Genomic DNA, 250,686 nt, shown 5'->3' with positions numbered 1-250,686 from the left:
ACACCTGTATTTGGGGAGTTTATCCCATTCTTCTCTGCAGATCCTCTCAAGCCTATTCTGGTTGGATGGGGAGCGTCGCTGCACAGCTATTTTCAGGTCTCTCCAAGATGTTCGATCGGGTTCAAGTTCGGGCTCTGGCTGGGCCACTCAAGGACATTGAGACAAGCCACTCCTGCATTGTCTTGGCTGTGTGCTTAGGGTCATTGTCCTGTTGGAAGGTGAAACTTCGCCCTAGTCTGAGGTCCTGAGCGCTCTGGAGCAGGATTTCATCAAGGATCTCTCTGTACTTTGCTCCGTTCATCTTTCCCTCGATCCTGACTAGTCTCCTAGTCCCTGCCGCTGAAATACATCCCCACAGCATGATGCTGCCACCACCAACCCATAGGGATGGTGCCAGGTTTCCTCCAGACGTGACACTTGGCATTCAGGCCAAATAGTTCCATCTTGGTTTCATCAGACCAAAGAATCTTGTTTCTCATGGTCTGAGAGTCCTTTAGGTTCCTTTTGACAAACTCCAAGCGGGATGTCATGTGCCTTTTACTGAGGAGTGGCTTCCGTCTGGCCACTCTACCATAAAGGCCTGATTGGTGGAGTGCTACTGAGATGGTTGTCCTTCTGGAAGGTTCTCTCATCTCCACAGAGGAACTCTGGAGCTTTGTCAGAGTGACCATCGGGTTCTTGGTCACCTCCCCTTCTCCCCCGATTGCTCAGTTTGTCCGGGCAGCCAGCTCTAGGAAGAGTCTTGGTGGTTCCAAACCTCTTCCATTTAAGAAGGATGGAGGCCACTGTGTTCTTGGGGACCTTCAATGCTGCAGAATGTTTTTGACACCCTTCCCCAGATCTTTGCCTCGACACAATCCTGTCTCGGAGCTCTACGGACAATTCCTTCGACCTCATGGCTTGGCTTTTGCTCTGACATGCACTGTCAACTGTGAGACCTTATATAGACAGGTGTGTGCCTTTCCAAATCATGTCCAATCAATTAAATTTACCACAGGTGGACTCCAATCAAGTCGTAGAAACATCTCAAGGATGATCAATGGAAACAGGATGCACCTGAGCTCAATTTCGAGTCTCATAACAAAGGGTCTGAATACTTGCGTAAATAAGGTATCTTTTTTTATATATATATAATTGTGCTAAAATTTCTAAAAACCTGTTTTCGCTTTGTCATTATGGGGTATTGTGTGTAGATTGATGAGGAACATTTGTAATTTCATCCATTTTAGAATAAGACTGTAACGTAACAAAGTGTGGAAAAAGTCTAGGGGTCTGAATACTTTCCGAATGCACTGTAAGAGGCAGTAGGGATGACCAGGGATGTTCTCTTGATTAGTGTGTGAATTGTACCATTTTCCTGTCCTGCTAAGTATTCAAAATGTAAGGAGTACTTTTGCGTGTCAGGGAAAATGTATGAAGTAAAACATAATTTTCTTTAGGAATGTAGTGAAGTAAAAGTAAAAGTTGTCAAAAATATAAATAGTAAAGTAAAGTACAGATACCCCAAAAAACAACTTAAGTAGTACTTTAAAGTATTTTTACTTAAGTACTTTACACCACTGCACTTCCTTTATATACTGTAGGATCTTCTGACATCCTACTCAGTGGAGAATAATGGATACACCTAAACAATAAAGATAAAGAACAGGTCCAAGACAGGCTTACTCTTTGAATTTGTACAGCCCCCATTCAGATAAACCTCAAAATAGCACAAATACAATGTCGTGAAAAGGTATTTGCCCCCTTCCTCAGATTTTCTCTATTTTTGCATATTTTTTTATACTGAATGTTATCAGATCTTCAACCAAAACCTAATATTAGATAAAGGGAACCAGAGTTTACAAATAACAAACTAAATTAAATCCAAATTCCCCTGTACACTCAATAACTGGTTGTGCCACATTTAGCTGCAATGACTGAAACCAAATGCTTCCTGTAGTTGTTGATCAGTCTCTCACATCGCTGTGGAGGAATTTTGGCCGACTCTTGCATGAAGAACTGCTTTAACTCAGCTACATTTATGGGTTTTCAAGTCCTACAACATCTCAATTGGGATTAGGTCTGGACTTTGACTAGGCCATTCCAAAACTAGACATTTGTTGCTTTTTAGCAATTTTCATGTAGACTTTATTGCATGTTTTGGATCATTGTCTTGCTGCATGACCCAGCTTCGCTTCAGTTTCAGCTCACAGACGGATGGCCTGACATTCTCCTGTAGAATTCTCTGATACAGAGCAGAATTTATGGTTCCTTCTATTAAGGCAAGTCGTCCAGGTCCTGAGGCATCCCCACACTACCACCACCATGCTTGACGGTTGGTATGAGGTTCTTACTGTGGAATGCAGTGTTTGGTTTTCGGCAGGCATAACAGGACCTATGTTCTTCTTCCCAAAGTTAAAAGAAAAACTTAAGTCAGTCTCAGATACACTACATGGCCAAATGTATGTGGACAACTGCTCGTCGAACAAAAATCAAAAATCATGGGCAATAATATGGAGTTGGTCCCCTCTCTGCTGCTATAACAGCCTCCAGTCTTCTGTGAAGGCTTTCCACTAGATGTTGGAACTTGCGGGGACTTGCTTCCATTCAGCCACAAGAGCATTAGTGCGGTCGGGCACTGATGTTGGGTGATTAGGCCTGGCTCGATGTCGGCGTTCCAATTCATCCCAAAGGTGTTCGATGGGGGTTGAGGTCAGGCCAGTCAAGTTCTTCCACACCAATCTCGACAAATCATCTCTGTATGGACCTCACTTTGTACACTGCATTGTCATGCAGAAACAGGAAAGGGCCTTCCCAAACTGTTGCTACAAAGTTGGAAGCACAGAATCGTCTAGAATGTCATTGTATGCTGTAGCCTTAAGATTTCCCTTCAATGGAACTAAGGGGCCTAGCCCGAACCATGAAAAACAGCCCCAGACCATTATTCCTCCTCCACCAAACTTTACAGTTGGCACTTTGCATTCGGGCAGGTAGCGTTCTCCTGGCATCCGCCAAACACAGATTCGTCCGTCGGACTGCCAGATGGTGAAGCGTGATTCATCACGCCAGAGAACGCTATTCTACTGCTCCAGAGTCCAATGGTGGCAAGCTTTACACCACTCCAGCCGACGCTTGGCATTGAGCATGGTGATCTTAGGCTTGCGTGCGGCTGCTCGGCCATGGAAACCTATTTCATGAAGCTCCCGATTAACAGTTCTTGTGCTGATGTTGCTTCCAGAGGCAGTTTGGAACTCGATAGTGAGTGTTGCAACCGAGGACAGATGATTTTTATGAGCTACGCGCTTCAGCACTCGGCGGTCCCGTTCTGTGAGCTTGTCTGGCCTACCACTTCGCAGCTGAGCCTTTTGTTGCTCCTAGACGGATGTGGCTGAAATAGCCGAATCCACTAATTTGAAGGGGTGTCCACATACTTTTGTATATATATTGTAGCTCTGTTTTGATTAGTCCCTGAAGCTACGTGCTACGCTGGATATTGATTCAGAGCTTCTCCTGCACCCTCCAACTGAGATTCAAGATCTTCCCATATTCTGGAAGATGCAGATACAGTACCTTTCCCAGTGTGTGTGTGTGCGTGTGTGTGTGTGTGTCCAAGAGAGACAGAGAGAGATACTTTGCAGTTTTTTGTGAAACACTCACTCCGGACTGTATCAGTCAGAATCTATGAATAGCTCATTCAATATCTACTGTAACAACTGGCATTAGACAGGTTGGTTGTTTAGCAACAAAACCGAGGTGTGCATAACTATTGGGCAAAACAGACGGGGTTGGCTTAGATTGTTGACAACACGTATACTATATTTCGTCTCCAACGTTTATTGAAAACATAAATACATTTGCACAAATTTGCAACAACATCAAAACTAGATAATAACTCATGGTCAAAACATATTGATACAACAGCATTACCGCAAAAATGGAAGAGGAAAGTGGAAGGGGGAAAAAGTAAGGAACTTGTCTGTCGGCCCTGCATTGAAGATCATAATTGGTTAAAGAAAACTGTGATGAATAAAAAAGTATACCAGTTTCATTTAAGGACCAAAGGATTGACAGCCGTCCCATATAGATTGCAAAATAGTTGGGAAGAGATTTAAGACGTACCAATTCCATGGCATAGTGTTTATGAACTGATACGCAAAACGACGCCGGATTCAAAACTTAGAAGTTTTCCATTTAAATTATTATACAAATTCTTGCTACCAATAGAATGTTATTGATATGGGGGATACAATCTTCCCAGCGCTGCAGATTTTGCTGCGAAGAGACAGAATCATTAGATCATTTGTTTTGATACTGTCCATTGATAGCTTGTTTTTGGTCACAGGTCCAGGAATGGCTGAAGGATTACAATATTTAACTGGAGCTAACCCTGCAGATAGCACTACTGGGTGATCTGAAAAGTCATAGTCAATCGATCAATAATATGATAATACTTTTAGCAAAAAAAATTTATTTTCAATTTACAATCTGTAGAAACAATGAGAATAGAAGGGTTCAGAACTTTTCTGAAACATCACAGTACAGTTGAAAAATATATGGCAAATAGAAATCCAATATGGATGGTGTTAAGAGATAGATGGTGTTGCATGGTGTTGAAGGATGGGACTAATAACAACTAACAACAACTAATAACAACAAGATAACTAGTGTGACAGGAAAGCAGCCTAGTCTGTGTCGGACAGCCGAGATGCTCTGGAGCTGATAGTAGAAGGTAATGTCTGGCACAGGGGGCCAGACAAAAAGATTCCTCACTCCATGCTGCTGCATACAGGTGATCTGTACTTCCTCCCCAATCATCTTCAGCACCTGGCCTACAATGACAAAACTGCCTAGACTTTCAGCAAGTGTTGACTTGGCAACAACTGCAGCTTCATCTTGCTGTTCCTCAGTGATGGTGTTCTCCTGATGGTGTTCTTCATTGAAGTTCACTTCCACAGCACTGAAACAGGTGTTGCAGATACTTGGTCTGCTGCAGAAGCAAGACACCTCACTGTGTTTTATTTTCCCTGACCACTGTGGAGGTGACCTGGTGCAATTTCATGGTTCCTTTGACTCCAGCGAGGTTGTTTGGCACAGCTTCATCGTACTTAGTGACATCTGTAATCCAAAACAACTTGATGCTTGATCCACTCTTCTCAAGTAGTTCGAAGAGCTCCTTGGGAGTCTGCACATCCTCCCCCCTTTGAATGTATTTGTCTGCACGTTTCACAGCCCCACCCACGCCATCTGTGCCCCCGTCCCGTGGACCTTTTCAGAAAAGTTCCAAGTGATTTGTTTGAATCCATAGATATATGGCAGAGTGCTGAGTAGGTACATGTTCTCTTGTTTCTGTATTGGGTGACGGGACCATCGCTCATCATGTGGAGTGTCATGATTTGTGGTTTCTACATAAGCATTCAGACCACCTGTGGTAAATTGAATTGATTGGGCATGATTTGGAAAGGCACACAACTGTCTATATAAGGTCCCACAGTTGACAGTGCATGTCAGAGCAAAAACCAAGCCATGAGGTCGAAGGAATTGTCTGTAAAGCTCAGAGACAGGATTGTGTCGAGGCACAGATCTGGGGAAGGGTACCAAAACATATCTGCAGCATTGAAGGTCCCCAAGAACACAGTGGCCTCCATCATTCTTAAATGGAAGAAGTTTGGAACCACCAAGACTCTTGCTAGAGCTGGCCGCCCGGATAAACTGAGCAATCGGGGGAGAAGGGCCGTGTTCAGGGAGGTGACCAAGAACCCGATGGTCACTCTGACAGAGCTCTACAGTTCCTCTGTGGAGACGGGAGAACATTCCAGAAGGACAATCATCTCTGCAGCACTCCACCAATCAGGCCTTTATGGTAGAATTGCCAGACGGGAGCCACTCCTCAGTAAAAGGCACATGACAGCCCGCTTGGAGTTTGCCAAAAGGCATCTAAAGGACCTTTAGACCATGAGTAACAAGATGATCTGGTCTGATGAAACCAAGATTGAACTCTTTGGCCTGAATGCCAAGCGTCACGTCTGGAGGAAACCTGGCACCATCCCTACAGTGAAGCATGGTGGTGGCAACATCATGCTGTGGGGATGTTTTTCAGCGGCAGGGACTGGGAGACTAGTCAGGATCAAGGAAAAGATGAACAGAGCAAAGTACAAAGAGATCCTTGATGAAAACCTGCTCCAGAGCGCTCAGGACCTCAGACTGAGGCAAAGGTTCATCTTCCAACAGGACAACAACCCTAAGCACACAGCCAAGGCAACGCAGGAGTGGCTTCGGGACATGTCTCTGAATGTCCTTGAGTGGCCCAGCCAGAGCCCGAACTTGAACCCGATCGAACATCTCTGGAGAGACCTGAAAATAGCTGTGCAGCGACGCTCCCCATCCAACCTGACAGAGCTTGAGAGGATCTTTAGACAAGAATGGGAGAAACTCCCCAAATACAGGTGTGCCAACATTGTAGCATCATACCCAAGAAGACTCGAGGCTGTAATCGCTGCCAAAGGTGCTTCAACAAAGCACTGAGTAAAGGGTCTGAATACTTATGTATGTTTTATGCATTTGCAATAAATTCAAAAAATCTGTTCATGCTTTGTCATTATGGGGTATTGTGTGTAGATTGATGAGGGGGAAAAAACTATTTAATCCATTTTAAAATAAGGCTGTAATGTAACAAAATGTGGAAAAGGTCAAGGGGTCTGAATACTTTCCGAATGCACTGTATGTGTACAGGGATGGTCACTGGGATGACAACCGAACTTGGGATGAGGGGAGGTTTTAGCGGGTGGAATATTGGAGGACAATTAGAGGTTTACTTAGTCGTAGCTACAGTATGCTTAACAGTGCAAATATCATGGTATAGCTATATGGTCACTAAATGATCATAGTACTTCTTAATGGTAAGTTTACAAACATACATTATGGTAAGTATAATTAAAACATGTATCTCATTATGGTAACTGGTGAAATAAGTATAGCTAGCTATAATTGTAATGGCTTAGCAGATAATAAGAAAAGACAATTAGTCTTTACCTGGCTAAAAGATAAGGAATATAATATATATTGTTTACAGGAAACTCATTCTACACCTTTAGACAAAGTTGTATGGAAAAAGGACTGGGGGGGGCGAAATATATTTCCCCCATGGGCAAAGATACTGAAAAGGTACTGTTCAAATAGATCCGCAAGGAAGGTGGATCCTTTTAAATATGCTATTGGACCATAAACAGATTTGGCTCATTAATCTACACTACCGTTCAAAAGTTTGGGGTCACTTAGAAATGTCCTTGTTTTCGAAAGAAAAGTCATTTTTTTGTCCATTAAAATAACATCAAATTGTTCAGAAATACAGTGTAGACATTGTTAATGTTGTAAATGGCTGTTGTAGCTGGAAACGGCTGATCTTTAATGGAATATCTACATAGGCGTACAGAGGCCCATTATCAGCAACCATCAGTCCTGTGTTCCAATGGCACGTTGTGTTTGCTAATCCAAGTTTATCATTTTAAAAGGCTAATTGATCATTAGAAAACCCTTTTGCAATTATGTTAGCACCGCTGAAAACTGTTGTGCTAATTAAAGAAGCAATAAAACTGGCCTTCTTGAGACTAGTTGAGTATCTGGAGCATTAGCAATTGTGGGTTCGATTACAAGCTCAAAATGTTCTGAGAAATGAAGGCTATTCCATGCGAGAAATTGCCAAGAAACTGAAGATCTCGTACAACGCTGTGTACTACTCCTTTCACAGCACAGGGCAAACTGGCTCTAACCAAAAAACAAGAGGAGTGGGAGACCCCGGTGCACAACTGAGCAAGAGGACAAATACATTAGAGTGTCTAGTTCGAGAAACAGATGCCTCACAGGTCCTCAACTGGCAGCTTCATTAAATAGTACCCGCTAAACATCAGTCTCAACATCAACAGTCAAGAGGCGACTCTGGGATGCTGACCTTCTAGGCAGATTTGCAAAGAAAAAGCCATATCTCAGACTGGCTAATAAAAAGAAAAGATTAAGATGGGCAAAAGAACACAGACACTGGACAGAGGAAGATTGGAAAAAAAGTGTTATGGACAGACGAATCGAAGTTTGAGGTGTTCGGATCACAAAGAAGAACATTTGTGAGACGCAGACCAAATGAAAAGATGCTGGAGGAGTGCTTGATGCCATCTGTCAAGCATGGTGGAGGCAATGTGATGATCTGGGGGTGATTTGGTGGTGGTAAAGTGGGAGATTTGTACAGGGTAAAAGGGATCTTGAAGAAGGAAGGCTATCACTCCTGTGGACGGCGCTTGATTGGAGCCAATTTCCTCCTGCAACAGGACAATGACCCAAAGCAGAGCTCCAAACTATGCAAGAACTATTTAGGGAAGAAGTAGTCAGTTGGTATTCTGTCTATAATGGAGTGGGCAGCACAGTCACCGGATCTCAACCCTATTGAGCTGTTGTGGGAGCAGCTTGACCGTATGGTACGTAAGAAATGCCCATCAAGCCAATCCAACTTGTGGGAGGTGCTTCAGGAAGCATGGGGTGAAATCTCTTCAGATTACCTCAACAAATTGACAACTAGAATGCCAAAGGTCTGCAAGGCTGTAATTGCTGCAAATGGAGGATTCTTTGACGAAAGCAAAGTTTGAAGGACACAATTATTATTTCAATTAAAAATAATGATTTCTAACCTTGTCAATGACTACATTTCCTATGCATTTTGCTATATTTCCTATTCAAACTCATTTCATGTATGTTTTCATGGAAAACAAGGACATTTCTAAGTGACCCAAAACTTTTGAACGGTAGTGTATATGGTCCAAATAATGATGATCCACGCGTCTTTGAAAATATATACACTACCAAAAGTTTTAGAACACCTACTCATTCAAGGGTTTTTCTTTATTTTTACTATTTACTACATTGTAGAATAACAGTGAATACATCAAAACTATGAAATAACACATATGGAATCATGTAGTAACCAAAAAAGTGTTAAACAAATCAAAATGTATTTTATATTTGAGATTCTTCAAATGTGTCTATTTGATTTTGATTTGTTTAACACTTTTTTGGTTACTACTTGATTCCATATGTGTTATTCCATAGTTTTGCCTTGATGACAGCTTTGCACACTCTTGGCATTCTCTCAACCAGCTTCATGAGGTAGTCACCTGGAATGCATTTCAATTAACAGTTGTGCCTTGTTAACTCGTTTGAGCCAATCAGTTGTGTTGTGACAAGGTAGGGGGGGTATACAGAAGATAGCCCTATTTGGTAAAAGACCAAGTCCATATTATGTCAAGAACAGCTCAAATAAGCAAAGAGAAATGACAGTCCATCATTACTTTAAGGTCAGTCAATACGGAACATTTCAAGAACTTTGAAAGTTTCTTCAAGTGCAATCACAAAAAACATCAAGCGCTATGATGATATTGGCTCTCATGAGGACCGCCACAGGAATGGAAGACCCACAGTTACCTCTGCTGCAGAGTATAAGTTATCAGCCTAAGAAAGCATTCAAGTAACAGACACATCTCAACATCAACTGTTCAGAGGAGACTGTGTGAATCAGGCCTTCATGGTCTAATTGCTGCAAAGAAACCACTACTACAATAAGAAGAAAAGACTTGCTTGGGCCAAGAAACATGAGCAATGGACATTAGACCGGTGGAAATGTGTCCTTTGGTCTGGAGTCCAAATTAGAGATTTTGGTTCCAACCGCCGTGTCTTTGTGAGACGCGGTGTGGGTGAACGGATGATCTCCGCATGTGTATTTCCCACTGTAAAGCATGGAGGAGGAGGGGTTATGGTGTGGGGGTGCTTTGCTGGTGACAATGTATGTGATTTATTTAGAATTCAAGGCACACTTAACTGGCATGTCTACCACAACATTCTGCAGCGATACGACATCCCATCTGGTTTGGGCTTAGTGGGACTATAATTTGTTTTTCAACAGGACAATGACCCAACACACCTCCAGGCTGTGTAAGGGCGATTTTACCAAGAAGGAGAGTGATGGAGTGCTGCATCAGATGACCTGGCCTCCACAATCCCCCGACCTGAACCAAATTGAGATGGTTTGGGATGAGTCAGACCGCAGAGTGAAGGAAAAGTAGCCAACAAATGCTCAGCATATGTGGGAACTCCTTCAAGACTGTTGGAAAAGCATTCCACGTGAAGCTGGTTGAGAGAATGCCAAGAGTGTGCAAAGCTGTCAAGGCAAAGGGTAGCTATTTGAAGAATCTCAAATATGAAACATATTTTGATTTGTTTAACACATTTTTGGTTATTACATGATTCCATATGTGTTATTTCATAGTTTTGATGTCTTCACTATTATTCTACAATGTAGAAAATAGTAAAAATAAAGAAAAACCCTTGAATGAGTAGGTGTACTAAAACTTTTGACCGGTAGTGTATAATAATTTATCAAGCTTACAGGCAATACATGACTCAATTCTTATGGTGGGAGATTACAATACGGTTTTAAGTACCTCAATGGACCGTAAAGGAAATCACACTACAAACTATCACCCTCATGCACTAAAGGAAATCACAAATGTCATGGATATATTGGAAATAGTGGATATATGAAGGCTTAAATATCCTGACCTAATGAGATATACATGGCGGAGGCTCAATCCAGCAAGTCGTCTTGACTACTTTCTTATGTCGTTTTCACTGGTACCAAAAGTTAAAAGAGTGTTGATAGAGGTCAGAATGCGGTCGGACCATCAAATAATTGGTATACACATTACTCTTACAGAATTTCCACGAGGATATTGGAAATTTAATTAAAGCCTACTGGATGACAACTTGTTTTTAAGAATTTATAACTGACTTTTTCCTACATATCATAGGTACAGCAGATCACTTTATTGTATGGGACACTTTTAAAATGTGCCTTTAGAGGCCATGCAATTCAATACTCATCTTTAAAACAAAAACAATTTAGGTCAAAAGAGTTAGAGGATGTCACAAGTGTAGAGAGGAGTAGGCAGGAGGCAGTCGCAGGTTTAGAACTACTGAATTTATTAAAGCGTCATAGCTTAAAGCGGGAAGAAACCCACAGTGCAAAATAAGTACTCAAGAAATAGTAGGGGTGATTCCTCTCAGGAAAACAAGCAACATATACAATGACCGAAAAAAGACAAATGACAGAGGGAGTATATATACAGTGATAGAGTGGGGATTGTAACCAGTAGTGTGTAATGATGACGAGACAAGTCCTGGGTTGATGAGTGAAGGGCGTTTGCCAGCAGCAGGTTCGGCAGCAGCTAGAAGGCAGGCGACGCCGAATGCCTGAGCTGGACAGGAGGGGGAGCCAAAGCGAAGGCTGGTGTGACAGAGGAACTAACAATAAAAACTGTTACATAGAGGCACATAAGTTAGAGGAAAAACTAAAATAAATGGAGATACTTATTCAAGAAAGATCAAGTGTAATATATTATAACAAATAAAGTGAACTGGATGGAGTATGGGGGAAAATGCACCAAATTATTTTTTGAATCATGATTCACCAAATGATATTTTGAAAGAAGAAGCAAAGTACATTACCCATATGTTTTCATTTCAGTCTCCTCCATTTTCACTAACAGCAGTTAATTGTAAGGATTTTATTTATATTAATAGTGTACAATTAACAGCTATACAGAAAGACTCATGTTACAGAGGAGGAACTTCTAGATGCAATTGAAGCCTTCAAGTCCATGAAAACTCCAGGGATGGATGGCATACCAGTTGAGGTATATCCCTTTTTTTTAGATGTACTCAAAGGTCCGTTATTAACATGTTTTAACCACTCCTATAAAAATGGTAGATGATCAGATACACAGCAAGAAGGTCTGATTTCACTCTTACTGAAACAGGACCCAGGTGGTAAATATAAAGATCCAGTCCACCTAAAAAACTAGAAACCCCTTACACTTCAGTGTTGTGATGAGAAAATCCTAGCAAAATGCATAGCGCATAGAATAAAAAAGGTATTGTTGGATATTATTCATCCTAATCAAACAGGTTTTTTTTACATGGACGATACATTGGAGATAATATAAGACAAGTACTGGAAACAATAGAACACTATGACAAATCTGGGAAACCAGGCCTGGTATTCATAGCTGACTTTGAAAAGTCCTTTGATAAAGTATGACTGGAATTGATATACAAATGCCTGGACTATTTTAACTTTGGAGAATCTCTTATACAATGGGATAAAGTTATGTATAGTAATGTCACGTCTCCTCACGTTGCTCCCCTCCGGCGCTCTGATTCGGCGGTCTACTGAGCCACCGGTCTGAGCGCACCACCTCAGCAACACCGGAATGGAAACCCAACGCACCCTAATCACCTCCAGCGCACCTGCACCTCATCATCTCATCACCACCCCTATTTAGCCCTGGACTGTTCAGTACTGTGTTGTGTGTGATTGTTTAGCGTTGTGTTGTTTATTCTCTCTTTGTTATTCTCTTTCTCATTATTAAGTAAACCTTGACCTTGTTAATTCCTGTGTCTGCGTCCTGCCTCTTCGTATACTCAGTACTCGTTACAGAATCACACACCACAAAAATTGATGCAGCAGGAGTTTCCCAGTGCCTCGACCAGCACCAGCAGCAGCTTGCCCAGTTGAACGCCGCCATGCAGGTGCTCCAAACTCTGCATAATCTGCCCAGCGCTCCGGTTCCACCTCAGGGAGCGGCGAGTGCATCCAATCCACCTGTTCCCATGTTATCACCCACTTCTGCGGGAACCCTCGCCCTATCGGAACACTATGATGGTAAAACTATTAAATGTAGCGGTTTCCTGCTACAGGTTTCACTTTACCTGGCGCGTCAGCCTGGGGCATATCCATCTGACTAAGCCAGGATAGCGCTGGTGATTTCGCTTCTTAAAGGAAAGGCGCTGGATTGGGCCACGGCAGTCTGGCAAGGAGAGGAGGCAGTAGCGCCTCCCTACCCCACTTTCCTCGCTCGGTTCAGGGCGGTGTTTATCATCCCACGGAGGGAAAGGACGGGGGTTAGCGTCTCCTCCATCTACAACAGAGAGAGGGGCCCGCATCTGAGTATGCTCTGAGCTTTCGCACGGTGGCGGCATCTTCCGGCAGGAATGAGCGTGCTCTATGCACGGCCTTCAGGAGAGGCTTACGGGAGGACATTAAGACGGAACTCGCATGTCGGGACGACGAGATGGACCTTGATACCCTCATCACCACGTCCATCCGTCTTGACGACATGTTGAGAGAGAGATGGCGTTCCCAACACCTCCCGGAGCCTCGACGCTCACCCCATCTGAGCTATGGAAGCCACCCTGCTTCCGAGTCCTCAGCCATGGAGGTGGGCAGCACCCCCTACACCACCATGGACCACACATCTCCTGGCGGCTCCCTATCTAGGTGGTATGACTCCCGTCGCCGCTCCATGACTGTGACGTCATCTCCTATCACAAAACCATTGTTTTTAGTTCCCATAACGGCGACTGGTTATTTCTTCTCTTCCATTTCTACTGCAATGATAGATTCAGGATCAGTGGGGAACGTTATAGATAGGGAGCTGGTCTCTGAATGGGGGTTGCCCACCATGCCACTGCCATCTCCGCTACATGTCACCTCACTGGATAATAAACCCCTTGGATCAGGCACCATTACGCATGTCACTCTCCACATCACCATCACCATTCCCACACTACCGAAGCACCACGAGGAGCTGTCATTCCACATCGTCACGTCACCCCTTCACCGGATCGTCTTGAGATTGCCCTGGCTCAGACTACACAACCCCACCATCAAGAGGATCACAGCCTGGTCCACCTCATGCCGGAAGACCTGCCTGCCGGTGGTTTGTTGTTCCATGTCAGTGGAGAGTCCGGAGTCCGCCCTCCAGCCCAACATTCCACGTGAGTACACAGATCACTCCGATATCTTCTCATCATCAAAGGCTACGTGTCTCCCTCCTCACAGGCCCTAGGACTGCGCCATTGACCTGCTGGAGGGACAAAACCCCCCGCAGAGTCGCATTTACCCCCTTTCCATGGCGGAGACTGAGGCCATGGAGAAGTATGTGGAAGAGACCCTGAAACACGGGTTCATCAGACGCTCTACCTCTCCTGCCTCCGCCAGCTTCTTCTTCGTGGCCAAAAAAAGACAGAGGACTGAGACCATGCATTGATTACAGGGGGCTGAACGCAGTCACCACCAAGTACCGGTACCCCCTCCCTCTGGTTCCGTCGGCCATCGAGCAGCTACAAGGGGCCCGGTACTTTACCAAGTTGGACCTGAGGAGTGCCTACAACCTGATCCGAATCCGGGAAGGAGACGAGTGGAAGATGTCATTCAGCACTACCTCAGGCCACTATGAATACTGCGTCATGCCCTACGGCCTCGCCAACGCACTTTCTGTGTTCCAGTTCTTCGTCAATGATGTGTTCCGGGACATGCTGAGTAGACAGGTGGTGGTGTACATCGACGATATCCTGATCTACTCGGCTACGTTCGAGGAGCACGTCAGGGATGTCCAAGCTGTCCTACTCTGCCTCTGGGAACACAGCCTGTTGGTGAAGGGGGAGAAATGTGAATTCCACCAACAGGCCATCTCCTTCCTGGGATACAGGATCAGTCCTCAGGGGGTGTTCATGGAAGGAGTGAAGATGGACGCCGTCAGGTCATGGCCAGTACCCACCACCATCAAGGGCCTACAGAGCTTCCTGGGCGTCGCCAATTTCTACCGCCGTTTCATCAGGTCCTTCAGCTTTAAAAGGCTTACTCCCGCAGAGAGGAACTATGGAGTTGGAGACAGGGAGCTGTTGGCGGTGGTCCTCGCTCTGGAGGAATGGAGACACTGGCTGGAGGGCGCAGTCCATCCATTCCGGATTCTTACTGACCACCGGAATTTGGAGCACATACAGGCAGCGAAACGGATGAACTCTCGTCAAGCCAGGTGGGCCCAATATCTTACTCGCTTTCAATTCATTCTGTCCTACTGCCCAGGATCCCAGAATGTGAAAGCCGACGCACTCTCCAGGATGCACCATACTGGAGAAAGGAAGGATCTGGGGGGTCTTATCCTGCCCTCGTCTCTCATCGTTGCACCTGTCATTTGGGATGTGGACGAAGACATCCGCATGGCGGCTCAGGAGGACCCAGCGCCTGCCAACACCCCTCCGGGGCAAGTGTATGTACCCACCAGTGTCTGTGACCGCCTGCTGATCTGGGCGCACACCACCCTTACGGCAGGGCACTCTGGTATTACGCGCACCATGCATTCTCTAGCCCAGAAATACTGGTGGCCCACCTTGGCTTCTGATGTCTCCCGCTATGTCAACTCCTGTTCCATATGTGCCCAAACGAAGACACCTCGGAACACCCCGGCAGGCAAACTAGTTCCTCTCCCAGTGCCTCAGCGACCTTGGTCACACCTGTCCATAGACTTTGTTACCGACCTTCCACGTTCTGACGTCTTCACCACAGTCATGGTGGTCGTAGATCGGTTCTCCAAATCATGCAGTTTTTTGCCACTAATTGGTCTTCCTTCTGCTCTCCAGGTCGCTGAGGTCCTGTTCCAACAGGTCTTCCGCCATTATGGACATCCGGAGGACATCGTCTCGGACCGTGGCCCCCAATTCACCTCCCGAGTGTGGAAGGCTTTCCTGGAGAAGATCGGGGCCACGGCCAGCCTCACTTCCGGGTATAGGCCTCAGTCGAATGGGCAGGTGGAGCGCATGAACCAGGAGCTGGGGAAGTTTCTTCGTTGCCACTTCTCAGGACCGGCAGGGTGAGTGGGCGAGGTTTCTTCCCTGGGCAGAATATGCCCAGAACTCCCTCGTTCACTCCTCCACGGGGCTCACTCCCTTCCAGTGTGTCCTGGGGTACCAGCCGGCCCTGGCCCCTTGGACACCCAGCCAGACCGATGCACCCGCTGTCGACGACTACTGAGCCACCGGTCAGAGCGCACCACCTCGGCAACACCGGAATGGAATCCCAACGCACCCTAATCACCTCCAGCGCACCTGCACCTCATCTCATCACCACCCATATTTAGCCCTGGACTGTTCAGTACTCAAATCAAATCAAATCAAATTGTATTGGTCACATGCGCCGAATACAACAGGTGCAGACATTACAGTGAAATGCTTACTTACAGCCCTTAACCAACAGTGCATTTATTTTAAACAAAAAAAGTAAGAATAAAACAACAACAAAAAAAGTGTTGAGAAAAAAAGAGCAGAAGTAAAATAAAGTGACAGTAGGGAGGCTATATATACAGGGGGGTACCGTTGCAGAGTCAATGTGCGGGGGCACCGGCTAGTTGAGGTAGTTGAGGTAATATGTACATGTGGGTAGAGTTAAAGTGACTATGCATAAATACTTAACAGAGTAGCAGCAGCGTAAAAAGGATGGGGTGGGGGGGGCAGTGCAAATAGTCCGGGTAGCCATGATTAGCTGTTCAGGAGTCTTATGGCTTGGGGGTAGAAGCTGTTGAGAAGTCTTTTGGACCTAGACTTGGCACTCCGGTACCGCTTGCCGTGCGGTAGCAGAGAGAACAGTCTATGACTAGGGTGGCTGGAGTCTTTGACAATTTTGAGGGCCTTCCTCTGACACCGCCTGGTATAGAGGTCCTGGATGGCAGGAAGCTTTGCCCCAGTGATGTACTGGGCCGTACGCACTACCCTCTGTAGTGCCTTGCGGTCGGAGGCCAAGCAGTTGCCATACCAGGCGGTGATGCAACCAGTCAGGATGCTCTCGATGGTGCAGCTGTAGAATTTTTTGAGGATCTGAGGACCCATGCCAAATCTTTTTAGTCTCCTGAGGGGGAATAGGCTTTGTCGTGCCCTCTTCACGACTGTCTTGGTGTGTTTGGACCATGATAGTTCGTTGGTGATGTGGACACCAAGGAACTTGAAGCTCTCAACCTGTTCCACTACAGCCCCGTCGATGAGAATGGGGGGCGTGCTCAGTCCTCTTTTTTTTCCTGTAGTCCACAATCATCTCCTTTGTCTTGGTCACGTTGAGGGAGAGGTTGTTGTCCTGGCACCACACGGCCAGATCTCTGACCTCCTCCCTATAGGCTGTCTCATCGTTGTCGGTGATCAGGCCTACCACTGTTGTGTCGTCGGCAAACTTAATGATGGTGTTGGAGTCGTGACTGGCCATGCAGTCATGGGTGAACAGAGAGTACAGGAGGGGGACTGAGCACGCACCCCTGAGGGGCCCCCGTGTTGAGGATCAGTGTGGCAGATGTGTTGTTACCTACCCTTACCACCTGGGGGCGGCCCGTCAGGAAGTCCAGGATCCAGTTGCAGAGGGAGGTGTTTAGTCCCAGGATCCTTAGCTTAGTGATGAGCTTAGAGGGCACTATGGTGTTGAATGCTGAGCTGTAGTCAATGAATAGCATTCTCACGTAGGTGTTCCTCTTGTCCAGGTGGGAAAGGGCAGTGTGGAGTGCGATAGAGATTGCATCATCTGTGGATCTGTTGGGGCGGTATGCAAATTGGAGTGGGTCTAGGGTTTCTGGGATTATGCTGTTGATGTGAGCCATGACCAGTCTTTCAAAGCACTTCATGGCTACAGACGTCAGTGCTACGGGTCGGTAGTCATTTAGGCAGGTTATCTTAGAGTTCTTGGGCACGGGGACTATGGTGGTCTGCTTGAAACATGTTGGTATTACAGACTCAGTCAGGGACATGTTGAAAATGTCAGTGAAGACACTTGCCAGTTGGTCAGCACATGCTCGGAGTACACGTCCTGGTAATCCGTCTGGCCCTGCGGCCTTGTGAATGTTGACCTGCTTAAAAGTCTTACTCACATCGGCTACGGAGAGCGTGATCACATAGTCATCCGGAACAGCTGGTGCTCTCATGCATGCTTCAGTGTTGCTTGCCTCGAAGCGAGCATAGAAGTGGTTTAGCTCGTCGTGTAGGCTTGTGTCACTGGGCAGCTCGCGGCTGTGCTTCCCTTTGTAGTCTGTAATCGTTTTCAAGCCCTGCCACATCCGACGAGCGTCAGAGCCAGTGTAGTATGATTCAATCTTAGACCTGTATTGACTCTTTGCCTGTTTGATGGTTCGTCGGAGGTCATAGCGGGATTTCTTATAAGCGTCCGGGTTAGAGTCCCGTTCCTTGAAAGCGGCAGCTCTACCCTTTAGCTCAGTGCGGATGTTTCCTGTAATCCATGGCTTCTGGTTGGGGTATGTACGTACGGTCACTGTGGGGACGACATCATCGATGCACTTATTGATGAAGCCAGTGACTGATGTGGTGTACTCCTCAATGCTGTCTGAAGAATCCCGGAACATGTTCCAGTCTGTGCTAGCAAAACAGTCCTGTAGCTTAGCATCTGCGTCATCTGACCACTTTTTTATTAACCGAATCACTGGTGCTTCCTGCTTCAGTTTTTGCTTATAAGCAGGAATCAGGAGGATATTGTTATGGTCAGATTTGCCAAATGGAGGGCGAGGGAGAGCTTTGTATGCGTCTCTGTGTGTGGAGTAAAGGTGGTCTAGAGTTTTTTCCCCTCTGGTTGCACATTTAACATGCTGGTAGAAATTAGGTAGAACGGATGTAAGTTTCCCTGCATTAAAGTCCCCGGCCACTAGGAGCGCTGCATCTGGATGAGCGTTTTCCTGTTGATTAATGGCCTTGTACAACTCATTCAGTGCAATCTTAATGCCAGCATTGGTTTGTGGTGGTAAATAGACAGCTATGAAAAATATAGATGAAAACTCTCTTGGTAAATAGTGTGGTCTACAGCTTATCATAAGATACTCTACCTCAGGCGAGCAAAACCTCGAGACTTCCTTAGTATTTGATTTTGTGCACCAGCTGTTGTTTACAAATATACACAGACCGCCACCCCTTGTCTTACCAGAGTCAGCCGTTCTGTCCTGCCGATGTAGCATATAGCCTGCTAGCTGAATGTTATCATTGTTGTCGTTCAGCCACGACTCCGTGAAACATAAGATATTACAGTTTTTAATGTCCCGTTGGTAGGATAACCGTAATCTTAAATCGTCCATTTTATTCTCAAAAGATTGAACGTTGGCTAATAGGATTGATGGAAGAGGCAGTTTACTCGGCCGCCGTCGGATCCTTACAAGGCATCCGGATCTGCGCCCGCGATATCTCCGTCTCTTCCTCACGCGAATGACGGGATTTGGGCCTTGTCGGGTGTCTGTATGATATCCTTCGCAGCCGCCTCGTTGAAGAAAAAATCTTCGTCCAATGCGAGGTGAGTAATCGCTGTCCTGATATCCAGAAGCTCTTTTTGGTTATAAGAGACGATGGCAGAAACATTATGTACAAAATAAATTACAAATAACGCGGAAAAACACACATAATAGTACAATTGGTTAGAGCGCTGTAAAACGGCAGCCATCTTCTCCGGCGCTGTTCTCCTTGTAGACTGTGTGTGTGTGTGTGATTGTTTAGCGTCGTGTCGTTTACTCTCTCTTTGTTGTTCTCTTTCTCATTATTAAGTAAACTTTGACCTTGTTAATTCCTGCGTCTGCGTCCTGCCTCTTCGTATATCAGTACTCGTCACAAGTAACCTCAGATGTAAAATAGTAAATAATGGCTACTTCTCAGAAAGTATTAAATTGTCAAGAGGAGTAAAACAAGGTTGTCCACTATCGGCATATCTATACTGAACAAAATATAAACACAACATGTAAAGTGTTGGTCCCATGTTTCATGAGCTGAAATAAAAGATCCCAGAAATGTTCCATACGCACAAAAAGCGTATTTATCTCAAATTTTGTGCACAAATTTGTTTACATCCTTGTTAGTGCGCATTTCTCCTTTGCCAAGATAATCCATCCAACTGACAGGTGTGGCATATCAAGAAGCTGATCAAACAGCACGCTCATTACACAGGTGCACCTTGTGCTGGGGAAAATAAAAGGCCACTCTAAAATGAGCAGTTTTGTCACACAACAAAATGCCACAGTTTTGAGGGGAGTGGATTTGGCATGCTGACTGTGGGAATGTCCACCAGAGCTGTTGCCAGAGAACGTAATGTTAATTTCTCTACCATAAGCCACCTCCAACGTCGTTTTAGAGAATTTGGCAGTATGTCCAACCGGACTCACAATCGCAGACCATGTGTAACCACGCCAGCCCAGGACCTCCAGATCTGGCTTCTACACCTGTGGGATCATCTGAGACCAGCCACCCGGACAGCTGATGAAACGGATGAGTATTTCTGTCTGTAATAAAGCCCTTTTGTGGGGAAAAACTCATTCTGAATGGCTGGGCCTGGCTCCCAAGTGGGTGGGCCTATGCCCTCCCAGGCCCACCCATGGCTGAGCCCCTGCTCAGTCATGTGTGATCCATAGATTAGGGCCTAATGAATGTATTTCAATTGACTGATTTCCTTATATGAACTGTAACTCAGTAAAATCGTTGAAATTGTTGCATGTTGCGTTCATGTTTTTGTTCAGTATATTTATTATGGCCATCGAAATGTTAGCTATTAAAAATCAGATCCAAAAATAATATCAAGGGGCTAGAAATCCAGGGCTTAAAAACAAAGGTGTCATTGTACGTTGACGATTCATGTTTTCTTTTAAATCCGCAATTTGTATCCCTGCACAGAAGATGTAGATAATTTTTCTAACCTCTCTGGATTAAAACTGAATTATGATAAATCCAAATTTACTGTTGTCCATTCAGAACATTCGTCTTCACCAAATTTGCTCGACGCACTGCTTGAATTGAACTCTGCATCCACTTCCGCCATCTTCCCACCAAGACCCAGCTGCCGGTCTTCAGTCCTCTACTCCACCTTCATGCCAACGACAGGCTTTGGTCTATCTTGGTTATAGTTATAAAAATCTTTGAGATGATACTGCTTAGTGTAAAAGAGACAAGACTCCCCTACGTATTTATTTGGAGAGTGACACTAAAACTTTTAATTTGGCTCTATACTCCAGCATTTTGGATTTGAGATCAAATGTTTTATATTAGGCGACAATACAACATGTCACCTTTAATTTAAGGGTATTTTATATATATATCTATCTGTTTTACTGTTTAGAAATGAAAGCACTTTATGTATCTAGCTAGTCCCCCCATTTGAATGTGTCATAAGTATTTGGACAAATTCACTAATAGTGTATTACATTTAGTCAAAAGTTTAGTATTTGGTCCCATATTCTTAGCACGCTATGACTACATCAAGCTTGTGACTCTACAAACTTGTTGGATGCATTTTCTGTTTGTTTGGTTGTGTTTTGGATTATTGTGCCCAATAGAAATAAATTGTAAATAATGTATTGTGTAATTTTGGAGTCACTTTTATTGTAAATAAGAATAGGTTTGTGAACACTTGTACATTAATGTGGATGCTACCATGATTACGGATAATCATGAATGAATTGTGAATAATGATGAGTGAGAAAGTTACAGATGCACAGAGATCATGCCCCCAAAACATGCTAACCTCTCACCATTGCCAATAACAGGGGAGGTCAGCAGTTTTGGGGGGTATGACACTATGCCTCTGCAATTTTCTCACTCATCATTATTCACGATTCATTCATGATTATCCGTAATTATGGTAGCATCCACATTAATGTACAAGTGCTCAAAAACAATAAAAGTTACTCCAAAATGATAAAATGACTGCCTAAAGATAGAAGATCTTGTGATCCTAAGTTCTACAGCTGCACCATCGAGAGCATCCTGACTGGTTGCATCACTGCCTGGTATGGCAACTGCTCTGCCTCCGACTGCAAGGCACTACAGAGGGTAGTGCATACGGCCCGGTACATCACTGGGGCCAAGCTTCCTGCCATCCAGGACCTCTATACCAGGCGGTGTCAGAGGAAGGCCCTAAAAATGGTCAAAGACTCCAGCCACCCTAGTCATAGACTGTTCTCTCTGCTACCGCACGGCAAGCGATACCGGAGCGCCAAGTCTAGGTCCAAAATGCTTCTTAACAGCTTCTACCCCCAAGCCATAAGACTCCTGAACAGCTAATCATGGCTACCCGGACTATTTGCATTGCCCCCCCCACCCCCTCTTTTGCGCTGCTGCTACTCTGTTTATTACTATTTATTACTATAATAATAATAATAATATGCCATTTAGCAGACGCTTTTATCCAAAGCGACTTAGTCATGTGTGCATACATTTAGTCAATGCAGTGTCCTATGCATTACCTATGCATAGTCACTTTTACTCTACCCACATGTACATATTACCTCAACTACATCGACTAACCGGTGCCCCCACACATTGACTCTGTACCGGTACCCCCTGTATATAGCCTCCCTACTGTTAATGTATTTTACTGCTGCTCTGTTAAGGGCTTGTAAGTAAACATTTCACTGTAAGGTCTACCCTGTTGTATTCGGCGCATGTGGCAAATAAAATTTGATTTGATTTTGATTCAGTTTGGGTTGGGTGAAAGACAAGAAGACAAAATGAAACTATTGAGGACGCACTTAGCCTTCGGCATATAGTTGCTCAGTTAGGCATCAGCTGATAAACCGATTTTTCTTTACAGGCAAACCACAAATTAGGGAACAATCAACAAAAAAGGGACATTTTCAATACGTTTCTATTCCTGCCTTCTTGACATCAATCTTGGCCAAAATGAAAAGGTGTATGTTGTTGTCAACTCAAAAACACTGTCTCTTTAAATCCTCAAGGCAGCCTCGTTTCCGATGTATAAAACCTGTGACGTATTGTATTTCATTTTTTGCACGAGAAGAACGTCGTCCATTCTACAAACCGCTTTCAGCCACAACCAACTCTCTTTTAGTGGTACAATACGGATAACGTGTAGCTAGCTACCGGAGATTATTACATTTGATAACATAGTTGAGAACATCAAGCTGGTGAACTTTATAAAGTGGGTTGTTTTGGGACACTGCCGACCGACTGTAAACCAAGTAAACGAAAACGGTACAGAACGTTAGCCACATGAGTTCCGACGCTAAGCCCGAGCCTAAAAAAGCCAAAATGGAGAATGAAAGCAAATATCTCCCCGAGCTTCTGGCAGAAAAAGACAGTCTGGATTCTTCATTCACTCATGCAATGAAACTTCTATCTGCAGGTAATATTTTACTTAAATATTTTAATTGAAATGCATATTTGCAGTGACTCCTTGAACTAGTTTGCTAGCTGATGTAGCTGTAAAAAAAAAAAAGACGATAGCTAGGCTAACGTAGCTAACTAGCAGGTTACCTAACCGTTCTGGTTGTAACGTTAACACTTCTGTGATTCCTACAACAAACTATTTGTGTTGACCTAAACGTTAGATTATTATTGATCATAGATTCAATACAATGGGTTTTGCAAAACCCACAACATATAGCCTAGTTAGTATTACTAACTATGTATAAGTGTTGGCCTTGTGTTGGACAACAATGGTTGCCGCGGGAAGAACGGCCTGCTAGCACGAGGCTCGAATGGAGAAGAGGCATGGCACGGAGTAGGATGGGTGTAGGGAATATGTAGGTAACTAGTTAGGTAACGTGGCTGTTATGGCCTCGAACTTTTCCGACGTGCAAATTAATGCTTATGGAAGGCTGCTGCCCATTTGTGAGTTTTCTTATTAGGCATTACAGTCAGTAACTAGGTTTCCATCCAATTGCCCACAGATTTTCATACGAAGATTCTAAAATCCGTTTAAAAACTATTTGAATTTCCCCACCAGCGATGTTTCCATCAAATGTATCCAACAGCTCGCAGGTATAGCCTGATGAGATTATGGACAAAATAGCGAGATTATTTTTATTTGTCAAAAGGCAGTCAATCAAGCATCAATCATCGTGTCGCCGGAATAAGACCCTAGATATTTTTTGGAAAGTTACATCAAGCTCATCACCGTGCACTTTCACCACCCTGTGAAATTCATAATTACTTTTTACATCTGTAGCATAATAAACTGCATGCTTTCCTAAATCGTAGTGGGAGGACCGCACAACATATCATCGCGTGACTCCAAGTAAACATTATGGTTATTATATCAATATTTACGCATAAAGTATTTTCCACCGCAATTTCTCTCAACAGTAGCTAGTTATATGAAATAGGGCTGCTTATTTGTTAGTGCTGTAAAAATGTGTAGTTGGCTGATTCCTCACGAAATCCTGATAAATACCATGATTTTTTGTTGATTTTCACAATGTATTCCATAGAATGTACCTTCTGGCAGAAGGATTGTTGACATATTTTACATTTGTATCTAAGCATAATTGTGAAATAATTGCTGAGTTGGCATATGTATGGCATTTTGGCCTTACACTTGTCTATGTTTCAAATGTAGGTGCGACAAAGCAAAAATTGGTGTCATATGAAGCTTTACCGCTTGCTCTGGTATGAGTAATATTGTTTTCAATAACAATTAATTTATGAATATTGACAAATATAAACATAAATATTGAGGAAATGCCATTTTTGATGTGGCAATTTATAATGTATATTGTTGAACATAATATACTTTATGGGCATATCAAAGTTCTAGAGCGAGATCTCTGCAAGTTTTAAAGTTATCGCCCATTTTAAACAGAAATTGGCATAGTAGGTAACCAACCACAGCCCTCATTTACTTGCATCCTGCAAATCACCTGCACAGGGCGACCATTTTGAATCCAATTTTACATTCATTCTGTTGCCGGTAATGCTTACAAATTGGATCATAACTCTAAAAGTAGCGGAGATCCCACTCTGGAACTTTGATATGTATGTAGCGTGAGTATTATGTTAAACAATATATTAAAAAACAAGCTAAATCAAAATGGCATATTTTCACTTCTAAAATGTAAGATTCATTATTGAGATAAAAAGACTACTTGTATTACAGAGCAAGCGGTAAAGCTTCATAGGACACATTTTTGCTTTGTAGCACATACAGATGAAACATTGTTTTTTTAAGGAGGCCTGGGTATGGCCAAAATGTAAAATATTCCAACTACAATTAAATATTTCTCAACTTTTAAGATCCAAACGTCAAATATATTTCAACAATAGATCCTCCAAAGGACCATTCTATGGATTGCATTCTGTGGAAGTCCCCCAAAATCATTGCATTTTGTCCTGTTTCGTGATTAATCAGCCACTTTATTTTCTATCCATCATAACTACATTTGAATCTAAGTTAATGTTTACACTCATGCAAGTCACTTAGATTTCTACTAATAAACATTTCCCACTCTTACAGCTGGATTCCTGAATTTATCTTGCGAATACCTGCAGATGATATTGCAGATTTGAAATTGGTAGTAGACAGCAGCTAGCTTTCACATCTGTGGGTTAAAAAAAAGAAGTGATGTCTGCTACAAAGTTACTGTGCAATGCTGTAGGCAGGACATTGTCACAATATGTTGGAACCTCTGCCAGAAACCTCAAGGCTGCTGTAATGGCAGCCAGAAGCTGAGCATTGTCCAGGATGTCTGGTTGGCCTGTCTTTAAAGTATAGGAAGATGGTTTCTGTAGTTAAGTGTCAGACCAGGTTATAACTGGTTCCGTCCTGCTGCAGGGCCAGTTAACAGCTTGCTTGCAGCCTGCCTCTCCCCCAGAACCAATTTTCCCCCAGACAGTTCACCACTGCCAGTCTGTCTCAAACTAAACATGAACATGCATTAAGAAGAGTTTCGAATCTATGTTTTGGGACCAACTTTGTATTCTACTGTCTGATCAGCTACTTTTTGTCAATGATGTGAACTGTGTGGTGTAACTTGAGACCCACCCACTAACTTCTTTGTGAGGAAATGAGGGAGCTAGCGTGTCTTTGGGTCTCTTGTATTTTATCTTATGACTCCAGGATAGGATGTTGTCTAGTAGGCCTATTATTCTACACTTTGATTTGACCAAGCGCTGCTAATTGCTTGGAAATTATGAGCATTTCATGAAGCTCTTGCACTATGCATTTATGATCAGTCTTTGTGAATGATAGTGATGTTAGTCAAACTAAAAAGCCATGTTCTGTTTCTCTGTAGAGATAGAACGGATTCAGAAAGGAGAGACAAAGAAAGAGACAGAAAGAGAAACTTACCTGGACCTGTTTACCACAAAGAACATCAAGGTCAAGGAACGTGTGCTCATTCCTGTCAAGCAGTACCCAAGGGTGAGTACATATTTTTTTGTTGTATTTGTTCAATAGAAACCTTCAGTTTGGGCCATTGCTTTTCACCTGTGATTACTTTAGGGTGGGAAACATATACTATGCTCAAAGCATACATTATCCTTTACTGTCAATGGACTCTTGTGTCACTGACATAGAATGAACACAACTTGCACCCCTCAGGGTTATCAGTGACCTGAACTTTAATGGATATGACTGCATGTAGTGGAATTATTATTTTAATAGGAGAATTTCATGGGATTGAATTCAGAATGGCATGTCACAGTGCTCATTCTGCCATGCAGTTAGTCCCCCAGTGGTGTCTACAAAATGGCTCACTTAAACAGGCATAAATAATAGAAAGAGGACAGCTGGTTCATTCCTCTTCAATGCTGTGTGCTGAAACTGCTTTCTCATATCTACTGCTATTAAACATGGATCAACTTCCTGCTGTCTCTTGGGCAGGCTCTCGCACTGTCTCTTACGGTGTCTGGTCTGTTCGATATCCCCTCTCAGCCTTTTCCTGCATGAATAAGTGTGGTTGGGGAGAAACCAAATGGCCCTAGCTGTCACGCTAGAGTGCCTGAGTGATTAATTAATCTGTAAATATGACCTACTCTTGCTGGGTTTTCCCCCTGCTGCAGCAGCCTGGCTCTGACATGCTTGTCTGTAATGTAGTGTATCCCCGCTCTCCCTTAGACTGGAAAGGAAAGACCTGCAGCATGCTATAGTTTAGCGTCAGTGATGCAGTATCTTCCGCAGCCTATTACCATGATCTATGTTTCAATAACCATGAATACAACAATTTCTGCACCAAGAACATCGAGGCTATTAGTGAACCCTTTTTTTATTTCCACAGTTCAACTTCGTTGGTAAGATTTTGGGACCCCAGGGGAACACGATCAAGCGACTCCAGGAGGAGACTGGAGCAAAGATCTCAGTGTTGGGCAAAGGTTCCATGAGGGACAAGGTGAAGGTAAGAATGGAGGGAGGGTGGAGTTGACAGGGTACATGTGGAGAAGAGTCCCTTTGTAACAAACATTGCGGTAATCGGCTGTGTAATGTGCAGAATTCATTGTCATTTTTACATTGTTAAATTTCAGGAGGAAGAGCTGAGAAAGGGTGGCGAGCCCAAATATGCTCATCTGGGCATGGAACTGCATGTCTTCATAGAGGTGTTTGCTCCCATACCTGAGGCATACCTGCGCATGGCTCACGCCATGGACGAGGTCAAGAAGTTCCTCATCCCTGTAAGTATCCCAGGCAGCATCCTGCTTCAACCAAAGACATTTTAAAGTTGTTATGTATGGGTCTAGCTATTTGATCTATGGTAGCTTAGCAATGGTCCAAGATTTTTCATCCTGCTTCCATGTGATAATGTCAGACCTGTCATGTTAATGTAGCTACTCTCTTTACTCTTTATAAGCAGGACACCATGGATGGTATATGCCAGGATCAGTTCATGGAGATTGGCTACCTGAATGGCGGTCAGGATTCACAATCCAGGGGACGAGGGGGCCCTCCAGGCAGGGGCAGGGGAGCACCCCCACCCAACTCAGCAGGAGCCAGGTAGGACTCTCTGCCTGACAACCCCTTACCTTTCAAGACCAATAGCCTTCAGAATCCTAAAAAGGTAAATTTACGCCTATTTTTTTTCTTCAGGGGGCGAGGAATGCCACCTCGTGGAGGAGCCCCCCGTGGAGGCACCCAACGTGGTGGAGCTTCCCGAGGAGGACCTCCCAGGGGTGGTTCTGCCAGGGGGGCTCCAGCTGGTCGGGGTGGACCCCCCTCTACACCCGCTAGAGGAGGCACAGCACCCCGTTCCAGACCCCCCACCCCAGGGACACCAAGGATGCTCCCGTCTCCAGCCCACTCCCACCAGCAGCACCAACATCAGCATCAACACGCACCACCACCCAAGGCTGAGGCCTACAATGAATATGTAAGTCAAACCACTCAATCGTTAAGTCATTGGGTTGTATACCTACTTTCAGAACTGAAGAGCTGTCAGTTTAAAGATTGATTTATTGTAGGTCTATTCATCATGGGTGACATGTCACCTCATTTGTGTTTAAGCCCCATGGGACTTTTCTAGTCCACTTGAGTTTTTTATTGTGACATGCTAGTAGAATTCTATGTTTTACATGTACCTTGTCATTTTGTGGTAATAATGGCTTATGTTGTCTTTATTTCCCCAGCCTGCCTATGAAGAAAGCTACGCTGAGCCTGCATATGAAGGTTATGACAACTATTACAGTCAACAACCTCCACAAGCGTAAGTATCTTTCTCATAATATAATTGCAGAGTGAGTTAAAACAATGAAGTGGACAATCCTCAGAAGATTGGAATATCAGACTCTTTTGTTTTATTTATTTTTTCTCGTTTGAATTGTCAGAGGAAAAATTAAGGTGGTTAGGCTGGATTCCAGCAGGCAACCAACCCCTCTGATTCAGAGGCGTTGGGTTAATTGCGGAAGAAGCGTTTCGGTTGAATGCATTCAGTTGTGCAACTGACTAGGTATCCCCTTTCCCTAGTGATTTGAATTTCCGGGAACCTTTGTAATTACACTGATATTGTGCCATGTTTTCAAATGAATGCTGTGAGGTCCCAAACATTTAACCCTCTCTGTATTCAATGTAGTCTTAAAGTCTGTCTTAAAAGGCTCTTTGACATACTCTTCTCTTCTCAGGGACACTGAGTACTATGACTATGGACATGGAGAGGCTCAGGAGGCTTATGAACCCTATGGTAAGATGGCAGTAAATGAATGGTGGTGAATGTTACTGCAACCAACAAATTTTTTCATACATTTTGAAGTAATGAAACTGACGTAATTGGTCCAAACTGGTCCTTTGTCCATTTGTTGTACTCGATGTTGTGAAGGAATTGACCACCACTCTTTGTCACACTGCATGTATCCAAACATTGACCTATGCTTTTTTTTTTTTCTGTAGCCCAGGACGATTGGGAGGGTTCCTGGTCCTCCACTGGAGGCAAAGCCCCTCCAGCGAGGCAGGATAAGCGGGGGGCCTACAGAGAGCATCCATACGGAAGATACTGAACAGACTCCGGTAGAGGGTTGCCCTGGCAACTGTCTCCCATTGTAACTCACTTTTAACTCCAAAGTAATTTTCCAAAATGTTTTTCTTTAATTTTCTGTAGTTTTTTGTTGATTTTTAATGATTTGAGAGCAGGACAACCGGATGTATCGTATTGAGTGGGCGTAGCAAGGATTTGGGGAATACGTTTTCATTCAATGTTTGTTCCCACTGCATCGTTGACAGTTTTTTAAGATCTAATTTAATGGTTACTTAGAGAAACGTGATACATTGTATAGTGTTAAATGTTCTTTTTGAAGGTTTGTTTCAGTTTGTCTGTCTTGAGATGAGTTGTGACAGTTGCAGACTCATTTAGGCTGCATTTCTAAAGTATTTTCTAGCTAAAACTTGATTAATGGCGTCAATGTAACATCGGTAACTAGACTAAGAATGAATGGGGAAGAACCCAACTCATTTTCTAGACAAATCATTTTTGTAGAAACTAACATTCCCTATAGATGCATAGATTTCAATGTTATTTGTTTTGTTTTTTCAAACTTTCGTAGGGTTTTGAAATCTAGGCGTATTAAACACAGACGGACTGTCATAAAATATCTCCTTTAAGTAATTTCAATTCGTCTTGGTAGTAAGTACATTCTACTTTCGGTACCTTTTGCGATTGGCTTACTTTGGTCTACATCTTATTGGGCTGATTTTGATGGAAATGCTGAAAAATTACTCACTATTTGTTTGAGTGGTCCTACAAGGATTTGGACATGGTCTTCATGTAAGGGAAAACTGCAGCAAACTCAATATTATGTGCATACACTTAGGACAATTTTGTATATTGCTTTCTAAAGTTGTGCCGTCTCCAAAATGCATAGTGCTACGTACGTTTGTACTCTTTGCCTAAATAGGATACTAAATATATCCCAAAATGTATTTCTGCAGTGCGTTGTATCAATAAAGCCTAATTTGTTTTTGTTTTTTTTATCAAACTAAGCCTGGTATTTTGCTTTTCTTGTATAGTAATGCCTTCCACTACTAATAAAACTTGATTCTCGTTTTAAGGGTCTTCACAAAACTCCAAAACAATCACCAGATTATTGTATGTACATAGGAGACAAAAGCAACCAAAAAGAACATTGCTTTACTTTGATAAAGAGCACGTCCTCTTCATCTCTCTGTATTAAAAATGATCTAGAAGAGACCCGTTATGTCACCTAAAATTAAGATGGTACCTTAATCAAGGTAATGTATTTCCAAATACTTCGCTTGAAGGATATAGTGCTTGGACTTGTATTATTTGAAATCAATCGTTACAACGGCACATTTCCTCAAGCTTCCCAATGAGCCATGTATTTTTAGTCATTTGAAATAACTGATTTTCAACAGTATTTACAATCAAGCTTGCAGGGATCTTACTTGACTTTGATGCAAAGTCATGCTGGCTGGTTTTATTAAAGAAAAATATCGCAGAGGAGAGGATGCTAAAAGCCTAAAGATCACGTCAAGAAGGTAAAATTAACCCCGACTGTCATTTGTTCGATATTTTTGTCTTATTCACAAAATGCTAGAACCTGCTAGTCATCCAAAACCAGTTGTCCAAAACTGCATAACTGAAAAATATGCAATGATAACCTGTCTCAAATAAAATAGCTGTGCAAAATTATTGTAATGCAACTCTTGCGAAAATTGAGAACAGTTTATGGTCCAATCATTTAAAATGCCTTCTGGCTTTTTTATTTTGTATTGTTTTAATGTTAAAATGTTCAGCATTTGTAGCAATCTTTTAAGTCATGGTTACAAAAAAAATACATTGGCAGCCTTAGCTTGAGTTGCATGACTTTTGCAGTGAAATGTTAGTCTTGCATGAATGATTGTCCATCTTTTACTACATGTAGTTGTCAACAGCACTTGCACATGGGTCTCATTTGTATTTCTGTCCCCAGGTATTCCACGTTAGTCCCTCTGGGTTTGAGAAAGGCATTGGATTTGAGCTGAATGTCCTCATGGTAAGTAGTATCTTCAGCAATATCATGTAATTTAACAATGCTAAAGCTGCTACAGTATTTTTGTATTTACTATTAGTAAAATAAAGAACTGATGAAACCAAGTCTGCCAACTGAGTATTCCTCAGATTCTACGTTTGCTTGTTGAATTTGTCCAGAAAGCTCTTAGTCCCCTTCACAACCAACTGCAAGGTTTTTGAATGGACCCTCAGACTGACTTTTGTCAGGGTCTTGACCGGCTCTAGTAGAAAATCAAACCAGGTTTGTTACGTAGTACCTACTGATAGACTGAAGGGGGAAATGTTGGTGTTTTCCAATGAGATTTGATCAAGGTTTCCCTCCATCCTCAAACTGTCACTTTGAGAAGTGCTCTGTTTTTGTGGCTCATGACAGGGTGACTGAATTTAAAATCTTTTCAACAGGTATAATCCAGTGAAAGGCCTTGGCTGCGCAGATTTAAGGCTCCTGGCAGTCTGATGTTTTGTCGGGGATTTAATTGTCAGGACTGCCACAAGGCTTCTTTCGCTCAAGATTAATCCGTTTTGTTAGAAATGAGGATAAAAGAATGAGCTCATTCCGTCACTTCGGGATAATGGCACTCCCTGGAATACAGTTGATTGTCTCCTGAGACATCAATATACGGCCTACAGTGCATTCAACTTGAGTTTAGATGAATTCACTGTCTGGTTCCCTATAAAGCAGCTTGGAGAATGCTCCAAGAGTACAGTACGAGGAACCAAGTTGGCGTATTATCTTCCTTTGGTTCCTGATTTCCTTGACTTGATTATGTTCATTTTTTACCTCACGTTTTACATTTTTAAATATGTTGACATGTGTGATTGTAAAATTGTAGTTGCCACAGGAAGTTCTTGGATGTTTTCTGTGCAGACTTAATTTAAAATTTCTTAAATAAATCTCAATATCCTGACTGCTGTTCTTTCTTAATTGTATTGTCATGGGTGTTTTGAGGCTTATAAAAGGTAAATCCTTCAGCTACCTTTTTTATATTTAAATATAGCCTTGGTTACTGTATACATGGAAACTGCATCTCTTATCATAGGCCTCCCCCCCCAAATCTCTTCCCTTACTAAATAAATAAACACAATCTCTGGGTACTAGGTGTCTGTAATGGCAGCTTTGAGAGAGTGGCTGCTCTGCTCGGGTTTCTCGCTCTCACTACATTTCCCGTCTGGTGAAGCTGGGTAGGGATGTCTGGCCCCATTCTGTAAGGATGGTGATGGACAGAATATTGATGAAGGGGATAAAAGGAAAGCGACTAAGACATACGCTGTAGTGTACTGGAGCTACGACCCTTTAGTTGGAACTAACAGGTAGCAACAAGTGAATGCTCAATGGAGCATCTAGTGAAGTTGGACTCGATGACACAATTTAGTAGAGTAGTGGTGGGAAAAGTACCCAATTTGTCATTGAGTAAAAATAATTCTATACAAAATGGCTCCTGTGAAAGTGAGTCACCCAGTATACACTACTTGAGAAAGTATTTGTGTTTTAAATATACTTAAGGATCAAAAGTAAATGTAATTGCTCAAATATACTTAAGTATCAAAAGTACTAATAATTTCAAATTCCTTATATTAAGCAAACCAGATGGCGCCATTGTCTTTTTAAACATTTATTTTATTTACGGAAAGCCAGGGGCACACTCGACACTCAAATGTTGGTGTGTGTTTAGTGAGTCAACCAGATCAGAGGCAGTAGGGATGACATGCGATGTTCTCTTGATATGCGCATGAATTGGACCCTTTTCCTGTCCTGCTAAGCATTCAAAATGTAAAGAATACTTTTGCGTGTCAGGGAATATATATGGAGTAAAAGGTACATTATTTTCTTTAGGAATGTAGTGAAGTTAAAAGTTGTCAAATATAAATAGTAAAGTACAGACCCTAAAAAACAACTTGGGTACTTTTAAAGTATTTTTACTTAAGTATTTTACACCACTGCAGTCGAGACTGGTTGCTGAGACTGAGACAATGTTCTTAGCAGCTGGAAAATATGGAGAGGAAGTCGCTAGAGCAGGGATCACGGCCTGTGGGTGATTTTATTGGGGGGGGAGACATGACTAAAAACACCAGCAAATCAGCTCCTTGTGATTACAATTTTGGAAGTCATTGCCAAAGTATTCCCACACATAAAAGAGATGTGATCGTATACAATATAGGCAAGATTTGAAATAGTTTTAGTCATGTTATCTGTTTGGGCTTCTTGCAGTCAATTTGCAATCTACAAATTATTTGTAATTATGTTCCGGTCCCCTGACCGTCCGCTCAAGGAAAAAATAGGCCCCTGGCTGAATCTAGTTGATGATCCCTGCGCTAGAACCTATAAGACTGCCAGGTGCTGTGGTCTGTTTTGCATATCAGACGATGTGAGAGGGATCTGATTTAAAATCTGTCAACATCAGAATATATATACTTTAACAGCGGATATGTTTTGTCTGTAGTTGGCAGGCAGAATGATGCTATTATCTGACACAATATGAGAAAAACACCTGTTGTCATGGGGCTGAGCAGTCCCTCAGACACCTGAACCGGAGGCCACTTCAGCAGGATGGAAATAAACACAGTGGGGAATTGTCTGAGACCTTTGAAAGGAATTAAAATATGTACATATAATTTATTCTGAGGCCAACCTCCCTCCAAATGCATATACTGTTCTATCTCCAAAGTTCTCATCAATTCTGAAAATGTATCTTTCCCCCTGTGACATCGGAAACTGCAAGCATGCACAATATGTTATCAGATTGGATCAAGGCATTATCAGTTATTTGATTTCCTGAGGCTCATTGTCAGAAACGAAATGTTGCTGTTTCCACAGTGATGGCATGCACTTTTTTCTCTCATCAATATGCCCCATGAGAACTGCAGGCAGTTAACTCATTACCATACTTATTAACAAGAGTATTGCAAGTGCATGGTGAAATGCCGATTTATTTGGGTTCATCAAGTTGACAACCTGAAAATAGAGGTAGAAATGGCTCTAAGGGACATGCTGTTGAGTAGATCTTTTAAACTTGATTTATTATCTGTGGGTGATTTCATGAGATTCACAAGATACATCATTCACATAAAAAAAATTGAGCTTTTACGTAAACCTTTTCCGTTACCATAGAGATACCAGTTTTCCTAATTTGTATGTCTCCAATCCCCAGACCAACTAAATGCTGACTGTTTTTTTAAGGGGGTAGATCAGCTTTAAAATTGCAGATAGATTGTAACTTCCATCAATGTAGTTGCATCACTTCCAATCCCCCATATTTTTTTCTCGCATATTTTAAAATATATTTTCAGTTACTTTCCAACCCCACCACCCCTCCCCTAATTGGAGTAAACTAGTGAACAACAACGCTTATGCCTCTACTTCCAGCGTATACATACTATATACATTGGAAACAGTCAATTTTACAATAGTTCTATTTTGCTTGTTTTTACTTCTGACCTTCTTCAACCTCTCCGATCGTACTGTTGACGTACCGATTCCATGGCAAAGTGTTTATTAACTGATATGCAAAACGATGCCGGATTCAAAACTTTGAATTTTTCAATTTAAATAATTATGTAATATTCTTGCTACCAATAGAATGTTATTTAAATGGGCAATCTAACCAGCTCTGCAGATTTTGCTGCGAAGAGACCGAATCATTAGATCATTTGTTTTGGTACTGTCCGTTTGTAGCTTGTTTTTGGTCACCGGTCCAGGAATGGCTGAAGGATTGCAATATTTACCTGGAGCTAACCCTGCAGATAGCACTACTGGGTGATCTGAAAAGTCATAGTCAATCGATCAATAATATAATACTTTTAGCAAAAATGTTTATTTTCAATTAAAAATCTGTAGAAACAATGAGAACAGAAGGGTTCAGAATGTTTGAAACAGTACAGTTGAAAAATATATGGCAAATAACACCATCCATATTGGATTTCTAAGAGATAGATGGGAGGGGTTGAATGGAGCTGAAGGTTGGGACTAATAACTAATAAGATAACTAATGTAAAACATACTGTGTCCATTATAGGTTAGGAACTTTTGGGAAAGAGCACAGTTTGAAAGATATGGCATATAGACGCAAACAGGATGGACATCATTAAAATGCTAACACTTAGTTGTGGGAAAATAATGACAATAACATAGCTATTCAAATAGTGGTTTATTTTCCAATCTATTTCTTCATCTTTATAGATGTCAAAGAACTGGACAGGTGAAAATAAATTCCCAGGAGCCATCCACCAAAATTGCATACACCTGTCCTGTCCTACCAGCGATGAATGAAAGGGGATGCAGGAACGCTTGAAGCATCTATAGGTTGATGAGAGTGAGATGCAGGTCTATGCAAAAGTACAGTCAATGAATTCATGCATTGAACAATATATACTAGGCCTACTTATAATGTTGATCTGATCATAACAGCAAAGCAGTGCACATACTGCACTGTAAAGTTTATGGACTGAATGAATATCCTGTGGTACAAATGACAAAAACACAACCAGTTCTATAGTTACATAAAATGTTTAAATTAAAAGATAAAAGCTTTTACATCATATTATTCTGGTAAAATTGTTAACTCCTGCATCTCCAGATGTAAATGATCAGGATCTATTATGTAAATACAGTATTACCACAGATAGAACAATGAGACAGATATGTCACTGGATGTATAAATATGAAGCATCCACTTGGCGTTTCCACTCACTACCAAATGTAGTGAGAGGAAGCCCAGCTGCCGGCAGTGGGAGAAGATGGAGGGAGATAGATTTTAGCCTACATTCTGCACATTTCCTAATCGATGAAACATTTGATCTCAATACAGTTTTCTGTTCCCAAAGATAGAATCTGTTATGAACAGAGTGGACTACGTTTTGTAGACTTTACCCTTTGCCAAAGTTTAAAAAAAAATCGCGTTTACAAGGAGTGCAAAGGCGAATTGAGTTATTGCACAAGTGCAATTCACAGAGTAGCCGTTCCCTAACGGAAATATGCAGATATATGCTAGAACGAGCTAATAGCTCTGCCCACCTCCTTACTTATTCTACCCACTATGGCTGTGGTCTATCTTGGTTTAGTTATACAAATCTTCGGTATTGTATGATGTCTCTTTAAAGAAACACTCCCTCCCGCATGTCATTATGTCCTCAATGACGTCACGTCCGCGCCCCCATCTGTAGTACCTCATCAACACAATGATCAACTTCGTTTATTATAATGGAAGACGTGCATTTTTCTCAACAAAGGCTCAGAAAATATGTGTTGTGTAACTTGCTACTTCATATACTGCAACCGCATCTGAGATAAAATCCCTGTCCAATCCCCGGTAAGCTTAAATGTTGTATGATTTGGGTAGCTAGCTAACAGCTAGCCATTAGGCTGCCTGTTTATATGGTAGGCCGCAGTCTTTTGTATTTTGTTGAGCATGCATTTTTGCCGTCTTGGCGGAAAGATTGGTTTAGCGAAAATACACGTTTTTTTTTTATCTCGTGCACGTTACGATAAGATGTATAATACTTGTGTAATATATGTATGGCCTATCAGTTCATTGATGCAACTATCGGTTTTGTATGTCAGCTTCCGGAAAAGTTGTTGATCTGCCACATGAGTAAATGAGGTTTCTCCTTTGCCAATATAATCCATTCACCTGACAGGTGTGGCATATCAAGAAGCTGATTAGCAGCATGATCAGTACACAGGTGCACCTTGTACTGGGGACAATAAAAGGCCACTTTAAAATGTGCAGTTGTGGGGGAGTGCTGAGGAGTTTTTCTGCCTGTAATACAACCCTTTTGTGTGGAAAAACTAATTCTAGTTGGTTGAGCCTGGCTCCCCAGTGGGTGGGCCTGGCTACCAGGAGGGTAGGCCGATGCACCCCTGCCCAGTCATGTGAAATCCATAGATTAGGGCCTAATTTATTTATTTCAGTTGACTGATTTCCTTATATGAACTGTAACTCAGTAAAATGTTTGAAATTGCATTTTTGTTCAGTATAGTTAGCTAGCTGCATTGGGGAGGAGTACATGGAATCAACTATTACCATCGCAATAGCTACTAACTACACACATTTGTTTAGTTAGTTGTAGTTTAGTTTGTCTTATGGGAGAGGCATGGGTTAGCAGATATTTCTAGACTTAGTATTTTTCAGTCACATTGTACTCGGGCCACGTTATTATCAAGTCAGGTGGATAAATGGCAAATCACAATTCCAAATTGAGAAGCATATTGTTTATGTCACTGTGACATTCTTTCATGATCTGTCCATGTTTAGCTTAATATGCCTTATAAACATGATCTTTGATTTGGGTATTGTAAATGCAAAATAACCTTTATGGTTGAAATGTAAAGTACCCACTCTTAATTGACTACTGTCTATGACATCACCAGACTGCAGAATATCATAGCATTGCTAGATGACCACATTATTTTTGAGCAGTGATGCCTATAGAAATAGGAAAATTAACCAACTTTTCGAATCATCAGGGTGATTTCCTACGGTGTGATCAGCTTAAAGAAAGTAGCGCTCAGACACACAAACACACAAGACGAAGAGAAACGTGGGAGTCTCTGTGATGGCAGGCGGGCGAAGAGGGGTGAACCGCACTGCTTACTGCAGGCCTCCAATGAACAGTGAGCCAGGCTCTGTCAACAACGGCAACCACTCTACCAGCTCCCCAGTCACAGGGGTGCGCTCTCGGACAAGGTGAGAGGACATTGGGATAGTATGGGTTGACTGTGTACTACATAGAACACTGTGACATGTTGTTGTGACATGTTATTCCTTGATTATAGACAGCTGTTTTGTTGCATAGTGTAGGCCCATACCACAGTCCTGCTGTTATGGAGGGTGAGAATAGTAATAAGCTAATAGTCTTTAGATATCAACCTGTAGTAACACAAAGTCATCTTTTGATTTGAAATGCTGTTAGGAATAGCTCGGGTACGGGCATATCCAGTCCCCCATTGGCAGCCCAGACCGTGGTTCCTCTGAAGCACTGTAAGATCCCAGAGTTATCCATGGACAGGAACGTTCTGTTCGAGCTGCACCTGTTCTTCTGCCACCTCATCGCCCTCTCTGTCCACTATGTCAACATCTACAAGACTGTGTGGTGGTACCCCTCCTCACACCCTCCCTCACACACCTCACTGGTGAGTCCACCCACACACTCCACTCTCACTGACTGATGATATATGACTTTGGTGCTGTTTGTTGTCTGTCTAATTTGGCTAGTAGGGTTTGTTTATGGCTGACTTTGGAGGTGATTGGTTTGTGTTTATTTGGTTGTGTGTGTGGTGACTTCATTACCATTGTAGGGTCAGCGATAGCTTAGCTTGAGGCTGTATGGTAGATGCACATCACTCACTCTAGTTAATGACCACAGACTCCCGACGTAAAGAGTAAAAAACTAAAATATACTTTATTCCACAGATTTCCAGTATGTACAGCAGTGGTCACTTTCGCAGTCAAAAAGCAAGCCGAGATCTACCGCTCAGACCTTTTTAAAAATATGACTTTAAAAATGTAACATTAACCTAATAAAAACTGTTCTGTAAAAATGAGGTTTGTGCAGTATGCCTAATACATTCTCACAGCATATTGGCTATATGTCTGGCCTGCTCTTCTCAGACCATATTATATTTCAAAACTCTAGCTTTGATAACAAAATAGATCAGTTAGTGTAGTACTTGCAAGGCACAGCTCAGCATAATTAGCTTTTTTATTTTACTGGACTGATGGTACTTGCATCTGATGGTCATGGTGCTTTCAAGGTCAAATCAAATCATGACGTCAGTGATCTTCAGGTTGGGAAGTCGCAGCTCTAGAAAGATGCCAGAGTTTCCGACTTGGATGACCGTTCAAAGCGATTTATCCCAGTTGGATCTAGTTTTGTTGTGTTCCCAGTTGTTTTGAACACTGGCATTAGTCTCAGCGGAGGGAGGGAGAGCGCAGCAGAGGGTCTGCTTCTCACGGTCCCTGCGCTCTCCTTCCTTTCCTCCGGTGAGACTTACCAGAGAGAGGGGACACCGTCTTTCACCTGATTGGCAAAACTCGAGTCGCACCGCATCTGCCTCATGCACAAATCCATGTTGTCCCTATGATCAGAGAAAGTGAAATATTTCTCAATATTAAAAGACACGACGAGCTGCTAATAATAATACAAACGCAGGGATATTGATACACTTGGCTACTCATTCATTGCAGCTGCAGCACGAGTGGAAGTAGGGAGATGCATGTTTTATGTTTTGTAATAGTGTTGAATAAAAACTTAGATGAACTCACTCATAAAAACAACGCTCTTTGCTGTATTCTTTGACAGTCTCTCTCTGGTCATGGTTTTAAAAGTTATGAAATGTCATGTAGGCTAGTATCAAATTTGCTGTGGCTGAGGTCGTGGAAGCTGTAGGCACGGGGATTTGAGCTATCCGATTGGCCAGAGCAGTAGGCGCACCCTATTTAGCCACAGATCTCCCGGTTTGTCTTTTCAGACAAATTAAATGGTTCAAAATGGGAACACTTTGCCTACCCGGTGCGTAGGGCTTCTGAATCAAGTGTACCTACGGCCAACAGCGCAAAATGAAGAAAAGAGTGCAAGCTATTATGCCTTTATCAGACCAGAGAATCTTGTTTCTCATGGTCTGAGAGTCCTTTAGGAGCCTTTTGGCAAACTCCAAGCGGGCTGTCATATGCCTTTTTACTGAGGAGTGGCTTCCGTCTGGCCACTCTACCATAAAGACCTGATTGGTGGAGTGCTGTAGAGATGGTTGTCCTTCTGGAAGGTTCTCCCATCTCCACAGAGGAACTTTGGAGCTCTGTCAGAGTGACCATTGGGTTCTTGGTCACCTCCTGACCAAGGCCCTTCTTTCACGATTGCTCAGTTTGGCCGGGAGGCCAGCTCTAGGAAGAGTCTTGGTGGTTCCAAACTTCTTCCATTTAAGAATGACGGAGGCCACTGTGTTCTTTGGGACCTTCAATGCTGCATACATTTTGTGGTACCCTTCCCCAGATCTGTGCCACGACACAATCCTGCCTCGGAGCTTTACGGACAATTCCTTTGACCTCATGGCTTGATTTTTGCTCTGACATGCACTGTCAACTGTGGGACCTTTTTATATAGACAGGTGTGTGCCTTTCCAAGTCATGTCCAATCAATTGAATTTACCACAGGTGGACTCCAATCAATGTTGTAGAAACATCTCAAGGATGATCAATGGAAACAGGATGCACCTGAGCTCAATTTCGAGTCTCATAGCAAAGGGTCTGAATGCTTATGTAAATAAAGTATTTCTGTTTTTTGTTTGTAATAAATTTGCAAACGTTTCTAAACTTATTTTCACTTTGTCATTATGTGGTATTGTGTGTAGATTGATGAGAAAAAATAATATTTAATGTAACAATGTGGAAAAAGTAAAGGGCTCTGAATACTTTCCGAATACACTGTATATAATTCAAATTAGTGGATTCGGCTATTTCAGCCACACCCGTTGCTGACAGGTGTATCAAATCGAGCACACAGCCATGCAATCGCCATAGACAAACATTGGCAGTAGAATGGCCTTACTGAAGAGGTCAGTGACTTTCAACATGGCACTGTCATAGGATGCCACCTTTCCAACAAGACAGTTCGTCAAATTTCTGGCCTGCTAGAGCTGCCCCAGTCAACTGTAAGTGCTGTTATTGTGAAGTGAAAACGTCTAAGAGCAACAACGGCTCAGCCGCGAAGTGGTAGGCCACACAAGCTCACAGAAAGGGACCGCCGAGTGCTGAAACACGTAGCGTGTAAAAATCGTCTGTCCTCGTTTGCAACACTCACTACAGAGTTCCAAACTGCCTCTGGAAGCTACGTCAGCACAATAACTGTTCGTCGGGAGCTTCAAGAAACGGGTTTCCATGGCCGAGCAGCTGCACACAAGCCTAAGATCACCATGTGCAATGCCAAGCATCGGCTGGAGTGGTGTAAAGCTCGCCGCAATTAGACTCTGGAGTAGTGGAAACTTGTTCTCTGGAGTGATGTATCACTGTTCACCATCTGGCAGTCCGATGGACGAATCTGGGTTTGGCGGATGCCAGGAAAACGCTACCCACCCGACTTCATAGTGCCAACTGTAAAGTTTGGTGGAGGAGGAATAATGATTTGTGGCAGTTTTTCATGGTTCGGGCTAGGCCCCTTAGTTCCAGTGAAGGGAAATCTTAACGCTACAGCATACAATGACATTCTATACGATTCTGTGCTTCCAACTTTTTGGCAACAGTTTGGGGAAGGCCCATTCCTGTTTCAGCATGGCTATGCCCCCGTGCACAAAGCAAGGTCCATACAGAAATAGTTTTTTCGAGATCAGTGTGGAAGAACTTAACTGGCCTGCACAGAGCCCTGACCTCAACCCCATCGAACACCTTTGGTATGAATTGCTACGCCGACTGCGAGCCAGGCATAATCACCCAACGTCAGTGCCCGACCTCACTAATGCTCTTGTGGCTGAATGGATGCAAGTCCCCGCAGTAATTTTCCGACATCTAGTGGAATGCCTTCCCAGAAGAGTGGAGGCTATTATGGTAACAAAGGTGGGACCAACTACATATTAATGCCTATGATTTTGGAATGAGATGTCCACAAACTTAAATTATTTTCAGTTTAGTAACTAAAGGTAAGTATCTTCTAGTGATGGGGGGGGTGGAACGATAGTTACATATCACAATATTATTTGGGCAGATATTATATCGCTACTTTGGCTCTAAGTATCGATTTTAGTAAAAAAAAAAAAACTCTGGTATTTTCCATCATATAGTTTGTTCTCCATCTTCTATAAAATCTTATGTTTAATTAGTGAGCCAACATGTCAAAACTCATTTTCTTACACTCTCCCTTGTCTCTGCGGCAGACATAAAGTCAGCAATATGTTTGGGACATCAAATCGCAATATTGAATCGCAATACATAAGTATCTCAGGATCTACAATTATTTCCACGGGGATAACAAAAATGAGGACACGGTCAGATAACTGTACGGCTCCACAGATAAACTACAACTAGCCTTCTAGAATGTTAACAAAGCCGAAATAGTGGACATGAGCTGCTGCGTGATCTCTTAAAGAGACAGTATCCCATAACAAAAAAGCAAGAGAACTGAAACAATGTGTTGTAACAAACAATGCAACATAACTTAAACCAATAAATTTCGCTTATATTACAAACGTAGGCAAAATCCTAAATATGCTCCTACAACCATTGTGTGAGGGTTTGTTTGTATTTGACCACATTAGGTGGAGATAGTATCAGGTTTGATAATGGTACTACAGATTTGATAAATGATTGACAATGTCCGGTTTTGGAGGAGGACTGGATGTGCAGTGTCCATTCTTTGTACTTTGACATCTGACAAATTGATGAACTACATCTGAAAAGTGATTCCTTTCTAAATGTTATCACTATACTGTTATAAATTATATAACTTCTTATGGCATGCTAACTTAGTTTTCAGTAAGTAATAAAATGTTTTGTGTCTGATGCAGAACTTCCACCTCATCGACTATAACATGCTGCTGTTCACAGTCATCATACTGGCTCGCAGGCTGATTGCAGCGATTGTTAAAGAGGTAGGAATTCCCACCGCTTTGCAAGTTTTGATATTATAGATTTGTTATAAACAATTCACCAATGTGCATCTCTTTTACTCATGCAAGTGTTATTCTGTGATATTTGTCAATGTATGTTTTTTCGGCACCATTCTATCTGTTTTAGTTTTTCTCAAACCCACTTGGGTCTATATTTCTGTCCCTCAGAAGAATAATACCATATTGTCATATAACAAACATCATGCCTGTCTGCCCCCCTTTTCTCTCTTCTCTCTCTATCTGCCTCTCCAGGCGTCCCAGAGTGGGAAGCTCTCGTTCCCGCACTCTATCTTCCTGGTGATGGCACGGTTCGCTGTACTCACACTGACGGGCTGGAGTCTATGTCGCTCCCTCATATACCTCTTCAGGACCTACTCTGTCCTCAGCCTGCTCTTTCTCTGTTACCCGTAAGTATGGACCAGCTGTCAGGCTTCCACAACACAACCATTCAAGCCTACTTCACAATGACACAGAGACAGTCAGTCACCCCTGAAATTATTGTCACCCTTGATAAAGATAAGCAAAAGAGACCGTATAAAATAAATAATAAAATTACCTAGCTATGCTCAAAATATGGGACAATTTATTTTACAGTAATATAATTGATCAGAGAGATGGATTTTCTTGAACAAGTAATAAACAAAATTATCAAAAAGATGGGTGTGAAAATGATTGGCACCCCATTTTTCAATAATTTGTGCACCCTCCCCTTGCGAGAATAACAGCACTGAGCCTTTTTCTATAATGTTTTATGAGATTGGAGAAGACATTGGGATGGATCTTAGACCATTCCTCCATACGGAATCTTTCCAGATCCTTGATATCCTTCGGTCTGCACTTATGGACTGCCCTCTTCAATTCAAACCACAGGTTTTCAATGGGGTTCAGGTCCGGAGACTGACATGGCCAATGCAAAATGTTGAATTTGTGGTCAATTAACCATTCCTTTGTGGATATCTATGTGTGCTTGGGGTCATTGTCTTGCTGGAAGATCTACTTGCGGACAAGTTACAGCCTCCTGGCAGAGGCAACCAAGTGTTTGGCTAAAATGTCCTGGTACTTGGTAGAGTTCATAATGCTGTTGACCGAAACAAAGGCCACAGGACCAGTGGAAGCAAAACAGCCCCATAACATCAAAAAGCCACCACCATATTTTACAGTAGGTATGAGGTTATTTTCTGCATATGCATCCTTCTTTCGACAGCAAACCCACCACTGGTTTGCATGGCCAAAAACCTCTATTCAGTTCCAATCCAAGTGCCAATGCCGTTTAGCAAACTCCAGGCGTTTACATCTGTTGATTGCTCTCAATAAAGGCTCTTTCCTGGCAACCCTTCCAAATAGCCTATTGGCATGGAGGTGGCATCTAATTGTAGATTTAGAGACTTGGTGACCCAACTTCTTTAATTCAGGGGTTCTCAAAGTGGGGTCCGCGGAGGTACTGCAGGGGGTCTGCGGCCAGATCTAAAAGTATTTGGATACATTTTTTTAAAATGAATATTTCTAACAGATTCAATGAAATGTAGGCCAAGCAATCTGTGGAATAAGTGTAGAGGGTGCAATACAATGTAATATTATTAATATACAATTTATGTTCTTAACCCTGGGCAACATGGGCCTGGGAGGCACACAGGGATATTGGTATCCATGGTGCTCCACCAATTATACATTTTTCACCAAACTTATGATATTTACATTTTTTACATAAATGCACTGTAATTTAAAGCTAGAATCCTTAGTTGCTACATCAATTTTTGGTATGGAATACCATGATATACCCATTGATTCTTGAAGAATATAACTTATAAATGTGTGTAGAATTATAGGAAATTAGCTTGAAAACTGCAACATTTTCTCTCCGATGCCAAGAGGTGGGCCTTTACAATGTTCCTTCCCAGGGCCGGAGCACTGCCGAAGTCATAGTAAAACTCCTTGTTTGCTATTTTAAATCTCACTCGAGTTATAAGCGGGTCCCTAATGAATATGCTATCGCAAAAGAGGTCCCCGGACCCAAAAAGTTTGAGAACCCCTGCTGTAATTCTGTAAACTGTGGCGCTTGGATTTTTCTTGGCCTGCTGAACCATCTTCCTCACTGTTCGTGGGGACAAGATACACTTGGGTCCTCTACCATGCAAGTTTACCACTGTTCCAGTGGTTTTAAACTTCTTAATTATTGGCCTAATAGTGGTAAGTGGTATATAATACAAAACAAAAAGAATGAAGGTCAACGACCTTTTCTCTTTTCATTTGAGTTCTTTGCATTTACCCATAGTGATGTACAGAGGTGTGGACTCAAGTCACATGACTTGGACTCGAGTCTGAGTCGAGTCACAAATTTGATGACTTGAGACTCGACTTGATAGAAAATAAAATGACTTGACTTGGAGCCTCAAGACTCGGGACTCGACTTTGACTTGAGACTGATGACTTGAAATTATCTGGCCAGGTTTTGTAATGTTTCTTTACTCATTTTGTGGCACAGAGTCTCTGTGGATTACTCTCCACGCAGTCAGAGCCAGTATCGCACTTGTAAAAAACAGATTGGCTAGTGAAACGCACGTTCAGATCTCTGATTGAACCAGCAAACTGTCAATCAACACAGGTCGGGTGAGTTAGTGCAGTTAGAAGGTTTTGGGGGGTTGCGAGTGTGAAATGTTTTATTTTGAAAAAATGTATAGGCTACTGTTAGGTTCTAAACGAGTTTATTCACCCACTGGGTCCCACAGCTGCATAAGACAAAGACATGTTTCCACCAGCACAATGTGTGTGTGTGTGTGTATATACCCCAATTTGGGTGAAGTATCCTCCCTTCCCTCTAAACATTATATGTTTATTGCTAGGCAGGAAGTTAAGTGATGCAGGCAATAAACTGTTCCTTCTTCCTTAATGTGACCTGACCTCACTCCTCACTGATCCACAGCTATCATATAAAACACAGTTTAGCAATCTGCTACGGACGCATATTTGACAGAACGATAGGCTACCTGGTGATTTTAATTGATAATTTTCAATCTTCAGAAAGTATTAAAACCCCTTTACTTTTTCCACATTTTGATGTGTTACAGCCTTCATTTAAAGCTAATTAAATTGAGACATATACCTACACACAATACCCCATAATGTTGAAGTGGAATTATGTTTTTAGAAATGTTGTCTTGAGTCAATAAGTATTCAACCCCTTTATGGCAAGCCTAAATAAGTTCAGGAGGAAAACTTTGCTTATCAAGTCACTTAATAAGTTGCATGTACTCACTCTGTGTGCTTTAAACATGATTTTTGAATGACTACCTCATTTCTGTACCCCGCACATACAATTATCTGTAAGGTCCCTCAGTCGAGCAGTGCATTTCAAACACAGATTCAACCACAAAAACCAGGGTGGTTTTTCAATGCCTCTCAAAGAAGGGTACCTATTGGTAGATGGGTAAAGAAAAATATGCAGACATTAAATATCCCTTTGAGTATGGTGAAGTTATTAATTACACTTTGGATGGTGTATCAATACACCCAGTCACTAAAGATACAGATGTCCTTCCTTACTCAGTTGCCGGAGAGAAAGGAAACCGCTCAGGGATTTCATGAGGCAAACAGTTACTTAATGGCAGTGATAGGAGAAAACTGAGGATGGATCAACAACATTGTAGTTACTCCACAATACTAATCTAAATGACAGGGTGAAAAGGAAGCCTGTATGCAATAAGGCACTAAAGAACTGCAAAAAATTCTGCTAAGAAATTAACTTTTTGTCCTGAATACAAAGTGTTATGTTTGGGGCAAATCCAACACGACACATCACTGAGTGCCACTTCATATTTTCAAGCATGGTGGTGGCTGCATCATGTTATGGGTATGTTTGTCATCGGCATGGACGAGGGAGTTTTCTTAGGGTAAAAAGAAATGGAATAGAGCTAAGCATAGGCAAAATCCTAGAGGAAAACCTGGTTAAGACTGCTTTCCAACAGACACTGGGAGACATGCACCTTTCAGCAGGACAATAATCTAAAACACAAGGCCGAATATACAGTGCATTCGGAAAGTATACAGACTCCTTGACTTTTTCCACATTTTGTTACGTTACAGCCTTATTCTAAAATGGATGTTAAAAAATATATATATACCCCATAATGACAAAGCAAAAACAGGTTTTTAGAAATGTTGGCAAATGTATGAAACAAATTACTGAAATATCACATTTTACGTAAGTATTCAGAACCTTTACTCAGTACCTTTGGCAGCGATTACAGCCTCGAGTCTTCTTGGGTATGACACTACAAGCTTGGCACACCTGTATTTGGGGAGTTTCTCCCATTCTTCTCTGCAGATCCCCTCAAGCTCTGTCAGGTTGGATGGAGAGCGTCGCTGCACAGCTATTTACAGGTCTCTCCAGAGATGTTAGATCGGGTTCAAGTCCGGGCTCTGGCTGGGCCACTCAAGTACATTGAGACTTGTCCCGAAGCCACTCCTGCGTTGTCTTGGCTGTTTGCTTAGGGTCGTTGTCCTGTTGGAAGGTGGACCTTCACCCCAGTCTGAGGTCTTAAGTGCTCTGGAGCAGGTTTTCATCAAGGATCTCTCTGTACTTTGCTCTGTTCATCTTTGCCTCGATCCTGACTAGTCTCCCAGTCCCTGCCGCTGAAAAACATCCCCACAGCATGATGCTGCCACCACCATGCTTCACCGTAGGTATGGTGCCAGGTTTCCTCCAGACATGATGCTTGGCATTCAGGCCAAAGAGTTCAATCTTGTTTCATCAGACCAGATAATCTTGTTTCTCATGGTCTGAGAGTCCTTTAGGTGCCTTTTGGCAAACTCCAAGCGGCCTGTCATGTGCCTTTTACTGAGGAGTGGCTTCCATCTGGCCACTCTACCATAAAAACCTGATTGGTGGAGTGCTGCAGAGATGGTTGTCCTTCTGGAAGGTTCTCCCATCTCTACAGAGGAACTGTAGAGCTCTGTCAGAATGACCATCGGGTTCTTGGTCACCTCCTAGACCAAGGCCCTTCTCCCCCGATTGCTCAGTTTGGCCGGGCGGCCAGCTCTAGGAAGAGTCTTGGTGGTTCCACACTTCTTCCATTTAAGAATGATGGAGGCCACTATGTTCTTGGGGACCTTCAATGCTGCAGAAATGTTTTGGTACCCATCTCCAGATCTGTGTCTCGACACAATCCTGTTTCGGAGCTCTACGGACAATTCCTTTGACCTCATGGCTTGGTTTTTGCTCTGACATGCACTGTCAACTGTGGGACCTTTAATTAGACAGGTGTGTGCTTTTCCAAATCATGTCAAGGGGTATGAATACTTTTTGAAGGCACTCCACCTCAGTGGTGGTACTGGCTACATGTCTAAAGTAGGGGTATTAATCTCTTACCTTACGTGGTCCGGAGACGGCTGATTTTCTGTTCTACCTGCTAATTAATTGAACACAATCAGTGGAACTGGCTTCGAGGTCCAGAGTTGAGTTTGAGGGGTCTGAAGATAGCTGTAAAAAAATGTATTACGATATTTGTGAGGAAGAAAATGGCTACAGACACCATGTTTTCCATCCGATCCTGCAACCTCCGCTGCATACAGGTAGGCCTTATGATCCTGCTTGCTCTAGACTCCAGAGAAGTGACAATGTGACATGATATCCCTAATTGATATTGATTGCTAACATGAATGACTTTCAGCTCAAAATGCAGGTGTAAAATGCTATTTATGCGTTTTGAAAATGCAGCACCGTTTATGGCTTTAATGACAGGCTACATTTGCGCAGCGATTGTGAGCACCTGTCCGCCCTGTGCGTGCCCGGGGGCTTTGAACCACTGATTTGGCAAACAGTTTGTTGGTTTGCTGTACGCCTACAGCTAGGATCAGGTGCAGTGCAAACGTTAAATTGTATGAAGAGAGTTTTGCCATAAATAAATATGCATCTCCCAAAACAATTGGTGATCAAGAATATTAACTGTTTACTTTACAAGCTCACCAGCAGTGGGGCATCAAGCAACAATTACTAGCATAGGCCTACTGGTCTTTTGGTATGTCAAAATTGCTTGCATTTGGAATTTTGTTAAATTAATTATCACATAATCTAAATGTGTTATAGACAAAATAATGAGAAGGGCTGTCTGGTTCCTCAATAAACAGATGTGTAGTTGAACAAGTATAGATGTTTTTTTACTTGACTTGAAGTTCCTCTGTGTCCACATCACTAAGGACATATCATGGTCCAAACACACCAACACAGTCATGAAGAGGGCAAGACAGCGCCTCTTCCCCCTCAGGAGGCTGAAAATATTTGGCATGGGCTCTCAAAGTTATACAGCTGCACAATTGAGAGCATCTCGCTGCACAATTGAGAGCATCTCGCTGCATCACCGCTTGCTATGGCAACTGATTGGCATCCGACCGCAAGGCGCTACAGAGGGTAGTGCGTACGTCCCAGTACATCACAGGGGCCGAGCTCCCTGCCATCCAGTACCTTTATACCAGGCGGTGTCAGAGGTAGGCCCTAAAAATTGTCAAACACTCCAGCCACCTAAGTCATAGACTGTTCTCTCTGCTACTGCACAGCAAGCGGTACTGGAGCGCCAAGTCTGGGACCAAAAGGTTCCTGAACAGCTTCTACCCCCAAGCCATTAGACTGCTGGACAGTTAATCAAATGGATACCTGGACTATTAACAATCATGACGCATGTGACAAATATATTTTGATTTGAGACTTGACTTGAAAAAATTTGACCCGTTCTATTTGGGACTCGACTTGAGACTCGGACCTTGAAACTTGCTTGCGACTCGAATAATAGTGACTTGGTCCAGCCTCTGGTGATGTATGACAAATGGATTTTACATGCTTGCTACCTAATTTTAAACCCCAGTGAAACCGGAAGCCATGGAAGGCCACAATACAATTCCTTAAGCTAAGATTAACTTGTATTTTTATGAATCTTTAGGGGTGTCAATTTTGTATTACTTGTTAAACAAAATGTATTTCTCTGAGCAATTCTATTAATATAAAATTCTGCATACAATGTAACTCAATATTTGTTTTATTTTATACAGTCAATTTTGCTCATCTTTATTGAGGGTGCCAATAATTTGAGGTGACTGTACATTTACTTTTTCACTGCCCAACAACACTGTCACTAGTATCAACCTTCACTAGGGATCAGAACCCTTGTCAAGCTCAACGACTCAATGACTCCAGTGTCTCTGCTGTCCATACAGCTCAAGTTGGTCATCAGTGTCAATTCAAGATTAGATTTGAATAGACTAAAATATACCCATGTCAGATTGGAATACATTGTGACCTGAAAGCTCTGCAATCCCCTGTTTCCAAAGGTTCGGTATGTACATTCCCTTTTTCCGGTTAAACTGCGACCTCCGCCGGGACGTGCCGCTCTCACCCATCGCTAGCATCGGGTCGAAGGAGGGGGGCAGCATGGGGCGTGGGCGGGACTACATGACGGCTCTGAAGGAGACATGGAAGCAGCACACCAGCCAGCTGTACGGGGTCCAGGCCATGCCCACACATGCCTGCTGCCTCTCCCCAGACCTCATCCGCAAAGAGGTGGAGTACCTGAAGATGGACTTCAACTGGAGGATGAAGGAGGTGCTGGTCAGCTCCATGCTCAGTGCTTACTACGTGGCCTTCGTACCTGTATGGTTTGTTAAGGTGAGTAAATATAACTGACTTCCCAGCCTTATCTTATATGTGTTGAGTGATCTGCTAATCCAGTTCTCTATGAAGTAGGGTGCTGTGACAGATTTGTTAAAGGAGGGTCTACCGTCAGAGCTCTCTTTGTTTTTGCACCATAGTGCAGCACTGTTATATATCGCCAATTAGATTTGTCAACATAATCTAGAATAGATACGGTGAGGGGAAAAAAGTATTTGATCCCCTGCTGATTTTGTACGTTTGCCCACTGACAAAGAAATGATCAGTCTATAATTTTAATGGTAGGTTTATTTGAACAGTGAGAGACAGAATAACAACAAAAAAATCCAGAAAAACGCATGTCAAAAATGTTATAAATTGATTTGCATTTTAATGAGGGAAATAAGTATTTGACCCCCTCTCAATCAGAAAGATTTCTGGCTCCCAGGTGTCTTTTATACAGCTGAGATTAGGAGCACACTCTTAAAGGGAGTGCTCCTAATCTCAGTTTGTTACCTGTATAAAAGACACCTGTCCACAGAAGCAATCAATCAATCAGAATCCAAACTCTCCACCATGGCCAAGACCAAAGAGCTCTCCAAGGATGTCAGGGACAAGATTGTAGACCTACACAAGGCTGGAATGGGCTACAAGACCATCGCCAAGCAGCTTGGTGAGAAGGTGACAACAGTTGGTGCGATTATTCGCAAATGGAAGAAACACAAAATAACTGTCAATCTCCCTCAGCCTGGGGCTCCATGCAAGATCTCACCTCGTGGAGTTGCAATGATCATGAGAACGGTGACAAATCAGCCCAGAACTACACGGGAGGATCTTGTCAATGATCTCAAGGCAGCTGGGACCATAGTCACCAAGAAAACAATTGGTAACACACTACGCCGTGAAGGACTGAAATCCTGCAGTGCCCGCAAGGTCCCCCTGCTCAAGAAAGCACATACATGCCCGTCTGAAGTTTGCCAATGAACATCTGAATGATTCAGAGGAGAACTGGGTGAAAGTGTTGTGGTCAGATTAGACCAAAATTGAGCTCTTTGGCATCAACTCAACTTGCCGTGTTTGGAGGAGGAGGAATGCTGCCTATGACCCCAAGAACACCATCCCCACTGTCAAACATGGAGGTGGAAACATTATGCTTTGGGGGTGTTTTTCTGCTAAGGGGACAGGACAACTTCACTGCATCAAAAGGACGATGGATGGGGCCATGTACCGTCAAATCTTGGGTGAGAACCTCCTTCCCTCAGCCAGGGCATTGAAAATGGGTCGTGGATGGGTATTCCAGCATGACAATGACCCAAAACACACAGCCAAGGCAACAAAGGAGTGGCTCAAGAAGAAGCACATTAAGGTCCTGGAGTGGCCTAGCCAGTCTCCAGACCTTAATCCCATAGAAAATATGTGGAGGGAGCTGAAGGTTCGAGTTGCCAAACGTCAGCCTCGAAACCTTTAATGACTTGGAGAAGATCTGCAAAGAGGAGTGGGACAAAATCCCTCCTGAGATGTGTGCAAACCTGGTGGCCAACTACAAGAAACGTCTGACCTCTGTGATTGCCAACAAGGGTTTTACCACCAAGTACTAAGTCATGTTTTGCAGAGGGGTCAAATACTTATTTCCCTCATTAAAATGGATGTTTTTGTTGTTATTCTGTCTCTCACTGTTCAAATAAACCTACCATTAAAATTATAGACTGATAATTTCTTTGTCAGTGGGCAAACGTACAAAATCAGCAGGGGATCAAATACTTTTTTCCCTCACTCATTGCTTGATGCCTGCAGTTATAAAGAGTCTCTGAGGTGCTGTGCTTTTCTGGCTGCTGACTCTGGTTGTGTGCTGGTCCTCTCCAGAGCACACAATACGTGGACAAGCGCTGGTCCTGTGAGCTCTTCATCCTGGTGTCTGTCAGTACCTCAGTTATCCTCATGAGGCACCTGCTGCCCCCACGCTACTGTGACCTGCTCCATAAGGCTGCAGCACACCTGGGCTGCTGGCACAAAGTGGACCCTTCTCTCTGCTCCAATGTCCTGCAGCACATGTAAGTACTACTAGTGAGGAGGCATCACAGCCTAGGGAGCGCTGATGATATCACTGAGGGTTTGGGAGGGACTATAACTCTGTAATTACGCTATTAATAACATGTATTAATATTGTTGTTACTCAGTGCCGTTTCTAGGCATAAGCGACATAAGCGTCCGCTTAGGGCCCCGCTTATGTCGCTTAGTAACAAAACAAATTAAGAAGTAAGTCGGGGTTTAAACTTACTGTTAGTTAGGATAGCAGAATAAACAACTTGTAATTTCAAAATTTGGTAGTGCATCAGCAGTTTTCCTCTTGTTAGGTCAGTCACTCAACATTCCATGAGACTTTTGAGAAAAACATGCAGGGCTTGACAGTAACCTGTTTATCCACTTGTCCTTCAGACATGGAGGTGACTGAAAACGTTATTGTGTTTGATGCAAGAAACCATTATTATTCCCATACCATTATTACAGAGAATAAGACAAATAATGCTACCCTCTGCCTATTGGCTACTTAGCTTATTCAAGCCTGTGTCAAAATTTTACACTGCCCCTTTAAGACATAAAAACATCTCTTTAGCTGACTTGCTTTACAAAGATGTCTAGAAATGTACACGTTTTGTGCTCTTGTAGGAAGCAATCACTCTCCTATTGCTGACTACAAATGATCTATAACTGGGCTAATAACTCATTAACTAGCAAAGGATATGAACAGAATGTGCACAGGTGGCTACATGAAGCTCTTGCTTTGATCTCAAAACAAGGGCATCTACTCACGACCCCAGCTGTAAACACAGTCCAGTTCAAAGTAAATGTCACAGATCCACATTATGGCAATGGGCTATTTGCATATAGGCCTACTGCAGCTCTGATTGGTTATGCCACACCGGTCTGTGTAGAGTACGGGCTGAGTCGTGCACAATAGAATCCTACTCTGATGCATTCTGCCTACAACAAACTCTCTTGTTGCATAGTTTGTTTTGTTTTGGTATGTTGAATTGAAAGTGGCTAATATTGCGTTGATTTGATCACAACTGCCACAGTAAATGGAAACGTTGATAGTGTTAAGTAACAGGAAAAACCCTATCTAGTGCTTCTCACCGTGGGCTGATTCTGCACGGCAGTCCCGGGGAGCTGCACTGCAGTCTCGGGCTACGGGAACATTGCTTGGTAGCTAGTTATGAGGTTGGGAGATTGGGAACCTAGCTAACTAAAGCCAACTTCATAAAATATCTAGGTGGCAAGTATTACAGAGAAACAACAAAACATTTTAGTTTTTTTTTAATTCATCAAGGAATCAATACATAGCTTGATCATTCATCAAATAATCAATATATAGCTTGATCAAATTAATTTACAAACATACCTCCTGTGAATCCTGCCCATCACCGGCAGCTACAATCAAATAGAATGCTGTGTCACTCTACTCGCTCTTTGCCCCGTCATATCTTCGCTTAAAAATGTTCAGTCATTAATGTAACATCTGAAATAAATCAAGAACAGGACTAATCTGAGGGGGCACATGCCCTTGTGCCCCCTATGGGCATGACACCTCTGTGTATATTACTAGGGTTATTACAGTGTTATGCCATCCGTATAACAACTGAATATAAATAATTCATCTGGTATTTGAACCCCCTTTTTGTTGTTGATAATAATGATGAAGACAAACCGAAAAAAGGCAGAAAGTGGGTAACACATCATAAACATAAGAAAATCAAATGTACATTTTACATTTACATTTTAGTCATTTAGCAGACGCTCTTATCCAGAGCGACTTACAGTTAGTGAGTGCATACATTTTTCATACTGGCCCCCCGTGGGAAACGAACTCACAACCCTGGCGTTGCAAGCGCCATGCTCTACCAACTGAGCTACAGGGGACTAATAGCAACAGATACAATTTCATGGTACAATTAGTACAGATATGTCTTCAAAGCCATTCTCAGCAGGTAGCAGCATATATGATATCATGGTACAGTTAGTACAGATATATATTTTAAGAGCTATTAGCGGCAGATCGAGTTTCATATAGCAATCTCAAAAACTGCCAGTACAGCAAAATGCTGAGCATACAAATATTGATATTTTCATTGACAACGTGTGTGTACATGAAACACAGGCACTCGCTGGAACTTAGAAGGTTTAACTGCCTTCTAAGAGCCTCTCTCAATAAAGGACAAAGGGGGGGACCATACCTTTACAAATGTGGATCCACGGTTCTACAAATCCATTTAGTTAATTTCTCTAATGGCAAAAAGTCTGCAACCAGTTTTAACCATAGTTGAAAAGTAGGTGGATTGTAATTTTTCCAACACACGAATACATTTCATTGCAAAGTAGGAAATGGTTATTAGAAACCTGGGTCATGCAGAAAGACAATGATCCCAAACACACAAGCACGTCAACATCAGAATTGCTGAAAAGCAACAAATGTAATGTTTTGGAATGTCAAAGTCCAGACCTAAACCCCATTTGAAATATTATTGCAGGACCTGAAACGAGCAGTTCATTCTCAAAAAGCCACAAATGTTGCTGAGGTTAAAGCTGTTCTGCATGGAAGAGTGGGCCAACATTCCTCCACAGCGATGTGAAAGACTGATCAACAACTACAGGAAGCATTTGGTTGCATTCAATGCAGCTGAAGGTGGCACAACCAGTTACTGAGGGGCAATTACTTTTTCACATGGGCATTGTGTGTTGCATAACTTTGTTAATAAAATAAATGAAATAATTAGCAAAATGTTATGTTATTCAGGTTCCCTTTATCTAATATTAGATTTTGGTTGAAGATCTAAAAACATTCAGTGTCAAAAATATGAAAAAATAGATGAAATCAAATGGAGAAAATCAGGAAGGGGGCAAATACTTTTTCATGGCACTGTATGGAGGCCCACCTCTAAGAGCACATTGGGCAAGTCAGAGTTACAGGAAATAGGAGCAGGTAAAGAAAGCGTATTTGAAATACCCAAGTATTTTCTACAGTCTGCCCAAGCCATTAGTGTGTTGTACATAGTGAAGGTCTTTATTATCACAAATATGATCAAACTGATTTACAAACACAAGACTCTTCAGAGGTAAAGAAAGGCTTGATTTGAGATTCAATTTCAACCATAGGGAGTCCTGTCTGCCCATAATCCAGGACATCAAATTACGAGTTTGGGCTGACCAATAATATAGTTGGAAATTGGGCAGACCCAGACCCCCCCATAGACTCAGGTTTGACCAGAGTAGAGTACTTAATTCTGGGGGTTTGTTAACACCATATAAACCTTAATACACATTTTATTCAGAGAATCAAAAAAATAATATGGTGAATAACAGGAAATCATTTGAATGAGATGATTAAATCTGGATAGAACGTTCGTTCATCCTCACTATGTTAATCCGTCCAATTGTAGTCACAGGGAGAGTGGACCAGCGAATCAGGTCTTTAATTTTGCCAATGAGGGGAGTGTAGTTTTCTTTAAACAGATTCTTAACGGCTGGGGTAAAATATTTTCCCAGATATATGCATCCATTTGGCTTCCAAGAGAAAGGACAGACTAAACTCTGCTTATCTGATAGCTGGCTATTTAACAGACAAGCGTTAGATTTACTAAGATTTGCTTTGTATCTATTTGAACCCTCTTCTCTCTCTTCCTCCTACAGATGGACGGAAGAGTACATGTGGCCCCAGGGTGTCCTGGTCAAACACAATAAGAATGTATACAAGGCCATAGGGCACTACAATGTGGCTGTCCCCTCAGATGTCTCCCACTATCGCTTTTACGTGAGTAACACCAACTGCAAGACTGTTCAAATCAAATCAAATTGAATTGTATTTGTCACGTGCCGAATACAACAGGTGTAGACCTTACAGTGAAATGCTTACTTACAAGCCCTTAATCAACAATGCAGTTTTAAGAAAGAATACCAAAAAACACAAAAAAATACAATATAAAATAATACGAAATAAAAGTAACAAATAATTAAAGAGCAGCAGTAAATATAACAATAGCAAGGCTATATACAGGGGGTACCGGTACCGTGTCAATGTGCGGGGGCACCGGTTAGTCGAGGTAATTGAGGTAATATGTACAGTTGAAGTCGAAAGTTTACATACACCTTAGCCAAATACAATTAAACTCTTTTCACAATTCCTGACATTTTAATCCTAGTAAAAATTCCTTGTCTTAGGTCAGTTAGGATCACCACTTTATTTTAAGAATGTGAAATGTCAGAATAATAGTAGAGAGAATGATTTATTTCAGCTTTTATTTATTTCATCACATTCCCAGTGGGTCAGAAGTTTACATACACTCAATTAGTATTTTGTAGCATTGCCTTTAAATTGTTTAACTTGGGTCAAACATTTCGGGTAGCCTTCCACAAGCTTCCCACAATAAGTTGGGTGAATTTTGGCCCATTCCTCCTGAGAGACGATTTTTCAGTTCTGCCCACACATTTTCTATAGGATTGAGGTCAGTGCTTTGTGATGGCCACTCCAATACCTTGACTTTGTCCTTAAGCCATTTTGCCACAACTTTGGAAGTATGCTTGGGGTCATTGTCCATTTGGAAGACCCATTTGCGACCAAGCTTTAACTTCCTGACTGATGTCTTGAGATGTTGCTTCAATATGTGGTCCTCTGTAGCTCAGCTGGTAGAGCACGGCACTTGTAACGCCAAGGTAGTGGGTTCGATCCCCGGGACCACCCATACACACAAAAAAAAAATAATTATGCACGCATGACTGTAAGTCGCTTTGGATAAAAGCGTCTGCTAAATGGCATTATTATTATTATTATTAATATATCCACATAATTTTCCTTCCTCATGATGCCATCTATTTTGTGAAGTGCACCAGTCCCTCCTGCAGCAAAGCACCCCCACAGCATGATGCTGCCACCCCCATGCTTCACGGTTGGGATGGTGTTCTTCAGCTTGCAAGTACCCCCTTTTTCCTCCAAACATAACAATGGTCATTATGGCCAAACATTTCTATTTTTGTTCAATCAGACCAGAGGACATTTCTCCAAAAAGTACAATCTTTGTCCCCATGTGCAGTTGAAACCGTAGTCTGGCTTTTTTATGGCGGTTTTGGAGCATTGGCTTCTTCCTTGCTGAGCGGCCTTTCAGGTTATGTCGATATAGGACTCGTTTTACTGTGGATATAGATACTTTTGTACCTGTTTCCTCCAGCATCTTCACAAGGTCCTTTGCTGTTGTTCTGGGATTTATTTGCACTTTTCGCACCAAAGTACGTTCATCTCTAGGAGACAGAACGCGTCTCCTTCCTGAGCGGTATGACGGCTGCGTGGTCCCATGGTGTTTATAGTTGCGTACTATTGTTTGTACAGATGAACGTGGTACCTTCAGGCGTTTGGAAATTGCTCCCAAGGATGAACCAGACTTGTGGAGGTCTACAATATTTTTTCTGAGGTCTTTGTTGATTTCTTTTTATTTTCCCATGATGTCAAGCAAAGAGGCACTGAGTTTGGGGGGGGCAATGCAAATAGTCTAGGTAGCCATTTTATTATATTTGATTATATGTTCAGGAGTCTTATGGCTTGGGGGTAGAAGCTGTTTAGAAGCCTCATGGACCTAGACTTGGCACTCCGGTACCGCTTGCCGTGCGGTAGCAGAGAGAACAGTCTATGACTAGGGTGGCTGGAGTCTTTGACAATTTTTAGGACCTTCCTCTGACACCGCCTGGTATAGAGGTCCTGGATGTCAGGAAGCTTGGCCCCAGTGATGTACTGGGCCGTACGTTCTTGTTTGCACCTCAGGCAGCCAATGCTGAAGGACTGTACTTCCAGACATTTGTTTGTTCAATAACAACATGCCTCCTCTTTTGTCTTTTTATCCTTTAGTTTTTCTTCAACAAGCCCTTACGAATATTGAACATCCTCATCATCTTGGAAGGTGCGATGATATTCTACCAGCTCTACTCGTTGATATGCTCAGAAAAGTGGCATCAGACGATATCCTTGGCTTTAATTCTCTTCAGCAACTACTACGCCTTCTTCAAGCTTCTCAGAGACAGAATAGTCTTAGGCAAGGCCTACTCATACTCCAATTGCTCATCCGACCAGAAGATAAGTTAGACATAAGTTATTGTTGGTTATTTGTCATGGAACAAGAAAACACGCATGAGAGCTTTGTATTTTTTCTACAACTGCATTTTGTGTCACTGATTTTGTTCTGAGCTGCCATAATAAAAATAAACATATTTTTGTATTCCTTTAAAGGTTCTGCCTGTGATTCTTTGTGGTTGAACTCTTGAGTTGGCCATGCTGTCTGGTGTCTTTTCTTTCCCACTAGAGGGCTCCATACCACTCCTACAACTCTGTTTACTTATTTTCACCAACAGATGTCAATATAATTCATTTTTCAATATAGATATTAGATAGAGTATTTCAATATAATCCAATTATTATTATTAACATTAACAATGTGTCATATCACAGCTAGATTGTTTCTCATTATTTTATAAAAATGTGCCAATTCGCAGAAGACATGGCTCCCTAAAACTGCTAATAACTTGTGAAAAATAAAAAATAAATGTTACATTTCACCAGGGGCCTCGAGGCTCTCCACGCTGGTGGAATTGTTCTGAAGAATTGGTGTTTTTCCAAGGCTATCTTTCGAAAGAATCTTCTATTCAACCTGTTTTCTTGGCAAGCAGGTCCACCTGACAGAGCCGCATTGAATGCACTGCAGCATCTTTCAACAACCTGCCCATGGGACCTAAATTATCTGGCTTGCACTCTCCATCCATGCGCATCACCACTCAGACTTGTTGTGATGGGATAATTATAGTGAATGTTCCCGCTCATTGGATCCTATCCCAGTGGAAGAAATGTCTTGTCTGGCCCTTTAAGTGCAGGATAAAGACAGACTGGTCAGTGCGCTCCATTGCCGCGCTTGGGATTTTATTTAGCGTTTTCTATGGGGCTGTTGTCCGCAATACTCATGTATTATATGTTCTATTAATCAACCGTTATGAGGAAAATACGTGTTTGAGATGAGAAACATTCTGCAGGGGAAAGTGACGCGGTGTTCGTTTGACTGATTTTTCGTGCGTAATACACTCCGTAAGTGATCTATTGTCTTCTGATAGATGCATTTGTTCCTATAATTTACATGGTTTACTGCAAAATGCGCAATTTATAGTTTTTATTTATATATTGTACTCCTTTTTTCTTGTAGTTTAGATTATTGCGAGTGAATCTATTTATTTTACAGCTTAGTGGTGGATCAAGTTGACAGTGTGTGGTTAGTGGCCATCTTTGGACCACAGTAGTCCATTGATTTAAGTTCAGTTCAGTTGAGGATGGCTATAGCCTATTCTGTATCCCTTTAAAAAATAATAATTATTATTCATTGTATGAAAGAATAATAAATTAACCATTATAATACAACAACCGAATATAAGATGTTATACTATTTGGGCTAGGCTATAAAACGAAGAACCGTGCGCATCAACGTCCTAGAATAAACATTGGACATCCATATTTTGGTCTCAGGTCCAATCCACTGTCATTATCTCTTGCCCACGTAGCCGTCGGTTAAAAACATGTTATTAAATAAATATATTTTAATACATTTAAAGCAATATGTTTGCGGGATGCACACATCTATATCCATCTGATTTCTTGAAATTAAAAATAATATTGGTAAGAGTGAAATTTAGGCCTACAAGATATCACTAATCACTTCCAAGTAACATGAAGTTGTGAACATAACTTAGTTATTTTTGCCAATATTTTTTATTTATAAAATTACACTTGCATGATTGTCCACGTGTTTTCAGCTATATCAGTTGAAAGACTTGTTTGCAATATGTTGTCAGACCAATTACAAAGAAATGATGCATTCTAAAAATACCTCAGTGGACCTGTTTCACACAGGCCTATTATACAGGGACAGACATTCTAAAATGAATCCTCATCATTGGATGTTTTTCCCATAAGCCTATAGTATTACCTGGATGTGTGACCTTGTTCACCTTGAACATTTACCAAGCTAGTCAAAATAATGAATATTTAAGAATATTGCAAAAGCCCAGGTGGGGGTATTAGGTTGGGTACATTCACCCTGGCAGCCATCCAGCCATGAATCCTTCTGCAGTGAACCCCTTTGTTGTTTGCCAGAGGATCTTGTCAGTGATAAGAGGCTACTTCAATTGAGCAGCCTGGTAGTATTCAAGATACAGCAAGTGCTACCATTTGAAATGAGAGAATTACATCAATTTGACATTTAGCAGGTCTACCAAGTAAAATGTCTGTTGTAGGGTGGTGGTTCACTCCAGTCCTGTCAGGGAGGGGAAGCACTAGCGCCTGACTTCCTACCGTTATTGTTGTTACAGGATGTCCTGAAGCTCAGGCAGGGTCCACTCATTTTACCCAGAGGACTTCACACCAACAAGCCATGGAGGACAAGCGTAAGAAGCGGAGCCCCAAAGTGTCTCTCCCCCAGCCCCCTCCTCCCCCGGTCAACCCCCGTAAGCTCTCAGTCCTCCCCTCCAGCAAGAGTGCCACCTTCTCCCTTGGCCTCCCCCAACCCCCCTCCCCAAAAAACAGAGGCAAGTTCAAGAGGTCCATTGGGGCAGCAGGACAGTCCAAAGATGTGCTCAGTGTGGTCGTAGCAGCTCCACCAAAGACCACAAGGTTTGTAACAGTCACAATGTCTACTTTTATCGGTCAAATTAGTTGGATTGACAAAATGTATATAAGAGGTTGAATTAATGTTACATTAGGGTACAGGTTGTGTTTACTGTTTCCTGTTGTCTGGTCTGTGTTCACCAGGCCTCATAAGGAGAAGGCCAGGGCTCCCCAGCCCGCAGGGCCCAGTAAGGTGGCCCAATCCTCCCCACTGCAGCACTCCTTCCTCACGGACGTCTCTGATGTGAGAGAGATGGAGGGAGGCCTCCTCAACCTGCTCAATGACTTCCACTCCGGAAAACTGCAGGCCTTTGGTAAGATGACCATGGAACACACTGTGAATACTGAGACACAGTTACACAGTGGAAATGCGGCCATTTGTTTGACATTGTGCCATAGTACCATGGTTACATAGGAAGTTATGTCTCTTTGACAGATATGTAAAAAAATGACCCTTGCTGTGTCCTCTCAGGGAAGGTGTGCTCCTTTGAGCAGCTGGAGCATGTGCGTGAGATGCAGGAGAAGCTTGCACGGCTACACTTCAGTCTGGACAGCCATGTGGAGGAGCTGTCAGAGGACAAGAGGAAGTGTGCCTCCGACCACAACCTGGAGCACCTCCTCTGCAATGTAAGCACCTGACCTAACACTCTACAATACTCAATGAATGATTTACTCACACTGTAGTACACAGCTCACCACATTTTATGTCCTTACCTAGAACATACCCATTGGGCAAAAACTGGTTGAATCAACATTGTTTACATATCATTTCAACAAAAAAATGAAATGTGATGATGTTGAATCAACGTGGAAAACTGATTGGATTTGGAAAAAAAGTAATCAACGTAAGGGAATATAGTCTAATTTTCACCTAACTTTTAACTTAAATCCAATGGCGTGACATGTTTTGTTGATTTCACATTAGTTGAAAACTCAACCAAATGCACGTTGAACTGACGTCTGTGCCCAGTGTCATGTTGAACCACACTAGTCAAGTGAAATGGTTATTTACATGCTGTTTGTAAATAAGCAGAATATGGTTATTCCCACACATGAATGTTTACATCCTAAGCAGATGCTCTTGAGTCATATATTTCCTCCAGCACACTGCTGTCTTTTGGACAACATCCAGTCCAAAAATGTGATAATTAATAATGCATGCTTTTCACATACTGTCCAGGCACACAGTAGTTGGCTGTGGAGAGGCAGCAAACAGTGAGATCGACAGACCAGAGACAATTTGACCTTAGGCTCAAAATGTCTAATGTGTCTATTGTTAGTTCGATTTCTAGGATCCACTGCTGTGGTGTGGTATTTGTGCTGGGGGGGAATTGCTGTGGTATGTGTGAGGGTGGTGTGAAAGCCCTTCAGCTCATTAGAGATATGGGTGCCAAGAATACTCTGTAGCCATAGCAGCAGAGAATAATGTAGCAGCAAAACAGATGGGCTGTGAAATTACATTTTCACTGTTTAAATTAATGGCGCCGGAGGGGATGGCTGCCGTTTTATGGACTCTTAACCAACCTGCTATTTTGTGTGTTTTTCGCATTGTTTGTAACTTATTTTGTACATAATGTTGCTGCTACTGTCTCTTATGACCGAAAAGAGCTTCTGGACATCAGAACTGCAATTACTCACCTTGAACTGGATGAATAATTTTTCTTTAATGAGTCGGACGAGAGGGATTTGCTCCAGACACCCGACAGGGCCCTCATCCCTGTCATTCGCAGTAGAAAGAAAAGGAGATATTGCGGAATGAGATCGGGGGTGCTTGGTAAGGAGCCGGCGACGAGTGGCTAATCTGCCTTTGCCATCAGCACTCTTGGCCAACTTACAATCGCTTGATAATAAAGTGGACGAACTACAGGCACGAATATCCTACCAACGTGACATTAAAAACTGTAATATCTTACGCTTCACCGAGTCATGGCTGAACGAAGACATGAATAACATACAGCTGGCGGGTTATACACTGTATCGGCAGGATAGAACAGCAGCCTCTGGTAAGACAAGGGGTGGTGGTCTATGTATATTTGTAAACAACAGCTGGTGCACGATATCTAAGGAAGTCTCAAGGTTTTGCTCGCCTGAGGTAGAGTATCTCATGATAAGCTATAGACCACACTATCTACCAAGATAGTTTTCATCTATATTCTTCGTAGCTGTCTATTTACCACCACAACCCGATGCTGGCACTAAGACCGCACTCAATGAACTGTATACGGCCATAAGCAAACAGGAAAACGCTCATCCAGAGGTGGCGCTCCTAGTGGCCGGGTACTTTAATGCAGGGAAACTTAAATCCGTTTTACCTCATTTCTACCAGCATGTTAAATGTGCAACCAGAGGGAAAAAAACTCTAGACCACCTTTACTCCACACACAGAGACGCGTACAAAGCTCTCCCTCGCCCTCCATTTGGCAAATCTGACCATAATTCTATCCTCCTGATTCCTGCTTACAAGCAAAAACTAAAGCAGGAAGCACCAGTGACTCGGTCAATAATAAAGTGGTCAGATGAAGCAGATGCTAAGCTACAGGACTGTTTTGCTAGCACAGACTGCAATATGTTCCGGGATTCTTCCGATGGCATTGAGGAGTACGCCACCTCAGTCACTGGCTTCATCAATAAGTGCATCGATAACGTCGTACCCACAGTGACTGTACGTACATACCCCAACCAGAAGCCATGGGTTACAGGCAACATCCACACTGAGCTAAAGGGTAGAGCTGCCGCTTTCAAGGAGCGGGACTCTAACCCGGAAGCTCATAAGAAATCCCGCTATGCCCTCCGACGAACCATTAAACAGGCAAAGCGTCAATACAGGACTAAGATCTAATCGTACTACACCGGCTCCGACGCTCGTCGGATGTGGCAGGGCTTGCAAACTATTACAGACTACAAAGGGAAGCACAGCCGCGAGCTGCCCAGTGACATGAGCCTACCAGACGAGCTAAATTACTACTATGCTCGCTTCGAGGCAAGTAACACTGAAACATGCATGAGAGCATTGACTGTGTGATCACGCTCTCCGTAGCCGATGTGAGTAAGACCTTTAAACAGGTCAACATTCACAAGGCCGCAGGGCCAGACGGATTACCAGGACGTATACTCCGAGCATGCACTGACCAACTGGGAAGTGTCTTCAATGACATTTTCAACCTCTCCCTGTCTGAGTCTGTAATACCAACATGTTTCAAGCAGACCACCATAGTCCCTGTGCCCAAGAACACTAAGGTAACCTGCCTAAATGACTACCGACCCGTAGCACTCACATCTGTAGCCATGAAGTGCTTTGAAAGGCTGGTCATGGCTCACATCAACACCATTATCCCAGAAACCCTACACTCACTCCAATTTGCATACCGCCCCAACAGATCCACAGATGATGCAATCTCTATTGCGCTCCACACTGCCCTTTCACACCTGGACAAAAGTAACACCTATGTGAGAATGCTATTCATTGATTACAGCTCAGTGTTCAACACCATAGTGCCCTCAAAGCTCATCACTAAGCTAAGGACCCTGGAACTAAACACCTCCCTCTGCAACTGGATCCTGGACTTCCTGACAGGCCGCCCCCAGGTCGTAAGGGTAGGTAACAACACATCTGCCACGCTGATCCTCAACACGGGGGCCCGTGCGTGCTCAGTCCCCTCCTGTACTCCCTGTTCACTCATGACTGCATGGCCAGGCACGACTCCAACACCATCATTAAGTTTGACGATGACACAACAGTGGTAGGCCTGATCACCGACAACGATGAGACAGCCTATAGGGAGGAGGTCAGAGACCTGGCCGTGTGGTGCCAGGACAACAACCTCTCCCTGATCAAGACAAAGGAGATGATTGTGGACTACAGGTAAAAGAAGAGGACCGAGCATGCCCCCATTCTCATCGACGGGGCTGTAGTGGAGCAGGTTGAGAGCTTCAAGTTCCTTGTTGTCCACATCACCAACAAACTAACATGGTCCAAGTACACCAAGACAGTCGTGAAGAGGGCACGACAAATCCTATTCCCCCTAAGGAGACTGAAAAGATTTGGCATGGGTCCTCAGATCCTCAAAAGGTTCTACAGCTGCACCATCGAGAGCATCCTGACTGGTTGCATCACTGCCTGGTATGGCAACTGCTCAGGCTCCGACCGCAAGGCACTACATAGGGTAGTGCGTACGGCCCAGTACATCACTGGGGCCAAGCTTCCTGCCACCCAGGACCTCTATACCAGGCGGTGTCAGAGGAAGGCCCTAAAAATTGTCAAATACTCCAGCCACCCTAGTCATAGACTGTTCTCTCTGCTACTGCACGACAAGCGGTACTGGAGCGCCAAGTCTAGGTCCAAGAGGCTTCTACCCCCAAGCCATAAGACTCCTGAACATCTAATCAAATGGCTACCCAGACTATTTGCATTGCATCTTTTACGCTGCTGCTACTCTCTGTTTATTATCTATGCGTAGTCACTTTAATAACTCTACCTACATGTACATATTACCTCAATTACCTTGACTAACCGGTACCCCCTGTATATAGCCTCGCTATTGTTATATTTACTGCTGCTCTTTAATTATTTGTTATTTTTATTTCGTATTATTTTATATTGTATTTTTGTATGATTTAAAAAATATATTATTTCTTAAAACTGCATTGTTGGTTAAGGGCTTGTAAGTACGCATTTCACTGTAAGGTCTACACCTGTTGTATTCGGCGCATGTGACAAATGTGATTTTATTTAAATTAGCTAGAAGAATTTAACTTAATCATTTGGGCTTATTTAGGATTTACGAACAGTAATACAATGATAGATGTGGTGAAATGATGTTGAGTATTGATCTAACATTCTGTAGGCTATTGTTGTGTAAAGCCTATGCTTCCATCTAATGAATTTTAGATTACCTCAACATTGGACTATATAATCTGATCATGTTCTTCATTTCCCCTTCAGCTGGAGGAACTCAGCAGCTCAATGTATCCTTTTCTAAAAGTTGTCTCGTAATCTCTGAGATTCACCTGGCTCACCAGGGAAAACACTGGCTTTGAATCATCTATATTTAGCTTGAATCCTTAACGTGTCTGTGTTGGATCCTTAATGTACCTTTGTCCAGACAAAAACTACACCTGGCTGAAAACCAGGACCTGTCCAAGACTTCTGGACCTTGACGAGGGAGATTAGGATGACAGATTGCTCATCATCCCATGACGACGAGGAAAGGTTGCCATTATATTGATCCAACTGCCTTAGCACCAAAACTGGGCCACATAGAGCCCCTGGTTAGATAAAGATTTATATATGATTGATTCAATCAGGTGTCAACTGTCAAGCACATCAACTGTGATCTAGCGATAAATACTCCACATTCATAGCACAAGTTCTGCTTATTTTAGTTATAGCACTGTACTGTAGTCTACATCTTTTGTCAAGGAATATTCCGAAAGTAAAAAAATAGCCTTTGAACTTATACTTGTATAGAGTGCAGCGGCAGGATATGCTACTGAATCCTGTTATTTGTGTGTGTGCACATCTGTAAAGGGGACAAGATATCCACCATCTTTATCCAACTCTCTATTTCAGAGGCACACATACTTTATAATCTAAGGGAGAAAGGTTGCTGTAATGCTAGGCATTGATATTGTGCATTTTCTCATTAATCGTCATATGATCATTTCTTTACTGAAATTAAGGACATCATTATATATCTTTGATTGCTGAATATACAGTGGGGAAAAAAAGTATTTAGTCAGCCACCAATTGTGCAAGTTCTCCCACTTAAAAAGATGAGAGAGGCCTGTAATTTTCATCATAGGTACACGTCAACTATGACAGACAAAATGAGAATTTTTTTCTCCAGAAAATCACATTGTAGGATTTTTTAATGAATTTATTTGCAAATTATGGTGGAAAATAAGTATTTGGTCAATAACAAAAGTTTCTCAATACTTTGTTATATGGGGTTGAGATCTGGAGACTGGCTAGGCCACTCCAGGACCTTGAAATGCTTCTTACGAAGCCACTCCTTCGTTGCCCGGGCGGTGTGTTTGGGATCATTGTCATGCTGAAAGACCCAGCCACGTTTCATCTTCAATGCCCTTGCTGATGGAAGGAGGTTTTCACTCAAAATCTCACGATACATGGCCCCATTCATTCTTTCCTTTACACGGATCAGTCGTCCTGGTCCCTTTGCAGAAAAACAGCCCCAATGCATGATGTTTCCACCCCCATGCTTCACAGTAGGTATGGTGTTCTTTGGATGCAACTCAGCATTCTTTGTCCTCCAAACACGACGAGTTGAGTTTTTACCAAAAAGTTATATTTTGGTTTCATCTGACCATATGACATTCTCCCAATCCTCTTCTGGATCATCCAAATGCACTCTAGCAAACTTCAGACGGGCCTGGACATGTACTGGCTTAAGCAGGGGGACACGTCTGGCACTGCAGGATTTGAGTCCCTGGCGGCGTAGTTGACATTTGAGTCATTTAGCAGACGCTCTTATCCAGAGCAACTTACAGTTAGTGAATACATATTTTTTTATACTGGCCCCCCGTGGGAATCGAACCCACAACCCTGGCGTTGCAAACGCCATGCTCTATCAACTGAGCTACATCCCTGCCGGCCATTCCCTCCCCTACCCTGGACCAATTGTGCGCCGCCCATGAGTCTCCCGGTCGCGGCCGGCTGCAACAGAGCCTGGATTCGAACCAGGATCTCTAGTGGCACAGTTAGCACTGTGATGCAGTGCCTTAGACCACTGCGCCACTCAGGAGTACTGTTACTGTGTTACTGATGGTAGGCTTTGTTATTTTTGGTCCCAGCTCTCTGCAGGTCATTCACTAGGTCCCCCCGTGTGGTTCTGGGATTTTTGCTCACCGTTCTTGTGATCATTTTGACCCCACGGGGTGAGATCTTGCGTGGAGCCCCAGATCGAGGGAGATTATCAGTGGTCTTGTATGTCTTCCATTTCCTAATAATTGCTCCCACAGTTGATTTCTTCAAACCAAGCTGCTTACCTATTGCATATTCAGTCTTCCCAGCCTGGTGCAGGTCTACAATTTTGTTTCTGGTGTCCTTTGACAGCTCTTTGGTCTTGGCCATAGTGGAGTTTGGAGTGTGACTGTTTGAGGTTGTGGACAGGTGTCTTTTATACTGATAACAAGTTCAAAAAGGTGCCATTAATACAGGTAACGAGTGGAGGACAGAGGAGCCTCTTAAAGAAGAAGTTACAGGTCTGTGAGAGCCAGAAATCTTGCTTGTTTGTTATTGACCAAATACTTATTTTCCACCATAATTTGCAAATAAATTCATAAAAAATCCTACAATGTGATTTTCTGGATTTTTTTTCTCAATTTGTCTGTCATAGTTGACGTGTACCTATGATGAAAATTACAGGCCTCTCTCATCTTTTTAAGTGGGAGAACTTGCACAATTGGTGGCTGACTAAATACTTTTTTCCCCCACTGTATGTACACAGCCATATAATCAACTGTAGCAAAAATAACATGTTAGCCCATGTTGTCAAAGCCACTGTGGGTCAGCTCAGCACCTTGGGATGTTCGTCCTGATTTTAATACCTTCTAGCAAAACATTTATTATGATTAGGAGGGACACACTGGATGTGGTGGTTAGAAACACAATGTTTATAAATCTTTTATGGTTTATAAAGCTAAAGAGAGTACTTGAACAGTGTGAGATATAAATTGTATATGTTGGTGAAATTTAACTATGTGAGGGAATGTCTAAAATTGATGACTACAGTCTGAAAATGTCATTGTAGCTTCTTAAACTGGACATTTTCTCACAGCTATGTCAAGAAATTGTTAAACCAAGGTATAATGACATTTGCTGGCTCTGCATTGGCAATGAGCTGCCTTAGTTTAGAATATTCTGGCATTTGAGGCTCAGCAGTAGCAGTAGCAACCGTCCAAAGCACAAGCCAGCCCAACCAGCCACTGCAATGCTGTAACATGGATAGACAGACATTTGGGCCATGGCTATTTACCCTTATCCACTAATGGTAGATGTCAAATGTAATTGTGGGTGCAAACATCTGATGTGTGTGTATGAAGAGAACATGTTGTAGAAACATGCATAAACACATACACTGCAAGATACTACTACATTCAAATAACATAATGCAGGACTTAATTTTTGCAAAGTAGTTTAGTCTTTGTGATAGAAACCTATAACCATCATTTTCACAAGGCAGCTGCTCTCCATTTGCTGTGATTTTCATACAAGTTGCTCAACTCTAAACCAAACTAGTATGCCTAGATCATATACTCATTTCTAAGACGATTAATGTGTAATTCGTTTGAAAAGTTCTGCATGTTGTGTGTATGGGACCAGAGAGTCACTTTCTTTGGTTCATTAGAAGTGTAAGATAAGAAAGCTTTGTTTTACTTCACCTTGCCAAGCCTACCTCTTTTTCCAATATGGCCTGGACCTGAGTCCTATAAGAACTGTAGCTTCTGACTACTAGGACCCTGTTACATATCTGTCGATGAGAACTACCTTCAAGGAACTTGACATTTTATACAATCTTGTCTTTTGCTTTGCTATTAAGTCCCTGTGTTTTGCACAGTCATGTCACATGACCAGGGGTGTATTCATTACAGAAACAGTTGACTGTTTAAGAACCAAACGGAATGAAACTGGGAGGGACCTACCTGTCCAATAGAAACTCGTTTGCGTTTTCTGTTTGGAGTAAACGGTTTGTTGCAAAACGTTTTGCAACAGAAAACGTAATTACTACACCCCTGGATTTTAAAAATATATTTCAACAAAAGGTCCCCTTTTCTTTTTATGTCAGATGGTCCAGCACCATCCTTAGACAATTGCTTACATTTTTGGTGTGATTCTCATTTCTGGAAAAGGCTTAAAATAAAGGTCATGTGATATGAAAGCCCAAAACACAGGGCCCTAACTTTGTAATTTAACCCCTGCAAAACTAATTGTATTTATTTACTTGTAAATAAAAGTAAATCGGTGACAGTCTTGTTTTAACTGACTCAGATGCTCAATCTTGCATGTAGTGATTGAAATAGATCCTTACCTTACAGCGCCATCTTCCTCAAGAGTGACCAGGCACACATATCCTCTTTTTCCCTTTGGGGGACACGAGGCAACAAGGTCAACCACACTGACGCATTACAATGATAGTATAAGCAGGCAAGTGGGTTTCCTCGCAATGAAGAACTTCTCACTCATTTTTAGGCATAAGAATTAAACCAACTGGAGCACTTAGTTTACAGAAATAAACACTTTATTTATATATCAATATCTGTCTTTCCTCTTGTTAATACACAAGTTCAATATAATTTAAACAGAATAGTGAAAGGCTACTTCAAGACTGGCACTATACTGAAACAGAATCACAGGCCTGGGCTTCACTGTCTCTGTATCAATCGTTGGTTTAAAGCTAAATGGTTTCAATGTTATACCCACAGTTGATTTAGGCATCGGTGTACATATCTTTTAGAAAGAAATAACAATTTTTTTGATTCCCTGTCAGTACATTTTGGTCATAAAACAACAAAAAATAAGATATGTCACAACACCACTTCAACAAATTGTTACAATAGGACTTTCAAACCATTTACAATTGATAAATTATAAACTGCAACATTGTACAGCATACAAATTAGGCTAATACTATGCAATCACACATTTGAGCTAAACAAAAGTAATTTGATATCATTAATCTTCACTGACAAATCTTTAAAAACAACCGTATAAGACATCTTAGAAATATCACATATTACATTTAATGAAACAGCAAAAATATACATATTTCGGTCCCGTTTCCTTTTTGTGCATTTAAAATGGTACATTCTTCGCAATGTCTCTGATTTGAGTACAATAAGATTCATAAACAAATACAGCGACAATCATATTACGATACATCCAATGCAATATACATGACGACAACTATAATGACAGTGAACTACTTCTTCAAAGTGCAAAGAGAGCAGGTTGTTGAGAGTAAGACCTGATGCCAACAGCTGAAGCCTGCCTGTCTGCCTGTGCTCCTTTATTGAAGGATACCATAACTTGCTGAGAAGAGAGTTGATTTAAGGGCTCTCATCTTAAAGGACTTTCTATACTCTGTAATGTTAAAAAAGTGCAGGCACTATTAGAAATGCAGAACATCTCTGTCTTCAAGTAAGGTCAGTGTTTCTGTTCTTCTGTCTGTGGGGGTTTGGTTGTGTTTTGAAGGTTGTGTTTTCTGAGGGGCCCTCGGGGGGAAGGGAGGGTCCTCAGGAGCTCGTTGAGGCCCTTGTGGACGTTGGCATGCTGGGAGGCGGCGCACTCTGCCAGCCCAGGCCCCATGTGGGTGTAAAGGGCTTGGCACAGGTTGGCAGTGGCCCCCCGCACGCTGCCGCCCCGGCCGTGGACGGTGCCGCTGTGGCTGGAGGTGCCCAGGAGGTGCCACAGCAGGGGTAACACCTTCTGTTCCACCACCTGGGGCTTACGAGGATACAGCTCTGTCACCAGATCTGAAAGACAGGCCAGAAGATGAGGGAAGGGAAGTAGGGGGAGGTGGGAAGAGGCAAGGGAGTCAAACACGTAACAAGGAGCTTATGAAATGCTGAGAGCATATGACACTGACACATCTGTTTCTCCCTCCTTTTAAGGCTAAAGACTCCTTGGAGGGCAGGCAGAAAGACAGTTCCCATAGCACTGTTGTTTAGCAGCTGTTGTAAACTCAGATCATAATCCAAATGTTAAAAATCTAATGAAGTTTACAAAGTATCATCTACATAACCTAGGTTGCTAAGGGGATTTATCTCAAGCAAACTGTTTCAGTGAACATACCTGCAACCTTCTCTATGAGATCCACCTTAGCCTTGCCACTCAGGAACTGGGCCTTGGTGCAGAAGGGCTGTAGGAGGAGGGTTGTATCTGTGAACAAAGTAAAGCACAAAGTCTAGTTAGAGATGGTCATCCTCTCAGCTACGTTCGAGCCTTGCATGGAACCTCAAACCAGATGATGTGATCTCAAAAATCAGACACCTACCAAGGTTTTGGATGAGTGCGTGGATGGCTCCAATGGCAGCGGTATAGATAGCATTGTTCTTGGAGTTGAGGTGATTGTCCACGATGGCCGGGACCAGGATGTAGACTACCTGGGCCAGGTTATCCTTCATCACAGTGACGATCTTCTGCAGAGACTCCAGAGCGTACAAGTTGACCTTACTGTTGGACTCCTGCAGTCTGGCCTTAAAGGCATCAAACACCTGGGAGAGAAGCATTACTATAGATTCAACTATGACCTACTTACACAGGTCCTCTTATCTAGGGCCATTTACATGGTTTATATTTTGTCAATAAAAGTTAGTTTTCTTTGTGATAGTCAGAGGACTTCGGCAATTTGCAGCTTAGGATATATAATAGTGAGCGCGGGTTGACTCATAACCCGCAGTCTCTGCAGTTATATCCGTGAGGCAGGCAGGTTTAGGGTCATGGAATATTGTGTGGATGAAGGGAGGGTGGGTGGCGGACGGGTTGAATAAAGAGAAAACAATACCTTAAACAGGGCTCGAAATTAACGCTTGTCCTCTTGTCCAGGAACAAGTAAAACAAATAATTGGACAAGAAGAGTATAGATTTCAATTTCAATTGTCTGAATGGACAAGATATTTGATGCATCTTTAGACCCCCCCGCTTCCTTAATTTCTAACAGATATTTTCATCTCGGTCACATGAAACTGCTAGCTCGTGCGGCACGCTTTTGAAAATGATGTTTTCCCGCTAATTGCATTTTGGAACATTTGCGCGCAGCCTACAGCCATGTGCACATTGTTGAGCTTATAATATGAAGAAATAAAACGATCAACATTTTAAGCTAAAAGGTCTGATCTGTTGCATCAGCCTCATTGCTTTTTAAAAATTTTTAATATGCAGTGGTCGTATGAATTTTGAATCAGTTGTCCCAGAACTGTCCCAGAGTCTGTTTTGAACCATATACATATTTTTTTTATCATCCCAGGGACGACAGGACGCCCTTAAGGAGGGAGTTATTTTATAAAGACATAAAAAGTATTTGGTTGTAATTGTAACCATCCTCCAGGAGAGCCTTAAAGGGGCAGTGTTGTATTTTGAATATGCAAAGAAGCCAATAGCCAGAGTATAACCTACATTTTTGTCTGGTTCTCTATGGTAAAAAATTAAATAGTAATTCATTTTATTTTGTAAAGTGGAATGCTTGCATCATACAATGATGTACAAATGGTGTTTCTATTTCCTTACAACCGGTCAAACTGATGTCCCTTGGAAATGTTGCACAGAAAATCTTTCCTGTATTTTTTAAAATGTTCTCCCCGGTCCCTAAACGTCTTTGCTCCGCGAAAGAAGCAGAGATCACAGAGAAAAACTTGTCAACTACATTGAAGCTACATTGAAGCATTCATTCTATCGATTTATGACATTATTCTGGTGAGCAAGGCTTTATTTAGTCTTCTGGGGCAACATATAATGACAGAAGAGAAGCTGCATGTATCTAATTACAGACATGTTGACTAACAAATAGCCTACCAAAATGTTGGAAATTAGGCTATATGCAGAAACATATCTAAATCAGGCAACAACAAAAAAAACTGCACCCCTTGTCAAAAAATCGTTTAGCCATCTCTGACTGTAGCCTACAGCGCATTTTCTATATTAGCGGGTTAGGGTTGGGTGCGGGCCTCAGATTTTCCCATTATCACATTGTGATGTCACGAGAGGCTACACAGCTTTCAGCGGGATTGCTCAAGTAGTGCAAGGAGACCAGGTTCAACCAAAACAAGGATTTTATTAAAGGTCTTGGGAAACTAACGAAAGTATAACACAATACTGTTCTCTGGTGGCTCTTAAGGGTTAACAGTTCAGGGATGTCTCTTCCACATCCAAAATCATAACTCTCCCTCGCTCAAATAACTTTTCCCCAGTCTTACTGTCTTCCACGTTGCAGCTAGTGGCCAACCCAGCAAAACGTCCTTCCAAATGTCCCACACGTATTTCCACAGGTGCATATATCCAAAGGTGAGTATTTCCCAAAGGTAAGTATCTCCAAATCCTTATATTCCTCATGGAAGTGGACGTGCAGCACTCTTGTCCTCCAGAGAGCCCCGCTTGGAGACCGTGTCTCTTCCCTTCAACAAACCTTCAGCTCATCAGCTCCTGATTGGTTTCAGCTGCGTGGGAAGATTGGCCATAGAGGGTTGGAGTTCCCGACCATACCAGCAGATGGAGCCATAGCTGTCTGGGTTTGCAGCCACCTCAGGGGATGTAACGTCCCTCCAGGACACAGCCTCTCGTGACATCACACATCCCCCTCCTCGGGACCGACGTCCTCGTCGGGTAAAGGCAGCGAAGAAGGCATCACGCCGGGAGAGGGCGTCCGCATTGCCGTGGTGCTTGCCAGACTGCTCTCTCTTCAACTCCTCCAACTCTAGGACCAGGGACTCAGCCTCCTGTTGTCTCTCCTTGAGTTTCTTACTGAACGCATCAGCCTTGGTTTTAGCAGAGTTTAGCTTCTGTTGAGCAGCTTTCAGTTCCTTCTCTCTCTCTGCCTCCGCATTCTTCATCTTGTTCTCCAACACCTTGTACTTCTCCTCTGCCTTCTTCTGGACCTCCTTACTACTGCGCAGGGTCTCCTCACACTCCTCGATGGTCCTGCGCAGCCTCTCCAGCTCCTCCTGTTGCTTAGGGAAGGAGCTCTGTTGGAGTTTAGCCTGGAGGATATCTAACTCTTCTGTCTTCATGTCTAACTGTTGCTTTAACAAACGATACCTCTCAGCGGTCCCCTTCAGACCAGACAGTTCTTTGTCCAGATTCTGTAGCTCCGTCTCTGTGTCGGTCTGGGCACCTGCCATCCCTATCAGAGCCCGGGCGGGAGTGAGTAACTCGGAGGATTGCACCGGAGCCTTCCCAGGATGAGTCTTGCCTCTCCGTTTCGAGGTACTGGGTTATCCTCTCCTGAGACTCTCTCCAGAGTGGGTAAAAGGCTGGGCAGTCTCGTCCAATTAGGACAGGGACGGGGAGGGAATCAACCACCCCCGCCGTCGTGTGTATGGTTCCCCGTGTGCTGGTCATTGTAAGTTCAGTAATGGGGTATTCTCTGGTGTCCCCATGGACACAGGAAACTGGGAGGACTTTTCCCGGGGGTCAGACACGTTGGGCCCACCAAATCCTTACGCACTAGGGTGGCCCGGCTACCAGAATCCAGTAAGGCCTCCACATCATGGTGATTCACAGTTACCGGGCAGGTGGGGGGGTCGATCTGGGCCGCCATCTACGACTCCCAAGAGCGAGGCAACACGGTGTGTGGGTGCTGAGCTGGAGGACTCCGCAGTGGGCATAGGTTCATCGGCTGGTTTCCCACACTGCCAGGAGATATGTCCCATCTCCCCACACCGGTAACACTGTCGAGTTTCCCCCTCCTGGTGTACTCTTCTTGGACCTGCCTGGTTTCTGGCTCCCCCTGGAGCCGGGATAAGTCCTGACGTGGCTGGGTTCGAGACCTTGGGGTCCTTTGGACGGGTTCTTCCCATTTGTGGTGGGGCCGCCCTCCTGGGGTCTTTTCGGGAAGCATTCAGCATCTCCGCTGCGGCCTGGTACTTTTCCACAGCTTCCACGGTCAGATCAGCCGTGGTCAAGGCCTGTTGACTGATGAACCGTTTTGCCTCATAAGGCAGGGCGCGTAGGTAACGATCCACCACAACGGCCTCCACCACCGCCGCTGCTGTATTCCTCTGCGGATCCAGCCATTTCCTTGCGATTCGGACAAGTTCATGCATCTGCGCCCGAGGAGGTTGGTCTGGTTGGAAGGTCCAGCTGTGAAAGCGCTGGGCCATACCAAACTTTGTGAGTCCATATCTGCTGAGGATCTCAGACTTCAGGGCATCATAGTCAGTAACCTGGTCAGGGCCCAGGTCCTGGACAGCATTCAGCGATTCCCCGGTTAGAAAGGGGGCTAACAGACCAACCCACTGTTGCTTGGGCCAGGCTTCCCTAGTGGCCGTGGCCTCAAATGCATGCAGGTATGCCTCAATGTCATCGGTAGCTCCCATCTTAGATATAAAGTCACTTGCCTTTATTGGGCGGGTATTTTGGACCACCCTCTGTCTCTGCAACTGCAATTCCTCTGCCTTCAGAAGGTTGGCTTTCTTTTGCTCCTCCAAGAGAGCCACGTTTGCTTGCATCTGGGCTTGCTGGCCAGCAACAAGGGCTTTCAATATGTCCTCCATTTCAGTCGGCCGGGAGCCTACGGCCAACTTGGAAAACTGGGTGATCAAACCTTCGGTATCCTCCTCTGACATGCACTATTAACGCTTGGCGTGCCCGTATTCTCCACCATCTGTGATGTCACGAGAGGCTACACAGCTTTCAGCGGGATTGCTCAAGTAGTGCAAGGAGACCAGGTTCAACCAAAACAAGGATTTTATTAAAGGTCTTGGGAAACTAACGAAAGTATAACACAATACTGTTCTCTGGTGGCTCTTAAGGGTTAACAGTTCAGGGATGTCTCTTCCACATCCAAAATCATAACTCTCCCTCGCTCAAATAACTTTTCCCCAGTCTTACTGTCTTCCACGTTGCAGCTAGTGGCCAACCCAGCAAAACGTCCTTCCAAATGTCCCACACGTATTTCCACAGGTGCATATATCCAAAGGTGAGTATTTCCCAAAGGTAAGTATCTCCAAATCCTTATATTCCTCATGGAAGTGGACGTGCAGCACTCTTGTCCTCCAGAGAGCCCCGCTTGGAGACCGTGTCTCTTCCCTTCAACAAACCTTCAGCTCATCAGCTCCTGATTGGTTTCAGCTGCGTGGGAAGATTGGCCATAGAGGGTTGGAGTTCCCGACCATACCAGCAGATGGAGCCATAGCTGTCTGGGTTTGCAGCCACCTCAGGGGGATGTAACGTCCCTCCAGGACACAGCCTCTCGTGACATCACAACATATAGTCGGGCGGTTGTGGATGGGTTATTAGCAATTGCGGGCGGGTGCGGGTGAACAAACATCTGACCCACGCAACACTAGTATATAAGGCTAAAGAATATCTGGTATTGTTTAGATGACGTCAGTTACCGGAAAGATGCTGCCGATGACTATGTTGGGGTTGTGCTCGCAGTCCACCACTAGCTGGTCAATGCCCTTGATGCGCTCTCTGAAATCCTTTGAACCCAGCTGGGCTGTGAGCTGCTTGATGTACTCGGTCTTGTCTGCAATGCTGTGAGCTTGAGGTCTGCTGCTGTACTGCCCAGACTCCCTGCAGATACACAAACAGTAGGTAAGACATGGAGAGGGGAGTTCATACTGACACATGAACAAACTGTACATACAATGACACAAACTGTGCTAATGCATGGACAAACAGCACAGCTAGCCATGGCTTTATTCATAACAGTTCAGTATGCTAGGGATGTAAACTTGATGAGACTGACGTGCTACACATTTCAGTTGGTGTTGTCGTGTTTGCCCACCTGTTGACCACTTTGAGGGGTTCCCTGCTGAGAGATGAGGCCCTCACTGTGCCACTGCCAGGGAGGGAACGCCGGCCCCTGGCTGACGGGGTGTCCTGGGGCATCTCTCCAAGGCCCTTCAGACCACATTAACACACATGTAACCACTGCTTCCTTAAAGGCCCAGTGCAGTCAAAAACGTGATTTTCCTGTGTTTTATATACAGTATATTTCCACACTATGAGGTTGGAATAATACTGTGAAATTGTGAAAATTATGATAACGCCCTTTTAGTGCAAGAGCTGTTTGAAAAAACTGCCTGAAATTTCACCCTGTTTTGGTGGGATGGAACTTTGGCCTGCCTGGTAGTAAATTAGTGAAATGACCAATAAGAAAAAGAGTTCCAAACCTCTCTACCAATAACAGCAAGTTTTCCGTTTCCCACTCAGACCACTCCCAGACAGTCCTAGCAGAATTCTTGCTTGAGAAATTGCTATTTGCTAAGAAGCTATTTTTGTTTATTTTTGACCATTTTAAATCACAGTAAGGTACTTAATTGTTGCCCAGAAACGATTTCATATTGAGATAAAAACAGCTGCATTGGACCTTTAAATTAAAAGTGTCTTGTCTCAAAACGCAAGCCCCCAGCAGGGGGAGACAAAAATAGACAGGAATGACTCATAACAGTCACACACACCTTCTCAGTTAGACAGTGTTCTGTACCTTAGTCTTCAGTGTGAAGACAGTGTCTCTGATGGGAGCCAGGTCTTTGGCAGGGATATATTTCTCCAACATCTTATCAAAATCAGGGTGCGATGACAGAAACAGCAGCATCCGGCGTCCCTGGTACCTGAGGAGAAGAACAGCCTCAAACAATGCCACATTCTATTGATAACAGACACACTTACTAGTATTAAAACAGACATACGTTGGTTTTTAACAAAATTCCCTCCCTACCTAGCTTCCTGGGAGGAGTCTTGTGACAGCTTGGTGACGGCAGGTAGGATTCGGTCGGTGAGGTCTTTCCCTCCAGATAGCAGGCGGGCAGTGCCAATGTTCTCCATCAGGTTGACCATGTGATGACCTGCGCACTTCCTCACCACTGAGTTCAGGTGACTGTTCACAAGAGACAATATCAGGGATGTGGTCAGCACCACATAGAAAATAAAGCCTAATGGCCCACTTTAATGATAAGATACAAGCATGGTAAGATTTAATATCTTCAAGCAAAGCATGTAATTCAAGTACTGGTGCTGAACTGCTGATAGTGCTAGTTGGTGACCGTGAGTGTGTGTCTGACCTGAGGCCGCTGGTGAGCAGGGCGCTGAGGCTGCGGGTGGGGGTACAGTGTTGCACCATGCTGTCCAGCGCTGCGTCCACGTCCTGCCTGATGAAGGCATTGGACTCCCCAGCCTTCTGCAGCAGAGCCTTGGCAGTGCCCTCCAGCTCCTGGTCCATCCCCTTCTGCAGTGCGGTGTACAGCTCACCCATCGCCCCCACAGCAACACGGGACACACCCGACCGAAGGTTCCTCACCTGGGGAGCAATACACTCAGATGACGATGATGATGATGATATTGAATCAGCTAGATCATTTTTTCTTCAGCCATCTCACCAAGGGCTTGAATGGTTACATTGCCTCATCAGGATGTAGGAAAATAAGTCATTAAACAGCTAGTGTCTACAAGGACCACCCTGTCTTGAATTGATTGAGGCTGAGATTATGATTAGAAGGAAGAAAATAGATTGGATGAGGGTCCCCAGGACAATGGACTGCACATTAACATTTATATAAGACTAAAAGAATGAGGAGTCGTGGTCATACCTCTTGGATGAGTGCGAGACAGACGTCATGCAGCCTGTTCAGCAGTATGTCTGAATGGTACAGCGTCAGACCACGGAGAAAGGTGAGGCCTTCGATCTTCTTCTCCCTTCATTAATAAATAGAGAAATAGAAATTGAGTAATTCCAATCCATTGCTTATATGCATCCAAAAATTATAAAATTGACATTTGAAGTAGGGTCTGACTAGACAATGTTTAAGTATAGCATGGGGTTAAATGCTAGCGGTGGGGTTCAGTTGGACCCCAGGAGGTTTAGTGGTTGCTAAAACGTCAGCTAATAGGGATCCAAATCAAGAATAAAGCTCACCAGTCGTCTGAGTTGAGGAGTTTGAAGCTCTGTGTCAGTGCTAACTCAGGTTTGGAGAACGGCCGTAGTTCAGGTTGCTCTGTCAGGTCACTCTTCTGGCTGGGAGTGCCTGGGGACAACTCATCTGGAGGAAACAACCACATAATTAAATACAACACAATTATGATGGAAATTTCCCACATTTTGTTACGTTACAGCCTTAAGTGATGGCCACTTCTATAATTCAAGTTTTTTGTACCCTTCCCCAAATCAGTGCCTCGACACAATCCTGTCTTGGAGCTCTACGGACAATTCCTTCGACCTCATGGCTTGGTTTTTGCTCTGACATGCACTGTCAACTGTGGGACCTTATATAGACAGGTGTGTGCCTTTCCAAATCATGTCCAATCAATTGAATTTACCACAGGTGGACTCCCAAGTTGTAGAAACATCTCAAGGATGATCAATGGAAACAGGATGAACCTGAGCTCAATTTCGAGTTCCATAGCAAAGGGTCTGAATACTTATGTAAATAAGGTATTTCTGTTTTTTTATTTTCTGTAAAAAGTGAAGGGGTCTGAATACTTTGCCTTCAGAAAGTATTCACACCCCTTGACTTAATCCACATTTTGTTGTGTTATATTGAATTCATTTTGAATTCAGGCTGTATTTTTTCTCTCTCACCCATCTACACACAATACCACATAATGGCAAAGTGAAAACAGTTTTTTTTTAGAAATGTTTGCACATTTATTGAAAATGAAATACATAAATATCTCATTTGCATAAGTATTCACACCCAGAGTCAATACTTTGTAGAAGCACCTTTGGCAGCGATTACAGCTTTGAGTTTTTCTGGGTAAGTCTCTAAGAGCTTTTCACACCTGGATTGTACAATATTTGCACATTATTCTTTTTAAAATTCTTCAATCTTTGTCAAATTGGTTGTTGATCATTGCTAGACAGCCATTTTCAAGTCTTGCCATAGATTTTCAAGCCGATTTAAGTAAAAAAAACGAACTATGCCACTCAGGAACATTCAATGTCGTCTTGGTAAGCAACTACAGTGTATATTTAGCCTTGTGTTTTAGGTTATTGTCCTGCTGAAAGGTGAATTTGTCTCCCAGTGTCTGGTGGAAAGCAGACTGAACCCGGTTTTCCTCTAGGATTTTGCCTGTGCTTAGCTCTATTCCGTTTATTTTTATCCTAAAAAAACGTCCTTGCCGATGACAAGCATACCCATAACATGATGCAGCCACCACCATGCTTGAAAATGTGAAGAGTGGTACTCACTGATGTGTTGTGTTGGATTTGCCCCAAACATAACGCTTCAGGACATACAGTAAAGTTAATTTCTTTGCCACCACAGTTTTTGCTGTTTTATTTAGGGCCTTATTGCAAACAGGAACAACTTATTTAGGCTTGCCATAAAGGGTTTGAATACTTACTGACCCAAGACATTTCAGCTTTTCATTAATTTCTAAAAACATAATTCCACTTTGACATTATGGGGTATTGTGTGTAGGCCAGTGACACAAAATAAAAATGTAATACATTTTAAATTCAGGATGTAACACAACAAAATGTGGAAAAAGTCAAGGGGTGTGAATACTTTCTGAAGGCACTGTATGGCCACAACAACACACAGCAGAGTGTTACATTACAGCTCTATTGTTACATTACAGTTCTATCAGTCACTGGCTAAATGAAGCAGCGTGCGTGGCAGGAGATGTATTAATAGAAGCTGTGAAAACAAAGCTTTGCACTCCATTATCTAAGAGAACATCTCATTTACTGTTCCCAAGCTCAGCTACTGTTGGAGCTGCGATGGGCTAATTAGTAGTGCACTAAACCTCTTTAGAATGAGATATGATGTGTTGACTGATTCATCTATCCACCATGTTAAAAAGTATAATTAAGTTGCTAAAATGAATGAGAGACACCACAGAACATACAGTCATGTATTTAATGCTATGATGAAAAACAGTGTGGCGCTACCCTATAACTGCAAAGAGACAGATTATATGATGACTGCCAGACTGTTCCACTGACCTGAGCTGTGTGAGAGGGACGGCCGTGCACTGCTGAGACTGGGAGCCCTCCTGAGGCGGGCCAGGGTGCTCCTGGGGTTGGGAGGGACCGTGGGGGGGCTAGGCTGGTGAGGGGGACTGAAACATTTAATGGGGTTCTGGGATCCCTGGGGGCTGGCAGGGCTGGTGGGAGACTCGTCTGGTAGAGAGTGAGCCTTGGTGGACGTCACTATGCTACCATTCAGATGCAAGTCTGTTAGGCGAAGAACAAACACTATAGAGATTAACCACAAGCACAAGCAGGAAGACGCATGCTACTGTCAGAACAAAAATGACAAAACATTTCGCAACATTACAAAAGCCAGTGTATCAAGGGAAATCCTGTCCTGGGGTTATGGATAGCATTGGAGGGATAAGGAAGAAACATTGCACCTTTGGAAATGGCTGCTGTATCCTCTGTAGCCATGTCATTTTGCACCTGTCTGAGGCGCAGGCGCATCCTGTCAGCTCTCTGACGATCCCCCAGGGCGGGCTGGCCCTCCTGCTGCGCCAATCGGTGCTGCCTCATCTTGTTCCGAGCAAACCTAGACGTTCTCAGCCTTTCCTGCACACAAACACACAACACTCCAGCCAAATACATGCCACAGGTGTAACTGACTGATAGCAGTGGTAGAGGGACATTTTCTTTCAATCTGTAATGCCTAATGGGAAATGTAGTCTCAGAGGTTGTTGGTGGTGTATGTACAGTATGGTGGACCTGCTCACCCTGGCCTCCTCTGAGTCTGGGCTGTCGTCGGGGTCCAGGTGGTTGCCGGGGACAGCATGGCTGTAGATGCCAGTTGGAGGGTCACTGTGCAGCCTGGTCATACAGTCGCCCTGCTCCATCGACATGGCAATGCCTGGACAGCTGGACAGAACCCCCAAGCCAAACACTCCTGCAGAGGGGAGAAGTGAGGAAGATTCAAGAGCGCTCAAGCTAATGTTTTCATTGAAACCATTATTCAGCAAAGTTCCATATGACTACATAGAACTCTATTCCACATCAAGTAACTCACGCAAGCAGTAAAATCTGATTTAAAAAACAAAAATACACCTTATGGAACAGTGGGGACTGTGAAGACACACCCACACAGGCACAGACACACACATATGATAACATACGCACTATACACACACACGTACACATGGATTTTGTGTTGTAGTAGAGTAGTGGACTGAGGGCACACAATGTGTTGTGAAATCTGTTAAGAAATGTAATGTCATTAATTGTATATACAGTTGAAGTCGGAAGTTTACATACACTTTAGCCAAATACATTTAAACTCAGTTTTTCACAATTCCTGACATTTAATCCTAGTAAAAATTCCCTGTCTTAGGTCAGTTAGGATCACCACTTTATTTTAAGAATGTGAAATGTCAGAATGATAGTAGAGAGAATTATTTCTTTCAGCTTTTATTTATTTCATCACATTCCCAGTGGGTCAGAAGTTTACATACACTCAATTAGTATTTGGTAGTGTTGCTTTTAAATTGTTTAACGTTTTGGGTAGCCTTCCACAAGCCACCCACAATAAATTGGGTGAATTTTGGCCCATTCCTCCTGACAGAGCTGGTGTAACTGAGTCAGGTTTGTAGGCCTCCTTGCTCGCACACGCTTTTTCAGTTCTGCCCACAAATGTTCGATAGGATTGAGGTCAGGACTTTGTGATGGCCACTCCAATACCTTGACTTTGTTGTCCTTAAGCCATTTTGCCACAACTTTGGAAGTATGCTTGGGGTCATTGTCCATTTGGAAAACCCATTTGCGACCAAGCTTTCACTTCCTGACTGATGTCTTGAGATGTTGCTTCAATATATCCACATAATTTTCCTTCCTCATGATGCCATCTATTTTGTGAAGTGCACCAGTCCCTCCTGCAGCAAAGCACCCCCACAGCATGATGCTGCCACCCCCGTGCTTCATGGTTGGGATGGTGTTCTTCGGCTTGCAAGCCTTCCCCTTTTTCCTCCAAACATAACGATGGTCATTATGGCCAAACAGTTCTATTTTTGTTTCATCAGACCAGAGGGCATTTCTCCAAAAAGTACGATCTTTGTCCCCATGTGCAGTTGCAAACCGTAGTCTGGCTTTTTTATAGCGGTTTTGGAGCAGTGACTTCTTCCTTGCTGAGAGGCCTTTCAGGTTATGTCGATATAGGACTCGTTTTACTGTGGATATAGATACTTTTGTACCCATTTCCTCCAGCATCGTCACAAGGTCCTTTGCTGTTGTTCTGGGATTGATTTGCACTTTTCGAACCAAAGTACGTTCATCTCTAGGAGACAGAACGCATCTCCCTCCTGAGCGGTATGACGGCTGCGTAGTCCCATGGTGTTTATACAGTGGGGAGAACAAGTATTTGATACACTGCCGATTTTGCAGGTTTTCCTATTTACAAAGCATGTAGAGTTCTGTAATTTTTATCATAGGTACACTTCAACTATGAGAGACGGAATCTAAATCAAAAATCCAGAAAATCACATTGTATGATTTTTAAGTAATTCATTTGCATTTTATTGCATGACATAAGTATTTGATCACCTACCAACCAGTAAGAATTCCGGCTCTCACAGACCTGTTAGTTTTTCTTTAAGAAGCCCTCCTGTTCTCCACTCATTACCTGTATTAACTGCACCTGTCCACACACTCAATCAAACAGACTCCAACCTCTCCACAATGGCCAAGACCAGAGAGCTGTGTAAGGACATCAGGGATACAATTGTAGACCTGCACAAGTCTGGGATGGGCTACAGGACAATAGGCAAGCAGCTTGGTGAGAAGGCAACAACTGTTGGCGCAATTATTAGAAAATGGAAGAAGTTCAAGATGACGGTCAATCACCCTAGATCTGGGGCTCCATGCAAGATCTCACCTCGTGGGGCATCAATGATCATGAGGAAGGTGAGGGATCAGCCCAGAACTACACGGCAGGACCTGGTCAATGACCTGAAGAGAGCTGGGACCACAGTCTCAAAGAAAACCATTAGAAAACACACTACGCCGTCATGGATTAAAATCCTGCAGCGCACGCAAGGTCCCCCTGCTCAAGCCAGCGCATGTCCCGTCTGAAGTTTGCCAATGACCATCTGGATGATCCAGAGGAGGAATGGGAGAAGGTCATGTGGTCTGATACCTGGTCAAGACCTACAGGAAACGTATGATCTCTGTAATTGCAAACAAAAGGTTTCTGTACCAAATATTAAGTTCTGCTTTTCTGATGTATCAAATACTTATGTCATGCAATAAAATGCAAATGAATTACTTAAAAATCATACAATGTGATTTTCTGGATTTTTTTACAGACCTCTACATGCTTTGTAAGTAGGAAAACCTGCAAAATCGGCAGTGTATCAAATACTTGTTCTCCCCACTGTACTTGCATACTATTGTTTGTACAGATGAAAGTGGTACCTTCAGGCGTTTGGAAATTGCTCCCAAGGATCAACCAAACTTGTGGAGGTCTACAATTCTTTTTCTGAGGTCTTTGATTGTCATCATGGGAAAATCAAAAGAAATCAGCTAAGAGGCATTGAGTTTGAAGGTAGGCCTTGAAATACATCCACAGGTACACCTCCAATTGACTCAAATTATGTCAATTAGCCTATCAGAAGCTTCTAAAGCCATGACATCATTTTCTGGAATATTCCAAGCTGTTTAAAAGGCACAGTCAACTTAATGTATGTACACTTCTGACCCACTGGAATTGTGATACAGTGAATTATAAGTGAAATAATCTGTCTGTAAACAATTGTTGGAAAAATTACTTCTGTCATGCACAAAGTAGATGTCCTAACCGACTTGCCAAAACGATAGTTTGTTAACAAGACATTTGTGGAGTGGTTGAAAAACAAGTTTTAATGACTCCAACCTAAGTGTATGTAAACTTCTGACTTCAACTGTAAGTGCCTTAATGTGTCTGGACCCCATGAAGAGTAGAAGCTGCCTTGGCATCAGCTAATGGGGATCCATAATAAATACAAATACAAAGCTGAAACCTTGAGCAGTACAGTGTATTTACATAGCTACAGAATACTGTAAGCAGTGATGACTTCCAAAATATGATGCCCTCTCTCCTCTGCAAGTTTTTGCATATGTTACTGTGACAAAGCTAAGTGTATTGCCAACTACAAGTTAACCCAAACAATGATTTGACTTGGCCCGGATACTGTGTGGCCCCAGGCAGGGCCTTGAGTACTGTGAGATTTGGCTCTGTGGTTATAGGAAACTTCCACCCAAAAACTATATTTTGGTATTTGTTTCATTAGTCCATTGTTGATATAGTCCCAACATGTTTTGCAAGTTTACAAGATATATAACTTTCAAAATACAGAAATATAGGCAGTATGATCCATTTTGCATCATATTCTACATTTTAGTCATTTTATATTATGCAAAACGCAGCATTATATGATGCAAAATGCATCATACCGGCTGTATTTCTGTATTTTGAAAGTTATATAACTTGAAAACTTGATTGCTGACATGGAAAACATTTTGGGACTATATCAACAATGCACTAATGAAACAAATACCAAAATATCATTTTTGGGTGGAGTTCTCCTTTAATAAACACAGCCCTGAGCCAGAACACCATGACCTCAGAACACAGTATTGGACATCATGGACATCTGAACAATGGCACAGAGACGTAAATAAGAGGAGACAGTTAAGGACTGACCTCTGCCAACCACACCAGGCATGTCAGTGACTGGTGAGTTCCTGTTGCTGTAGATCTGGGACCCTGAGGAACAGAGAATGGAGAAACATATACACATTTATTTTAAACAAGTCACTGAAACATATGGAAAACATATAGAAAAATACCCATAATTTAAGGACAGTGATATGCCTCAATGGAGCAGACCTCCTTGCAGTGACTGACCTTTGGCAGGCCTCAGGGCTTTAACTGTCTCCCGGAAGGCTGGTCTAGTTGGGGGTGGAGAGTATTCTCTAGTCCGGTCCTCTTCCTCAGGTTCCATTGGTCCGTTAGAGTACGGGACTCTTTGACCAATAACACTTACTTCAGGTATAATTTTATCTCTGAGTGGAAAGCCTGGTGAAGAAAACACACAAACACACTATTAGAGATTAATCAGCAACAGAAACAACACTAATCAGAGAGATCCTTTTACACGTCAAATCCTCACTGTACCTTGAAGGGCACTGAAGTCCATGGAGACAGAAGACCTCAGCTTAGCAGAAGGCACTCTAGCGATGTGAGGCTTTGCTGAAGAGGAGGCAGAATTCCCAGGGCTGCTGACAGAGGTCAGAGGTTATTCACCAGAAGGGATATCATATCTATCAGACCTTGGTGTGTGTCTATTTGAAGGTGTGAATATCATAGCTTGACCCCTTTGCCTGCCCCCCCCCCCTCCTCCCATTATTCTTGAAACAGGATCTCATTTGGTTCAACTTAGAATCTAGTGGAATGTACCTGGTTTTGGTGCCATTGAGGGTAGAGTTTGGGGGTGAGTAGATGCTGGAGAGCCCGCTCTCGCTAGCTGGGCTGGTGACTGTGGGCGAGGTTTGAGAGGGGGAGTCCAGAGCCAGCTCCAGTTTCATGGCTGAGTCTGGGCTATCTGGGTCAGGGTCTGAGCCACTCAGACTCACCTTGGCCTTCTTCTTAGCTGCACTGCAGCGCAGGGAGCGCAGAGAGTTCAGCATCTGTAAACAACAACAACACATTAGCTCATCAGTAACCTAAGAGCAAGGCAAGAGTGTGCTGTGAATACAGATACTATTTTATGCATGGTGTATATCCATGACAACTTAGATATCAAGTCTCTTTACCCAGCACTAACATTACAACACACATACTTAGTCCCAAATATTACCCATTTCACCACCACTGCACTAATGAAGGGAAAACATGATCCACATGCCATGTTCCTGCACTGAGGTATCCAGAGTTATGGGTACAGCTATGGATAAATCCCTGATGGCAAGACTGCAGCTTTCAGACAGTGTCCTAGCTACATTCAGCTGGAGACTTCACTAAGCAGAGCCATGTGTGTAAAACAGTGATCCTAACCTCCTGCCGGTCCAGGTTGTCCTCTTCCTGCTCCTGGTCTTGGTCCTGCAGGCTGAGGTGATCCAGGTCCAGGTGGAGGTTCCTCTCAGACAGGTGGTCCTGCAGGCTAGATGGAGATGGAGCTGGAGGATTGAACCGCTGGCCATTCTGAGACTGGCCCCGCTCTGGCAGGGGAAGGCCTGGAGACCGGGAAACAGGCAACACGGTCCTCGTCTCACTCAGAGCCTGCCGGAAAGACAAGGCAGACGAGGAGCTCACCAGAGAGGCACGGAGAGGCCGTGGAGAACACCTGCTGGATGAGAAGTCACCTGTGGGGACAAAGAGAGCACTCAAAAACATGCCTCAACTAAATAACATGACTACCAGGATCTACCCAATAATATGCAGTAGATACCAGACCCATACTTGATATGTCTTTCCAGGAGCTGGGGTCTAGTCTGTGGGGGCTGCTCTCTCTCTTGTTGGGCCAGGTGTTAGACATAGACAGTGAGGAGTCAGCGTGGCGGCGGGACAGTGTTGGGGTCAGCAGGCCCCCGGGGAGTGTAGCCAGAGGGTAGGAGGGCAGTAGGAAAGTGCCCTGGGCCGAGGGGTTGGAGGGGAGGGAGAAAGTGCGCTCAACGCCGGGGGTCCCAGGGAGGAGACGGGCCTTGTATACCACTGCAACACAAAGATCCTTCAGTTACCTTTCAATTAAACTCGGTTCTGTAGAAGGCACATAGGCTGTGCAGAGTAAAGACTTCCTCACCTCCCTCTGTGTCAGAGAAGTTGGTCGATTTGAAGATGTCAGGGTCCAAGTCAAGGCTCCCACTCCTTCTCAATCGTCCCAGGGATTCCCTCCTTATAGAGGACAGGGGTTTATGGGGCTCTGCAGAACCTGGAGGACAACAAATCAGCTTTTACTGTACATCATAACCATTATATATTCTCTATCAATACAATATGATGACTTATTGTTGGTGGATGAGCAAGTCATTTTTATTTTCAAAGTGATACGGTCAATTGAGTCCTCTTCATTGAGGGTAAGCTAACACTGAGGTCAGGCTAACCTGTGAGCCCAGTGACTAGCAGGGGAATGTAAACGGATCCTAGTTTGTTTCATTTGATAAATGATTCAGTCTAGGTTTAATACCTTTAGCTAAGTCAGAGCTTAGTTAAAACATGCATTGACAAACAGCTTTTATGGAGAGAGCAGCGGAGGTGTGGGGGAGATTCTTTACAGAAACTATTTGTTCATACTGGGTGGTAAAAGTTTCTGGCGTGTTGTGCGGCCTGCAGTCAAGTCCAGTCTTGCCTGTGAGCACAGGCTGCTCTTTTAAAAACAGTGGCTACGTAGCGGTTCACACACACTCCCCAACCCAAAACACTCACAACTCACTCACACACAATTCAGCATAGCATCTAGCAGTTTTTGTATTCCACTGCATGCTGTAAAAGCAAAAGACATAGCAAAACTTTTTTAAATTCATTATTATTTTACATTTTTGTAGGCTACTTTAACAAAGTCTTGTACAATATTTTGGTATATGGACTCATTCCAAATTCCCAATGCACCTGATACAATTGTAGTCTTCACTTAGAGGATTACATTCAGCATTGTGTCAAGATTACATATGTATACTGGTAGTCAAGGCAGTGGAGGTGGGCCTAAGATATATCAGAGCAGTACTTATTATGTCCAAATCAACCAATCATACAAGCTACTTTAGGGGTATGGAATGCATCTTATTCTCCTGTCACAGGTTGCCTCACTGTAAGGTATCTTGATAAAAGGTCAAGTTGCACACCAAGACCCTGGCAATTGAATACCTAAGTACTATCGCTAGCATCCCCGCTTGAGAAGATACCATGTTCATGACACAGCATCTGCTGTATTATCTCAACTGGCTTACCCACCTAGTCTGGTCCTTTCCTTCCTTTGAGAGCTTTTCTCCTGACCACTCTTTCAGAGTGAGCCAAGTCAACAGTGGGCTAATTGACTGCAATAGGAAGGAAGCCTCTGACAGGTTGGTGGACGTGACCACAAACCAACTGTGACTGCAAAGTGGAGGAACTTTAATAAATCATTGTAGCCAACTCTATTGCTTTCATCCACTTTACTGGCCTTCCTCCCTCACAATTAATACCTCATATTCTCTTTTGTCTACAGAAAACAGAAAATGTATGTATTTGATCACATTGGGTCCATACTTGCGAACATTAGAAAGCGTTTATATTTAACCTGGACCTGTCTCAAAATGCGCATCAGCCTATTACAATAGTCGACGTAGTTGCATGTGATAGAACGCTACATTGTAGCCGATCCCATCATATAGCATAGGGCTAACATGTGCCAGGTTAACCTCACCAGCTGACAGTGATTACTCCCTGTAACAAATTCCGCATCAGCCCATCAAAGATTTTAGACTTCATATCCACCAACCAATGGCATTTCTTAAAAAGGTCCAATATACTGAACCAAAAATATTAATAAAATATGCAACAATTTCAAAAGATTTTACTGAGTTACAGTTCATATAAAAAAAGTAATTGAAATAAATTAATTAGGCCCTAATCAATGGATTTCACATGACTGGTAATAAAGATATGCATCTGTTGGTCAAAGATACCTTAAAAGAAAAAAGTAGGGCGTGGATCAGAAAACCAGTCAGTATCTGGTGTGACCACCATTTGCCTCATGCAGTGCGACATCTCTTTCGCATAGAGTTGATCAGGATGTTGATTGTGGCCTGTGGAATGTTGTCCCACTCCTCTTCAATGGCTGTGCGAAGGTGCTGGATAATGGTGGGACCTGGAACACACATCGATCCAGAGCATCCCAAACATGCTCAATGGGTGACATGTCTGGTGAATATGCAGGCAATGGAAGAACTGGGACATTTTCAGCTTCCAGGAATTGAGTACAGATCCTTGCGACATGGGGCTGTGCATTATCATGCTGAGTGGCGCAGTGGTCTAAGGCACTGCATCACAGTGCTAGCTGTGCCACTAGAGATCCTGGTTCGAATCCAGGCTCTGTCGTAGCCGGCTGCGACCGGGAGACCCACGGGGCGGCGCACAATTGGCCCAGCGTCGTCCAGGGTAGGGGAGGGAATGGCCGGCAGGGATGTAGAGCATGGCGTTTGCAACGCCAGGGTTGTGGGTTCGTTTCCCACAGGGGGTATGAAAAAAATACAAAAAACATGTATGCACTCACTAACTGTAAGTCGCTCTGGATAAGAGCGTCTGCTAAATGACTAAAAATAAATAAAAAATAAAATACATGAGGTGATGGCGGCGGATGAATTGCACAACAATGGGCCTCAGGATCTCGTCACGGTATCTCTGTGCATTAAAATTGCCATCGATAAAAAGCAATTGTGTTCGTTGTCCGTAGCTTATGCCTGCCCATATCATAACCCCACCATCGGGCACTCTGTTCACAACATTGACATCAGCAAACCACTTGCCCACACAACGCCATCTGCCCGGTACAGTTGAAACTAGTATTCATCCAAGAAGTGCACACTTCTCCAGCGTGCCAGTGGCCATCGAAGGTGAGCATTTTCCCAAACTGCAGTCAGGTCAAGACCCTGGTGAGGACAAAGAGCACGCAAATGAGCTTCCCTGAGACGGTTTCTGACAGTTTGTACAGAAATTCTTTGGTTGTCCGGGTGGTTGGTCTCAAACGATCCCGCAGGTGAAGAAGCCTGATGTGGAGTTCCTGGGCTGGCGTGGTTACACGTGGTCTGCGGTTGTGGGGCCGGTTGGAATCTAAAAACGACATTGCAGGCGGCTTACGGTAGAGAAATTAACATTTAATTCTCTGGCAACAGTTCTGGTGGACATTCCTGCAGTCAGCATGCTAATTGCATGCTCTCTCAAAACTTGAGGCATCTGTGGCATTGTGTTGTGTGCCAAAACTGCACATTTTAGAGTGGCCTTTTATTGTCCCCAGCACAAGGTGCACCTGTGTAATGATCATGCCGTTTAATCAGCTTCTTGATATGCCACACCTGTCAGGTGGATGGATTATCTTGGCAAAGGAGAAATGCTCACTAACAGGGATGTAAACAAATTTGTGCACAAAATAAGAGAAGAAATATGCTTTTTGTGAGTATGGAACATTTCTGGGATCTTTTATTCGTTGATCTACAGTCTATATCGTTCTTATTTACAATTGTTGTTTGGAGCCTACCCTTTGAAGTCCAGCTTTACATCTAGGCTATATTAATATGCAACAATTTATTATTTAAATATTGAAAGTGTGTGGGCTACGGAGAGAAACAAAATGGTGCAGTTTCAGGCTGTGGCAGAAAGTGATGAGGGCCCTGGAGATGGGGGTGTGTGCTAGTGGGTCTGGGCAGGTGTCATGTAGTTGATGTTTGCATGGTGTTGTCGTTTGTATGTGTATGTTTTGAATAGTTTATAAAATATCAAATAAAAAAATAATAATATGCAAAGATTTACAAACAATATAGCTCTCCGCCCATCTTCCCTACCTTGGATCACTTGCCTCACCTGCCGGCCTACAGTATATCCGCTAATCTGTCCCCATGGGTCCGAGTTTCCCTGTTTTCTCCTGACTGATCACTGGTGACTCTCGTGGATTCTTTGCTGCTTCTCCGCTTAGCCCTCGCCTATCCAGCCCTACAGTGTCCTGGTGTCTCCTCCGCTGTTCCTTCGCCGACGACAAACTCCATTGATCTCCGGTGATTTTTCTCTTGCTGAGTCTCCGCCGTCCACAGATCCCCGGTGTCTCCTAGAGCTTTCTCCGCTGACTCGCCGCGGCCCAGCTGTACTGTTCTTCTGTGTTTCTCCGACTCCTCGTTGATACACCGGAGCGCTACGGGCCTTTCGCAACCCTGAGTCCCAGGCTTGAATACCTTCGCAGCGGGGCTACATCTCATTCCCTCCGTCTACAGCTGATCACTACGAGTGCTCGTAGTGCGCATTTGGCGCACGTATTTGGAGCGGTGGCATTTTACACACATTGTTTAAAGTTACTCTCTCTGCAATGTGTCGGGATTTTGGGCTTTTCCTCTTTTTATTTTTTTGTAATGTCTGTTAATGCCACATTGCATCCCGTCCCGCTACTCGGGCCAGTCCCTCTCCCTCCCCTAGGTGAAACATTGATGCGTTTCCCCTTCTCATCTAGAGATGTTATTTCATTCATGGTTACTCTGTTTGGGATATTCTCTGTTACCCCGATGTTTGCTTGCTAATGAAACAGTTTTGCCAAACGCTTTCTATTAAGCCCATCATGAACATCCTCCATGAACATCCTCTCATGCGCACGGCAGCCTGAGAGTGCCGATTATAGTCATGGCATTATCATATTACTGCTGATGGTTTCTGGTAATGTACATTCAAACCCTGACCCTGGCCCTGGCGTTTGAGTTAACAATTCTGTCATACCTGATGCTAATAGTGTGACTTTTGATGACTTCTGTAACCGCAAAAGCCTCGGATTTATGCATATGAACATTCGGAGTCTCCTCCCCAAACTTGATGAGCTGAAAACATTAGCGCACACGACCACCCCTAAAGTTCTGGCCATCTCCGAATCATGGCTCTGGAAATCTGTTAAACTGTTTTCATTCCTGGTTATAATATTTTCTGCCAGGACAGGTCCTCCAAGGGAGGAGGAGTTGCCATCTATTGTAAGGAGAGTCTGCAGTGCTCTGTCATTCTATGTAAGTCTGTGCCCAAACAGTTTGAGTTGCTGCTGTTAAACATCAAACTCTCAAAGTACTTCTCTCTCACTGTTGCCGTCTGTTCAAATCAAATGGTATTGGTCACATACACATATTTAGCAGATCTTATTGCGGGTGTAGTGAAATGCTTGTGTTCCTAGCTCCAACAGTGCAGTAGTATCTAACAATTCACAACAATACACACATCTAAAAATACAAGAAGGGAATTAAGAAATATATAAATATTAGGACGAGCAATCCCTTCTGTTGAGGACGCTTTGTCCCATTTTAAAACCTCTTTCCTCACAGTCCTTAATAAACATGCTCCGCTTAAGAAGGTTAGAACCAAAAACTGCTAGAGCCTCTGGTTTAGCACTGAACTGTCTGAGCTGATCCAGCGAAAACACCTGCTCTGGTGTAAAGCAAAGGCCTCCACGGACCCTTCTGATTGGCAACTCTTTAGGGAAGCAAGGAACAAGTGCACTCAATCAATCAGGGAAGCAAAAGCAGGATATTACAAAAGACAATTAGCTGCCTATGGTTCTGACCCTAAGTAGTTCTGGAACACTGAAAACAATGGAAAATGAAAATTGAACCTCTCAGCTGCCTTCTGCACTCAACTTTGAGAACACCATCACCTCCGATAAAGTCAGAATGGTTGAGAGTTTCAACAAGCACTTTGTCAGGGTTGGCCACACATTTGAATCTGCCATGCCCGCTGCGAGCCATGCTGCCCCCAGTAGAGTTCTCCCTCAGAGCACCCCCTATTTCCCCTTCCAACCTGTACAGAAGAACGAGGTCCTAAGGGAGTTGTGTAATCTGGACCCTAATAAAATCAGCTGGGCTCAATGATCTGGACCCCCGCTTTCTGAAGCTGTCTGCCTACATCATCTCAGCCCCCTTCACTTGCCTCTTCAACCTCACCTTGCAAACATCTGAAGTCCCACAGGATTGGAAAGCTGCTGCCGTCATACCACTCTTCAAAAGGGGGCAACAAGCTAGACCCCAACTGTTACAGACAAATCTCCATCTTGCCTTTCCAAAGTTTTTGAAAGTCTGGTCAACAAACAGTTAACCCGCCACCTTGAGACCCACAGTGTTCTTTCTTCAATGCAGTCTAGCTTCAGAACTGGCCATGGGTGTACCTCCGCATTACTGAAAGTTCTAAACAACATATCTACTTTTGACAACGAGCAGTATTGTGCGGTTGTTTTTATTGATCTGGCTAAAGCCTTTGATTTTGTTAACCACTGTATCCTGAAAACTATTTCTCTGACCGTGTACAATGTGTGAAATCCGAAGGCCTACAGTCTAAACCACTGGCTGTATTTATGGGAGTTCGACAAGGATCGATCTTGGGCTGACATTCTCTGAGTAGATTAACAATGTTGCGCATGCTGCTGGTGACTCCCTCATCCACCTTTATGCAGATGACACTATCCTGTAAAAAATTGGCCCCTCCTTGAACACCGTGCTGACCACCCTACAACATAGCTTTAACAACATCCAGCATGCCTTCTCTGACCTTCACCTACTCCTCAATACCAAAAAAAAACTAAATGTATACTCTTCAACCGGAACCTACCTTAACCTGCCTGCCCTCCTAACAATCTCAACCTGAATGGGTCAGAGATAGAGTATGTCGACACCTATAAATATCTTGGTATATGGCTGGACTGCTCACTCTCATTCCATCCCCACATCACCCACCTTCAGTCTAAAGTTAAATCCAGAATTGGTTTCCTGTACCGTAACAAAACCTCCTTCACCCACTCTGCCAAGAACACCCTTGTAAAAATGACCATCCTGTCAATCCTGGACTTTGGCGACGTAGTTTACAGGCTTGCCTCCAAAACCTCCCTCAAACTAGATACCACACTGCCATCTGCTTTGTTACCAGTGCCCCCATTCAACACTCATCACCGTGATCTTTACACCCTGGTCAACTGGCCCTCATTACATACACAATGGTACCAATCTATTTACAAATCCCTCATAGGCAAGTCCCCCCTTAGCTCGTCAGGGAATAAGGCTACTAGCCTACCTAGACGACCTACTGGTTCTCGCCCCGTCAGCAGAGCTGGCGTTCACTCACACGACACAGACAGTGATTCATCTCACGCGTCTGGGGGTCGCTGTGAATTGGAAAAAGAGCACACCCTGGCCCAGTCATCAGATTGTCTATCTGGGGATACAGATAGACAGTGTAACGATGAGGGCTCGCTTTCGGTCATGTCACTCTTGGGTCTCATGTCGTCGGCCCATTTCGTGGTTCCGCTGGGACTCCTGCGCATGCGCAGGATACAGCGATGGTTCGCCCAACTACGACTAGATCCAATGCGTCATCGTCGTCGGTTGGTGGTGGTTCCCCTCTCGCTCAGTGCAGAGCTGAACTATTGGAGAGACCCGTGTGTTCTCACGCACGGAGTCCCAATAGGCAAAGTGTCCTCCTTCATTCCAGTGTTTACAGGTGCTCTCTGACTAGATGGGGAGGGACATGTCAGACCCAAGCGATAGGAGGTGTGTGGCCTCTTTCAAGTCGTCACATCAACCTCTTCGAGTTGGAAACGGTTCTACTGGTTCTGACCCACTTCGCGTCTACCCTTCGGGGTAACGATGTGCTAGTCTGGTCAGACAACCAAACCACAGTAGCCCACATCAATCGCCAGGGAGGAGTCAGGTCTCCTGCACTCCACCGGGCGGCGGAGGAATTGTGGCTGTGGGCTCACGAGCACCTTTGCTCATTGAGAGCAGCACACATTCCAGGCTACTTGAACATAGGGGCAGACATCATGTCTCGAGGGGGTCCTCGAGACGATGAGTGGCGTCTGCACCCGAACATCGTTCTCCAGATTTGGGAACGGTTCGGGAGAGCCGAGATGGATCTATTCGCGTCACGCGTGAACGCGCATTGCCCTCTTTGGTTCTCTCTTCGAGCTCAAGGACGAACCGCCACTGGGGAGGGACGCATTTCTCCTGTATGCTTTCCCACCGCTGTCCTGCATTCTCCCACTGTTAGCCAGGGTGCGATCAGGCCGGCTGTCAATCATATTGGTGGCTCCCGATCACCCAGGGGCTCCATGGTTCGTGGAGATGATTCAGATGTTGATTGCGCCACCTTGGCCAATTCCACATCAACGGGACGCGTTGTCTCAGGCGGGAGGTGTGATAGGGCAATTGCCCATAATCGGCCAACCACTGAAGGCTTGGCTCCTGAGAGGGACAGGCTAGAGCGCCGTCGGTTATCTGATTCTGTAATCAGGACCATACAGGGTTCACGTGCCAGTTCCACTTCCAGGGTGTATGCCAGCAAATGGAACGTGTTTTCACAGTGGTGTGCCACAGAAAATATGGACCCCGTGTGCTGTCAGGTTGAGAGTGTTCTCTCGTTCCTACAATTTATTTGATAAGCAACGTTCACCCGCCACCATTAAGGTGTTTGCAGCGACGATTTCGGCTTGTCATGAGGGGTTTGGCACTGTCTTCAGCCACCCTCTGGTGAAAAGTTTCCTTTTAGGAACACGGAGGCTTAGGCCAATGCCTAGGGCCACGGTTCCTCAGTGGGATTTGGCTCTGGTACTCGAAGCGCTCTGTGAGTCGCCGTTCGAACCATTGAATCAAATTCCCCTCAAGATGCTGTCTTTAAAGACAGCACTGTTGCTCGCTTTGACTACTGCTAAGCGTGTCAGTGATTTGTGTGCTCTTTCGATGAGACCCGACTGCCTTGCGATTAATGGCGATTTGAGCAGAGCGGTGTTACGTCCTAACCCGGCATTTATGCCGAATGTTATTAAGAGCTCATATAGATCACAGACCGTGGAGCTATGGGCTTTCCCCCCCACCCCTCCCCATGGGGAGAGGAGAGAGGAAAGGCTCCATCGCCTGTGCCCAGTACGCGCTTTGGCGTGTTACGTTGAGCGCACAGCAGCGATTAGGTCATCGCCTCAGCTGTTTGTGTGTCACGGTGCGCGTTACGTGTGACGTGTTTTCTTTCTCCCCATTTTCCTTTGTAGTGTGTTTGTGTGTTCTGGGCATTAAAGGTGTGCTGAGTTGCGGTTGACGACGGTGGGCGTGGCTTCGGTCCCATGGAGACTGCCCATGGGTGTACATTCACACGTAGATAACCCATTGTTTTACACACTAGGTTAGCCGGGCGGGTGTCACCCCTGTATTTTTGGTAACAGGTAGGAAAGTGGGTTAGGGCTTAGAGTGTGTTAGGAAGGATTAGGTGTGTAGAAGAGGTACCTTTTTGTTTATTTTCATTACTTGGACCCCGTTCCCAAACATTCCCTTCTCTTACATTCCTTGGTTTGTTTGATTGGTTTTTGTTTTATTACTGTTTCTTAAATGGGTGTTGTATATTTATTTTTGCTTAATTACCTTACTAAACGTCCCCCGAGGGCTACCATTGAGTTCTGGTTGTTGTCTGGTTATTTCAGTTCATTACACCCCACATTTCTTTCCCATCCATCTAGTTTACCTTGTGTGCGCAGGCACGGGCATTTACGTCTCCTCCTCTGACGAACTACACCCGAGGGGAGAACGTAACAGTGCGGCTGCACTAGGTAGACCACTTTCGAAACAGCGTCTGTCTCATTGGCTTTGCGAAGGCATTGAGAGCAGCTTATGAGGCAGCGCAGCGACAATTGCCTCAGGGTATAAGGGCCCACTCCACTCGTGGAGTATCGGCTTCTACTGCCCTCTTCAGAGGAACAGGTGTAGAGGATATTTGTGCAGCGGCGTCATGGTCGTCACAGTCTCCATTTATCAGTTTATATCTCTTGGACATGTCTTCTAACTCGTTGGCTCGGTCTGTACTCAGCGTAGCTGATGGGAGGCCTTGAGCTAGGAGAAAGGAATGCAGGACTAAAGAGGTAGGTCTCTTTCAGGTCCGCTCCTTTTAGAGGAAGACATATGACATGACTCCTGACTGACATGTTCAGTACAGTAGAGGGAATGTTATTGATCTGCCCACCAGTATTACTGGGTTGGGGCGGAATATATATAATATGCCATTTGTTACATTACTATTGGACCGGTCATTAAATATTGACGGAATTGTGACGTCATCTATCTGCTGGTTCATATTAGTATGACTCATTCTGGTTATCTGCCCACTAGACATTGGCAATGCCATTGGACTAGGTGGGGTGGATTTGTACCGAGGACACAGTATATTGTGACAGTGTGTTACAGTACTGTGGGACTTGGTCGCAGCCATTGCTAGGCCCAACCTTTTCATTTAGGTGGGAAGTGTTGGGCTCGGCAGGGAGTACATTTTGGACCGTTGCACTCCGCCTTAAACCAATAGGAGCAGAGCTCCCCTATGGGGCGAAGCTCCACGATATAGAACGATAGTTACCAGAGTAGTAACTCCAGTTCTATGAGTGGAGCAGAGCCCCATAGGACTTAAGGCCCTGCCGACCCTCCAGTCTCGCTGAAGATAATTTCTCGGGAGGCTGATTGAGGGGAAGCGTCCCCTCTTATAGGGACGCCTGTACTCCTATTGGCTGCAGGTGTGTGCATAATTTTGTCTCAGGCAGTTCGCTGCCTAGGCAGCGGGGTAAACCAATAGGAGCAGGGCGCCGCTCCACTCATAGAACTGGAGTTACAACTCCGGTAACTATCGTTTTAAATGCTTTGAATGGGCACTTCCGATTTTTTATGTATTTCCCGGGACGCTGGGATAAATATGAATTATTCCTGGTATTGAAACTTGGTTGATTTTTTGGAAAATATTCATCCCTAGCCTGCACATACAGTGAGGGAAAAAAGTATTTGATCCCCTGCTGATTTTGAACGTTTGCCCACTGACAAAGACATGATCAGTCTATAATTTTAAATGGTAGGTTTATTTGAACAGTGAGAGACAGAATAACAACAAGAAAATCCAGAGAAACGCATGTCAAAAATGTTATAAATTGATTTGCATTTTAATGAGGGAAATAAGTATTTGACCCCTCTGCAAAACATGACTTAGTACTTGGTGGCAAAACCCTTGTTGGCAATCACAGAGGTCAGACGTTTCTTGTAGTTGGCCACCAGGTTTGCACACATCTCAGGAGGGATTTTGTCCCACTCCTCTTTGCAGATCTTCTCCAAGTCATTAAGGTTTCGAGGCTGACGTTTGAAAACTCGAACCTTCAGCTCCCTTCACAGATTTTCTATGGGATTAAGGTCTGGAGACTGGCTAGGCCACTCCAGGACCTTAATGTGCTTCTTCTTGAGCCACTCCTTTGTTGCCTTGGCCGTGTGTTTTGGGTCATTGTCATGCTGGAATACCCATCCACGACCCATTTTCAATGCCCTGGCTGAAATTAGCCCACCCAACTACCTCATCCCTATATTGTTATTTATTTTGCTCTTTGGCACCCCAGTAACTCTATATGCACATCTAGCATTCCAGTGTTAATACTAATTGTAATTATTTTGCACTATAGCCTATTTATTGCCTTACCTCCATAACTTGCTACATTTGCACACACTGTATATATATTTTCTGTTGTATTTTTTGACTTTATGTTTTTTACCCCATATGTAACTCTGTGTTGTTTTTATTGCACTGCTTTGCTTTATCTTGGCCAGGTCGCAGTTGTAAATGAGAACTTGTTCTCAACTGGCTTACCTGGTTAAATAAAGGTTAAATAAAATTTAATTTAAAAAAAAAAGGAGGTTCTCACCCAAGATTTGACGGTACATGGCCCCGTCCATCGTCCCTTTGATGCGGTGAAGTTGTCCTGTCCCCTTAGCAGAAAAACACCCCCAAACCATAAGGTTTCCACCTCCATGTTTGATGGTGGGGATGGTGTTCTTGGGGTCATAGGCAGCATTCCTCCTCCTCCAAACACGGCGAGTTGATGCCATAGAGCTCGATTTTGGTCTCATCTGACCACAACACTTTCACCCAGTTCTCCTCTGAATCATTCAGATGTTCATTGACAAACTTCAGACGGCCCTGTATATGTGCTTTCTTGAGCAGGGGGACCTTGCGTGCGCTGCAGGATTTCAGTCCTTCACGGCGTAGTGTGTTACCAATTGTTTTCTTGGTGACTATGGTCCCAGCTGCCTTGAGATCATTGACAAGATCCTCCCGTGTAGTTCTGGGCTGATTCCTCACAGTTCTCATGATCATTGCAACTCCGAGGTGAGATCTTGCATGGAGCCCCAGGCCGAGGGAGATTGACAGCTATTGTGTTTCTTCCATTTGTGAATAATCGTACCAACTGTTGTCACCTTCTCACCAAGCTGCTTGGCGATGGTCTTGTAGCCCATTCCAGCCTTGTGTAGGTCTACAATCTTGTCCCTGACATCCTTGGAGAGCTCTTTGGTCTTGGCCATGGTGGAGAGTATGGAATCTGATTGATTGATTGCTTCTGTGGACAGGTCTTTTATACAGGTAACAAGCTGAGATTAGGAGCACTCCCTTTAAGAGTATAAAAGACACATGGGAGCCAGAAATCTTTCTGAGAGGGGGTCAAATACTTATTTCCCTCATTAAAATGCAAATCAATTTATAACATTTTTGACATGCGTTTTCTGGATTTTGTTGTTGTTATTCTGTCTCTCACTGTTCAAATAAACCTACCATTAAAATTATAGACTGATCATTTCTTTGTCAGTGGGAAAACGTACAAAATCAGCAGGGGATCAAATACTTTTTTCCCTCACTGTATATGAAATATAGCCTATAGTAGCGACAGCTTAGCACAGGGCTAAATCTGACAGGTTATCTGATAGGAACACCCATTTCCCCCCTACATTTCCTACTAGCACTGACTTTGCTGATAGCTACTTTAAGGAAAAATTTACTTACTATGACTGAAATATGTGGTTGTCCCTCCTAGCTATCTTAAGATGAATTCACTAACTGTAAGTCGCTCTGAATAAGAGCGTCTGCTAAATTACTTAAATGTAAATGTGGGAACAGCTAACACATAGCGTTTGATCACGTGCAACTATGTCAGCGATTTTAATTGGCACATTTTTTGTCCAGGTTAAACTTAAACTTTTTATAATGTTTGCAAGTATGGCCCCATTGCTTTACTGGTGAGAACCAGATCAAGGTTTAGTAATAACCAAATGCATTCTCAACAGCTCATTCTCAATGCCAGCCTCATATTAAGTGTCTATTTATGGAATGCCTATGAATGGCATTGATGCTAAACAGCAGGAACATGAAGAGGAGTGACAAACTCCCACACCAACCATGTTTAGAGAAATCACCACCCCCTCACGTCAAGGACGCCTCCAGATATTACACAACTCTCTACCTATGCATTCTTGGAGAGAAATACCTTTTCACACCGGTTTGAGATGGAGAGGACAGTCGTTAGGATTTGAATGGTAAATTATTTTGAAGCATGCTAATGTCCATATTAGGCTTTCTTGGTACTTTTCTTGCATTCCAACAACAGCAAAATATAAGCAAATAACCCATGGTATTCTTCAATCATTAATGATTCTTGTTGCGTGTATGGCACTCTTCTGCCAGGGGGCCTAGCAACTCAGTCATGTCAGTGCTCTGAGTGAATCAATAGCGTGGCTCCTTGACTCGGCGTGATAATCCAATTCAAAGCTGCTTTAATCTAGAGCCAGGCTAACTTCGGCACTGACAGCAACTCAACTCAACTCAACTGCAACTCGTCAGCTTGTGTGGTAGCTCTTGATGCATGCAAGAGACAGAAATGGGCACTTACCGAAACTGGGGACATATGTCTCCGGGCTCAGCTTCCGGGAGAGGGACAAGCAGTCTTCACTGATGACCTGAGGAGATGGAATAAGAGGATAACTATGGTGACAATTATAATGTCACTGAAAGCCACAATACTGGGTCAAGTTTACATGTCAAACATAAACAACTACTTGAAAACATAGAGCCTACCATGGATCAACTGTAATTACATCCATTGGTATCAACAAAGGGATGTTGCAGCGATTTAGCTCAGACAACAAACTTTGTGCTCTGTGATTCTGTCAGTGTATAACCACAAACTTCAATGGCGTCTGTTCTACTTCAATGACGTGTACTACTCTCATTAAAATTTTACTATAAAAGGTGTAACCATGGCACATTTGCAAGCGTCACAGTAAAATTGATCTCTGAGGTTAAGAGAATGATGGGCGGTTTTCACCTCACTGCTCACCAAAGCTTCACTCAGACAGGGTGTTAAGATACAGTGGGGAGAACAAGTATTTGATACACTGCCGATTTTGCAGGTTTTCCTACTTACAAAGCATGTAGAGGTCTGTAATTTTTATCATAGGTACACTTCAACTGTGAGAGACGGAATCTAAAACAAAAATCCAGAAAATCACATTGTATGATTTTTAAATAAATAATTTGCATTGTATTGCATGACATAAGTATTTGATACATCAGAAAAGCAGAACTTAATATTTGGTACAGAAACCTTTGTTTGCAATTACAGAGATCATACGATTAATGTAGGTCTTGACCAGGTTTGCACACACTGCAGCAGGGATTTTGGCCCACTCCTCCATACAGACCTTCTCCAGATCCTTCAGGTTTCGGGGCTGTCGCTGGGCAATACGGACTTTCAGCTCCCTCCAAAGACCCACTCCAGGACCTTGAGATGCTTCTTACGGAGCCACTCCTTAGTTGCCCTGGCTGTGTGTGTCGGGTCGTTGTCATGCTGGAAGACCCAGCCACGACCCATCTTCAATGCTCTTACTGAGGGAAGGAGGTTGTTGGCCAAGATCTCGCGATACATGGCCCCATCCATCCATCCTCCCCTCAATACGGTGCAGTCGTCCTGTCCCCTTTGCAGAAAAGCATCCCCAAAGAATGATGTTTCCACCTCCATGCTTCACGGTTGGGATGGTGTTCTTGGTGTTGTACTCATCCTTCTTCTTCCTCCAAACACGGCGAGTGGAGTTTAGACCAAAAAGCTCTATTTTTGTCTCATCAGACCACATGACCTTCTCCCATTCCTCCTCTGGATCATCCAGATGGTCGTTGGCAAACTTCAGACGGGCCTGGACATGCGCTGGCTTGAGCAGGGGGACCTTGCGTGCGCTGCAGGATTTTAATCCATGACGGCGTAGTGTGTTTTCTAATGGTTTTCTTTGAGACTGTGGTCCCAGCTCTCTTCAGGTCATTGACCAGGTCCTGCTGTGTAGTTCTGATGCCCCACGAGGTGAGATCTTGCATGGAGCCCCAGACCGAGGGTGATTGACCGTCATCTTGAACTTCTTCCATTTTCTAATAATTGCGCCAACAGTTGTTGCCTTCTCACCAAGCTGCTTGCCTATTGTCCTGTAGCCCATCCCAGCCTTGTGCAGGTCTACAATTTTATCCCTGATGTCCTTACACAGCTCTCTGGTCTTGGCCATTGTGGAGAGGTTGGAGTCTTTTTTATTGAGTGTGTGGACAGGTGTCTTTTATACAGGTAACGAGTTCAAACAGGTGCAGTTAATACAGGTAATGAGTGGAGAACAGGAGGGCTTCTTAAATAAAAACTAACAGGTCTGTGAGCCGGAATTCTTACTGGTTGGTAGGTGATCAAATACTTATGTCATGCAATAAAATGCAAATTAATTACTTAAAAATCATACAATGTGATTTTCTGGATTTTTGTTTTAGATTCCGTCTCTCACAGTTGAAGTGTACATATGATAAAAATTACAGACCTCTACATGCTTTGTAAGTAGGAAAACCTGCAAAATCGGCAGTGTATCAAATACTTGTTCTCCCCACTGTATATCTCACATTAAAGGCTACTCACATTGCTGTCAGATTTAACGACTGGGACCTTAATCAACACTAGGGCAGTAAGCCTGCGTTTAGACAGGCAGCCCAATTCTGATATGTTTTTCACTAATTGGTCTTTTGACTAATAAAACAATCTGATAAAAAAAAAAAGATCAGGGCCCGGAATCCCAAAAGCATCTTAAGGCTAAGTTAATCGTTAGACCCTTTGCAGGAGCATTGTTAAATCTCCGAGCTGTTTCCCAAAACCATTGTTAATAAAGTTGCACTTGAAAACGCTTGTTATTTATAGAACAGCTAAGTGCATCATTAGATGCTTTTTTTTGCCTACTTTACACACAGAAGATCTCCGCCTAACATAGAATCAAGGTGTTTATTTGTCTGTCTGTGACTGCCGATAACTTCAGAACAAAGTTGACTACAAATACAAAGTTGCCAATGTCTTTGCAATTGTTACAAACTAGCGAAAGATAAAAAATATGCTTCAAATGAAAACCAAGATGACTGCATTAAAAGAAATAGGATTATAGGCTCCCAGACACCCTGGACCCACTCAAATTCGCATACCGCCCCAACAGATCACGCAATCTCTATTGCACCCCACACTGCTCTCTCCCACCTGGATAGGAGGAATACCTATGTGAGAATGTTGTTAATTGACTACAGCTCAGCGTTTAACACCAAGCTAGGGACCCTAGAACTGAACACCTCCATCTGCAACTTGATCCTGGATTTCCTGACAGGCCGTCCCCAGGTGATGATGGCAGGCAACAACACGTCCGCCACGCTAACCCTCAACACGGGGGCCCCCTCAGGGGTGCGTGCTTAGTCCCCTCCCGTACTCCGTTCACCCACGACTGTTTAGCCGCGCACGACTCCTATACCATCATTACGTTTGCTGACGAAACGACAGTTGTAGGCCTGATCACCAACGACGATGAGACAGCCTATAGGGAGGAGGTCAGTGACCTAGCAGTGTGGTGCCAGGACAACAACCTTTCCCCCAATGTCAGCAAGACAAAGGAGCTGATAGTGGACTACAGGAAACAGAGGGCCGAACACGCCCCCATCCACATCGACGGGGCTGTAGTGGAGCAGGTCAAGCGTTTAAAGTTCCTCTGTGTCCACATCAATAAGGAATTAATATGGTCCACACACACCAACACAGTCTGGATGAAGGCATGACAACGCCTCTTGCCCTCAGGAGGCTGAAAAGATTTGGCATGGGCACTCATATCCTCAAAAAGTTATACAACTGCACCATTGAGAGCATCTTGAATGGTTGCATCATTACTTGGTATAGCAACTGCTTGGCATCCGACCGCAATGCACTACAGAGGGGGTGCGTACGGCCCAGTAGATCACTGAGCTCTATGCCATACAGGACCTCTATACCAGGCGGTGTCAGAGGAAGACCCAAAAAATTGTCAAACACTCCAGCCACCCAAGTCATAGACTTCTCTCTGCTACCGCACGGCAAGCAGTACCGATGCACCACATCTGGAACCAACAGTTCCCTGAACAGCTTTTACCCCCAAGCCATGAGACTGCTAAATAGCTAGTTAAATAGTTAACCAATAACTACCCGGACTATCTGCATTGACCCTTTTTGCACTAACTCTTTTGACTCATCACATACGCTACTGTTACTGTTTATTATCTATCCTGCTGCCTAGTCACTTTATCCCTACCTATATGTAGATATCTACCTCAATTACCTCGTACCCCTGCACATCGACTGGTACTGGTACTCCGTGTATATAGCGAAGTTATCGTTACTCATTCTGTATTTACTCCTTGTGTTATAATTTTTCGATTATTTCAATTTCTCTCTGCGTTGTTGGGAAGAGCCCGTAAGTAAGTATTTCACTGTTAGTCTACACCAGTTAACATTTTATTTTTATTTGATGATGTGCCAAATCTGTGATTTAGTGCAGTATTATTGGGTAAGAATAGGCTAAGCCGCCTCAATATTTGCAGCCATAGGTTATAATATAGCTCTATGAGCTGATCTGTCATCAGTACTGTGAAATAATTCTGATGTTAAGATAATATTTGAATGGATAAAGATGATCCGAAAGCAGCGCTGCCTTTCTTTCGGTATTGATACATGCTACAATGACGCGGACGTTCTCTCGATGTGGTGCTTTGGGAAACGCATGTGACACAGTCGGCCGTTATAGGAACGATGTATCGTTAAAACACTCCAAAGCTTAAGATCCATCACTGTCGGGAAACCGGGCCCTGATGTGATTGATCAAAAGACCAATTAGTGGGAAAAATATCAGAATTGGGCTGCATGTGTGAACGCAGCCTAAGTGGTTGATGTTCCACAGTCGCATCGGGTCCTACGATATCTTCACATGCATTGCCAATTAAGTTTCAAGCCCCCTCTGAATACAAGTGTGTTGTGTGGCAAAGATGTTGCTGAGAGACGGGGACTACTATAAACATAAGGTTTCACTGGAAGGCTCTGAAATGACTTTGGTGCACAGAGCAAACCTCAAAAGGCCTCTGAACAAGTAGTTTAACTATTGTGATCAAATCATCAAATAAAATACAATTTTATTGGTCTCATAGCAGATGTTATTGCGGGTGTAGTGAAATGCTTGTAAAAATGAAATGGTCATTCTTGCAAATTTCAACGATTGAATAGTACCTGAATGCTCACCTTTTGCACTACGTGAAGCCAATAAGACGATTGAGATCTTGAGTCTGTTATCCCCAACCGTCTCTGTGACAGGGTGCCACTGCTGGGATCTCTCCCCTCTCTAAGCGCGCGCATAGCCTATACTTTTGTTGCGTCTTTGCGGCTACAGTTCAGTAGCCCATGTAGGCTACTTTATTATACAAAAAAAAGGGGAGATGGCCAGTGTTTCCCCACTACAAACAAACTTATGCCACTGTCTGACATTGACAGCTGGGTGTTTCAGTATCTGAGGGAATGAAACGAGGAGATTAGCAGATTGACTTCCCTGATGAGGTGATCTGGGAGTAAGCCCATTGTAGACAGCGGTTTCCCCGAGCAACAGAGAACGAGAAAGCTCTTTGGATTATCACTGTCATCAAGCAGCAGGTTCCCTGTAATATGAGGTGATTGTCTCCTCCAAGCACTCAAATCTGTAGTCTAGCCTACATGGTCTCATAGCAACCAAGGTGGATAAACTCACCTTTTCTGTCTAATGTGGATCATGCAATAGATATTCATCAAAACCCTCTATCAACGTACAGTAGGCCTACATTTTCCATAACTGACCTCAACTTGAAATTCCTGAGAATACAGCTCTGAGATGACAAACGCACAAATTGCAATGTCACACAGTAGTGATGGGGGGAAAAATACAATAGTTACATATCGCAAATATTATTTTTGGATGATATTATATCGATATTTGACTCAAGTATCGATTTGTAGAATAACAATAATAAATTAAAACTGTCTGTACCTGCGCCAAATGGCTGTATTTTTCATTCTATAGCTTGTTCTCCATCTTCTTTTCAAATAGTAAGCCAATATGTTTTCAGCATCTTTTTTTTTTTTATGTAGGTGAAAGACAAAACAGTACAGTTAAAGAAAATGGTGAACAGGTGAGGGTTTAGGTAGGCTGTCTGGCAGGTATTTGTAGATGAAGGTGCATAATTCGACTATATTAATGTTGTAGATAGACAATATAGTGAGTTTCTTAAACAGATGGCCAGATGGAGCCAAGCCGTTAGAGGTGGCTAGTCTTGCAAATGTATTCTGTGCGATGAGTAATTTGTGTAGGTAGAATGCATATGTACAGGCCCAGACAATATTGCAGTAAATTAGATATGGGTAAATTAAGGTGTAGTATAGTGTTAGGAAGCAAGCCATCTTTCTGATGATACCAACGGATTTCACCACTTTGCTGAAGACAAAGTGCTTATAATCTTTACAGGACAACTTTTCAACTAGAACACCTAGGAATCTAGAGGACGAAACCTGGTCCATTTCATTCCCACCAATTGAAATTCTGGCTCTTTTTTTTTTTAAACAATATTTCTTATTCTTACCAGTGAATACAATGATGTTAGATTATTATTATTTTTACATTTAAAGATAAACTTATTATCTGGAACCATTCATAAAATATGCCATGCCGAAGTTGGCTTCAATGATTAGTGAATTGATTCTTGCGTGATAAAATCAAGTTGGTATCATCAGCAAAAATAATTTGAAGTACGGTAGCAGACAAAGCAGCAAGGTCATGGAAATAGATTAGGAATAACAAAGGTCCAAGGATCGAACCCTGTGGAACGCCACAGGATATGTTGGCCCTGGTAGATGGACAAGCAATTGCATATACAAATTGTTCTCTATCATAAACATAATTAAATAGCCATTTATATGTATAATCATGAAAACTGTAATAATGCAATTTAGCAAGTCATATTTCATAATCAACCGTGTTGAACGCTTTGGATAAATCTAGAAAGATGCCAAGAGCGTATTCATTGTTGTTCAGGGCTGTAAAGATTTTGACCACAAGTTGTAAAAGAGCCATGTGTCCCTTAACCCAATGAGTCCCACTGTAACGCTGGCAAGTTTTGACCTTCTAATTGGAGTCGTCTATGTATTCTGCATTCGTAGATACCAACTATTAGTATGTATGATTAACGGGGGCTGAGCTAAAGCGGTGTTTGTGAGACAAGGGCGGATTCCGAAGGGGCCCACGGTCGGGTCTTTTTACAAAAACGTCTGTAGAGTCCAAATGGTTTGAGCTACAAACTATTAAAAGCTATCTATAAAAATCTGAGACTCGCGAACACGCACATGTAACATGTTTTGCTCTATGACGCTCACAAGCTACACAATAAATCCCAGAACATAATGTCTATAATACTGTAATAAGCTCACATAGTTGCTGTCACAAACTCCAAACAGTTGTCACTGACCAGTTGGATATTAATTTCCCAGTGAGCAAACTATTTCTGTACTTACAGCATTTATTTAAAATCATTTTGATAATAAAACTCATGAATGCAACTGTTTATGTCAAATCGTTTTTTGTTCTACTTGTAGCCCTGGTAGTCCTGAAACGAAAATGGTAAAACACTTAATTGTGAGGCTAAATATAAGGGCTGGATTTTTGCTGGGGTCTCGGGACTGATAGGGTTTTAATGTAATCCAAGGGATTTCCATACATTTTCTGATTTTCTTTGACAGAGAGGAACCCACTTTGAAAAAAAAAATTATATTCACGAGATAACATCAGGATCACTATAGGTCTTATTTCCAACATTAAATTGAGATGGGATAGCTGTAGAAGCCTTTTTCTTATTCAACAGTTGATAGATGACTTTCCAAGTTGACTTATTTCCCTGACTGATCAAAACTTTTTTATCATGCTCTCTCGTCTCTCTGCAGCAGACATATAGTGAGCAATATGTTTGGAAGATCGAATCGCAATAAATATAGTATTGTGAGAATTGTACCTAAGTATCGTGATATCGTGAGGTCCTTGGCAATTCCCAGCCCTACACATGGGCATTGCCATCTAAAAGGACCCGCGAGCACAAATGTGAAGTTCATAGGAGCATGTCAAATTGGGTGTCAAATGAAAGATAAGAATATATATCTTTGAGAAATTAAGGCATATATAAATGTTTCAAACCATTTTCCATCCTAAAAATTAGGAATAAGCAAATGCCTTGATATCTACCAGAAAAAGTTTTAAAAGGTATTAGAAATACATAAAAACACAATCATGTTGAAGTAAAGACCCCTGCCAACTAATATCAACACTTCTTTGTTTGAGAAATTATTTTCCTTTTTTAAGTAAAAATAAATATTGCCTTGTAACTCCGTTACCAAAAACCCCACATATCTTTAAGATATTTTCAAATTTCTCTCCCTCATGAGGGAGGATAATGAAAGTTCACAGAAGTAAGAAGAAGTAAACCTACCAATTAGTTGTAGTGTTTTTACTGATATCAAGTTTGTTTTTGAATTATTAAGTGATTAAAACTCATAAATCTGTTACCAAATCGGTAACTGAATTACTGAAAAATCAGTATCGGAATTACTGCAATTGAATTGGCTACAATTGGAAATCATAGTAGTCACAAACCACAGTTGGGTCACCTGCTACTGTCCTCCCTTCCAGTGGCATACTTATGTTCAGCTAATATGTTCTTTTTTTCTATTTCTGTGAAAACAGTCTGGACAACGCCGCACTCTCACTCTCTGCCACTCTCTCTGTTCTCTCGCTCTCCAGTTAATGTCACCTCTCCCGGCTCTTACTGACACCTACCACCTACCTTATGTCCATTTACTGTAACAAGCATCCTCACCCATTGAGCACCAACTGACACCGTACATCCATGGACGTTGAAAAGTATTTGAAATTTGGTCAGTCCGCCCTGGCCAGACCAAATCTGAACCAGTCATAGACATCTATATTGCACACGTTTGGACAGCACAGTACAGTAAAGTAGAGTACAGTACTGTACAGTAGGGTTGGGCGGTATACCGTATATACCGTATCCTTGGGTATTTCAAAATACCATCAGTATGATTTTCCAATACAGTATTTTAAAATTTTTATAAATTTGAATATTAGTACTTTTTAAATAAATACCTGCAGTCAACTTGTGCACTAGGTAATAGATAAAGCAGATCGTCTTCATCATTCCGCCTGTTAGATTATTTATCATTATGAAGCGTACCGGTACTAGATTCCCAAAACAGTTGTTTGAGCCAGTCACCTGTGTTAGTTTACAAAGAAGCACAACGTGCAAAATGGGTGCTTCTTGAGTCACTCCTTCAGCGCAAATTAAGTGAGGTGATCAAGTTACACTTGTGTGAAATTCACTACTAATGTTTTCCAGCTATATATCTTATAACTATTAAGTTACCCATCTAAGATGTGCCAAATGAATTATTTCTAGCTGGGTTTTGCTTGCTAATGTTAGCTAAGTGGCTAACGTTAGCTTGCAAGATCAAGCTTCTTGGTAACAGCAGCGGAGACAATCCCCTCCCGGATTTAGATCCCCGCTGTCTAATATTTGTTTTGTGTGTGCTGCAAACTGCGTTTTGAGATACTTGCATAACTTTATGAGCAGGATTGTCTGTCTTTGTAGTAAATGTTCGCATGCGCTCGTTAGCATTTACCAAGCATCCGCTATGAGGATTCCTTAGTACTTCTTAGTATTATTTTTACATTCGGGTAAGTGGCGTTTTTTGGGGCATTTTTTACGTTTGGAAAATAAATTGTGCCTTTTGTGTGCACTACCGGTAATACCGTATATACCGGGATAGCACGGTATGACAGTATGGAAATCTGGATACCGCCCTACAGTACAGTAGAGCACTAGAGTAGAGTACAATATGATGTACTATATTATACCATACATATCTACTTTACTGTACTCGACTGTGGTGTGCTGTACTGTGATGTCCAAACCTGTGAAACATTGACGTCTATGATTGTTTCAGATTTGGTCTGGTCCGGACCAACAAAATGTGGTCTTGTTTGGGGGCGGAGCTCATTACAATAATTGCCAGTGTGTAGTAAAATACCCAAATATGCAAAAGAAGGACATTGCATATTTTCTACCATTGTGTACCTATTCAAGTTCCTCAGGTGTCCAAATCACTAAGGACTTCAAATGGTCCACGCACACAGTCATGAAGAGGGCGCGACAGCGCCTCTTTCCCCTCAGGATGTTAAAAATGTTTGACATGGGCCCTCAAATCATCAAAAGGTTCTACAGCTGTACCATTGAGAGCATCTAGACTGGCTGCATCACTGCTTGGTATGACAATAGCACCGCCTTCGATCGCATGGCGCTACAGAGGGTGGTGCCGACAGCCCAGTACATCACTGGGGCCGACCTCCCTGCCATCCAGAACCTCTATTTCAGGTGGTGTGAAAAGAAAGGCCCGAAAAATCATTAAAAAGACTCCAGCTACCCAAGCCATAGACTTATCTCTGCTTCCGCACGGCAAGCTGTACATAAAGTCTGACACCAACAAGCTCCTGAACAGCTTCTATCCCCAAGCCATAAGTCTGCTAAATAGCGAACTAAATAGCTAACAAAAAGTTGACCCATTTTATTTTTGCACTGGCTCTATGCACACTCACTGGGCCCTACACACTCACTGACACTCACTTCATAATTTGCTCACACACATAATACATAATATGCTAATCTGTTTTTTTGCATTGGATGCGTCTCACTCCACCCCATCCGCCAACGTCGCACTTTTGCATCTGCGGTGAAAGGTGACAGAGCTAGAGTGGTGTTTGTCAGACCATGAGACATCCTGAAAATCAGTCTTTTCACAAAATCGTCTGTAGCGTAGAGTGTTAATGTAGCTGTAGGCTAGGTGTTGATAGCAACTGGCTGACTCATGCAGTTCTAACGTAACGTTAGCAGGCTGGTAGGGCTAATGTTAGCAGGCTAGTAGGGTTAATGTTAACAGGCTAGTAAGGCTAATTGGCAAGCAACCTTGCAAGTTGATTTGTAACAAAACATTTATAAAGTATTTGCTTGTAAGTTGGCTGATTTTTTTTTTTAAACCAGTAGTCATGAGTGCAAACGATTTGGTTTAATTTTAAGTTGTACATTTTAAGTTATTTCTGTTGGAGTTAACCTTATAGGGAATAGGCTGGCTTACCGGGTCCTCCATATTACATCACACCCCGGAAAAACATTTTCAGACATGACTTCAGCATTCTGATCGGTTTTATGTAATAACAAAAAAAAAAAATAGAAACATTTGGTGTAACTTTGCATTGGGATTTTTGATGCGTATACTAATGCAAATCCATATGTTACATGTGGTTAAGTGTATGCTACCTTCCCTTCAAAGTGACAAATCTGAGTCAAAACATAATTCCGCTACTGTGGAATTGACCACATCAGCCATCAAACAAATAGTTATGGATAAAACTTCATATAGTCCTAACACAAGCCTTTGTCAATATCTAGTATACGGTTTGTTATTGTTTCAGTGAACTTTCAGGTTCCTGCAAACTAATATTTGACAGATTTTTACTTTGGGTGGTCGCAATCCTCATTCTATTTGTGCCTTATTCCATGTAATTATGGTGCCACTATGGAAATAAGATTATTGTCCCTATAGCCTAGAGAGAGCATGTCTTGATATTTATTTATCTAATGACACTTTGCTACATAAGAAAAAGCTAAATGATAGACAAGTGTCATCAGCAGACATTTGCTTGATGTAAGCTTGGCGTCAACTATGACCAACCTGATCAGAGGATTTTCCGTTAGGGGCACTGCATGGCTGGGTGTTCACTGTGGAAGGGAGGCTTGACCTCTCCCAGGGCAGCTTGTTCTTCCCTTTCCCTGCACTGACAATTCTCCTCTGCAGTGGAAGGTCATCAATGAGGGAGCCCAAGCTTCCATAGCCATGATACAGCCTGTCAGAGTCTGGTTCCGTCCTGATGCTCCTGGCACTGCTGATCCGCCCACCATTGAGCACCCACTCCAGGTCAGCTCCTGACCCAAACTGTGGTGAGCGTCGTTGTCCTGTTTTAGGGATTTGAAGGGCGTACTCTACCGTCCCATCTGAGGACAGTCTGGGAAGTATGTGCCTGGCTCTTCTTGCTTGCACAGCTGCCATAAGACCCTCCACATCCCCATTAAGCTCCACTCTGTCTACAGCCTTCATTAGGGGCTGTTTTTTCCCTGTGTCAAGGCAATGGTCAAAAACAGCAAATAGTTCTAGGGCTGCATGGCGGACCTTCTTCTTGCTGTCCGCCAGGTATGGTGCAACTTCAAAGCAGAGGCTGGGGATGTTGAAGTCCTTCCTGGGGTGGGTGAGCATAGCTGCTGTGATGATGTTGATGACATCCTCTCTGACCCTGGAGTTCTTGTGTTTCAGGTGTCCAATGACAAGGTATAACACTTTCTGTGGCCCTACAATTCTAGTCAACTGCCTGAACACATTCATGTACTCATTCCTGGTGACAGCACGGGTGTCTCCAAGGGTTTTCAGAGCCACACATATTATCTGTTTGAAATATTTGTCTATATTGTAATCTAATTTCTGGATGAGTAGGTTTATCACCTGTAAAGTGCCATACAAGACTTTGAAGTTGGTGTCATCTAGAAGTCTGTGGAGAAGATGTATAAACTCCACAATACTGTCCGAGGGGACAGGCTTCAAGTCCAATCCAAAGAGGATGTTTTTAAGCTCTTCCACACCATTTGTTCGATTTTGGAAGTTTTTGAGGTCTAGGAGCTGTTCATGTAACTCCTGGGGTATCAATCCAAAAATCATAATTGATGGTCCTTTTGATGTGGTCAAAGGAAAGAATCTAATGAAGCAGTCACATTTCTGTGAGGACAATATTGCCCTTTACTTTGACTCGTCATCTTGTCTTGGTGGTTCGATTTGACATTTGCAGTTTCTTATGAATAACTGTTCATTGTGCTGGTCTACGAGACAACTGGACCGAGAACAGTGAAAGCAACGTTGAGTGAAAATAAAAACACTTGTAGCTTGCTGTGCGTTCCCCTACATAGCCATGACGAAAAAAGGCACCGTGGAATGTTGTATTTGAAAGACCATGATGTTGTATTTCAGCTAATTTAGCTAACATAGTTAGCTAGCTGCATAACTAGGTAGCCAGCTAGATGTTGCCATTGCTTCTAAAATCATTCAATGTCCAGAAATAGCATGCCAGGGCGACATCGCAGCCAGTGCCTCTTTAGATTTATGTTTTCCATTGAATCCAATATCATAGCTAGCTTTTAGTTAACGTACGACTTTGAGTTGAGGCTGAGTAGCAGAAACCTGGTGGCTAGCTGGCGAAGTTAGAAAACAAGACTAAAATGCAGACCTCGCATTCCGATTAGTCGTTGAAATTTGACGTCTGGCATACAAAAAGGTTGCACAAATCTCCGTGACCTCGGTTAAATGTCCGATTGATAGCTAATACTCACAGAAATCCACTCGTATGTAACAGTATGAGATTTTATCTTGAATGTTTGTAAACTAGCTAACTAGATGCAATGTAGAGACATTCATCGCCGTAGCCCACACACCTAGAACCATCAAAATGGCGAAAGAAACATGACACAAACCGACCGCTTCCATGGTGACTCGAGTTGTTGGATTTATGCCGCGTTCAAGACATTCTTCTTCTTCAGTGGGGTTTATCGGCGGTTGGCATCCAACGTTATGGTGCATTACCGCCACCTAACGTCGCGTTCAAGACAACTCGGAACTTGTAAATATATAGGTCTTCAGGTCCAATGATACATTCAACCCTAGATTGCGTTTTCTATGTATCGGCAAATGAGAAGCTTTGAAGCCCTAGTCGGCCATATTGGCACTCCCCAGAAGAAGCAGTCCTCCATAGAATGAATGGATTTCAAGGACTACATTACATTTATTTAAGTAGTTTTTTGTTGTTGTGGGGACATTAACATTATAACTTTTTTTTAATGATGCTATATGGAACGGCATAATTTTTGTACAGATACTCTGGTTATGCCCATGTTCAACAATATAATATTTGTGATAAACCCCCCTCAGAAATGTTCGAGTTGGAAATACAGTTTGAGTGTCCCACTTGGAAAGTATCAGAATCAACCAATAGGAACTTAGGAATCGCTATGCAAAAAACGTACGCAAATATTAACTCTGAGGTTCCGAGTTTCAGAGTTGTCTTAAACTCTGCATTAACCTGAGCATGGGGATATGGAGTTATAAATTTAGAACATAGAGAATGATAGATGACTCTTCATTGTATCTATCCCACAAGTCCACACGGAGAAGTGACGTTTTCAACGAAAATCATGTAAGCGGGGTATGGAAGCAATCTTTCCACTTTGAAAGCAGTTCATCCACGCCTGATTTCAAGCAAAACGAAACACATAGTTTACTTTATATATATATATATATATATATATATATATATATATACAGTACCCGTCAAAAGTTTGGACACACCTACTCATTCAAGGGTTTTTCTTTATTTTTACTATTTTTTACATTGACATCAAAACTATGAAATAACACATGGAATCATGTAGTAAACAAATAAGTGTTAAACAAATCAAAATATATTTGAGATTCTTCAGAGTAGCCACCATTTGCCTTCATGACAGCTTTGTACACTCTTGGCATTCTCTCAACCAGCTTCATGAGATAGTCACCTGGAATGCATTTCAATGAACAGGTGTGCCTTGTTAAAAGTTACTTTGTGGAATTTATTTCCTTCTTAATGCGTTTGAGCCAATCATCCATATATTTATATATTCTTATTCCATTCCTTTCCTTAGATTTGTGTGTATTAGGTTTTTGTTGTGGAACTGTTAGATATTACTTGCTAGATAGTGCTGCACTGTCGGAACTAGAAGCACAAGCATTACGCTACACTCGCAATAACATCTGCTAACCATGTGTATGTGACCAATACATTTTATTTTATTTTTGTGTTGTGACATGGTAGGGGTGGTACACAGAAGATAGACCTATTTGGTAAAAGACCAAGTCAATATTATGGCAAGAACAGCTCAAATAAGCAAAGAGAAACGACAGTCCATCATTACTTTAAGACATGAAGGTCAGTCAATACGGAACATTTCAAGAAGTTTGAAAGTTTCTTCAAGTGCAGTTGCAAAAACCATCAAGCGCTATGATGAAACTGGCTCTCATGAGGACCGCCACAGAAAAGGAAGACCCAGAGTTAACTCTGCTGCAGAGGATAAGTTCATTAGAGTTAACTGCAACTCAGATTGCAGCCCAAATAAATGCTTCACAGAGTTCAAGTACCAGACACATCTTAACAGCAACTGTTCAGATGGGACTGCGGGAATCAGGTCTTCATGGTCGAATTGCTGCAAAGAAACCACTACTAATGGACACCAATAAGAAGAAGAGACTTGCTTGGGCCAAGAAACACAAGCAATGGACATTAGAACGGTGGAAATCTATCCTTTGGTCTGATGAGTCCAAATGTGAGATGTTTGGGTCCAACTGCCGTGTCTTTGTGAGACACAGAGTAGGTGAACGGATGATCTCCACATGTGTGGTTCCCACCGCGAAGCATGGAGGAGTGGGTGTGATGGTGTGGGGGTGCTTTGCTGGTGACACTGTCTGAGATTTATTTAGAATTCAAGGCATACTTAACCAGCATGGCTACCGCAGCATTCTGCAGTGATACGCCATCCCATCTGGTTTGCACTTAGTGGGACTATCATTTGTTTTTCAACAGGACAATGACCCAACACACCTCCAGGCGGTGTAAGGGCTATTTGACCAAGAAAGAGAATGATGGAGTGCTGCATCAGATGACCTGGCCTCCACAATCACCCGACCTCAACCCAATTGAGATGGTTTGGGATGAGTTGGACCACAGAGTGAAAGAAAAGCAGCCAACAAGTGCTCAGCATATGTGGGAACTCCTTCAATACTGTTGGAAATGCATTCCAGGTGAAGCTGGTTGAGAGAATGCCAAGAGTGTGTAAAGCTGTCATCAAGGCAAAGGGTGGCTACTTTGAAGAATTTTAAATATTAAATATATTTTGATTTGTTTAACACTTTTTTGGTTACTACATGATTCCATATGTGTTATTTCATAGTTTTGATGTATTCACTACTATTCTACAATGGAGAAAATAGTAAAAATAAAGAAAAACCCTCAAATGAGTAAGTGTGTCCACACTTTTGACTGGTACTGTATATATATATACACTGCTCAAAAAAATAAAGGGAACACTAAAATAACACATCCTTGATCTGAATGAATGAAATAATCTTATTAAATACTTTTTTCTTTACATAGTTGAATGTGCTGACAACAAAATCACACAAAAATCATCAATGGAAATCAAATGTATCAACCCATGGAGGTCTGGATTTGGAGTCACCCTCAAAATTAAAGTGGAAAACCACACTACAGGCTGATCCAACTTTGATGTAATGTCCTTAAAATAAGTCAAAATGAGGCTCAGTAGTGTGTGTGGCCTCCACGTGCCTGTATGACCTCCCTACAACGCCTGGGCATGCTCCTGATGAGGTGGCGGATGGTCTCCTGAGGGATCTCCTCCCAGACCTGGACTAAAGCATCCACCAACTCCTGGACAGTCTGTGGTGCAACGTGGCGTTGGTGGATGGAGCGAGACATGATGTCCCAGATGTGCTCAATTGGATTCAGGTCTGGGGAACGGGCGGGCCAGTCCATAGAATCAATGCCTTCCTCTTGCAGGAACTGCTGACACACTCCAGCCACATGAGGTCTAGCATTGTCTTGCATTAGGAGGAACCCAGGGCCAACCGCACCAGCATATGGTCTCACAAGGGGTCTGAGGATCTCATCTCGGTACCTAATGGCAGTCAGGCTACCTCTGGCGAGCACATGGAGGGCTGTGCGGCCCCCCCAAAGAAATACCACCCCACACCATGACTGACCCACCGCCAAACCGGTCATGCTGGAGGATGTTGCAGGCAGCAGAACGTTCTCCACGGCGTCTCCAGACTCTGTCACATCTGTCACATGTGCTCAGTGTGAACCTGCTTTCATCTGTGAAGAGCACAGGGCGCCAGTGGCGAATTTGCCAATCTTGGTGTTCTCTGGCAAATGCCAAACGTCCTGCACGGTGTTGGGCTGTAAGCACAACCCCCACCTGTGGACGTCGGGCCCTCATACCACCCTCATGGAGTCTGTTTCTGACCGTTTGAGCAGACACATGCACATTTGTGGCCTGCTGGAGGTCATTTTGCAGGGCTCTGGCAGTGCTCCTCCTGCTCCTAATTGCACAAAGGCGGAGGTAGCGGTCCTGCTGCTGGGTTGTTGCCCTCCTACGGCCTCCTCCACGTCTCCTGATGTACTGGCCTGTCTCCTGGTAGCGCCTCCATGCTCTGGACACTACGCTGACAGACACAGCAAACCTTCTTGCCACAGCTCGCATTGATGTGCCATCCTGGATGAGCTGCACTACCTGAGCCACTGGTGTGGGTTGTAGACTCCGTCTCATGCTACCACTAGAGTGAAAGCACCGCCAGCATTCAAAAGTGACCAAAACATCAGCCAGGAAGCATAGTAACTGAGAAGTGGTCTGTAAAACCAGTCCTTTATTGGGGGTGTCTTGCTAATAGCCTATAATTTCCACCTGTTGTCTATTCCATTTGCACAACAGCATGTGAAATGTATTGTCAATCAGTGTTGCTTCCTAAGTGGACAGTTTGATTTCACAGAAGTGTGATTGACTTGGTGTTACATTGTGTTGTTTAAGTGTTCCCTTTATTTTTTTGAGCAGTGTATATACAGTTGAAGTCGGAAGTTTACATACACTTAGGTTGGAGACATTAAAACTCGTTTTTCAACCACTCCACAAAGTTCTTGTTAACAAAATATAGTTTTGGCAAGTCGGTTAGGACATCTACTTTGTGCATGACACAAGTAATTTTTCCAACAATTGTTTACAGACAGATTATTTCACTTATAATTCACTGTATCACAATTCCAGTGGGTCAGAAGTTTACATACACTAAGTTGACTGTGCCTTTAAACAGCTTGGAAAATTCCAGAAAATGATGTCATGGATTTAGAAGCTTCTGATAGGCTAATTGACATAATTTGAGTCAATTGGAGGTGTACCTGTGGATGTATTTCAAGGCCTAGCTTCAAACTCAGTGCCTCTTAGCCTGACATCATGGGAAAATCAAACGAAATCAGCCAAGACCTCAGAAAAAAAATGTGTAGACCTCCACAAGTCTGGTTCATCCTTGGGAGCAATTTACAAACACCTGAAGGTACCATGTTCATCTGTACAAACAATAGTACGCAAGTATAAACACCATGGGACCACGCAGCCGTCATACCGCTCAGGAAGGAGACACATTCTGTCTCCTAGAGATTAACGTACTTTGGTGCGAAAAGTGCAAATCAATCCCAGAACAACAGCAAAGGACCTTGTGAAGATGCTGGAGGAAACAGGTTCAAAAGTATCCTATATCAACATAACCTGAAAGGCTACTCAGCAAGGAAGAAGCCACTGCTCCAAAACTGGCATAAAAAAGCCAAACTACGGTTTGCAACTGCACATGGAGACAAAGATCGTACTTTTTGGAGAAATGTCCTCTGGTCTGATGAAACAAAAATAGAACTGTTTGGCCATAATGACCATTGTTATGTTTGGAGGAAAAAGGGGAACGCTTGCAAGCCGAAGAACACCATCCCAACCGTGAAGCACAGGGGTGGCAGCATCATACTGTGGGGGTGCTTTGCTGCAGGATGGACTGGTGCACTTCACAAAATAGATGGCATCATGAGGAAGGAAAATTATGTGGATATATTGAAGCAACATCTCAAGACATCAGTCAGGAAGTTAAAGCTTGCTCGCAAATGGGTCTTCCAAATGGACAATGACCCCAAGCCTACTTCCAGAGTTGTGGCAAAATGGCTTAAGGACAACGAAGTCAAGGTATTGGAGTGGCCATCACAAAGCCCTGACCTCAAGCCTATAGAAAATGTGTGGGCAGAACTGAAAAAGTGTGTGCGAGCAAGGAGGCCTACAAACCTAACTCAGTTACACCAGCTCTGTTAGGAGGAATGGGCCAAAATTCACCCAACTTATTGTGGGAAACTTGTGGAAGGCTACCCAAAACGTTTGACCCAAGTTAAACAATTTAAAGGCAATGTTACCAAATACTAATTGAGTGTATGTAAACTTCTAACCCACTGGGAATGTGATGAAAGAAATAAAAGCTGAAATAAATCATTCTCTCTACTATTATTCTGACATTTCACATTCTTAAAATAAAGTGGTGATCCTAACTGACCTAAGACAGGGAATTTCTATTAGGATTAAATGTCAGGAATTGTGAAAAACTGAGTTTAAATGTATTTGGCTAAGGTGTATGTAAACTTCCGACTTCAACTGTGTATATATATATACATATATAACTGGATTATAGCTTCTGTCCAAATGTGGCGAATGATATATATTCTAGTCACCACTCAACAACATTACACTCAGACGTTACATCAACTTCAACCAGTAAATGCTAGCGATGGCTAGCTATGCTACTTATTCAACCAGTCTTTCTTAATGAGTGTCAGAATGCCAATAGCACACCCTGCACACAGTTATTTACATTTTTTAGGGGTATGCAGGTTGATAAAGATATCAAGCAAGCTGTATTGGACATTTCAAACATTCCCAGCTAATGAGAAAACAGTAATTAATTAAAGAGAATTAACAAAATGTAACAAGGTAACCTTGGGGCTAATTAAATGGGCGCCAACAAAACAAACATATATTAAAACTTGAAAATCAATTAATCCGCCATCATTAACACAATGGAAAAATCAAATGATATTATTGAAATACTGAAATAGCACGGGTGACCGAGAAAAACATATTGGCAGTTGTGTAAAGTACTTAAGTAAAAATACTTTAAAGTATTACTTAAGTCGTTTTTTGGGGGTATCTGTACTTTACTTTAATATTTATATTTTTGACAACTTTTACTTTTACTTCACTACATTCCTAAAGAAAATTATGTACTTTTTACTCCATACATTTTCACTGACACCCAAAAGTACTCCTTAGCGAACATCCCTGGTCATCCCTACCGCCTCAGGAAACACAAATGCTTTATTTGTAAATTATGTCTGAGTGTTGGAGCATGCCCCTGGCTATCCGTAAAAAATAAAAAAATAAAATGTCCAACTAGTTTGCTTAATATAAGGATTTTTAAATGATTTATACTTTTACTTTTGATACTTAAGTATACTTGAGCAATTGCATTTACTTGTGTTACTTAAGTAAAACCAAATACTTTTAGACTTTTACTCAAGTAGTATTCTACTGGGTGACTTTCATATGTACTTTTCTATGAAAGTATCTTTACTTTTAAAGTATGACAATTGGGTACTTTTTTCACCACTGCAAATTGGTACAATTTAAGGCCATGTGGCAAACAATAATGCACGCACTAGGGATGTAGGTGTGAACATGGGGTAATTTGACATTATGGGGTATTGTGTGTAGATGGGTGAGAAAAAAAGCTATTTAATAAATGTTGAGTTCAGGCTGTAACACACTGTGTTCCCACGCCAGTTGCTAGTCGTGATTATCACCTTCTCTCATTCTTACACTACCAGAGAGTGTTGACTCCAATGACTCTGATAGCAGGAGTCGGAGTCGACTCCAAAAATTCTGGAGTCGTTCACCACTAGATCTACTGCCACCTGCAGTTATGGAACATTTGCTCACAAGTATAATTCATTGGCTGATCCCTCCTGATGACCTGGATGGAAATATGTGATAATTCCTTAACCCATAGGAAGTCCTTCCATAGATGACTACTTCAAAACTAGTCTGCATGTTAAAACATGCTTTTGGACACTAAAGTCCTCTAACATTCTCTATGGTTGAGAATGAGATGGAAAAATATTTGTTTAACTATACACTGTACAGTGATATCTTTGTATTTCACACTACATTATTTACTGTATATATAGCCTCCCTACTGTCACTTTATTTTACTTCTGCTCTTTTTTTCTCAACACTTTTTTTGTTGTTGTTTTATTCTTACTTTTTTTGTTTAAAATAAATGCACTGTTGGTTAAGGGCTGTAAGTAAGCATTTCACTGTAATGTCTGCACCTGTTGTATTCGGCGCATGTGACCAATAAAATTTGATTTGATTTGATTTACATTAACAAATAGCCAAGTGAATTAAAAACGTTATTTGTATAAGAAGTTGTACACTGATCTTTCAACAATTTATATACTCTAGCTTGACACCTTGATAAGCTAATTTCCTGACAATGGCTCACCACTCATTATACTGGGCGACTTCAACCTCCCGACACGCCTGACTTCGATTCATTTCTTTCCACCTCTTTCTTTCCTTTCCTCTTTTGACTTCACCCTTTCCCAGTCCCCTCCCATTCACAAGGTAGGCAATGCACTTGACCTCATCTTTACTAGAGGCTGTTTGCCTACTAATCTTACTGCAATCCCCCTCCATGTCTCTGATCACTACTTTCTTTTCTTTTCTCTCCCTCTCTCCTTCAACCCTACCCACTCAGCCCCTACCCAGATGGTCAGGTGTCGTCACAATCATCGCTCTCTCTCTCCCACTACTCTCTCCTCTTCTATACCTTCTGCTTTACTTCTTCCTGTCTCTCTCTTCGACCCTACTCTCCTCCCTTTCCACATCCTTGGACTCTCACTGTCCCCTCTCCTCCTGCTCTGTGGCTGAGTGACACTGCATGCTCACAGAATAGTGCTGCGGGCAGCTGAGCAAAAATGGAGGAAAATTAAACTTCCAGAGGACCTACAATCCTTCCACTCCCTCCTCTCTGCCTTCTCTTCCTCTGTATCAGCTGCTAAAGCTGCTTTCTATCAATCTACATTTCAAACTTCTGCCTCCAACCCTGGGAAACTATTTTCCCCGTCCCTACTCCCTCTTTGTGGCTGACTTTGTCAACCACTTTGAAAACGACATCCGCTCCTCATTTACTCAGCCTACGCCTTGACCTCTTTCTCCAGATGAAATCCTGCGGCTAGTGATGTCCAGCCACCTGACAACATGTCCGCTCGACCCCATCCCCTCCTACCTTCTCCAGACCATCTCTGGAGATGTTTTCCCATTCCTCACTTACCTCATCAACTCATCCCTGACCACTAGCTGCGTCCCTTCTGACTTCAAGATGGCCAGAGTCATTCCGCTCTTCAAGAAACCAACACTCGACCCCTCTGACATCAAAAACTACAGACCTGTATCCCTTCTTTCTTTTCTTTCCAAAACACTTGAGCTTGCTGTCTATGACCAACACTCTCATTATCTCTCTCAGGATGATCTTCTTGAGTCTAACCAGTCAGGCTTACAGAAGGCTCACTCAACTGAGACCACTCTCTTCTGTGTCACGGAGGCTCTCCGCTCTGCCAAATCTGACTCTCTCTTCTCTGTTCTCATCCTCCTAGATCTATCCGCCTCCTTCGACACCGTGAACCATCAGATCCTCCATCTGCCAAATGACTAAAATGTAAAATGTAAATATAAAGTTGTCATTGAGTGTCTGCTAAATGACTAACATTTCAAATGTAAATATAAAGTTGTCCTTGCGTTTATAGGTGAGATTGACAAGAGAAAAACATCTACAGCTGTCATTTATATCCTAATTGTTATTCCTACTCAAGTAGAATTATGAATTACTAATTGTGGTATCATAGCCCTTCTAAGGACTATGTTGACACCAGCAGAGCCCCATAGATTGCTATGCTGGGCACCTCTGCTGGGCAACAGAGGGAGTGCAACTTCTTCAGATGCTGATGTAGCCTATCAAAAGCTATTGTAAATTTGTCATGCCAATTTAACATTTACAAAACAATACAAATACTGCGTCACTGTATGTGCAAATCCCTGTAATTGTCATATTTATGTGACAATTATATACATCAAACATGTAATATGATTGATAGGATTTTTAATGTTGATATTTGTATTTTATTTTCAAGACTCCTTGTTGGTTATTGCCTTCTTTCCCTTCTATCTCTCCCCTAACTTGTATGTTATACTATGCTTATGTACAAAAAAAGATGATCAATGGCAAATGTGTGCAAAATAGCTACAAAATCTATGATTCCTTTTGAAGTACACCGCTATCCCCCGGAAGTTACGCAGCATAAAGTGTTTGGCGTTTGTTTTCCTCACAGACGCTGGGGTTCCTGCGGCTTCTGGGTTGAACTCCGCTACTGCAATAAAACAGATCTTGTCCGCTCATCTGACGCGCAACACAGGTTTGTCTACCTTGCATATTGTTGTACATTTTTTTTATGATATCTAGCTAGTAGCTGTCACACTTTACAATAGATAACCACTCAACTAGCGGGAGATCAATGTATAGCTTGCTTAGGACTGTGTTTATTTTAGCAGCAAAATTGCACTGGCTGCAAGTAACAATCATTGGAAACAACATGCCCTTGTTGCTAGCTAAGTTAATTGTAATTTCTCACACGAGGCCTCAAACACCTCGTACATCCGATAGCCTGGTTATTGCAGGCTACGCATGATTACTAGCTATGTTATAAAATACATGCAATATTCATCAGCTAATCTGAAAAATCAGAACAGTAATTTTGTGGCTTGCAAGGCTGTTGCTAAATGGACCGGTGACGTCGCGAAGGCAGCTACTGTAGCGAGCTGTTACTAGCCAGATTAGCTAGCTAAACTAGTAGGGTTAATTATACAAATCTTTGTTAGTAGCTAAGCAGATGACGTTACCATTGAGAAAATGTCATGTTTTTCGTTTGTATTCATTACAGGTCATCGACTAGTTTTGAATGATTGGAGCACCGATATTTGGCAAATAGATGCTGATGTTGTTGTGCTAAGCAGCTAGCTAGCTGTTAGCAATGTTCGCAAGCTTGCTCGCTCAGCTGAGCTATAGCAGAGGAAGAGGCGAAGGTATAGCTATGCAATGGTAGACTAGCTAGCTTGCTGACAACATTTGACAGCAAGCTGACTGAGCCTTGCGGTTTTGAGGCGTCGCTCAAGCTTGGTCGAAATATGCTTTGAAGATGCTAAGCTGCTAGCTAATGGCATAGCCAAAGATACTACAGTAGCTAACAATGTTTGAAAGGTTTAAAAACTCTCTGCCATAGTTACATTTTAATATTATTTAGTAACTGGGGTTATTATTAGCTAACGTTAGTTGGCTAGCCCATATGTAACTCTGTGTTGGTTTTATCGCACTGCTTTGCTTTATCTTGGCCAGGTCGCAGTTGTAAATGAGAACTTGTTCTCAACTGGCTTACCTGGTTAAATAAATAAATAAATAAATAAAAAAAAGGATAACTAACGCTAGACGAAACCTGCTCTGGTCAAAGCTTGAGCTTTAAGTGAGCTAAGCTGTATGCATTAAATTGTGAAAGAAAATGTATTTACTAAAGGATGATCAAGGCAAACTGAATTCTTGTTGAATATATATTTTCACCGTTTGTAAAAAATAAAACTTTTCAGTTGCAGTGTCATCTTTCATCATGCCATTCTTTAATGCCATTCTCTACTCATCAGCTCTAGCTAATTAGCCTACCTGATGATACGATTCAATTTGGTGATTTTTCAGGGTTACAATTGTCATCGCACACACTCCGATAAATGGTATGCAGTGCACTGCCACAGCATATTGTATGTTGTACTTAACTATAGCATAAATCATATTGGCATGACTTAGGTGGCTCACTTGTTTACCTTGCTAGATACTGCAAGTCGCTTCACAGTCCTTCCCTTAGATTTGACCTGGAGAGGGAAATGTTGTCTTGCGTTTCCTCCTCCACTTGTCTATAGTTCTGTATTTTGGTTTCTTGAAATGGATGCTGTTATCAGGCTGTCCTGCAACTTTACATGGAGATTGTGCTGCAACAATGTCTATTTAAACTGTACTTGTCCGTTACATTTGACAACATGGTAATGATGTGCGTTTTTCACTAAGATGGACCAGCAGGCCCAGTCCTATATGCTTGCCAGTCTGACGCGGCCCCACTCTGAGCAGCTGCTGCAAGGTCTCCAGCTGTTGCGGCAGGACCATGAGCTGTGCGACATTGTGCTGCGTGTGGGTGATGCCAAGATCCATGCCCACAAAGTGGTGCTGGCGAGCATCAGCCCCTACTTCAAGGCCATGTTCACGGGCAACCTGTCAGAGAAGGAGACCTCTGAGGTGGAGTTCCAGTGCATTGACGAGGCTGCGCTACAGGTAATGGTAATTTAACCTCACTGTCAGCATTTGGAAGATTTGACTGTGTTTCCTAAAAGCACACCTTGTCCGGCTCTTTCATAGCATGATTGTGTTTAACTTCTCCTCTTGTAGGCCATCGTTGAGTATGCCTACACTGGCACAGTATTCATCTCACAGGAAAGAGTGGAGTCCCTACTGCCAGCTGCTAACCTGCTCCAGGTCAAGCTGGTGCTGAAGGAATGCTGCTCCTTCCTAGAGAGCCAGCTAGATGCTGGGAACTGTATAGGCATCTCCCGCTTCGCTGAGACCTATGGCTGCCATGATCTCTGCCTGGCCGCCACTAAATTCATCTGCCAGAATTTTGAAGAGGTGTGCCAGACAGAGGAGTTTTTTGAGCTGACACGGGCAGAGTTGGATGAAATAGTGTCAAACGACTGTCTGAAGGTGGTAACAGAAGAGACTGTGTTCTACGCCCTGGAGTCGTGGATCAAGTACGATGTGACTGAGCGGCAGCAGTACCTGGCTCAGCTACTGCACTGCGTCCGCCTGCCTCTCCTCAGCGTTAAGTTCCTCACCCGCCTCTACGAGGCCAACCACCTTATCCGGGATGACCACGCCTGCAAGCACCTGCTCAACGAGGCCCTCAAATACCATTTCATGCCTGAGCACCGGCTCTCCTACCAGACAGTGTTGTCCACACGGCCACGCTGTGCTCCCAAGGTGCTCCTTGCTGTGGGAGGCAAGGCTGGACTCTTTGCCACACTCGAGAGGTAATGCTGAGCCCCAAACACAATCATTCAAAACTGTTTGGCAACAATTTGGTATTGTAAATGCTTAATGTGTTTCATGTGAATTAGAAAGAAATGGAACAAATGTAACTGTTCTTATTTCTTTCTCTTGTAGCATGGAAATGTACTTCCCTCAGACGGATTCATGGATTGGGCTTGCCCCTCTTAGTGTACCCCGCTATGAGTTTGGAGTGGCAGTGTTGGACCAGAAGGTGTATGTGGTGGGCGGCATCGCCACGCACATGCGACAGGGCATTAGCTACCGGAGACATGAGAGCACAGTGGAGAGCTGGGACCCTGACAGCAACACATGGTCCACAGTGGAGCGCATGGCGGAGTGTCGCAGCACATTGGGGGTGGTGGTCCTGGCTGGGGAGCTCTATGCCCTGGGGGGCTATGATGGCCAGTACTACCTACAGTCGGTAGAAAAATATGTCCCCAAGGTGAAGGAGTGGCAGCCTGTGGCACCCATGACCAAGTCACGCAGCTGTTTTGCCACGGCTGTGCTGGATGGCATGGTGTATGCCATTGGTGGCTATGGCCCCGCCCATATGAACAGGTACGTTTTCACTTAATCTAGTCAATCTGCGCTGAAATTATGGATTTTCACAGGCCGTTTTGCTAATGTGGTTCCAAAAGGCTTTTGAAATACTAGGCCTACTTCAAAACCTGTCGTCAACCTTTTTGTTCCTACACATGACAGTTTTCACATCAAAGGTTATTTATGGTAGACCCCACAACCTTTGAGTGCTTTGATCCATCCATTCAAAGAGTTTCAGCCCTCTTTTCAGCCCCCTGCTCTGTTACTAGCCTGCAGTGCAACCCATATTCTGTAGGATCAAGATTTGTGGTCTTCTACTCAGACGGATATACAGTGCCCTCTGTAATTATTGGGACAGTGAAGCATTTTTTTCTACTTTTGGCTCTATACTTTAACCTCAGTCATTGTTTGATTTCAAATCCCAACTTTTAAAGTGCAGACTGTCAGCTTTAATTTTAGGGTATTTTCATCCACATCCCTTTTAGAAATTACAGCACTTTTTGTAGATAGCCCCCCCCCACCCCACCCCACACACATTTTAGGGGAACAAAATTATTGGGACAAATTCACTTGTGTATTAAGAAGTATTTGGTCCCATATTCTTAGCACGCAATGACTACATCAAGCTTGTGACTACAAATTTGTTGGATGCATTTGCTGTTTGTTTTGGCTGTTTCAGATTTATTTTGTGCCCAATTAGAAATTAATGGTGAATAATGTATTGTCATTTTGTAGTCAATTTTATTGTAAATAAGAATCAAATATGTTTCTAAACACTTCTACTTGAATGTGGATGCTAGCATGATTACGGATAATCCTGAATGAATAGAGTGAGTGAGAAAGTTAGACACATAAATATCATACCATCATATTCTATTCTTATTTACAATAAAAGTGACTCAAATGATACTACATTATTTAGCATTAATTTCTATTGGGCACAAAATTATCTGCAACCAAAACAAACAGCAAATGCATCCAACAAATTTGTAGAGTCACAAGCTTGATGTAGTCATTGCATGCTAGGAATATGGGACAAAATACTTTTTAATACACAAGTGAATTTGTCCCAATACTTTTGCGCCCCTAAAATGGGGGGACTATGTACAAAAAGTGCTGTAATTTCTGAAATGTTGATAGGATATTGATGAAAATCCCCTAAAATTAAAGCTGACAGTCTGCACTTTAACCTCATAGTCATTGTTTGATTTCAAAACCAAACTTTTAAAGTATAGAACCAGAAGAAGAAGCAATTCTTCACTGTCCCAATAATTATGGCGGGCACGGTAGTTGCTTTCATAGAATAAGAGCTGGCTTTCTGGTTAGACCTCTGTTGTTGTCTTTGCTCACTAGAGGGATGTGTTGTTGTTACCCAGTTTCCTTGACTCCCCAAACCCCTCAGGAGAATGTGTTTGGACAGGGAAGCCCCCCCATGAGACCTGCAGGCACTTAGTTGCTCAAAAGTAATTCCCAAATTGGCAGTTTTCCGACAATGTTGTCGAGGGTTTCATCACTTTGATATCGCCTGCAAAATATAGGACTAGAATAGATGATGGCCTCATTTAAATTGGGCTGCATTGGGTTGTGATGACAATGCCATAGCTATATAATGTCTAAGAACAAAAAGGAGCAATAGTGAATTGTATTGGCTTTGATTCAGGGAAAGGTGACTCAGTCATTTTATATGATGGGCTATAAGTAAGTATTAGGCCTGCTACTGTACTAACCTGTTTAAAAAGACAGCAGTGATATTGTCAAAATGCACAGTATCACTATAACTGTGCCACTTAACTGTGTTTAATTGATTAACTCTGTCTCTCTACTGTGCAGTGTGGAGCGGTACGACCCCAGCAAGGATGCCTGGGAAATGGTAGCCCCCATGGCAGACAAACGGATCAATTTTGGCGTTGGTGTCATGCTAGGGTTCATATTTGTGGTTGGGGGACACAACGGGGTATCACACCTGTCCAGCATTGAGAGGTATGACCCACACCAGAACCAGTGGACAGCGTGTCGGCCCATGAATGAACCACGCACAGGTGAGTTGGGAAATGACCACAACAAGGTTGATTTTATTTTGATGCAGGGAAGTTGACCATTCATATTGCATGGCCAGAAATAACAATTTTATAATATCTATCTTCCCAGGGGTTGGCTCAGCGATCGTGGACAACTACCTCTATGTGGTGGGGGGTCACTCGGGATCATCCTACCTGAACGCTGTCCAGCGGTACGACCCCATCACAGACAGCTGGCTGGACTCAAGCGGCATGATGTACTGCCGCTGTAACTTTGGCCTGACTGCTCTTTGACCCATGCCACCCCTGGGTAGGACGCCTTAAGAAGACTTAGACAAAAGGCATTTCTTTTTTTGTTTTGTTTCCCCCATTCATCGCCAACGGGCTGAGGAGGGCTCCACACTGCCGTGGATCCCAGAGAGAGAGCTTGTTGCTGGATGAATGAGCCCGGCTGGCGCCAGGGAACCACAGATGACCAGAGTGAAAGGGTCTGGGTGGAGGAGCGGTGCAGATCACCATGGGTCTTGTCACAGAGACCAGGAGATGACCACTCTACTGCTGCTGGACCATAAAGAGGACTTTTCAAAGATGACTGTGGGTGAAAACTGTCACTTTTTTTCATTGAAAACTTTTTGTTTTGTTTGTGTTCATGCCATTATTTCTGTTTCACACTCTATACATTTTTTTATTGTTGTTGCTATGAGCAGAACATGTTTCAATTTTCTAGATCCTTAAAGTTTGTGTGTGCGTGTGACGCAGAGTGTCTGTATGCTTGTGAGTAGATGCATGTCAGATTAAATGATTGATTGTTCTTTTGTGTCTCTGTGTGCAGGACTAAAGCTCAGGCAAGGTGATTGGCTCACACAGTTTGAAATGTCTGCATCTAAATCAGTGCTTCACACAGAGAAAAATCTGAATATTTATATTCACTTAAAGGGCTGCCTTTTTTTCTCTGTAAATAGTTTAAATTAAAAGAAATGTATAGATATGAATATATCCTCTAGTGCATTGCCTGTAAATGTTTTTTGCACTGGGTTACTAGTTATGGGATGTGTGTGTGTACATGTATTTGATTCAAGAAGAGGTTGTGAAGGATAAACAAACCCCACTGAGTTCTCCTGAGAGTACTTGCCACCTGTCACAGTTTCATCCTCGGAGCAATTCGGAAATCCCCATGTTACGACTTCTATTACATCTTCCTGTGGTAGTCACACTTCATCCCTCTTCATAAGCATTGAAAAGTTATCCTGTCCCGCTTTTCACTGCTGGGTTTGTACACAATACTAACTGGTGCTATTAGGATTCAGGATTCAGCTGTTGTCTGTGTTGCCTCATGGTATCAGGCGTATTTTATTTGTTCCTCTGTGTTGTTGTAGATGTTGGTTGTATACTTGTGCATCAAAATGACTAAAATTGACATGTCCCATGCTATAAAGCAGTGTGTTGCGGGAAGGCAAGCTTGTGACTGGAATACCACAAACACCAGTCTTTACTTTGAGCCCCATGTTAAATTGGACTCTTTAGGCACTGTCTATGGATACATTTATGATCTGATGCTTTCACTCTTCAGCCCCAGGGATGCCATCCGTTTAGCTATAGTTTGTCTGAAACATTGTCCCTGCATTAAGAAGTAGTGGATCTGGCTGTATGGCTCACTGCCAGTTTCCTCACAAAGAAAGTCTGAGATTGTTGGTCTCTAATGGATTAGGAACAAGCCTAGCGGTTAAGAGCGTTGGTCCAGTAACCAAAAGGTCGCTGGGTCGAATCCTCGAGCCGACTAGGTAAAAATCTGTCTGTGCCCTTGAGCAAGGCACTTAACCCTAATTGCTCCTGTAAGTCACTCTGGATAAGAGTGTCTGCTAAATGACTAAAATGTAAATGTAATGCCCCCCGCCACCTCTCTGATGAAGCATGTATGAGAAGCTGCATGTGGCCAAGGCCTTCCTGAGGAGCTCAGGCAAAAGTGCATAGTCTGGTGTAACTTCCCCCTGTGTGCCAGAATCAAAGGGGTTATTTTCACTGCTAATGCATAGTATGTGACATTCTGCCGTGCTGTCATATGGATGGGGTGGATATGGAGCACTAAGGGCTGTGTTCTATGTCAAGCAAAATTGTCAGTGTCAAACTATTTGGCCCTCAGAGACATGGCAGACAGACAAGGGCATGGAGACAAGACTGAGCTCAATGTGCTCCCCTGGGTTAGATGGCTGCAGGCCGAGTCTGGGTGTTGTAGCCTTGGGCCACGCTGAAGGGCAGGTAACATGAGGCTATAGATCGAGAACTTAGGTGTCAACCTCAGTCCCTGTTGTTGCTTCTTGTATTGTACATTATAGGTGTTTGCACATGTGGAAAACTTAAAAGGGAGCTCTGCATTGCACTTACCAAACTAATTGATGAGCAGTGTAATTTCGATTTGTACATAGGTCTCAATTTAGGTTAATGGAATTTAAACAATGCAATACATTTGTGGATAAAATGATTTTTGCTTTGAATTTAGCCTCAAAAGCCAAGGCGTCTCATATTGCTGTGACGTTATCACACATGGCATGTCTGTTCACATGTTAGTTGTTTATATTGTCTGAAAGACCACCATCCAAACCTTTGTTTTCCCCATCCCACTTTGCATTGTGCGCTCTCATCTTTGAAGAGCCATTTTCCAATGTTGTGCATGTCAGTTCACATGTACTAGGAAAAGTTTGCAGATCGAATCAAATGGATTGTACTCCAGTAAAAATCCCAGTTGTTTAGCATTTTTCGCAAGTAATGTAGGATTGGCACAAGACTGGTCTTGCTCTAAGCCATCTGATCTTGTCTGTCTCACCAGAGAGCAGCCTTGCAGTTACAGTACTGCAGTTGTGTTCTACCATTTACACACTTGTCAGTTGTGATTACCAATACTCTCTAGCTCTTACCCTCTAAACGTTACCTTGGATGTAATACATTCTAGGATTAAGGGAAGCCCCCCAACAAACATCTTAAGACTGTTTAGTCTTGATCTAGCAATAAGAGACCATGGTCAGCATCTCAGCACAAAGGATGAGAGCTTGTCCGAGAACAAGCATGCAAGTTCTTCACTTGACTTCTCTTCTTTAAAATGTTGGTGGTTGAGTCTTAGGTGAAGTTAAATTGGCTTTAAAAGTGCATTTATTTCTAAAACAGGTTGTTTCATGGTTAGACCTGCTGCTGCTGTTTTTTCATCCTGGAATAGTGGGCTTTACCATTTCACAGTGGAAACATCTCCAGTAATTTGTGATTTCTCAAAAAAAATATGTTTAAGTTGCCATGGGATGGAAGTAAATTGTAAGCCATTTCAACTTGCATGACTGTAAAGCTCCTATTCTAATGCAGACTATTTACATAACCATGAATTGGTTGTCATTTCTTCAGATTTTATTTGTATGAATAATGTGAACGCAAATCCAACATATTGCAAAAAAGCAATAGGTGAAATTGTACATCCTTGGAAGATACTAAGATAACTTTGGTGAATAAACTGCCATTTCATATAGTTCAAAAGGAACTAATAATGTATTACATTAACCATTTTCATTGAATAGTCCTTTCCCTTTAGATTGTTGCAATTCAGTTTTTTAAATTATTGATGTTAGGCCATTGAGGCATTTGTCCATCCACAACAGTTTGGGAGGATGAACCTGAAAGATGAGCCAAAACTGAGTGAAAATCACGCAGGCGTGATTTCTGTCTGCAGCTGCCATCCATTGTCAAGCATTTGTGTTACTACTAGCATGTATAGAAAGATGTTATCCTTGTGGGGATATTGAAGACCCAACATACATTTTAGGGATGTATGTATAGTCTTTACTGCGTTGTGGAGGGAAACTTTTGGCCATACGTGGAATCTGAAAACGTGAAACTGCAAAATGAAGGGATGTATGTGAAGAAAAATAAGTGTTCTTTTATCATGCCCTAATCATGTCTTGTTTTGCCACCACTCTCACCAAAGTGCTTGTTTTACTTAAGAATGCAGAGGGAATACTAATATAAAGTCTGGAAAAGACTAAGGTCACTGTCTCGTGTCTGGAAAAAAAAAAGTCTTTTGAAACTGATGTCAATGTTAGCCAAATTACCACTGCTTCTTTTACATTTCCCATGAGTGTGTCTGAACTGGCTTAAGGTGATAATGTTGAATTCTATATCCTGTGGATTATTACTGGAACTACAAGAACCTTGATGTAGAAGCAGTATTTTTTTTTGGACATTTTATCATGCTTTGAACATATACATTTTAGCCAGTTTATTTATGTGTGGTGCAGTTGTACCCAGTTAAAATTAATAAATGCCTGCCTTAAAAGGTACGCTTTGTTGTTATTTGGCTCTAGTTTCTTAGTTATATGGTGCACATGAGCAACAAAAAGACACTTTAGAATATAAAAATATTTGTATTGCTTTAAAAAAAAGACAATGACATCATAGAAATAAGACACATGAACAAGGACTTTTGCTCATAAGACAGTTTCGTTATGTAGTTCTGACAAGAATGAAATTGTACACTGATAAATTGGCAGAGGCACAATGTGACAATGAGCATTGAACCCTGTTCATTATTTCCAAATGATCAAATGCATTACAAAATCACATTTGTATACTAATATTTACTACAGTTTTGACATCTTTAGATTGGGATGTAGTAATTCACCTTATTGAATTGTGCAGGATATGCTACTATGAAAGGCAAGCAAGCACTCAAGAAGCACTTCTGTAATGTCACTGTGCTGGGGTACTTGTAAGTACAAGTAATTACTTACATTTAACACAGAACTGATATTTTGTCCAATGATACATTTTATGGCAATTTATTCAATTATTTGAGCATGTATTAATTCTAACAATTTCACTGTGACATTTCACTTCCATCAAGTTGAAGCCCAATGGACAACTTAAAACAAGCAAGTAAATCAAGGATGATGATTGAATTTCCACAAAATACAAAGCAATACTTAAACGGTTTCTAATGTTTTCAAACTACAGTGGAAATAGTATAAAAAAGCACCAGTTTGATCTGAAGTCAGGGCTGGTATGCACAAATGGATTGTAGTAGATACTGTAAGTCCTGTACCAACTCTCACAGAAGCTTTGCTGGTCTAGCCTATATACCCTGTTGACAATTCTACGTCAAAGTTTAATTAGCTGAATTTGCTTCTCTGAAAGCCATCCCATCCCACCCAAGAGAACACGCTGCAAGCAAACTTTTCAACTCAAACATTTACACAATAAAGCTATTTAAAGGTTATGAGTTGATTCTTCAATATGCATACCTGCCCAGAACTATTATAGTCCATACATATATTCTTGGATTCCAAGCATGCCCAAAGAGAAGATGCACTTATCATTTTCCACACTGAGCATTTCAGAGGCAACAGTAAGGCAAAATAGAGCACATCATTTCAAAAGTAATCTTAAAGTATAAAACTGAACAAGGACGTTGTTGACATGACCTCTCCTAAAAAAAGTTTGGAAATGTGGTATAAGCATTTTCAAACAACTAAATACAAATGTCATTAAATATGATTAGGTGCTAAAAAAAAAAGTTCTCTGGTATGCTCTCACTGAGGAATGGAAGACAAAACCATGATTAACCAAATGTAAGGTAAATTATAATTTTTTTCTGTAAATTAAGGGCAATAAAAAGAAAGACAGGAAGGTTTAAGTGTAGGTGAGCAATTTTCTAAAAATTCCTTCCTATTAGTGCTGTCTAGTGTCCCTCCTTCCTTCTGTGTCCCTTCAGGAACCTGGTGACAAAGTTGGGGTCAATACCATTTCGGTTCAATTCTATTCCGGGTCGTCCGGGTTTGGCCGGGGTAGGCCGTCATTGTAAATAAGAATTAGTTCTTAACTGACTTGCCTAGCTAAATAAAGGTTAAAATTAAAATATTCAAACCCCGAAGTAATGAAAAATGGATCTGACCCCATCCCTGCTTGGTTACCTTTGTGCATCTCATTTGTCTGAGGCACGGATGTAGACAAGGGAAGAGAGCAGCAGGAGTTCAGGGGGCTTGTTTAACAGGATCAGGTTGTCGCTCCTCAGCCCGTCATAGTGCATCCAATAGCCATCTATCTGGAAGGCTGCAGAGTAGTGATGCTCTTCCTTGTTGAAGAGTGTTGCGCCCTCCAGTGAGTACCTATTGAAAAGCACAGAGACATTTCTATTTTTTTGCATGTCTCGGTTACCAGAAAAAGCTTAAAGAAATCAATGCAAATAGCAAAGTACAGGCAAGGAGGTTACTTAAAAACAAAATAAAAACAGACTGGAGATATTGACAATCAATTACATTTAATTAACAACCGGGGATAAAAAGAAAAGCATCAGACAATGAGGCTGGGATTGGAGTCCTCCTGCTCTACATGGATCCTTACCTGTGTTGGGACAGGGCCAGATGGTAAGGGACGTAGGACAGCTCCTCAGACTTCCACAGCTGCATGTTGAGAATGACAAAAGGAGGTGGTCCGTGGCAGAAGACCCTCTGAGAGAACTCCCTCAACCCATTACACCTGCAGAACAGACAGAAATTCATTCAGCATCATAGAAAAGACCAGGAGATATTATAGGATATGATGGTTCAACATTTACATTATGTCTCTCACCCCAGTTCTTTGCAGAGAATGATTTTGGGACAGAAGAACTCCTCCACCGCTGACTGAATGGGATCTCTATGGGGAAGCTCATGAGGAGGACTGGGAAGGAAGAAAAATGGTAAGAAGTCTGACTCTGAACAGCACCAGTATCAGGCTACATAGATGCATTTACACTAACCTAATTAATCATTTTAAACTCCACCAGAAAGAAAAGCACCTATGAAAACGACTGAAATAGTAGTTGGGATTTGGTAATAGGTATAATCCACTGTCTAAATACAGCCCACCGTGGGTAAACATGCCTTTATAAGGCTCTAGCAGAGATTGAACCAGAGCTGTTTAGAAATCAACTGCTCTCTTCATAGTTTTATACTGTGAGCCAGGATTGTGCTCAATTCAGAATTGAATTGAGAATGCCTCATAAATTCCAATTCAATTCTTGAATTTCAATTGAAGTAGTTAACAAGATACAGAATTGCAATATAATTTAATTCAGTGCAATTCAAATGCCTCTTCTATTCTACACTGAGTGTATAAAACATTAGGAACACCTTCCTAATATTGAGTTGCACACCCTTTTGCCCTCAGAACAGCATCAATTCGTTGGGGCATGGACTCTACAAGGTGTCGAAAGCGTTCCACAGTGTTGAGTGAAAATCCCTTCGGGATTTTGGCAGATGCCCTTTATCTACTTCCCTATAGTCAGATGAACTCGTGGATACAATTTTTGTATCTCTGTGTCCAGTATGATGGAAGTTAGAGGCAGTTTTGCGAGCCCTCGCTAACTAGCATTAGCGCAATGACTGGAAGTGTATGGGTATCTACTAGCCTAAGGGCATCTTCCAAAATTCCGAAGTATTCCTTTAACCTGTCTCCTTCCCTTCATCTACACTGATTGAAGTGTTTTCAACAAGTGACATCAATAAGGGATCATAGCTTTCACCTGGTCAGTCTGTCATGGACAGAGCAGGTGTTTCTAATGTTTTGTACACTCAGTGTATTTTTTTATTTTACCTTCATTTAACTAGGCAAGTCAGTTAAGAACAAATTCTTATTAATGTGTAGTCTATACAAATATACATCTTGTACATAAAACATCAAGCATGTCATTATATACATTCATATATATACAGTGGGGGAAAAAAGTATTTAGTCAGCCACCAATTGTGCAAGTTCTCCCACTTAAAAAGATGAGAGAGGCCTGTAATTTTCATCATAGGTACACGTCACCTATGACAGACAAAATGAGGGAAAAAAAATCTGAAAATCACATTGTAGGATTTTTTATGAATTTATTTGCAAATTATGGTGGAAAATAAGTATTTGGTCAATAACAAAAGTTTCTCAATACTTTGTTATATACCCTTTGTTGGCAATGACACAGGTCAAACGTTTTCTGTAAGTCTTCACAAGGTTTTCACACACTGTTGCTGGTATTTTGGCCCATTCCTCCATGCAGATCTCCTCTAGAGCAGTGATGTTTTGGGGCTGTCTCTGGGCAACACAGACTTTCAACTCCCTCCAAAGATTTTCTATGGGGTTGAGATCTGGAGACTGGCTAGGCCACTCCAGGACCTTGAAATGCTTCTTACGAAGCCACTCCTTCATTGCCTGGGCGGTGTGTTTGGGATCATTGTCATGCTGAAAGACCCAGCCACGTTTCATCTTCAATGCCCTTGCTGATGGAAGGAGGTTTTCACTCAAAATCTCACGATACATGGCCCCATTCATTCTTTCCTTTACACGGATCCATCGTCCTGGTCCCTTTGCAGAAAAACAGCCCCAAAGCATGATGTTTCCACCCCCATGCTTCACAGTAGGTATGGTGTTCTTTGGATGCAACTCAGCATTCTTTGTCCTCCAAACACGACGAGTTGAGTTTTTACCAAAAAGTTATATTTTGGTTTCATCTGACCATATGACATTCTCCCAATCCTCTTCTGGATCATCCAAATGCACTCTAGCAAACTTCAGACGGGCCTGGACATGTACTGGCTTAAGCAGGGGGACACGTCTTGCACTGCAGGATTTGAGTCCCTGGCGGCGTAGTGTGTTACTGATGGTAGGCTTTGTTACTTTGGTCCCAGCTCTCTGCAGGTCATTCACTAGGTCCCCCCATGTGGTTCTGGGATTTTTGCTCACCGTTCTTGTGATCATTTTGGTGAGATCTTGCGTGGAATCCCCAGATCGAGGGAGATTATCAGTGGTCTTCCATTTCCTAATAATTGCTCCCACAGTTGATTTCTTCAAACCAAGCTGCTTACCTATTGCAGATTCAGTCTTCCCAGCCTGGTGCAGGTCTACAATTTTGTTTCTGGTGTCCTTTGACAGCTCTTTGGTCTTGGCCATAGTGGAGTTTGGAGTGTGACTGTTTGAGGTTGTGGACAGGTGTCTTTTATACTGATAACAAGTTCAAACAGGTGCCATTAATACAGGTAACGAGTGGGGGACAGAGGAGCCTCTTAAAGAAGAAGTTACAGGTCTGTGAGAGCCAGAAATCTTGCTTGTTTGTAGGTGACCAAATACTTATTTTCCACCATAATTTACAAATAAATTCATTAAAAATCCTACAATGTGATTTTCTGGAATTTTTTTCCTCAATTTGTCTGTCATAGTTGACGTGTACCTGTGATGAAAATTACAGGCCTCTCTCATCTTTTTAAGTGGGAGAACTTGCACAATTGGTGGCTGACTAAATACTTTTTTCCCCCACTGTATATATATACACACACACAGTGGGGGAAAAAAGTATTTAGTCAGCCACCAATTGTGCAAGTTCTCCCACTTAAAAAGATGAGAGTCCTGTAATTTTCATCATAGGTACACGTCAACTATGACAGACAAATAGAGATTTTCTTTCTCCAGAAAATCACATTGTAGGATTTTTAATGAATTTATTTGCAAATTATGGTGGAAAATAAGTATTTGGTCACCTACAAACAAGCAAGATTTCTGTCTCTCACAGACCTGTAACTTCTTCTTTAAGAGGCTCCTCTGTCCTCCACTCGTTACCTGTATTAATGGCACCTGTTTGAACTTGTTATCAGTATAAAAGACACCTGTCCACAACCTCAAACAGTCACACTCCAAACTCCACTATGGCCAAGACCAAAGAGCTGTCAAAGGACACCAGAAACAAAATTGTAGACCTGCACCAGGCTGGGAAGACTGAATCTGCAATAGGTAAGCAGCTTGGTTTGAAGAAATCAACTGTGGGAGCAATTATTAGGAAATGGAAGACATACAAGACCACTGATAATCTCCCTCGATCTGGGGCTCCACGCAAGATCTCACCCCGTGGGGTCAAAATGATCACAAGAACGGTGAGCAAAAATCCCAGAACCACACGGGGGGACCTAGTGAATGACCTGCAGAGAGCTGGGACCAAAGTAGCAAAGCCTACCATCAGTAACACACTATGCCGCCAGGGACTCAAATCCTGCAGTGCTAGACCTGTCCCCCTGCTTAAGCCAGTACATGTCCAGGCCCATCTGAAGTTTGCTAGAGTGCATTTGGATGATCCAGAAGAGGATTGGGAGAATGTCATATGGTCAGATGAAACCAAAATATAACTTTTTGGTAAAAACTCAACTCGTCGTGTTTGGAGGACAAAGAATGCTGAGTTGCATCCAAAGAACACCATACCTACTGTGAAGCATGGGGGTGGAAACGTCATGCTTTGGGGCTGTTTTTCTGCAAAGGGACAAGGACGACTGATCCGTGTAAAGGAAAGAATGAATGGGGCCATGTATCATGAGATTTTGAGTGAAAACCTCCTTCCATCAGCAAGGGCATTGAAGATGAAACGTGGCTGGGTCTTTCAGCATGACAATGATCCCAAACACACCGCCGGGCAACGAAGGAGTGGCTTCGTAAGAATCATTTCAAGGTCCTGGAGTGGCCTAGCCAGTCTCCAGATCTCAACCCCATAGAAAATCTTTGGAGGGAGTTGAAAGTCCGTGTTGCCCAGCGACAGCCCCAAAACATCACTGCTCTAGAGGAGATCTGCATGGAGGAATGGGCCAAAATACCAGCCACAGTGTGTGAAAACCTTGTGAAGACTTACAGAAAACGTTTGACCTGTGTCATTGCCAACAAAGGGTATATAACAAAGTATTGAGAAACTTTTGTTATTGACCAAATACTTATTTTCCACCCTAATTTGCATATAAATTCATTAAAAATCCTACAATGTGATTTTCGGGAGAAAAAATATCTAATTTTGTCTGTCATAGTTGACGTGTACCTATGATGAAAATTACAGGCCTCTCTCATCTTTTTAAGTGGGAGAACTTGCACAATTGGTGGCTGACTAAATACTCCCCCCCCCCACTGTATGTATATATATATATATATATATATATATATATATATTGTGATGTCACGAGAGGCTGTGTCCTGGAGGGACGTTACATCCCCCTGAGGTGGCTGCAAACCCAGACAGCTATGGCTCCATCTGCTGGTATGGTCGGGAACTCCACCCCTCTATGGCCAATCTTCCCACGCAGCTGAAACAAATGAGGAGCTGAAGGTTTGGGAAGGGAAGAGACACAGTCTCCAACCTGGGCTCTCTGGAGGACAAGAGTGCTGCACGTCCACTTCCATGAGGAATATAAGGATTTGGAGATACTTACCTTTGGGAAATACTCACCTTTGGATATATGCACCTGTGGAAATACGTGAGAGACGTTTGGAAGGACTTTTTGCTGGGTTGGCCACTAGCTGCAACGTGGACTACAGTAAGGCTGGGGAAAAGTTATCTGAGCGAGTGAGAATTATGATTTTGGATGTGGAAGAGACATCCCTGAACTGTTAACCCTTAAAGAGCCACAAGAGAACAGAATTTTGTTATATTTTCGTTAATTTCCCAAGACCTATAATAAAATCCTTGTTTTGTTTGAACCTTGTCTCCTTGCACTACTTGAGCAATCCCGCTGAAAGCTGTGTAGCCTCTCGTGACGTCACAGATGGTGGAGAATACGGGCACGCTCAAGCGTTAATAGTGCATGTCAGAGGAGGATACCGAAGGTTTGATCACCCAGTTTTCCAAGTTGGCCGTAGGCTCCCCGCTGACTGAAATGGAGGACATATTGAAAGCCCTTGTTGCTGGCCAGCAAGCCCAGATGCAAGCAAACGTGGCTCTCTTGGAGGAGCAAAAGAAAGCCAACCTTCTGAAGGCAGAGGAATTGCAGTTGCAGAGACAGAGGGTGGTCCAAAATACCCGCCCAATAAAGGCAAGTGACTTTATATCTAAGATGGGAGCTACCGATGACATTGAGGCATACCTGCATGCATTTGAGGCCACGGCCACTAGGGAAGCCTGGCCCAAGCAACAGTGGGTTGGTCTGTTAGCCCCCCTTTCTAACCGGGGAATCGCTGAATGCTGTCCGGGACCTGGGCCCTGACCAGGTTACTGACTATGATGCCCTGAAGTCTGAGATCCTCAGCAGATATGGACTCACAAAGTTTGGTATGGCCCAGCGCTTTCACAGCTGGACCTTCCAACCAGACCAACCTCCTCGGGCGCAGATGCATGAACTTGTCCGAATCGCAAGGAAATGGCTGGATCCGCAGAGGAATACAGCAGCGGCGGTGGTGGAGGCCGTTGTGGTGGATCGTTACCTCACGCGCCCTGCCTTATGAGGCAAAACGGTTCATCAGTCAACAGGCCTTGACCACGGCTGATCTGACCGTGGAAGCTGTGGAAAAGTACCAGGCCACAGCGGAGATGCTGAATGCTTCCCGAAAAGACCCCAGGAGTGCGGCCCCACCACAAATGGGAAGAACCCGTCCAAAGGACCCCAAGGTCTCGAACCCAGCCACGTCAGGACTTATCCCGGCTCCAGGGGGAGCCAGAAACCAGACGGGTCCAAGAAGAGTACACCAGGAGGGGGAAACTCGACAGTGTTACCGGTGTGGGGAGATGGGACATATCTCCTGGCAGTGTGGGAAACCAGCCGATGAACCTATGCCCACTGCGGAGTCCTCCAGCTCAGCACCCACACACCGTTTGCCTCGCTCTTGGGAGTCGTAGATGGCGGCCCAGATCGACCCCCCACCTGCCCGGTAACTGTGAATCACCATGATGTGGAGGCCTTACTGGATTCTGGTAGCCGGGCCACCCTGGTGCGTAAGGATTTGGTGGGCCCAACGTGTCTGACCCCGGGGAAAGTCCTCCCAGTTTCCTGTGTCCATGGGGACACCAGAGAATACCCCATTACTGAACTTACAATGACCAGCACACGGGGAACCATACACACGACGGCGGGGGTGGTTGATTCCCTCCCCGTCCCTGTCCTAATTGGACGAGACTGCCCAGCCTTTTACCCACTCTGGAGAGAGTCTCAGGAGAGGATAACCCGAGTACCTCGGAAACGGAGAGGCAAGACTCATCCTGGGAAGGCTCCGGTGCAATCCTCCGAGTTACTCACTCCCGCCCGGGCTCTGATAGGGATGGCCAAGAACAAGGAATCAAACAGTAGAGTAACCAGATGGTTTTTGAGCTTGCAACCGTTTAACTTTTCTGTTGTCCACAGGGCTGGCAAGCACCACGGCAATGCGGACGCCCTCTCCCGGCGTGATGCCTTCTTCGCTGCCTTTACCCCGACGAGGACGTCGGTCCCGAGGAGGGGGATGTGTGATGTCACGAGAGGCTGTGTCCTGGAGGGACGTTACATCCCCCTGAGGTGGCTGCAAACCCAGACAGCTATGGCTCCATCTGCTGGTATGGTCGGGAACTCCACCCCTCTATGGCCAATCTTCCCACGCAGCTGAAACAAATGAGGAGCTGATGAGCTGAAGGTTTGGGAAGGGAAGAGACACAGTCTCCAACCTGGGCTCTCTGGAGGACAAGAGTGCTGCATGTCCACTTCCATGAGGAATATAAGGATTTGGAGATACTTACCTTTGGGAAATACTCACCTTTGGATATATGCACCTGTGGAAATACGTGAGAGACGTTTGGAAGGACTTTTTGCTGGGTTGGCCACTAGCTGCAACGTGGACTACAGTAAGGCTGGGGAAAAGTTATCTGAGCGAGTGAGAATTATGATTTTGGATGTGGAAGAGACATCCCTGAACTGTTAACCCTTAAAGAGCCACAAGAGAACAGAATTTTGTTATATTTTCGTTAATTTCCCAAGACCTATAATAAAATCCTTGTTTTGTTTGAACCTTGTCTCCTTGCACTACTTGAGCAATCCCGCTGAAAGCTGTGTAGCCTCTCGTGACGTCACAATATATATATAGCGAGAGAGAAAAAAACATATGGGGGATTGGAAGTGATGCAGACAATTACATTGATGGAAGTTACAATCTATCTGCAATATTAAAGCTGATCTACTCCCCCCCAACAACAAAAATAAATAAATAAATATATATATATATATAATTTTTTTTTTTTGGGGGGGGGAGTAGATCAGCTTTAATATTGCAGATAGATTGTAACTTCCATCAATGTAATTGTCTGCATCACTTCCAATCCCCCATATGTTTTTTTTTCTCGCAATATATATTACACACATATACATACATATACACATACATACATATAAATACATATACATTTCCTTTAAAAAAATATATTTCCCTTCATTACTTTCCAACCCCACCACCCCTTCCCTAATTGGAGTAAACTAGTGAACAACAACGCTTAGGCCTCTACTTACAGCTTATACATACTATATACATTTTATGGACACAGTCAATTTTACAATAATTATATTTTGTTTGTTTTTACTCCTCAACTTCCTCTACCCTCAACCTCTCCGATCGTTTTCATGATGTCCATCCTGCTTGCTTCTATATGCAATATGTTTCATATAAAATATTGATGAAACTATCCATTTTCAAAAAAACATCACCAAATTCACTGAGACTATATTACATGGTATGAAAGAACAACACTCCAAGTCGCAGCTTCATACAACTTGTCAAACAGAGAATTGATACTGTATACTGGCCATTGGGATCGGCTTGGTGGCCTTTTACCATTTATTTTGATTCCTCACATCGTAATCATTGTTAAGAAGAGGTTTTTGTGCAAATCGAATGTTAGGTGCTATATTTATTGAATATTATATGAATCCTATAAATTGAAATGGCCAATTTGGGTGCAATCAATTAGCTTAATTTCTCAGAGATCAAATTATATTTGAACAAAATAAATGTTGCAGAAATGCTTATCTGTTTCTAACTACAGAAACAATTTCAGAACAATCGGAGATGGTGGGTGTCGAAATCTTATTTTATGTGCTTTTTGAAGTGGAACAACCCACCTGCCAGATTCAATTAAACTTTTATGTTCTATGACTGCGTGGAATTTATTTGAATTGCACTTAATTAAATTCTACTTCCTGCCACTCAAACTCAAATTCAACATCCTGTGGGGTGTGGCCAATTCAATTTCAAAATTTCAACTCATGAGTTGAATGGGAGTCAATTCAAAAATTCTGAATTGAGCACAACCCTGCTGTGAGCATTAGACAGCTGGGCCTTATTTTAGTCAAGCAGCAAGTCAAGGGGGAGAAATAAAAGCTTATTGAAGACAGGTGTAGACCAGCTGTCCAGAAGAATTAGCAAAGCAAGCAATAGAAACAGGGAAGGCCCTCCCATTTGACAGTCCAGTTCACCCCACTGAACTAATTGAGTTCATAGTTTATTTGTAGTAACTAACTATTCATTTCCATACTAATGAAGGATCACTGGTCTCTGATCAGAAGCTCTGGGAGATAAGGCGCAAAGCAAATCCTCCCACACTGACCAGCTATCAGACTTTGATTTGCAGCCCCTGCCTCTCTTACTTGATGTTGATGGTTCTCTGTAAGAACTCCTGGAAGCGAGCAGGACAGCTCCATTTGGTGCATAGGCTCTCCTGCATGGTGGACAGCATGGTCTCTAAATTCTTGGTGAAGTTCTCATGTTCGTTACCAAACAGGTCAATCTCCAACGCTGCATGGTGGATCACTGAGCGGTACTGCCTTTTGGACATCCTGTCCCAGATCCACAGCATCTTAACGGTGGTGTAGTCATACGAGTCCATCAGGTAGAGGAAATGCTCTACAAACTGCCTGCCTAGAAAGATGCCCACCTCCCGGGGAAAGCTCTGGTTGTCTCTCAGGATGACATAGAGGATCATGAGGAACCCGTCGATGGTGCAGGTGTTCTTTAGGTTTATCTTAACATACAGAGGGGTGCATGAGATGGCCCTCCTCCCCGCCCTGATGGTGTAGACGCCCCCCCATGGGAGCACAGGCCTCCAAAAGGAACGGTCCTCTTCATCATTGTTGTTGATGGATGCACGGATCTCCTCAAACAAAGTCTTTGTCCTAAGGAGACAACATGAAGATATAAGTTATCATTCCCTCTGGGTTAAGGGGTGAAGTTGATCTTAAGCACAGAGCTAGGATCAGCTTATACCCTCCTTAAATCCTTACCTTGATCCTACATCTTCCTTATGACTAATAAGGGTTTTCTTGTATGTCTTGATGAAGGAAGGTATTCATAATTTACTAAATGCCTAATTCATTAAATTACGAATGAGTGTATGGCAAAACATCCCTCAAACCAGGGCCCAGGATCATCTTGTAACGTTAGCAAGCAAACTGTCTGATGATGACATGCACATTTGCAATGCAATCCCAGGTAAATTACATCAAATGTTATTTGTCATATGATTCGTAAACAACAGGTGTAGACTAAAAAAGAGAAATAATAGAAAAATAATAACACGAGGAATAAACACAGCTAGCTACATTATACATATTTACAAATATATATTATCAGTGTTTAGTCAGCATTGTTATTGTAGTCAACATAATTTGATAAATTGAATAGAAGATGAACATGGCAGATAGTTAACTATAATTAATGCTCTAGCATGCAAGCTGCAACACACACCCTGGTATACGCCAGCTGCTAGCTGACGTTAGTTCAGCAGACCATCTAGCTAGTTAGCTACCTCCACTGTAACTAGCTAGTATTAACGTTAGTAGCTAGCTTTGAACATAGCTAGCTAGATAGTTAACTACCTAGCTAAGTAAGTGCAGCCTTCTAAAACCCCGTGTTGATGCGTTTAAGTGTCGATCCAATATTGAATACTGCTGATGTCGGTTAATCTACTAATGTTTGGCAAGATATTTACTGTAGTTATTGGTTGGCTAGCCTAGCTAGCTAGCAGCTAACGTTACCTTTCAATTTGCAGACTCTCTTCGGTACTTGAAATTAGGGTTCTGAGGTCTTCTGTGTCGGTCAAAATGCAGAATTTGCTCTCCATCGTTCTCTGTATTTCTTCATGTCTTAATTCAGGCCAACAGCCACAAATGCTTATATGACCACTACTAGTATTTTCTATAACCCTCGAGAAAGCTTCAAAACATTCTGAGCAATGACAAGTTACGCCCATTGCACCACATAGCCACGCCCACATTCATTGGTTTGTTACGCCCTTCAGCCCTTTTTTTCAGCAGTGCAATGCTGCCACCTGCTGTCTGAAAGATCTTTGCTTTTCATTAGATTTTTCACAGATCTGCCTCCGCCTCTTGAGGTGGCGCGCAGGGGTGTAAATCTTATTGCGTCCTCTGTTGTAGGGGTTTTATATGATTTTAAGACGCATATGATTGGCCAACAGTTCCTGCCCTCAACTCAGACTGTTCTCTGGTAGGTTGACCGCATTGACAGAAAACACAGATGACTCCACCCACTAGTATCTACGTCTTTAGTTACGTATGCCCATATTCTTAGAAGTTTTTATGGCCATAATTGTACGAGCATTATTGATGTGGGCTACGCTAGGATCGTAGCTAATTTACAACATTACCACCATAAGTAATCAGAATCAAAACTCAGTCAGAGGGAAGAGATAAGTTGTTTTCACGGGACGAACTTTCTTTCAGCCAACAATGTCAGCCCAAATCATCAGTGGTAAAGAAGTTTCGGCGTAAGTGATTTACTGTCAGTTTTTGTAATATTTCTTACCATGTCTGTTGGATGAAATGGTGCTGCTTGGTTGTCGACCACAGCAAGTGTATCACGCACGTTTTTGTAACTTTGCTCGCTAGCACGTAACTCTGGTGCATGGTGCAGAAGTTTTAGAAAGCACTATGTTGATTTTGTGTAAACTTTTAACATCGCTTCCTCGTAGCAGTTTGGTGTTCTCACATATCTCTACGTTCTGTTGCATTCTGCAGACATTGTACATGGTGAACAACAGCCACATGCAAGCATGACTTGGCAACCTCATTCCATTCTAAATGTTCTGTAGAATCTCTCCCCAAAACTTTGCAAATTCCATACATCCATTATTCTCATGATGTTCCAAAATGTAAAAGTATCTGGTATCAACAGTATGCACTTGTTAGTCTGTAGCTAATAACTAACTGCATGTCCCACTTAGCTTACATTGTTATTTTGAACCTGAGGACGTCAAATGTCACTCATAGTTTTCCTCTTAGTCTCATGTCAAAGTGGATGGGAACAATGTCGCAAAAGTTTTTGCAGCTTTACTGGAATATTGTGAAAACATTCTGGGCGAAGTTGCTACTACAGAACTATAATGTTTCATTCTATTTCTATTGTTAATGTTGGTGCATTATTCCCAACCTTGATACAGTATTATGTAATAGAATGTGCCTTTGACCTATTATTTTTTCATGTGAGTACTGACCTCCAGTTGATGGATAGATTGGACAATAGTAATATGCTCTGTTAATTTGAGAGGCTAAATTGCATGTACTCCAAGACTCCCCTACATTTGATTTCAATTGATTTGTCTGGAAGATTTGTGAAATCCCAAAAACTATTTTCAATTAACTGCAAAGTTTCTCATATTTGCCATATTTGTTTCCCAGCAGTGTCCCTCCAGGTTTACTTGATAGCCACATGACTGACTATGCAGTTTTATCAAGAGTATATTAGGTGACGACCTGACTTTTGATACATGAAGGAACTTTAATTCAGTAACTCATACTTCTCAGAAGACCTGACTGACCGTGCCCTCCTAACCGTGTCCCTCACACTACCCATTAGTCAATGATTTCAGGCTGAATGGCCCAAAGCCACATATTCTTAATTTACATCCTTTTCTTCAATGAGTTCAGTTGCTGTGTGTGTGCACGCACAGCGAGCGCACCCGCTGCTGTGCTAATGAACTTTGTGCATATAGGGTCATTGAAGAGGAGTAGCGTTCAGTAAGTAATTAAACCAATATGTTGCAGAGTAGCTGCAAAAGAACTACTACACTGTGACCTTGATCAGAGTACAACACTGTTGATGTCCTGAGTCCCACAAAGGAATTTGGTCTGTGTTGACCAATGATGGATTAGGTAACTCCCCTTCTCTGCTGATACAATATAGACTAGAGTTGGCACCATTTTTTATGTGCAACATAAATAATAATAATACATAATCCTTTGAATTGTCATGGTCTAAGAGTGTTGGTTGTTGATTCATCATATCTAATGATGATTGTTGTTTTTTGTTTAGTCTTCGGTTTGGTTGAAAATACAGGACAGGGTTCTCTCCAAATAATGTAAGAGAGGCGCTGTGACACCTTGTGGACTGGCTGCGCCACTATGTAATAATAAATAAATAAAATCCTTATCCTGTAAGGCAATTTGGCAGTTACAGGTGTTCAAAAATGCAAAAAACTGCCTCCCTCCGGGCCTCCCCTCCAGCCATGTTTAATACAAACTGGTGTTAACTGTATTATTGGCTCCTTGGTGGAAAAAGGCATGCAAAAAGCTAGTTGCATTCTTTGCAAGTGGTTAATCACAGACATGCTGCACAGCTCTCTGCAGGCAATAGTATTCACATGATGCACGAGTAAAACATGCTGCTCTTTAGCCTATATTGAATGCTGTGCGTTGTGTTCAGAGTCAAAGGTCTTGAGAAACTTACTTAAAGAATGCTCATTGTGTAAAAACACTGTTCTGAGCAGTAGTTGATGTTGAAATTACACCTTGATAGGCCTAATTGGACATTCTCAATTGTGTGCAGACTTTGCAAACAACATAATTGATTTATCAATAGTTGAACAAACCAACTTTGAATCAACTTTCAAACCAACTTAAAACTTGTCTGAAAACAAATCAATCTTGCCTTATGTATATTTGTATTGCACTGTTCCTGTCAGTTAAATTACTTGCCAAGACAGAGTTATTTAATTTTGTTAAAGAGTAGAGTGCTTTGAGTATTTAAACACAGAAAAACACTACAGTTTCTGTGTTACCTCACCTTACTCACTTAACTCCCATCTGTTGTTGGCTATGATTGCTTGAATAAGTGTTTCCCCTACACATTTTTTCAGCAGCGTTGGCAAAGGTTGGTGGGTTCTCCTACTCTCATTGCTGTGCGGGGCGCTGCTGTTAAATGAATATAGGGAAAATACTGCTTATCTGACCCTTTTTGCTTAGGTACTACCACTCTATTGTGCCCTGTGCCAATCAGTCCCTGTATCTATGACTGAACCAAGAGGTCTTACTGTGGTCTGCAGCCAAGCCGTGATGAGATGCTGACAACCCTAAAATCCCTCTCTCTCAAATAACTGTTTAGTTGATAGAAAAGGGCCTAAGATAAGGCAAAGTCGCTGTGATGCCCCTCCAAGATGGCTTCATTTGGCTGGGCCGGTGGATTTTCATGGACATCACTTAGTGTAGCAATCGAATTCCTTAGCATTACTTTCTCTGTCACATATTGTACATTGCTGTCCACTCCCATGCCAAAATAGCCAGCTATTACACCCAAGGTTGCCTGTGGTCTGAGTCGCTTAGCGCTACAAGGGCTGCTTCTTAGCATTGCACTACAGGGGGTGCTCTCTGCCATACCCCTGGAGTTGTCCCTCAGCTGGTAATCATGCTGCACCTCACCTCCTCCGAAGATCTGAGGTGTCCTGTGGACAGATGGAGGTCCATGGTTCAGTGGTGTCTGGGAACACCACGTCCCTGAGTAACGGTCCCCCTGCTTTCTCTCTGTGAGACTGACTGTAGCTCCTCTTGTGTCCACAGGCAGGTGAGGGAGAGGCTGAAGAAGGATGTGGAGCAGATGAAGACTCAGGACCCTAACTTTCGACCAGGTCTGGTTGTGTTACAGGTAAGTGCAAGAGTTTGTTTTTAGGGATATAGTTCAAATCTTGATTCTGATTCTCCCATGTAGCCTATTTTCCCATGGCCTGTTTCCCTAGACTGTCAATTAAAAGGATTTGTATCATTTGAGTGTCCTTGAGATAGTCATGAATTTGTGCTGTATGCTAAAAGGGGTACAGAATAAAGCCTGGGGGTCATATCTTTCCTCAGGCAGATTCAGAACCACTCGCTCAGAGTGGAGAGGGGAATTTATTCCATTCTTAAATGGCAGCTAGTTGAATTATGAAACATTATGTATATATTAACTGACATTGGTTATTCACTCATTGACTGGTTTTTAAAGCATTATTGGAACACATGAAGACTACATATTTGCTCCATTCTGCTATGTACTTTTCAGGTGGGGGACAGAGATGATTCAAACCTCTACATCAGCATGAAGCTGAAGGCAGCAGCTGAGGTAAATAACAGTACAAAGTTTGATGTGATCATTTATGTTTCATACATATTCCACATTGTTCCCTGTTCACTTCATAAACTCTTGTTTTTCTTGTAGATTGGAATAAATGCCACACACCTAAGGCTCCCAGAGACTGCCACAGAGGATGAGGTGAGGAGGGATCCTGAGGGGGTTGACATCACAGTCTCTTCCTGCTGGTCCCTGCAGGCTACTTTCTGTCACTCTTTGTCTCACTCATTCCCTTTCTTTCGATTTCTTTCCCGTCCACGCTCTTTTACACACCCAATATCTCTGTAGGTGCTGCACAGCATTACGGAGGTGAATGAGAACTCTGCTATCCATGGCCTCATCGTTCAGCTGCCTCTGGACTCCATCCACAAAATAGATACTGAGAAGGTGACTAACGCTGTGGCCCCAGAGAAGGATGTAGATGGGTAAGCACTAAGATGTTTCAACATGTTTGTGATGTTCTGTGTGACCAGTTTACTGTCATCAAAGACAGCTCTCAAAAGCCAATCAAACTGTGATAAACTTCTCAATTTTTTTTTTTTCATTTTTCTAGTGACTCTCAGGCAAATCATGGAGCTTTCACGTCCACACAATGAAACCACTTTGCCATTCTCTAAGCGTTCTAGTTGCATTTGTGTAGTGTAAACCATGATTATCTTGTGTTTTATTGGACAATTGGCCTAATTTGTGACTAATCTGTGACTTGTCTTAGTGTGTTTTGGAAGCTCCATTCATCCCCCACTCCTCTAAATGACTGTTGCAGGGTTCCCCAATTTTTTTTATATAAAAGACTGTAAAAACACCAACAAATCAGCTTCAATTGATTTTAATTTTGGTTATCTGTTCCAAAGTATTCCCATGCATAATAGAGAGAATGTATATGTGATCATGCACAAATGTAAGCAAGGTTTAGACAAATATTATATCTGTTTGGGCTTCATGCGGTCAATTTGCAGTCTACAAATTATTTTTAATTATGTTCCGGCCCCATGACCATCCGCTCAAGAACAAATCGGCCCGCGGCTGAATCTATACTGAACTAAAATATAAACGCAACATGTAAAGTGTTGGTCCCATGTTTCATGAGCTGGAATAAAAGATCCCAGAAATGTTCCATACGCACAAAAAGCTTATTTCTGTCAAATGTTGTGCACAAATTTGTTTACATCTCTGTAAGTGAGCATTTCTCCTTTGCCAAGAAAATCCATCCTCCTGACAGGTGTTGCATATCAAGAAGCTGATTAAATAGCATGATTTAGCACAGGTGCACCTTGGCCTGGGGACAATAAAAGGCCACTCTAAAATGTGCAGTTTTGTCACACAACACAATGCCACAGATGTCTCAAGTTTTGAGGGAGCATGCAATTGGTATCTTGACTGCAGGAATGTCCACCAGAGCTGTTGCCAGAGAATTAAATGTTAATTTCTCTACCATAAGCCGCCTCCAACAACGTTTAAGAGAATTTGGCAGTACGTCCAACCGGCCTCACAACCGCAGACCACTGTCATGCGGTATGACACAGAGGAGCGGTCCAGGGAGCCCACTCCCATACTTCCGGCTTCTTGTCTGGCGTCAACGCACAACACCATGAGGAAACCAGAGGGTAAAATAGGGAAACATGATGGGAATCAGGTGTGTGCAATCAAGACAAAACAAGGGAAAACAAAAACATAGATCGGTGTCAGCTACAGTGAGGGGAAAAAAGTATTTGATCCCCTGCTGATTTTGTACGTTTGCCCACTGACAAAGAAATTATCAGTCTATAATTTTAATGGTAGGTTTATTTGAACAGTGAGAGACAGAATAACAACAAAAAAATCCAGAAGAACGCATGTCAAAAATGTTATAAATTGATTTGCATTTTAATGAGGGAAATAAGTATTTGACCCCCTCTCAATCAGAAAGATTTCTGGCTCCCAGGTGTCTTTTATACAGGTAACGAGCTGAGATTAGGAGCACACTCTTAAAGGGAGTGCTCCTAATCTCAGTTTGTTACCTGTATAAAAGACACCTGTCCACAGAAGCAATCAATAAATCAGATTCCAAACTCTCCACCATGGCCAAGACCAAAGAGCTCTCCAAGGATGTCAGGGACAAGATTGTAGACCTACACAAGGCTGGAATGGGCTACAAGACCATCGCCAAGCAGCTTGGTGAGAAGGTGACAACAGTTGGTGCGATTATTCACAAATGGAAAAAACACAAAATAACTGTCAATCTCCCTCGGCCTAGGGCTCCATGCAAGATCTCACCTCGTGGAGTTGCAATGATCATGAGAACGGTGACAAATCAGCCCAGAACTACACGGGAGGATCTTGTCAATGGTCTCAAGGCAGCTGGGACCATAGTCACCAAGAAAACAATTGGTAACACACTACGCCGTGAATGACTGAAATCCTGCAGTGCCCGCAAGGTCCCCCTGCTCAAGAAAGCACATATATAGGGCCGTCTGAAGGAGGAATGCTGCCTATGACCCCAAGAACACCATCCCCACCGTCAAACATGGAGGTGGAAACATTATGCTTTGGGGGTGTTTTTCTGCTAAGGGGACAGGACAACTTCACCGCATCAAAGGGACGATGGACGGGGCCATGTACCGTCAAATCTTGGGTGAGAACTTCCTTCCCTCAGCCAGGGCATTGAAAATGGGTCGTGGATGGGTATTCCAGCATGACAATGACCCAAAACACACGGCCAAGGCAACAAAGGAGTGGCTCAAGAAGAAGCACATTAAGGTCCTGGAGTGGCCTAGCCAGTCTCCAGACCTTAATCCCATACAAAATCTGTGGAGGGAGCTGAAGGTTCGAGTTGCCAAACGTCAGGCTCGAAACCTTAATGACTTGGAGAAGATCTGCAAAGAGGAGTGGGACAAAATCCCTCCTGAGATGTGTGCAAACCTGGTGGCCAACTACAAGAAATGTCTGACCTCTGTAATTGCCAACAAGGGTTTTGCCACCAAGTACTAAGTCATGTTTTGCAGAGGGGTCAAATACTTATTTCCCTCATTAAAATGCAAATCAATTTATAACATTTTTGACATGCGTTTTTCTGGATTATTTTGTTGTTATTCTGTCTCTCACTGTTCAAATAAACCTACCATTAAAATTATAGACTGATCATGTCTTTGTCAGTGGGCAAACTTACAAAATCAGCAGGGGATCAAATACTTTTTTCCCTCACTGTAGTACTCCGGTGATGACGAATGCCGACGCCTCCCCCCCCCGGCCTCGGGGACGGCCAGGAGGACGCGGAGCAGGGCGAGTCGGATGACGACGGTGGAATTCCCTCAACAGGGAGGGATCGAGGTTGTCCCTCCTAGGAACCCAGCACCGTTCCTCCGGACCGTACCCCTCCCACTCCACGAGATACTGCAGGCCCCCCACCCGACGCCTCGAATCCAGGATGGCCCGGACCGAGTACGCCGGTGCCCCCTCGATGTCCAGTGGGGGTGGAGGAACCTCCCGCACCTCAGACTCCTGGAGCGGACCAGCTACCACCGGCCTGAGGAGAGACACATGGAGCGAGGGGTTAATACGGTAATCAGGAGGGAGCTGTAACCTATAACATACCTCGTTCAATTTCCTCAGGACTTTAAATGGCCCCACAAACCGCCGACCCAGCTTCCGGCAGGGCAGGCGAAGGGGCAGATTTCGGGTCGAGAGCCAGACCCTTACTACGGTGGCGGTCGGCGCTCGCCTTCTGTCGCCTGATAGCCCGTTGCAAGCGTACATGGACAGCGTTCCAGGTCTCCTCCGAGTGCCGAAACCATTCATCCACCGCAGGTGCCTCGATCTGGCTCTGATGCCATGGTGCCAGGACCGGCTGATAACCTAGTACACACTGAAATGGAGACAGGTCAGTAGAGGAGTGGCGGAGGGAGTTTTGGGCCATCTCTGCCCAGGGGATGGACACCGACCAATCCTCCGGCCGGTCCTGGCAATATGACCTCAGAAACCTACCCACATCCTGGTTTACTCTCTCCACCTGCCCATTACTCTCGGGGTGAAACCTTGAGGTCAGGCTGATCGAGACCCCTAGATGGTCCATGAATGCCCTCCAGACCCTTGATGTGAACTGGGGACCCAGATCAGACACTATATCCTCAGGTACCCCGTAGTGCCGGAAGACGTGTGTAAACAGGGCCTCAGCAGTCTGTAGGGAGACCGGGCAAAGGAATGAGATGGCAGGACTTAGAAAACCGATCCACAGCGACTAAGATCGTGGTATTCCCCTGTGACGGGGGGAGGTCCGTAAAGAAATCCACCGATGGGTGTGACCACGGCCGTTGTGGAACGGGTAGAGGTTGTAATTTCCCTCTGGGCAGGTGTCTAGGTGCCTTGCACTGGGCCCACACCGAGCAGGAGGTAACATAAACCCTCACATCCTTAGCTAATGTAGGCCACCAGTACTTCCCACTAAGACAGGGAACTGTCAGACCGATGCCAGGATGACTAGAAGAGGGTGACGTATGAGCTCAATAGATCAATCGATCGCGGACATCAGACGGAACGTACACATGACCCACTGGACACTGGGGGGGAGTGGGCTCCGTGCGTAACGCCCGCTCGATGTCCGCGTCAACCTCCCATACCACCAGTGCCACCAGACAAGAAGACGGAAGTATGGGAGTGGGCTCCCTGGACCGCTCCTCTGTGTCATACAGTCGGGACAGAGCGTCTGCCTTAGCATTCTGGGAACCTGGTCTGTACAAGAGGGTGAAAACAAAACGTGTGAAAAACATGGCCCACCTTGCCTGGCGAGGGTTCAGTTTCCTCGCCGCCCGGATGTACTCCAGATTGCGGTGGTCAGTCCAAATGAGAAAAGGGTGTTTTGCCCCCTCAAGCCAATGTCTCCACGCCTTCAGAGCCTTAACAACAGCTAACAGCTCCCGGTCCCCCACATCATAGTTTTGCGTACCCGAGCGCTGAGACAGTACAACTCCTATCCCAGCCTCGGACGCGTCCACCTCGACTATGAATGCCAAGGAAGGATCCGGATGAGCCAGCACGGGAGCCGAGGTGAACAGAGCCTTCAGGTGACCAAAAGCCCTGTCCGCCTCAGCTGACCACTGCTGACCCCCTTCAGCAAGGAGGTAATGGGAGCCGCTACCTGACCAAAGCCCCGGATAAACCTCCGGTAGTAGTTTGCAAACCCTAAGAATTGCTGCACTTCCTTTACCGTGGTTGGAGTCGGCCAATTACACACGGCTGAAATGCGGTCATTTTCCATCTCCACCCCTGACGCGGAACGGCGGTATCCTAAGAAGGAGACAGACTGTTGAAAGAACAGACATTTCTCAGTCTTGACAGGTCATGTTCCAACAGTCGACCAAGCACCCTGCGCACCGCGCACCAGGGACACATGCTCGGCCCGTGTAGCGGAGTAGATGAGAATATCATCTATATACACCACTACAGCCTGTCCGTGCAGGTCCCTGAAAATCTCATCAACAAAGAATTGGAAGACTGAGGGAGCATTCATCAACCCGTACGGCATGACGAGGTACTCGTAGTGCCCAGAGGTGGTACTAAATGCCGTCTTCCACTCATCCCCTCCCGGATACGCACCAGGTTGTACGCGCTCCTGAGTTCCAATTTGGTGAAGAAGCGCGCCTCGTGCAATGACTCTGTCATACTCGCAATGAGCGGTAGTGGATAACTGTACTTAACAGTTATCTGATTGAGACCTCGATAGTCAATGCACGGGCGCAACCCTCCATCCTTCTTCTTCACAAAAAAGAAACTAGAGGAAGCAGGGGAAGTGGAAGGCCGAATGTATCCCTGTCCCAGAGATTCAGAGACATATGATTCCATAGCCGCCGTTTCCTCCTGTGACAGAGGACTCTCCACCATAGTTACACCTACGGAAAACACCTACACACCTCCCCGAGCACTGACGTGACCATCCCTTGAGAGCCCTCTGTTGCCACGAGCATCCCTCTGAGCCCTCTCATTCCATCCCGCGCTGGCTGCCAAGGTCCTGAAGTCCAGTGCGAAGTCCTGTGCACTCCTCCTCCCCTGTCTGAGGTGGAACAACCGTTCCCCTGCCGCTCTCCCCTCCGGTGGATGATCAAATACCCCCCGGAAGCGGCGGGTGAAATCCTCATAGCGCACCGATGCTGCATCTATTCCTCCCCACTCAGCGTTGGCACACTCGAGCGTTTTCCCCCGACAGACAGGAGATGAGGGCGGACACGCTCTCGTATCCCGAGGGAGCCGGGTGGATGGTTGCCAGGTAAAGCTCCACCTGGAGCAGAAACCCCTGGCACCCGGCAGCTGTTCCATCATATGCCCTCGGGAGCGAGAGCCGAATCCCACTGGATCTAGGTGGTGAAGAAGTAGACAGCGATGTGGGGGGATTTGTAGTGGGAGGAGGTGTAGGCAAACCCCATCGCTCCATCGACTGTAGTACTCGATCCATGGCTGTGCCGAGAGTCTGTAGCATGGTCGAGTGCTGCTGGATGCGTTCCTCCACTGATACTGGAGGAATGGATGTACCTGCTGACTCCATTATGGGTGCGTGATTCTGTCATGCGTTAGAAAGTAGCGGTAGGACGGAGTCAGGCGCAGGACACAGAACTTAGTAAACTATGTACTTTACTTAACAAAAGTAACAGAGCATATCTTCCACGCAGGGAAGAAAAATACCAGCTCACAAGAAAGACAGCAAAACAAAGAACAATCACGCACAACACCATGAGGAAACCAGAGGGTAAAATGGGGAAACAAATTAACGTGATGGGAATCAGATGTGTGCAATCAAGACAAAACAAGTGGAACACAGAAACATAGATCGGTGGCAGCTAGTACTCCGATGACGACGAATGCCGAAGCCTGCCCGAGTAAGGAGGAGGGGAAACCTCGGCTGAATTCGTGACAACCACGTGTAACCACGCCAGTCCAGGACCTCCACATCCAGCTGCTTTACCTGCGGGATCGTCTCAGACCAGCCACCCGGACAGCTGATGAAACTGAGGAGTATTTCTGTCTGTAATAAAGCCCTTTTGTGGGGAAAACTCATTCTGATTGGCTGGGCCTGGCTCCCAAGCTGGTGGGCCTATGCCCTCCCAGGCCCACCCATGGCTGCGCCCCTGCCCAGTCATGTGAAATCCATAGATTAGGGCCTAATGAATTTATTCCAATTGACTGATTTTCCTTATATGAGCTGTAACTCAGTAAAATCGTTGAAATTGTTGCATGTTGCGTTTTATTTTTGTTCAGTATAGTTGATGATCTCTGCTCTATTGATTCTGATTGTCCTCTGGGCTTACTGAGAGACCAGTAAAAGAGCTTCTGCACTGCACTTAGCTGGGCCTGTTAAAAAGACAGCACCTGAATTACAACCAGAGTACTAATGATGAGGACATTGATTTATGTCATCCGCTCAAAAGAGTAATGATTTTCTCTGAGGGTTCTAATCATGCATAGCTTGTGTTGGGGAGATAATGATGGAATGGGGAACTGAAAGAAGGCATTATAGGAAATACAATGTACCATCAGAAGGAGGCTATATGAGTATGTACAGTGGGGTCCGAAATTATTGACACCCTTTATAAAGATGAGCAATAATGACTGTATAAAATCAATAACTCAAATACTGTATGCACCAAAAAATGGGGGAATTATATTATTTTATACAATTGCTTTAAAAAACCGATTTTGTTTAAGGTGAATAATGATGAGTGAAAAAGTTAGAGGGCCTAAGACCATACCCTCAAGATATGCTAACCTCTCACCATTACCAATAACAGGGGAGGTTAGCATGTCTTGGGTATGATCTTTGACCTGTGTAACTTTCTCACTCATCATTATTCACGATTTATTCATGGTAGCATCCACATTAATATAGTAGTGTTTAGAAACATATTCTATTCTTATTTAGAACAAAAAGGACTCCAAAATGACACTACATTATTTACCATTTTATTTCTATTGGGCACAAAATAATCTGAAACATGACCAAAATGTAGTCATTGCGTGCTAGGAATATGGGACCAAATACTAAACTTTTGACTTTTTATTTTATTTATACGATTCTTTAGGGGTGTCAATTTTGACCCCTACCTTTTTTAGAAAAAATAAACATTACTTGTTAAACAAAAGCTCTTTCTCTGAGCAATTGTATTAGTATAAAATAATATAATTTCCCAAAAAATTGGAGCATACAATATCTCTTTAGTATTTGAATAACAATTTTCTGAAAGTCATTATTGCTCATCTTTATCAAGGGTGTTAATAATTTCGGACCCCACTGTATGTGTAAGTATGACTAACTCTTAGTGGTTAGAATTGTTTATCAGAAACCAGATGCTGATAATGAGTGTACTGTTTGTGTGTTCCCAGTCTGACCAGTATAAACGCAGGGAAACTGTCCCGTGGGGACCTAGGTGACTGTTTCATCCCCTGTACTCCTAACGGCTGCATGGAGCTCATCAGACAGACTGGTGGGTACAGCAGAGAAAATATTTATGACCCAATGCCAATCAGCTGAATCACTTGATTTGAATGATAATGAAAAATGTAGATTTCCTCAAATAGACATACCCAAAAGTTATAATCTTTCATGATGGCCATAAACAATAACTAGTAATACTGCATAGTTCTAGAAAGGACTGGAACTCTCCTTTCTGGTAGAAATAGTTATAAATTGCTGAGGTGTACTCACTTTTGAGGACAAGCTCAAGTGCGTCGTACAAATATTATGAAAATATATAAAATCATAGTTTTTTTCAGATTCAACAAAAGTGGGGGAATAGGACTTGAGAAGCTTAGACTGTCCCCTTTCGTATGCCGTCTCCAAGGTTTGGCTCCGTCGCTCAGAGGGAGAGCAAATCGATTATTTGTCTGGATAGGCCAGAAAATGTGACACGTCATTCCCTATGCAAATTTGGGGTGTGAAACCTGACACTTCAAGTCTGCTCCGCTGACAGAGTGGTAGTGGAGAGCAGACAGCTGGGGCTTTCTGCCACTATAAGGCACAGGACCCTACGACGTTCAGATCGCTTTGTACACCAAAATGTCAGTCGGAACCGGTCCAGAACCGCTCAAAGTCCCCCACATAAGAGGTACGCAAAAGTGCTCAATTTAATGATTGTGTGCAGGTGTGTCCGTGGCCGGGAAGAAAGCTGTGGTGATTGGCCGCAGTAAGATTGTGGGTGCGCCCATGCATGACCTGCTGCTGTGGAACCACGCTACTGTGACAACCTGCCACTCAAAAACTACTGACCTCCCTGCTGAGGTAAACCCAAGCCCAGAACATGTCACATGCTCACTCAGAACATGAAAACAGTCACAACCATAACCTGTCATATACAGGCCATTACTACAGCCAACTCATCATGACCATGTATAAAGGTAGCTAACATGTCACATACAGATCCTATATACAGCAGCACTAATGTACATTAGATTGACACTCATTCCATGAAACACACTAATATAGTATTTTGAGGAGATCCATCCAGTCCCCTCTCTTTCCAGGTGGGCAGAGCAGACATCTTGGTGGTTGGGATCGGGAAAGCAGAGATGGTGAAGGGAGATTGGGTAAAGAAAGGAGCGGTGGTCATCGACTGTGGCATTAATCACATCCTAGGTTAGTATGGTCCCCTCCATTGGTTTCCATTTTGACAAGTAGTCTTTATTGGGGGGGAACAAATGTGTGCGCTAAACATTAGTGTATCATCAGTTCTCCATGGAGCTGGCGCTTTTCTTTATGGGTAAAGTTTAGGGGCACTTATGCTTGTTTTGACTGCATTGTACCTCTCTGTGCTCCTCAGATGAGACGAGGCCCAGTGGGAAGCGCGTGGTGGGGGATGTGCACTACTCCTCTGCTAAGGAGCAGGCTGGCTTCATCACTCCAGTACCAGGAGGAGTGGGGCCCATGACTGTGGCCATGCTCATGCAGGTAGGTGGGACCAACCGGGTATTGAACACGGGTCGTCTGTACGCCTCAAGAATACGTTAGCCCACCAAGCTAAAGCGTAGGAACACAAGTCCTCAGATCTTAGGCAAGGTTACTCATCACGTGAGTGTAGCTTACCAATCCACCTCTGCTACAAGGGCAGTGGCATCCCTACTAGTAATCACACAAACCACACCATCTCCAAATTTCATCCTGTGAGAATTCACATTTCAGGGGAAGAGTTGGTGGTCATTTTGTTTGTGATGGAGCAACTCCCTGTCCTGTGGCCTTATCAATGTCATTTACCTGTTTCCGCAGCATGACATTATGGCAAAAACAGACTAGGTTAAACTGAATGTGGAGCATTTTGTAGTAGATAAGGTGTTCCTTCAGAAGCTCATTTCCCTCTGTCTGGTAATCCTCTGAGATGAGGTAATTGCATTCTAACGACATGAATGAATGGAAAGCAATTTTTAGTTTTATTCACTTTTATGGCACATTCCCTGAGAATTAATAGCTTTTGTCCATAAGGCAGAACCATAGCAAATTGCCTTTGAGTTATGTACAAATTCCAAGCTGAATGTGTAAATCAGAGCTTTTTATTGGCTGTGGGGTTTGTGGCTTTTCTTCATCTCCAGAACACAGTGCTGAGTGCCAAGCGCTTCTTGGAGTCTCACCAGCCAGGCAAGTGGAGCATCACCTACACCAAGCTCATCCTGCAGAAGCCTGTGCCAAGGTTGGTCCCCTCATCCTCTGCCCACCTTCTCCTCTGATGTGGAATCAATGTATTTCGTAGTCGTTTAGTCATACTTTTAATACTCCTCCGTACTGTTGCTGAATAATGAAACCTTCCACTAACGGAGGAGGCGCTAGTCTTGGTTCTCTACCTTCATGGTGGAAAGCCCTAAACTTGGTCCTCAGAGACTTGCAAAACATTTTCTGTCTGCTGTTACTGCTGAATAAATGAGTGTGACCTGACTGTGGCCCTCAGTGACATCGTGATCTCACGTTCCTGCGTACCCAAGCCCATCGACCGGATGGCCAGGGAGGTGGGGCTGCTGTTGGAAGAGGTGGAGCTCTATGGGAAGACCAAGGCCAAGGTGCAGCTGGACATCCTCAAACGCCTGCAGGCACAGCCTAATGGGAAATACGTGGTTGTCGCTGGGTACGTTCTGTCTGTCTGGCTGTGTCTGTCTAGATATTTTGTACTGGGTACAATAACCTTTTGTTCTTGACTTGAATCTGTTATTTTTCTATCATGTTGTAGGTGTAACATGTACTACAGTGGCCTGGTACAGAACTCTTGATTTATTAAGATTGATGATCTATTATGCTCTCTGAAACTTTTCACACCAGTGTTAATGTTGTCTGTATCTCTAGAATCACCCCCACCCCGCTGGGAGAGGGAAAGAGCACTACCACCATAGGACTGGTCCAGGCTCTGGGGGCTCACATGAAGCTCAACGTCTTCGCCTGTGTCCGCCAGCCCTCCCAAGGCCCCACCTTCGGGATCAAAGGTGAGCACTGGCTGATGCTGCTGTTTACTGACTGGTTGGATCCCTTTTGTGTGAAGGTGTTATCAATGCTCAGTTGTTATCGATACTAAATCACTGGAATGTTCTGTCTACAGGAGGTGCTGCTGGAGGTGGATATTCCCAAGTTATTCCCATGGAGGAGGTACTGCACTGATTGATCTCCCTTCTATCCCAGACATGAATCATTTAGGAAGGGTGTTTCTGCATAAAGCTCTTTGACCATATAGCTTAATTCTGATTCCAGTTCAACCTCCACCTCACTGGCGATATCCACGCCATCACAGCTGCCAACAACCTGGTGGCGGCCGCCATCGACGCCCGCATGTTCCATGAAGCCACCCAAACAGACAAGGTGAACTCTCTCTGTTGTTGACCTCTGTTGTTGAGAAAGAGTGTTCTGCACAAGGTGGTATTCCATGTTTGATGAATGTGTGTGTCAGTCCATTTCATATCTTTCGCACTCATTACCTCTCCCACAGGCTTTATATAACCGTCTGGTCCCCCTTAGTGGAGGTCAGCGGACGTTTTCCCCCATCCAGATAAACAGACTAAAGGTAAAAACATCAGAACATCAGAACGTATCCATGGATAATACCGTTATCATCTTGGCTGTGCTAGTGAGAGAATTTCTCTGCAAGTGTCTGTGTGTATGATCCTTATAGAGACTGGGCATTGAGAAGACTGACCCCACCACTCTCACTGAGGAGGAGATCAACCGCTTCACCCGCCTGGACATGGACCCAGACTCCATCACCTGGCACAGAGGTACTGGAGATACACTGTGTCTGGGGAGACACAGGCAGCTGTTATTGTGTATACTGCATACTATGAGAAATGATGAGATGTAGTTTTATGGGTCTTTGCGTTATTTCAGTGTTGGACACCAATGATCGTTTCCTGAGGAAGATCACCGTTGGCCAATCACCGACTGAGAAGGGACACACTAGGGAGGTATTTCTAAGTTCATAGTGCACATGTTTTTCTACCATTAGTTAGTCACCTACTAATACTGACATGTTGACTCCTGTTCTGTCCCCCTCCCCTCCCCAGGCCCAGTTCAGCATCTCGGTGGCCAGTGAGATCATGGCCGTGCTGGCTCTCACCAACAGCCTGGAGGACATGCGCCAGCGCCTGGCCAAGATGGTGGTGGCCACCAGCCGCAGCGGGCAGCCCATCACCACAGAGGACCTGGTCAGTGGCCCTAGTCTCCTTCCGCCACACGGTCAACCAACACAGACCGTCAACACATTCAATTGCTCTGTTTTTGACAACATTTACTGTGGTTGTGCAATGATCAGTGGTTGGATTGAGATTTGTGATGAGTGCTTGTTGATTCTGGGCTTCAAAGATTCTTCCTGCGCCTTCCCTCTGTGCAGGGTGTGAGTGGAGCCCTGACTGTGCTGATGAGGGATGCCATCAAGCCCAACCTGATGCAGACTCTGGAGGTGGGTGGGCCTCAGGGCCTCAGAGCCACGGGAGAGGGCTGAACTGTACTGGCCCGGCGACTGGAGGAGGGGGAAGCAAAGCAGCGTGGGAAAATGGGTTTTAGATTCTTTAAATGTTTAGGGTAGTGTGGATGTGATGCTTCCTACATTCTCCTGGAGCAGTGATGACGCAGTCTGGAGTAGACAGATGGTGTCTGCTTGTGGCTGTTTTTAGTTTAGTTACTAATCCCCTATTTTTCTTTGAGAAGTACAGAGGCAGGATTTGGTCTAATCGACAGATATTTCAAAGCCTAGAACTTGCTTAGCTAAACTTATGTTGACTGCAGATAAGTGATTCTGAGTCTGTATGGTGTTTGATGGGGTAGACTGACTGCTGTGAGTCAGAATGGTGACATTGCCACAGGCTGTGTGTGTTCTGCTGCTGTATGACTGAGAGGTGTTTCTCTCAACAGGGAACACCTGTGTTTGTCCATGCCGGACCCTTCGCCAACATCGCCCATGGCAACTCCTCCATCTTGGCTGATAAGATAGCCCTGAAGCTGGTCGGACAGGAGGGCTTCGTGGGTGAGTGGGGCTAAAACACACAGACTCTCCCTTGGCAAGAAACAAAACTATGAACAACTCATGTAATGTGAGTGTTGGTTGTCTCTCTCATCGAACAGTGACAGAGGCTGGGTTCGGCGCTGACATCGGCATGGAGAAATTCTTCAACATCAAATGCCGCTACTCCGGCCTGCGGCCTCACGTGGTAGTGCTGGTGGCCACCGTCCGAGCCCTGAAGATGCACGGAGGCGGACCAACGGTGAGTGACTGCATAGTTTACAGGCGGTCTCCGGAAATCGTTCTACCTCTGTCCTAATGGTGGTGCCAATGGGCAGCTTTCAGAAAGACTGCTTCAGAAAAAACAATCTAAGGACATGTTTTTACCCTCAAAGGCAAAAGAGTGGTTGCTCAGTGCAGTGAATTATAATCATCAGATCAGCCTAGAGAATGTTCACACGTTATTGTCACATATATATTCTCTTATGGAATGTCATATCCCCCGTCAATGAATGCAGGTGCACTGCTGAGAATGTAATTACATTTCCTGCTGTGTGGCGGTCACACAGGAAGACCTCATTCATATTCACTCTGCTGCTGCTTTAGCTCTACCCCCACAAACACTAGTAAGTTTCATGCCATTGGGTAGGGATTGATCCCATTATTGCTTATGCTATTTTGTTAATTTGGTGGCTTTTTGACTTGACTTTGCTGCAGGTTACTGCTGGGATGCCCCTGCCCAAAGAATATGTGGAAGAGGTAAGACTACTCCCCCCAATAATGGCATATTGCCCATCCTCTGCACTAAGTCTTGGTCGTAAGACTCAATCATTCATTAGAAGACATCAAGCGCATGAGTGTGGTATTTGCTCTGTGTCTTGTGACCTGGTTTAATTCTCATCTGATGCTATTAGTTGATCTGAACTACACAGGCCCATCCATTATTCAGTGAAATTAGATCTAGTTCACAAGCTCCTTTCATTTACATGGACCAGTGCCTAATGCCTACTGGTTACATGTGATCATTGATGTGAGTAGAAAATGGCTGCACTTAACTTGCTCTTCAAGATATCTCGGAGGTGTCTCTACAAAGGCAATGTAATGGCTATATATCAACAAGACCCATTGTGTGTTCTTGCGTAGAACCTTGAGCTGCTTGGGAAGGGCTGCAGTAACATGAGGAAACAGGTGGAAAATGCCACACACTTTGGAGTGCCAGTGGTGGTGGCCGTCAACGCTTTCAAGTAAGTCCTAGTCATGATCCGTGAGCATCTGAAACTATTTTACCCGTTGTCCTGTGTCTTAGTGCTTTGACCTCTGACCTTTGTGACCCTGACTGTAGGACAGACACTGAATCAGAGCTGGACCTGATCTGTAGCTTGGCCAAGGCAGCGGGAGCCTTCGATGCGGTGCGCTGCTCTCACTGGGCTGAAGGGGGTGCTGGTGCCGTGGCCCTGGGACAGGCTGTGCAGAGGGCTTCTGAGGCCCCCAGCGACTTCAAGTTCCTCTATGATGTAGAGGTAAAGCGAGCGTTGGCCTTACTGAAAGACCTTGGTTTTCACTTTATGACATACAGTACCAGTCAAAGGTTTGGACACACCTACTCATTCAAGGGTTTTTCTTTATTTTTACTATTTTCTACATTGTAGAATAATAGTGAAGACATCAAAACTATGAAATAACACATATGGAATCATGTAGTAACCAAAAAGGTGTTGAACAAAACCTCCAGGCTGTGTAAGGGCAATTTTACCAGGAAGGAGAGTGATTGAGTGCTGCATCATATGACCTGGCCTCCACAATCCCCCGATCTCAACCCAATTGAGATGGTTTGGGATGAGTCGGACGGCAGAGTGAAGGAAAAGCAGCCAACAATTGCCCAGCATATGTGGGAACTCCTTCAAGACTGTTGAAAAGCATTCCAGGTGAAGCTGGTTGAGAGAATGCCAAGAGTGTGCAAAGCTGTCATCAAGGCAAAGGGTGGCTATTTGAAGAATCACATTTGTTTAACACTTTTTTTGGTTACTACATGATTCCATATGTGTTATTTCATAGTTTTGATGTCTTCACTATTATTCTTCAATGTAGAAATAAAGAAAAACCCTTGAATGAGTAGGTGTGTCCAAACTTTTGACTGGTAGTGTAGGTGCATTGATTTAATCCTGCTCAGGTCGTTTTTCTCATCTTGACTGTTCACTGGCTGGACTCTAATGCTATTATTATTATTATTATTATTATTATTATTATTCCATTCATCCCATCTCACCATCAGTCTTGTGTCATGTCCATAGATGAAATCACTGATTCACTTCTTATGCTCCGATGACTGTTTTAATCACAGAGTATTCATACATCAACCCCATGTCACTTCATCAGTCAATGTGCAACTGACAGGGGAGGAGGGATGTGCCTGTGACCCCCTGAGTCGAGGCTAGTCGAAATGTGAAATGGCACTATTCTCTACTACAGTGCATCTGTCATAGACAGGAGCAGGACTGCTGCCGTACGCCCCTCTGATGACTGGTGACTGGTGACTGCCCATGCGACTGACTCAGAGCACCAGGGGAATCACTGAGAGGAGTACAGAGGAGAGGAGCAGTGGAATATTGGTTGATTCCTGATATAGGCTATGCAATGGCTACCCACTGGGCACAAACTGGTTGAATCAACATTGTTTCAATGTAATTTGTCAATGTATTGTGAAGTGAAATCTATGTGGAAAATACATTGAATTTGAAAAAAGTTATCAACGTAAACTGTTGTTTTGAGGGTGAAATGTCAACCACAGGATTATGTCATCATGGTAACCAAATTTCAACATAGGAAAAACCTTGTATAAAATATGTTGAATTTGTACCTTTAAAACAACGTCAGATCTTCAACGTTATATCCACTATCAGAAAAAAAAAACAATAGGCTGGCAGCACCTCCTATTGGAGAATTGATCTATCTATAGCTATCCCTTTGGTCTCCCATCCAGGGTTTTAACCAAGCCCAGCTATGATATTTGTCACTGACTGTTACCAATGTGCTATCGTGAGAATGATTGGTGAGAGATCTCCACTTAAAAACTAAATTGATAAACTGTTGCTATCGAAGACATTCCAAAGGGAAGGATTAACAGAGCAAATTAAATGTGACCATACTTTGTCACTCATATCATAAATTATGCTATTTAGGCCTATATAGCATTTGCAAAGTCATCAACAGCTATTTTTAAATTCAATCCAGAATTCAACAAAAAATAGACAATTCGATAGGCCTAGGGTTTCAAGCTCCGGTTGATTTTCAAATGTAATGATATTTAATGATATTGAATTGTGATTGGTTGTCAACACAACCAAATATCAACATTTGAAGGAGATGTATCTTTTGCTTGGATAGTTATATCTGTGCCACTGACTTAGTCTGTCTTTAATTCCAGTTTGTTTACAAATTAATAATTGTTATGTTGGATTCACGTCTCCATCTCAACCAAAAATCTAAGTTAAAGAATAGGACTAAATCAAATCAAACTTTAAATGTACCTTTAAATAAAGTTTGATTTGATTTAGTCCTATTCTTCAACTTAGATTTTTGGCTGAGATGGAGACGTGAATCCAACATAATAAATTATTACTTTGTAGACTAACTGAAATTGAAGACTAAGTCAGTGGCACAGATGGAACTAGCCAAGCACAATATCAATCTCCTTCAAATGTTGATATTTGGTTGCATTGACAACCAAACACAATTCAATATCACTTTTGAAATACACTATATGTACAAAAGTATGTGGACACCCCTTAAAATTAGTGGATTTGTCTATTTCAGCCATACCATTGCTGACAGGTGTGTAAAATCGAGCACACCGCCACGCAATCTCCATAGACAAACATTGGCAGTAGAATGGCCCGTACTGAAGAGCTCAGTGACTTTCAATGTGGCACTGTCATAGGATGCCACCTATCCAACAAGTCAGTTCGTAAAATGTCTGCCCTGCTAGAGCTGCCCCGGTCAACTTTAAGTGCTGTTATTGTGAAGTGGAAACATCTAAGCGCAACAACGGCTCAGCCGCGAATTGGTAGGCCACACAAGCTCACAGAACTGGACCGCCGAGAGCTGATGCACGTAGCATGTAAAAATCTTCTGTCCTCGGTTGCAACACTCAATCCCGAGTTCCAAACTGCCTCTGAAAGCAACGTCAGCACAAGAACTGTTCGTCGAGAGCTTCATGAAATGGGTTTCCATGGCCGAGCAGCCGCACACAAGCCTAAGATAAACATGCGCAATGCCAAGCGTCGGTTGGAGTGTTGTAAAGCTTGCCGCCATTGTTCTCTGGAGCAGTGGAAACGCGTTCTCTGGAGTGATGAATCACGCTTCACAATCTGGCAGTCCGATGGACGAATCTGGGTTTGGCCGATGCCAGGAGAACGCTATCTGCCTGAATGCATAGTGTCAACTGTAAAGTTTGGTGGAGGAGGAATAATGGTCTGGGGTTGTTTTTCATGGTTCGGGCTAGGCCCCTTAGTTCCAGTGAAGGGAAATCTTAACGCTACAGCATTCAATGACATTCTAGATGATTCTGTGCTTCCAAATTTGTGGCAACAGTTTGGGGAAGGCACTTTCCTGTTTCAGCATGACGATGCCTCCGTGGACAAAGTGAGGTCCATACAGAAATGGTTTGTCGAGATCGGTGTGGAAGAATTTGACTGGCCTGCACAGAGCCCTGACCTCAACCCCATCGACCACTTTTGGGATGAATTGGAACGCCGACTGCAAGCCAGGCCTAATCACCCAACATCAGTGGCCGACCTCCCTAATGCTCGTGGCTGAATGGAAGCCCCCGCAGCAATGTTCCAACATCTAGTGGAAAGCCTTCCCAGAAGAGTAGAGGCTGTTATAGCAGCAAAGGGGGGACCAACTCCATATTAATGCCCATGATTTTGGAATGAGATGTTCGACAAGCAGGTGTCCATATACTTTTGGTCATGTAGTGTACAATAAATAGCCTATTAACTTGTCAACAAATGATATGCTGGATTCACTGCTCCAACTCAACCAAAAATGAATGTTAAAGAATGGGATTAAGCCAGTGGCTCAGATGGAACTATCCAAGCAGTAGATACATATCCTTTAAATGTTGATATTTGGTTGCGTTGTCAACCAAACACAATTCAATATGACTTTTACAGTAAATAGCCTTAACATTCAGCTATTTATGGTATCTTACAAACTAATGTAACATTCAACCTTCAAATGAGTAACACATCCATGGCCACATTGAGGTTAATTCATAATAATAACTTCATCATTATAAAGTGTGCATGTTCAAGATAGCATGCATAGGTCGTTGCAGGTCTGTGGAGATCTTCACAATTGCTGTTCTAATCTGTGGAGAATCTGGAACGGCATTGATTGCTTGCGCCATGTACTTTTAATGTAATCTCAACTGCAATCCAGGTAATTTGGTTCTGCTATTAGATGAAGCACAGTGATAACACTATGTTGTATAAATAAACAACATATCTGACAATGTATTCCCATTTGAACTTTAGTGTGCTTTTAAATGGTTGAAAGCGCAGTGATAGACATTTGTATGACAACTAAACCAAAAATCGGATTGGAATTTGGTTGTGCTTTTAGATGGTTGAAAGCATAGTGATAACACATTGGAAATTCAACTTACTTTTGGCTGTCTTTTTGAGATTTACATTTTAGTCATTTAGCAGATGCTCTTATCCAGAGCGATTTACAGTTAGATGGTTGTAATCTCATTGATCAACGTCTCAACCAAATATTACCCAATTATCCACGTTAAAATGACATGGTACTGTTGCAAATGCGTGCACTAAATTGAAACATGTTGATGAATCAGTGTAGATGGCCTGAACCAGTTCTATGGTACTCATATGTCGTGCATATGTGTATTTTTGTCTGTCTGAATCACCTTTAGCTGCCCATTGTGGATAAGATCCGGATCATTGCTCAGAAGATCTATGGGGCTGATGACATAGAGTTGCTGCCAGATGCCCAGCTCAAGGTGGAACTCTACACCAAACAGGTACAATAGCTATGAGACAAAGGATTTTAATGGAGACGGTTATTTGTTTACATGATTTCTGGAGCTCATTCTACTCAAGGACATGGGCCTTCTTCCTTCCATTGTCAACCTCATCCTTTAAGGTTCAAGAAAAAAGAGACTTAAGGACAGACTTGAAAGAAAAAACAATTCTGTAAATAAAGACTTACATTTCTATTTGAGGTTATAATCTCCTTTCAATGAATGCCATTCTTGTCTTGTTCAGGGCTTTGGGAATCTGCCCATCTGCATGGCAAAGACCCATCTGTCCCTGTCCCACGAGGCAGATAAAAAGGGGGTGCCCACAGGGTTCGTCCTGCCCATCAGAGACATCCGTGCCAGTGTGGGTGCTGGGTTCCTCTACCCTCTGGTTGGCATGGTAAGAAAGCACTGGCCTCAACAGAGAATCAACTGAATCAATGGCGAGTCAAATCCATCTCTTGATCAGAGGACATAAAAATACTGATATAGTAATTTTTTTCTGCCCCATCCTAGATGCCCACGATTCCAGGGCTGCCCACAAGGCCATGTTTCTACGACATTGACCTGGACCCTGAGACTGAGCAGGTCAACGGACTATTCTAATAGGGGCTCCACCCTGTTTACCTGAAGGAATCCACTAACACTACAGCTATACGAATGACATCAATACAACAACCAATAGTAGTTTACAGATATGGTTGATGTCTGTGATAATTCTGGATATTCTCTCTGTTGCGCTCTCTTTCTCTCTTTCGATCTCTATGTCTGTGATAATTCTGGATATTCTCTGTTGCGCTCTCTTTCGATCTCTATCTTTCATAAACAGTCGTGGTCTGTGGTCTGCAGCCCCCACAACGAGCCCTAATGAAATGTGGTGGAGCAGTAACTGGAAGCTCTTCCCTCCCCTGTCAATAATGTCCTGTATTTTTCACTCAGTCGCTGACGTCTGTCAATAATTCATTTGCGCTGCCCGTGGCCACTGAAGGGTAAACTAAAGAAACGTAATTAATTAGGAAAATGTTTGTCCCCCGAGACTAACTCTGTATTAGTATTCTAGCAGGGGGAAATGACCTGCTTACATTCCTTCAATAATCACCTCTGAAAATAAACAAACCTTCCCAGAAGTTACTGTATCTTATCCCTCCAGAAGTTACTGTATCTTATCCCTCCAGAAGTTACTGTATCTTATCCCTCCAGAAGTTACTGTATCTTATCCCTCCAGAAGTTACTGTATCTTATCCCTCCAGAAGTTACTGTATCTTATCCCTCCAGAAGTTACTGTATCTTATCCCTCCAGAAGTTACTGTATCTTATCCCTCCAGAAGTACAGTGTTGTTTGATAATACTGTGCATGGCAAGGAGACCCTATGGAGAGGGAGGTCTCAGATCATGAATCAGGTGGTTATCTGTGTGATTTGTGTGTAAATCAGACTCTGTCTACTGCCATGGACTGGTAAAGACATGTGCCTTTGGATTCAAAACAGTGTTGAAAATTAAGCAGAACAAATTCTGACATTCCTTGTTGTTTAAAGATTTGTCCTAATTGTGCCTCTTCAAATATTTCATTTTTTTCTTTTTTTTTCTTTGATATTGTAATATAGAATGACCAATGTATAATACTGTTAAAGTACTGTACACTAATTCATGACACTTTTAGATCAGAAAATAATGATTAAATGGAAAAAAAGTATTTTAAATGGAAAATGTCTCTGTTCATTGGAAACACACCTTTTTTGGTTTTAATGAATAGCACAGGTGCTATGTTATTTTTTTCTACAGAGTGGATTTCCCCACTGAGGGTTTGATTGTATCTTACCCTTAGTTGATTACCTTCGTAACTGAAATCGAGGGGGGAGGGGGGGTTGAGGTGTGTGCATTAGTTTTGTGACTGGGAACCAGAGAAGCTACAATTATAGAGATGAGTCTGACATGGACCACCTGCTGGGGCTGCCATCTGCCTAGCAGCACAACTACATGCAGAATCAGAGCCAGGTAGCATGGCTGTGCAGCTCATTTAGAGAAGAGCAGGAAAAACTAACAGCACTGTAGTCTTAACTATTCACAAAGCTTTATACACTGTGTGCACAATTATTAGGCAAGTTGTATGTTTGAGGATTAATTTATTATTGAACAACTACAGTGCTCTCGGTCAATCCAAAATGTTAATAAACCTCAAACCTGAATATTTAAGAAAGTAAAAGTGAGGTTTTAGCTTTCTTTGGAGAAAGTTCCCCATCTCACTTATTTTCATCTGTTAAAGTGAGAATAATAAACAAACAACTCAAAATGTACAAATAAACATTTCTGACATTTCAAAAAAAATATCAGCGACCAATATAGCCACCCTTCTTTTCAATAACAGTCATAAGCCTTCCATCCATGGAGTCTGTCAGTTTCTTGATCTGTTGACAATCAACTTTTTGTGCAGCAGCACAAACACTGGTCAGAGAGGTGTACTGTTTTCCTTCACCATAAATCGACCGTTTAAGAAGGGACCACAAGTTCTCAATATGGTTTAGGTCAGGTGAGGAAGGGGGCCATGTCATTATTCTTTCATCTTTAAGGCCTTTACTGGCTAGCCACGCAGTGGAGTACTTTGATGTATGCGATGGAGCATTGTCCTGCATAAAAATCATGGTCTTCTTGAAAGATGCAGACTTTTTCCTGTACCACTGTTTGAAGAAAGTGTCTTCTAAAAACTGGCAGTAGGTTTGGGAGTTGAGTTTGAGTCCATCTTCAACCCGAAAAGGTCCAACTAGCTCATCTTTAATAATACCAGCCCATAACAGTACCCCACCTCCACCTTGCTGGCGTCTGAGTCGAAGTGGAGCTCCGTGCTCGTTACTGATCCAGCCACGGGACCATCCATCTGGTCCGTCAAGAGTCACTCATCTCATCAGTCCATAAAACCTTTGAAAAATCTGTCTTCAGATATTTCTTGGCCCAGTCTTGACGTTTCAACTTATGTGTCTTGTTCAGTGGTGGTCAGGTTTCAGCCTTCCTTACCTTGGCCATGTCTCTGAGCACTGAACACCTTGTACTTCTGGGCACTCCAGGTAGGTTGCAGTTCTGGAATATGACAGCACTGGAGGATAATGGGTACCTGGTAGCTTCACGTTTGATTCTTCTCAAATCTTTGGCAGTTAATTTGCGTCTTTTTTTCTCAACACGGTTCTTGCGACCCTGTTGACTATTTGCAACAAAACATTTGATGGTTCTGTGATCACGCCCCAATATCTTAGCAATTTCAAGAGTGCTGCATCCCTCTGAAATACTTTTTACAATTTTTGACTTTTCAGAGTCAGTTAAATCTCTTTTTTGGCCCATTTTGCCTGAGGAAAAGAAGCTGCCTAATAATTATGCACACCTTGATATAGGGTGTTGATCTCCTTAGGCCACACCCTCCCTCATTACACAAATACACATCACCTGATATGCTTAAATCCAATAAGCATTCCAGTTTATACAGCTTGGAGTTGGGAAATATGCATAATAATGTTGATATGGTCAAAATACTGACTTGCCAAATAATTGTGCACAGTGTATTGTATAGGCTGCCACGTCTATTCTCTTTGTCCCTGTTACTGAGACAGGGATTCATCTATTCTACACTGATTGTAGTATCAATCAGAGTTGAAGGGGGTGGCCGTAGTGCATAATTACATATTGGTGACAATTTTGTGTCAATTGAAAACAGAGATTCACAAATACTGTGCCTTCAGAAAGTATTCATACCCCTTGACTTATTCCACATTTTGTATTACATCCTGAATTGAAAATTGATTTTTCTCATCCATCTACACACAATAATCCATAATGACAAAGTGAAAACATGTTTTTAGAAATGTTAGCAAATTTATTGAAAACGAAATACAGAAATATCTCATTTACATAAGTATTCACACCTCTGAATCAACAATTTGTTGCACCTTTGGTGGCGATTTACAGCTGTGAGTCTTTCTGGGTAAGTCTCTAAGAGCTTTCCACACCTGGATTGTACAACATTTGGCCATTTATTATTTTCAAAATTATTCAAGCTCTGTCAAATTGGTTGTTGATCATTGCTAGACAACCATTTTCCGGTATTGCCATAGATTTTCAAGTAGATTTAAGCCAAAACTGTAACTCGGCCACTCAGGAACATTCACTGTCTTCTTGGTAAGCAACTGCAGTGTAGATTTGACCTCGTGTTTTAGGTTATTGTCCTGCTGAAAGGTGAATTCATCTCCCAGTGTCTGGTGGAAAGCAGACTGAACCAGGTTTTCCTCTAGGATTTTGCCTGTGCTTAGCTCCATTCCGTTTCTTTTTTATCCTGAAAAATTCCCCAGTCCTTAAAGATTACAAGCATACTCATAACATGATGCAGCCACCACTATGTTTGAAAATATGGAGAGTGGTACTCAGTAATGTGTGTATTGGATTTGCCCCAAACATAACACTTTGTATTCAGAAAAAAAAGTTCATTGCTTTGCCACATTTCTTGCAGTATTACTTTAGTGCCTTGATGCATGTTTTGGAATATTTTCACTCTGTCAATTAGGTTAGTATTGTGGAGTAACTACAAAGTTGTTGATCCATCCTCTGTTTTTGCATATCACAGCCATTAAACTCTCTAACTGTTTTAAAGTCACCATTGGCCTCATGGTCAAATCGCTGAGTGGTTTCCTTCCTCTCCGGCAACTGAGTTAGGAAGGACGCCTGTATCTTTGTAGTTGACTGGGTGTATTGATACACCATCCAAAGTGTAATTAATAACTTCACCATGCTCAAAGGGATCATCAATGTCTGCTTTGGTTGAATCTGTGTTTGAAATTCACTGCTCCTCTGTGGTACAGAAATGAGGTAGTCATTAAAAAATCATGTTAAACACTATTATTGCACACAGAGTGAGTCCATGCAACTTATTATGTTAAGCAAATGTTACTCCTGAACTTATTTAGGTTTGCCATAACAAAGGGGTTGAATACTTATTGACTCAAGACATTTCAGCTTTTCATTTTTAATTAATTTATAAAAATATCCACTTTGACATTATGGGGTATTGTGTGTAGGCCAGTGAGAAAAACATCTCAATTAATACATTTTTAAATTCAGGCTGAAAAAAACAAAATGTGGAAAAGTCAAGAGGTGTGAATACTTTCTGAAGGCACTGTATGTTGTAGTGATGGTGGGCAGGGTACTGTGCTACAATCCAATCAATGTGTCACTATGGAAACCGGGTAGGATGCTGCTCCTTTGAAACATGTAAATGAAACATACTGCTTGCTCTCTGAGAGAGCTCCGTTGGACACTTGCGCATGGACTGCGGCTTGTCAGGACGTCTACAGGTATTGTGCCACCATGTATCTCATGGCATTGGGGAATTAAGAAATATTGTCCTACAGAGTTTTACAAACAGTAAGTAGAACATGATTATATATTTTTTACATCTGAATAATTGTATTTTGATTGCTACTCAACCATTTGCATAGATACAGTTAAATGATTCATTCATTGAAATGAATTGTAATTTATTAGTATAGGAAGTATTTGAAGAGAGGGGTTATTTCTTCCAAAGGTATCATTTGAGAGAATATCCTATTTCTTTTTTTTTTGCTCAATGCTTTTACCTGATTGTAATCTTCTTCAACCTTTTCATGTTTCATTTCTTCTATATTAGCCTAATAAATGTAAACGTGATAACAACCTCAATATTCATTGAGTCATGGATGAGTCATGGGATAAAAATAGACAACTAATGTTGGGTCGAAATTATCTAATTGGCATAATTAGTCTCAATATTGTGACTCATTCATGACAACAAAGACCTTTAATGTTAGAAACTGTAATATTGATGAATATTGTGGTTCTGCAAATAAGAACTTCAAAGCCATTTGTTGCACCTCCCTTGAGACTACTGTATCTGATATGTATGCCTCAAAACACGCTTACTACTTTTGCATCAGGAAAATGTTATTGATTGCGCAAATCTTCACACTTTCAAACAATTCCTCAATGTGTACGTTTTATTCATAGGGCTGATATCCTGCCAGAGGGTCATCAAGGATTGTGTCCTCAGGTGTCATGGTTGAATAATGTTTTGACACATCCAACTTCCTCTGGAAGATAAATAACTGAAGAGCTGGTCTGATAATAAATCAACCATGTCAGTCAAAGAGGCTTCGATTGGACACGCTCAGGGAAGAGTGGGTCTGAGGAGAAAACTGACAGGTCCTCCACGACTCCTCCTTGGTAAATCAAAGACTAGCAGTGACATGGAGAGGAAGGGAAAGACTTGGGCTTGGGGACAGAAGAGATTAGGTGATGGCAATGGCACCAAGGAAGATTCCATGCCTGGCTGTCAGGACACAATCATTGAAGAGGTTCCACTGGAATCTACCACAGAGAGCCCTCGGAAACCACCTGATTCCAAAGAAGAGGAGGTAACACTAGAAAACACAATGGGAACCACAAAGTCACCCTCCACAGAACAAAGTGATGTAAAAGCTGACCATTCAAACCAAACGCTCAAGAGGGAAAAACAAGGCATAAGGAAGCATTGGAAGCGATGCTTCTCTCCATCTCTCATCTGCATTGGAAGGTGGAGGAAGAGAGCTGGTAAGAAGGAAGACAAGGAAGAAGGTCATGATATCACATTTTTCAACAAGCAAACCAGAGACTTTGCTGTTCAACCAACTGCAGTTTACGGTGTAACAACCAGTGTAAAGCAAGTTAACAATTGCTCTAGCCTTGACACTACTGCGATGAAAGGGAAGGAGGAAAAGTTAAAAGTTAAAACCTGGAGAATCTTCAAAAGGCTCATGATGGCTCCCAGCGACCAATCAAAAAAAAAGCAAGAACAGCTAGGACCAGAGATTTCTCTACAAGATCATTCTTCTTGTGTAATTTCCTTCAAGAAAAAGACTGTGAATCTCTGGAGGCACAGAACCAAAAAGCCCTCTCCTTTCTTCCAGGAGCGTATTGGAGGCACACAGGAATACATTGAAGAGGAGACTATAGTCCTGGCTAACAGACATGCTGATGATATTACTGAGCTCATGAACCCTAATCCACATCCCCTAGATGTTGTCAGGGAGGCAAAGGCGCATTGCTCTGAGACACTAACAGTGAGTGTGGATGTGAGTGTTATGAAGTCAGAGGACAGTGAGGTCAGAGACACCATAGAAACAAGTACAGAAACTAAGGCTTACGAAAACCCTGCCCCTACAACTGATAAAATGGAAACTAAAAAATATCCTGAACATAGACTGAAGCAGGTGGATGAGATGCTGGTAACCCCATATCCCATAGAGACCTATAGTTGTCCCGGTAATGATGGAGTGAATCTTGTTGTAGAGGTAGAGGAGGTGCAGAGACATTCAGGCTTTAGTGAAAGTGTTACCTCAAGCACAGTTGCCCCAGATTATCTATTATTGGGGGAGGATTTCACATCAAATGCTATTAACAAACACATTGACTTAAATGCAATTTGTGAGGATGCTTTTGTACATAATAGAATAAAAGCTATGGAGGAAAACACCCCAACAAGCATAATGGCAAATGAGAGTGTTAAAGAGGATTCGCATTTAGAGAGTGACATGTCTGATGATGTGCATTTATACCCCATTGAACTGAACAACTCTTTGAAGACTGGTTGTGACACATTCCATGGAATCCTCAATGCTGAAAATAATGGTGATTCTAAGCAGAACTGTGATGTGCAGCAGAAAGAGGTCCACCTGCTGGAGACTGCATGCTCTGTGGTTCAGGTAGTCATAACAGCTGCCATGGATCAGCTCAGAGAGGAGCTGGTGAACTCAGTTACCACACTGACCCAAGAGGAAAGAGAGTGCTGAATGTTCAGGTGTAAAGTCCAAGAACCAACAACTCTCTCATTCAGAAGTACCATGACTTTTGCATAATCCTGATTATGATCAATTATGAGCCTGTATCACTACAGTAGGCCACCGTTTCACTGTTTGTAAAAATATATATATATATATATATATATATATAACATGTATCTGCTATATAAAGGTATAGATAGTTGCTAATATGTCATCCTGATCTTTGTGAATTTATGTCTTAGAAATATTATGATACTGTATCATGGATGGATAATATTTCTAGCATCTTTTTGCTTTTCTGTCATATTGTTTGCTTAGCAACTCATCATGTGACATAATTAACACCCCAGATTGTTGAAGACTTGTTTCCATAGCAATGAGATCCATATTATTATACTGTACTTTTACATAGACATGTGCAAGAAACTTTTGTCATGCTTTTCTTTTTTACATGTACATCTTTATTCAACCGAATTAAAAAATATATATAAAAATGTAATCTGTGTACAAACATGCCATTGCTGTATAAATAACTGTGCATTTTAGAGATTATTTAGTAGCACAGACCCCAAATGTATTATCTTTAGAATATATTTTAAAGGATATGTATGAGACAGCTAATTTGAGATGTTTATCCCTCTGCAAGTTGTCCCCTGTAGCTCAGTTGGTAGAGCATGGCGCTTGCAACGCCAGGGTTGTGGGTTCGTTTCCCACGGGGGGCCAGTATGAAAATGTATGCACTCACTAACTGTAAGTCGCTCTGGATAAGAGCGTCTGCTAAATGACTAAAATGTAATGCAAGGACCATTAAACATGAGAGGAAATTGGCCCTTTTACTGTATCAATGCTGTGGGCTTTTTGTTGAACACTGAAACATTTGTTTTGGATTTTTTCCCCTGAAATGTTGTGGAAAGGATTGATAACAAGGGATAAACATAAGTGGTGCAAGGTGAGACAAATGTTCCGGGCTAAAATGATAAGAATGACTTCTTTGAGTGTTTGATCTGGGCAATCTGGCATACACAGGAATGGTAAGAATGATAGTGGTGCGTCTCACTGCCTCTGACATAAGATGTCCTGTTTAGATATGCCATTGCATTAATATTTGCTTATGCATTAAGAAGTTATACAATTATTTTGTTCGGTTTTATAAGTACGTTTTATTCGAGATTTGTCAACTTTACTAAATCGCCCAAACTGTTTTATTTGTAATACGTGTTGACAACAGATGCATGATCATATCTTTAATGTCCGCCACAATCTCCTCTTCCTCCGTGTTCACCTCCTCTACCATGCTCGCCACCTCTTCCTCCTTCCCCATCCCCATGGCCGTGTTTCCCTCCTCCACCATTGCCCTTCCCCTGGAAATTACCAATAAAATTGACCCTCCTTTTTTTGCTCTCCCAAGTTCTTTTGAAAACTATATTAATGTTGATAGTTAATAAACATTTCGTAACGTGTAAGCCTCCTACCGCTTCTTTGCCCTCTCCTCCGGAGCCCTGTGAAACACAGACAGAATTCTGTTTACATCCCCCAGGACAACACTGGCAGCTAAGATTTAGCAAGCTCAAAAATTGTTTTGTTCTCTACTTTGGCTGATTTGCTGAAGTGATTTAAGACTGAGTTGACTGAAGTAAAACAGCCTAGATAGACAAATCTTTCACAAAGCACACAAGTCTGAAACCATTTTCGATATTTAAAAAGTAAGTGAACTGAATTTTTTTGGTGGAACAATTTCATGTCATGAACAGCATGTCAGAGATTATTCAGATAATTGAGGAATACATTGTCATTGTTTGCCAGTAAACATTGTGAAAGACAGTAGGGACCATACTAGTCTACTCACTCTGAAATCTTAAATGCAATGTCAATGCAATATATTCTCAATGTGTGGATTGAATTTTGTTATCAAACCACATATTCATTAAAACCTCAGTGCGGATAATACAGTACTTTATGTGAACTACTTTAACACTTACTTCACTCATCTTCACTTTCTCAGACAAGGGTTGGAACTGTTGGAAAAATGAAAAGTAAATCAAATCAAATTGTATTTGTCACATGCGCCGAATACAAGTGTAGACTTTACCGTGAAATATGTACTTACGAGCCCTTTCCCAACAATGCACTTAAAAAGTAAGAAAATTAACAAATAGATAAAATGTAGTAACACAATAAAATAACAACACCAAGGCTATATACAGGCTATATACAAGGAGTACCGGTACAGAGTCAGTGAACTGGGGTACGAGGTAGTTGGGGTGATTGATTGAGGTAATATGTACATGTAGGTTTGGTTAGGTTAGGTGATTGATTGATTGAAGTACTATGTACATGTAGGTAGGGGGTGAAAAGCAGAAAGTCCGGGTAGCCGTTTAATTAACTGTTCAACAGTCTTATGGCTTTGGGGTAGAAGCGGTTGAAAGACAAAACAAGGACATCATAACCTTTATCAAACATGAAGATCCAGTATATGCACATTTCCAAAAGTTGAGAAGATGAAATAAGTAATCTGAAATAAGCCCACTCATCTTAATATTGTAAATGTAAAAGGCAGAGCTAAACATCTTTCTTTCTCTCTCTGTCATGTCACCCCACTGCTTATGTGGGCAGTAATTGTGCCCTTCTCATTTAAAGGGAACATTGCCTGGCTGATAGCAAAGTCCTCCTGACTTCAGAGATATACACCCATCATTAATGCAAACCAAAGAGACAAAGTATTATCGATACTTATTGGGTGTATTCTATACTATTTTAGCATGTGCACACAAATAATAGCACTACCAGACTGATTTTCACTGAATAGGCAGGCCTAACCCATAGTCCCATATGAGACCAGTGATAATGAAAGACAGATTGAATGTCTATGGTGTCAGACATTAGTAGTCTATGGGGGCTATCTAACCCTATGACCCCTCTTGGTATAGTCTAGTTGAATCTCTAGTTGATCATAAAAATATATAATGGTCTTTCCTTCACCAACAATGACATGAGAGCATATATTAACGCATGAGAGCCAACAAAGGCGAGGTGAGCTTTGGGATAAACCACCAACCAGAAGGTTTCCGGACACAGTGGACTCCTCACCAGGATAAAGCAAGTAATCCACCTAGTGGTTAAAATGGGTAATTATTCACCATTGCTGTCTTGTCCACATTGCGATGCATATTTTTTTCCAATTTGCACAGAGGCTGCACAATTTTGATATAATGAAGGGTGCACACTTCGCCATACTGATACGTTAAAGTTGTGATTGCCATATATGTCAAAGAGTTGATGAATTTGTGCATTTCCAAAAATACACACTGCTGCCTCCTATTTATCCTGTGTTAGCAGATAGCTAGCTTGATAAGTACCAGCGTGTTCTACTTCGACGACCGTGGAAAATCACCATCCAACATGGCTTGCTACATCCCAGGTAGCGCTAGCAATCAAATATAATCTCAGCCGTTTTTTCTTTAAATAAATCGGCTTGCCAAATTGCTATCCATTGAGGATTCATGGTCAGCATTTGATTTTGTTCTCTTTTAGCGCCAAATCTAAAACTCACTCACTTGTCAGGTAGCTAGTTTGCTAACGTTAGCCTAAACAGATAGCTACATGTCAAAATGTGTAAATTCATCATGCATGATTATTGAGTGTCATTGCAAATCTCTTACTGTTAATGTGCTCCTGAATGCAATTATAATGTATGCGCCCATCTCTTTAGTCAGGCAACTTTCAACAGGTGGAGGTGGGCATGGAATACCAGCACCTGCACGATGAGAGTGGCTACGTGGAAGAGGGCAGAGACTGCTGTGACTATGCCGTGAGTGTTCTGTCTTCTTCGCCTGCTACAACTCTTCCCCAGGTCATTGCTGTTAAATACAATGGGATCTCAGTGAGCCTATGCAGCCTGTTACAAAGTCAGGGACATCCCCAAGGTCTTTTGAACATGTGAATGATGACGTTAATAGTTTATATAGCTAGCTAATAAGACTAGCCTACTGTCCTCATCATGGATGGTAAGTCGCTCTGGATAAGAGCGTCTGCTAAATGACAATAATGTAAATGGGGGTACCTGGCATGTGCCGGAGAACATTTGGCCATTTTTATTTTGGAAAGTTTAGCGAAATATATTTATAACTAACCCAAGATGGTTCATCTGTGTTGTTTTCAATGGGAGCAAATGAAGCAAAGTGTGCAGAACCAAGCACGAGCTAGCGAGATCCTATTGGCGGGTTCTAGCATGTATTTGCATATTTATGTTAGGGAACGCCATCTCTGTGAAGTGCGCTTGTGCAATAGAGTGGTGAGGAGGAGCACCGTGGACCGTCGTGGCCTGAAGTAATTTAGCCATTCATTGTAGCCATTGGCGCTCTGTAGAGTTGCTATTTTCTTGAGTTTTCTCGTGGCAATTCATTTGTGACATTCTTGGATTACTCATTATACTAATAAAGTCTGATTTAAATCAACAAATATGATAGTCAGTTTAAAAAAGGTTAAGGGTACAAGACTGTGCACATATCTGGCTGAATTGGCAAAATCACTACATATCCCATCAAGCCAAGCGGGTTGAGGCTGCCTGTTGACACAGTTCCAAGAACAGTCAGAAACGTCCAGCTAACCTTACTCCAATGACGCCGGTGGATCTCAAAACTGAACTTGGGTCTGCGTTAAGTAGCATGGATATCCTTCGCCCCATTGTTTGCAACGCCAGGGTTGTGGGTTCTATTCCCATGGGGGGCCAGTATGAAAAAGAAAAAAATAATGTATTCACTAACTGTAAGTCGCTCTGGATAAGAGCGTCTGCTAAATGACTAAAATGTAAATTTTAAATTGAAAAAGTGTAATTCCGTTACCGTAGAATTGCCCTACTCTATCAAAGAAGCTGTCTGTGTGTCTGAAGCACTCTGGGAAAACTAAGCGACTGACTGCAAGTCACAGCGTTTTGATTTCCCTGCTGCCTCCTGAGTAGTCCGGCATTTGTCTGCCTGCAGAAGGAGTCGTGGGAAATCCTGCAGGCAACCCCCACCATCCAACCCCCAACCCATACCCTGCCTGGGCACTCACACACAAACCAGCTGTTAAAGAGATGGTAGGGGGATTGTTCTAACGATCAAATACATGCATCTCATTATTGGCTGGGACATGTTTGGAATAACATTGACGGTAGCTGCAAATAGAACACTGACTGGTACTGACTGGACTGCTGTAATTAGTATTTGAGGGGCTGTATCATGCTCAGGAAGACCGTGTTACCAAACACATGCTAACTAACAACAATCTCCCATTTCCCTTTAAATTCAGAGAGGAGGGTTGAGTTCGTGTATTGGGAAGGGGGCAGTATTTAACCATTGTGTTCTGAGCAGAGGACAGGGGGAGGAGGGAAAAGGGTAATTTTAACTGAGAGCAAGTGCCCCAGAGAGCGAGAGAGAGAAATGGAGAGAGCAAGAGCATGTGTGTGAGAGTGGGAAGGATGGAGAGAGGGTGAGTGCGAGAGCAAGCGGGCAGGCGGGCGCTGTAAAATCCGTTAACAGGGGCGCTCTGTGCATTTGTTAGATTTCTTGGCTGTCCGCCCAACTTGTCTCATTGTAATCAAGGCATGATCGCGGACTCCAGGCAGCCCTCTCTGCCGCCTCGGCTGCTGCCTCGCGTTTGGACCCAGCCCAGGTTTCAACGCTGACATGGAGAGACCTGTGAGTGCATTCTCTCTCTCTCTCTCTCTTTCTCTTTCTCCCACACACTCTAGTTCTCGCACTATCTCTAGTTCTTTCTCTCCTTACTATCGTTGTCTCCTGCTACAGGCTAATCTCTACTTCCTCCCTCCCTCTCTCCAGCTGGAGGTTGTAGATGTAACTAAATGCAGTGCTTCAGTCAGATGTGCTGGCTCTATTCTCCACCTTGGTCCTCCAGTAGGTGCTGGGGTTGCTGGGTGGGTAGGGATTAAGGCGAAAGGCTCTGCCAGCCTCAGTTCCGCAGGCCTCCCAGCCTGGGCATGGGTTCCATCAGCTGGCAGTCCCACAGCCTGTGGTTGTGTGTGTTTACGTGTGGGGGGCTGAGCCAGCTACCATATACTAAGGACCTGCCTCCTTCACAGGCGATCACAGTGACAGGGACTCAAGAGAGGTAGAAAAGAGGTACATCAAACCCTGAGGGGTAAATCCACGTCACCCTCACGTTTTCAACGTGTGGTGTGTCTCTCGCTCATTTGATACTTTAGATGGCTATTCTCATGAACCGCCATTTGCCTGCATGAGAGCTGGTGGTGTTATTTTCCCTCGCTGTCCTATTCCTGGTGTGTGATCATGGCCTGTTGTGTTTGGATACCCTGACAACCAGAAGCTCTAAAGCAGTTGGCACTTTCCACTGCCTCTCTGTGAGTCCCAACTTCTATCTCCCTGTTTTCAAATGCTTTAGATTGGATTTTATGCCATCTCGTCCTGTTAAAGCTGCAATATGTCATATTTTGGGGCGGACTGACCAAATTCACATGGAAATTTGATTTATAGATCTGTCATTCTCATTGAAAGCAAGTCAAAGAGGCGGTAGATCTGTTCTATGTGCGCTATTTCTATGCTTTCCGTTAAGTTTCGTTTTAGCATCTTTTACTTTCGGTTTTGTACACCAGCTTCAAACAGCGGTTTAGATGGTACAGCGATTCTCTACACAATGACTGCTTGTTTTGTCACATTTAGGTTAAATTAGGTGAACTAGTAGAATTTTAGCAACCAGGAAATGGCGTAGCGATTTCTGCATATTGCACATTTAAAGCGATTTTGCTAATGTTCCTATTGGGCTGTCTGTGAATCATTGCTATTGGCTATGCTGCACTGGAAGCAAACTGATAAAAAAATGGTCTGTTTGTCCATTAAAACATTTCCATGGCTGATGAATGTGCCATATTCAACCTGCATTTCTTTTAGGTATATGATTAATGTGAATGTTGGTCATTTTTAACATGGGGCTTCAAATAATACGATATTATTTTCTTCAGTCAATTTTAAAAACAAGACGTCTGACCAACGCCCCTCCTCCAAAATCTCCTACCATCTGCGCCAGGACTCTGGCAGCCATTATTTACGGCCAGTGCAGTGACAGTGCAATGGCAGTGGAACGGCATGTAAGGATCCTGTACAAATGCTGTGTTGTGTAGGCTACGCTGTGACTCATTGTTCTGCACTGAGCGGAATGTCACGTTGAGCAGCCAGGATTCTCTTTTGTCGTCACTGGCGACGGCGGGTGACTGGCAGGCAGGCAGCTTTGCAGTGAGTGCCACCTCCTGCCTCTCTCTGTCTGTGGCAGTCAGGCTGTCTGCAAGGTATGTGCTGCAGTAGCCCCTTGATAGGGGGAATTGTACAGCACAGGGTTGAAAGGGATATGTTTGTTATGGTTTCAGGTTAGGATTGTTGTCACACTGCCTCTCTGATGTCAAGTAAGTGAATGAATAGATATGAGAAGGCCTGGGTCTAGCTTTGTTATGGCCACTTCACTTGTTGGTTGTATTGTTCTTTTAGACTGTCACCATTAGCATTATTTGCTGTATACAGTAGTCCTAATGATAAATTCATTACACGGATGACAGGGGATGACAATGACATAGTGGAATTGCATTTATTTCATGCTGGCAGGTTGAATTGTAAGCATCCTTTATTGACAGCCCACATGGTGCTTGTTTGAGTGTGTGCATGTGCCTTTGTGTATGTATTGTTGGAGCTCAAGGTTTAGTCGCCTCATGAGTGCTCGGCTTATATGAAAGGATCTAGTGAGCTTTGGGAATCGCATCTCAGAGTGCTGTTTCTGCTGTATCGTGTACAGAGCCAATGCGATCTGACATTTTCCTCTGAGAACTGTGAAGGGCTGTTTTGTGGTGTGGGCGTTCACTACGTCTGGAGAGGAAACAAGTGTTATTCAATGCTACATCACTAGCTCTGCTCAGGGCATCCATTTGCCTTTGTAAACATGTTCCAGAGTCTGTTTGAGTTTTACTCATCATACACAGACACTGCTGGAGTTACATCTAAAGGACCCACATGGAATCACCATGCTGCAATTTAACAGATCAAATAATCATAAGATGAGATCAAACCTGCTGTTTGTACAGTTAGCCGTAAGCACATCTGCTTTCTGTTTGCAGCTCCCAAATGGGATTTTTCATTGAGCGTAGTGATCGTAGGCTACTTCTCTTTCCATCGTATCAGATATACAGTCAGAAACTATTTTCTGTATAGTAAAACAGCGAGTCCTGCGTTATTTTACATGTACTCTGCTCCCCCTGGCCTGTCAGACATGTGCCCCTCAGCCCACCCTGCAGCCATTTAAAGTAACGCCATTAGAGACTGCTACAAGAATTCTTAGGATCAGAAGGGAAAGACCCAAAGTTTACTCAGATTGTATTTTAGATTAGATTCCCCATAACTGGGTTTTGTGCCCTGGATACATAAAAAAAAAGTGTGTGTTTGTCAACAAACCAGCTGTAGTCCTAGTTCTTAGTTAATTGGAATTAAGTTATTAGGCCTAGCTGCCTTCATGGTTACTGTAATGCAGGGGTGTCCAACATATTGCGAGCTGCATTTAAAAAAAATAGCTTTAAAATAGGCACATTCTTGTCTTCTTCTCTACCCTGCAACTCTTCCCTGGGTCTTTGGTGTACAAGAGATGTGTTTTCTGGTAATATAATGGTTAATAAACAGCATTGGTGACAGGGCCCATTAAAGTATATTCTGTATTTTCCCGAATTATGTTTTCTCCGTTTTCTTTTTCCTGAGTTTGAGTTTTTTACTCTCAATATTACAGTTATTCATAGAGAAACAAAAAAAAATTGTGTTCTGAGTTCATGTCGGTGGACAAATCTTGATTTATGAGTGTAATTCCCCTAATTGTGTGCCTAGCAAGAGAGGAATGTGTCAGTCTAGCAGTGTTTCTGCAGTAAGGCCTACTGCTGCAGAACATGTCATGGCAGAGTTTGCTAAACAATGGCCACCCAATTTATACAAATAATCATGATATACAGTACCAGTCAAAAGTTTGGACACACCTACTCATTCAAGGGTTTTTCTTTATTTTTACTATTTTCTACATTGTAGAATAATAGTGAAGACATCAAAACTATGAAATAACACATATGGAATCATGTAGTACGCAAAAAAGTGTTAAACAAATCAAAATATTTTATATTTGAGATTCTTCAAAGTAGTCACCCTTTGCCTTGATGACAGCTTTGCACACTCTTGGCATTCTCTCAACCAGCTTCACCTGGAATGCTTTTCCAACAGTCTTGAAGGAGTTCCCCATCATTGAATTCTAAATAAATCACAGACAGTGTCACCAGCAAAGCACCCCCACACCATAACACCTCCTCCTCCATGCTTTACGGTGGGAACTACACATGCGGACATCATCCGTTCACCCACACCGCGTCTCACAAAGACACGGCGATTGGAACCAACAATCTCCAATTTGGACTCCAGACCAAAGGACACATTTCCACCGGTCTAATGTCCATTGCTCGTGTTTCTTGGCCCAAGCAGGTCTCTTCTTCTAATTGGTGTCCTTTAGTAGTGGTTTCTTTGCAGCAATTCGACCATGAAGGTCTGATTCACACAGTGAAAGTCCCCTCTGAACAGTTGATGTTGAGATGTGTCTGTGACTTGAACTCTGTGAAGCATTTATTTGGCCTGCAATTTCTGAGGCTGGTAACTCTAATTAACTTATCCTCTGCAGCAGAGGTAACTCTGGGTCTTCCATTCCTGTGGCGGTCCTCATGAGAGCCAGTTTCATTACATTTTACATTTACATTTTTGTCATTTAGCAGACGCTCTTAACCCTAATTGCTCCTGTAAGTCGCTCTGGATAAGTGCCTTGCTCAAGGGCACATCGACAGATTTTTCACCTAGTCGGCTCGGGGATTAGAACCAGCGACCTTTCGGTTACTGGCACAACGCTCTTAACCACTAATCTACCTGCCGCCCCCTCATCATAGCGCTTGATGTTTTTTGCGACTGTACTTGAAAAAGTTCAAAGTTCTTGAAATTTTCAGGATTGACTGACCTTCATGTCTAAAGTAATGATGGACTGTCGTTTCTCTTTGCTTATTTGAGCTGTTTTTGCCATAATATGGACTTGGTCTTTTACCAAATAGGGCTATCTTCTGTATACCCCCCTACCTTGTCACAACACAACTGATTGGCTCAAACGCATTAAGAAGGAAATAAATTCCACAAATTAACAAGGCACACCTGTTAATTGAAATGCAATCCAGGTGACTACCTGATGAAGCTGGTTAAGAGAATGCCAAGAGTGTGCAGAGCTGTCATCAAGGCAAATGGTGGCTATTTGAAGAATCTCAAATATAAAATATATTTTGATTTGTTTAACACTTTTTTGGTTACTACATGATTCCATGTGTGTTATTTTATAGTTTTGATGTCTTCACTATTATTCTACAATGTAGAAAATAGTAAAAATAAAGAAAAACCCTTGAATGAGTAGGTGTGTCCAAACTTGACTGGTAGTGTAGTTCTGTCAGGTAAGCCTACTTTGCAGTTTGCATTTAATTGAGAAGGTATTTGGGGAAAGTCTTTCTGTCTACACACAAGACGCAGGTTATCATTAGCATCGCTTACTGGCTACATAGACAAACGTGTGCACCAAACAGACGGGCAATATTGCTGGAAATTAATTTGCCGATATTGTGTTACGTTATGGCTTTGATTGGATAGTAGCTGGGAGCTTTATGTCCATGACAGTTTGCGATGGAACACATGAAGAAAATGCATGTACTTTCAGAATTAATTGTTGAGCTGCAGTGGCTTGTGAAAGTATTCACCCCCCTTGGCATGTTTCCTATTTTGTTGCCTTACAACCTGGAATTAAAATAGTTTTTTGGGGGGTTTGTGTCATTTGATTTACACAACATGCCTACCACTTTGAAGATGCAAAATATTTTTTGTGTGTGAAACAAACAAGAAATAAGACAAAAAAACAGAACTTGAGCGTGCATAACTATTCACCCCCCCAAAGTCAATACTTTGTAGAGACACCTTTTGCAGCAATTACAGCTGCAAGTCTCTTGGGGTACATCTCTATAAGCTTGGCACATCTAGCCACTGGGATTTTTGCCCATTCTTCAAGGCAAAACTGCTCCAGCTCCATCAAGTTGGATGGGTTCCGCTGGTGTACAGCAATCTTTAAGTCATACCACAGATTCTCAATTGGATTGAGGTCTGGGCTTTGACTAGGCCATTCCAAGACATTTAAATGTTTCCCCTTCAACCACTTGAGTGTTGCTTTAGCTGTATGCTTAGAGTCATTGTCCTGCTGGAGTGGTGTTGCAGACTCTGGGGCCTTTCAGAACAGGCGTGTATATATACTGAGATCATGTGACAGATCATGTGACACTTAGATTGCACACAGGTGTACTTTATTTAACTAATTATGTGACTTCTGAAGGTAATTGGTTGCACCAGATCTTATTTAGGGGTTTCATAGCGAAGGGGGTGAATACATATGCACGCACCACTTTTCCGTTATTTATTTTTTAGCATTTATTTAACATGTTTTTTTTTTTTTTCACAATTTGGACTATTTTGTGTATGTCCATTACATTAATCCAAATAAAAATCCATTTAAATTACAGGTTGTAATGCAACAAAATAGGAAAAACTCGAAGGGGGATGAAAACTTTGGAAGGTACTGTACTCCTAGGTGGGCTGCGAGCTACTGGTCTACCTGTTGGAGACCTCTGCTGTAATGCCCATTGCTCAATAAATTCCAGTGTCACAGTGGTATGACGTATGAAATGCCTTCGGCTTTAAAAGCAGTGTAACACACACCCTGTTACAGCCCCATAAGAAGTGAGTGTTGTGTGTCTCTCCTCTCCAGACCCCCAGTGACTTCATGCTGAAGAAGGAGCAGAAGGATGTGGAGCTGGATAAAAAGATTGAGGCGCTCCGCAGGAAGAACGAAGCCCTCATGAAGAGGTACCAGGTGAGTTGGTATTCTACTGTTCTTACTCTGAAACAGGACACCATTTTTAAAATTAGGAGGGATTGAGCTTGACAAAGACCTGTCGTCTTCCTGGAATGGTTTACTCATCATCATATCCCTAACAAAATGGCAAGTGGCATTGGAAACCTTAGAAAATGTAAGTCTCTAACAACTAGCCTTGTAAAATACTGCATTTGAACAAATATTTTAGATCTTTTACAGGGTTCGCTGAGGATTAATATCAGGCTCCTTTGGTTGTCCTGGGTTTCATGTTCTGTTTCATTCCATGCAGGAGGTAGAGGAGGACAAAAAGAGAGCGGAGGAGGAAGGAATGGCACTGCAGAGCCCTAAGGGCAACGCAGGGGACTTAACCATCACCATCAACAAGTCTACCACTGTGAGTGGCCCCGTCTGCCTACAGAGATGTACACAGAGATGCTTTTACATGTCAGAACAGTTCTGAAATCTGAATATTCTTACCAATAAAATGTCCTGTCTATCTTGATGAAAGACATACCTTATCCATAAATATACACTGAGTGTACAAAACACACTGATCTTCCCATGACATAGACTGACCAGGTGAATCCAGGTGAAAGGTATGATCCCTTATTGATGTCACTTGTTAAGTCCACTTCAATCAGTGTAGATGATGGGGAGGAAATAGGTTAAAGAATGATTTTTAAGTCTTGAGACATGGATTGTGTATGTGTGTCATTCAGAGGGTGAATGGGCAAGACAAAATATTTAAGTGCCTTTGAATGGGGTATGGTAGTAGGTGCCAGGCGCACTGGTTTGAGTGTGTCAAGAACTGCAACGCTTCTCGGTTTTTCACGCTCAACAGTTTCCTGTGTGTATCAAGAATGGTCCACCACCCAAAGAACATCCAGCCAACTTGACACAACTGTGGGAAGCATTGGAGTCAACATGGGCCAGAATCCCTGTGGAACACTTTCGACACCTTGTATAGTCCATGCCCTATGAATTGAGGCTGTTCTGAAGGCAAAAGGGGGTGCAACTCAATATTAGGAAGGTGTTCCTAATGTTTTGTATACTCCGTGTATGTTATCAGCAATAGAGATGTATTATTGAGATTCAGTGATTTACACTGTCATGTTCACTTTGCTATTGAGCAGGAGCCTCGTGTTGTGATGACCAAACCAGGCACGGATGGTTCTCCCACCCCAAAGGGGGTCCAGGACCCTGGGGAGAGGCAGGCGGAGGGGAACCTGCTGGGCTCAGGGCGGGGCAGGAGGAAGCAGCTACTGGTCACCATGGCTGGCAACACAAAGGTAAACAACAAGACCGGTGTCTATGAGAGACTTTAGCGGAATTATTAGTTGTGCGGCCAACAGTGGTCAAATGTTGCCATTGAACGATATGAATGATGTTTAGGACCAGGAGTTCTTCCTGAGCAAGTCACTTGGTCAGGAGAAACTCCGAACCCCATGTAAATGATCTATATTGATGTGAAGGATGATCCCTGTTTGTTTGATCCCAGGGTAAGAGGGTGGTGAGTGAGAGGCTGGAGAGAAGGCCAGGTCCAGGTCCCCCCAGTCCGCTGAATGTGAAGAGCCCTACAGAGGATGGCTTGCACCAGCACCATGTGGAATCAGCAGGCAGAGGAAAACACCAGCACACTAACACAGCAAAGAAGGACACAGGACCACAGGTCAGCAGTGCATACACACATTGGGCCGAATCCTAACTTTAGACATTGTAGTATAAGTGTAGTGCTGCTGCACACACTCTAAACAGAGAGTCCTGGAGGAAACCGATATGTCATAATAGCCTGCTTTTTATCGATTTTAGAAAATATAGCGGTGACTATGCATTTTTTACACTATCAAGACTTTGGCTAGTTTATATTGCTTCCACATCCTCCCCTGCTCTGTACCTTGTTGTTAAGCCACCCTCCCCTCCCTTGTGTCTGTTCTCTCATACACTGCTGTCTTGTTTTACACAGTTGTCAGACATGTCGGCAGGCTCCTCCCCTCCTGTGAAGAAGCTCAAAGGCTGTTGGACGGGGGGAGGGCCCCATTGGCGATGATTGAGTAGGGGGCGGGACTGGGAACTGTTCTGTCACACTGGTCTGACCTGGAGCTAGTCAGGCCTGCTGGGGTGTAGCTAGTAGCTAACATAGTTACAGCTGAGAGTTCTCAGTTCACATACAGGTGTTAAAACATGTAAATATCCCATTCGCTGGTATATGGCGTCTTTTTTTCACAGAGGTCTGATCTGGAGGGCCATTATACCGTAGCAGAACCCCTCAAGCAGTCCTGGTGGGGTGTAGCTGCTGTATTCAGACAGAGCTGAGAGCGCTCAGCAGACATACAGCTTGTTAGTCCCTCTGTCTCTACTGTGGCCTGGCTGTTAAAGCCCTGATCCAGGGCTTTCATAATACTCACTCGCACTGGGCCGGCCATTGGGAATGACTGCAGTGAATCATTTGGAAAATAGATAAGAAATGGTTAGTGTGTGTATTTCCTCCAAGGTCTTTTAGCGTTTTTCTTTATTTTATTTTGGTTTTAGGAGCCATTGTTTAATTATAGCTTGCTTATTTTAAGAACAATTAAGGATAATTAAGATGCTCCTCATTGAGTTACTGTATTTCAAATCCCTAACATCCTGCCTTTTAGTGCTACCTTTAGCTCTCTATTACTTCATGATTTATGATGCAGTGATATGGTAGTTTATAAATACTTATAGCTGGAAGAGTTTTTAATTAACTGCCTGATGCAGGTTGTTTCATAGAAGCAGACACACACACACACACACATACACACACACACACAGTACTGACGGCTGCTGCCACACGGTTTCTGATTTAGAGCCCTTGGGCACACAGAGTCTCTGGAACAGCTGCTAGTGCTCTGGCTGTCATCTGGCACACATATGATCCCAATCAACTCGCTGATGCACATCACAGACAGTTGATCCTCCAGCACTAAAATGTGAAAGTCAGTCAGGCTCTGTGAACAGAGAGAGGATCAGTGCTGCAGGAGGGGAGGATAGATGCACAAAGTTGTAGTGTGGTGTGGACGTGTGTGGGACAGGACAGACAGAGGCTACAGAATGATCTAGAACCCTACACTGTGTTTACAGGCTCATGCTGCTGCTACAGCCAGGTCCAGCAATTTAACGTGACACATTTACAGGGTGAATGGGATGTTTCCTGGCTGTGTTTCTGGCCTGCATCTATCTGGTCAGCATCTATCTGGTCAGACGCTCCTAGTCATGTCATGCTCACTGAATTAGCGTTTGAACTATGACCAGTGTTTGAGCCACCTCAGCGGTAGAAAACTAGGCCTGTCTCCCAGGTCCACTTCTATTTGGACCCTGCTTACATAATGTTGTTCACCTCTTGTTCTGCAGAGCAATCTCCCCACTATACTCTCCTCAGACAGCCAGCACTGTTACTGCAGCAGCATAGCCCCTACTGATCCACAGCTGACTCTATGGTCCACTGCCCTGCCCAGTCTTCCTCTGGTCTTCTGTGTGTGGCCAGACCAGATCAGACTAGACGGTCTCTCCAGCGTGGAGGGTGGGGTAGCTACTGTACCCCAGAGACGGAACAGGAGGAGTGATGGGAGTGTCCCTGAGACAGGATGAGAAAGGGGGAGGATGGGAAGACAGGAAGCATTCCTGGTGGAGGGTGAGGAGGAATGAGACTGGGAGTGTCTTTGGGAAAGGATGACGGCTGGAGTATCAGTAGGACAATATGAGGGTGATAGTACCACCCTGAGGCACTACCTATCACTACAGGCCCTGGGGATAGAGGGGGTGGGAGAGAGAACCTGGCGTGCAGACATGCTGTTTCCAGTCTCTTTCTGCCCTGAGCCACGGAGAGTCTGCTCTCCTCCGCCACATTGTTTCCCCATTCCCACCATCATGAAAGAATGATTTAATCTAATTAACATTTGGCTGCTTTTTGTTCTGAATGGGCTCATTATGCCGCTGACAGGACAGAGTGAGCAGCATGCCAAGGAAGGGTGAAGGAGAGAGGAGATGAAAGAGTGTGAGATGGGGAGGAAAGAGAGAAAGTTACAAGAGTTGTAAGAGAGAGCGAGGGATCCTTTGTGTGTGTGTGCACAGGGGAACAAAATCCCAGGCTCAGTGGTGTGACTCTGAAGGTGTTCTAAATCACTCCTCAGACAGCCTCCCTGACTTTCCAGAATTCCCAGTACCTTTCTCACACGGTGTCTCTCACTGTTCTGGAGATGTCTGCTAGTAGCACCAGCAGTCAAGGGCAGGGTTCTCCAACTGGTAGTGTTTTTAATGTATTTTTATTGTTGGACATAAAAGACTGTAAAAACAACAGCAAGTCAGCTCTAAGTGATTGTAATCTTGGAAATCTGTTCCAAAGTATTCCCACGCATAATAGATAGATATATGTGATTGTATACAAATGTAAGCAAGATTTGAAATGATTATGTTTTAATCAAATATTATATCTGTTTGGGCTTCTTGCAGTCAATTTGCAGTCTACAAATTATTTGTAATTATGTTATGGCTCCCTGACTATCCACTCAAGGAAAAATTGGCCCGAGGCTGAATTTAGTTGATGATTCCTGGTCTAGGGCCTTATTCAGTAGTGGAAGGTTGGCAATAGAAACGTTGTAGTGAATGGATACTGGGAAGAATATTGTGCTGTGTTAAGAATATAAATACCCAAATAGCATATATGAAAGGTCATAGAAAAAAGATTGGGTAAGATAGGTTTGAGGTGTATGTACTGCAGTTGCTGCTCAGGAGTGAACAGACTATTCATAGGGTGTTGGCTGGGAAAAATACTTTGATACCTTGTGTCCACTTGGGGGCAGTGTAGTTCTCTGAAAGTCTGCATGAATTGTTGTCCTGCTGAGGACAGGAATACATCATTTGTTGTCATTTGATAACCTCTCTCTCTCTCTCTCAGGATGAAGTGGGGCAGGGAAAGGGTGTGACAGAGGAGCGTCACTGGCTGTCAGAGTGTGAGCCTTACTACCAGGTAAGAGACCAGACCCCTTCCTATTGGCCCTCCTCTGTGACCACACTCCTTGTCTTCTGAGATGATGATAGACTGCCTCTTTCCCAAAACACAAGTTCCTTCTGGTAAGCTGTCCCCATGTGCCTTCTGTGTGTTAGTGTTGCCAGTGAAATAAAATGTAGGAGCAGGAGAGGCAGTGTAACGGATCAGTAGTGGAATAAACACCCTGAAGCAGGCAGGCAGGCAGGGAGGGCACAGAGCCGTCAGGAGGAGGGAAGGAGCCACATGACAAGTGATGCTGTTCATGTCCCACTCTGTTATACTACCTTGGTGTGTTCTCAGCATGGCTTTGGAGAATGCAATGAGTTATGCAACCTCTTCCATCTTGGCTGGTTTTTGGAAGCCAGTGTTACATAAGAAAACATGATCAGAGACCCACCCCAGTAAAGCCTTGTTAAAAGCTTTGTTCTGTTATAGCCTAGATATTAAGTTGTTCTTATAGGGCCCTAAAAAAATGTGGGGCCTGATTCAGTTTAGTTTTTCCACAAATTCATTTTTTCTATTTTTCCAGGTTTCTATTTTTCCCAGTTAAAAAAATTGGATGTTGTAAGTCCACAACAATTCTTAAACCACATCAGGATACCACTTTTGAGGTCTGGGAAAAATATAATACATTTCGATTTTTGGGTGTAGGTACCCTTTAATGCAGGTGTGCACCAGCAAAACTGTTGTTTGGTTAGTGATGTTTCTGTAACCCTCATATGATTTCAGAATTTGCTAAACAAATGGCCACTGGATTGATGCAAATAATCATGATATCATTCTGCCAGATAGGCATGGGCTACTTTGTAGTTAACATTTAATTGAGAAGGTTTTTGGGAAAGCCTTTCCATCCCTACCAGAAGAAGCTTATCATTAGCATCATCGGTAACGGCGAAACAAAGTGTAGACATACGCGCGCACCGCACACACCCAACACACACACAGAGAGGGGCATTCCTGTGCCGTTTCAGAAAGTTGCAGGAAAATACAAATCGCTGATGCATTTTGTTCATGTCTTAATGCATTTTCTAATATGTTCAGTACATTTAGTTGATTTCCTACTAAGTTCAATATATATTTTTTTTACATTGTTCAATTCTGTTTTAATGTCTTGATTCCGTTATTCTGTCCGCATTCTCCGCAACGCAGATTTTATAGGGCCCTATTCTAATATTTGGGAAGTATCCAACACCGCTTCAGAGTAAGTATGGTCATACAGTTCAGGACAAGACAGCCCAGAGTTGTATTCAATGGACACCAAATGGAGGAAAACAGATACAATGTATTGTACTTGTCCAATAAGAAATGCTTGTTTTGATTTTCTGTTGCAAAATGTTTTGCTACATTTTTGCTACGATGGCCTAATGAATATGACCTAGGTCCTTTCTGTTTGCCAGTGTGCGGCTCCTCCAATGACTGTATATGAATGGACAAAGCCATCGATGACGTAACACCATTCAATCCTAAGAATCATTGCCGCATTTGAAGCTCAGGAAGTTGGTTTTAGCTTGGTAAGATGGCCCCTCATGGGAGAGATTTATGTAGACTTAACCAGAGATACTGTATATAATGACGAGATGGTATTTTCTCCGCCCTAACAATGTGAGTCGTTGTACCAAAGGCGGGAAGGCAGGTGGTCTGCTTATCGGTCTGCTTATTAAGCAGACTGATAAGCAGAATCGCTGTATTCCTGCATGGACAGATTTTGACGGTAGTGGACCCTCTCACTTCACCTCTTCCTCTCTGACATAACGTGCACAGTTTGATCTACTCCAGAAAGTGAGGTTGCAGGCTAGCTAAGTGCTGCCCCCTCTCATTGAGTATTTCCAGTTGAAGGCCGACCGGGGTACTGCAGGCTGCCATTAGCAACTGAATTATACATAACTTCTTTGTGCGATTTTTAAATAAGCGGTTCAAGGACATAAATCTTGTGTAATAGAAGCAATTATTGGTACCATGATTGTCTTTGATTTGTTTATTTTATTTACACAAAGATTGACATTTTCCCATTCACTATAATGGAGGCATCCTGTTTTCTGAAAACAGTACAGTGGTCGGCCTTGACCTTTGTGGCTTCAATGACAGGGGCAGTCGTTCTCCCCTGGGCTCCTCCCTGGCCCCAGTAACACTGGGAGGGAGCCCCTGCAGAGGCAGGAAATTGAAAGTGCTAATTAGTGGTGTGCCAGGTGGAGCCAGCGGGGGCCGGCCTGTTAGAACATGTGAGACGTGCTGTCCCCTGTGGCCCATGCGTCCCCCAGGACTGGAGGAGAAAAGACAGAGAGGAGAGAGGAGCACTTGTTCAGTTCTCCCCCAGACCCATGCTGTTCCTCTGATCTTCTGGACTGCACAGAGGCTTCACCAACCCAAGGCCAGCTGATTATTATATAAGGCTGTTATTTTGACCTGTATTGCTACTTTCTCACACAGAGTTTATAGAAAGCTACCTCTCACACCCAAAATACAGATTGGATATCTGACTGTGTGTGCGCGTTCATGCAAGTAGAAAAAACATGTTGACTCACCCTACTTGTAGAGAAACGCCAATGCCATCCTCTTTTTCATGTTGACGAAAGTCTATCACTCTGTCATACAGTACACGCGTTAATATTTTGTTGTCCTAGGCTACCTGGTTAAAATGCTTGCTCGCTAGCCTAACTTCCTTAAATGGGCAACGTTAGCTAGTTAACATTAGCCTTCTATATCTAGCTACATATTGAACTTACATCCTCTCAGGCCAAGAGCATGTATGAATGAATTTATGGTTGGATCAGAATCGGCGTTATAATCATTGGCTAGTATGGAGAATTAAGTAAAACCACAAGTCAGAATCCCTATCTCCTTCCATGGCTAATTTAGGAAAGGGACAATTTTAGCTAGCTAGCTAGCCACCGGAGGACAACAACACAACGAGATGCACAGCGAGATGCACAACAAGTTTATGTCAATGATGTATGCTGTCAATGCGATGTGATTGGAGTGAAGCCAAATCCAAACTGGCTTGCCTTGACACTTTTCTTTGGTGCGCCAGGACCATTCACAGTTGAGCTCACTCAGTTTAGCTCAACGCTGATTGGCTATTATTTTCTTTTTTTTTTTATCAAGGGAGGCCAAATGCTCACTGGCTTCCCTTGCATTTCAATGCTACGGATGGCAACAATGTCATACTCTTTTGGACCAGACAGCATCAGATAGATGGTCTGCACATACAGAGACAGAGGGGCGCTGTTTCGCTCGATCGGATGCTTTCTCCAGTGAGATACATTCAGCCTCTTGCAAATTGAAGGAATATAATGAAACACAGAGAGACGAAAGCTATAAAACATATTTTTCTTATTTTCTTGGCCAATGTTTTGGGGAAGCCTGGCTTCCCTTGGTATCCTTGAATACACGCCACTGCATATTAGTAGCAGCCATCCATGGAAGCATTACCACTAGTATCATCACACTACAGAATGTCCACTACAAACACTGGACAGAGAGGATGAATCTCAATGGGAAGGATAATGAGTGAAACAGGATGATAACTTTGATGAAAGCCTGCAGACAGTGTAGCTATCTGGGACCCCAGTTGACTAGTCACACTGATGTGATGAAAGCCCATCCAGTCTACAGACATGTCCTCTTTCATATAAGAACCAGGAGCACTTGTTCAGTTCTCCCCTAGAACCCTGCTGTTCCTCTGATCTTCTGGACTGCACAGAGGCTTCACCAACCCAAGGCCAGCTGATTATTATATAAGGCTGTTATTTTGACCTGTATTGCTACTGTCTCACACAGAGTTTGTAGAAAGCTACCTCTCACACCCAAAATACAGATTGGATATCTGACTATGGTAAGCCTTTTACCGTTTTCACCACTGGCACTGAACTATGACTGGTACTTGTTCTCCTTGCAGAAATCTGAGGGGCCAGGCCTGGCGGGTGACACAGACCTCACCATCCCCACGTCCAAAGAAGAGAAGCAGGAGTACCTGCGCTGGAAGAAGGAGCGTGAGCAGATCGACCGGGAGCGCGTGGCGCGTCACAAAAATGCTAGTGGCCAGTGGAGGCGGGCATGGGACATGGACAAACCAGAGAATATGTAAGCCCACTCCTCCCATCCCAGGCTGCTTTGTGCTTCACTTTAGTTTGCATTATCAATCATTTCAGTTTGTGCATGTTTGGCTGTTCCATTTGCTTGATGCATGTTTAAGTGCACATTTTTCATTTGATTTATAAATTCATGTTACAATTAAAAATTAGTGTACTCTTCTGTATGTGCTCGTCTTCTGGTCTTTTTGTTCTCACAACAACTTCAGCTTGCAGCTAACTACCACACATGTCATGTCTTACCATGCAATATAGACCATGCTCTTGTCATTGTAACTAAACTAACACATTAATTAATTCACTCATCAAGCAGATTACCTTCTCTGTTACCTCGTTGTTCAATAGAGGAAGTATCCCGGTCTCTCTATTTTCTGTACTTCTATACGTAACCATGGTTGCATTGACTGTTTTCTAAGGAAGCGCAGAATGATGTCTGTGGAGAAGACAGTGGTAAAAACAGGGAAAGCAATACTGTGCTGTTTTTATTTTCATGGCTATGGCCCTTTATCAAGTGACTGGTAATGAACTAATAGGCTTGTTCCTTTTGACTCTCTAAGGTACTTTCAGAATGTTGAATTAGGCTGATGGAAGATTTCCATTGTTGTAGATATTAACACAACCCACATTTTGTGCCCAGGGGTCCGAACTCCAGGGGGGCCCCAACCAAAAATAATAATATTTTTTGTCTATTTTTGGTTGGGGGCCTTCCCAGACAGCATATGAACATGTCATAAGGCATGGCAAAATGTTTAGAATTGCATGTTAAAACTGCTATTTCCTCTCAGCCTCATGGCAAAATGTGTAGAATAGCAGGAAATCGGCTTTTAAACTGCAACATTTTCTCTCAGCCTCATGGCAACATTTTTAGAATACTGAATAGCATGAGATTACTATAAAACTAATCCTGGAGGTAGGTGCCCTGTGGCCCCAGATGTGGTGGTCCGGCCCTGCCCATGCCTTATTCCATGATACTGATTTCACACTGTCACAAGACTTAATCCAAAGAAGTCACAAGACCTTAATCATAATTCACAGCAAATTGGAGACTGGCAAATAACGCTATTAGAGGGAGGAGGGATGACCTGGCAAAAATGTGTTTGTTCTCTGAGGTAACATCTTTATTGGATCACCTCTGTTTGTGAGCCGTTCTTTGTTAGATCTTGAAGGGGGAAAGATGCTCTCTAAGATATTTATCATGTAGTACTCTAACTACCCTCTCCCTAGTACTCTAACCTCCATCTCCCTTTGTTAGCTATTTTAGACATTGGGTGTTTCCACTAGAAGAAGTTGACCTGTGGTTTGTGATAAGCTGACAGTCAACGTGATGGAACCAGGGAGAAGTAGAGTTGACCTTACTGACTCAACTTTGGTACACATCTTGATAAAACTAGGCCAGTTTAGGCTTTAAACATCAGAATATATACACTACATGACCAAAAGTATGTGGACACCTGCTCGTCGAACATCTAATTCGAAAATTATGGGCATTAATATGGAGTTGGTCCACCCTTTGCTGCTATAACTGCCTCCACTCTTCTGGGAAGGCTTTCCACTAGATGTTGGAACATTGCTGCGGGGACTTGCTTTCATTCAGCCACAAGAGCATTAGTGAGGTTGGGCACTGGGCGATTAGGCCTGGCTCGCAGTCGGTGTTCCAATTCATCCCAAAGGTGTTTGATGGGGTTGAGGTCAGGGCTCTGTGCAGGCCAGTCAAGTTCTTCCACACCGATCTCTACAAACCATTTCTGTATGCACCTCGCTTTGTGTACGGGGGTATTGTCATGCTGAAACAGGAAAGGGCCTTCCACAAACTGTTGCCACAAAGTTGGAAACACAGAATCATCTAGAATGTCATTGTATGCTGTAGCGTTAAGATTTCCCTTCACTGGAACTAAGGGGCATTGCCCGAACCATTATTCATTTTCCACCAAACATTACAGTTGGCACTATGCATTCGGGCAGGTAGCGTTCTCCTGGCATCCGCCAAACCCAGATTTGTCTGTCGGACTGCCAGATGATGAACTGTGATTCATCACTCTAGAGAATGCGTTTCCACTGCTCCAGAGTCCAATGGTGGCGAGCTTTACACCACTCCAGCCGATGCTTGGCATTGCGCATGGTGATCTTAGGCTTGTGTGCGGCTGCTTGGCCATGGAAACCCATTTCATGAAGCCCCCAACGAACAGTTCTTGTGCTGACGTTGCTTCCAGTGGCAGTTAGGAACACGTGGTGATTGTTACAACCGAGGACAGACGATTTTTACGCGCTTCAGCAGTCGGCGGTCCCGTTCTGTGAGCTTGTGTGGTTTACCACTTCGCGGCTGAGCCGTTGTTGTTCCTAGACGTTTCCACTTCACAATAACAGCACTTACAGTTGACCAGGGCAGCTCTAGCAGGGCAGAAATTTGACGAACTGACTTGTTGGAAAGGTGGCATTCTATGTCGGTGCCACATTGAAAGTCACTGAGCTCTTCAGTAAGGCCATTCTACTGCCAATGTTTGTCTATGGAGATTGCATGGCGGTGTGCTCGATTTTATACACCTGTCAGCAACGTGTGTGGCTGAAATAGCCGAATCCACTAATTTGAAGGGGTGTCCACATACTTTTGTATATATAGAGTATAACCTACATTATTTGATTTTGGAACCCACTATTTTACTATGTATGGAGGCACTATCCTTTCAGACAGTGCCATCCTTACTACCAGGAAAATAAAAATTAACACCCCCTTCTTTTTCTGTTGTTTGTTAGGTTTCAAACACAGCTGATGTGTTGTGAGTGGCCCAGTGGCTGGATAAATAAATGTACTGTTTAGAAGAAAGAAGCATCAAACTTTAAAGAGAGGAGAGAACAGGAGACTATTTTTAGCTGGGGTTGGGATGCCTTTCCTTTTTTGGCATGGTTAAAAAAAGGCCCCAGAGACTAAATAGAGTAAGAAAATTATTTTTTGATTCAGCAGCTTAGATGTTCTCAATGAATGAAGAGTTTAGGAACATGACTTCAAGATACCCCACTCATCTTTGTACAATGTGTCATTCTAGCTCTGAGCTCAGAACATAATGATTACAGGGAAATGAAAATGGCTGTTGAATGAAAGTAATGGAATGTAAATTGTTAGGTTAGTGGAACAATACAGATATTTGAGAATGTCCAACCAAATGCATGGGACCCTTCATTAACCCTGGCATGAAAGAGTTTGCCTGTTTACTTTTTAACACCAAAACCATGGCTTCATTATCTGGTAGTTCATCTGTTGATGGAACATCCTGGCTGTGTATTTGATTTGAGTTCTTTCACTGTAAACAAAATCTCTCTATTTAGGTTTTCAGATAAATCTCCTGAGGAGAGAGTACAGGGGCCTCCAGCCAGAGGTGAGAAATTCACACTGTAATAAATTGGAAACATTCTTGTCAACTCAAACACTGAGGAATAGTCAGACCATAATCAAGTGATGTCTTATTCCCAGTGATACCCAATAATTGTTGAACTTGTTTCATTTCAAGGAGGAAGAAATGCAAGGAGAGGTTACCCCAAATCAAATGCTGAGTCACGGGGTGAGTTTGAATGCTGCATACTGTGCACCAGCAGCTGAATCAGTTCAACGTCAGTGTTGAAGTTCTAAGTACAAGCTACCAATCAGCTAATGATAGAGGAGTTATTCTGATGTTTCTCTTGGTTTTGCTTGTTGTTATCGACAGGTCAGCAACCACGGGGCAGAGACAAGGGGGTTAAAAACGTGCCAGTGGTCAGCAGTAAAGCCAAGGGCAAGGATCGGCTGACTGGGAGGGCCAGGAGGTGAGTAGCAGCATATTAAATTGTAGTAGCAGCCCGTGTTGAGAGAAGGAAACCACACACCTAGCCTGGCTGTATGCAAAATACATTGGGACTTACTCTAAAGAGCACAACATTTGTCAAATGACTCACTTTTTCACACTGCTGTTTTATTTTAAAAAGCCAACTGTTCCAGTGTTTTATACTGTAGCCATTGGTGAGGCTGGAATGCTTCTAGGGTCTGTTAGCGGTGCTTGAGAGGCAGGTGTTGGTGGCTGTGCGGTTCTCTATGAGATTGAGCTAGCCAGGGGAAAGAGCAGTCAGGTCTGTCCAGCCAGTGGTCCCTGGCCTCAGTTGCCTGTTATTAGGCTTTGCTGCTGGTGCTAATGGGAAAAGAGCAGAGCGTGAAGAGAACTGTTGAGACCAGTCTAGAGCATCTCTCAGGATGTGCAGAGAGAATGATTAAACACACAAGAGGACCTACTATCATCCTTCTCTATTTCCTTCTTGTCTCACTAACACTCTATATATATTTCTCTATCTGTGATCCCACACAGAACAGATGTCAGAACCTAAGAAATAGTGTTTTTTCTGTGTATTTTTTTAAGCGCAAAAGCACTCTCTTTGTTATCAGGATACTGAAGAACATAGACCACTCATTCTGAATGCTTCTAATCATAAACCTTTTAATATTTCAGATGGGATGCCAGCGAGGAGGGGGAGGATTTGCAGGTGGGGTTTAAACTGAATGCTTTGCTTTGATAATGTACACTGAACAAAAATATAAACTAAACATGTAAAGTGTTGGTCCCATGTTTCATGAGCGGAAATAAAAGATCCCAGACATTTTCCATACGCACAAAAAGCTTATTTCTCTCAAATTCTATGCACAAATTTGTTTACATCCTTGTTGGTGAGCATTTCTCCTTTGCCAAGATAATCCCTCCACCTGACAGGTGTAGCATATCAAGAAGCTGATTAAACAGCATGATCATTACACAGGTGCACCTTGTGCTGGGGACAATAAAAGGCCACTTTAAAAATTGCAGTTTTGTCACACAACGCAATGCCACAGATGCCTCAAGTTTTTAGGGATCATGCAATTGGCATGCTGACTGCAGGCATGTCCACCAGAGCTGTTGCCAGAGAATTGAATGTTAATTTCTCTACCATAAACTGCCTCCAACGTTGTTTTAGAGAATTTGGCAGTTCGTCCAACCGTGCTGAGGAGTATTTCTGTCTGTAATAAAGCCATTTTGTGGGGAAAAACTCATTCTGATTGGCTGGGCCTGGCTCCCAAGCTGGTGGGCCTATGCCCTCCCAGGCCCACCCATGGCTGCGCCCCTGCCCAGTCATGTGTGATCCATAGATTAGGGCCTAATGAATTTATTTCAATTCACTGATTTCCTTATATGAGCTGTAACTCAGTAAAACCTTTTAAATTGTTGTATGTTGCGTTTATATTTTTGTTCAGTATAGCTCTGTGCTTTGATGAAACATGAATGTGCATGGGCTCAACAAAGACATATATTTATCATATTACCAATGGAATTTGTTTTTGCTCCTTTAGGCCTCCGAGACAAGTTTGGAGGAATTCTTAGAAGGGCTTGATGCTTTGGGTGGCCCTGATATAGACGACTCCACTGCAGAAACTCCAGAGGTCAAAGATGTTGACCTCACAATGGAGTCTTTGCTGACCCTGGATGTGGTGAAGACCGAGGAGGTGAGTGGACCCGTCAGTCCTGTTCTGGACCAGGCCGAGTGGGCTCAAGCCCCAGCCGACACCCCAGAGGAGGGTACACCCAGACAGGGGAAGGCTGAGGAATCGTCCCCTCGAGCTGCAGAGAAGAAGGTCCGCTTCTCAGTGGAGCTCATCAAGGGTCCCGGGGCCTACGAGAAGCCCAGTACTGGAGCCCAGAACTCTTCCCGCTCAGAAACCAAGGGCGCCAGCACTTTAAAAGTGTCCTCCCCTGGCAAAAACAGCCATGAGGTGGAGGAGCCGAAGCAGGCCCCCGAGAGCCCTCAGGAGGATGCTGGTAATGCCCTGGACCAGGGTAATAAACCTGCTGAAGCTGTCCAGGCACAAAGCTTATCTGATGGGCAGATACAGGGGCAGGAGGGCTCTGAGCTGCCTGATTCCTCTAAAACAGAGTGTGCTGAAAGTGGCCATGACAGTGTGCCCACCCCTGTTTTTCCCACTTCACACAGCAATGTCAAAGACGCTGCCCCTCCACAGGAGAATGCTGTCCAGCCTTTAGAACACGCCAAGAGCAATAGCAACAGAAATACAGGTAGGCAATGGTTTTGTTCATGGATGCTCCATGTCAAATAGGTACAGTGAATAGCTATCACTATGATGTAACATTAAAAAAATGGGTTCCCTTCACAGAGGAACTGATTGACTCTAGTCTGTCTGTTCTGAGGCTGGAGTCAGGAGAGACTCACCCAACCTACACCACCAGCACTGACAAGGTCAGTATGGACTGAGAGAATGAGAGGATGAAACTGTAGATGGATGGATGGATGGGAAGAGATGAGTGCATGACTCATCTGCATTGTAGTCTGGACTGAGAGAGGGAGCGAATGAGAGAAAGAAACTGTGGATGGATAGAGAGATAAGAGTGTATGATTCATTAGCGCTGCAAAATGTGGATATTTGATTGCTGCATGAGTGTATTCACTATGCTCTTCTGTAGTGTTCAAGTGGATTTAAAATAGCAGAGAGACAATGCATATTCAGATTCCAGCTCTTCAACCACTGTAGCAGGATGCATTACCAACCACTTGTGCAAAAATAAGTGCTGTATGCCTACCATTGAGTAAAAACAATAATGTACTTACTTACACTTATTTTAAAAATTCACATTGTTTAACCCCTTATTCATTGTTTTGTTTCATAGGCAAGAGAAAATGAGAAGATTGTTTGAAGGACTTTCAATGTTTATATGAATTGGTCAATATGTAAAACAACTGAAACCAAAACATGCTTAAGTAGAGAATTTACCATAAGCCTTTTAGTTTAAAGTGGAACTGACAGCGCTTTAACTACTTTGCAGATATGAATCAAACAGACAATCATAATATCAGTCAAAAATATCAAATTCCCAGTTCATGCTACAAAACCAATTTATGAGGTTTTAAAAATATGTTATATTTTACAAAAAATTCCATGACGTAGAGTAAGACATTGTTCGCAGAATAGATGGATGCGGTTCAATGCATGATTAATATAATCCACCAATACATTTCTTGGTAGTCCAAAAAATATTGCTATCAGGTTGTAAATCACAGCTGGCCTGGTACATTGTTTTCTGCCTCTACCCATTCGGGTTGCATTGTTTCAGTTTCAATTACTCAATATTTTGGAAAAAAATGGACGAATGTAATTGAGGCTCGGAATGTCAATACAATAGTGATGGACATTCAGATTATTTTCTGTGAGTCGGCTAATTTGGCTTCGTTCACTTAAAAGAGCCGGCTCATTTGGCTTCCAAACGGCTCTTCGTTCAACATGCTTAAATATCGACCTACAACCATCATTTTTAGAACCACCAAGAACCAATCTCCAATGTAAAGCCCAAAAAGTAGGCTACCATTATGTCAGATCGTGAAATTCGGGTTCAAATACATTTTTACCTGGCCAAATTATTAGATCACTTGCAAAAATGAGTGTGGACCCGAATGTACACTTAGTATTTGTATTGTAGCAGTATGCAACTCATGGAGCCAAATGAACGGCTCTTTCAACGATGCGATTCGGTTCCCGACGTTCACCAAAAAGATCCGTTCAAAAAGAGCAAACGACCCATCACTACAACACAATCAAACTAACAAGGGCAATGATCATAAATCAGTCAAACGTGGCTAATAGACTAGCGTATCTATTTATGTAGCAAGCTAAAAACACGGAGCCTAATGAGCTAGCTGCTTGGGAGGATGTCATGTCGTTGGATGAGTGGGTGATTGACCGATTTTTCCCCCTCATATCGTTTTTCGGTGGCTACAGCTAGAGATTAATTTGGTTAGCTAGCAAGATATGTGAATCGCTTTGCTAGCTAGCTAGATATGCTGAACTTGAACGACTGTTATACACAGTTAGCATGCAGATCTCTTAGTTGTCAATCAAATGTATTTGGCATTGATGAAATGGGCGGGCAGGCAGTTCCCATTCAGTTGTCAAAACGTGGGTTTTTACAAGCATGCATTGGCAGGCAAGCTGTAGAAGGGTTAGCAGGCTACTATGCCCCATCGTTTCAGTGCAATTTTGAGGACCAACTACAAACTGAAAAAGTTTGAAAGGGTTTATCTATTATTGCCTCGTTAGATTTGAGCTCATCTCGCTCTGGCTAACATTAGTTGTCGATTTTAGGGAGGGAGAGATAATCTACATGTTTAATGGTTGTTTGATAAATAGGACTGTAAAGTTCCCAAATGTAAGAGGAATCCATTCAGGTGTATTTTGTGGCTTTTGGCAAATGCTTTCTAATGGTCTAAAGTCGCGCTGTTCAAAGTGAATTATGGCAGGGCCATAGGACTTATTTGCATATCTACTGTAGCTCTGATCTGTGTAGAGTCCGGTCCTGGACAGGACATATAATTTTTGCTATAGAATTTTCACAAATGCCTTACTGTACATCATTCCCAAACATTCTATGAAAGTATGAAAATGTTTTTAAAAAGTGTCATATTGTTCCTAGGGGTGTATGTGTGTGTGTGTGTGTGTGTGTGTGGTATATATATATGTATATATATATATATATATATATATATATATATATATATTAATTAATATTTCATGTTGCTAAAACGCTGTCAGTTCCACTTTAATTGCTTCCAATAGCTCTTTGAAGATGTGCTGTGCCTAGTTGGTAAAGCTAAGACTAGCATCCACAATGTTTTTTCATTTGAAACGATGCTAGTTGCTCAAGGTGGAAAAGGAAACAATACATGTTCAAATGAAGTCATTTTGAGAATTTTGTCTGCTTGAAAATACTTACAAGCACTTTATTCTTTGTGAGGTATGAGTATTGACGTCATACATTACGTAAGCGTGTTATTTGAATGGCAAACTTATATTGAATGGCTGTCTTTGTTTACATTTGAAGTATTATTTCAAGGTACCAGTCCTAATGCTTGTATTAGTTCAGTTCCTATGGATGGCTAACCTACATGACCTGAACAGGCCCTGCGTTTAAACTTCACCCGCCGCAATTGATTGTCAATCAAATTGCCTGGTGTTGTTGTGTCAATCTTTGCCTTAGCAGAAGGCCTAATTTGAATGATGAAATATAATTAGCATTATATGCTTATAGTTATACACTGGCTGTATTTACAGTGTCGTGAAAAAGTATTCGTCCCCTTTCTGATTTTCTCTATTTTTGCAAATGTTTGTTTCTGAATGTTATCAGATCTTCAACCAAAACCTAATATTAGATTAAGGGAACCTGAGTTTACAAATAACAAAAAAAATGTATACTTAGTTTATTTATTTAATTAACAAAGTTATGCAACACCCAATTCCCCTGTGTGAAAAAGTAATTGCACCCTTATACTCAACAACTGGTGGTGCCACCTTTAGCTGCAATGACTGCAACCAAATGCTTCCAGTAGTTGTTGATCAGTCTCTCACATCGCTGTGGAGGAATTTTGGCCCACTCTTTCATGCAGAACTGCTTTAACTCAGCGATATTTGTGGGTTTTCAAGCATGAACTGCTCGTTTCAAGTCCTGCCACAACAACCAATTGGGATTAGGTCTGGACTTTGACTAGGCTATTCTGAAACTGAAAATGTGTTGCTTTTTAGCCATTTTCATGTAGACTGGATTGTGTGTTTTGGATCATTGTCTTGCTACATGACCCAGCTGCGCTTCAGCTCACAGACGGATGGACTGACATTCTCCTGTAGAATTCTCTGATACAGAGCAGAATTCATGGTTCCTTCTATTAAGCGACTTACAAATAGGTGCATTCACCTTATAGCCAGTGGGATAACCACTTTACAATGTTTTTTTTTTTTTTTGGGGGGGGGGTAGAAGGATTACTTTATCCTATCCCAGGTATTCCTTAAAGAGGAGGGGTTTCAAATGTCTCCGGAAGGTGGTGAGTGACTCCACTGTCCTGGCGTCGTGAGGGAGCTTGTTCCACCATTGGGGCGCCAGAGCAGCGAACAGTTTTGACTGGGCTGAGCGGGAACTATGCTTCCGCAGAGGTAGGGGAGCCAGCAGGCCAGAGGTGGATGAACGCAGTGCCCTCGTTTGGGTGTAGGGACTGATCAGAGCCTGAAGGTACGGAGGTGCCGTTCCCCTCACAGCTCCGTAGGCAAGCACCATGGTCTTGTAGCAGATGCGAGCTTCAACTGGAAGCCATTGGAGTGTGCGGAGGAGCGGGGTGACGTGAGAGAACTTGGGAAGGTTGAACACCAGACGGGCTGCGGCATTCTGGATGAGTTGTAGGGGTTTAATGGCACAGGCAGGGAGCCCAGCCAACAGCGAGTTGCAGTAATCCAGACGGGAGATGACAAGTGCCTGGATTAGGACCTGTGCCGCTTCCTGTGTAAAGCAGGGTCGTACTCTCCGAATGTTGTAGAGCATGAACCTACAGGATCGGGTCACCGCCTTGATGTTAGCGGAGAACGACAGGGTGTTGTCCAGGGTCACGCCAAGGCTCTTCGCACTCTGGGAGGAGGACACAACGGAGTTGTCAACCGTGATGGCGAGATCATGGAACGGGCAGTCCTTCCCCGGGAGGAAAAGCAGCTCCGTCTTGCCGAGATTCAGCTTGAGGTGGTGATCCGTCATCCACACTGATATGTCTGCCAGACATGCAGAGATGCGATTCGCCACCTGGTTATCAGAAGGGGGAAAGGAGAAGATTAGTTGTGTGTCGTCAGCGTAGCAATGATAGGAGAGGCCATGTGAGGATATGACAGAGCCAAGTGACTTGGTGTATAGCGAGAATAGGAGAGGGCCTAGAACTGAGCCCTGGGGGACACCAGTGGTGAGAGCACGTGGTGCGGAGACAGCTTCGCCACGCCACTTGGTAGGAGCGACCGGTCAGGTAGGGACGCAATCCAAGAGTGAGCCGCGCCGGAGATGCCCAGCTCGGAGAGGGTGGAGAGGAGGATCTGATGGTTCACAGTATCAAAGGCAGCAGACAGGTCTAGAAGGACAAGAGCAGAGGAGAGAGAGTTAGCTTTAGCAGTGCGGAGAGCCTCTGTGACACAGAGAAGAGCAGTCTCAGTTGAATGACCAGTCTTGAAACCTGACTGGTTTGGATCAAGAAGGTCATTCTGAGAGAGATAGCAAGAGAGTTGGCTAAAGACGGCACGCTCAATAGTTTTGAAGAGAAAAGAAAGAAGGGATACTGGTCTGTAGTTGTTGACATCAGAGGGATCGAGTGTTGGTTTTTTGAGAAGGGGTGCAACTCTCGCTCTCTTGAAGACGGAAGGGACATAGCCAGCGGTCAAGGATGAGTTGATCAGCGAGGTGAGGTAAGGGAGAAGGTCACCGGAGATGGTCTGGAGAAGAGAGGAGGGGATGGGGTCAAGCGGGCAGGTTATTGGGCGGCCTGCCGTCACAAGTCGCAAGATTTTATCTGGAGAGAGAGGGGGAGAAAGAAGTCAAAGCATAGGGTAGGGCAGTGTGAGCAGGACCAGCAGTGTCATTTGACTTAACAAACGAGGATCGGATGTCGTCAACCTTCTTTTCAAAATGGTTGACGAAGTCATCCACAGAGAGGGAGGGGGGGATTCAGCAGGGAGGAGAATGTGGCAAAGAGCTTCCTAGGGTTAGAGGCGGATGCTTGGAATTTAGAGTGGTAGAAAGTGGCCTTAGCAGCAGAAACAGATGAAGAAAATGTAGAGAGGAGGGAGTGAAAAGATGCCAGGTCTGCAGGGAGTCTAGTTTTCTTCCATTTCCGCTCCGCTGCCCGGAGCTCTGTTCTGTGAGCTCGCAATGAGTCATCAAGCCACGGAGCTGGAGGGGAGGACCGAGCCGGCCGGGAGGATAGGGGACATAGAGAGTCAAAGGATGCAGAAAGGGGGGAGAGGAGGGTTGAGGAGGCAGAATCAGGAGATTGGAGGGAGAAGGATTGAGCAGAGGGAAGAGATGATAGGATGGAAGAGGAGAGAGTAGCGGGAGAGAGAGAGCGAAGGTCGCGACGGCGCATTACCATCTGTGTAGGGGCAGAGTGAGTAGTGTTGGAGGAGAGCGAGAGAGAAAAGGATACAAAGTAGTGGTCGGAGACTTGGAGGGGAGTTGCAGTGAGATTAGTAGAAGAACAGCATCTAGTAAAGATGAGGTCAAGCGTATTGCCTGCCTTGTGAGTAGGGGGGGACGGTGAGAGGGTGAGGTCAAAAGAGGAGAGGAGTGGAAAGGAGGCAGAGAGAAATGAGTCAAATGTAGACGTAGGGAGGTTGAAATCCCCCAGAACTGTGAGGGGTGAGCCATCCTCAGGAAAGGAACTCATCAAGGCGTCAATCTCATTGATGAACTCTCCAAGGGAACCTGGAGGGCGATAGATGACAAGGATATTAAGCTTAAATGGGCTAGTGACTGTGACAGCATGGAATTCAAATGAGGAGATAGACAGATGGGTCAGGGGAAAAATTGAGAATGTCCACTTGGGAGAGATGAGGATTCCTGTGCCACCACCCCGCTGACCAGATGCTCTCGGGGTATGCGAGAACACATGGTCAGACGAGGAGAGAGCAGCAGGAGTAGCAGTGTTTTCAGTGGTAATCCATGTTTCCGTCAGCGCCAAGAAGTCGAGGGACTGGAGGGTAGCATAGGCTGGGATGAAGTCTGCCTTGTTGGCAGCAGAATGGCAGTTCCAGAGGCTGCCTGAGACCTGGAACTCCACGTGGGTCGTGCGTGCAGGGACCACCAGGTTAGAGAGGCAGCAGCCACGCGGTGTGAGGCGTTTGTGTAGCCTGTGTGGAGAGGAGAGAACAGGGATAGGCAAAGGCATAGTTGACAGGTTGCAGCAGATGGCTACAATAATGCAGAGGAGATCGGAATAAAATGAACTAAACATCTGGGAAAGGAGAGAGCGGGGCCTCCCTCACCACAACTCCCAAATATAACTCTCCCAACTTCCACCTCAGAAACTATAATTGTTGTAAACTACAGCGGTTCAATGTTTTCTAGGAATAGACTAACCTAGTTTATTCAGCTAGCTAACCACCCTACCACCACCATGCTACCACCACACTACCACCACCATGCTTGACCGTTGGTATGAGGTTCTTACTATGGAATGCAGTGTTTGGTTTTCGCCAGGCATAATGGGAGCAATGTCATCCAAAAAGTTGACTCAAGTTTGCCAAAAAGCACCTGAAAGCACCTGGATGATCATCAAGACTCTTGGAAGAATGTTCTATGGACAGATGATTCAAAAGTATAACTTTTTGCACACTGAGTTACAGCAGTTCTGCATGGAAGAGTGGGCCAAGATTCTTTCACAGCGACGTGAGAGACTGATCAACAACTACTGGAAGCATTTGGTTGTAGTCATTGCAGCTAAAGGTGGCACAACCAGTTGTTGAGTGTAAGGGGGAATTACTTTTTCACACAGGGTCATTGGGTGTTGCATAACTTTGTTTATTAAATAAATGAAATAAGTATGTCATTGTTGTGTTATTTGTTCACTCAGGTTGCCTTTATCTAAGATTAGGTTTTGGTTGAAGATCTGATAACATTCAGTATAACAAATATGCAGAAGTAGAGAAAATTAGAAAGGGGGCAAATACTTTTTCACGGCACTGTATGTAACTTTTCTTATTATCAATTAAGTAGAAAGCTCCGACCATTGCACTTAACTATTGATATGATAGCTCATTCACTCATACAGTAGTTTACGGCTTGGTTTGGTGAAACCAGTTACATGAAGTAAAAGTCAATTCAAGTGCATTATTTAAGTGTGGGATTACTATGTAATATAAAGTTCAGTATACGTTTTTTGCTATTTTCAAATAGAAATCGTATTGGCAAAAAAGTTAAAATATAGCTACTGATTGTCAAGTACTATTTGCTGGAGCGTAAGCTCTTACTTGTTGACATGCATTAGCGGATGAATTGTTTTATTTAATGTAGGGAAAAGGTAATTATTCATTTCCCTTTGTTGTTTTATCATACTTTGATAGACTGACAACAAAATATGACTGAGCGCCTTACCATGTAATAAATAGTAAGTGTATTAATGAAGAGCTTTCATTCTTCTTTTTAGAGTACTTCTTTATGCAATTCAGTGTACAGCACATGTTGGAGAACATGGCATTAAAAGCACATTGCCATAACCAAGTGACAATTTACAGTAGCAAGTTGAGGTTCTTTTCAATTGTTATTAAAAGGAGCTGTGGAGGTGAAAAATAAAGAGTGAAATTGAGAGCTAACAGAATTGAAGTTATTTGTTGGGAGAAAACAGAATGGAACAAATTGATCCTGGGAGAGGAAGAACGGGAGAGAGGTGAACATAGGGAGGTCAACCATGTGACTGTAGTGCAAAACGTACTTCTCTTATTCAGTGCCTGTTCGATTTTAGATAATGGTTACAGTTTGTTTGGTAAATGTATTTATTGCTTGACATTTATGTTATCAACAAGCCTTGCCGAATGACACTTGAACATTTTAGAAGTGATTGTCTGACATATTACTGCTCCTTTCAACATTAATGTGGATCAATGTATGCCCTGTGCTCCATGGACTCACACAGTACGTTTGAATGATTTTCGCTTTTTTACTGTCAAATTCCTTCTTTGTTTGTATTAACTTGAGTGCAAATTACATGATTGTAAAACAGTTGAAAGTTAGCATACAGCACATTAATAAAGTACCCTGTTTCAGATTCTGTCTTTCTCTTTCTGTCATGCTTTACACGGAGGTGCACAACTGCACAAAAATATGATCTCTTGTCCCCTAACCATGCCCTATAGGCGCAGTGGTCTAAGGCACTGCATTTCAGTGCTTGAGGCGTCACTACAGACCCCCTGGTTCGATTCCAGGCTGTATCACAACCGGCCGTGATTGGGAGTCCCATAGGGCGGCGCACAATTTGGCCCAGCGTCGTCCGGGTTTGGGCGGTGTAGGCCGTCATTGTAAATAAGAATTTGTTCTTAACTGACTTGCCTAGTTAAATTAAGGTAAAATAAAAAATAGAAACAGCATGAAAACGGAGTGATTGTGAAATGTATTTTTCCTATGTAATATACACACTGAGTATACAAAACATTAAGAAAACCTGCTCTTTCCATGACATAGACTGACCAGGTGAATCCAGGTGAAAGCTATGATCCCTTAATGATGTCACTTGTTAAATCGACTTCAATGAGTATAGCTGAAGGGGAGAAGACAGGTTAAAGAAGGATTTTTAAGCCTTGAGGCAATTGAGATGTGCCATTCAGAGGGTGAATGGGCAAGAAAACATTTAAGTGCCTTTGAACGGGGTATGGTAGTAGGTGCCAGGCGCACTGGTTTGTGTCAAGAACTGCAATGCTGCTGGGTTTTTCACACAACAGTTTTCTGTGTGTCTCAAGAATGGTCCACCACCCAAAGGACATCCAGCCAACTTGACACAACTGTGGGAATCATTGGAGTCAACATGGGCCAGCATCCATGTGGAACGCTTTCTGAGGGCAAACTCAATATTAGGAAGGTGTTCCTAATATTTGTTATACTCAGTGTACACTACAATATGTCACATGTTTCATATACAAATCTAATTCACTTCCCATACTCATTTTTGGCACTGATAAGCAGCAACAGTACATTTCCCAAGCGAGGTTTCTGATGATTCACATACATATTAGCAGCCAACTTTCCCATACATGTATCTAATAGCTTATGTAAAGTACTTAACCACCACTAATAGCAAGCCAACTTTAGAAATATATGATTCTGTGTGTCCCATAAGAGATTGAATAATGTAATATGACACGATAGCTGCACATGATTACCCTTGATTTGATCAAATTTGAACGAATTTCAAGTAAAAAACAAATGGCGTTTCAGAATGAGAGACTGTGACAGTGTGGAGTTGTCTGTGTTAAGCTGCCTCCATGTGGGAGTCATTTCTGATTAATTTCAAATGAGCTCTCCATGGGCCTGTTGTGTTGGAGACAGTTCCCTCCATCTCCTCTGGTGAGAATCCTCCAAGGTGTTACTCTTTTAATTACCTTTTCCACAGGCGTTCTCTAGGGCCACCTTCTATCATTAAGGTGCTGTGACCTCGGCATAGTGCTTTGTTACTCATTGTTTTTCAGTTGAGTCTGGATCAGCCCTTACTTCATGTTTCATTGCCTGTTGTTTTCTTCCAGGTAATAGGCTATCCTCTGTCACTTAAAAAAAATATCTGAAATCTCATTTCATGGCCATGGGTGCACAGTCTCTAGGCTTTCATTACATTAATGACATTTTTTAAAACTCACTGAACCACCAGATGTAACTAATAATCTGCAGTTTGAACACATTTAGTATGATTTCTCTCCTCAGTCCTCCCAGTGGCGACTAATAGATTTTGAGGGGTGTGATGCAACTCAATGCTTTAAAAGTGGGAGTACAGGTAGCTCTGGAAATTGAAGAGGAGTATGGAATTATGTCACCAGTCTTCACACACAGTGGGATAAGATTTGAAACGCAGAAGGTATTCTGTCATAAAGGAGGTGACAGCTGGCTCCCGAGTGGCGCAGTGGTCTAAGGCACTGCATCGCAGTGTTAGCTGTGCCACTAGAGATCCTGGTTCGAATCCAGGCTCTGTCGTAGCCGGCCTGGCTCTGTCTACAACTTGATTGGAGTCCACCTGTAGTAAATTCAATTGATTGGACATGATTTGGAAAGGCACACACCTGTCTCCCGAGTGGCGCAGTGGTCTAAGGCACCGTTGCAAACGCCATGCTCTACCAACTGAGCTACATCCCTGCCGGCCATTCCCTCCCCTACCCTGGACGACGCTGGGCCAATTGTGCGCCGCCCCATGGGTCTCCCGTTCTTCGCCGGAGCCTGGATTCGAACCAGGATCTCTAGTGGCACAGCTAGCACTGCGATGCAGTGCCTTAGACCACTGCGCCACTCGGGAGACAGGTGTGTGCCTTTCCAAATCATGTCCAATCAATTGAATTTACCACAGGTGGACTCCAATCAAGTTGTAGAAACATCTCAAGGATGATCAATGGAAACAGGATGCACCTGAGCTCAATTTCGAGTCTCATAGCAAAGGGTCTGAATACTTATGTAAATAAGGTTTTCTGTTTTATAAATTAGCAAACATTTCTAAAAACCTATTTTCACTTTGTCACTATGGGGTATTGTGTGTAGATTGCTGACCATTTTTATGTATTTCATATATTTTAGAATAAGGCTGTAACATAACAAAATGTGGAAGGGTCCTTAATAGTATCCGAAGGCACTGTAGCTGCTGGCTCTTTAAGAACCTTCACCCGCCCCCCTTATGTATTTTTAGCTGAACCATTCACTTCGTTTGTTGTAGGCAATAGTACAGACAGTTGTGTAGGCCAACCGTATGGTCTCCCTTAATCGTTTTAATAGATGACATCGAATCCTTTACTGCTGATTCGCTGTATTGCTGATTCCTTAGGAAATGTTGTTGGAATAAACATTGGTCGTCTGGGATTCTGCTGGCGGATGCTGAAAATCACAAGAGACCCTGAGCTGCCTGCCTCATCCATGATGTCCATGATGAAACACAATGCTGCACTGGGTTTCTGAGTCAAACCGCAGTGCCTTCTAGGATTAAATGAATGAACCCAAAATATATTTAGCAGTAAAATAGACAGTCCAAGAGCGCGGACGGTCCACAGTAAGCCTGTGGCTCTACGTCTTCTCTCGACCTGATAGGTTCCTGTGTTCTCGTGTATTGTGGATAACAAGAAACCTTCAAGACGGACGGGGTGGTGGAGCATCGAGGGAGAAATCGGGGCAATATGAGAGAGCGGGACTTTATGCCCAACACGGAGAGGGGCAAACCTGCCACTTATACGGGGGACAAAAAGGCTAAGATGGCTGCGAAGACGAACAAAAAGTGGGTGAGACTAGCCACTGTCTTCGCATATGTATTGTCTGTGTCCTTAGCAGCCATCATTCTAGCCATTTACTACAGTTTGATATGGAAGCCAACGAGCGCATCCTCTCCAGCGGGAAAGCCGGTGGTGCCCGAGGAGGTCACAGCCTCTGCCAACATTTCAACAAACAGCTCCACAAGCATCAACGTCTCAGACACGAACTCTACACAGACAGAGCTTTTATCTGTCAATGACACCAGGTTTAGCGCAAAACCTCAGACCAAGGCATTTCATTGGGAGGGCAGAAGCAAGAGCGCGGCCGTCATCTCCGACGGTGTTGTATCAGAAAGTGCTCACTCGCAACCGAAAGGGCTCTACGAGTCTGCCCAAAGCCACACAGCTGCACAAACTGCGGAAAGACCAAACACTATGGGGAGAGACAGTCAGCCGTCTCAGCCTGCTGGGGACAATCGGAGCCCGTTGCGCACTGGAGCCCATAACACCATGCATGATGAGAGAGGGGAGGAGGATGCGGACCGACCAGCTACTGGCAGTGCAGATCAAGCAGCTGCGGAAGCTGCTCCTGCTCCTTAAACCACAAAGGTTCCACTGCGCACCTCCGCCACGAGCCAACAGGTTTGCGCAAAGGAGACTGACCAGGCCTTTAAACGGGGATCTAACCAGTGTTTGACAGCCTTATGCCGCTGTCGGATACAATAGCGTACAGACAGGGGTCTTCGTGGAACAGATATCGAAGGACAGAGGATGCTGCGAGAATTGCACAGGCTTCATGCACGTATTTTATTGATATGTTATATACCAATAATCTGAATGAGTATGACTGACAATTATAGACAAACTGCTTCAAAGGAATATTGTTTTTCCCTAAAACACTATGCGTTTTCTGTTAGGCTACTTTAGGCTATGCCTTAATTGATGTAGGCCTACGTCATCGTTCCTTTGGACATCTCCACCAAGGTCATTTATTTATATCCATATTATGGACAAGGACATGACATACACCTGTATTTAAAGCTAGACTCCTTAATTGAAACAATAACAAAGCGGGTATCTCGCCTCTGTTTTGGTAAAACGCTAAGGGATGGGCCTGTCATAGACAGAGCTATGGATGGAAGGACTGGACATTCATTATATAAAAATTATAGTTTTAACCATGTTTTGATGCTATACAGTGTTTGTTTATATTTACATTGTTTACAAACATTGGGGTAAATCAAGCTTATATTTTGGGTTCTGATGGGTAAGACAGTTGAACTTAGCTCCTGAGGCATTTATAAGTTATATTCTTCGATTATCAATGGGTATATATCATTAATAAATCAAAAAATTTAGCAATTAAGGATTCTAGCTTTAACTGGTACAGGAGATATGCCTGTGGTTTGCAGGATATGTAAATTACACATAAACTATAGGCCTCCAATGTTATTCTAGAGCATAGCCATTTATTATTGCCATTGTTGGGCCGAGCTATTGAATAACAGGAACGCATTTACAAAGCATTGTGTCCTCTATATTTCCTTTCACGGATACATCAGGATTCCTGGTATATAGGAACCTGTATTATTGAGTTAAGCTCAGGTATATGTGCATATAACCATGTAAATGTATTGTGTATTTGGTCATGTATATAGGGCAGATAGTGTACATCTTTTGGCCTTGATCAAACCTTTAGTCTAATTAGATACTTTTTATTAAGACTATGTTACTTAGGTCTAAATCACGAGGCAAATAAACGTCCTTATAAAATGTTTCTTCGTTTAGATTTTGTTTTTACATGCAAAGCACATGCAAAGCAACTTAATAATAACCCCTTTAATATTAAACATTATTTTATTTTGAGAGATCTGAAATCGTACATGAAAAATTATCTCTGATAAATATAATTTGATAGAAGCTGTTCGCCTAGTCTAATTATCCTCTGGTAAAATATGATACATATTAGATTATAAGGTATATTATATCTCTATTCAGTCAAAGGGCTTGTTGTTGACATAGTTAACTCTTTAACAGCTACCCAATTGAACAAAGAACCAGTGATAATCCGGCCAATTATTAGTCTGACAGCTCAAAGGACAGTCAGTTTACTGTCAATGTCTTCATGTGAACCTAGCACTTCATTAAATCTGTGAGTTTTACAGCAGGCAAGCCACAGTATGTGAACAGAGGATTTTATTTTATTTTTAAAGGCCCATTGTTTATCAGTCTGCTACAGCTTATAGACAGATCGCTCGCTCTCTCTCTCTCTCTCTCTCTCTCTCTCTCTCTCTCATTCCTGCTTCTGACTCACTTCTGGTGAACTCTGGAGAAGGGAAAAACAACAAGCCTGTATGTATGTATCTACTTGAACTGAACACACTGAACGGCATGTGAGGGAGGTGTATTGATTGAGCGCTCTGTAGTTACAGTGCACAAAGGAAGAAGGAACGCATTACACAATACTGGTCAGTACTATTTCCAGCTAACGCTCTTTGAAAGGCTTCGTTTTCACTGAGTGGTGGAGTGGTTTCGTTGCTGGTGGCGAGCATCACAGTGAAATGTAAGCCTCAGTTGAGTAGTGCTGCACTGCAACCCTGTCATGACGACAGCTATTGTAAAAGAGCAGGCAGACAAGTATCAGGGTACTATGAACAGAATTGTGCACAGCACACACTGGATATCGCTACAGTAGTTTCCTTATAGGCCCTCAACATGTCTGTGACAAGGAAGGGGAGGGGCTAGTTACCTTTTGACCTCTAAACCCAGTCACCCAGGAGAATGTTTACATGATGGAGTACTCTGTAGGAGATGGGGGTTGCTGCAACAGAGATCCTATTAAATTACAAATTTTATAGTAACTGCTCTGTCATCACTGCTCTGTTTTTCCTGACCATGTAACCTGGTCCTAGTCAACACCACACCTCTCAAAAAATCACACCTGAGTCAGAGAACCTAGCAGAAGATGAAAGCTGTCCTGTTGTCCTCTTATTTAAGGGATCCGTTTAAAAAACAATGCTTTTCTCAATCTTACAGCTGCAGCACGATTATATGTTACAGTATATTGAGCTCAAGCACAGCTACCACTACTGGGACAATGCAATGCTGAGCAGGCAACATCTTGGGTCCTGGGGTGTTGAGAGTTAGCAGTTGTTATTAGACTACTCAGCTTAATGCCAGCTATAGATGATGAATTACTGTTGATACTGATGACAGTGTTAGTTATCAGAGCATTAGCTCAGCCTGCCTTTGGATTTCACAGAACTTCTTCTGTTTATCAGTCTCTGCATGTACTGCAGTGAGACCAAGCATTATTTAAATGCACCAAAATGCCACCCAGGAGAGACCTTTAAAACAAAGGCATTTTAGAACCTCATTGTCTGAACAAGATACTATCACATGAGTTGTGAATAATTAATGAGGGTTTGCAACTCAGGAGAACAATATAAAGCAAGCTCATAATAGGTTCTTCAATTAACATCAGGGAAGAATTATGGGTCCGTGCATTATTAATCAAACTATAGATAGGCCCACGGTGTAGTAGTCACTCTCTACCGTAAGATAACATACGGTGCAATGCAATAGGTTTATACAGTGCCCCAAACCATGCTGGGATTTATTTTACCCTGAGGAAAATAGCTATTGTGTATATACTTCAATGTGAGTTCAATTGAATGAAGCCCTCTGTTCTTCAGGGCCCTTTTACTATGAAGGTGTGCATGATTTCACCATTACAACATGGAGCACAGGTGCAGAACCATGACATTGAGAGAGCGGTAGATCTATTTCATACAACACATCACAGTAACAATCCTTATAGTAGTCTGACAGGCTGTCTGCTGGAGCTGTTTTATGACACTAACAGTGGAGACACTAACAGCAGAACACGCTCAGATAACTCCAGCTGCTGAGGCGTGGTTGGTTGGTACGTCCTGGGCCATATAAGGGCAGAGGGATGACGCACACGCTCAGTAGGGGAAGAGGCCTGCCAAAGACCACCTGTCCAAACGCAGCCATATATGTAAAATGTAATGGCGCCTCAGAGTCACTCTCACACACTTGAGAGAAAGAGGGTTGCATATCCAGAGCGTAGCATTAGGAGCTTAATTTCCTCACCCAGGCACTGTGATGGGCTGCAAGCATCTCTGAGCCTGGTTCTGATAAGGCGTTGGCTTTGACAGAGCATGTCTGAAGGAGACAGCTTATTCCTGGTGAGGCTTCAATACCAGCCCCGGGAGAGAATGCAGTAGTCAGGACTGAAACATGTTAATGCCCTTGGTGACAGGCTTGGCTTCCCGCTCAGAGCCTCTCTGCTACCAAACGTTACGGTGCTTTGGAACGTTTGCAACGTCAGGGTTGTGGGTTCAATTCCCACAGGGGGCCAGTATGAAAAAATAATAATGTATGCACTCACTAACTGTAAGTCGCTCTGGATAAGAGCATCTGCTAAATGACTAAAAATGTAAAAAATATATATATAAGGTCCCACAGTTGACAATGCATGTCAGAGCAAAAACCAAGCCATGAGGTCGAAGGAATTGTCCGTAGAGCTCTGAGACAGGATTGTGTCGAGGCTCAGATCTGGGGAAGGGTACCACATTTATTTTTGCAGCATTGAAGGTCCCCAAGAACACAGTGGCCTCCATCATTCTTAAATGGAAGAAGTTTGGAACCACCAAGACTCTTCCTAGAGCTGGTCGCCCAGACAAACTGAGCAATCGAGGGAGAAGGGCCTTGGTCAGGGAGGTGACCAAGAACCCGATGGTCACTCTGACAGAGCTCTACAGTTCTTCTGTGGAGATGGGAGAACTTTCCAGAAGGACAACCATCTCTGCAGCACTCCATCAATCAGGCACATGACAGCCCGCTTGGAGTTTGCCAAAAGGCACATAAAGACTCTCAGACAATGAGAAACAAGATTCTCTGGTCTGATGAAACCAAGATGGAACTTTGGCCTGAACTCTTTGGTCACGTCTGGAGGAAACCTGGCACCATCTTTACGTTGAAGCATGGTGGTGGCAGCATCATGCTGTGGGGATGGTTTTCAGTGGCAGGGACTGGAAGACTAAATTTAATTTAAAAATGTCTAGTCAGGATCGAGGCAAAGACTAGTCAGGATCGAGGCAAAGATGAACAAAGTACAGAGAGATCCTTGATGAAAACCTGCTCCAGAGCACTCAGGACCTCAGACTGGGGCGACCGTTCACCTTCAAACAGGACAACGACCCTAAACACACAGCCAAGAGACAACCTGACAGAGTTTGGGAGGATCTGCAGAGAGGAATGGGAGAAACTCCCCAAATACAGGTGTGGCAAGCCTGTAGAGTCATACCCAATAAGACTCAAGGCTGTAATTGCTGCCAAAGGTGCTTCAACAAAGTACTGAGTAAAGGGTCTAAATACTTATGTAAATGTGATATTTCAGTTTTTTTTTATAAATTGGCAAAAAAAAAAAAAACTGTTTTTGCTTTGTCATTATGGGGTATTGTGTGTAGATTCATGAGAGAGAGAAAAAAAACATTTTCATCAATTTTAGAATACGGATGTAACGTAACAAATGTGGAAAAAGTCAAAGGGTCTGAATACTTTCCGAATGCACTGTATGCAGCGGGTTGCATTAACTAATGAAACATCACCAAACGCACAGCTCACCCCAACACCACTAGAGTAAATAAATAAATATATTTATGAGTATGGTGTAAACTGTCCAGAGCCAGTAGCCTATGTTTACATCTTGACATCAAAGTGGAACTGGTGACTAGGAATTAATGGTTTGTGATGATCTAGAGACCACTACTGAAGGCTCAAATTAAACGTCACCTTTAGCAGTCCCAACGCTTGTTGCCGTGGCGTGCATGATTTCAGCCCCTTATGATGTCAACACATTGGCGATAGGCCTACAGGTGCATATGAGAACAACTGGTCCTAAATTGGCAGAGAAGAGGACATTGCTTGAAAAACATTTCATATAGCATAAGTGAATCAAATACAAACCTTTTAATAAAACATATTTGATTTACGGATTGATTCAATAGCTTGAAAGGTCAGCCGTTTAAACAAATATGTTAGCGTCTTCGAATCATGGCAGCTCATGGGATCATCTGATTATTTGACTCATACATACTCAATATGTTCTTAGATTAGCAAACAGGTTCACATATCTTCAGAGAGTGCCATTTCTAAATAACTGTCTAAGAGTAAGAATGTAGGTTCATCTCATACCTCTCTCTGGGAGCCCATAAAATCATTCAGAGTCTGCTCGTGAGTGAGTGCTTGTTTGCGTGCTCGTGTTCATATGGGATAGCCAGTGGTATTCAAACTTTTTCAACGGGGACCCCATTTTTTTCTCCAGGAATTTCTTGCTGACCCCACCCCACCCCAAATCTAATGTCACAACCTTAAAATCGTTAATTTTCGATTTTTACATGAACAAATAACCAAAATGAAAAGAAAGCAATATATACATTTACTCAATACAATTTTATTTGTCAAATGATCTGTATCAAAAACGTTTGTATATTGTCCCATACAATAATCTGTACTGGTATTGCAATTTTTTGGGGGCGACCCCACTGCAGTTCCCCTGCGACCCCACTATGGTTTGCGAACCTGACTTTGAATACCACTGCTCTAGGCTCTCTAGTTCTTCTGTGCCCAGCACATGGTCAGGTGACACATTACACACGTTCTCAGGTGACTGGGGGCTTGACTGACTTATTTGCCTGCTATATTGAGATGGGGAGTGAGAGATATGAGTGATAAAAACACAGTTTTTCATTTGATCCTGTCCCATCCATTGGTAGGCTACATTACATGAATCACATACAGGTACTTTGACTTTAAACTCTACAGTGTAAATGCTGGATACTGTATGTTGTACATACTGTATGCTTTTATTGCTGCCTTGGAAATGTTGTCCTACATCAAGTTTCCTCTTGAAAAGTGTGAATGATGTTGTATTTGATCTAATATAATGTTCTATTTAATCTAATGTAAGTAAGACATTAATATTAGGCCTACCACAAACACTCTTGTCCTTATGTAACTTGGGTCCTCCTATCCCTATACAATTTTCCTAAAGTAGTGCTTGCTCTCAAATGGATATTTGCATATTACACAAATTACAGGGAGCAGTCAGAAGCAGAAGCCATGAATCAGCATTTATCAGTGCCTTCTCTGGCCATCTAACATGATACAGTACATTTCATTTCTCTACACCACATTACTAAAAGCAAATTAAAACCAATATACCAGTAGATCAGTAATCCATCACAGATTGAACAAGCATCTCTCAATATTGTACAGTATGGCAGTCTATATTTGGGTACTGGTTGTTATGTGAGGTATGCCTTTAATGTCCAGCAGCATGCTGTGATTGTGTTGTAAAATATGTGTCTGGAGAAGAGGAAAAACATTAACAGACTAAATTAAAGCTCAGGTCCATGGAAGTTCAGTCATTATTTGCCTGTGACAAGGAGTGATCAAAATAAATTAGATTTGTAAACGGAACATTAAATCATATCATCATCAAACATTTTGTACATTCAGTGTCACACTATTTAAGTGAGCTTTCCTGACCGCCCTTTCACTAAGTCAAATAATGTCATTTTTATTGTTGGACTCATTTGCAATGCATATTTGTTGGGGTGCCTCCTCCCTTGCCATCCCTACCGGTGACTGACTATAGCTACAGTACATCTCTCCAAGAGCACAGTGAGAGTACAGGTAGGGTTGATCAGTCACTGGTCCGTGCCATGGTGTAGAGGGGTCACCTCCACCAGTCACACAACAGGAGAGGAGACAATAGAGGGACCAACACAATGGACAAGAGACGGTATAATCTGGAGCCACCTGAGGTCAAACTGTACTTGGTCAAAGGAGACAGGTTTACCAAATGGTCAGAGGTGAGTTGGCTACTCTTGAAAGTGCAGTAAATTCCTGGAGAAAATCTTCTATTGAAAACAAGTTAATTAGTTCACTTTGAATGAGAATCATAGAAAGATCTCTCTGAAATACATTACATTTACAAGACTCCATTGATGTAAAACATCCATTACAATTTACAGTGTTGCCTCTATAAATAATACAAGTTGTCTGTCCTCAAGACCATGTGCTATAGCTCTGTCACAAAATCAGTTGGGCCAAGTATAAATTCTGTGTAGAAGTTTGCAATATCTCAAAATGTCCTTCTCCTCAATCAGGACTCAACCAAGACTGTGCCTGTCACCATGAAGATGGACCCGAAGGGCTACTACCTCTATTGGACTAACCAAAGCAAGGTAAGATAACAGAAGTGACGTTGCACAATTAAATAATAACTGCCAAATAATTGGGTTACAGTGAGTAAATACTGCCACTTTATATAATCTGCCTGGTTGCTTAGTTGAGCAGTTTAGATCCTTATGTGTTGAATCCAGACCATGTGAAATGTGTTCTAGCTGCCTCAGACTCCACAGCTCTGGAATAGGGTCCGTCAGGCTGTGGGATGACCTAAAGCCTCAACCGCTTTAACCACAATGTACTGTATGTTAAGAGTGAATTAGATTTAACTGATGAATAGTTTAGAGCATTGCATTGCACCTCACAGTCCCAGCTGCCTCGTGGATTGTATTGATTGAAGCTGATGTGGGTTTTACCAGCCTGGTGCGCTGCAAAGATGAACTCAGAACAATGTTCACTGGGCTGATAGCTGCTTCTCACTCTCTTTACAGTAGCACTCTCTCTCTTTTCCTTTCTTTCTTTCTTTCTTTCTTTCTTTCTTTCTTTCTTTCTTTCTCTCTCTCTCTCTCTCTCTCTCTCTCTCTCTCTCTCTCTCTCTCTCTCTCTCTCTCTCTCTCTCTCTCTCTCTCTCTCTCTCTCTCTCTCTCTCTCTCTCTCTCTCTCTCTCTCCTCTCTTCTCTCTCGGCAACTTCTGGTCTGCAGTACACTCTGATACCCACTGAGGCTTAAATACACACGTGTGCTTACAGTGTGGGAGCTCAAGCACTACTAGCGTGCATGATTCCATACAGAGTATTCATGCAAGTAATAGAAAAGCATATTACAGTTTCATATGGGTGCAGCCTATCTCTTGATGCAATCATAAAATAATTATTGTTTTATAATAGTCAGAAAGACATCTTTTTTTTTCTCAGTATGCAATGGGTTCTACTATACACTGAGTGTACAAAACATTAAGGAAACCTGCTCTTTCAATGACAGACTGACCAGGTGAATCCAGGTGAAAGCGATGATCCCTTATTGATATCACTTGTTAAATCCACTTCCATCAGTGTAGATGAAGGGAAGGATTTTTAAGCTTTGAGAGAATTGAGACATGGATTGTGTATGTGTTCCATTCAGAGGGTGAATGGGCAAGACAAAAGATTTAAGTGCCTTTGAACGGGGTATGGTAGTAGGTGCCAGGCGAACTTGTTTATGTCAAGAACTGCAATGCTGCTGAGTTTTTCACGCTCAACAGTTTCCTGTGTGTGTCAAGAATGGTCCACCACCCAAAGGACATCCAACCAACTTGACACAACTGTGGGAATCATTGCAGTCAACATGGGCCAGCATCTCTGTGGAATGCTTTTGACACATTGCAGAGTCCATGCCCCGATGAATTGAGGCTGTTCTGAATGCAAAAGGGGGGAGGGGGGGAGTGCAACTCAATATTAGGAAGGTGTCCTTAATGTTTTTTACACTCAGTGTACATTTGTTGTAATTGTATAATTCCCCATTCCTAGGAGACAGAGTTCCTGGATGTTGCGAACATCAGAGATACCAGATCAGGAAAATATGCAAAACTTCCTAAAGTGAGTCAGCAAAATCAGCAATAAACACAATGCCAGTGCACACACCGAGACACACACAGTGTTAGTGATGTGATTGCAGCCAAAGCGAGAGCCCAGCTGTGTGATTTCTATGCAGCAGATCCAGCTGTAGAGAGATTGAGTTTGACGGTTTTAATTTCTCCCACTGCTTTCTCCCACACTGATCTGTCTCCATAGAGAGTTTCAGTATGCAGCCATTACTCCCTACTACTGGGAGAGGTCACAGCTATTCCCTGGGGAATAAACTACATCATCCCCATAGCTGGTGTGCCATCTATCTATACAGTCTGTCTTATGTTCTGCCTACAAGGAGACCAGTTGCTCTTCTATAAGCCATGGATACTGTATCAAAACAAATGCTGTAGCATCATTGATCTGTTTGTACTGTAGTAGTTGAGGACATAGTAACTCCCCAGTTCCTCTGCTGAGCTGCTGCTTTCATGTTTCTCAGCTCTGGTCTGGAGTTTGCATGCATTGATTTGCCTACTCAGGTTTGAGCTCCCAGGCGTCCTGTGTATGGAAAACAGACACCAGGGTGCAGCAGGCCTCATTTCCCTCTCTCCAAACAGACATTGTGATAACATAGGAACATAGGAACAATTACTTGTGGTCACTGGAATGTAGGTTTTTTCAAATGTTTGTCCGTTCTCATCAACAGCACCCTAAAGTCAGGAATGTGTTCAACCTGGATTTTCCGAACAGCGACCATCTACTCAAAACCTTGACTGTTGTCACAGGCCCTGACATGGTGAATTTGACTTACCACAACTTCTTTGCTTACAAGGAGAAAGTGACACAGGTAATACACATTATAATCCTTACATCATTAAATCCTCTTTACATGGACTCATCACAGCAACATGACATAACCAGAGCTCATACTGCACATACTCTGTAACATAACTTCACATGTCATAAATATAAATCAAACATAATGAGATAGGTATGTAAATATGTAGAGTAAATGTGCCTATCAGCATCACCTTACCACCAACATTTGTTTAAGTGATATTAGTTGCCTGATTCCATACTGGCTCTGCAGCTCTAACCTTGCCCCAGGTCAACCACTAATATATAATATTTAATTTCCACCACAAAGCAGCCTCTGTCCTTACCCTCTTTTTGAGTTTATGACTACAATATCCGGTTTTAATAAACTCTAATGAAAATAACAATTGATAGATAGTCGACATGCGTGACTCTCTCTTCCTGAAGCACTGATCAGTTCCATGCCCTCTAGTGGTCACAAATAAAACAGTATTATCAGGACAAGTAGTAACTCCAGACAGCAATTTCATGCAGCTATGGTCTGATGTTATAGAACTGGGCTGCTGACATCCTGTCCATTGCTTACAACCCGTCGAGGAACAACGCATGCAGACAAGTCTTCATGGAGAAAATGTGAGTGGACATGGTCCGTTCTCTCTCTATGTTGTTTGCCAGTAAATTATAATACTTTTTTTTTTATAAACCTCTCCATCCTAGGTATGTTCGCATCTCTCTTCAGACCAATAAGGATGGCAAGATCCCTGTCAAAAAGTGAGTCACAGACAATGTCATGTAGAATTGGTTTAACACCTACACCTATCTAGAACCTAAAAGGGTTCTTCGGCTGGCCCCATAGGAGAACCCTTTGTAGAACACTTTTTGGTACTAGGTAGAACCCTTTTGGTTCCAGGTTGAACCCTTTTGGGTTCCAGGTAGAACCCTTTCCACAGAGGGTTCTACATGGAACCCAAAAGGGTTCTACCTGGAACCTAAAATGGTTCTACCTGGAACCAAAAAGGGTTCTCCTATGGGAACAGCTGAAGAACCCCTTTGTAACCCTTTTATCTAAGAGTGTAGCACAACAGTTGAACAGATTCAGTAAATGTAAACTATATTCAAGCCTCTCATTAGTTGTCTTTATTACCATCCTCAGTATTTACAAGATGTTTCCAGCTGACAAAAAGAGGGTGGAGGGAGCTCTGTCTTCAGCACACCTCCCCAAAGGAAAGGTCAGAGAGAAACCCCTGTGTTTTTCAACAGTCACAATTCTGGGGTCTGCACCCATGTAGTCCTAGTACTTATCATAGTCCTTTTTAAAGGTGTGTCATGAAATATTTCCAGTAAAGTGTCATAATGTGAGAGGCTGTTGTGTGTTCTCTCAGGGTGACACTATGAAGCCGGACGTCTTCACTGAAGCTGCTTTCAAGCTCTTCCTGATGAGTCTTTGTCCCCGGCCTGAGATCTATGAGATCTTCACATCCTAGTAAGTAACATTCTAAAACATTCTAAATTAGAAATGAAAAGAGTGGTGTGATACTTGCCAATTGGAGAATACAGGCATGAGGTGATACCAGGTGTAATTGTCATCATGTTCTCCTCAACGGTTGGTCAGTTGGAGTGTCCAGCTCATGCATTGGTTCCCAGGCTCAGGGTTTGTCTGGGCCCTGGCTGATGTAAGATGCTGTTGATGTGATTGTCACGGCTGATTGTCCCTCCAGCTCTGCCAAGGCTAAGCCCTATATGACCAAGGAGAGCCTGGCCAAGTTCGTCAACGAAAAGCAGCGTGACTCCCGCCTCAACGAGGAGCTATTCCCCCGCTTCAGACCTGACCAGGTCAAGGCCCTTATCGAGAAGTATGAGCCCTGCTCCTCCAACGCCAACAGAGGTAAGAAACACATAGATACAGTCTGATTACTAAAGGACAGGAGAACAAACATAGAAGCCTAAATCATCACATTACTACTGTATGAGCCGATCTTCATCATTGACTACACTGTATTCCCAATTGTTACTGTATTCTAAATCCAGTGTTTTATAGAAGAGAGATGTGTAGCACTGTTATAATGTACAGGTATCTTATTCTACAGGTCAGATTTCTCCAGAAGGTCTGCTGTTCTACTTGTTGGGACCTGAGACATCTGTGGTCATACTGGACAAGCTGGCCAAGTGTCAGGACATGAGCCAACCGTTGCCCCACTACCTTATCAAGTCCTCCCATAACACATACCTGACAGGTGAGATGAGAACAGTCTTTAAACTATCACACATTTCAACACAGCTATGGTAAACCAGGTTTTATCAAAGGCTACTCAGAGCTATACAAATTGAAATGCCTATTTTTCTTCAGCAAATGTGAGCCCAGAGCTAGTAGTAGAAGCAATAGAAAGACAATGGCTGAATGATTATTGACAATCCTTTCTTATAGACTGTGGTTTTAATATGTCTTTGAGTGTCTCTAGAGTCCAAAATGACCCCCAAAAATGTTGTGATCCCTCCACAGCTGGTCAGTTTTCCGGTGTGTCGTCTCCAGAGATGTATCGCCAGTGTCTGCTGGCCGGCTGCCGCTGCCTGGAGCTGGATTGCTGGAAGGGAAAACCACCAGATGAGGAGCCTATCATCACCCACGGCTTCACCATGACAACTGAGATTCTGTTCAAGGTCAGGTGTCAGTCAGCCCTCATCTCTCAGTGCTAGACAGTGCAATAGTGCTGTAAACCAAATATTCATAAATGTTCAAAGGAATATGCAACCTATTTTTGTGGGGATTCTAGCCTTAGCCTCAATGCTAGAGAATAGTCCTACTGATCCAGTATGATGTGTGCCAACCAAATACAAAGCATCTAACTAAATGTACACCATTGACCCATTGTGACCACTGTTGCAGTCCCCATTAACACAGCCCTGATTCATTAAGACTCACAGACAACAGAGATAGTGTCACTAATGGCGGGCCCTGACTGTTACTGTTACACAACGGTAGTCCAGACCCAAGCACCTACAGTAACAGTGCCCCAGGAAGTGGCCCCTGCTTTATGTCTCACAGTGACAGCTTCCTTTGTGGCTCTGCAAGCAGGTGTCAATAGAGACACAGTGCAGTGTCATGTTGGGCCTGGGCACTGGAGCACGCGTGCAGCACAGCAGCCTCTGCACACCACACCACACATCCCCTGGGCCCCTCACTCAACACTGCCATTTAAGGGCACCCAGAGCTCCACTCTAACTGGCACACAGACCAAACCAAATGCCTCAGCATAGTTTACTGTCAAACACGGATTTCCTCCAGCCTTGATGATGTTTGGCTCTTTAGCTGGGTCTGATAGAGTTGTGTTGATACTACCAGTCATGCTGTGTGTCTACTTAGTATGTCCCAGAGTCCAGATTGGTCTGTTTGTCTGTGTGACAGGATGTGATTGAGGCCATCGCGGAAAGCGCCTTCAAGACCTCCCAGTACCCTGTCATCCTCTCCTTTGAGAACCATGTGGACTCGTAAGACAATACATTTCACTCATCTTTTCAAATTAAAAACATGCAGGTTTGGCGTTCACCATACCAAAAAAGCAATGCCCCTACTATCACAAACACTTATTTGGATGCTCTTCATAATATCATGTGACTATTTGTATAATATGATTGAGCCTGTAACCTGCATGTAGACAATAAGTGATTATCATTGAAGCTGTAATATGTTTTTCCAGGGTGAAGCAGCAGGAGAAAATGGCTAACTACTGTAAGACCATGTTTGGAGATATGCTGTTAACGGATCCTCTGGACAAGTACCCTGTGAGTGGGACTGTCTGTTAGGAACTGACAGGTCCTTTTGTCTCAGTCATAATTATTCATAGACAAGCCACATTACTTTTCATCTGTTGAACATAGTGTCCCTAAGAAGTTCACATGGTGTGCTGAGGCACCACTACAGCCTGAGGTTCGATCCGGGAGCACTGTAGGACGGGGTAGGGGAGGGTTTGGACGGTGAGCCTTTCCTTGGCTCATCGTGCTCTAGCGACTCCTTTTGACAGGGCCGGGCGCCTGCAAGCTGACTCCAGTCGTCAGTCGAGCGGTGTTCCCTCTGACACATTGGTGCTGCTGACATCCGGGTTAAGCGAGCAGTGTGATAAGAAGTAGGCGGCCAGGGGGGCCATGTTTCGGAGGACGCATAACTTGATCTTTGCCTCTCCCGAGCCCTTTGAAGAGTTCCAGAGATGAGCCAAGGGACCTAATGCGAGGAGAAAACGGGGTAAAAATACCCTTGTGGCCATACCACCCTGAACACACCTGTTCAGGGTCGGGCCTGGTTAGTACCGCCTGGGAATACTAGGTGCCATAAGCTAAAAATTAAAATAAATAATAATAATAAGTTCACATGGTCTATGTCCTCAGATTTGAGGTACATGAATTTAAAGACAGAACCTTCACCCTCACCACCTTTTCCTGTTTCACATTGCTACAGTGCCTTGCAAAAGTATTCATCCCCCTTGGCGTTTTTCCTATTTTGTTGCATTACAACCTGTAATTTCAATGGATTTCTATTAGGATGTCATGTAATGGACATACGCAAAATAGTCCAAATTGGTGAAGTGAAATGAAAAAAATAACTGATATAAAATAAATAACGGAAAAGTGGTGCGTGCATATGTATTCACCCCCTTTGCTATGAAGCCCCTAAATAAGATCTGGTGCAACCAATTACCTTCAGAAGTCACATAATTAGTTAAAGTCCACCTGTGTGCAATCTAAGTGTTGCATGATATGTCACATGATCTCAGTATATATATACACCTGTTCTGAAAGGCCCCAGAGTCTGCAATACCACTAAGCAATGGGCACCACCAAGCAAGCTGCACCATGAAGACCAAGGAGCTCTCCAAACAGGTCAGGGACAAAGATGTGGAGAAGTACAGATCAGGGTTGGGTTATAAAAAAATATCCAAAACATTGAACATCCCACGGAGCACCGTTAAATCCATTATAAAAAAATTGAAAGAATATGGCACCACAACAAACCTGCCAAGAGAGGGCCGCCCACCAAAACTCACGGACCAGGCAAGGGCATTAATCAGAGAGGCAACAAAGAGACCAAAGATAACACTGAAGGAGCTGCAAAGCCCCACAGCGAAGATTGAAGTATCTGTCCATAGAACCACTTTAAGCCGTACACTCCACAGAGCTGGTCTTTACGGAAGAGATGGCAGAAAAAAGCCATTGCTTAAAGAAAAAAATAAGCAAACACATTTGGGAGACTCCCCAAACATATGGAAGAAGGTACTCTAGTCAGATGAGACTAAAATTTAGCTTTTTGGCCATCAAGGAAAATGCTATGTCTGGCGCAAACCCAACACCTCTCATCACCCAGAGAACACCATCCCCACAGTGAAGCATGGTGGTGGCAGCATCATGCTGTGGGGATGTTTTTCATCGGCAGGGACTGGGAAACTGGTCAGAACTGAAGGAATGATGGATGGCACTAAATACAGGGAAATTCTTGAGGGAAACCTGTTTCAGTCTTTCAGAGATTTGAGACTGGGATGGAGGTTCACCTTCCATCAGGACAATGACCCTAAGCATACTGCTAAAGCAACACTCAAGTGGCTTAAGGGGAAACATTTAAATGTCTTGGAATGGCCTAGTCAAAGCCCAGACCTCAACCAATTGAGAATCTGTGGTATGACTTAAAGATTGCTGTACACCAGCGGAACCCATCCAACTTGAAGGAGCTGGAGCAGTTTTGCCTTGAAGAATGGACAAAATACCCAGTGGCTAGATGTGCTAAGCTTATAGAGAGATACCCCAAGAGACTTGCAGCTGTAATTGTAATCTTATGGGCCTCTGTGGCCTTCTAAACTGATTTATGTGTTAAGCTAACCTATATTTACCTTCCCAGAACAGAGCACAAGTGTGTGTGTTACCTCCTGAGTGTGTGTGCGTGTGTGCGTGTGCATGCATGCATGTGCCTGCGTGCCTGGCCTCCTTCCCTGAAGTGTGTTTTCTCCCCTGTGTGTGTGACTGAGCAGCTGAAGCCAGGCCTGCAGATCCCCAGCCCAGCAGAGCTCATGGGGAAGATCCTGATCAAGAACAAGAAGGGCAGCCATGGGAAGCCCAGCCAGACCAGCCCCAAGAAGACAGAAGGATCAGAGCAGCCTATAGTCACAGCTAGCGCTGGCCAGGAGCCCAACCAGACAGGCCCTTCTAACCCTGAGGGCCAGTGTGTGACTGGTGTGTAAAACAGGACACAAACCAAACCAAATGACATTGTATTGTGGTTGTACTGTATTAATCCTCCAGATTATGTTGCAGCCACATTTTTGTAGTAAGTATTGAAGCTGTATGTGTCTTGTGTCTAGAAGGGGAGGTGACCATGACCGGGGAGGAGGTGACCATGACTGGGGAGGAGGTGACCATGATCGATGACCATGAAGAACAGCAGGAGGATGAAGACCAGGATGAGGAGAAGATGAAGAACTCGGACGAGGTATGGCAAGATGGTGTTTTTAAGCCTCTTTCTATGTCAGTAGATGTTTCAGACAGGAGCTAACTTCCTGTCTATCCTCCTATAGGGTACAGCGGGACAGGAAGTGACAGCGTATGAGGAGATGTCTGCCATTGTCAACTACATCCAACCCACCAAATTCATCTCTTTTGATAACTCCCAAAGTTTGTTGTGATTTGTTGATGTTAAGTTGGGGAAGGGGTTAGATGAGGGTAACTTGTCCCGCTACAGAAATAAGAATGAGAGATGCAGTTTTAAAATAATAACCTTATATGATATAAAACTTTACACAAAGTAAATGTTATATTACTGTTTATCTAGTTGTTATTGCTGATGGAAACTAATATTCTGCATGATCACGCTCTCATTCTCCTGTGGACAGAGAAAAACAAGAGCTACCTCATCTCATCTTTTGTGGAGACCAAAGGGGAGAGTATGATCTCCAAGACTGCAGTGGAGTTTGTGGAGTATCCTTCATTAGCCCTGATTGAATTACTCTCAAATTGTAATACTAATAAATCATCATAATTTTCTGTCACACTTTGTGAATGTAAACTTCCTTAGCATGACAATCCAGATACAACAAGAGGCAGATGAGTAGGATTTACCCTAAAGGAACCAGAATGGACTCTTCCAACTACAGCCCTCAGCCCTTTTGGAACGCTGGCTGCCAGATGGTGGCGCTCAACTACCAAACTATGGGTAAAGCTATAACAGCTGTCTGGGATTGGTATTAGCTTATGGCTGACAAACTGGTGTGATAACTTCTGATTGTTCCCATTATTGTTGTTAGTCATGATAAGGCACAATTGTAGAGTTTGGTTATTGAAATTGTACTCTGAGTCGGGGAGTGAGTAGCGTTTCTTATATTCACCACTGCAGGTCAGTGTTGCACTGTTTTGAGTTGCACAATGCTCTACTGCACATGCCATAAAAAGACAGATCCATCTCACATTTGTGCTATATGCAGTAGTGAAGAACATGTTTTGACATTTTGAAATGTTCTGAAAATGTATTCCCCCCCCCCCCAGATTTCCCAATGCAGCACAACATGTCTCTATTTGAATTCAACGGGAGGACAGGCTACCTCCTCAAGCATGACCTCCTCCGTCGTAGTGACAAGAAGTTTGACCCCTACTGTGAAAGGATCGACACCATCGTGGCCAACACACTGACCATCAAGGCACGTTTACTCCAACCTCACAGAGAGAGCAGCAGACCTCAGCACTATTCAGTATTCTTGCTTCAGGTTTTGGTTGCAGGCATTTAAACAGTTCATAAAAAAAATGATAGGACTAAAATGTGTGAGTTCTAATGTAATTATAGGACTGTTATGGTATTACCAAACTGCATTCTGGTTCATGGTGTAACTTTGGGAGAGCTGCTTCAGCTGGTTGTTTGTAGCTGGGGGCTACTTTCCTCCCACTTGTTTTGAGAGTAACATGCCCTTGGTCTCTCTCTCTCTCTCTCTCTCTCTCTCTTCTCTCTCCTCTCTCTCTCTCTCTCTCTCTCTCTCTCTCTCTCTCTCTCTCTCTCTCTCTCTCTCTCTCTCTCTCTCTCTCTGTGTGTTTGTCTTGGCTGAATATGCCTGTCTGTTTTGTGATATGTATACAGGCCTGCTGTCAGCTGTATTTTCTTCCTTATTTACTGTAGGCCTACATGTGTTTCTAAAGGTTATAGTATACAGTACACTGTACATCCATGATCATAATTCCCTTCAGATCTACTCAGGCCAGTTCCTGTCAGACAAGAGTGTGAAGACAGGCGTAGAGGTAGAGATCATCGGGTTGCCAGGAGACCCCAAGAAGAAGTACCGGACCAAGTGGTCTCCCACACCAAACGCCATTAACCCAGTGTGGAATGAAGAACCCTTTGTTTTTGAGAAGGTATATTCATTCAATTTGTTCAACTATCATTTTTATAAGCTAACAAATTTGCCTTGTTGAATGCATGTCAGAAGGGTCAAGCGTGTTGTTATGTGGACAGATCCTGCTGCCTGACATGGCCTCACTCAGGGTCGTGGTTCACGAGGAAGGTGGGAAGTTTCTGGGCCACAGGATCATCCCCATCGAGGCCCTTCAGTCAGGTCCGTTTGATAACATAACCTTTCTCCTATGTGTAATAACACTGTTATTACTCTAGTAAAACCACAGCATTAACATGGTGTTGTGACAGTGTTAAGTGATTACAGCTTTACTACACAGATATAAGAGCAACGTCATGTAAAGTGTTACCTATTTCTACCTGGCTTTAAAACTGCACTTCTGCCCAGAATTCCAGAGCATGAGGCTGATTGAAGTAGACCTTGCGCCAGAAGGCTTCTGGCTCTGTCTGATTGTTTCATGGGGTTTGTGCCCTGCAGGCTTCCAGCACATCTGTCTGCGCAGTGAGAGCAACATGCCGCTCACTCTGCCAGCTCTCTTTGTGTACATTGAGGTGAAGGACTACATCCCTGCTGCTTTTGCAGGTACAGTACAGTTACTTTCAGTTCCTATTTCCAGAAAACGCACCAAATCATTTTAATTAGCATGATTATGCCTAATTTGGCCAGGTAGGATTTAAGCCTATAGATGGTGTTTTAAGAGTCATTGATTTGTTTGGCGCTGAGTGACTGATTATGAAACAGGACTATAACGTGGTGTAATTTCTTCTGTATTGTCTTGTTCTCTCCCAGATTTCACAGATGCCTTATTCAACCCAACAAAGAATTCTGAGAAGACAACAAAGACAACAGAGGTAAATCAATTCCAAGACAGAGCTCATTGATCCACGTGAAAATGACATGTTTCACTCCCAAGGTCCTTATCCTTTTACAACAAAACATGTCCATAGTGAGATGCTTACTGAAAATGGCTTCAGTACTGAAAAGGGATTTGTGGTTTTATAATGTCTTTTTTAGGGGATTGATGGTCTTGTGCTCTGTTCCTGCAGTCATCAGCAGACTACATCTCCCCATACGAGATGCCCCTTGTTAACGTAATACCGACTGTGGGAGAGAAGGCTACATATCCAGAAACAGGTAATGGAGGCTGTTTCGCGTTGGGTAGGGCCAAGTTATCTATTCACTAGAGTTTGAGTGCAAAGTGTGTGAAAAATAATGTTGTTTTGTAATTCACTGAGCTCTTTGCCTATGCTGATTAACTAGAGCCTGAGACTAAAGCTTCCTCTCCAGTGGAGGAAGCTGATACTACTACTGGTACCCAGGATACTCCACCTACTCCTGAAGAGGCCCCTCCAGAGCCTGAACCCAACATGGATTCACCGTCACCCCCAAACACTGTCTGTGTGGAGGCTGAACCTGCTCCAATCATTCAGCCATCTGTTGTTGGCCCCATCCAGAGTGTAGAGCACGTTCCAGAGCCTGAGGACTTCCCTGATGACCCAGAGGCTGTCCTAGCCACAGAGTTGACCCCTGACCCTAAGGTTGACTCCACTACCTGTACAGACCCCAACAGTAACGTCGACCCCACCCCAAATGTTGACTCCACTCTAGATGTTAACTCCGATGTCGTCCCTACCCCTGATCCAGATGTTGAGTCCACTCCTGTTGCTGACCCTGCTGTGGCTCCTGTTCCTACATCTGAGCCCAGCTCATCCGATCCTGCACCTGAGGACTCCACTCCTCCAGAGGCCAATGAAGGTAACACCAGTGACTCTTCTGTGTCCAGAATATACTTTAAAAAATGAAATACATATATCAGCAAAAATAGGAGCAGTGTAAAATCTGACAACCTCCAACCAAATTGTCCCGTTTTCTCTTCTCCTCTTTTAGAGCCATCCACAGTTCCCTGTGAGGAGCTGCTACAGCACAAGAGCTTCCTGAAGGTTACTAAGAGACAGGAGAAAGACATGAAGGAGCTGGAGAAGAAGTTCCAGAAGAAAGGAGAGGAGCTGATCCAGAAATACAGCGACACCTTCAAAGCCCTCAAGAAGAAGAACTCCATGAAGAAAAAAGAGTAATGGAATACAGTCTTTTTATATTTTCTTTTAGCCTTGTGTTAGTTTTCGGACTCCTCAACAAGTTCATCTTATTCCCATCTCATCCACTAGGTGGTGGTGGCAGACACACCAATTGTAATGAACTTGTTTTTCTGTTGGCCAGTTTAATTAACAATAATTATATTTAGACCGATAATAATTAGTTTCAGGGAGATTTTGAATATTCCTTCGTTAATGTTATTTTTTTGGTAGAGCAATTAATGGAGCAATAATTATATCCTCTATGAAGAGATGCTTTTAACTAGCAAAGACTTACCCAGTGATCTTTCTTGGAAAAGCCATGATTATGCACTGTCAAAGTGCCAACCACATTATTGATATCTGTGACAGCAGTTTTTCCTGTGCTCGTATCCTGACCAGTTAAACTTGGGGCCCTGGTCAGGTCACATTATCAGGAAAAAAATAACTACTTTATTTATTATTTTATTATGAACCTTTATTTTAACAGGGTGTCATATTGAGACCAAGTCTCTTTTTCGAATGATCCCTGCACAATACAAACACAAACATCAATACAAAACACAATAAAATACTAAATTACAAAACATGATAATGAAAAACAGCGATTAGCCATACTGCTGCTGGGATGAAGTAACAGACCTCCATGTGAGGCAGTGATGTGCAGAGGGCCTGGGAGATCCCATTAAGCCCCTTGAGCCCTTGGTAGAGTCCCTGGTAGAGCCCCTGGTAGAGTCCCTGGTAGAGCCCTTGGTAGAGCCCCTGGTAGAGCCCCTGGTAGAGCCCCTGGTAGAGCCCCTGGTAGAGTCCCTGGTAGAGTCCCTGGTAGAGCCCTTGGTAGAGCCCCTGGTAGAGCCCTTGGTAGAGTCCCTGGTAGAGCCCCTGGTAGAGCCCCTGGTAGAGCCCCTGGTATGTCATGTCATGTCTAGTGCCTGGTCTCTGACGTTGTGACTGTGTCCCCCAGGGGAGGGGGTGAAACGGCAGAGCCCGGCCCCAGGATGGAGAGGGTAATGGAGCAGAAGGAGAGGCTGCAGGTGGAGCTCAGAGCTCTGTGGGTGGAGCAGTGTGATCAGCTGAAGAAGAGGAAGGAGCAGCATGCCACTGAGGTACAGTAAAGTACAGACCAACTCTACCTGCCAGAGTCGGTTTGATATTAAGGATATTATTGATAGTTCTTTGCATAAACATACTGTATACTCTTATTACTCTTACTCTTATCTGTATAGCACTTTGGGACATCTGCTGATGTAAAAAGGGCTTAATAAATACATTTGATTGATTGATTGATTATTCAAGGATGTCTTTCTTTTTACATTTCATCTATGTACTGGATAAGCAGTTGAGGTAAGATTCTGTTTAATCTCCACCACCATGCACCTAACCTCAGAGTGAATCTCACCTCCTGCCTTCAGTTGATGGCTGGGAGCTAGGCCTGTAGCACAGTATTGATTATCCATCACAGCCAGGTGCTCTTAGCATAAGCTCTGGATCTGCATCAGATAGAGGTCAATCAGGTAATTTTCTCTGGGTTGTGACCTCACCACTCAGGGAATAGACTCCCCTGGACTGGAAGGCCAATTGAGCATGTGACAGTAGAATCTCGTAGTCAGGTCTCAGCCAGTGTCACAGTCAGAATCACATTCAGCCAGAGTCACAGTCAGAATCACAATCAGCCAGAGTCACATTTAGAATCACATTCATTCAGTCACAGTCAGAATCACAATCAGCCAGTCACATTCATTCAGAGTCACATTCAGAATCACATTCAGTCAGTCACAGTCAGAATCACAATCAGCCAGAGTCACAGTCAGAATCACATTCAGTCAGTCACAGTCAGAATCACAATCAGCCAGAGTCACATTCAGAATCACATTCATTCAGAGTCACAGTCAGAATCACATTCAGCCAGAGCCACATTCAGAATCACATTCAGAGTCACATTCAGAATCACATTCATTCAGAGTGCATGCAAATTCATGGCAAAAGTTTTTTTTTTTATATCTGAGTTTAACAGCATATACCGCATGATGTTTATCAGCTCTCTAACACATTTCAGGGGAGACTTCCACTAGGTCTGTTTTGCACTTGAGCTGCCACTTTGTCACTGACACATCCTGTTTCCTGTTTCCTGTGTGACTGACAGCGATTAGCCAAACTGTTGGAGATGGCCACAGAGAGACACATCAGTGAACTCAACACTCTGGAAAGGTGGGCCAACACACACATCACAGTAGACTTCTGCCTTCCTAACTGCCAAAATAAAGGAAACACTTGAGTAAATGATGGATACAAAGTATATTGAAAGCAGGTGCTTCCACACAGGTGTGGTTCCTGAGTTAATTAAGCAATTAACATCCCATCATGCTTAGGGTCATGTATAAAAATGCCCAGTTGCCTATTATTTTGGCTACCATGGCTAGAAGAGATCTCAGTGACTTTGAAAGAGGGGTCTCAAAGGAGCATAGCGGGTTTAAAGGGTGTGTGTGTGTGTGTGTGTGTGTGTGTGTGTGTGTGTGAGAGAGAATGTGTATGTGTATGTGTGTGTGTCAGTCACCAGATCTCAACCCAATTGAACACTTAGGTGCCGCTCCAGAATCTCCCATGAGACAGTGTTTTCCACCACCATCAACAAAACACCAAATGATGGTATTTCTCGTGGAAGAAATAGAGTTCCAGACACTTGTAGAATCTATGCCAAGACGAATTGAAACTGTTCTGGGGGCTCGTGGTGGCCCAACGCCTTATTAAGACACTTCGTGTTGGTGTTTCCTTTATTTTGGCAGTTACTTGTATGTGCGCCTGTGAGTCTGTGTAAAGCATGTGTGTGCATGTGTGTGTTAGACAGGGAACGTATTTGACCTTTTGCAAAGACAATAACTGAAGTAATAAATGAGTCACCCATCCTTGCAGGTTATTCAGTGTCCTCGGGCGGCTTATGGTGGTCTGAAGTGTGTGGGTGTTTGAGTGTGTGTGTATGAGAGAGAGAGAGAAAGACTGTGTCTATATCTGTGTGTGTGTGTGTGCGTGCATGCGTATATGTGTGTATGCGAGAGAGCGAGTGTGAGTGAGTGTGTGTATTTGTATGAGAAAGAGAGTGTGTGTGTGTGAGTGTGTGTGTGTGTATGAGAAAGAGGCCCTGTGTAGCTCAGTTGGTAGAGCATGCCGCTTGTAACGCCAGGGTTGTGGGTTCGTTTCCCACGGGGGGCCAGTATGAAAATGTATGCACTCACTAACTGTAAGTCGCTCTGGATAAGAGCGTCTGCTAAATGACTCAAATGTAAATGTAAAGAGAGAGTGTGTGTGTGTGTGTGTGTGTGTGTGTATGAGAAAGCAACTGTGTGTGAGTGTTATCCAGTGTTCCCAGCAGGCAGATGGTTATCTAAGGCCTGCCAGTAGCCACAAGGTGATCAAACAGCAGTATGAGGGATAAGAAAGCATTTTTACATTTACATTTTAGTCATTTAGCAGACGCTCTTATCCAGAGCGACTTACAGTTAGTGAGTGCATACATTTTTCATACATTTTTCCATTTTTTTAAAGCCTCTGTTTTAACTCATCAGACACTGGACTACTTTATTTACCCCTTTTCACTTACAAAATATGAACTGGAACAAGGTCATGTAGCATGAGTCATTTTTTTGAATGGGAGTTTTCATGTAATGGGTTGAGTGAGGCTTTCACTTGAATGGCCTCAAAATCCCCCCCAGTGACATGCGTTCTCTGTTTCCTCCCCAAGTGAATCCAAGGAGACAAAGAAGAAAGGGCAGTCAAAGCGCTCAGGTTCAGACAAGGCAAGGTGAGCTGAATGTGTGCTTATGGAATCACATAAAAGGCCGCTCTTTTTACTCATTGATTCTCTCATTGTTCGATGTACTGGTACAGTACAAACAGTACAGGGTTCAAGGTTCAAGGTTAATGTTTTACTGTCACGTGCACAAGTATAGTGAAATGCCTTTCTTGCAAGCTCCATACCCAACAATGCAGGAATCCATGTAGCATTACAAATAACATAAGGTAGAACAAAAACACACAATAAATAAAAATAATAAGATAACATAAGAAGAACACAAGAAATGAAGACGCTATTTACAGGGTCAGTTCCAGTACCATACAGTGAGGGAAAAAAGTATTTGATCCCCTGCTGATTTTGTATGTTTGCCCACTGACAAATAAATTATCAGTCTATAATTTTAATGGTAGGTTTATTTGAACAGTGAGAGACAGAATAACAACAAAAAAATCCAGAAAAACGCATGTCAAAAATGTTATAAATTGATTTGCATTTTAATGAGGGAAATAAGTATTTGACCCCTCTGCAAAACATGACTTAGTACTTGGTGGCAAAACCCTTGTTGGCAATCACAGAGGTCAGACGTTTCTTGTAGTTGGCCACCAGGTTTGCACACATCTCAGGAGGGATTTTGTCCCACTCCTCTTTGCAGATCTTCTCCAAGTCATTAAGGTTTCAAGGCTGACGTTTGGCAACTCGAACCTTCAGCTCCCTCCACAGATTTTGTATGGGATTAAGGTCTGGAGACTGGCTAGGCCACTCCAGGACCTTAATGTGCTTCTTCTTGAGCCACTCCTTTGTTGCCTTGGCCGTGTGTTTTGGGTCAATGTCATGCTGGAATACCCATCCACGACCCATTTTCAATGCCCTGGCTGAGGGAAGGAGGTTCTCACCCAAGATTTGACGGTACATGGCCCTGTCCATCGTCCCTTTGATGTGGCGAAGTTGTCCTGTCCCCTTAGCAGAAAAACACCCCCAAAGCATAATGTTTCCACCTCCATGTTTGACGGTGGGGATGGTGTTCTTGGGGTCATAGGCAGCATTCCTCCTCCTCCAAACACGGCGAGTTGAGTTGATGCCAAAGAGCTCCATTTTGGTCTCATCTGACCACAACACTTTCACCCAGTTCTTCTCTGAATCATTCAGATGTTCATTGGCAAACTTCAGACGGCCCTGTATATGGGCTTTCTTGAGCAGGGGGACCTTGCGGGCGCTGCAGAATTTCAGTCCTTCACGGCGTAGTGTGTTACCAATTGTTTTCTTGGTGACTATGGTCCCAGCTGCCTTGACATTATTGACAAGATCCTCCCGTGTAGTTCTGGGCTGATTCCTCACCGTTCTCATGATCATTGCAACTCCACGAGGTGAGATCTTGCATGGAGCCCCAGGCCGAGGGAGATTGACAGTTATTTTGTGTTTCTTCCATTTGCGAATAATCGCACCAACTGTTGTCACCTTCTCACCAAGCTGCTTGGCGATGGTCTTGTAGCCCATTACAGCCTTGTGTAGGTCTACAATCTTGTCCCTGACATCCTTGGAGAGCTCTTTGGTCTTGGCCATGGTGGAGAGTTTGGAATCTGATTGATTGATTGATTGCTTCTGTGGACAGGTGTCTTTTATACAGATAACAAGCTGAGATTAGGAGCACTCCCTTTAAGAGTGTGCTCCTAATCTCAGCTCGTTACCTGTATAAAAGACACCTGGGAGCCAGAAATCTTTCTGATTGAGAGGGGGTCAAATACTTATTTCCCTCATTTAAAATGCAAATCAATTACTAACATGTTTTTGTTGTTATTCTGTCTCTCACTGTTCAAATAAACCTACCATTACAATTATAGACTGATTATTCCACGCCCTGACATAGAGATCTCTAGTTGGTTTGGTCAGGGTGTGCATATCTATGTGTAGATCTAGTATGTGTAGATCTATGTTGGCCGGGTGTGGCTCCCAATCAGAGGCAGCTGTCGATCGTTGTTTCTGATTGGGGATCATACTTAGGCAGCCATTTTGCCTACCTATGTTGTGGGATCTTGTTTCTGGTTTGGCTTGTTTATGTTTAGCCTTTTGAACTTCATGTTACGTTGCTTTTGTTGTTTTGTCGGTGTTTAATATAATAAACGACTATGTACGCATACCACGCTGCACCTTGGTCCAATCCTTTACTCAACGAACGTGACAGATCATTTCTTTGTCAGTGGGCAAACGTACAAATTCAGCAGGGGATCAAATCCTTTTTTCCCTCACTGTATATACAATGTGCAGGGATAGGTGGTGGTAGGGTTAGATATGTATAGGGGTAAGGTGACTAGGCATCAGGATATATGAAAAACAGAGTAGTAGCAGCGTAAATTATGATTGTATGTGAGTGTGTGTGCATGTGTGTAGAGCACAGGAGGTTGGTGGCACCTTAATTGGGGAGGACAGGCTTGTGGTAATGGCTGGAGCGGAATCACGTTCATCCACCTCTGGCCTGCTAGCTCCCCTACCTCTACGGAAGCACAGTTCCCGCTCAGCCCAGTCAAAGCTATTCGCTGCTCTGGCACCCCAATGGTGGAACAAGCTCCCCCACGACGCCAGGACAGCGGATTCACTGACCACCTTCCGGAGACATTTGAAACCCTACCTCTTTAAGGAATACCTGAAATAGTATAACAGTAATCCTTCTACCCCCCCTCTCCCCCACATAAATAAAATAAAAATAAAAATAAAAGGGACTGGTAGTCCCACTGGCTATCCTAAGTTGAATGCACCAATTTGTAAGTCGCTCTGGATAAGAGCGTCTGCTAAATGACTTAAATGTAAATGTAAATGTAATCAGTGGAATGGTATCAAATACATCAAACACATGGTTTCCATGTGGTAGATGCCATTCCATTTGCCCTGTTCCGGACATTATTATGAGCCTTCCTCTCCTCAGCATCCCCCTGTGGTGTAGAGTCAGTATAAATGTGTGTGCATGTTATGTGTGTGTTGGAGTGTCAGTGTGGGTGAGTGTGTAGAGTCCTGTGAGTCTGCATAGAGACAGTGCAATTTTTTTTATAAAATACATGCGTCAACTCAGATAACCCGTGTAGCGATTCTGTTAGCTTTTTAGCAGTCTTATGGCTTTGGGATAGAAGTTGTTCAGGAGCCTGTTGGTGTCAGACTTGATGCACCGGTACCGCTTGCCATGCGGAAGCAGAGAGAACAGTCTATGGCTTGGGTGGCTGGAGTCTTTAACAATTTTACGGGCCTTCCTTTCACACCACCTTGTATAGAGGTTCTGAATGGCAGGGAGCTCGGCCCCAGTGATGTACTGGGCTGTCCGCACCACCCTCTGTAGCGCCATGCAATCGAGGCCGGTGCTGTCGCCATACCAAGCAGTGATGCAGCCAGTCAAGATGATCTCAATGGTGCAGCTGTAGAACTTTTGGAGGATTTGAGGGCCCATGCCAAACCTTTTCATATACAGAGCTTTAAATGCAGGTTGGAAAGCAAAATTGCTTCCACGTGGAAGAGTGCTGCTGTGTTCTGAGTTGGAACAACTTTGTCATAGACATAGACTACATAGTTTAATGGTAACATAATGTATATATATTTCTCTATACTTAGGCTGAAAAGGGCAATGAGCGTGGACCTGGCTGAGGAGGCTGTCCAGACTGATACAGTGGCAAGTATATTCCTTTTGAGTTCAAATAGAACCGGCAATTATAGATGTCTCAGGTCTATTACTTTAATGGCAACACATGGATGTACACGTGTCTCTGTAATTATTGCAGTACTTTCCACATGCATATAGAGAAATTCACATGATTTTCATTCTCATTTGTCCATCTACTGTGGTAGACTGGGAGAGTAACTATGGTTACACTGAGCAAAGAGCTTTTACAGAAGTGTACCGTACACAAAAGTGTCTGATTCATTAACATGACCACCCTTTCTGTTTACACACACTCCCACTCACACGTGCAAATGCTCTCTCTCTCTCACACAAAAAAAGAAATCACACACACATACACACACACACACACACACACACACACACACACACACACATTGAGTTGAGTGAGGAGCAGAGCACTCACTCACCTCAGAGTGAGGACAGGGGCACATGTGGAGTGGAGAGATGACTCACTGAGAGAGAGAGGTGGTGTTGTTCTCCTCAGCTGTTTACCATGTTGGCTCATCAGGAGTCATCCCAACTGCATCACAAGCACATCACTTATACTCTGCTCCTTACACACCAGTTCAACCAGGTTGATCTGAACACCTCAATAAAGGAGGGTTTAAAAGCATATTTTATGAAGTATTTTGGCTCTTTCATGAATCTCTGAGAGGGGTTATGATGTGATAACATCTTTGGTCAACCCAGCTTGTAGCTAATGTTTCACAGTGTAAGGAGCACTTGATGGAATTGGTCAAGTCCAATATGTTGTGACCCGACAGTATTGATCTCCTCTCAGGTTGCACCTCCTGGGTTTACTGTACCAGACACCTCACACTGTCGCTCTCTCCTCATCTCTCTCTCTGTCTCTCTCTCTCATACTCTTCATGTCCTTCAAGCATTTACGCTTGCTTGGCGAACACACACAGCCATACAAAGCCTCTGCTCTTATGTGTTGGTACTGTATTCTTCTAGTCCACAGACAGCAGTCCTCAGCAGGATGCTCTGGTGAAGAGACAAACGACCACACTGGACGAGATCAAAGGCCTGGCCAATCAGGTACTGTAAACAAACTAACTAACACACACACACACACACACCAGACCTGGGTTCAAATACTATTTCAATTAATGTAATGACTTTCACATATATTTCGAAGTAAGTATTCATATTTTTGGGGTTGAAAATATAAGCAGTTGAATATTGGAATGTATTTGGAAATACACTTGGAAAGCATTGTCATCTTTCTGAAAATACTCAATTACACAGAGTATTTTCTAATACAAACAAATAGTCCCATGCATTTGAACCCAGGTCCTAGGAGTATTTGAAATAATGTATTAAGTAAGTATTTGAAAATATTTTCAAATAGTAGGCTATTTATAGGAAATTATTTGAAAATACTTTAAAATACTTCCAATAGAAGTAGTTGATGTGGGCCACATTATTAGAAAAGTCTAAAATATACAGAAAGTAAGTATTTAAATAACAAATAATCAAATATACATGCATTTGAACCCAGGTCTGACACACACACACGCAAACGCACTCGCACATACACACACCTGTCCGCACATATCCGTAGGTATGCATGGAAATAAAGTGGAGATTGTCATAAATGTTATTTCAAGAGAATGGCCATCCAGGCCAATCACCATCCAATACGTATATGAGCTAACATGTAATGACGCATGATGTATACAGTTTTATCTTCAGCATGCACAGAACAGGTCCTATAAGCCTACTGGTAGACTAATGACACATTTGGTTAAATCTAACTTGTGTTAGATTCAGTATAGTTCAGATATTGATGTGTGAACATTGTATGGAATCTTTTCTTTGATGAATGTATAGATTACACAGTAGATATTCCAGTTGTCCATGCCTCCAAAATGAAAGAAATGGATGCAGTGGTCATCCACCTTGCCCTTTGGATAACATATAAATCTATAAAGGATAATTATACAGTGCAAATAGAGGCCTTTTCAACTCTCACCTCTTCCTCTCACCCACTCTCTCTGACCTCTCACCTCCACCTAACTGCAGCTCAATCAGGAGGCCCTGGCGGAGTACGAGAGGAAGATTAGGTCACTTCCTGTTGATCTGCGGGAGGCTGTGAACCTGTGTGTGGGGGCCCACTTCCCTGAGCAGGTAGACCAGGCTGGGGAGAAGCAGCAGGACGGAGTGGGCTTCTATGGAAATGTCTTCCTGGGATAGACATGCTCCAGGACCTTTCTCCTTTCCTTCCTCTGTATGTGGTTAATATCTGAGACTACTAGGTGTGACATGTTAGAGGTGTTGATGCTACAGTATGATATACAAATTGGATAGGCCTATAACCGAAAGTTTTCAATGAGTTGTAATGATAATGAGTTATCAATTAGTCAATATAGAGATCAGTACACATATGGGATATTAGGAACACATGCCTCTAACTCTTACTTAAGTCATATTGTCACAGCCTCTAGTGGTTCTTAACCTTTTACTGCAGTGGGTTAAATCAGGGTCACACAGTGTTTATTGGTAGTCTTAAACAAATCTACTTTGAAACAAAAGTATAAACCACTTCACACACGGTTATGGGCTTAAAAAACAAGAAGACACCTGTACCATGTCAGATATAGAGTTGAAATGTATTACATTTCAGTTTGCATCCCAACATTACACTTTATATACATCACAGAAGACTTGAAATATAACAACACCGTTTGACATAGAAACACAGTTTTTTTCTGCGTTTAAATTATTTGTATGCTTATTAATTAAGAAATTATGAAAAATATGAATAACATTCCACCCATGAGGCCACTAGAGGGTGATTTGGTTATTTGTCTGCTGGAAAGGGACTATTAGGTTGACGAAAAGGGGATAATGTGGTGAGAAGTGGCTTTCTCTCAGTCTACTTGAATCTGTCACAGTTCAATTGAACTGGGTTTTATTAATTTGATACTCCCACACACATTTCATAGAATGGCTTTATGTACATGAGAGCACAAAATCCATTTTGAGATTTAGACTACAGTTTCTTGTAATTTGCTGAGAAACTTTAGATAAAGGAACAGTAGAAATTCAAAATGTAATTAGAACAGAGGAGCAGGCAATGATGCTGGCTTTGTGTCAATTCTATTCTGTTTTTATCCTAAAAGGATTAACTGATGTGAACTTAGGTAGACACTCTCACTATGGGAGACTATCTTTACCAGCGTCTGTGTAGTTAGTAGCAGTGATGTTATATATTTCTCTATTTATGTGTTTGTTAAATTACAATTTCGTACTTAAATATGTCACTAAAGGAACTTTATCTGCATAATGGATTATATACAGTACCAGTCAAAAGTTGGAACACACCTACTCATTCAAGGGTTTTTCTTTATTTTTACTATTTTCTACATAGATGATGATGGTGTGTTTTGGGTCATTATCCTGTTGAAAATCAAATGCTAGTCCCACTAAGCCCAAACCAGATGGGATGGTGTATCGCTGCAGAATGCTGTGGTAGCCATGCTGGTTAAGTGTGACTTGAATTCTAAATACGTCACAGACAGTGTCACCAGAAAAGCACCCCCACACCATCACACCTCCTCCTCCATGCTTCACGGTGGGAACCACACATGCGGAGATCATTCGTTCACCTACTCTGTGTCTCACAAAGACATGGCGGTTGGAACCAAAAATCTCCAATTTGGAATCATCAGACCAAAGGACAGATTTCTACTGGTCTAATGTCCATTGCTTGTGTTTCTTGGCCCAAGCAAGTCTCTTCTTCTTATTGGTGTCCTTTAGTAATGGTTTCTTTGCAGCAATTCGACCATGAAGGCCTGATTCATGCAGTCTCCTCTGAACAGTTGATTTTGAGATGTGTCTGTTACTTGAACTCTGTGAAGCATTTATTTGGGATGCAATCGGAGGTGCAGCTAACTCTAATGAACTTATCCTCTGCAGCAGAGGTAACTCTGGGTCTTCCTATCCTGTGGCAGTCCTCATGAGAGCCAGTTTCATCATAGCGCTTGATGGTTTTTGCGACTGCACTGGAAGAAACTTTCAAAGTTCTTAACATTTTCCGGATTGACTGACCTTCATGTCTTAAAGTAATGATGGACTGTTGTTTCCCTTTGCTTATTTGAGCTGTTCTTGCCATAATATGGACTTAACCCTATTTGGTAAAATACCATCTTCTGTATACCACCCCTACCTTGTCACAACACAACTGATTGGCTCAAACGCATTAAGAAGGAAAGACGTTCCACAAATTAACTTTTAACAAGGCACACCTGTTAATTGAAATGCATTCCAGGTGACTACCTCATGAAGCTGGTTGAGAAAATGCCAAGAGTGTGCAAAGCTGTCATCAAGGCGAAGGGTGACTACTTTGAAGAATATCAAATATCAAATATAATATAAAATAATAAAAAATAAAGAAAAACCCTTGAATGATTAGGTGTGTCCAAACTTTTGACTGGTACTGTATACTGTATGTTGATTATTATAAGATAGTTGTTTTCAGAGTTTATGGTTATACAGATACCTTCTGATAATAAACTTTCAGTCACACTGCTTGTTTGTTTCATTGCGTGTATTGTGTGTGTTTGTGTATGTGTGTGTCCGCGTGTGAGTGTGTATGAGCTTGTAGATCTGTGTGAGTGTGCTTGTTTGCATACAGGCATATGTTTATGCCCTAATGACAAGCATATACAGGGTGAATCATCAGCAGCATGTCCATTGAGTGAACTGTGTGCATCTGAATGATAGACACAGTGAAGAAAAGGGAGAAGCAATTTAGTAAAGCATGCAGAGGCGCTAGGCTATTTATAACAAACTATGCTGTTTGAGCTCACAGGCTC

General features: G+C 43.1%; 11 protein-coding genes and 1 long non-coding RNA gene across 19 annotated transcripts; 9 read left to right on the top strand and 3 right to left on the bottom strand.

The window, feature by feature from the left end:
* The first annotated feature begins 22,652 nt into the window (after positions 1–22,652).
* On the top strand, positions 22,653–31,999 carry LOC121544980 (KH domain-containing, RNA-binding, signal transduction-associated protein 1-like). 3 transcript variants are annotated; one of them, XR_005996174.2, is made up of 11 exons: positions 22,653–23,008; positions 25,896–26,023; positions 26,880–26,996; positions 27,124–27,270; positions 27,447–27,589; positions 27,683–27,962; positions 28,219–28,295; positions 28,711–28,769; positions 28,976–29,146; positions 31,012–31,074; positions 31,494–31,999. XR_005996174.2 is itself a non-coding variant. In XM_041855274.2 (9 exons), the coding sequence occupies exons 1-9, from the start codon at positions 22,876–22,878 to the stop codon at positions 29,080–29,082; spliced, it is 1,188 nt and encodes a 395-aa protein (XP_041711208.1). In that variant the 5' UTR covers positions 22,653–22,875; the 3' UTR covers positions 29,083–30,061. The 3 variants fall into 3 exon arrangements, 2 of the variants coding, with proteins under 2 accessions (XP_041711208.1, XP_041711207.1); XM_041855274.2 differs by lacking the exons at positions 31,012–31,074; positions 31,494–31,999 and having other exon boundaries at positions 27,450–27,589; positions 28,976–30,061; XM_041855273.2 differs by lacking the exons at positions 31,012–31,074; positions 31,494–31,999 and having other exon boundaries at positions 28,976–30,061.
* A 4,210-nt stretch (positions 32,000–36,209) lies between these two features.
* LOC121544979 (transmembrane protein 39B) lies at positions 36,210–58,579 on the top strand. The gene is made up of 9 exons (XM_041855272.2): positions 36,210–36,397; positions 37,555–37,774; positions 38,001–38,220; positions 42,580–42,663; positions 42,934–43,088; positions 49,999–50,332; positions 52,178–52,365; positions 56,000–56,120; positions 58,203–58,579. The coding sequence occupies exons 2-9, from the start codon at positions 37,644–37,646 to the stop codon at positions 58,434–58,436; spliced, it is 1,467 nt and encodes a 488-aa protein (XP_041711206.1). The 5' UTR covers positions 36,210–36,397; positions 37,555–37,643; the 3' UTR covers positions 58,437–58,579.
* Positions 58,580–59,199: 620 nt separating this feature from the next.
* On the top strand, positions 59,200–66,772 carry LOC121544383 (coiled-coil domain-containing protein 28B). 4 transcript variants are annotated; one of them, XM_041854323.2, is made up of 6 exons: positions 59,200–59,426; positions 60,718–61,001; positions 61,140–61,309; positions 61,468–61,622; positions 65,938–65,960; positions 66,098–66,772. In XM_041854323.2, the coding sequence occupies exons 2-6, from the start codon at positions 60,763–60,765 to the stop codon at positions 66,150–66,152; spliced, it is 642 nt and encodes a 213-aa protein (XP_041710257.1). In that variant the 5' UTR covers positions 59,200–59,426; positions 60,718–60,762; the 3' UTR covers positions 66,153–66,772. The 4 variants fall into 4 exon arrangements, with proteins under 4 accessions (XP_041710257.1, XP_041710255.1, XP_041710254.1 ...); XM_041854321.2 differs by having other exon boundaries at positions 60,713–61,001; XM_041854320.2 differs by having other exon boundaries at positions 60,701–61,001.
* Positions 66,773–70,240: 3,468 nt separating this feature from the next.
* LOC121544978 (TOG array regulator of axonemal microtubules protein 1) lies at positions 70,241–115,194 on the bottom strand. Its single transcript, XM_041855271.2, has 22 exons — positions 113,311–115,194; positions 102,037–102,103; positions 88,414–88,542; positions 88,074–88,325; positions 87,669–87,976; positions 87,072–87,301; positions 86,790–86,890; positions 86,520–86,690; positions 86,316–86,378; positions 82,363–82,532; positions 82,030–82,201; positions 81,620–81,850; positions 79,589–79,712; positions 79,263–79,368; positions 78,738–78,973; positions 78,395–78,553; positions 78,161–78,287; positions 77,459–77,574; positions 77,064–77,244; positions 72,008–72,227; positions 71,806–71,892; positions 70,241–71,486 (listed from the first exon to the last, which is right to left on the bottom strand). The coding sequence occupies exons 1-22, from the start codon at positions 114,343–114,345 to the stop codon at positions 71,158–71,160; spliced, it is 4,614 nt and encodes a 1,537-aa protein (XP_041711205.2). The 5' UTR covers positions 114,346–115,194; the 3' UTR covers positions 70,241–71,157.
* Positions 115,195–124,742: 9,548 nt separating this feature from the next.
* On the top strand, positions 124,743–130,926 carry LOC121544976 (kelch-like protein 28). The gene is made up of 6 exons (XM_041855267.2): positions 124,743–124,831; positions 126,526–126,786; positions 126,901–127,538; positions 127,672–128,115; positions 129,928–130,136; positions 130,246–130,926. The coding sequence occupies exons 2-6, from the start codon at positions 126,526–126,528 to the stop codon at positions 130,407–130,409; spliced, it is 1,716 nt and encodes a 571-aa protein (XP_041711201.1). The 5' UTR covers positions 124,743–124,831; the 3' UTR covers positions 130,410–130,926.
* A 3,569-nt stretch (positions 130,927–134,495) lies between these two features.
* On the bottom strand, positions 134,496–147,230 carry LOC121544977 (uncharacterized protein C14orf28 homolog). 2 transcript variants are annotated; one of them, XM_041855270.2, is made up of 6 exons: positions 146,897–147,230; positions 145,511–146,035; positions 136,719–136,808; positions 136,491–136,625; positions 136,061–136,255; positions 134,496–135,865 (listed from the first exon to the last, which is right to left on the bottom strand). In XM_041855270.2, the coding sequence occupies exons 1-5, from the start codon at positions 147,133–147,135 to the stop codon at positions 136,072–136,074; spliced, it is 1,173 nt and encodes a 390-aa protein (XP_041711204.1). In that variant the 5' UTR covers positions 147,136–147,230; the 3' UTR covers positions 134,496–135,865; positions 136,061–136,071. The 2 variants fall into 2 exon arrangements, with proteins under 2 accessions (XP_041711204.1, XP_041711203.1); XM_041855269.2 differs by having other exon boundaries at positions 134,496–136,255; positions 146,897–147,229.
* A 243-nt stretch (positions 147,231–147,473) lies between these two features.
* LOC121544975 (C-1-tetrahydrofolate synthase, cytoplasmic) lies at positions 147,474–171,844 on the top strand. The gene is made up of 27 exons (XM_041855266.2): positions 147,474–147,645; positions 150,710–150,794; positions 151,188–151,247; positions 151,344–151,397; positions 151,545–151,681; positions 159,600–159,700; positions 160,358–160,494; positions 160,737–160,848; positions 161,033–161,160; positions 161,796–161,893; positions 162,149–162,322; positions 162,538–162,674; positions 162,788–162,834; positions 162,937–163,044; positions 163,172–163,246; positions 163,355–163,457; positions 163,567–163,643; positions 163,743–163,883; positions 164,069–164,137; positions 164,590–164,701; positions 164,800–164,939; positions 165,395–165,436; positions 165,821–165,921; positions 166,020–166,197; positions 170,613–170,720; positions 170,965–171,117; positions 171,234–171,844. Exons 1-27 carry the CDS (start codon positions 147,608–147,610, stop codon positions 171,321–171,323), a joined length of 2,805 nt encoding a protein of 934 aa, XP_041711200.2. The 5' UTR covers positions 147,474–147,607; the 3' UTR covers positions 171,324–171,844.
* A 4,200-nt stretch (positions 171,845–176,044) lies between these two features.
* LOC121544382 lies at positions 176,045–179,221 on the top strand. The gene is made up of 2 exons (XM_041854318.2): positions 176,045–176,117; positions 176,736–179,221. The coding sequence occupies exon 2, from the start codon at positions 176,864–176,866 to the stop codon at positions 178,553–178,555; it is 1,692 nt and encodes a 563-aa protein (XP_041710252.1). The 5' UTR covers positions 176,045–176,117; positions 176,736–176,863; the 3' UTR covers positions 178,556–179,221.
* Positions 179,222–179,279: 58 nt separating this feature from the next.
* On the bottom strand, positions 179,280–182,294 carry LOC121544974. Its single transcript, XR_005996173.1, has 4 exons — positions 182,206–182,294; positions 180,526–180,561; positions 180,019–180,045; positions 179,280–179,907 (listed from the first exon to the last, which is right to left on the bottom strand). It is a non-coding gene; the product is annotated as an uncharacterized LOC121544974 (long non-coding RNA).
* On the top strand, positions 182,212–206,475 carry LOC121544973 (coiled-coil domain-containing protein 9B). Of its 2 annotated transcripts, none has more exons than XM_041855264.2 (14): positions 182,212–182,354; positions 190,409–190,513; positions 190,806–190,910; positions 191,650–191,805; positions 192,015–192,185; positions 195,432–195,503; positions 199,420–199,604; positions 202,934–202,983; positions 203,116–203,166; positions 203,311–203,407; positions 204,082–204,115; positions 204,954–205,674; positions 205,773–205,855; positions 206,284–206,475. In XM_041855264.2, the coding sequence occupies exons 1-14, from the start codon at positions 182,286–182,288 to the stop codon at positions 206,308–206,310; spliced, it is 1,926 nt and encodes a 641-aa protein (XP_041711198.1). In that variant the 5' UTR covers positions 182,212–182,285; the 3' UTR covers positions 206,311–206,475. The 2 variants fall into 2 exon arrangements, with proteins under 2 accessions (XP_041711198.1, XP_041711199.1); XM_041855265.2 differs by lacking the exon at positions 182,212–182,354 and adding an exon at positions 183,983–184,224.
* A 10,393-nt stretch (positions 206,476–216,868) lies between these two features.
* LOC121544972 lies at positions 216,869–218,623 on the top strand. The gene has a single exon (XM_041855263.2). It carries the CDS (start codon positions 217,317–217,319, stop codon positions 217,986–217,988), a length of 672 nt encoding a protein of 223 aa, XP_041711197.1. The 5' UTR covers positions 216,869–217,316; the 3' UTR covers positions 217,989–218,623.
* A 6,585-nt stretch (positions 218,624–225,208) lies between these two features.
* LOC121544381 (1-phosphatidylinositol 4,5-bisphosphate phosphodiesterase beta-2-like) lies at positions 225,209–248,363 on the top strand. Its single transcript, XM_041854317.2, has 32 exons — positions 225,209–225,292; positions 225,590–225,667; positions 227,114–227,182; positions 227,859–227,999; positions 228,522–228,601; positions 228,686–228,739; positions 229,122–229,197; positions 229,351–229,451; positions 229,687–229,853; positions 230,056–230,202; positions 230,469–230,626; positions 231,372–231,454; positions 231,664–231,748; positions 233,980–234,183; positions 234,357–234,437; positions 234,523–234,619; positions 234,838–234,922; positions 235,033–235,157; positions 235,487–235,638; positions 236,177–236,341; positions 236,442–236,541; positions 236,818–236,922; positions 237,130–237,191; positions 237,387–237,474; positions 237,601–238,115; positions 238,230–238,411; positions 239,377–239,518; positions 240,556–240,620; positions 242,149–242,208; positions 245,794–245,859; positions 246,826–246,904; positions 247,892–248,363. The coding sequence occupies exons 1-32, from the start codon at positions 225,209–225,211 to the stop codon at positions 248,060–248,062; spliced, it is 3,867 nt and encodes a 1,288-aa protein (XP_041710251.2). The 3' UTR covers positions 248,063–248,363.
* The last annotated feature ends 2,323 nt before the right edge of the window (positions 248,364–250,686 follow it).

Source organism: Coregonus clupeaformis, chromosome 29, assembly GCF_020615455.1.
Source record: "Coregonus clupeaformis isolate EN_2021a chromosome 29, ASM2061545v1, whole genome shotgun sequence".
NCBI lineage: Eukaryota > Metazoa > Chordata > Actinopteri > Salmoniformes > Salmonidae > Coregonus > Coregonus clupeaformis.
Note: the sequence above shows the minus strand (reverse complement) of the source record. Positions and strands in the feature narration are given on the sequence as shown.

Bases quoted from the DNA above. Each gene is read 5' to 3' on its own strand.
- LOC121544975 (XM_041855266.2), top strand. From the start codon at position 147,608: ATGTCAGCCCAAATCATCAGTGGTAAAGAAGTTTCGGC. The intron at 163,644-163,742 runs GTATTTCTAAGT...TCCCCTCCCCAG, and splicing joins AGAAGGGACACACTAGGGAG to GCCCAGTTCAGCATCTCGGT. The intron at 166,198-170,612 runs GTAAAGCGAGCG...AATCACCTTTAG, and splicing joins AGTTCCTCTATGATGTAGAG to CTGCCCATTGTGGATAAGAT.
- LOC121544381 (XM_041854317.2), top strand. From the start codon at position 225,209: ATGGACAAGAGACGGTATAATCTGGAGCCACCTGAGGTCAAACTGTAC. The intron at 236,342-236,441 runs GTATATTCATTC...TTATGTGGACAG, and splicing joins AACCCTTTGTTTTTGAGAAG to ATCCTGCTGCCTGACATGGC. The intron at 246,905-247,891 runs GTACTGTAAACA...ACCTAACTGCAG, and splicing joins TCAAAGGCCTGGCCAATCAG to CTCAATCAGGAGGCCCTGGC.
- LOC121544978 (XM_041855271.2), bottom strand. From the start codon at position 114,345: ATGATTTTTGGATTGATACCCCAGGAGTTACATGAACAGCTCCTAGAC. The intron at 78,288-78,394 runs GTAGGGAGGGAA...TCTTCTCCTCAG, and splicing joins GACTCCTCCCAGGAAGCTAG to GTACCAGGGACGCCGGATGC. The intron at 77,575-78,160 runs GTACAGAACACT...TGTGGTCTGAAG, and splicing joins TCTTCACACTGAAGACTAAG to GGCCTTGGAGAGATGCCCCA.
- LOC121544972 (XM_041855263.2), top strand. From the start codon at position 217,317: ATGAGAGAGCGGGACTTTATGCCCAACACGGAGAGGGGCAAACCTGCC.
- LOC121544973 (XM_041855264.2), top strand. From the start codon at position 182,286: ATGGAATACCAGCACCTGCACGATGAGAGTGGCTACGTGGAAGAGGGC. The intron at 191,806-192,014 runs GTAAACAACAAG...GTTTGATCCCAG, and splicing joins CCATGGCTGGCAACACAAAG to GGTAAGAGGGTGGTGAGTGA. The intron at 204,116-204,953 runs GTGGGGTTTAAA...TTGCTCCTTTAG, and splicing joins AGGAGGGGGAGGATTTGCAG to GCCTCCGAGACAAGTTTGGA.
- LOC121544382 (XM_041854318.2), top strand. From the start codon at position 176,864: ATGTCAGTCAAAGAGGCTTCGATTGGACACGCTCAGGGAAGAGTGGGT.
- LOC121544979 (XM_041855272.2), top strand. From the start codon at position 37,644: ATGGCAGGCGGGCGAAGAGGGGTGAACCGCACTGCTTACTGCAGGCCT. The intron at 38,221-42,579 runs GTGAGTCCACCC...TGTCTGATGCAG, and splicing joins CTCCCTCACACACCTCACTG to AACTTCCACCTCATCGACTA. The intron at 50,333-52,177 runs GTGAGTAAATAT...GGTCCTCTCCAG, and splicing joins TACCTGTATGGTTTGTTAAG to AGCACACAATACGTGGACAA.
- LOC121544976 (XM_041855267.2), top strand. From the start codon at position 126,526: ATGGACCAGCAGGCCCAGTCCTATATGCTTGCCAGTCTGACGCGGCCC. The intron at 127,539-127,671 runs GTAATGCTGAGC...TTTCTCTTGTAG, and splicing joins CTCTTTGCCACACTCGAGAG to CATGGAAATGTACTTCCCTC. The intron at 130,137-130,245 runs GTGAGTTGGGAA...CTATCTTCCCAG, and splicing joins CATGAATGAACCACGCACAG to GGGTTGGCTCAGCGATCGTG.
- LOC121544977 (XM_041855270.2), bottom strand. From the start codon at position 147,135: ATGTGGGCGTGGCTATGTGGTGCAATGGGCGTAACTTGTCATTGCTCA. The intron at 146,036-146,896 runs GTAACGTTAGCT...TTGTCTCCTTAG, and splicing joins GAGAGTCTGCAAATTGAAAG to GACAAAGACTTTGTTTGAGG. The intron at 136,256-136,490 runs GTAAGGATCCAT...GCTTTTCAATAG, and splicing joins CTGGCCCTGTCCCAACACAG to GTACTCACTGGAGGGCGCAA.
- LOC121544980 (XM_041855273.2), top strand. From the start codon at position 22,876: ATGAGTTCCGACGCTAAGCCCGAGCCTAAAAAAGCCAAAATGGAGAAT. The intron at 26,024-26,879 runs GTGAGTACATAT...TTATTTCCACAG, and splicing joins CTGTCAAGCAGTACCCAAGG to TTCAACTTCGTTGGTAAGAT. The intron at 28,770-28,975 runs GTAAGATGGCAG...TTTTTTCTGTAG, and splicing joins GGAGGCTTATGAACCCTATG to CCCAGGACGATTGGGAGGGT.
- LOC121544383 (XM_041854323.2), top strand. From the start codon at position 60,763: ATGGAGGACAAGCGTAAGAAGCGGAGCCCCAAAGTGTCTCTCCCCCAG. The intron at 61,002-61,139 runs GTTTGTAACAGT...TGTGTTCACCAG, and splicing joins GCTCCACCAAAGACCACAAG to GCCTCATAAGGAGAAGGCCA. The intron at 61,310-61,467 runs GTAAGATGACCA...GTGTCCTCTCAG, and splicing joins CGGAAAACTGCAGGCCTTTG to GGAAGGTGTGCTCCTTTGAG.